Source organism: Onychostoma macrolepis, chromosome 08 (assembly GCF_012432095.1).
Source record: "Onychostoma macrolepis isolate SWU-2019 chromosome 08, ASM1243209v1, whole genome shotgun sequence".
NCBI lineage: Eukaryota > Metazoa > Chordata > Actinopteri > Cypriniformes > Cyprinidae > Onychostoma > Onychostoma macrolepis.
In genome coordinates, this window is record NC_081162.1 from 4,499,046 (window position 1) to 4,760,902 (window position 261,857).

A 261,857-nucleotide genomic window follows, 5' to 3' on the forward strand; every position below is an offset into this window, starting at 1 on the left:
GAGAATCCCTGTATGTTTGTGCATGACCAATAAGTTCCTTTAAAGAGGTCTATGTGCAGAATTTTGTGCAAAGATGCACAAGTAGTAACAGGTTAAATCTTCATTATTAAATGGTAATTTCTAATGGACAGTGGAGATGTTTGCAGATGCCAGTCACAGATGGTGTGTTGTTTCAGTAGTTTTCTCCAGCTGTGCTTATCACCTACTTTTCTGTCTGTTCTGCAGGTTCATGACACGGTGTTCACTATGAGAGTCATTGTGAGTTTGCTCAAGGGCAGTTTGTTTTTAATGATCTGTGAACAGAGCACAATATTCTAACCAATTTCTACCTAATAACTAATTTCATGGCATTTTTAATAGACTCATATTGTTATTTTTACATACATATGTCAAATTATTCGACTGGATACCCACATATATGTGCTTGCTTAAGCAATATGTGGCTAAGTTTGACAGGCATGGAAACTGATGAGGGTTGCTTGTCTTAAATGTTTTGTCTCCATCTAGTGTTTCAGGCATTAAACTACATCATGGAATAGTATGTTTTTACATTATCTTGCGTCTGCATAAAGAGCCCACTGGTGTGGTTCTGTGAACATTGCGAAGATGATGGCTGTTGCAACAGAGATGAACTTAAAAAAATCTTTCTGAGCAGCTGCACATGATGTTTCTGTGATGTAATTATCTTGGAATCCTTGTTTTGAGGCAAAAACATTAATGCAAAGATAATAATACCAAAAACAAGAGTGAAGAATAATATCCCAGATCTTATTATGTTCTAAACACCATTATGACTGCAGAATATTCCAGATGGTCCTCCATGGTTGTGTGCTTGTCGCATGATCCAAACCCGTTGCTCTCCAAATCACTGAAGCGGTTTTAGACAGATAGTGTTGGAGACTCAACAGCTCATGCTGGTCTGATGAATTTGGTTGGGGACGTCTGCGGAAAAACATGTTGTGGTAAAAGGACACATATATGTAAAAATAAAAGGCATTTTTTAGCAAATGACATGAGCGATATATTAAACAAACCATTGTCTAACATAAAGAATAAAAAGCATTTTAAATGCATAATTTGTGCCACAATTTGACAACTTTTTACATATCATGTAAATAAATAAATGCATTTTTATTCTAAATAAATTTAAAGTAAACATTTTGCAAGCTCAAACATTCACCCTTATACCCAGATACTGTTTTAAAAAATATCAAACAAATATTTTTCTTTATTTTTTGTTATCTTTAGTTTAACAACTGCAAACCAATACGTGGTCCCAAACTACACTGGTCCCTTACTGACAGTAACTGATTACATGTAATCTGGATTATGCAATCAGATTCCAAAAATCATGTATTCGTAATTAGAGTATATTACATTTTCTAATGCTCATAATCAGATTACAGTTACTTTTTACTGATTACATGATTACATATTCACACAATGGCAGTAAATCATAATTTATTGCATCTCCCTGATTCTTCTTTTAAATTATCCTTTCTAAAAATCCCACCGTGTGTGTCATACCATTTAACTTTGACTATATTCACAATATACAATGTATGTAAACGCATCTGAATTTGGGTGAGAAAAGCACCTCTCAAGCAATTAGACCAATTATGAAACAAATAAATATGCAAGTTACTAAACACTGGTGATGTAGCTACATCTATGTCTTCATCATATCCAGTGACCTTCAAAAATGTAGTTCTTACATTAAGACCAGTTTACGAAACCCTGATCTAATGTAACGTTTAATGCATTTTAGGATGTTGTTATCAACATCAAAAAATGTAATACATTTTCTTTTTGATTTTTATCTATATAAGATATCAATATGGTAAGTTTAAAACAAGTTAGATAAAAAAAGTAATCTAAAAAGTAGTCAGAATGCATTACCTAAAATGAGTAATTTAGATTACATCACTGACTACAGTTTTCAATATAGCCTAGACTTCTCTGTAATCAGTAATGGACTACAATTTGTAACCTAAACCACACATATACCGAGTGAGGCTAAATATGCACTATGTTGCCCATTTTGCCATATTTTTTCATTATAACATTGAAACTAAACATATAATGTTTGCTTACTGCCAGAAAAAAAATGACATCCGTTTGTAAACTGTACTGAAAGATGTCGAAAATATTGGAAAAGTTGTTGCACCTGTGGCAAACTTCATAAAATGAATGTGAAATAAAACTACTTCGTTTTACTAATACTTTGTTCAAAAAGGGGGTGAAAAAAATCGTATTTCTCTACTACCAGTTTCGTGGAAAGTGTCGAAATGAGGCAGGTATAGGCCTGCTGTAACATTGCGTTGTGGATTATATCGGGCCAACAATTAAATGAATGCTAAACGTGTGATTTCTTGCACTGTAAACACTGTATTATATAGCCTATTCTGAGGTATTTCTGAAGCATTTTGTAAACACCTCGTGACGCTCCACTGCAAACTAAACGTCTCAAACAGTTGAAACAACTTGTTTACTTTGCGCAGTTTGTGTAAGGGGCGTTTATTTCACTAACTGAACTCTTAGAGCCAGTGAGTGCACAAGCATGATACCACAAGGTCAGTCGCTCTCTGAATGTTTGCTAGGTAATAAGTCTGTGGAGCAGTCATGGGTTCAGAGGCGCAGAAGGACAGGCTCCGCGAGCTCTTCCACGCCTGTGATGTGGATCACTCCGGACGCATCGAGAGATGGGAGTTCGTCAGAATATGCTCCGAGCTGCGCGTGCGATCCGCAGAGATAGACGCGCTCTTCGCCAGACTTGACACCGACAGAGACGGCACGATCAATCTGGAGGAGTTCATGGACGGCTTTCAGGAGTCGCACTTGTTGAAGGATGAGGAGGAGATGAGAAGCGAACACGCCGGGGAAAGTTTCTCTGCCGCCTGGGAGGATTTTAAGTCCCGCCTGGGAGATCAGCTCAAATTCATCCCCAGGTAAAACACCTGGCTGTCGGTGCTGTAGCTCTCAACCTAAAGCCCGAAGGAACTCGTGAAGAAATGTGTACAGTGTTCCCATTAAAAAATCATTTAAATGTATCTTTAACGTTCCTAATGGGAATTTTTAATAGGATTCCAACACAAAACACAAAACTAGTTTGTTTTTGTTTTTAACAGGTTATTGCAGGCTATGACTTTTCATAATATTCCTGACAATTACCCCATTAGGACATTTTTAGGACATTTTCTAAGTTTTTAACCTCTTAACTGTCACTGTCCACCCTGTGGGACGCTTACGTTTACTTCACTATTTTACAATTAAATCCTAATCTAATCATGACAAACTATATATTGTTGGAAAGGTCTAAGACTCCTAAATAGGTATTTTACCACTTTTTTTGTAAAAAAATTATGTAGGAAAAGTAATAGATTAATTTATGACAAGAGTGCACCTGAAAAATCTACATCATAACAGGAGTTCTGACCTTTGTCACAGAAAGTCTTCTTATTTGCCTTTTTCTCTATCACGCTTTAGAAATCATAAGAAATTATATATCAGTTGAAAACTTAAAATCTCAAAATTCATCCTTTGAAACCCATTTTAAAATCAGACATTGCATTACCATGGAAATGGTACATCAAAATCACGTTGGAAAATGTTTTCATTCATGAATTATAAAAAAATAAGTTTGGATAGTGCACTATCATGTCTGTGTTCAAAACCGTGAGTGACAGTTAAGGGGTTAAAGAATCATTAATTCTTAGTAATGACGGAATTTCTATTGTAATTTGGAAACAATCTTAAAATGTTGAGATGGAAAATTTCTTAAAGAAAGTTCTTAATTTTTTATAGGAAATTTTCTTCTAACATGACACAAACACACACACACACACAATTGTAATACATATAATCGTTAGTAATACAATTATATATATATATATAAATATGTTCCTAATGGGAATTCTTTAATAGGATTCCAATATAAGTTTTTTTTTTTTGTTTTGTTTTTTACGATTACATATTACATGATTTTTTATGATTACATATGTTTATAATATTCCTGCCTATTATCCCATTAGGACATTTAAGTTTAAAGTATATTTTTAGGATTTAAAAACTCCCCCGTTGCCTTGGGCTGTTATTATGAAAGCAGTCATTTTTACTAATGATGTTTATGATCTAACAAAAGGAATTAATAAGATTTTTTTTAATTTATTTTTGTGGGATTCCCTTTGGAATTTCTATTGTAATTTGGAATCGATATTAAAATATAATAATGGAAAATTTCTTAAAGAAAGTTCTTATGTGTTTAAAGCAATTTTTCGTATAACATGAAACAAACAAACACACACACACACAAATATTTTAACACACAAAGTCCTAATTATTATACTAGGAGTATTCATAGAATTCCAGTTGACTATGATTTTGAGTTTTACAAAATCTCTTTATCTCAGCTTGATTGTGTTGAAAAATATCATTCATTAGTAATAAAATTACACACACACACGCACGTACATGTAGTAAAATACTGTTTTTATCCAATTATAATATATATAAACAATTATTTACTTATCTTTGTTTTTAAATATTATTAATATATTTTATTAGTATTAGTATTATTAAGAACAATTTCCATTACAAAGAACCTTCTGTGTAATAATTTTTCATTTATTATTTTTTTTTTTTATGGTTTATTTTAAAAGTGTATAATCAGGGAAGAATCTGTTCTGTGTTTGACAAATATTATTTGGGTAGACTGAACTAAATGTATTGAACTATCTTCATATTGTAGGTTGAAAGGTCAGTATAACTGAAAAGTCAAAATAAAAGAGTTTCACATTTCAAAACGAAAGATTGCTGGATACAGTTACAGTATACCATATTGCAATAACTAAATATATCTGACCTAGTTTTGTTTATCAGCCTGTGCAAATATCCGATCAGGTACACCACCACCCATTTACCGTAATCTACAGGTATCCAGAAACACAAAGTTTCAGAGATACGTTAAATTGTTTCCCTGCTAATAAATTGTTGAAAGAATCTTTGTTTTATCCTAATTTTCTTTTTTGAGAAGTTTTATTTGTTTCATATAAATGATGAGTGTTGATCTTCTTGATGATCATGTAATCATGAAATCTTCCAAAGGGTTTTAATTGACCAGCTTTTAATAGTTCAGGTCATGAGATGTTTAGCTTTTGTTTGGTTGATAACAGTCCTAATTCAGATGAAGTTTGATGTATCTCATGACGGATCGGTGGCGTTGATTCTAGCTAGAGGCTTGACATGAGACACATCACCGTTCGGCCACGCTAAAGTCGACAGAACATTGATTAGTCGTGGGCTATCAATACCTCTTTATTTCACTCATCTGCCGTAGCTTTTGATGACACAAGCGCTACTTCATAAAAGAGAACAGCAAAGTCATGAGGCTCAAACACATGCAGTTATTCACAACCTGGCACCATCTTTTTCAGGTCATGTTAATGATGCAATAAACCCCATTGGATTGAATGTCTGAAAAACATGATTGTCCTTAAGCTGAACCCTGTTTTATTTAACTGTGTTTCTGTTCTAATCAGCATGATGTGTTTCAGTGGCTCAGTGGTGTTTTTATGTGTGTAGGATTGACCAGATATCAACTGTGTACCAGAACATAAGTTTGACGGAGCCTAGAATCGTCCCTCAGTATGAAAGAGTTCTTCTTAGTTTCATCAAAGAGATCCGAATACTGAACACTGAAATGGAACATCTGGCACTTGCTGTAAAGAGGTACACAAACTCATGTATATACATTCATACATACTCATGTGGCCACCACGTTTTCTTCACCGTACTTTCCATTCAGGAGTTTAGAAGTTCAAATCTTCAGAGTTTCTTTTGTATCAATAACCGTTTTTTGGTTCTTGAGTTGCTATATGGTAGGAACTGATTACATATAATCTGGATTATGTGGTCAGATTCCAAAAATTAAATATTTGAAATTACATTACATTACTACATTACATTCAAATACTCATAATCAGACTACAGTTACTTTCTTAATGCTGTTAAACAATTAATCGCGATTAATCGCATCCAAAATCAAAGTTTTTGTTTATATAATACAGTATATGTGTGTGTATTGTGTATATTTATTATGTATATATAAATACACACACATGCATGTGTATATTTAAGAAAAATAAGTTATGTTTATATTTGAAATATATTTCTATATAATATAAATTATATGAATACAAATATATATATATGCAAATACATGTAAATATTTTCCAAATATATACTGTATGTGTGTGTATTTATATATACATAATAAATATACACAGTACACTCAGATATATTATGTAAACAAAAACTTTGATTTTGGATGCGATTAATCACGATTAATTGTTTGACAGCACTACTTTTTTATTGATTACTTGATTACAAAATATTCAAATAATTGAAGCAAATTATTCATAATTTATTAATTCTTCCTAATTCTTATTTTATCTTATTCTTTTCTAAAAAAAAATTCTTTGTTTTAGTTTTGTGGAATTGCACAGACAGACTGGCCACTAGTCAGATGGCTATAATTAAGCTATTATTAAGCAGCATTAACAAATGAAATATTTTATATTTTTAGTGCTTTATTTTGATTGGTTTTATTTTAAATGTATTTTTTTATTTATTTCATTAATTAGCTTTTCATCTAGTTTGAGAAACCCTGATGAATTCTCTATAAATTCTCTTTTTCTTCATATTTTATATGATGCAAGATTGTTCAATTCAAATCAATGTGATAATAGTTCAAAATTAATATAAAGTAATCAAAAACTGATTATATTACCCAAAATTAGTGTAATGTAATAGATTATGTTTCTAACTACATCTTTCATTATTTAGTAATGGACTACAATTTGCAAGTAATCTCTGTATATGGTTGTGTGAAGATCAAATGCGATGCTAAATTTTATAGTTTCTTCAGTTTGGGGTGTTAATTTCTGGGTCTTTAACGAACAGTGCGTACATTGTTACCTATATATCATTCTTTGGCCTTCAACACACACACACACACACGCTGACGAGTTTTGGGAGTGACTATCATGTATAAATGCAGGAGGGGCATTTAGGATATCATCTTAATTATTTTTTTTATTTTTTTTTGAGAATTTAAAAGTTTAAAAGCCTAAGTTAAACATATAGTTCTACCAGAAATTGAATTCTGTCATTTTGTAAATTTTGACATTGAAATTCTGTCATATTATCATATTGTAATACAAACCTGTATGACTTTCTTTCTTCCGTGGAACATTTATGTTTTTATCCATACAATGGAAGCCAGTAGTAACTTAAACTGTTTGATTCTTCAAAAAAAAAATCTTCCGTTCTTGTTCAACGGAAGAAAGAATGTTTGGTTGGACTCGTTCATTAAGAGAATTGTGTATTGCTGCATATGTGACGGCCAGTGTGTGTTCTGCTGGTGTTTGTTCAGAGCTCAGGATCAGACGGCTATACAGCTGAGTGAGATGGAGGAAGAGATGGATCACCGCATCCACACCGCAGAGAGAAACACACGCCTACAGGTCACGAGAAAACAGAAGATTTGTCTAAAATTTTTTTAAATTATTATTGATTTTTAAGCATTATTTATTTAATTAATTTATTTGCAAATTAGCCAATGAGCTAAAGAAAAAAAAAAAGCCTAATTCAAGATATATACATATATCTATATGCATACATATATATATATTTGAAAACATGACTATTTCTATGTCGCAGTATCTCCGCCCACAGTGAAATCTTATTTCAGTTTCAGTTAAGGCAGAAAATTATGAAAAACTATTTGCACTGTAAATACTTTACCTTATAAACGTCTGTAACACCGCTTGATATTCTGTCATGTACTGAGCACCTGGAGCTTATAAAATACATATAAGTGCAATATGCAAAATGTTTATCTTATAGAACAGGTGCAGAAAAGATCATTGAGCTCTGTTTGTGATCAAACACACAGCAAGACATTTATAACAAAATGACTTAATATTATTCTGACAGTTAATTGAGTAATCCAGTTAGAAGCGGTATGATTAATCTTTATTAATCTTGCAATAAAATAAATCTTCTTAAAAGATAAATGACACCTTTCTAAGTATGATTTGTATTGCTTGTTTATCTAATAAGGGATTGTGCTGAAATGAAATATCAAACAATTTAATGTTTTTTTCACAGGCATCCCTCAGTTCATATATATATATATATATATCTATATATATATACAGTATATATATATAGATATATATATATATATGTATATACATACTGTTTTCTTTTTCATTGTCACAATAATCAAGGATGAAAATTTAAATAGATTGTATATTACTTCAGTGCTGGTATTTACATTGTTTCTATGGATACAGCGCTCTGTTTATTGTGAGTTAGGAGTTGATATAGGCAGCTCTAAATGAATTAGCACAGGTGTTTTGCTGTGATCTGGGATCATGTGAGTGTCTTGGAACACATTCAAGGCTTAATTTACCCATGACATCACATTTTAGCGCAGACTGTCTTCGGCAGTCCTGCATTTGTTCTTGTTCCTTATCTGAGACCTGTGTTCCACGACGTATCACGTTATGTAATGTGAAATGAACTGACTGTTTGTTTAACAGCACCTGTTCAAGTTCCTGTGAAAAGTAAAAAGCATTTGTATCCATTAGTGCACTGACATTCCTGTACCCTTTGTCGCCTTAATTGTCTTGATCTAATATTTTAGAAAGTATCTCTGTTTTAAAACTTCAGTATTTTAGGTGTATTATTGTAATATTTTATATATTTTTTAAAAAGCTACATTATTTTGACTACTTATGCAGTCATCATTCCAGCTTATCACAACACATTTGGAATTTTTACATTAGTATCATTTTTTTCTCTCCAGTTTTTCATGATGTTACAATTTTAGTCCTTTTTTAATTTTTATAAAATGCAAAGATTTATCATTTTTAACTCCAGCGTATGGATTCTATTCTTTTATAGGAGTCTAAAAAAGCCGAGGTGACTCTGAGCAGCATGAAACACCAGTACGAGTCTCAGATATGTGAACTACAACAGAAGATACAGACTCTGCAGATGGTGACTGACTCCTACTGATTCATAATAACAATGGGCTTATATAGATTTATTCAGTATTATTCAGCAGCTTTTTCGCGTGCTCAGGAGCAAATTAACTCCTTTCGCCACAGTCAGGACTTGGCTTTCTGATATTCCTCGTTGAATCAGACTCTGTTTATCTTGAATAATGTTGTTACACTTAAATATCATTAAGTACATTAATGAAATCTGCTTTGTTCTGTTCTGTTTACCCTATAGGGGGGTTATTATGGCTGCTCTCCCTGCTCATTCATGACAGGCTGCATGGATGGGCAGCGAGTTTTGCACAGATCAGAAACATACCGCCAAACCAATCTGTATGCAAAGTGTCAATCATTTTGACTGTAGTGATCCTTCTTGACAGAAGTGGTTTAAATAGATGGACCATTAATATTTTTAATAATTTGACTGCACTCACAGTTGTATGAGAACAAATCTTGAACTGACTGGAGCTGAATAACAACACTATTGTCTGCTGTAGAGCTGCATTCAAAACAATCATTCACACAGTTACTGAACTGAATTCAATCAACACTGAACTAAATTGAGCTGAATAATGACACTATTGTTGACTATAGTGCTCATTTCTAGTTGAATTGAGTTTGTTTTTTAATTGATGAGCTCTGCAACACCGACACTGTTATTGAACTTAATTGAATCAACGCTGAGCTGACTTAAGCTAAATAATAATGTTATTGTCTACTGCAGAGCTGCATTCAAATCTGTTTCATAACTGATGAACTTTGCATCATTGACACAGTTACTGAACTGAATTCGATCAACACTGAGCTAAATCAAGCTGAATAATGATACTATTGTCATCTGGAGAGCTGCTTAAAAACTGAATTGAATTAGTTTCAAAATTGATGAGCTCTGCAACATCGACACTGTTATTGAACTTTAAACTGACTTGTGCTAAATAACAATGCTAGTGTCTTCTATAGAGCTGCTTATTGCTGAACTGAACATTGACACTGAATGACCTATTATTGAATTAATATTGAACTGACTTGAACTGAATAAATACACTATTGTCTTCTTTGGAGCTGCTTTATAGTTGAATTTATTCATTTCATAATTGATGAACTTGCAACATTGACTTTTATTGAACTGAATTGAACACTGAACTAAATTAAGGCTAAATAATGACTAAATAACGAATAATAACTTTCTGTAAAGCTTCTTTACAGCTAAAATCAAATTTGTTTCATAATTAATGAATTATTTTCATGCTTTGAAACAATTTGGTTTTTATGAAGCGTCATCTTTTATAAGAATATTTTGGCTTTTTTTTTTTTTCTTTACTTTTTTTTTTTTTCTTAGATCGAAAACCAAAACAGGAGTATCAGCCTCAAAGAGGAAACCTCAACACTAAAACGGCAGAACAACGAGCTATTACTGGTATGGCTTCTATATGAATTCATGAATCTGAATAGATCATTAAAAATCGTGTATGATGTTATATAATGTGTTTTTGTCTTACATTCTTCTTTCAGCAAAACCAGAAGTTGAAACAGGAGCTTTTGGAGTCCCAAACTAATATTGCATTCCTGCAGAGTGAGCTGGACTCTCTCAAGAGTGATCTCACAGACCAAAGCATCAACTTTGAACGGTACGTGTGTGTGTGTGTGTGTATCACAGTTGACTTAGTCATTGATGAATATGTGATAAACCCTTTGGATTCAGATCTTCAGACCAGGAACTTTTAAGAAGCCCATCAAATATGTACTCTGAAGTAATTCCGACTGTCTCCTCTGACTCAGTCTGACACTCCCAGCTGTATGTGTAATGTCAATACCGTGTCAATAATGAAAGAACGCAGACTCTCGTTCCCATGCGTGATGGCTCTGAGCAGCTGTAAACTGGTTTTGTGAGTGTTTGCAGTGCTGACGTCATCAGAGCAGGATATCCTGGTGTCACACGTCACACTGCACAGGAATGTCTGGACCTTGTCACCTAGTAACTACAAAACAGAGCGCAGTTTACTTGTAGTCTAATGAGTGTAAAAACATTGTCAGGAAACCCAAATATTTAATGACTGACTACATTAGGTGAAACCAACAAAAGCTATGTTTAACAGACAGACTTGAACAGTATAAACCTGCTTAAGAAATCAACTGAAATTGGTAACGCTTTAGTTTAAGGACAAAATCCTGACTGTTGCTTATTAGCATCCATATTACTAGCATATTGGCTGTTTATTAGCACATATTAATGCCTTATTCTGCATGATCATATTTTAGATTCCTTAATCCTATATGTTCAGGTTAATCCTAAATGTGGTGATCTGTGTGTTTGTACAGAGATGAGGCACTCATGAAGTGTTTCTCTGAGGAGAGAGGTAACCTGGAGAGACAGATCGAGGTGCTTCAGTGAGTTGAACACACACACCTCATGAAACTACTGCTACATTAGGAACTCTTCTTGCTAACACCAGATATGCCTTCAAAAATATTTTTATTTAATGCAGTTTCTAAGCCATTTTGAGATAGATTCACTTGCAGGTTCTTTGAGAAATCAGAAAAATACTAATCAAAACACACATTCAAACTGGAGATGGAGTCTAGCAACCGGATGCACTTCCATTACAAGGAACTTTGAGACTTATTGAAGTTAACAATGGAAAATTAATTCAGTATTTACACGTCTTACAATTTTGATGCCAAGCATCTTTAAATGCAATCAGTTCCAAATAAATTTATTTTGTTTTGTTTTTTTGTATCTCCATTCATATTTATGGTAACACTTTATTTGAAGGTGTCCTTGTTACACATTACGTGTACTTACTATTATAATAACAATAAATTATGCATAATTACATGCAAGTAACCCTAAACCAAACCCTCATTCTAACCATAACCATATAGTAAGTACAAGTAGTTCATTAATATTATCCAGTACTTAAATGCATAATTACACTGTAACAAGGACACCTTAAAATAAAGTGTAAGCAAATGTATTTACACATTCATGACTTAAAAGGATAGTTCATCCAAAAATGAAAATTTACTCACCCTCAAGCCATCTGAGGTGTATATGACTTTCTTCTTTCATGAATACAATCAGTTATACTAAAAAAATGTACAAGCTTTATAATGGCAGTGAATGGGTGTTGAGATTTTGAAGCCCAAAAAAGTGCATCCATCCATCATAAAAAGTGCTCCACATGGCTCTGAGGGGTTAATAAAGGACTTCTGAAGCGAAGCGATGCATTTGTGTTAAGAAAAATATCCATATTTAAAACTTTATAATAACCATAATCTCTAGCTTGATGGATAGATGCACTTTTTTGGGCTTCATAATCTGCCAGGACATTTTTTAGTATAACTCCGATTGTATTTGTCCCAAAAAAGAAAGTCATATATACACCTAGGATGGCTTGAGGGTGAGTAAATCATGGGATAATTTAAATTTTGGGGTGAACTATCGCTTTAAATGAACTTTCACACTTGTTAACCCATCATCTTGTTCCATTTTCACACTGTACACACTTTACCCTGTGCTAATAAGAATCATGTTCATGGGTAGTGATGGTTCAAGATTTCACAATGTAAATCTGTTATTGAAACGGCTGTTTGAATAACATATGCATGCCACATACATTCACTCTCATTGTCTTGCATCTTTGTGAAGCATACTAAAAATCAAAAAAGACAAATCAGAAAACAGTATTTGATTATGTTAGTGTTTTGCTCTTCTACAACTTCTCTTCTTGTTCAAACGCTCAGGGCTGTGTTTCCCAAGACCTTAAGTAGACTGTATAAACTTTTGACACCAGTGCTCTCTACAATATAATCTCAGTTAATTTACTCCTAAAGCCCAGTTTTTGTCTGATCTTAGTAATCTCCACTAATTAAATGAATGAAGCTCCCGGTTGGGTTTGACTGAGACAATGAAACATTTTCAGAACATATTTTTTAGAACTGTTACAAGAAAAGAAATCCAAGGCACTTCTTCTGGTCCAAAAAAGTTAAAAAGCCTTTATTCACATTATGGCCATCTCAACAGAAACATTAAAAATGAATAAAACTCTGATGAATAAAACACACTGATGCATTTCGGCCTTCAGCCTTCATCAGAGTGTGTCGGGTATAAAATTAATGACAGGTGTAGGTATAATTAATATCTGACATTGGGAGAAACAAAAAAAAGCCATTACAGGGGAACATATAGAATTGTTAGCCATTATGAAGTATAAAGGAGAGAAAGAGAGAGACAGAGAAAATAATAGTAATAAATGAATAAAATAATAATAATAAAAGAAAAAAAAGAAAATATATTTTTTTAAATTATTAAATACATTGATTATTTGATCATTAATGTTTCTTCATCAACATTAACATTATCATCATCATTTTTGAAAGTTTGTTTAATGTATTTTTAAATACATGTAGCTATGTAGCCTATATATACTGTATGCTGAACACCATTAACCTACTCATGAAACTAGTCATTTCAAAGAGTGATAATGGTATAAAATTGTGCGGTTTTCCAGAGAGTAACACAAAGTTAACAGATGCCTTGTGCTCCTCTCTGCTAAGTGTTAATATACTGTTCTTGCACAGATGCTTATTACCTAGCAGACTAATGACAGTTTCATTCCTGCTTTCAAATAGTAATATAAAAGAACTTTCAAATAGTAATATGTAGCCAAAGCCAATGCAGCAATTAATCACAGCTTCATATAAGTGTGAAAAACCTTGCTAACGCTGTCCATTTTAAGAGACACACATAGTATCCATCCATCCATCTGTCCAGTTTGTAGGAGTCTTGACTTTTGCTGACTGTACCAGAGTAAAATGAATTCTTTGCCAGCATGTTTAATTTTTAATTTTATTTATTTTAATTTTTTATTTTTTGCTTTATAGTTGTCAGATTTTGTTGCAGAATTATATTTCTGCTGTTCCTCTTGTCCAGGGCAGCAAACAGAAAGCTCCATGACAGTAATGACAGTCTGCGTGCAGCGCTGGAGAGCAGTCAGAGCAAGAGTAAGACTCAGGTAAGAGCCCCTTGTGTCCAGAGGCTTTACTTCTTTACTGTAGATGTTGTTGTAAAATGGATTAAGCTGTTTGAGAGCAATGTTTGCTGATCAGGCTTATACTTTGATGTCTGTGTGCTTTTTAAGAGGTGTGGATTAGGTTTCTAGTTTACTGTATTTACATTTCTGTGTATCCATTAGGACAGACGTGATCTTTTTGTCTTACAGCGTGTTAGTGGGATCTCACCTGGAGTTTACATGAGCACCAGGAAGAATGTCTGTTCCTCTTATTTTGATCGGTGAGATATAGAGTTGAGCTCTAAATGTACTGATATTGATCACACTTTCTAAACTCTTAACAGTAGTAATTAAACCGCTGCATTAATTCAGCTCAAATATGTAGACTCAAATATGTTGATTTTTTATTTTTATTTTTTAATTGATACACCAATATCTACATTTTGGCTAATAAAACAAGCTAAAAAGAGTTTTCATGTTATGTCTGATAACTGATAAATGGCAAATATTAAAATTCTATACTATTTTGTCAAAAAGAAAAGTTAAAATAAAATGAATATTCATTCTGAGACATATAGTACATATAGAAGTATTTTTTATATAGTTTTTGCTAATATTTTTAATTGGTTTTATTTGTTATCAGTTCATTTTAGTCATTTTGTTGTGTGTTTGTGTCATTACTATTTTATTTAATATGCTTATAGTGTTTTTTAATTTCAGTTATTTTAGTACTAAACATAGTGGAACAACTAAACGAAAATGGGAAATCAGGGTTAACACTGACTGATGCAATAAATAAAAAATAAATCTCACACATCGTGTGATAACCAATATATTGTGTTTAATGCAGAAGTTTGAAATGTAGAAAATTAATTGATAGAATGCCATTCTAAATTGACAGAAATGAGGTCATTGTAACATCTGCATACTGAATTATGATTGGTTTCTTCTTTCTTACATCTAAGTAACCATATAACATCCTTAACATGGCAAAGAGAGTGTAACATTGATTCTGACTCTGATGCAGCCTTTCAATTACATAGAACTAAATTCTAAAATTAATGCACAACTATTTCCTTCAGGAAATGCAAATCTAGTTTCTAGTAACTATGATGTTGACACACTGAATACTTCCGCAGGTGCTGTAACACATGTGTGGATGAGGACTTTGATCAGTTTGGGCTGATGGAGAGTCTGCGCAGACCGAGCTGTGATTCTCTGGCTCTGGCCCTGTGCGACCCCATGCGCAGACGCAGCTGTGAGGAAGACAGTCTCCCCGACAGCTGCGTGGACAGCGGCATGTCTACCCTGCGCTCAAATAACGGCTACGATTACGAGCATGAGAGAACGTCCTGTCCGAGTCCTGTGCAAGCAGAGGACAGCAACACCACTGTGTCTGGAGACACTTCGGATACAGAGGTATGATATCAGTAAATCAGACCGATCAAACACTACAGACAACCTCACTTTTCTTCAGAATGGTTTTCATTTCATTTATAACATTGCACACCCTTTTTGCAAAGATGTACATTTTAGTATACTTTAAAAAAACTTATCATTAAAATAATGCACTTTAAAAGAATATACTTCAATATGAATGAAATGCAATGTTTTCAGACACTTAATTGCAATAATAATTGCAAATAAATGAAAATATATTATAGCTTTAAATTTAGATTAAATGCAATTAACTGAACTTTGCTTTTTTTCTTAAGTACATCTTTATATGTGATCTATTAATTCTATTGTCTGTTGAAATATGGTTAAAGTGTACTGCTGAATGTACTGACAAGCATACTAAAATATAATTAATGTCATTTCTATTGAAACTTGTATGTCTTTACATAGTATTATATACTTTTATTTACACATTTGTAATTACAGATTTGTAATGAATGATGAAGATGCAATTTAGTACATTTAAAATATATTAAAAAAGGAAATATCAAATACTACAGTTAAAATGATAATCAAGTACTTTAAATGTGCTTAAGTATGTTAGTCAACATATCAAAATAAAGTAAAATAAGAGTGCTTCTTTTAAGCACAACAAAATATTATTAAAAAATTTTTTTTTTTTTTTTTTGAAGTTAAAGCTGCAGTCCGTAACTTTTTTGGGTTAAAAATGGTCCGAAATCAATATTTGAGCAAGTACATAACCAGCCAGTGTTCAAAACTATCGCCTTACTTTAGCCCGATTCACAGCAGTTAGCTTATAATAATGTTTTCTAATTTGAGTGGTATGGGAAATTTGAGCATGGCACTGCGTCTTCAAAGGCATCTCTCTGTATGCTTAACTTTCTGTCATTTCAGTATCAGTGAGAATGGCTCAGACTCCTGGTTTAAAATAAGCTGTGTGTGCTCACAGGTTCTGGAAATGCGAGAAGAGGCTGTGATTGGGTCAGACAGTGAATCCGTTCTGAGCTGGACTCCATCACAGCCTGCTCAGAAAAGCGATGTTACTGCATCAGGAAAGAAATGCCTCTCTGCCATCTTCACAGAGGTACTGGATTCACCTGCCAGAAGTATCATAAAAGCTTAAATTTGACCCACGGCATTCCAAATCCTGAACTCAAACAAATCTCAGTTCTAAAGCCCAAATGTGTGTGTATGTGTGCAGAGAGAGGAGGATGTGTTGGCAGTGACTCAGCCTCCATCGGAGAAAGCTTACAGGATTGTGCTGGCGGGAGACGCTGCAGTGGGAAAGTCTAGCTTCCTCCTTCGCCTCTGTAAGAACGAGTTCAAAGGCAACACTAGCGCCACACTGGGTAAGACTTTTCTAACTCTTTACCACACTTGAATATAATCTCTAACTCTCACAACATCTGTGAAATCGTTTGTGTCTGTTTCCTTGCAGGGGTTGATTTCCAGATGAAAACCTTGGTGGTGGACGGTGTTCCAACAGTGCTGCAGTTATGGGACACAGCTGGACAGGAGAGGTAAGATCCCAGCAGCCAAATTCAAGATGAAACACACAACCAAAACATATTTATACTCCATGGTATGAACTCTAAAAGCCGTGACACACCAAACAGACATCAAAGAACAAGCATCAATGAAACTGACCGTGTTGTTGCCTTGCGTTGACCGTGTCTGGGCCAAAACGTTGTGCTTGAACACAGCAAAAATTACAGCAAACGGCCAACTAGCACCTACATTCTGTGCCTGCATGAAAGGAAAAAAACTCTCCAGCCCAACAGGCGGCAGAAGTCTGTATTCATTGTTCGAAAAGGGAAACCGAAACTAATTTTCTCTTTCTTGGACCATCCTCTGTAAACCCTAAAGATGGTGGTGTGTGAAAATCTCAGTAGATCAGCAGTTTCTGAAATACTCAAACCAGCCTGTCTGGTACCAACAATAATTCCACGTTCAAAGTCACTTAAAGAGCACTTTTTTACAAGGTGAAATATAAGTCTCAGGTGTCCCAATCATGTGTCTGTGAAGCTTCAGCTCAAAATACCCAACAGATAATTTATTTTGAGTGGAAGCAGAAACACGCTGTTTTTGTGCATGTCTTTTTAAATGCAAATGAGCTGCTGCTCCTTTTCCATAATAGGGCTGTGCCTTTACAGCTTGTACCTCAGATACTCTGCTAAAAAAAACATCTGTTTGGTTTTGATTATCATGTCTGTTATGCGTTTTAAAGCCATATCAGTCAAAGACTATAGAAATACCCAAGATGTCTCACTCATATAGTTTTGAATGGGGAAAAATGCAACACTCCATATGGCTGCTCTTTCGAACGAAGCCCCGCCTTCTGAGCAAAAGAGCTAAACGCTAATCAGTAAAGTCAGCTCGTCACTGCAGCTGCCGTTAGAAGCGTCCCGATTGCTATAGAAACAGTTAGCGTTCTGAGACATGCGCCTAGGACTGTGCGTGTGCACTGGCTGGTCTAGCCTGAGAAATAAGCTTTTTTTAATGCTATTTGAGCAAAATAAACAACATTTATGATACAGTTGTCAGATTTCACTGGTGGTTTCAAATATGAAATTTAATCGTAAGCTTGGTGACCAGTTTTGGATAATTTCATGTTTCCCCATTCAAAGAGATAGGAGCTGCACTTACATGCCCAAGAGGCGTTTCAAAGATGGCCGCTGAGTGACATGACTTGTCTTAAAGGGACTATGTATCAGTTTAAACTTCTGATATAGGGTTTTCTGATCACACATCCACACAGAAGAAGTGTGAGTATTAAACTAAGCTCTCTTTCATGTCTTATTGCACTTGAACTGTCAAATACTGTGTATTTATAAGAATACACAAGAATATATAAATAGTGTGTATTATATAAGAATATATAAGAAAGGAACGGGTGGATTGTTATTATTAGGGTGGTTGTGTACACACACTTCCAACACACATTTATGTTCAAACAACATGTAAAAGTGAATTTTGCATAATAGGTGCCCTTTAAATCTTCTTTTTTCCCCAGTCTGATGCTCTATTTGACCGATTGTCTTGAACCATGGCTACATGCCTAAATCCATTGGGTTTCTGCTATGATTAGCTGATTAGATAGTTGCCTTTACAAGCAGTTGTACAGGTGTATCTAATAAAGTGGTTGATGAGTGTTTGTAATGATCACAAACCCCCTGAAGTTCCATAATGAACCTCTAGGCGTACAGTTGTACAGTTGACAAAACAGTGGCAAAATGTCTTTGTGCTTTTAAACAGTGTCTTAAAATAATGTTCTGAACCAGTACTGCCACCTTGTGACGTGCAAAATAAACCTCAAGGTGCATGTGCAAGCTGAGCGTATGAATTAATGAATTCACATCACATGTACTTTATGAATACCCTAGTGTGTGCTTAAAAAAAAAGTGTACTTTGGTCTAAAGGCTGATTACTCAGGAAGTTGGTTGATCCTCTGTCATTCTCTGCTGCACTTAGTGATTCCCCCCTTTCTGATTGCTATAGTCTTTCCAGTGCTGAAGACATTCTTAATCTCTATGATGAAAGTATTTCTACTATTTTGAATAATTTTGCACCCTTAAAATTTAGACAGGTCCCTTCCTCGTGTTGCTCCCCTTGGTTCAATACTGAGCTTAGGGCAATAAAAACCAAAGGCCGCCGGCTAGAAAGGCTTTATAAGAAAACTGGCCTTGTTGTTCACTCCTTGGTTTATACCGAACACATTAAGCAGTACAGGAATGCTCTTAATGCAGCCCGTTCATCTTATTTAAGTCCAAAAACAGGCCTAGAACATTATTTACTTCAATTAAAAAGTTAATTCAGCCTTCTTCACGGTCTCTAGAGAGCTCTGATCAAATGTGTGACGCTTTCCTGAACTTTTTTCAGAGTAAAACATCTTATACCTGTCTACACCCTACCTCTGCTCCTACTACTGAACTTCTCTCTTCAAGCCACGCTCATAGTCTCCCTAGTTTTGACTCTATCGCCCCCACAGTGGTTGATGAGATGATCAGGCTGTCTAACTCCTCTACTAGTCTTCTTGATCCTGCACCTACCCTCTTACTGAAGAATTGCTTGCCTGCCCTGTCAATACCCATCACTCATTTCATTAATACGTCAATGTCATCCGGAACTGTACCTTCCAAGCTTAAGATTGCTTCTGTCACTCCAGTTCTTAAAAAGCATGGTCTCCAACCATCTTCCCTAAGTAGCTATAGGCCTATTTCTAACTTATCCTTTCTCTCTAAGATATTAGAAAAAGTTGTTGCCTCCCAGTTACAGACCTTCTAAACTGAACACAACCTCTATGAGCCCTTCAAGTCTGGTTTTCGCCCATTACACATTACGGAAACAGCCCTGGTTAAGGTTATCAATGATCTTCTTTTAGCTTCTGATTCTGGTGCTCTTAGCACTCTCCTTCTATTAGACCTCAGCTCAGCTTTTGACACTGTTTGTCATGAGATACTCCTTTCACGACTTTCAGCAATTGGAATTACTGGCACAGCCCTTGATTGGTTTTCCTCCTATTTGACTGGGAGGCAACAATTTGTTATATACCAGAATCACAGATCATCTACCAAATTCATCAGCTCTGGTGTACCTCAGGGTTCTGTTTTGGGCCCTCTCCTCTTCACCATTTATATGCTACCAATTGGACAAATAATTAAGCACTATGGGTTTAACTTCCACTGTTACGCAGATGACATTCAGATTTATTTTAGCACACCTTCCACTGCAGTGTTTCCTCTGCCTTCATTAACAAATTGCATCAAGGAACTCAAGCTTTGGCTAGAGGCAAATTACCTTAGATTTAACTCTGATAAAACTGAGGTAATTCTGATTGGCTCTAAAGCTGTTGTATCTAAGCATTCTAGTCAACTGCTGGATCTGGATGGTGATCTGATTATGCCCTCCACTAAAGTTTGCAGTCTTGGTGTTCTCATTGATTCTACTCTTTCATTCAATGATCATATTGGTAAAGTGGTTAAGACAGCTTTTTTCCATCTACGTAATATCTCGCATATTCGATCCTCTCTCAGTCAGCAGGATGTTGAAACTGTTATACATACATTTGTTACATCCCAGTTAGATTATTGTAATTCACTTCTTTGTGGCATCTGAGCTAATAATATCAAACGACTACAATATGTTCAAAACTCTGCTGCTCGCTTGATTACTCACACAAGAAAGAACGATCACATTACCCCTATCCTTTATCATCTTCATTGGCTCCCGGTTTCCTTGCGTATTAACTTCAAGATACTAATTCTCACTTATACAGCCCACCATAACATTGCTCATTCTTATTTATCTGATTTACTTCTGCCATATGTACCTGCCCGTTCATTAAGATCTTCTAGTGAGGGATTGTTAGTCACCCCTAAGTTTCGTCTGGTGACAATGGGAGCTAGGGCCTTCAGTGTTGTTGCTCCCAGATTGTGGAATGCTCTTCCCCAAACCATCCGTCAGGCATCCTCCCTTCTCTCCTTTAAAAACCTCTTAAAAACCCTTTTTTTCTGACCATTACTCTTCAAGTCATTGACTGTACCCTGTTATGGATGTTTATCTTCATTCTTTCTGTATGTAATCTAATCTTGTAAGTGGTTTCTGTATATTACTCTTAGCTTTTTATTTATTTTTTTGGTATTAAGCCTGATTTGTAAAGTGACCTTGAGTGCTAGAAAGGCGCTATATAAATAAAAAATATTATTATTATTATTATTATTATTACTCGGGTGTCTCTTTTATAGGTTTCGGAGCATTGCTAAGTCTTACTTCAGGAGGGCCGATGCAGTTCTCCTACTCTATGACGTCACGTGTGAGAAGAGCTTTCTGAATGTGCGCGAATGGGTCGATATCATTGAGGTATTTCCTACACAAAAACAGACATAATTCAGTTATGTAGACTTGACCATTATCTAATCTCTCTAGAAATTAAATGGGCCACTCGTACCTGGTGCTACTATACCATTAAAACTGTCGCTCAGATGGACAGGCCTAGTTGCTGAACAGTCTTAAGATAATGTGTTCAAGTGATTTCTGATTTAAGTGTTTTTTTAGCTTTGTTTCCATAAATGATCTAGGTGAAGTGGAGAGGAATCTTGTAAACATGTCTACATAGATTTATTTTGATGTCCCACACTGCGTTTTCGTCTGAATACTGATTTGTTAACATTTGTGCAGCTGCACAAACCTATGGCAGTTGAGCCTGTCAAATGGGCAGAGCCAACTGCCTGTAAAAGTCGAAGCTGAATACCATTTCATCAGAACTCCTTCAGCAAGAAAATCCTCTCCTCACTAGACCCTGAAGAAGAAAATAAGCCTCCCTGATCGCCGCAGAAGAGCCCTAATAGAGAAATGGTGTGACCCCGGCTGCATAGTGAGCCAGCTGATGCCAGACCTGGTCTGAACACCAAGCTCATACACCAAGCTGTATGTGTCCTCACCAATGACGATGAGGACCTCGGCGTGAAGTGGTCAGCTCCGGATGAGCCCGCCCATTGCCGACTTGATGAACAGTTTCTTTAGCCAGGGAGCCACCAGCTAGCCCCGGTCAGAGACCTGCCCTATTCTTTCCTGGAAGTTCACAATGAACTTTCTTTTCCATCTCCGCTTCCCTCTCTTTCGTGATGGCTCTGAACAGAAGGGGTATGAGATGCTTCTCCCCTCAAAGAGGCATCTTTGCATTCCACAGCCACAGCCAGGATGGATGGGTAAGCCATCCTCGACTCACCAGTATTCCTCACAGGTCGCAAGCCATGCACCACTTCCTGTCATACCGGTCTAGCTTGGCTGCTGCTTCAAATAGCCAGAGGGCCTCATTAACTCAGCAGCCTGCCAAGCCAACATCAGTGACTGCTCAGGTTTGACCTAAAGCGGAGCCTGAGTTCAGACAGTGCTTCTGTAGCATCAAGCGTTTCCACTTTCCATGAGCACCAGGGTCCCCGTCTGAAGACTGTTTCACACTGAGCACGATGAAAAAGCAAAAAAGCGAACGATGCTTTCACAATGAGCGCGAACCGATTGATCACCTTCTGCTAACGCCTGCACGCTAGGTGGCACCAACCAACAATGCATTTTTTCTCAGATATGTATCTCATATATGGATTTAACATCGTCCACTGCTCAATATACAGCATTAAATTAATATAGCTAAATAAAGTTAGGTTCTCTGCCAGAAACACAAACAATCTATAATGCTTACAAGAAAACATCTTAAAGGGATAGTTCACCCAAAAATGAGCTGACAGACTGCAATGGTTTGAGCTAATTTACTATGCCCGGTGCACGCCCTCAGGACTTAATGTGGAGTGCTTTAGCCAATTGTGGCAGTCAGAGCAGAGCAATGTGTGCTTCGGAGACCGCTCTAAAGGGATGCTAGTTACGAAGCAGAGATTATGCCGCTGGATAGTTGATGTGATAGCCCTGGTTTACGCATCAATGGGATCTGAGTGCCCTATTGGTGTGAAAGCCCACTCCACTAGGGGGATGGCCTCCTTCTGGGCTTGGTCCAGCAGAGTTTCCATTTCCATTTCCTGCACTTCCATTTTGTAGTCATGGAAGCAAGCAAATGAGCTGGATCAGGGATTGCTGATTCTACCTGACCTAAATGCCTTGGCATCCATCTAAAAAAAAAAAACGTTATGACCTGAGGCATATTAAAACGCAGATAAATCAACTCACCAACTTACAGTGTAATTCAATGGTCTCAAACTCAATTCCTGGAGGGCCACAGCTCTGCACAGTTTAGCTCCAACCCTAATCAAACACACCTGATCCAGCTAATCAAGGTCTTCAGGATTACTAGAAACTTCCAAGCAGGTGTGATTTGGAGCTGGTTGGAGCTAAACTCTGCAGAGCTGTGGCCCTCCAGGAATTGAGACCACTAGTGTAATTGTTAATCATGCTTGATCCTGTTGATTGTCCTCAATCTGGCAACCTGCGTGAGAGGGGAGGGGAAACAACGCTCTCCAATATTTTGAATTTGGGACTGCAATACTGATTTCAACAAATAGCTCTCAATATTACATGCTGCATATTTATAGAAACACTACAATGGGAAAAGATGCTGATTTGTAGGATGTTGCTGGTTCAGTTTGAATTAGATACTGATTGAGATTCTTTTCTGGTGCAGGATGTGTCCCAGGATGACATTCCCATCATGCTTGTGGGGAACAAGACAGATCTGAGGAAGGAAGCTCTTCTGGATGGAGTCACCTGTATTCCAACCAGCTACGGAGAAAAACTGGCCATGGTTAGTGCCTAGGCTTTATTTACTGTTATTTATTGTTGCTTTCTGTTTGTTTGTTTAGTTTTTTTGGTGGGATTATTTACCCAGAAATGAAAATGGTCATAATTCACTCACCTTCATGCAAACGGCAGTTTACCATAAACGAAGACTGAAGTATTCAAGCTTCAAAAAGGCCCTAGAACACCATGAACGCACCATAACAAATAGTCTGTACAACTAATGCTCTATATTCCAAGTTATTCCAAGTTGTCACACAAAACAGTCATAGGCTTGGGAAGACTGGGCTTTCGGGATATTTCTCAAATAGTGGACTGGATTCAAAATTTCTTCTGCTTGTATTCCATGAAACAAACACGTGGGTGATTAAATGATGACAACATTTATGTATTTTTTTTAGGTGAACTGTTCCTTTTCTGTGCTTTAATTTTTGCCTGTAGTTGTTGATTTGAATTGATCCTTCAGTTATCCAAAACACTGCCACCTGCACATGAAAGAACATGACCTCATACAGTCTCGGATAGTTAGAGAGTGAGTTTTTTTGTTAGTATAAGGGCTAAACTGTGGCTGCTGTCTGTTTTCAGACATACAGTGCCTTATTCTGTGAGACGAGTGCAAAGGATGGATCCAACATCATTGAGGCTGTTCTTCATTTAGCCCGGTAAGCTCTGCTCCCGATTCAAAAAGAAAACACATTCTGTTTTAAATCTGGTCTACATGTTAGTCAACATCTGATTTGCAAAACTAATACCCAAATTTTACAAAAATTTCACAATGTGATCAAAACTCCAAGTATAAAATAATGAATGAATGAATGTGACCCTTTCTGTGAAATCCAGGCTAAAGTCTCAAAATCTAGCCATGAGATAACAATAATCAAAGTTTGATTTCAACCATTAATTTCACTATAATTTTAATCTTTGACATGGCCTTACTCAGTCAATATTAAAGATATAAAGGTTATATTTTCACAGAATGTTCTTTACCTTATGAAGGATGATTTTATGTAGAAAACAGCAACTCACAAAAAAAAAATAACTAGCTGGGTTTTCACAGAGTGTCACAAATAAATATTTTCCCAAAAAACATTTTAAATTAAATTTTATTTTAAACTATGATTTTTTGTTTGTTTTTATTTTCATGACAGTAATTTAATTTTACTGAATTAAAAAAAAAATGTGTAAAGCAGTGATGCAATTCATATAATAAAATACAAGCAAAATATCAAAATATTACTTATACACATATTCACATATTCATATTCAGCAGGTTTTGTGAGATTCACCGATAAAGAGCTTTCAGATGAGCTGACTGCATACAGTATTGTTTGTAATATTAATATCAAGCACAAGAGGGCAGCAGTTTTATTGAGTTTCATAATGCCTTGATGCCTTGTGAAGTGAATAAAAACATATTCCTCTGACTGTCAAGCCTTATTATGGTATTTTATGCAGGAAGTTTCAGTCTTCAGTTCACATGAGAAAACTTGGCATTTACCTCAGGCTGTTCAGTTAAAATAATGATTATTTCACACAGTTACTCACAGACTTTGGAAACATCATGCATTTATTGAAAGGTTTTAATACAAACTTTTAAATGTAAACTTCAAATATGACCTAAATATATTAAACTTTAAACATTTTTTTATAGCATTTAGGCAGAGGGGAAAGGATTTATTACTCAAGACAAAACAACAACATTGTTGTGAACCTGATAATATTATTTCCTTTTCATAATCTTTGGAAGCTAAAATTGGAATTGAAAATAAAATTTGATTAATTGCCCAGCCCTAATGTTACCAAATTACCAGCATTATATATTAGCCTAATATTATATTTGAAACTCAACACTTTGTGAATACTGGTGAAGGTGTCACATGTTGAATGCTTTGTCTGTCCTGCACTTCAGAGAGGTGACGAAGAATGCTGATGAGTTCAAGGAACCCGTATCAGTGGCTAAACTGTCTGGAAATCACAGCAAAAAGATGTCCGACCCTAACTGCTGCATGGGCTGATGCGTGTTGACGTCTCATGACAGCGCAAGGCCAATCAGATATATAACCATTCATCTATTTAGATGGGAAATACCATTTAGCGATTGTCTGAGTTGTTCATTTGACTGTGCTAAGTATTGTCCTCAGGACTGTCTCTGATTTAGTTTTTTTAAATGCCAAGTCACTTGTTGAAGCAGATCACTGTGTGTCATGTGTTGCCTTTAACAGCCCTCAGTTTCACAGCTTCTGTATTACAGCCGATTATTAGTAGCATATGGAGCGAACAGGCACTCGGGCTAACAGAGTTCTGTATGCTGCATTTTGCCTTTATTTATTACATGAAATCTTCCTTTAGCTTAGTGAAAAGGAATAATAGTTCTGTAATGTGTTACAGGATCATTGAAAAGTGCGTGTGTGTGTGTGTGTGTGTGTGTGATATGAGAAAGTTGATTGAAATAATGTGAAAAGTTTGTCAAGTAGAATGAAATGCTCTAAGAAGTGGAACTTTATGAAACTTTGGAAGAAACAAATGACGGAATTTGTTAAATGAGAACTGGAAGCTTTTAGCTTGTAGCTTTAAATTATATATATATATATATTTTTTTTTTTTTTTTTGCTCAGTGCTGAAAATGTCACCTCTGATTTTAAAACAGATTGACAAGCTTATGTGGATATTATAATTGCTTTATGCATTTCACAGAACCGTTGGATTTTAATGCTCGCTACATATGTAATGTTATATTCTGTAATAAACAGTGCACACTTTTTACAATAAAAATATATTCTTGCAGGAAAACATTTGTTAAATCACAATTATATGAATGACATGTCAGTAGCATTTGAATCCTAATGTCTTGTTTGTATTTCTTTTGTCATGTTTTCATTTCAAGCTCATTTCACTGTTATCTATCAGAAATGTGTTTCATTTAAGAATGTTGGTTTAAATTTCAAATCTTAAGCAAAAATAAAGATTGCAATGTTTTCACTCCAGTTTTATTGTGGCAGTACTAACATATAAAACAATTCTTTTTTTAACATATAAACAATCAAAAATCACTTTACAAATTTAATAAGGCGATTCCCAGTGAATCTGGGAACTTATTTTTTTTTATACTCCCAGAGTTGTATTTTGAAATTAAATGACAGACTGTTTTAAACTGAAACATTTATAATGCTGCTAAACATGCAAACAAAACACAATTCACATACGCAGTGAAATCACCAAATACTCAAAAAAATCTCAAACCTCTAAAGAAAAACAAAACAAAACATGTACAAGCATTTTCCAGATGTTCAGTTAATTTGCATATTTTCTTTTTTTATTATATAATTATCAGTTTTTAAAGGGAAATGGGTGGTTTTCATGTTTAACCATATTATTTAAGAAACATCTGGGGATTTTTGGACACAAGAGGCTAATTAAGAGAAGTAAATGACAAGAATTTTTATTTTTTATTTTTTCTTCCCTCAATAGACAATTGGTTTTAATCACAGCATCTACAATTGGGTCAACTCTAAACTGTTATGCTTTTCCAGGTCATATTTCACCCTGAAAACACATTTAAAAAAAATAATAAAAAAAAATACAATATATTTGACATTATTTATAAGCCCATGAAGATTTTTTATATATATATATATATTTTTTTTTTATTTGCATTGTGACATTATTGTCATGATAATTCCTAAATCCTTTTTTTCTTTTCATAATGTTAAATTAGCCTCATTTTCGTAATACTAATAATGTATATTAATATTTAGCAAAATATTTTTTTGATTTGGGGTAAATTATAACCCTGATATGGCGTCCTTTAAAGGCTTTGTAAGAATTCACCAGAAACGTTAATTACTAATGAACATTTGAAAACATGATAATTGTGTTGTTCATTTCTATTCCCATTTCCATTTCTATCAGTGTTCAGTTTTGTATGTTTGTAGGCAAATAAAATCACAGTTCTACCAAACATATAACAAAGGAATCGGTTAAATTAGTCTTGGTGTCCCATCATGCAACAGAATAGCAAGGCTACAAAAACAATAAACACAAATTCCAGTGCATGACATTTCTGAATGCTATATGAAATACTGTATGTTAACCCTCTGGCCAATTAAAATGAGTTTGGAAAGCTATATTTTGCCACACTACGATATATGATGATAAGAGATGTTCAGGTTAATGGGCAAATTCAATCAACCCGAAGCTCAGGCTTCCTCTAGCAGATCGATTGAATGTGGCCACTGCTTCTCTGCTTTCATTGGTCATGATAGCACACATTGAAGCACAAAGCATGACTATCTATTATTTACATATTCCACATATGTGATGATTTTATTATAATGAGAACCACGACATTGACAGCAGCAATAGAACAAAGCATCAATGTTGTATTTCTATTATTGGCTGCTTCATGAATCTATCAATAAATATGACTCAACCCTGAGCTGAAAGTCCAGAGAAACCTGAACGCAACACAATAGAATAAAGCCTTGATGTCCTTTTCATAGTCCTATGATCATATACAAATAAGACTTCCACGAGGTCAGACACATGAGAGATGAAAATGACGTTTTCTTTTCACAGTATTTACAGATGTTATACATGCAGAAGCGAGGAACTCAAAGAGAACTAGTCTGTGTTTTAATGTACACATCTACTTTGAGTTTATGTGGATGTTTTCGCTACCGGAGAAAAGTTTGGACAAACTTTTCATGTTAATCATAATTAATTAGTCATTAAAACTATGAAAGAACGCAAATGGAAGTGTAGGAATTACGTAGTGACCAAATAACATGGCATCGAATTTAAATTTTCTGTTACTATTGGCTCCGACTTAAAATTTTACAGAGCATTTATCCATAAGGCATTAGACCAAAATTAAATTGTTTAAAATTAATAAAATATTACATCCCACTTTAAGTTTCTAACTACTACATAGTTCAAATAAGTAATAAATTAATTAATGAATTACAAATGTACTTGCGTTCATGTTGTTTAGCAAAAAACATAATTATAGATATAATTACAGAAAATAATTATATTACAGGTATTTTTTAATACAAGTGCAATGTAAAAACATTTATGTATAAAATAAGTGCATTTTATTACATGCCTAAATAAATGTTTAGTACATAGTAGTTAAAGAAACTTAATATAAACCAATAAGTAATTAATTAAGTTAATTGTTTGAAGGGGGAGTTAATTACATTTACATACCAATTAAAATTAACAATTTATGACAAATAATGATGTAAATTCAGTTAACTGTGTCCAAGTTTTTGACTGGTAGTGTATACAGTATAATCTTTAAAAAAAAAAAAAAATTTATTCATGATATATCAGAAAAAGATCTGTTAATTTACATTGATGAAAACTGATTGAATCACAAGTGTATGCAGTATGATTCTGATTTGATGATGCACACGTTGTAATGGTGAATAAATATGAGTCGGTATGAATATCAACCACACGAGCCACAAATAACATACAATAGCAATCAAATATTTAATTTGTGGTAACATATCTATATAAATGCCTGTATGCTAATATGCATATTTGTTTTGTTTTATTTTTTTATCAGAAAATAAAGATCCTTCAGTATTTGACATTCGTTCCTGAGAGCGCCACCTGCTGTTTGAGAGTTAATGTCAGTGATCTGGGTTTATGTTGAACTGGATTCAAACTACAACTCCGCTGAGCGTGATGCATTGACAGACATGTGTCATTAGCCCTTTTGCTATCACCTCAGCAACAGATGTGACTTCACATCAGATTTGCATCACAAGTAGCCGTGTTAATTTGATTAGTTAATGTGCTGCACTGTGAGCCGGCCAGTCCAGAAGACATCAGTCTCATCCTGGACCTCTGAAGGAAACGCAAATGTAATCAGGACATGTACTGGCTTTGATTTAATTAAATACAAAAAAAGAGTAAATGGAGCAAGTCTTCACAGGTTCTTCAGGTTTGGCATTATGCAAAACGCCAGTGTTGCAAATGCAGTATGGTAGTGCAAGGCCTTGCATGGGCATATAACTAAAAAATAAAAAACATGATATCCAAAGAGAACCACATTTCATGATTCAATCAGTTCAATCAAAAAATCAAACTGTGTTCTGCATGAATGACTGAAACCCTTCACTGATTATTAAATCAAAACTATGGAAGCTTTTTTTTTTCTTCCACAGAATTAAAATAATAAATAAATAAAGGTATTTATAACTTGTAATTCAGTTGTTGTTTTTTTTCTCAGAATCTTTAATTTACATTTTCTAATTTTATTGTATTTTTTTCCACCAACAAAAAAAAAGAAAAAGAAAAAGGCAATTCTGACTTCTCACAATGCAAACTCTTTTCCTCAAAATTTGTGAGTTTATATCTCACAATTCAGACTCTTTCCTCAAATTTGTCAGTTTATATTTCACAATTTAGCCTCTTTTCCTCAAATTTGTGTTTATATCTCACCATTCAGCCTCTTTTCCTCAAATTTGTCAGTTTATATCTCACCATTAGGACTCTTTTCCTCACATTTGCGAGTTTATATCTCACAATTTAGCCTCTTTTCCTCAAATTTGTGTTTATATCTCACAATTCAGACTCTTTCCTCAAATTTGTGTTTATATCTCACAATTCAGACTCTTTTCCTCAAATTTGTAAGTTTATATCTCACCATTAGGACTCTTTTCCTCACATTTGCGAGTTTATATCTCACAATTTAGCCTCTTTTCCTCAAATTTGTGTTTATATCTCACCATTTAGACTCTTTTCCTCAAATTTGTCAGTTTACATCTCACAATTTAGCCTCTTTTCCTCAAATTTGTGATTTATATCTCACCATTCAGACTCTTTTCCTCAAATTTGTGATTTATATCTCACCATTCAGACTCTTTTCCTCAAATTTGCGAGTTTATATTTCACAATTTAGATACTTTTCCTTAAATTGGCGAGTATGTATCTTGTAATTAAGAAATTTTTTCTAAAATTTGTGAGTTTATATCTCACAATTCTGAACTCAGAATTCTGAGGAAAAAAAAGTCAGAAAAGGTAAAAAGTTGCAATTACCCTTTTATTTATTTTATCCTGTGGCGGAAACAAGCTTCCATACAAAACAGCCTGCATTACCAATAAATAATAATAATAAAATAAAATAAAACAAATGTATAAAGAAAAGCCAGTTGTGCAAATGAAATGTAGTTTTCCTTTGACAACTTTTTTGGGCTAAATGGACATAGTTTGTAAACTAAATTTTATTAGCTGCACTTTCATTGTTTGAATACGTTCAATCATTTGACTTCCACAAAATGCTATTGACACAACACTTGTTTTTTTTTAAATGTGTAAATATTTGGATTTGTAGCGGTTTCATGCATCTTTTTTATGTATTTTGTGTTTATGTATGTTGTGTGATTGCAGTGATCAGTTAAGAGCCTCTCAAATGTACTAACAACCTGCTATTACATCTGCTCATGACATCTGAAAATCTGAAAAAAAAAAAAAAATTTATACTTTGTGCTATTCTATATAAAAACACAGCACAGCATTTTAAGATAAATTGTTGGTGATAATAAAAATATTTCACTTCTATACCACCTACTTTTAGTGTAAATCAGTCTAAATAACATAACTTAATTTTTTTTTGCTGAAAAATATAAGTAACTGTAAGCGTCACATAAAAATGTATAAAATTTTAAAAACAGATATTAAGTTTTAGCATGTATAGCTTGCCCTCTCTCTTACAGCTATGTGTGTTGCTCTGCGAGAGGCAGAGATTTACGCCAATACAGTGTTATGAGGTCAGAATTTGCTCGTCTTAATAGCTGTGATTTGATTTTTAAGAAAATAAGTCTTGATTTAGGGAAGCGGGTCTGAGCTCATTACCTGTCTGTGCCTCTTCTACATTTGACGTGCATTATTTGAGTTGTTATGGAGGTTGACTGAGTCAAAGACATCAAATCATTTGAAATGAACTCTTCATATGTGTTTATACAGGATTTCACACTCAAACCGGCATCAGGGTCCACAATTAACTTTGGCAAGCATCAAATGTGAATGAAAATTGTTTTACAGGCCAGTTAACCTAACTCTTTTAAACAGTGACCCTCGCTGATTATAAGTGAATCAAATCAAAGAGATACTGTTCAAATAGTCTACAAAAGAAAAAAATGAGCACTTAGAGAAAGGGGGCTTAGTCATAGGAACACCAAAACAAAGAAAAACCTGTAAAATACATTCAAATAAAATCACTCACCATTGAAATGTAGGACAAAAAGTTAATTTTGGACCCTGACTGACACTCTTTTTTAAGTTTATGACAACAGGCAGATGAAATGAATGAAGATATTGAAAAAGCATACATATCCATCATCATTGTTGAAATGTATGATGTTCCAATGCATTTCTACCAAAGCTGTGCATGTCATACGGCTTTAATGAACCATTTAAAGGCCCATGCTGCTGTCCGCTGTCTAACGCTATGGCTAAAACACTAGACAACTACAGCGCAAGTGCTAGAAAAACTGCCTCCATTACTGCTACGAGAACGTATCGGCGTGATCCGCAAAAGATGTGAATGAATAAACCATGTGATGTAGGAGAGCAAACCTGTCCGGTCCTGTCCATTATATTCCCGCCCCCCGTTCCCTGTATTTCCCGCCGAGCCTCAGTCGCCCCAGAGCTGCTCCGTCATGAGTTCCAGTTTGCAGAGGAACCAGCGGCGCAGGGGACAGTAGTACTCGTAGTGGAACTGCTCAAACTCGGGCGTCTGTCGGATGTCATGCAAGAACGAAATGTCCAAGTCCGACTCCAGCAGCACGAGCAGCAGGGGCAGCAGAATCACGAGGAGACCCGTGGCCATCACCACCAGACGGGCGGCACTGCGCAGACACGCCTGCATCTGCTGCCGTCCACTCGATGGGCTGCACAGCGACTGACCAAACACCTCTCTGGCCACTTCCCTCTCCCTCTCAGCCTGGAGCTCCAGCTGCATGTCTGGGTCGGCGTGCAGCTCCTTCAGCAGGCGCGCGGGGCTCTGGAACAGCAGGTCTAGGCCGCCCTGGCTCTCCTCCACCGGCGTGGGCACCATGCTGGCACACGGGCTGTACGCTGTGTCAGATATGGTGAGAGCCGAACACGCTTCATCTTCATGGTCTACAAGTATCTGTCTCCTTTCCTCATCCACTCTCATCCTGTTGGCTGCCTCGTCTTCGCGTCTGTCCTGAACGTGGTTTTCCCTCTCCTCCATCTCCGCCTCCTCAGGAGTGAACGATGGTTTCAGTGGGGACAGATGAACCGAGTCTTTCAAAGCCGAGAGTCCTGCGGAGTGAACAACTGGTTGTGTTAATCACTGAAAGGTCACCCTTAAAGGGACAGTTCACCCAAAAATGAAAATTCTGTCATTATTTTCTTCATATTTTGAAGAATGTGGGTGACCAAACAGTTGCTGGTCCACACTGACTTCCACAGAATGGAAACAAATACTATGGAAGTCAATGGGGACCATCAAGTGTTTGGTCACCCTAATACTTCAAAATACCTTCTGAGTAAATGATGACAGAATTTTCATTTTTTGGGGAGAACTGTCCCTTTAAGATTCATTTTTCATGGATATTTCAACATTTCCTGAAGAACATATGGGTCATTATCATGAAACACTGTTGACTTGAATGTAGACATAGTATTTGACAGATTTGTAATTCTTGAAGCAAGAGCTTTTAAAAAAAAAATTAATTTTCCTTTTTTTTCAAATCTATATTTGATTTTTAAAACGTGTACTTACATTTTGTTTTTGCTGTTCCTTTTTCTAATAAATACCCAGCGCTTGGTAGATTACAAGCAAATTGTACTCTGTTACTGATTCCAAATTACATGACAAAAATTGTTGTCAGTAACATAATTTTAGGAAATATAATCAGACTACTTTTAGATTACTTTTGACTTTACACATTTATATCACATTGATTTAAACAGGATGATCTTGTATCATATTGCTATAAAAATACAAATATATTCCATTTGTTATTATTAACAACATGAAATGCATGAAACATTACAAAACTGGAGTTTGCGAAGGAACTGCAGGGGGTTTGTGAGTTTAATGAAAAAAAGAAGAATTAGGTAGAATCATTCAATTATGAATAATTTATTGTTATTTTATGAATATGTAACCATATAATCAATAAAAAAGTAACTGTAGTCTGATTACAAGTATTTTAAAATTCAATATAATCTAATTACAAGTGCTGAATTTTTCAAAAATCTGATTACGTAATCCAGATTAATTGTAATCAGTTACTATCCAGCATTGTAAACCACTCAAACCAGTACACACACACACACACACACACACACGCAATGCTATAATAATACTAATACAAATAATTCCAATTATTAGCAATACTTATTCTAAGAAGACTAATAATTGGTAATACTAAGAATACTACTGATTAGTAATACTAATACTAAGAAGGATATTAATACTAATACCAAGAATACTAATGCTTAGTAATATTAATACTAAGAATAATAATGTTAGAGTAATACTAATACTAAGAATACTAACACTACTAATAATAATGATTCAGTAAAACTGACACTAAGAATACTAATGATTAGTAAGAATAATCGTAATAATATTAATAAGGACATGTTTTGCATTAAAAACCAGTAAAATGAAATCCCAAAACATTTTGAATATAACGGGTTTGGCACAAAACATTTTAGTAGTTTGTATTACTATTTTGAATTCGTTTTCACTCTTTATGTTTTTTTAGGTTTTCATTTTAATTTGTGTCATTTAATTGTGTGCTTTTGTCATTTGTATTAATTTTTGTTTATTAAAAATATATCTATATAGTTTTGTTTCAGTTCATTTTTATTTATGTTAGTAATGCAACTAGCTAAAATAAATCATTAATTTCCAGTTCATATTAGTTAACTTTTATTTCAAGTTATGAAATGTTTAGAGAGAGAAAGAGAGAATTCAATAAAATACTTTAAAGAAATGATCTAAAGATTTTACGGTAACACTTTACAATAAGGTTCATTAGTTAAACATTAGTTAATGTATTAACTAACATGAACTAACCATGAACAATAAATTTGTTACTGTATTTACTAATCTTCGCTAACGTTAGTTAATGAAAATACAGATGTTCATTGTTAGTTCATGTTAGTTCACAGTGCATTAACTAATGTTAACAAGATTTTAATAATGTATTAGTAAATGTTGAAATTAACATTAACAAAGATTAATAAACGCTGTATAAGTGCAGTTCATTATTAGTTCATGTTAACTAATGTAGTTAACTAATGAACCTTATTGTAAAGTGTTACCGATTTTACATCTATTGCTCTTCTCGTGTATGTGTGTTTATCCAGCAGTTGAGAGGCACGGCTGTAGCCTGTTCTTTGGACAAGTCCGGTCTAAATATAGACCCAGCTGCCTGACTAGTGTGGATTAAGACGAGTCTCCCGGCTAAGTTGTCAGTGACGTTGATGCTTCTCCATGCAACTATTCTCAAACACACACAGAGCTCTGCAATGTCCTCTGACCTAACCATCCTCTCATTTCACTATGACATTTAACATACTGTCGAAAAATAATTCACATCGCTTCAGATAAAAACTGGATTGTTTTAAAGCATTAATTAATTGATCCCTCATTGACAGGATGTACCAGATTTCAAGGCATCAGCACTGACAGCCGCTTAACAGTTCCTGAAATGTAATATTGGTCAAACTAATTGGATAATCATAAGTCAGTAGATGCAGGCATATGGGCAAAGAGAAGATGTCACCATAGCGACACATAAAGAGCCATTTAACCCAGGAGGAGGAAACAGTCGTCACTAGCAACAGACCATCATGGCTACCATGGCAACAGTTAGATGCAACAATAACTAAATCTGAGGGAGATTCTCTAAAGAATGTGAAAGACAAAAGAAAAAGAAAAGAGAAAAACGTCATTTGACACAAAAGTTGACATGCCCTCCCCTCCTATTATGTGTCATCAAAGCAAAGTATAAAGAACTAGTTTTTTAATTTTCTGAATAAAACTTCATTGTCTGTGCAACAATCAAAACAAATTAAATAAACGTTAATGCCTCTTAATTCTTTTATTTGAAACTACAACTATGTTAATTAATTTGCCACTGTTTGGTAAAGAGTTACCACAAAGTTACCATTTCATTTGATCACCAAATCACTCATATTTACAACTCCATTTAAAATAAATACATAAATAATAATAATAATTGTAGACATAGTTTGTCTTTTGATTAAAAAATAAATATGAAAATAAATAAATAAATTTAGTCATTATTTCATGTGACATTCACTCAATTTTACTCACTTTACAAATTTTAGTTGCTGAAAACAGCATTTTAGTTGATAAGAACGTGCAAAAAGAAACCAAATATTAAGATATAAATTAATATGTATCATCATTTAACAAAAATGTAAATTTGTCCTTGTTGTGAAAACCTGAGCTCCTGAAATAATAATATAATGACTACACTATTTTACTACAATGTTGTGGTTTAGTAATTAATTGTGTTTCTGTGTTATGGAAAGAACATACTGTAAATGGCTACCGTCAACTGTTACATTCTTCAATATCTTCTTTGTTGCTCAACAGAAGAGAGAAATACATATGGGTTTGGAACGACATGAGGGTGAGTAAATGATGACAGAATTATCATTTTTGAAAATGAATTCTCTTAAGATGTTTATGTAGGGTTTAATTTTGTCAGTTATTTCATTGTTAAGCAACACCCAGTGGAGTCAAGTGCTGCTGCCTTATAAGAATAGTTCAAGCAAAAATCAATCATTTCCTCAACTCATCCTTATTTCTGCAGCACATAAAACAAGATATGTTGAAGAATGTTGGTACAAAAATATTACATTTACACATAAGACCTTTTTCAAAACATCAATTTTTTCCCAACTTTGGAACGATACGAGGCAAGTAAAGGATGACAAAATTTTCATTTTGCATGAGTTTTCAGATTGACGTAAAATTGCTATTCAATAAAGAAATGAAGTTGAAATGATCCCGCATCTAGGCCATCACCGTTACAATCACCGTTATCAGATGCTAGCACTGGTAAATCATGATTTCAGCAGGATTTGGGAAGCTTCCGTACCGGTTCCTGAGATGCGGTCTCCGTGGCCGAGCAGCCGCACGTAGACGTCTCGCGCCGTGTAGTTGGCCATGCGGAGCTGCAGGTTGTGACGTGTGGTGATCTTCACCTGACAGCGCATGGCGTCTCCTCGCTCCTCCAAACATTCATCCAGAACCTCATCTACATCCTCCTCCTGTAGACCTTCCTCAGCAACCTTTTCACAACCCACCACACGCTCCCCCTGCTCTCCGAGAACCTCCATATCAACACCTCCCTCTCAATCCACCTCAAACTCACGGCTCCTGCTGGCTTTAATGATGTCAAACACTGTCCCTGACTCTTCTGGATGGGTTAAGGCTCACAGGATGGGGTCCTGCCGGCCCCTTTACTTCACCGGATAGCGGACATGTGAACAAAGTCGGGGCATTAGGGGCCGGATCAGCCCAAATGCAGGATGAGCTATTTATACAGCCTCAGTCATAGCACAAGGCTTTGCTAATCACAGCGGCTGATTATGGTGAAAAGATCCAGTCCGGAGTACAGTACAGCCAGCAGACTTCACACGTATCTGGAACAACCTCTGACTCCTTTTATTATTTTAATAATACTTCATGACCAGATATTAAAGGGATAACAGAGCAGAATAATGTTCCCCTCCACTGGAGCTCACAAATCTCATTTTGTGTTCAGTTAAAGGAATACTCTGGGTTTAGTACAAGTTAAGCTCAGTTGATAGTATTTTAAGCATAATGTGGATTACCGCAGACATTTTCAACTTGTCCCTTCTTTTCTTTAAAAAACAAAGGCAAAACTGAGTTTACAATGAGGCACTTCCATGTGAAAACGAAGTGCAGTTTAGTACTTGTTACAGAAATAATGTACTTTAAAATAATTAAAACACACAAAAACACCAAAAATTATACCAAAACAATGAAATGGAAAAAGAAATCAAATTTACATGATGAGTAGGTAAACAGATTTATAGTGCATTCTATCGAGTTTTAGCAAGTTTAAAATTAGTAAAATAAACTAGTTGATCAACGATCAATAGTGCACAGTAAAAATTATCATAATTTTAATGGTAAAAGACTAAAAATGTAAAAATGCTACTGTAAAAATGGTAACACTTTGTTTTAAGGACCAATTCTCACTATTAACTAGTTGCATATTAGCATGCATATTAATAGCATATATTAACTGTACTTATAAAGCACATAGTAATACCTTATTCTGCATGACCATATTTTAGATTACTTAATCTCTACCTCATACCCAAACTTAACAACCACCTTACTTAATATTAATAAGCAGCAAAAAAAAAAAAAAAAAAAAAAGTAATTAATCGAATGAGACATTTAATGTTTAAAATTTTAAGGCAACCAGCTTCAGCAGATTTTTGAGTTTGCTCAACTTATTTTTGTGGGAGATTCTCAAATTTTTGTTGTATAAACTTAAAACGACAAGTTGAGAAAACTCAAAATTATGCTGAAGCTGGTTGCCTTAAAATTTTAAGTTGGCTCAACTTTTAAAAACATTTTTTTACAGTGTAGTATTGCGGAAAAGCTTGTGATAAACTTTTATTCATCATGTGAGTTTGTCTTTACCAACTGTTTTTAAGGTGGTTGTCAGTAAAAAGTTAAAAACTGATTGTAGTACTTCAGTCGGCTGGTAGATTACTATTAGATCAGTTAATCAAATATGCATTTTTACAGTAAATATAGCCTAAATCCAGTCTGCCAAACTTAAAATGTTGCTAGCTTATCTTTATGGTAAATTTCTAGCTTCCACAGCTGCCGGGTTTTAACAGTAAATTTCACAACTTTTATAGTGTAGTAGCGATGTCTGTTTTAGCAAGCACATTGTTTTCAAACAGGATGAACAGGGAACGTCTGAGAAGGGCCAGTGTGACATTCAGTCCTAAAAAGCTTGTCCTGTCCTCTGGTAACTGGATCTGTGAAGGGCTTAGCATTGATGAACCAGCCTCAGATCTCCTCACACGGACACCACGGCTTCATCACATGACTAGACCCCTTCATGAAACGCTCTAGTTCACTCCGCCTGAATTATTCCGGTATAAACAGCTAATTGATTCAGTTTACAGACTTCATTAAACCAGCATCTTCAATCTTCATAATCACGCGTATTGTGTGCACATTGCTTTAACACACACCTCTGACAGCTGAAGTCCAGGCAGGCCTCGTATTAATCACTGCTAACATGCCATCTGCAGGGAGATTCACAAGTATTTTTAAAGCTCTGATTGGAGTCTCCACAGATACCAGCATCTCGTCGGCTTAATTCTAACAGATCCCAAGAGAACTGAGGGTGTTATACCTGGAGATACTGTCTGTTTTAAAGGTGCGCTAGGTCATTTTTTTCATGCAAAATATACAAGTGATACAAAGGCAATACTCACATTAGAGCGAATGTATTTAGTTTCTGATGCCGTTTATTCTGTGACTAAAAGTATCTTATAATAGAGGACTTATTTATTTTAAAAGTGAGGGAAAGAAAGATCATCAGATCATCCTGACCATGTCTACATGTCTAAATGCTTTGAGTTGCTGCTGTGATTGGCTGATTACACATTTGCCTTAACGAGCAGTTGAACAGGTGTACCTAATAAAGTGGCCAGGGAGTGCGTATGACAAAAAACTAAATTTATCCGGTGAAAATGTTGGTCATGATGAGGCATTTCACCTTCTTGTAGAATATAAAGTTTGCTAGAATAATATGACTAGAGTCTCATGTGAATGGATCATATTCATATTTACTTTTCATTTGTTTAGTGGTTAAAGATCTTCACAGTGGAGAAAGGTGCACTGTTAAGGTGTGTATGTATGCAAGCGTGTTACCGTTGTCTGCGGAGGAGTCTCTGTTTTCCCTGCTGGAGCTCAGTGCTGGTAGAAGAGGCTCCATGTTCATTATCAGCTGTTTATGACTGAGCGAAGTAAAGCTTCTGCTTTGACCAAACTGAGACCTGAAACAGCCATAGAAACAGACAAAAATGTTAAAACATGAACTTCTGAAGTGAAAGTCAAATAATAAAACAAAAAAAAGAGTAGTTTTTAAAAAAAAGAATTTGACTGATGTAGATTTTTAATGTAGACATAATATCATGTTCACAATATAAGACTTTAAGGTCCAATTCTCACTATTAACTATGACTTTTGCCTCAATAAACTCGTAATTTGCTGCTTATTAATAGCAACTAAGGTAGTTGTTAAGTTTTGGTATGTGGTCAGATTAAGGGATCTAAAATATAGTCATGCAGAATTAGGCATTAATATTTGCTTTACAAGTAAGCTACTAATAAACAGCCAATATGCTAGTAATACGCATAGTGACAATTGGTCCTTAAAACAAAGTGTTACCGCAACTTTTTATTGTTTTTTGTTTATATTTAAACAAGTTTCTTTTACTTGCAATCCTGATGAAGGTCTGTGTGCTGAAATACGATGGCAAAATAAAAAGTATTATTACGCTTGTCAGTTCCACTTTCTGATTATTTTGACTGCTCCATTGCATAAGTGTTGCTGGTATCACTTTAAAATACCTTTATTGTTTACCTTTTTCATTGCATACATACATAAGCATCAAAAACAGTTAGTTTAATTGCAAGGGTGGGAAAAAGTCACAAAAAAACAACATTTTTTTCCAAGAAACTTTAACTAAGATAATAGGTGTACAAAAAAATGCTAAATGTATATTGTGGCCGTTTTAAACCATATGAACAGCCTGATTCCCACGACCTGACGCGAGTGAAGTGTGGACTAGACACAGTAGGATATACGTATTTAAATGGAGGCTGACCTGTATACAACAGGAGGTTCTCTCTGAATCTTTGAACTGGCTTCAATCACTTCTTTAGCCACCCGACCACTGAAATCAAACCAGAAGCAATAATATTAAATATCAGCATGTCTGACTTACGGTTTACTTTCACAAGATCACTGCACAATCTCACCTGTAGCGAAATCTGCTTCCCTTGAAAAATATACTGCTGCTGGACACTGTCTTAATCTGACTGGATTTTGCACACCTAAATCAGAAAAAAAAAGCAGTTAACCAAACAGTAATCAACAGTTTGCATCAAACTTGTTGCAATTGCAATTCTGCAGTCGAAAAAAAATTGCAATGTTCTCATTTCTGTTGAATCTTTTTTACTATATTTAAATCAATTCTGCAGCTTTTCTCCTACAGTGTGGCCAGAGCAATAAAAGCAGCTTGTGATTGACTGATTGATGTGCGTGTGTTAATATGAAGAGAGTGTTGTTGTTTGACAGAGGCAGGCCTGCTGTCTGGCTGGCATTTAGGCTCTTAATTAAAGGGCTTTCAACAGTAACGTGACACCACTCACACAGAGTAACTAGAGACAGAGAAAGACATTGAGGCACTTATATCAGGATTATTCTCAGCAAACCGTGCCATCTGTGCTGCGTTTGTCCCCATGACCTCATACTGATATAATTACCAGGATCCACAACTTAGTCACATTATTAGAAAGATGTAAAGATGTAACTGTTAGTGTTGAATGCAAAATCTATTTTAAAAATATATGTTTAAAGCATCCATTGATATAATATATATCAATAATATAATCAGAAATTTAACTGAAATTTTACTTTAACAATACTATATATAAGAATACTCAGTAACACTTTACAATAAGGTGTAATTTGTTAACATTAGTTAATGTATTAACAAACAATTAACAATGCATTTATTACACTATTTATTAATCTTTGTTAATGTTAGTTAATGAAAATACAGTTGTTCATTGTTTATTCATGTTAGTTCACAGTGCATTAACTAATGTTAACAAACACAACTTGAGATTTTAATAATGCATTAGTAAATGCTGAAATTAACATTAACTAAGATTAATAAATGCTGTGGAAGTATTGTTCATTCTTAGTTCATGTTTACTAATGTTGTTAACTAATGTTAACTAATGAACCTTATTGTAAACTGTTACCGAATACTCTGTTCAACTGTGTTATGTTGATATTGTCCAGTTTTTTTTGTTTGTTTTTTGTTTTTTTGATGAGTGACATCATAAAACATTCAAACAAAGATACGTTTGAATTGCATTCTATATTTTATTGTTTTAGAACTTATATTGGCCTCATTGCTGCAGCAGTCCATCAAATTACAGTTTAAATGGAAAATATGACTGTAAAAATACTGCCTGTAAATAATGTGGTGTGGTGTACTATATTTGCTGTTATTAGACATTTTTGCACTGATCTTAAACTCCAAAAACTTTTGTATATAACAAGGATTCAACTTTTTTTTTTTTTTTGAGGCACAGAAAAATAAATTGATATAATCAAAAATTCCACACATTTAAACAGATATATTTGAAAATAATAAATAAATAAATAAATAAATAAGCAAACAAATATAGTATTAGTACCATTTTCTGATAATGACCCATATACACTACCGTTCAAAAGTTTGGGGATGGAAATATTTTTTTAGTGTTATTATTAATGTTTAATGTTTTTTAAAGTCTCTTCTGCTCACCAAGGATGCATTTATTTGACTATAAAATCTGTAATATTTTGATATATTACAACCCGAATTCCGGAAATGTTGGAACGTTTTTAAATTTGAATAAAATGAAAACTAAAAGTATTTCAAATCACATGAGCCAATATTTTATTCACAATAGAACATAGATAACATAACAAATGTTTAAACTGAGAAGTTTTTAAATTTTATGCACAAAATGAGCTCATTTCAAATTTGATGCCTGTTACAGGTCTCAAAATAGTTGGGACAGAGGCATGTTCACCATGATGTAGCATCTCTTCTTCTTTTCAAAACAGTTTGAAGATGTCTGGGCATCGAGGTTATGTGTTTCTGGAGTTTTGGTGTTGGAATTTGGTCCCATTCTTGCCTGATATATGTTTCCAGCTGCTGAAGAGTTCGTGGTAGTCATTGACGTATTTTTTCTTTTAATAATGCGCCAAATGTTCTCTATAGGTGAAAGACCTGGAATGCTGGCAAGCCAATTCAGCACCTGGACTCTTTTACCACGAAGCCATGCTGTTGTAATAGCTGCAGTATGTGGTTTTGCATTGTCCTGCTGAAATACACAAGGCCTTCCCTGAAATAGACGTCGTCTGGAGGGGAGCATATGTTGCTCTAAAACCTTTATATACCTTTCAGCATTCATAGTGCTTTCCAAAACATGCAAGCTGCCCATACCGTATGCACTTATGCACCCCCATACCATCAGAGACGCTGGCTTTTGAATTGAAAGCTGATAACATGCTGGAAGCTCTCCCTCCTCTTTAGCCCGGAGGACACACGTCCGTGATTTCCAACAAGAAAGTAAAATTTGGACTCATCTGACTATAGAACACTTTTCCACTTTGAAACAGTCCATTTTAAATGAGCCTTGGCCCACAGGACACGACCGCGCTTCTGGAACACGTTCACATATGGCTTCCTTTTTGCATGATAGAGCTTTAGTTGGCATCTGCAGATGGCACAGATGGATTGTGTTTATTGACAGTGGTTTCTGGAAGTATTCCTGGGTCCATTTAGTAATGTTAATGACAGAATCATGCCGATGAGTGATGCAGTGTCGTCTGAGGGCCCGAAGACCACGGGCATCCAACAAAGGTCTTCAGCCTTGTCCCTTACGCACAGAGATTTCTCCAGTTTCTCTGAGTCTTTTGATGATGTTATGCACTGTAAATTATGAGATTTGCAAAGCCCATGCAATTTGACGTCGAGGAATGTTGTTTTTAAAGTATTCCACAATCTTTTTACGCACTCTTTCACAGATTGGAGAGCCTCTGCCCATCTTTACTTCTGAGAGACTCTGGCTCTCTAAGACATCCCTTTTATAGCTAATCATGTTACAGACTTGATGTCAAATTAACTTAATTAGTTGCTAGATGTTCTCCCAGCTGAATCTTTTTAAAATTGCTTGCTTTTTCAGCCCTTTGTTGCCCCAGTGGCAACTTTTTTGAGACCTGTAGCAGGCATCAAATTTGAAATGAGCTCATTTAGTGGATAAAAGTGTAACCACATTGACTCTCACAGCACACATCACACTGGACTCAATTTCCCATCATCCATCGCACTGATTGCACACACAGCTGATTGCACTGATTACACACCACACTTAAGCCATGGACTTTCTCTCCCTCACTGCCGCAATGCTTATGTATGTATGCAATGAAAAAGGTAATGTTGATAATGCACTTATCGCTCCCCTAACCTTAGCTACTCTACAGAGCCCTTGATAGTTTTCCTAGTTTTGCCTTGCCTGTTTTGGATTGTGTTTTCCCCTGCCTGGACTTTTGCTTTCATTTTCAGATCTCCTCTCTTGTCAAGCCCCTTTGGATACTGTTCGCTGTCGACCGACCCAGGCCCGTTTTGGATTACTCTCTGCCTTGCCTATGATAGAACTGTTTGCCACTGTTCGACCCTGCCTGTTATGACCACGTCTCTGCTCAATAAAAGCTTGCAAATGGATCCGCACGATTCTCGTCTCGTTGGTCTCGTTACAGAATACTCGGCCACACGAGGATCCAGCGGCTTTTCTGAGGAACCCTGGCCAGGTATGGATCCATTCAACCAGCTGCTCGACCTGAGACAAGGGAGTTCATCTATTGAGGAGTATGTCACTCAATTCTGTGAGATATCTTACAGGGTAACCTTTGAGGTCGTATTAAAAGACATTTTTCGTTTTGGATTAACTGAGCCCATTAAGTCATGTTTACCCGAAGGGAAGTTCAATTGTAGTTTAAAGGACTTTATAGACTATGCTTTGCTGTGTGCAGACTCTTTGTTTACTGTGGGTGTCGCGGAAGAGGAGCGTGACACCGCGTCTGTGACTAAAATGGCAGCGACACCGGAACCCGTTCACAAAATGGCGGCCACAACAACACCCCGTCATGTCATTGCTGCCAGTAAAGAGCTAAGTCAAGTCACCGTTGATCTTCATGAATCATGGCAAGTTACAGTTGATCGTCATGAGTCCAGCCAAGTCACAGTTGATGTCAAAAAGTCAAGTCAAGGGGGATCACGTGACCCTTCGACGGCGATGCAAGCTTAGTCTTTCGCTCTGCTCACTTTGCCACATATTATATGATCCTGTCAGTAAAATTTGAACCACACTGCATTGGACCCATCATGAGTGCTAAGGCAGACAAAGGGGATCGGAAAAGAGAGATTGAGCAATCGCCAATGAAGAAAAAATTCAGAGATTCCGCCATCTCCAGAGAAGACCTCGACGATGCTATCGCTAGCCGTATTGAACTAGCATTTAAAGAGCAGCAAAGCACTTTGAATTCGGTTGTGAATTCGGCAGTAAGAGATGCGATGGACTCTGTACTGATTCCAGCATTGCACGAACTGCGTGAGGACATACAAGCGACCAACAAGTCTGTTAAAGAGCTAAGAGAGGAGTTTGAGGCCATAACTACCGCGGCGAAGCGAACACGTGACAGCGTTGATTCTGTGCAAGCAGATGCACGTGAGGATAGGAGGGCAGTCACGGACGTGAAATCAGCTGGAGCGACTCACCGAGAAGATGACGGATATGGAGGACAGGTGCAGGAGCAACAACGTGCGACTGGTGGGGCTGCCAGAGGGGGCTGAGGGATCCGACGCGGCTGGTTTCCTCAGAGTTCATCTTCCCAAGTGGATTCCTTCCTTGAGGGGCCGTGACATTGAGATTGACCGGGCGCACCGCGTGTATGACGGAGGGACAGGCTCCGATCGGCCGCGCACTCTTATCTTCCGTGTACTGAGATGGCATGACAGATCTGATATCCTGAAGGGTGCTCGGCAGGCCTATCCGGTGAAATGCGCACAGAACAATGTCACACTACTATTTTTTCCCGACTTTAGTCCAGCTACAGCGATCAGGAGAAAGGCATTTGGTCCGGTTTTGAAGAAGATGACAGCGCTTGGCCTCCAGCCCTTCCTCATCTATCCGGCGGTGGTTAAACTACGGCACAAAGGGGAACAGAAAAGCTTCGATTCCCCTCAGAAAGCGGAGGATTTTATCAGCTCCCTGTCTCAGCAGAAGACATATGGCACGGCTCTGCGGGGCGGCGACGGGGGAACGGCGGCCGCTGTCTCTCCGGTCCAACGGAAGGAACTTGATGGCCGGGATGGACATGGTCCTAGCTGCCCAGTAGGGGATGGTGGTAGGATGGACATGGACGCTTGCTAACTCTATTTTTTGCTTTTTCTTCTCTCCTCTCTACTACCGAGATATTGTCCCTATATATCCGGTACAACGATCTCGTTGCTGGTAAGACTGACACTCCTTTTTTCTCTCTCTCTCTTTTTGGAGGACTAATTGAGAGTAGGTTTAATTAAAAATATTTTTGGCTGTGTGGGCCTTTCGGGAGACATGTCTTGCGTTGGAGTGGATCGGTCACGAACCATCACTATTTTGTTGCTCAGTCAGACCTATGTTCTCGGTAATGTGCGGTCTGAGTTGTTCCTTGTTTATGGTTGTTGGTTGTTCAGGTTTTTATGTTGTTTTACTTTTTACAAAAGACATTTATACTGTTATTTATTTTATCTTATTTCTAAAGGGATTTTTCATCTAGGAGGTTTGGTATCTAAAATGCACATCAGCGTTTACATGCTACTTACAGAATGGAAGTGCTTCTGTTTTTTTTCATTTATTGATTACAATTTTGGGATTATGAATATTCAATGCATACTCTAAATATTTTATCACTGAATGTGAATGGTTTAAATTCTGCTGTTAAACGAACCGTGTGTTAGAATATTTACACCGTAAGTCTATTTCCTGTGCCCTAATTCAAGAGACGCATTTAAAACAATCTGACGTGGCACGTTTTCAGAATAAATATTATAAATTAGCGGCTTTTTCCTGCACTCAAAATAAAACTAAGGGGGTGCTTATCCTTGTTAATCAAAAGTTAAATTTAACAATTGAACACCTTGGTAGTGATGAGAAGGGTAGATTTGTTTTTATCCGATGCAAAATATATAATAATAGGTTAGCATTGGTCTCTATTTACGGTCCGAATGAGACAGACAGTGCGTTCCTTACACAGATTTCCAAAACATTACTTGAGCAGACTGACTGCCCATTAGTTGTGGGTGGTGATTTTAATGCTGTCATAAATCCTGCTTTAGATAAATCTCAATCTGATACAACAGCCAATCCATCTTCTAAATCCATCTCTAGCTCAACTTAATCGATCTTTGGAGAATTCAGAATACTAAAGCTAAGGACTTCACTTTTTTTTCTAATAGACATAAGACTTTCTCTAGGATAGACTACATATTTCTCAGCCCATCTTTAATTTCGAATTCCTCCATTTCTATATTACCAATTTTATTATCTGATCATTCTGCTGTGTTGTGCAGTGTTCCTCTCTCCGATGTTAAAGCCAAGTCCCCTAGATGGCGCTTTAACATATCATTATTAAGTAATCAGACTTTCATTACTTCACTAAAAGAATATATTAAGGAATTTCTTGAAATCAATATGCCCTCTGATGTGGATCCTCAAATAATGTGGGAATCGACTAAGTGTGCCATACGAGGGTTCTGTATATCTTTCTCTTCTACTCTTGCCAAAGCGAAAACTCACCAGTTTACACAATTAGAAAATAAAATCCAATCATTGCAAAACCTACAAAAACAACATTTTACTGATCAACAGGCTACACGGTTGTCCTCTTTAAAAGAAGAATATGATTTACTTTCACACTCAAAGGCGGAATTTATTTTATATAGGACTAGGCAAAAATATTATTTTGAATCAGAGAGACCTAGTCATTTATTGGCCCTTAGGTTGAAAGAATGCGAGTCTAAGGCATATATTAGCGCAATAAAATCATCGGATGATCAGGTCACCACGAACCCTCGTCAATTAATGACATATTTAAAGGTTTTACATGAATCTGTATAAAGCGAAACAGATTTTGATGAACCAATTTGTAAGCAGTATTTAGATAAATTGGAACTGCCTCGAATCTCACAGATGGATAAAGAATCTTTGGAGGCCCCATTAAGTTTGGAGGAGCTGCACGCCTCTAAAAGCCTTCAAAAGGGCAAATCGCCAGGTCTAGATGGTCTCCCCTGAATTATATTTAGAAATTTGGGATTTGGTAGGGACACTTATGCTTAATTCATTTAATTTTGCAATTGAACATGGGGTATTTCATAGAGATCAAAAACATCACTGATTTCATTACTTCTTAAAAAGGAAAGACCCATTAGATTGTTCCAGCTACAGAGCGATTTCGCTTATCCCATGTGAACTTAAAATCTATGCTAAAGTTTTTGCTTTTCGTATGGAGAAGGTAATTCATAGTTTGATCAAGGAGGACCAAACTGGTTTCATCAAGGCGCAATGCATCTGACAATATCGTCGACTCCTTCATATTCTTGACTTTGCAGATTCCCACCCGACCCTTGTGCGGTCTTTTCACTTGATGCAGAAAAAGCCTTTGACAAGCTAGAGTGGAATTATATGTGGGCAGTTCTGCAATGTTTCGCTTCGTGAACACTTCATTTCTATGATTAAGACATTATACCACTCACCTGCAGCATCAGTCATAACTGGTAATATTATTTCCCCCCCATTCCCTTTGCAGCGAGGAACGAGGCAGGGATGTCCGCTTTCCCCCTTATTGTTTTGTCTATCTCTTGAACCCTTAGCACAAGCCATCAGGAAATCTGAAGTATCGATTAAGATTCATGATCATAATCATAGTATTTCATTATACGCTGATGATATTATTCTATATTTAGACCACTTTGATGTTTCAGTCTCTAGTATAATTAAGGAATTTGATAATTTTAGTAGCTTATCAGGATATAAAATAAATTGGAGCAAATCTGCTTTAATGCCAATTAACAATGTTAAAGTTAATTCTTCTATTCCCTCATTTATCCCTATTAAGGAATCTTTCATCTATTTGGGCATTACCATACATAAAAACATTCATAAGATTGCCAGAGACAATTTTAATAATATTTTAGTTAAGGTCAAAATGACATTCAAAGATGGAAGAATCTTAAAGTATCTCTTCAAGGAAGAATCTCCACTGTTAAGATGAATTTGTTACCTCGATTTAATTTTTTTCTCTATGCTACCACTTTCTCCCCCTCCAGGTTACTTTAAGGAGATCAACTCCATAATTTCTAAATTTATCTGGAATGATAAATGCCCCAGAATTAAGCTTACCACATTACAACATCCTAATAGCGCAGGAGGACTGGCTGTACCAAATTTTGAACTGTATTATTGGTCGCTCCAGCTTAAGGCTCTTCATAATTGGGTTGATCCTCAATCTACAGTTTCTTGGAGAGTGATTGAAGCTGACAAGGTTAAACCAAATAGACTCCAAGATATGTTATTTACTGGCACAGGAAAAAAGGGATAATTATAAATTTGGTCCGGTTGTGGCCAACTCTATTAAAATCTGGAAAACGGTGGAACGTTGGATAGGAGGAACCTTCAAATTTTGTAACAGTACACCTTTATGGCACAATTTTAATTTTGTATGGAAATCGTCCATTTGTCCAACCCTCTTGGTCCTCTTTGGGTGTAAACACATGCGGTGATATATATGATAACCAGGGCTTATGTTCATTTCAGACATTAAGAACCAAATTTTGTCTACCAGCATCCGCATATTTTGTCTTTCTTCAATTACGTTCTGCTCTCAAAGCGTATGGAGTTCCTTGGGCATCTCCCATCTCCTCTCATCCTATGCAAGATTGGATTGCACCATCTGTTGGTCGGCCGTCTGTTTCTTTAATATATAATAAGATTATTGATTGCATTACAAAACCTCTTTCTATTAAAACTATTTGGAATGGGGAATTATCTGACCTTAATTTGTCTGTCGACTGGGAGAGAGTGTGGTCTAATCTCAGTTTAACATCTAAAAATCTGGCTCATCGTCTTATTCACTTCAAAGTCATTCATAGAGCATACATAACTCCTTACAAAAGATTTAAAATGAAACTACAACCGAATCTCAACTGCCATATATGTAATACTACATCGTCAGGTACTTCTCTGCATATGTTTTGGGAATGTCCTGTCGTCATCAGTCTATGGACACATGTAAACCTGGTTCTATCATCCTTACTGCATATTGATTGGTCTGTTAATCCAAGTTTGTGTCTTCTTAATGATGATTCTGGCCTCTGTATAACTTCAATGCAAAAGAGAATGTTGTTTGCTGGTTTTACAGCTGCAAAGAAGACAATAATACAAAACTGGTTTACACCGCACATGTGTGGAAAAACATATTGGATCCGTAGTCTCCTGCAAATAGTGACTTGTGAATGTACAACAGCACGAATCAATGGGGCCAAGCCTTCTACCATTGATGCTTGGCAGTGCTTTCTCTTTGATATACGTGACTGTATAAAAGAGTGACTTTTATGTTTTTCTTGTCCTTCCCTCTCTCCCTCCCTTTGACTGGACTTTGAGATATTGAGTATGTGTCTGTTGTTGTTGTTTTTATTATTATTTTGTATTTTTTATTTATTTTTTATTTTTTTGGATGTTATGTATGAAAAATAAAAAATGTTGATAACAAAAAGTCAAGTCAAGTCACAGCTGATGTTAAAGAGCCCAGTCAATTCACAGTTGATGTTAAAGAGCCCAGTCAATTCACAGTTGATGTTAAAGAGCCCAGTCAAGTCACAGTTGATCTTAAAGAGCTAAGTCCAGTTATAGTTGATCTTCGTGAATCCAGTCAAGCTACCGTTGATCTTCACGAGTCAAGCCAAGTCACAGCTGATCTTCACATCGCAGCTGATCTTCACGAGTCAAGCCAAGTCACAGCTGATCTTCACGAGTCAAGCCAAGTCACAGCTGATCTTCTCGAGTCAAGCCAAGTCGCAGTTGGTCGTCATGAATCGAGTCACGTCTCAGCTGATCATCCAGAGTCACTTCATGTCTCAGCTGATCATCCAGAGTCACTTCACGTCTACGCTGATCTCCCAGAGTCACAGCCCGTCACGGCTGTTCGTCCAGAATCACAGCCCATCACGGCTGTTTGTCCAGAGTCACAGCCCATCACGGCTGACCTTCCAGAGTCGGGTCACGTCTCCGCTGACCTTCCAGAGTCGGTTCACGTCTCTGCTGACGCACCCAGCTCATCAAGATCAGTCTTCCTTTATCCCAGTTTGAGGTCTAGTTTGAGGGATGTACCGCTGGTGTCTGCACGCACGGCTGGTATCCCCAAACCAACTCACTGTAACCCTCCTGTTCTTGCGCATATTCCCCTGTCCGAAGTGCTTCCCAAGATGGGAATCGCTTTATGTTGCGTTTGGACTGCATACACCACCGCAGAACTGCCCGAGGTGACTGCACCCGCTGCAGCTTCTCCAGAGGTAGCGGCACATGCTGCAGAACCTTTAGAAGCAATGGGGCTCGCCTCAGTCCCTTGTATGGTGGTAGCGCCCAGCAATGTACTCTCAGCCTGTTGTGTTGCGGTCGAAGAGACCATTATTGAACTCTCCTTGTGTCCTGAGTTTACCACTGTAGAACCTCCAGAGGTGGCGGCAACCGCTGCAGAACCTCCAGAGGTGTCACAAATCCGGTCTATCCGCTCACCACATTGACTCTCACAGCACACATCACACTGGACTCAATTTCCCATCATCCATTGCACTGATTGCACACACAGCTGATTGCACTGATCACACTGCTGATTGCACTGATCACACACCCTACTTAAGCCATGGACTTTCTCTCCCTCACTGCCGAGTATTGTATGCGCTTATCGCTCCCCTAGCCTTAGCTACTCTACAGAGCCCTTGATAGTTTTCCTAGTTTTGCCTTGCCTGTTTTGGATTGTGTTTTCCCCTGACTGGACTTTTGCTTTCGTTTTCAGATCTCCTCTCTCGTCAAGCCCCTTTGGATACTGTTCGCTGTCGACCGACCCAGGCCCGTTTTGGATTACTCTCTGCCTTGCCTATGATAGACCTGTTTGCCACTGTTCGACCCTGCCTGTTATGACCACGTCTCTGCTCAATAAAAGCTTGCAAATGGATCCGCACGTTTCTCATCTCGTTGGTCTCGTTACAGTTATGTTCTCTATGTTCTATTGTGAATAAAATATTGCCTCATGTGATTTGAAAGTCTTTTAGTTTTTATTTTATTCAAATTGTTTTTTTAAAACGTCCCAACATTTCCGGAATTCAGGTTGTATTACATTTTAAAATGATTTTAGATGTTTTACATTTGAATATATATTTTAAATGTAATTTATTCCTGTGATGTAAACCATGATTTTTCGGGATTCTTTATTGAATAGAAAGTTCAAAAGCACAGCATTTAATTTCTAAAAAATCATACTGACCCCAAACCTTTGAATGGTACAGCATAAAAAGACCAAAAAATGCTACTTGCATAGAAACATATTTACATTATGAAGAAGAGAGAGAGAGAGAGAGAGAGGGATGAAAGGACGACTCTCACTTGTAAAAAGCCTGGTTTTCCACGGCACATTTCCACAGGTGCTTGCAGGCTGCTGGTGTGGAGGTGTGGAACGTCAGAACCAGTTTCTTCTGCAGAGAGATGAAAAGAAAGAATGAATAATTGAAGTGTGGAACAGCAAAGGTAGATACAATCAACTTAAGTGAACGGGGAGGTCAAAGAGAGTAAGGACATAAAAAATCTATAAATTACACGGAGATGGAATCTGAGCACAATGTCATAAATAATGAGAGCTGAACAAAATGCTGACCCAAATCTGTGTGCATGTTAGTGAGAGTGATGTGTGTGCGGGCAGCAGGGCGGCTTTACCGGGAACAGAGCAGGGAATATGAGAGTACGGATCAATACAACATCATAACGGCACAGTCAGTCAACCGGTTAGAGACGCTTTGACTGGAACGAACACTATGTACACCACACTTATTAACCTTCATTTACACCATACTGTAGATAGTACAGTGGGTTTTACAAGGACACACATTAGTGTAATAAATTAGTTAACCATGAGAAGCTGCGCATCACTGTGATTTGACAAAAATTGTGGAGCGTTGTTAGTCACTCACAACAACCTATGATGAAAATCTCAAAAGGCCAATACAAATTTAATTTATTATGATTAACATTCACAATAAACAATTCTCCTGAGTAATATAGCTCATTAGACAGTTAACTTAATGTTTACATTAGTTTAAAGGTTTGTAAAAACTCCAGTGTACGTGTTTATATATTGAATTTCAAAAAGGTGGTTCATCCAAATCTGCTATCAGTTTTATATTTTAGCACTAAGATAACAGATGGTGTTATACTGGGAATACAACTAGAGGACCTTTGGATGTGACTATATTCACACACTCCAAAAAAAAAGAAAAAAAGGTACAAAATCTGTCAGTGTGGCAGTACATTTTCAAAATGGTAATATCTACCATTTAGGTACTAATATGCACATTTAAATTGGTACTATGAAACTTTAAGGTAATAATAAGCATCCTTTAGGGGTAAATAAGGTACAGAAGTGCACCTTCTGAAAAGTCACAGCTTTTTTCTGAGAGTGATATAGCACAGTTTTGTAAAACAGTTACTAAATAATATCAAGGATACCATTTTTTTCAAATGGGTTTCTTCATTTTCAGGAAATTTTATGTTCCAGGGCTGATTTTTATTTAAGAAATACATTTCAGAATTTTTAATTGGAACCTCAATTTTAAAATCCATCACAAATGAATTATTATATGTTTACATTTTCCATAATCTAAACGAGTGAAATAACTGATTTAAGGGATTTTACCTCCTAAATATGCTGTTATTGATAAAATGCATAAAATTATTTTTATTTCTTTAACCAGGATATAGTCCTGAGCTTTGCTGACATAATATAAACTAAGGTGCAGTATACATATACAGTAATGTTTGGGTTGCAAAGATATTTTATATTTATATTTTAATATTGTGAAATATTATTACATTATTACATTTTACCATTTTCTATTGCCTTATATTGTAAAATGTAATATAATGTGATGCAAAGCTGAATAACTCCAACATTACTCCAGTATTCAGTGTCACATGATCCTTCAGATATCATAATAATATGCTGATTTGCTGCTCAAGAAACATTTATTATTATTGCTTAATGTTTTATTTTCAGGAATCTTTGATGATCAGAAAAAAAAATAAATAAATAAAGATCTTTACTGTCACTCTTGATTAATTTAATGCAAACTTGCTGTATGAATTTCTTTCTAACAATAAGTGCACGCAGAATCAAATGAAGAAGTGTTTCCACATTATAAATGTTTGTATATCACGTATTTTATCACCACTCAGGAGGACATGAACTGGTTTATAATGAGTCACATGTTAGATTAATAACCATGCATGAGAGGACGAAAGCTACGTCAGCGCTGTAATGAAAATGTATAGTGGGTATTAGTTTTCTGCTGGGTCGATATGTGTCGGATTCCCGTTGACGCGTCTGAGATTACAGTGGGGTGAATGTGCTAAACTGCCAACCGAACTATGTGACAGCCTGAGCCCAGCAAATGTACATGTTGGATCAAACGTCCTGGGCCGAAGCGGAGGTGAATATGTACGTGTTAGGCCGATGTGACAGAGATATATATGAGGCCTGATAAAGTACTGTGAAAAACAGAAGTGTCAGGAGAATAAGTTCCATTAACCCCACGCATCGTGTAATCTGAGACCAGGATCGATAGATGGAGTACTAAACAGAACAGTGAATCCAGAAAGAAATCAATACAAACCACTTCCAGGCCGTTTAGCATCAAACTGCTGCCCCTGCAATATACTGCTGAACGCTCACACTGAGATTACCGTCACATCATTAAAACAACGCTAAATGTCAGAGCGCTCACCCAACCGGTCCACTAATCATCTAGGTTTAGGACGGGCATCCCGCACTAAACTAACTGGGATTACGAACTGTGGTACACAGAGTGACGTCAGGTAGTCTGTACACTATAAAAAATGCTGGGTTCAGCCTGTTGGGTCATTTTATTGGGTTGTTTTTAATATTTTTACCCAGGTGCTGGGTAGTTTTTCTATACCTAAGCAGCTGGGTCATTTTTAATGCTGGGGTTGAGCTTGTCTCCGACGAATAACTCAGCTGCTGAGTTCCAGTTAAACGCGGGCTTTTTGAGTCCTCTACAGCTACGAGTGAAACGCGAACAGCAGCCCATCACCGGCTCAGATTTCAGCGACACACCGGCACGCCTATCAGCACTATTTCGGTAAAAAGTGATTACAGAGAACGGTTGAATACACTTAAATTAAAATGCTACTTTTAAATGTTGCAGTTTTTTATTTCTAAAATGCTTGTTAAACGAGTTTAAATGTAAGTAATATTGTAAACTATGCTGTATTTACCCAAATAAATTCAATTTGTCTTGTATTTTGTCCATGGGTGTTCTTGCTTAATAATAAATGTTCCATCTTTTGATTATTGCTGTTGCCTCAAGTATTGTGTGTGTGAATTCTAAATTCCAGCCCATTTTAAACCAGCAATATAATAATTTTTAAACAATAGTTGATTTAAATAAAACAACCCAGCATGGTGGGTAAAAACATTTAACAAAACCAGCTGGGTCAAAATAACCCAGCATGTGTTCTGTCCAATATTTACCCAGCGCTGGGTTGCCGAATAACCCAAGTTGGGTTGTTTTTAACCCAGCATATTTTAGAGTGTATAACACAACCCTAAAAACCATAACCCTGTTAACCAGTGCTGGGTAGTAACTGATTACATGTAATCTGGATTACGTAATCTCGGATTCCAAAAATTGAGTACACGTAATTGGATTAAATTACATTTTAAAATGCTCACATTCAGATTACGGTTACTTTTTCTGGACTACATGATTACATATTATTCACACAATGCCTCTAAATTATTCATAATTACAGTTTTTTTCAAAATGCTTACAGTTTATGAAACTATGGCTCCATTTCTCAAAACTCTACACACAAAACACACACACAACATACAAAACGTCACACACATCTTGCAAAATCAAACACTTCTTTGAAAACGGTTTTAACTCTTCTAAAAATGGTATTTCTGCATAGTAACTCTACACACAAACATAAAATAATTAGCCACATACACGCCAAGCTACACACAGACGTGAAAGATGTAAAACACTACTCTCCTAGTCTTTTGCTTGTTCAGAGTGCAGTGGAGCACAGGAGTTTGTCATAGCACTCGCACATAATGTACATGCATATGCACATATACACTGTATACAGTATGTACAACTGATGAATTCTACACAGTTATGCAACTGAACTGAATCAATACTGAACTGACTTGAGCTGTAGAATGACACTATTGAATTGTTAGAGCTGTTTTACAGTAGAATGTGAATTTGATGCTACTATGAAGCTGCTGTGAAACAATCTATGTTGTATGAAGCACTTTAAAAAAATAAAGTTGACTTTCTGACTTGGCTTGTATGCATGTTCAGGACAGACAGACAGACAGATTTCTTTCTCTTTGCTTTTTTATATCAACATGGTACACATTTAATGGTATGTTTAAAACAAGTTAGGTAAAAAGTAATCTAAAAAGTAGTCAGAATACATTACCTTAATTGAGTAACTTAGATTTCATTACTAACTACAATTTTTATCACGTAATCTATAATCAGTAAGGAGTAAAATTTGTAAGTAATCTACCCAGCACTGCTGTTAACTGGTTAAATTCCAAGTTCAGTCATGAAACTCTAGATGGCACAGGCTGATGGGTCGTTAACGCAAATTGATGATATTCACAGTGTTAAACTACTTGGAACAAGCTGATTGGTTAATGTTGCTCATGCAGCCAATGAGCTTACTACTTTACATTTAAATGGCTGGTTAGTATATTCACTGACCATTTTGCAGCGCGCTTTAAACCCTCCGCCCTCCCCAGCTCCACCGTTATAGATCTGCTACGGGTTATTTTATATGCTATTTGTGTGGCAGCAGTATTTCTTAAATACTCACAGTACCGTATCGGCATATGTATTGGCAGCAGCAAGTTCCTGTACTTGCTTTAAAGCAGCACAATAATCTACAACTACAGCAGCAGCAATTCAGCAGCAGCAGCGTAGCAGTTCTATTCTGCCAAGATTAAATGCATAAACACTGTCACATCCATTCCATGCTAAAATCTTCCAAGAGTTGTCATGATAGAATTCTCAGTTACTTCACCACAGTGAAAAACTCTAATAGAGATTTAAATTAGTGTGAGAGTGCAAGTTCTGCTGTTGATCTACTGACAATGTGCAAATTAAAGAACACAGACACAGCTGGATCATTTCCATAGTGACCAACACAATCTACCGAGAGCAGTGCAAATTAGCGCAGAGACAATGATAATCATGTGTGTGTAATCTACTAACACAGCGCAAAATGTGTTAAGACATGCTTTTTGGGGGTGTTAAATAAAGTCACTTAATTGACTACTGCAAACCTTAGTAAATCACATTGCATGATTCATTTAAATACTCTCCTCCCAGAAATTTTGTGTGAAACTCCTACAAATGCATATGCAAGAAGTTCAGCTGCAAAAATGACTGTGTCTGCGCCTTTTAATTGCTAATGTTTGACTGTATGTCTTTAGTAACTCCTGACAGTAGTTTGTTCACAGTAAAAGAGGGTTTGTGTTGGCACAAGCTGTTATTAAATCAGGCCCTTTATATTTTAACATCACATTATATGCAATTTTACTGTATAATACTGTCAAATTTGTTTTACTGTATAATACTGTCAAATACTGTCAATTTTCATGTAAAATTGATCAATTTCCCTGTTGGTTCCCAATGGTGTTCCATGTTCCAAGTTGGTGATACATCATATACGATAATATTTTAAATAAATTAGAATGTCGTGAAAAAGTTCATTTATTTCAGTAATTCAACTCAAATTGTGAAACTCGTGTATTAAATAAATTCAATGCACACAGACTGAAGTAGTTTAAGTCTTTGGTTCCTTTATTTGTGATGATTTTGGCTCACATTTAACAAAAACCCACCAATTCACTCAACAAATCTCAACAAATTAGAATACTTCATAAGACCAATAAAAAAAAAAAAAACGTTTTTAGTGAATTGTTGGCCTTCTGGAAAGTATGTTCATTTACTGTATATGTACTCAATACTTGGTAGGAGCTCCTTTTGCTTTAATTACTGCCTCAATTCGGCGTGGCATGGAGGTGATCAGTTAGTGGCACTGCTGAGGTGGTATGGAAGCCCAGGTTTCTTTGACAGTAGCCTTCAGCTCATCTGCATTGTTGGGTCTGGTGTCTCTCATCTTCCTCTTGACAATACCCCATAGATTCTCTATGGGGTTCAGGTCAGGCGAGTTTGCTGGCCAATCAAACACAGTAACACCATGGTCATTGAACCAGCTTTTGCTACCTTTGGCAGTGTGGTCAGGTGCCAAGTCCTGCTGGAAAATGAAATCAGGATCTCCATCAAGCTTGTCAGCAGAAGGAAGCATGAAGTGCTCTAAAATCTCCTGGTAGATGGCTGCGTTGACTGTGGACATCGGAAAACACAGTGGACCAACACCAGCAGATGACATGGCAGCCCAAATCATCACTGACTGTGGAAACTTCACACTGGACTTCAAGCAACATGGATTCTGTGCCTCTCCACACTTCCTCCAGACTCTGGGACCTTGATTTCCAAATGAAATGCAAAATTTACTTTCATCTGAAAAGAGGACTTTGGACCACTGAGCAACAGTCAGTTCTTTTTCTCCACAGCCCAGGTAGGACGCTTCTGACGTTGTTTATGGTTCAGAAGTGGCTTGGTAGCCCTTTTCCTGAAGACATCTGAGCGTGGTGACTCCTGATGCACTGACTCCAGCTTCAGTCCACTCCTTGTGAAGCTCTCACAAGTGTTTGAATCAGCTTTGCTTGACAGTATTCTCAAGCTTGCGGTCATCCCTGTTACTTGTGCACCTTTTCCTGTTACTTGTGCACCTTTTCCTACCCAAATTCTTCCTTCCAGTCAACTTTGAATTTAATATGCTTTGATACAGCACTCTGTAAACAGCCACACCTTTCAGTAATGACCTTCTGTGACTTACCCTCTTTGTGGAGGGCGTCAATGTTCGTCTTCTAGATCATTGCCAAGTCAGCAGTCTTCTCCATTATTGTGGTATCAAAGAACAAGAGATACCCAGAATTTATACTGTAGGGATGGTCATTAATTGAAACTCAAATGTAAATATTCTAATATTTTGAGATACTGATTTTTGACTTTCATGAGCTGAAAGCTCTAATAATCAAAATTAAAACAAAAAAACTTTTGAAATATTTTACTTTACATGCAATGAATCTAAAATATATGAAAGTTTCACTTTTTGAAACAACTTACAAGAAAAAATTTACTTTTTTCACGACATTCTAATTTATTGAGATGCACCTGTAGATGTTGACATTTTTGTTGATAAATGAGGTGGGAAGAATTCTTTATAAAAATTAACAATAATGACTTAACTATGAAAATATTTTGTAATTATTAAATAAAATACATTTAAAAAAATAAAAGCAATGCCTCATTATTGACACAATGGCATTTTTATTTGTATTTTTTTTTTTCTTAAATATATGAACAGGGAGAATTATTTACAGGGAGAAACAAAGAATAATTATAAATGGTAAAACACAATGTACGTCCATGTTTTTTTGTTTGATTTTAGTTTTTTGTCCAGAAAATTCCTTAATAAGCCACACAATTTGAGGTATAATTCATGTCAGGAGCGCAAATAGTGCTGGATGAGTTATGTAAGAAGTCTCTATGGTCCATTCAAATGCCTGACTCTAAGTATATGAACAATAATTCAGAAATCATTCTGTGAGATTTGAGTAGGAGAACAGGTCAGCCGTTGCTCAACCTCCGGGGATAGTGAACAGTCTGCACTCCAACACTTCTGGGCAGAATAGTGTTTATCACAGACAGACGTGTGCACGTGTGTGTGAAACACAGTCACATGTCCGGTATAAGTAAACGCACACACATCCTTTACAAGTGTGTGTGTGTGTGTGTGAACATGCAGAGAAAGACAGACTTCAGTGAGAACACCACACAATGATTCTCCCTGTTCACACATACAGTATCAACCCAGAGACTCTCAGGCTTGCATGGGTGGCGACCCAGACAGGCGATGATATAGTGTACAGAAATAACCAATCACACACACACACACACACACACACACACACACATCTAGACATCCAACAACACTTTAGTTTCATACCCATCATATAATATGCATAACTTCACAAGCAACCTAAGAAATATTTCATAGCTTTAAACCAGTGGATCTCAAGCTTTTTGACTCCAGGTCATTTGTGATTTACTGGATACATTTTATTTTAATGCTTGTTTTGTCTTATTTGAAATCATTTAAGTCATGCTAAGGCCCCCTGGTTGAGAACCACTGTTTTAAATTATTTCAATAATTTCATCAGTTTATTATATCTACGTATATAAAGTTTGGCTGCACAATTTACAGTTGTATATAAATTGAGTTTTCTATTATAACAATGTCATAACAGCAGTGCATTTAGATTTGTTCCCAAAAAGAAGGTTTTAGAATTTATTTTATTTAGGATTTATTTCAATAATGTATTTTAAAAAATGTATTCCATATTTTTCAACAATATTTATTAAAGGTATTTATAAAATATTTACTAAAACACTCAAGAGCAGAATAATAAAAAGAGAAGGTAATTAATTTAGGAAAATTACCTTCTATTCTTTAAGTGTATACAGGATAATATGGCAAAAAAAAAGTTATTCCAATCTAAATCAAAAGGAATCATTTTTAATTAGAATATCCAATAAAATACTGGATGTTTTTCATAATTGTGCAGTCCTAACAGACAGTGTTGCTCATGAAATTCTCATGAATACTCTATGTTGGGCACTACAACTAAAGACTGATTAAAATCAGGACAGATATGTGGGTGAGGAAGTGTACTAAGGCTATATAGTCATAATTCATGAGTTCATCAATGGCCATGATGTATATGTTTACTCACCAGCAATGGAAAAGTGCACACAGAGAAAAGAAGACAGAAGCACATGTAAAACTAGATTTAAAGCGTGACACACAAACAGAATGACAGGCAGAGGACGCTGAATTCACTCCAAGAACCATAACTATAGCAATAACTATATTAGTGCCCACAGCAATGGACTTTCTATGCAGCCTTAAATGCTTGAGCTTTTCAAAGTCAGGTGGATTCTCACTGTCAGTAATTGTATCATTCAACAGCTGGGGGGGGGGGAATCATTCTGACAGTGATTCCAACGATATCGTTCCTTGTTATCATTATAGTTGTCGTGTAGATGTCTCTATTCTCATACAATTAGAACAATTATTAAAACTTTGTACTTGTAGTTATCATTACAATTATTGTCCTTAGTGTGAACAGGACTTAAATCTGTACTGGCAAAACAAAGCCACTTTGATATCTGCATTAAAACGGTGAGGTTTAAGAGGCAGCTGATGTAGGGTGACCACATGTGGCTTTCTAAATGAGCCTAAAATGTCCAGGTTTTGGCTTTGTATATCTGTTGTTTTCATACTTACTGAGGATAATGACTGAAAAGTAGTTTGACCAATAGTGTGCAGTAGGGCTATCCCGATTCCTCGATTCAATTCGAGTGCTCGATTTAAAAAATATCCTCGATTGCATTTTGCCCGTGTTGAGTAACCGGCAAAATACCGGAAGTGGTGCATTCCATGGACGAGAATCCATTAAACACATTATTAGACCGTTCTCCTGTAGAACACATACTGAACATGCTGAACGATACATTGAGGTCTTACACTGCAAACAAATGGCTTATCTTACTTAGTATTTTTCTCTTGTTTCTAGTCAAAATATCTAAAAATCTTAAATCAAGATACTTTTACTAGATAAGCAAAATGACATAAGATATTTAGTCTTAATATTAAGATTAAAAGACTAAATTAAGTGCGTTTTGCTTAAAACAAGTAAAATCATCTGCCAGTGGGGTAAGTAAAATATTCTTAAAACAAGAGCATTTTACTTACCCCACTGGCAGATAATTTTACCTGTTTTAAGCAAAATGCGCTTAATTTATTTTTTATTTTTTTCCCCCTGGAAACAAGACTAAATATCTTAAATTAAGATATTTTTACTAGTCAAGCAAAATTACTTAAGATTTTTAGATATTTTGACTAGAAACAAGAGAAAAATACTAAGTAAGATAAGCCATTTTTTGCAGTGTAAGACACGAAACAGTATTTATATAATTTTTTACCTCTTATCCGTTCACAACATCCGGCATGTGACTCGTCAACATGCTCTGGCATAGTAGACGCATGAACAGAAGCGATCTAAACAATGAGTGATGAATAGACGCGACAGATACTATGCCAGAGCACATTGACGCGTCACGCGCTGGATGTTGTGAACGGATGTTGTGAACAGACCGATCGTTTTGTGTTTTAAGACCTCAATGTATCGTCACGAGCATCAGGGTTTAATTTGGTTTTGTCTGTGTATGTTTTTTCGTCTCTCAAAGCCGTGGGTCCCATTGACTGCCATTATTTGACTGACAGACTGCAACGGTTTGAGTTAAAAATCTTCGTTTGTGTTCTACTGAAGAAACAAAGTCAGCTACATCTTGGATGCCCTGGGGGTAAGCAGATAAACATCAAATTTTCATTTTTGGGTGAACTATCCCTTTAAACCCATTTAAAAATCATAATAAAGCATAATGTTATTGCAAACGCTATGATTCAATTAAATAAATATATGTGATGCAGGTTTAATATATGTGCTTTAATTATTTACACACGTGTTGGTTACGTAACGTTACATCTGTGTCAGTGAATGCTGCTCCACATGAACTGTTATCGTTTATATGAGTGGAGCATCTCAAACTCCATCTCTGCATATTGTTGTGTGTTTGGGTTTATTTATAACATTCATCTGGGAACACAACGTGTGCCATTTCATCAGATTTGTAAGGTAAATCATTTATTAACCTACGCAAACACAGGAGAATACATCAATATCTTTCCCATTATGCAAACTGTTCATCGCGACTTCAAAATAAAAGCTCAAACCCTCACTCTGAGTTTACATGTTTTGATATCCACATATTCAAGAAATTACAGTATCTGTAGCATTTCTGACGTAAAGAACTGACCAAATATTAAAGATAAAGCGGACATCTGAATGAAATGTTGTTGAGTCAATATTAAACAAAGATTAGATCGCGCTGTAAAGTGTAAAAGCAACAGTTTTGTTCAATAAAACCATGATTACTTGCTTTGGATACTTTGTTTGAACTAATTATTGTGTCATTGCTATTATATATGTATTTTAAGTCATTTTAAAGGCTACTGTTTGCTTAGGTCTATTTTTATTACTATAAAAAAATGTATTATAATAATGTGATTACTCAATTAATCGTCAGAATAATCGACAGATTACTCGATTACCAAAAAAAATTGTTAGTGACAGCCCTAGTGTGCAGGCATTATACATAATCGAACAATCACAGCGCACGATAAGGCAGGATCTACAGAGAACTGTGCAATGTATGTACACGTACATATAATGTATGAAGACTGTAAAGAAAACGTCAGTAAGAAAACAAAGCCAAACTCAGGACATTTAATTTTTAGAAATCCCCGCTAGGACACGTGGGGGGAAAAGAGGATGGATGGTCACCCTGTTTAATAGGCTTTATTCTTTATAAATCATTTAAATTAATTTCCAGCTATTTATTATAGTAGAATGAAGAATAGGGGCATGGCAATGTTAATAAATATATAGGACAACGCCAGTGAGTTTACCAAAGCTCTCAAATGAATGTAAGATAACATAAAATTGAGTCCTCATGATGTAATGTACAGCATAATGATAATCTGAATGGGTCAGGTTTCATTGGTATTACATGGTGGGTAAATGCATTATGAACCACATGACTAAAATGAATGAGAGTTTTAAAAAGATAATGTATCTTACCTCTCTTTGCACTCCAATCACATAAAATGTTTTCCCTTCAAACTTAAATTTGCTGACATCTGCCCTGCAAGAGTGAGGGATACAAATGAAACGTTACAAGTGAGGCGTTCAATGTAAAAGGTTCATGTCAACAGACACTCTAACGCTATGAAAGGGAAACTCTTCAAAAGCATTCATCTGCTTGTTGACTGTGAGCTGGTGTTAACAGCTGTACAAAACCTCATATGTTATAGATCAGGAGCACCCACAGACCGCTCACCCTTCCGCTGATCGACTGGCCTTACATAATGTCTGTGAGTCACGGCGTATAGGCTTTCAACTGTCTGTTCAACTGGGTTTTATTTACAAGCTCTCAAGCTGATTTTGAGGAAGAACAGATCCTAGATGCAACTCAATTTGCAAGGTTATTGCATCAGATCTTTAAAAGATATTCAAGAATTTTACTGGAAATACTTAATGGCAAGACATCCTTGAGAAATATACGTATATATATATATTTTTTTGCTTTGTTCTCAGAGTCTGATTGCAAGTTTACACCAAGGATGATAACTATAATGATAAAGATAAACTATAACATTTTCATTCCACAAGAATAGGAAATTCACACCACAGGTAACAGTAACAACACCGAGGAACAATATTGTTGGAATCACTATGAAAACGATTTTTTTCAAGCCGATGAACAATTAAAAACACCGGCAGCCAATCAGAATCAACCTGACTTTAAAAGAGCTCTAGCATTTAAAACAGCAGATGACAAAACTGCACAATGCACTTATTACAAATAGAACATTATCATCCATTGGTGTGGACACTAATATGGCTATAGTTATTTTTATAGTTCTTGGTGTGAACGGGCCTTTACTCACTCCTACACCAAAAATGGCAACTATCAGAATAACTATACACCAATGGAGAGATAACTTCTGTTTATTATTATTGTCGCTTATAATGCTCAAGCTCATTTAAAGTTGTTTGGATTCTGATTGGCTGTCGATGTTTTTATCATTCATCAGCTGGAAATAATAATTCTGAAAGTGTTGTTTTCTGTGTTGTTATTGTTATTATTACTCACAAAATTAGAACAATTATTATAACTTTACAGTTATAGTTATCATTATAGTTATCATCCATGGTGACTATAAGGATTTAAAGGGATAGTTCACCAAAAAGGTAAAATTCTGTCATTAATTACTCACCCTCATGTCGTTCCAAACCTGTAAGACAGGGGTCACCAGACTCGGTCCTGCAGAGTTTAGCTCCAACCCTAATTAAACACACCTAAAGCAGCTAATCAAGGTCTTGCTAGGTATACTTGAAACTTCCAGGCAGGTGTGTTGAGGCAAGTTGGAGCTAAACTCTGCAAGACCCCAGCCCTCCAGGATGAAGTTTGGTGACACCTGACGTAAGACCTTCGTTCATGTTCAGAAAACAAATGAAGATATTTTTGATGAAATCCGAGAGCTTTCTGACCCTTCATAGACAGCTGCGCAACTGACAATGTTCAAGACCCAGAAAGGTAGTAAGGACATCATTAAAATAGTCCATGTGACCATATCAACCGTGATATTATGAAGTGACAAGAATACTTTTGTGCTCAAAGAAAACAAAAATAATGTCTTTATTCAACAATTTGTCCTCTTCCACATCAGTCTTTGACGCACATTTTTATTTTTTTTTGTTTTCTTTGCCCAAACGTATTCTAGTAGCCTCATAAAATTACGGTTGAGCCACTGATGTTACATGGACTGTTTTACCGATGTCCTTACTACGTTTCTGGGTCTGGGAACATTTCAGTCGCGTTGCTGTCGATGCGGGATCTCAGATTTCATCAAAATTATCTTAATTTGTGTTCTGAAGATGAACGAAGGTCTTACATGTTTGGAACGACACATTTTTGGGTGAACTAACACTTTAAGTGGATTTTTTTCTTCAAAATAAGCTACAAAGTGGACACTAGACTTATGGAGAGGTCATTTTTACTGTTGTTCACCAAACTGTTGCGTACAAAATCCAGTTATTTCAATAGGAATCCACAAAACCAACAAAATTTTGTGCCAGGTGAAAATATTTCCCTATGGTGATTTCACAGCATGTTCAAAGATTTTACTGATTCGTTGCATTGACCAACATAAAGCTGATTGGTTTAAAAGTGACTTTTGTTTGAGCTGTGCTTGCTACACTATTGACGACAGACAATCAGCTTTCTTTGTCTGTGAAAACTAAACTGAGTAAGGTAAGGTAGTGGTGGCAAGTGAATCTGAGAAAAGTGAAAATATTTTAAGATGGTTACCATTTTAAAAGGTGGATCCGCTTATTTCCCTGGAAAACCACAAACCCTCTTGCAGTGAATCCCAGGAAGGCTGTGGATCCTGTGAAATCCTAAAATGAATTAGATTAAGCTTCAGATTCATGATGTTTCAGCTACAACCAAAAGTAGTTTTTGCGTTCCATTGCACTGCTTTTTATTTTTTCATGTAAATTTGCAAGATGGACGTCTTTGATCATTGCGTAGCTTCTTACCTTTTTTTCAGCAAATGAAGTTCAACTACTTTGACAGATATTTTTTGGTCGAGTCAGTACCTTGCAGGGATGTGGGTCGACTCCATATGTGTCCAGTGTGTAAGCCCTCTGAAGAAGATTTAACTCGGCGAGGGCAGGACACTGTCCCCTACAGAAACAAACAACACAATCTTACAATAAGATCTACAACTACGCCACACCAAATCTTTAATACTATATACTCTAAATTATTAAGGTTACACATACAATACTGTTATAAATAATAAAAACAATAGTAATATTCAGCAAAGATGTGTTAAACTGATCAAAAGTGACAGTTAAGACTTAAATTGTTAGAACAAAATATTAAGCATAACTGTTTTCAACATTGATTATAATAAGAAATGTTTCTTGAGCAGCAAATCAGCATATTAGAATGATTTCTGAGGGATCATGTGACACTGAAGCCTAGTGTAATGATGCTGAAAATTCAGCTTTGACATTTTTACTGTATTTTTGATCAAATAAATGCAGCCTTGGTGAGCATAAGAGAACTCTTTCAAAAACATTTAAAAACCTTACCAATCCCAAACTTTTGAATGGTGGTGTACGATTAATTGTAGTTCTCCAGTGGGCATGTGGCTTACATTTGGTGTGTTTTCTCTCACCTCAGCTCATTCTGGTGGATCTCCATGATCTTGCGCTCTAGTTTGAGGGACTGTTTGGGGAAGAGCTTGAAGTCACTGATGTAGTCTGCAGGATGTTCCTCAGGATCGTAGTCCCCAAGCTCAGCTATAACAAGATAAACAAAAACTCATCAATGATCAGATGAAAAGCTGAAGAGCCCATGTATCTTCAACAAGAGACTTTCATCTGTTCCTGATCTAAATAAGGTCCATATCCATCAGAAACTCTCTTTGCTGGTCGCTTTATGGGCAGGGAAACGTGTAAAGAGGATTGAAATATGACTGCTCATTAGTTAAAAAGCTTCCAGAAGAAAATGTCTCAGGAACACGTGTTACTGCCGCTGACAGAGTCTGATGTCAAATAGTACTCAAGCTTTGGTTACATCAGAAAATGTAATGAAAAGTGTGATTGGTTGTAAAAGTCGTCTGAACATGAGATTGTATTCTCACCCTGTACTATACAGGCTCCAAGATACGCAGCATCAGCGAAGGGACACAACAGCCTACCGTGGTACACGTCTCTCTTCAGCTGCAGGTACAGAAGATACCTGACAATAGAAACAACAGTAGAAGAGACATTTCCAAAGAGTGTTAGTGTTATTTTGACATGAAACATTCACTATGGATTCTCTTTCTCTGGCTACAAGACAAAGTGTCAAATTTACATTTTTTAAATTTTTTTTAATTTTGTTTGTGAAATCCAACCTCAGATTTTGGGTTCAGGCTGTTCATATGACCCTTTAAATATGGCCCACATCAGAGACTCTGAATAAGCTCTGAATAAGCTAAATATGCATGACACTCTATCCCAACGTGTTTATAATAATATCATTTTATCTTCAACAAATCTCATAATACATTTTAAAATAATATCACATTTTGATTATTCCTAATTTAAAAGTAAGCATTATTATTTTAACTTTTCACACACACACACACACAAATACAGTAGGCTATATATAGGTTTAGAGAGAGTGCAATTCAAAATTTATTTTATTATTACAAAATTATTTTAAAAAAAATTATGATTATCACACTGAAAAAAAACTGGTAAACTGCAATATTTCTATATTTCTAAATGAAATTAAAAAAAAATGTATATGCTTTATGATATAAAATAGGCTTGGTTGTATAAATTGATGTACCGTGGAATCAAGTTAATTTAGATGCTACCATTTTTAGTTTAACTTTTTTCAATTACCCTTAATCATGCACAATTATGATAAATGATGACTTAAATTCGCTTGAATTCCAATCCACCTCTTCAACATTGACGTTACAATGTGAAATAGATTTGTACCTTATTTATAATTGAACAGAACTGAAAATGTTCAATTTTGCTGTTCACACTTTGAAACAAAACAAAACAAAAGTCAATGTCACATTTGAAGCACAACTGTAAACATGTGAAATCTGTCCAATACAAGTAAGCACAAACATATCAGCAACAATATATTAACTTTAAATGTCAAACTGAATATCACACAACAGTTAGAATTATAACTGTTTATAGTTATTTATATTTCTTACAAAAGATTATTAAAACACAATTTAAAATGTACTTTAAATTAAAACTTTTAATTTGACAAAAGCTTTACAAAGTGCACTTTTTATAAGTGTACTTAAATGTGTTAAGAAATATGAAAGTGTCTCTATTTAAGTACAGCTACAGTAAGTGGAATTAAATTAAATTTATATTATCTAAAAGTACAGTTAAAACATGTTTAGTACATTTGAGGTACTCTACTAGTGCACATTCAATACTCCCACTGAAATATGAGGAACATTCAAAACAACAGTTTACTGAACAGGATGCTTTGTCTCAAAATTTGAGAGCTTTAATGAGTTTATAGTATCACAATTGGCCAGTTAAAAAAGTAGATACCCTTCTGTTCTGGCAGGATCTCAGAGCAGAAATGTCTAGATGATCTGCATGTGCCCACTGGCAAACCAGTCCCTGCTTCAGTACACTAACATTACTAGGACCTGAGCACTCAGCACTACTGTTGCCTTAAAGAAATCTTACTTTTGCATGGCCTAAAATAAATGTAGGCACAACATAATACACCTAAGTCTGTACTTAGTCTGTAAGTCTGAACTGACAATGACATTTCAGACAGAATACACACGTGCACTTCAAAAAATAACATAATCCCTATGAGAATCTTTATTAATTTTTACAAAGTACAGAAAAAGTGCATTCGGTTGTGTTCTAGGTATGGAGGAGCTCAATATTATTTTTTTTAAATGATGGCCATGCTAGAAATTGCACAATGACCCTACATTATTAATAATTTTCATCCAAGCTCATGCATAATTACATGACTAGTGGGAATTCACAACCGATTTCACTTCCATTGCCTCATGAAACAGAAGTATACTTTTAAAAAGAGTAAAAGAGAACTGTTTTCAGACACTTAATTATATGTAACTGCAATTAAATTAAAATGTATTATATTTTACATTTTATTAAGTACATTTAGATGAACTTTAGAGTGTTTTTGTTGTTGTTGTTGTTTTTTTGACTCATTTAAGTAGGACTAAAAATACATCTTTATATGTTATTTTATAATTGAAATATAATTCAAGTGCACTTACCAAACATAAGCATTCATGACATACTAAATCATTTATATATAATTACAAATATATATATATATATTCTTAAATACACATTTGTTATGATGAGGTTGCAGTTTAATACATTTAAAATATATTAACTCTAGATGTCATATCGAATACCACACAACAGTTAGAATTACAACTGTTTATAGTTCTCACAAAAGATTATTAAAACATAATTTAAAATGTTCTTTAAAGGAAAACATTTAATATGGCATTACAAAGTGCATTTTTTCAAATTGTACTTAAATGTGTTAAGAAACAGTCATGAAAGTGTCTCTCTTTAAGTACATTGTAAGTAAGTGGCATTTAATTTAATTTATTTTGTTATTATCTAAAAGCACAGTTAAAAATGTTACAAAGTACATCTGAAGTACATTAGTGCACATTTAATACTATTAAGTACACTTCTTTTCATAAGAGTAATGTGACATACTTCAAAGTGAAACAGGATATTCAAGGAAAAATATATTTTAAGCCATTTCAGAGGTGAAGCAAGTTATCACATTTGATAAAAAATCATAAAAACTATTAGAATAACGTGCACTCACAAATCGTTCACAATAAGATTAACTGAATTATTTGATTTCATGTTGACTTATGGGGTTTGCACAACAGGATTGCAATTCATTGGCCAAACACTTTTTGTGCACTTTCGCATTTCTGTTTTCTCCATTCTCGCTCTTTCTAACCCACTACACTCAAATATTCTTTATATTAAATATTAAACAGAGAAAGAGCAGAAGGAAAGAACTATAGTTGTTTTCTATGTCAAACTGAGCTTTAACAGAAAAAAACTCTGGGGCGGAGTAGAAAATAGCTTGAACGTTCACATTAATGCATCCCTTGTCCATCTCAATCCCTTCCTTCTTGTTTCACATGATGTTCCCATTTAACTCAAATAACCTGGGCTCCCTGATACACTCTCACACACATACGCCTTTGCACTCTTTCAAGCTTCTGTCTGGCCACAGGAACATCCTGGTCTTCCAGCGCGCAGAGAAAGCGTGGAAGATCCAGAAAGACAAATACATTTATCTTCACAGTTCAGATGGTGCACATGCACTGAGCATCATGTTGTGAGAGCAGCACTAATGAGTTAGTCACACTAACAATCTGTGAGTGTGTGTTTGTGTATCTATGCAGATGTCTGTGCTTGTATGTGTGTGTTTGAGATGGAATCAAAGCTCGTTTTTGGACCGTTGCTCTCTGATAATGTTAGAGGAATATGTGACACACACTGACACTGACAGTCTATTCAGAATATGTGTGCTTCCTTTTGAGAAAAAAAAAAATCCTATTTACATAAAACTGAGGAGTAAACATGTTTCATATTCATTTTTGGAAAAATAAGGATGTCCAAAATGATGAAAAGAAAAATATTTAAAAATCTAATTAAAAACAGAAAAGTCCATGACTAATTAAAAAGTTCTTGAAATTTTTGCAATCATGTTGGAATGATAGTATTTTTAAGTATTATCAAACAATATTATGAATTCAAACTAACCTTGTCATTGTCAAATTAATTGATATTTTTGTGTGGTTTACAGTTTGGCCTCTATGTAATATATTTATAGTTTAATGATTTTAAAACTTAAACCATATATTAAAACATAATTAAAATAAGGTTTATTTTTTTGCCATTTTTGCTTTTATTAAAGAAAGTGAGGAGGAGAAGATCAAGAAGGACCACAAGGCTATTAATATAATATTTTTTAAAGAATTCAAAATAATGATGCCAAATATGTGAAACCTCATTATGTTTTTTTTTTGTTTGTTTGTTTGTTTGTTTGTTTTTTTCATGGTTATCTTCATTACAAAATGGTCATCTAGACATTTTCCCCACAAAATGTTAAATAGATATCTCCCATATGTTGCACTGGAAATTTCGATTCATTCTAATGAATCGTTTTGTCCCAAATGCCGCTCTTTCTGTCTCTCGTGTAGAACTGGAAAGTTGGATTCATTCTAAAAATCGTTTCATCCTAAAACGCAGCGTTCTCTCTCATATGGAAAGATTGATTCATTGTAATTAATCATCTGATTCATTCTAATAAATAGTTTCATCCTAAATGCTGCTGTTTCTCATATGCCATTTTGAAAAGTTTGATTCATTGTAATAAATCAATTCATCCTAAACAGACCTTCTTATATGAAGCTTTGCAAAGCCTGATTTATTTTGGCGAATTGATTTGTTCTGACAGTTCATTGTAAATAAACCAGTTACAAAAAGATTCAGCAGTTCGAGTAGTTCAGCAGTTCATCTTCAACTCAGTTACAAAAATTAGGGAGTGTTTTTTTAAATATAAATGTATCCTCTCAAATTGAATGTTATATCCCTAATAGAGCCCTGCACGGGCCTCAAATTTAGGCCCTAGCCTGGCCCTGGCCCGAGACGCTCAGGCCCTAGCTCGGCCCGTGTACGGCAGCTTATCAGAATTACCGGCCCGAGCCCAACCATAGCCTGTCTTTTTTTCCCCCTTCTCCCAAAACAGCTTATACTACTGTTTAAGCCATTAAAATAGTAAATAAAAAAGTTTGGAGCCAGCGCGTTCACTTGCATTTTTTTCAGTGGAAACAACTTAAAATACGCCGTCATTTTTGCTCATAAAGGTAAGAGTAATACATCATTCGGAACTGTAAAGGGTCTACTTTTATTTGTGTGCACTCACAATATCAACAAAACATTGTGCTTTTATAAAATACAGAAAACAAACAGGATGTGCTTTCTGCCATCTCGGTCTTGAACAGGAGCGCTTCACAAAAATGAACCGAAACTCAACGAATACTTGCCTCACACACATGACAAATATATCTATAGAAAGCTTTAAATTACTACTTAACGAAATACAACAAATCGAAAATAAAAACTCTTTCATTATAATCATAATCTGTAAAGATGCACTTCTCTCTAAGGCGCGTTTAATGAGATGGCGAGTCAGGATCGTGAACTTCATCCTTGCGACACGGACTCAGAAAACACTAGTTTATTAATAAATAATTCAAATATCTCCTTACTATTTCCCTCCGACACATTCATGGTAATTACTTTTGCTGGGGCTTTGCGGCAAGCTATAGTCTGCTCGCTTGTACGCAGCACTCTTTAAAAAAAAAAAAGCTAAAAAAAGTCGGGGCCCATCAGGCCCAGGCTGAAATTCAGGGCTCTAATCCCTAACTGGGATTGTTCATTCAGAAACCCACATTGGTGTATATACAGAATAATGATCCACCTATTTCACAAAGAACCACCCACCTAGAGATTTCAGGCCTCGTCACTGAATAGAGTGAGATACAATGAGATTTTGGAAAATGTGCTTAACTATTCTGAAAATAATGGCATAATGTAAAAAAGGTACAAAAATAATTTTCTCTTTTATTTTGCAAAATTTTTTTTTTTTTTTCATTTCTTTCTTCTGGTTTTTGGAGTGAAGTATGACCCGGCCATGTTCTTGACAGGTTTCATGAGATTCACTATAATGAGATCACACTGCTTACTTTGACATGAAAGCAGCCGCAGATCAGCCATTCTGGCTTCAGCTGCAAAGTAAACATGCTCTTTCCAAATGAAACTGGAACAATCTGCCCAGGAGGCATTTTTAAAATGCAAATCTCTTTCAGAGGATCCTTCATCTCGTATACTTGACTTGAGAGATTCAGAGATGTTTATGCTGTGACTGGCCCGGGTTGTTTTAATGTTATTCTAATGCCATTTGAACATTAGATCACAGTCCTGTTACCTTGTCAGCTCTTCCTTGATCTTGATTGGCTCCTGAGGGTAGAACTTCACCCTGAAGCACATAGTGTACGGCTGCTGACCTGAAAACAATCAGACGAGGGCAGAGAGAGACTCACTTGAGGGTAAGCCAGTAAATGTGAGAGAGATTATGCAGAGAACTGTAACTGAGGGCATGAGGGGAGCTAAAATGATTATATTAATCCATGAGATGAGGGAAACCCCTCTGGTGAAGAATGAAATGAAGTCTTCAAAGATAAACGTAATGAGTCTGAGAAATTTAGAGCTCTGAGGGAAAGATTGATTTCATTGACGTCACCACGTCACTGCGGAGAATGTCTGCTTAGAAGAGTCATTTCACACTTTGTCTGTGATCTTTCTCTGTCACTTTTCTGATTGTGAGTGACGTTTAACCTGTGTAAGGTTGGTGATGTTAGCAATATTTTTGTGACATTTCATAGGCAATACATACATTGACTATTGCAAATAGCATTGAATGAAGCACAACTCACACATAAGTCACTTATAAACCAAACAGCTCTATGTTGCTCAAACAGGGCTGTACAAATACAATAATGTCACACAAATACTCATAACACCCTATTTTGGATAAAAATAGGAATGATAATACTTCTATCTAAAGTAATTTGAAGCAAACATATGGGAATCCAAAAGTTTTTCTCCAGTACAGAGAAGTGTACAGGAGTTTATTGTTCTCCCAGTGGATGCATAAGATTTCCTGACAAAAATTAAGAAAATACTGTCACAGATTTTTAATCATAATAATTTTCTGTAAAATAGTAGTAATAATAATAATAACAAATTATTATTATTATTATTATATACTATGTTTTGCATATTCTAGAAATATAGTGTTATTACAATAATAATAATTCTTATTTTGTTTAACTTTTTTTTTTCTTAGAATAACTATAGTCTTTACTTACTTATTTTATACTTAATTTAAATCTATACTTAATTTTTAGTTATATTGATTTATAAAACAATTTTTTTGGACAAATTTTGCAGCCATACAAACAAGCGCAACAAACTTGCTCTTCTTTATCATTTTTGACCATTTTGCCAAAAACATTTCTTGTTAAGAGTTGGATTTTGTGTGCCCTGTAGAATATGAATGTCCTTTGTCAGTCACATGGCCAAGTGATGAACTGCACTACTTGTGGTTGTTTTCAGAGATGGTAACATATGTTTTATTCTTGTGTTACAATTTTGTAGAATGTTCTACAAAACTTTCAACCTCTGTAGCACCAGTGCTATGTCCAAAAAGAGCTAACATACAGTCCTGTTAGGGCTACTAAAGTGATTCAGTCAAAAGCAGTGATTGTTTTCTATTTTTTTGCTGTTGTTTGATTAACATTAAGGACATTTGCAGTAGCAGATATATTAGGCTGCTATCACTTTAAGATCTAATGCATGGATCCAATATACTGATACACATCTGAAATTCTTCCTGCTTTTAGTGTTTAAGTGAATACTCAACAAAACAGATTAAAACTGAATTTGACTTAATTTTGTGTGTATTTGTCCATTCAAGTGCAATAAGAAGTGAAAGAGAAATCCATTCAGTACGTGCACACTGTCTGAGAGGTGGCTTTCTGTGTGTGTGCTTCTTCATCATGCTTCTTTATCATGCTTTTTCAAATTTGTCTTCTCCTGACATTTTTGAACATTTTTTGAGACATGCAGTAAGCGCATGCTAACGCCAGGTACATCAGTATGTTACAATTCAAATGTGCACATTAACCTTCCTACCCCACACAATTTTATTTTTGATTTGATCTCTTCACATATCGTCCCTCCCATTTTTATCTTGTTTTTATTTGTTGGCAAAAATGTCAATATTGTCATGATAATTTTGTTTTTATATTTTTTATAAATATTGTTTTATATAGTTATCGTTATTCATCACCAAAATTAACATTGTTGAAATGACAGAATTTTGCCTGGGAAAATTTGCTCAAACAACCCCATATCAGATCTACAGGTGGAGCTGGGGAAGGTGAAGGGTTTCTGATTGCCATGTAGAGTTTCATGAAAGAACTTTGTATTTTTGTTTCTAGATGTGACTCTCTCCTTTATCATGAGATTGTGTGTAGTGGTTAGATCATGATCTCCTGAAATTTTGAGCTGTGGTGCTACATTTCCAGTTCTCATTGCATATTCTCTACCATATCTGTGAGCTTCATGGAGGAAAATCCAAAAACTTAAAGTACGAAATGTCTGAATTTGTGCTACAGTGCAAATGAAAAGAGTGACACTATGTTCACAACGTCTACTGATACAGTTGAATCTGCCACACTGAGGGCATAAATCAAATAAATAACTTACATTTCATCTGTTTCACTACTGGTTTGCTCGGATCCAACCAATGCTGTAAAACAACAACGAGAGACAGAAATTATTGACTGCTGTGCACTGACATCTAAAGATGGTGACAAATCAACATTTTTATGGTAAGCACTTTGGACAATCATCCTGCTCAGGAAATGATCGTAAACAACATTCCCACTCACTTTTTTCTATAACGGACATTAATATTACAACATAAATTACTGTAAATAATTCACTGCAGTGCTGCTGGGAGGTTTTCTGCTCGACTGAAGAAACATTGTCATACATACAGTAGGGTAAAACCCCTTGGTCGGTTGTCATGGTAACGTTGTTCTGAATTTAAAGCCAGTATGATACTTAAGGATGAAATATCTACCCTAAAAAACTTATTTTCAGATGCCGATGCGATATTGTCTTACCTAATGCAATGATATTCATTTTAAGTAAGGTTTAAATGCTAAAACAGTGTATCTGTTGAAGTTACCTAAACTTATAGGTCAGTATTTGCTTAATGAATATTGAAGCCAAAGAGTTGTGAATGTGTAGTTACCCTTTGTTTCTCTGGGTCCACATATCTGATGCCAAAGTAATCCTTCTCCAACAGGCTGTAGTGATTACACACATGATCCAAGAGAAACTGTCCTTTAGTGTCTCTCTGGAGAGGAAAGAAAAATCAGATGAATACAAATCAAAGCCATAATCAAATTTGAATCAATTTCAGACAGGTCATTACATCAGAGATGTGGGATAAAATTAAATAGTGAGCCAGTTCTTATGAACATATCATCATATTCACTGTTGTCTGTATAATTTCATCAATTTACAACAATGACAGTTTATTGCCACTATTGTAGGGTGTTGTTTGTGGTTTCTAGAGTGTTGCTATATGATTGCTAAGGTATTCCGAGCTGTTACTTTGTTGCCACTATTTTATGGCGTTGTTTATAGTTGCTAGGGTGTTCCTATGCAATTGCTAAGATGTACTGAGTGATTATTGGTTCGTTGCCACTATTATAGGGTGTTGTTAGAGGTTTCTGGGGTGTTGATATGTGGTTGCTAAGGTGTTCTGAGTGATTGTTGGTGTGTTGCCACTATTGTAGGGTGTTGTTTGTGGTTTCTATGGTGTTGCTATGTGGGTGCTAAGGTGTCCTGAGTGACTATTGGTGTGTTGCCACTATTGTAGGGAATTATTTGTGGTTTCTAGGGTGTTGCTATGTGGTTACTAAGGTGCTCTGAGTGATTGTTGGTGTGTTGCCACTATTGTAGGGTATTATTTGTGGTTTCTAGCATGTTGCTACATGATTGTTATAGTGTTTAGATTGATTGTTGGTGTGTTGCTAAAATACTAAGGTATTCTGAGCTGTTGCTTTTGTCTGTATAATTTCATCAATTTACAACAATGACAAAATACAATAACATAAGGGACAATATATGACAAAAATCTATATCTTTTTAATATTGGATCATTTATTTACTTTTTATTGTGCTGTATTCACTCACGACACTCAAAACAACCATAAAGTGTAACCAGTATAATCTGATCGATGAAGAAATGTCTTATGAATAGGTTATTTTTTTGAACAGCACAAAAAGGCTTACAGACTCATAAGTTATCAATTTGAATCAGTCTGACAAATCATTCACTGAATGAATTCAATAAATCCATCTGAGCTGTTACCAAATCAACATCTGACTCTCTCTCTGAACCACAAGTCTTCATTTTGAGCCATTTCTGACTGACTCAAAATGATGTAAGAATGTTTTGTGTTCTTATTGTTTGCAAAACTTAATTCAATATCATTACAGACTGGTTTTTCATAGCTTAATATGTCAAATAAAATACATGTACTGTTCTTTAATAAATAGTCATTGAATTTTAATTTAAAAACTCAAACATTAAATTGAATTAAATCTTTAAAACGTTAAAAAATACAGAAAATTACATTAGTTTTAATGAATGTTAAGGTCATGCAGGGGTGGACAGCCATGATGCTGCACACTGGCATTCAGTGAGTGATGATGGCCTTCTGGTCTGAAACAGGACAGTGTCTCTGCTCCACTGAGCAGCTCTGATGACCATCAGCGTTTTGACCTTGCTGTTATTACATGTGACGCAGGGTGCTATAGCACACTCCTGATGTGTGAAACACATCTCACTGAGAGCGAGGTCTCAATACCACAACAGAGAGGCTGGGCTGGATGTCCTGCTCTTACAGTATATGAAGAAAAATATCAACATCATCGTTCTTAAAGCTGTAGTTAATGAAAACAGAACACGATTGTATTTTCTTTCTATCTGCACATCTGGAATGTAGATCAAGCTCTACAGTGGACATAATTAAGAAGAGATTTCTCATCTCATTGCTTGTCTCTTCTCTTACAATGATAGAAAAAAAACTTGATTTTTGAATAGAAAGAACTACATTATACAACTGCATTACTTATTAGTTTGTTGCCACAATTCTAGGGTGTTATATCTAACAATCTAAACACCTTAGCAATCACATAGCACCGCTCAGAACACCTTAGTGTAATAAGCACTTTAGCAACCAATTACAACACCCTAGAAACCACAAATAACTGATTGTTGGTGTGTTGCTATATGATTGTTGCGGTGTGATAGTTTGTTGCCACTATTGAAGGGTGTTGTTTGTGGTTTCTATGGTGTTGCTATATGATTGCTAAGGTATTCCGAGCTGTTACTTTGTTGCCACTATTTTATGGTATTGTTTATAATTGCTAGGGTGTTCCTATGCAATTGCTAAGATGTACTGAGTGATTATTGGTTCGTTGCCACTATTATAGGGTGTTGTTAGAGGTTTCTAGGGTGTTGATATGTGGTTGCTAAGGTGTTCTGAGTGATTGTTGGTGTGTTGCCACTATTGTAGGGTGTTGTTTGTGGTTTCTATGGTGTTGCTATGTGGGTGCTAAGGTGTCCTGAGTGACTATTGGTGTGTTGCCACTATTGTAGGGAATTATTTGTGGTTTCTAGGGTGTTGCTATGTGGTTACTAAGGTGCTCTGAGTGATTGTTGGTGTGTTGCCACTATTGTAGGGTATTATTTGTGGTTTCTAGCGTGTTGCTACATGATTGTTATAGTGTTTAGATTGATTGTTGGTGTGTTGCTAAAATACTAAGGTATTCTGAGCTGTTGCTTTGTTGCCACAATTTTACAGTGTTGTTTACAGTTTCTAGGGTGTTGCTATGCGTTTGTTAAGGTATTCTGGTGATTGTTGGTGTGTTGCCACTATTTTACCGTGCTGTTTATAGTTTCTAGGGTGTTCCTATGAGATTGCGAAGGTGTACTGAGTGATTATTGGTTCGTTGCCACTATTATAGGGTGTTGTTAGAGGTTTCTAGGGTGTTGATATGTGGTTGCTAAGGTGTTCTGAGTGATTGTTGGTGTGTTGCCACTATTTTACCGTGTTGTTTATAGTTTCTAGGGTGTTGCTATGTGGGTGCTAAGGTGTCCTGAGTGACTATTGGTGTGTTGCCACTATTGTAGGGAATTATTTGTGGTTTCTAGGGTGTTGCTATGTGGTTACTAAGGTGCTCTGAGTGATTGTTGGTGTGTTGCCACTATTGTAGGGTATTATTTGTGGTTTCTAGCGTGTTGCTACATGATTGTTATAGTGTTTAGATTGATTGTTGGTGTTGCTAAAATACTAAGGTATTCTGAGCTGTTGCTTTGTTGCCACAATTTTACAGTGTTGTTTACAGTTTCTAGGGTGTTCCTATATGATTGCTAAGGTTAACTGGGTGATTGTTGGTTTGTTGCCACTATTTTACCGTGTTGTTTATAGTTTCTAGGGTGTTCCTATGAGATTGCGAAGGTGTACTGAGTGATTATTGGTTTGTTGCCACTATTGTAGTGAGTTATTTGTGGTTTCTAGGGTGTTGATATGTGGTTGCTAAGGTGCTCTGAGTGATTGTTGGTGTGTTGCCACTATTGTAGGGTATAATTTATGGTTTCTAGCGTGTTGCTACATGATTGTTATAGTGTTTAGATTGATTGTTGGTGTTGCTAAAATACTAAGGTATTCTGAGCTGTTGCTTTGTTGCCACAATTTTACAGTGTTGTTTACAGTTTCTAGGGTGTTCCTATATGATTGCTAAGGTTAACTGGGTGATTGTTGGTTTGTTGCCACTATTTTACCGTGTTGTTTATAGTTTCTAGGGTGTTCCTATGAGATTGCGAAGGTGTACTGAGTGATTATTGGTTTGTTGCCACTATTGTAGTGAGTTATTTGTGGTTTCTAGGGTGTTGATATGTGGTTGCTAAGGTGCTCTGAGTGATTGTTGGTGTGTTGCCACTATTGTAGGGTGTTGTTTGTGGTTTCTATGGTGTTGCTATGTGGTTACTAAGGTGCTCTGAGTGATTGTTGGTGTTGCTAAAATACTAAGGTATTCTGAGCTGTTACTTTGTTGCCACAATTTTACAGTGTTGTTTACAGTTTCTAGGGTGTTCCTATATGATTGCTAAGGTATTCCAAGCTGTTACTTTGTTGCCACTATTTTATGGTGTTGTTTATAATTGCTAGGGTGTTCCTATGCAATTGCTAAGATGTACTGAGTGATTATTGGTTCGTTGCCACTATTATAGGGTGTTGTTAGAGGTTTCTAGGGTGTTGATATGTGGTTGCTAAGGTGTTCTGGGTGATTGTTGGTGTGTTGCCACTATTTTACCGTGTTGTTTATAGTTTCTAGGGTGTTGCTATGTGGGTGCTAAGGTGTCCTGAGTGACTATTGGTGTGTTGCCACTATTGTAGGAATTATTTGTGGTTTCTAGGGTGTTGCTATGTGGTTACTAAGGTGCTCTGAGTGATTGTTGGTGTGTTGCCACTATTGTAGGGTATTATTTGTGGTTTCTAGCGTGTTGCTACATGATTGTTATAGTGTTTAGATTGATTGTTGGTGTGTTGCTAAAATACTAAGGTATTCTGAGCTGTTGCTTTGTTGCCACAATTTTACAGTGTTGTTTACAGTTTCTAGGGTGTTCCTATATGATTGCTAAGGTTTACTGGGTGATTGTTGGTTTGTTGCCACTATTTTACCGTGCTGTTTATAGTTTCTAGGGTGTTCCTATGCAATTGCTAAGATGTACTGAGTGATTATTGGTTCGTTGCCACTATTAAAGGGTGTTGTTAGAGGTTTCTAGGGTGTTGATATGTGGTTGCTAAGGTGTTCTGAGTGATTGTTGGTGTGTTGCCACTATTGTAGGGTGTTGTTTGTGGTTTCTAGGGTGTTGCTATGATTGTTATAGTGTTTAGATTGATTGTTGGTGTTGCTAAAATACTAAGGTATTCTGAGCTGTTGCTTTGTTGCCACAATTTTACAGTGTTGTTTACAGTTTCTAGGGTGTTCCTATATGATTGCTAAGGTTAACTGGGTGATTGTTGGTTTGTTGCCACTATTTTACCGTGTTGTTTATAGTTTCTAGGGTGTTCCTATGAGATTGCGAAGGTGTACTGAGTGATTATTGGTTTGTTGCCACTATTGTAGTGAGTTATTTGTGGTTTCTAGGGTGTTGATATGTGGTTGCTAAGGTGCTCTGAGTGATTGTTGGTGTGTTGCCACTATTGTAGGGTATAATTTATGGTTTCTAGCGTGTTGCTACATGATTGTTATGGTGTTTAGATTGATTGTTGGGGTGTTGCTAAAATACTAAGGTATTCTGAGCTGTTGCTTTGTTGCCACAATTTTACAGTGTTGTTTACAGTTTCTAGGGTGTTCCTATGCTATTGCTAAGGCGTATTGGTTGGTTGTTGGTTTGTTGCCACTATTGTAGTGTGTTATTTGTGGTTTCTAGGGTGTTGCTATGCGTTTGTTAAGGTATTCTGGTGATTGTTGGTGTGTTGCCACTATTGCAGGGTGTTGTTTGTCGTTTCTAGGGTGTTGCTAAGGTGTTCTGAGTGATTGTTGATGTGTTGCCATTAATGTAGAGTGTTGTTTGAGGTATCGAGGGTGTTGCTATGCCATTGCTAAGGTGTTCTGTGTCATTGTTGGTGTGTTGCCACTATTGAGGGTGTTGTTTGTAGTTTCTAGGGTGTTGCTATAAGGTTGCTAAGGTGTTCTGATTGATTGCTGGTGTGTTGCCAGTTGCCACTATTGAGGGTGTTATTTGTAGTTTCTAGGGTGTTGCTATGAGGTTGCTCTAAGTGGTTGTTAATTTGTTATCACTCATTTAGGATGTTGTTTGTGGTTTCTAGGGTGTTACTTACTAGTCAAGACTTTCGCAAAACTTTAGTAACTCTGTCGCACATCTGTCCAAACCATGTTGGTTCAACAATACAGAGCTCTTGTTAATAGTGTCACGCAGTTGGTGGAGTAATAACTTCTGCTTATAAATCCATTTAGAGATTTTTTGTCAGGTTTTAGTGTAATTAGTGTCAATAATGAACATTTAATGAACATTCAATATTGAACAGCTGTAAATAATGAAAATTTTTAGGGAAGACTATGTCACAGTATGTGTTCTCCACATGTCAAACTATTAAAAAACTATGCTTCTTACCACAGGTTGACTCATTTTTTATTTGAACTATGCTTTTGGGAAACACTGAATTGTTAAACTATGTTTAAAAATGTTAAATGTTATGGTTTGCTTAAATGCTAATCCTATATACCATATGAGCACTAGTAATAGTGATGCTTGCTTTAACAAACACCTCTAATGAATGAGCATGCATGCATGATAGGGAGAAAGGCAGGATGCGGAGAGATGATTAATTATTAAGGAGTCTAACAAGATGGCGTGGAAGACAAGTTGAAACACAAAGCAACCACGCTGCATTGCTGCTCTTTCTTTAACTCTCCACCTTCCAAAATCCCTCCAAGATTCACTTAGTGTTAGCAATGCCTCTGTCAGCAGCTGAACAGTCTGAACAAACAGAGTTTAGGACCGTGAAAGCTTTGCCCTAGATAAAATGTTCAGTAATTAATACCCATGCCATATCAATTATGAGTGTGTCTCCCTTAGAACTAAACGTCTAATGTTTGCTAATCCAGAGGTCGCAAGGATCTGCTCATATCATTAAGCAGAGGACATGGAACATGGTAAAACAGAGAATAGTGTAAATTAATAAATCAAAGTAACCAAAAAAGAAAAAAGAAAATAGAAGATAATGGAAAAGGCAGATGTTAGCATTTTGCAGCATGCATACTTGTCTTATTTGAGCACCTGACAGTGTGTGAAAGACAAACCCTTTGTCGATTGCCATTAACCCCTCATTTTCTCAGAATGGTTTAGTCTGTCCTTGGCCCAAATACATAGGAAGGATTGGTCAATGTTAAAGGCTTGGGGTTATGGTGACGCATATACATATATATATAAGCAATCTTACAGGACCTGCCTAATTCAGGATTCACTAAATTTCTGCATTGCAACAAGAATCTCTACAGATTTTAAATAAACCTAATAAGTAAGGATACTGTTCAAAAGTCCACACATGGAATAAAATCTCATACTGTCACATTTTTTCAATTAAAATGATGTCTGTCTGCCAACTTATCTATTAAATTAGTGTGATTAACTTGAAAGAAGAAGGGAAAAAACAATGAAAAGTAATGCAATTAAATGGATAGCTCATCCAAAAATGAAAATTATGTATTCACTTACTTTTATACTCTTATGAGTATGATCACAAAAGAACACGGAAGATGTTTTGAAGAATGTCCCTGCTATTTTTATCAATTCAGTGAGAGTCAATGGGGTCAATATCAATAATAATTTTATTCCGGTCCTCACAGACAGCTTTTCACAAAGTAAATAAATATACATAGTTACCGAAAAAGGTGTAGGCAGAAGCCTTGCTTATTATGCCTACCCTTTATACATAGTTAACTGAATGGCGACACTTTTCACTAAGTTAAATAATACAAAATAAACAATATTACAAAAACATTTCCCAAAATGTACAACCATAATTCAAAACAAACATAACAAAAATACACACTCCAGCTATTACTTCAATTCTTTAACAATACAACCACAATTTGTTAATAATTATTGCATATAATTATTTATCACCTTATTTTTATACATTTTCTTAAACTGGCAAAGTGAATTACATACTTTTAGTTTCTTATCATATTTATTCCATAGATTTACCCCTATAACAGATAAGCACCTACTTTTTGCATTAGTTCTTGCCCTTACTTTTTTAAACATATACAATTCTCTTAAAATATACTGACTTTCTCTTATTTTGAACAACCTCTAAACACAAGTTGGAAGTAAATTATTATAAACTTTGTACATTAACTGTAAAGTATATAATTCAACTAAATCTACAAATTTTAATGCATGTAAATTAATAAACAATTTATTTGTTGGTTCGTAATAATCAACCCTTTTAACAATCCTAACAGCTTTCTTTTGTAAAATATATTGAATTTAAACTGGATTTATATGTGTGACCCCACAACTCCACACAATAAGTAATGTATGGAACTATGAGCACACAATACAATATATATATATATATAAAGTTTTTTCATTCAAAATATGTTTTATTCTATTTAATATTGCAATGGATTTGGACATCTTTGTTTTTACATGATTAATGTGTGATTTCCAACATAATTTATGATCAGTTATAACACCCAAAAATTTATTTTCATACACTCTTTTCTATTTCCTCGTTATTAATCATTAGTTTCACTTTATTGTTACTTTGTCGATTACTGAATATTATAAACTTTGTTTTACTTAAATTCAGTGAGAGTCTGTTATCATCAAACCATTTTTTGAAAACCCTCAGTTTGATTTCCACTGTATTCAGAAGCTGTTCCAAACTTTTCCCAGAACAATATAAATTAGTATCATCAGCAAACAAGACCATTTTTAATACTTACGACACTTTACAAATATCATTTATGTACAGTATAAACAACTTAGGGCCTAGCACCGAACCTTGCGGAACACCACAAGTAACTTTCATTAAATCTGATTTGACATTATTAATTTGTACAAATTGATATCTGTCATCGAGGTAACTTTTTATCCAAGCAAAAGCTTTTCCTCTTATACCATATCTCTCCAGTTGCATCATTAATAATCCATAATCAATAGTGTCAAAAGTTTTTTTTAAATCTATTATAGATATTCATTATTATCCATTGAAGAAGAAATCTCTTCTACCAGTTCCATCACAGCCAAAAGATTCTAGCTCCAAAAATAAAAAGGACATAAAATAGGCATAAAATTAATCCATGTGGTTTAATCCAAGTCTTGGGTAGCATTGGCGAATCACATAGTGAATTTTTTTAAGGTCCATTGTCTATTGTCCATAGTGAAGTATGAAGTACAGCTCACATAGCAGTCACTTTCAAAGCAAGCAGCTTTCTGTTGGTCAATAAAGTGAATTTCGCTAGACCAGGGGTCTCCAACCCTGATCCTGGAGAGCTACCGTCCTACAGATTTCAGTTCCAACCCCAATCAAACACACCTGAACCAGCTAATCAAGGTCTTCAAGGCTACTTGCTAATTTCAGACAGGTGTGTTGGAGCAGGGTTGGAACTGAAATCCGCAGGATGGTAGCTCTCCAGGAACAGGGTTGGAGATCCCTGCACTAGACCAACGCATAGTAAGATGTGCTCAGGAAATCGTTCACACTCACGCAAAATTCCTGATCACATTCCTATTGAAATGACTGGATTTCATCCAGATTTATCGTAGAAAATTTTAATTTCTAAAGCAATTTTTATAGGATACATTGTAAACAGTTTTGGCTTGTTGTCCGCTATAGAGGGGCTCAGAAAGGATATTTTATTTGAGCTCCAATTTACCCACTAGTCTACTACAGGTAATATACAAGGAGGAGAAGGGAAGGAGGAGAAATGCCAAAAGAACTGACAATGGGAAAAGGTAGGAGGCTGCTTTTATATCCTGGTATTAATTAGAAGATTAGATGGACGTACTCCTCCCAAAATTTTACTTTAATTACCAAAATTTGAGTTTAATTACATCACTAAATCAAATCAAATCAATCACCAAATATGCATACAGAGGACAAACATCAAACCTCATTGGTTTTTGCATGTCACATGACTTAACGTCATGATGTCATGGCACAAGCACCAAGTAATGCTACCATCTTGTCTTTTTTAGAGCTTGAAACTTTTGGACCCCGTTGACTTTTATGGCATGGACAGAAGCGGTTGAAAAGTTTGTTAAATATCTTTTTCGGATGAACTATTAATTTAATCATGCCCACTAACCTGTAAATTCTTTAATAAGGAATTTTCCTACCATCTGAGATATTCAAGCTTGAACTACCACCATGAACTACTTCTTAATAGACTTATTGTCTTTTTTTTATTTAATTTTTTTTATATATTAGGTGCTCATTGCGTGAGATGCTGAAAAACATTATTTTTGTACTTTTGCGATGCCAATGTCACAGATATTTCACACTGCAGATTCTGAATCCATTTAATAGTCCTCCTGTATTGTTGTGGATCTGACCCTGATGACCTGTGCAACATTTATGGCTATAATGGGAGCAATCTTGAAACCATAGAAGCATTTCTCTGTTCGCCCTCTAATCCCTGAACACATGAAAATGGATTATGCTGACAACAGGTCTGAAGTGAAACTGACCTGGTGTGGTAAGATGATGTCTTTGTCCAAGTCTTTCTTGTGTTACTGTCTATATCTCATGCTCAGTTCACAATTAAAAATCTAAAAATATTCTAAATATCACATCTTCATTTCATCATCAGCTGCTACACCTGTCTTGTGTTTTGAAGGGCAAAGTGGACTAATGTATTTGATTTTTTTTTCTTCTTTTCATGATTTATAACTTGATGCACTGTGAAACATAACACTCCATGTGCACTGATTTACATTACATTCAATTGCCATTTTTGATTATGCATGTAGACCCGCAGTCTGAATATGTCATTGGCTGTATGAATAATTTGTGAGGTGACATTTGCCCCATTTTGCTTGCAATGCATAAAGCAATTCCTGCATCAAAAAAGAGCACAATTATTTGTGCATGCAAATAAGGACAGCATGTGACTGTTTCAAAGATGTTATGATATCACAACTTCACTAAAAACAGTGTCATTAATGATGATAAAAGTGCAGATGCCAACGTGAGTGACTCACTATTTCTAACTGATCCGCTGAGATGATGGGATCACTCAAGACAATTAAAGTCACGTCATGCTAGAAAAATAGCCAAAGGATGTTCTATTTTAACTAACTTCAATGATTAAACTCAGAAATTTAATTGATTATTGATTAAACCTTGCATTTAAGAGTGAATGATTATTAATACTGCTTGTGAAGACAACAGGATGCTGAAAATGGCAAATGTGGTACTTTTGTTCTCAAAATGAATGAATCTGTAACAATCACAATGGTTAGTGGCTGCATCATAAAACATTTAATCATTTTACACTGACAGCTTGAGTGAATTTTCATGTTGTTTTCTGGGTTCCCTCGTGAAAAAGAAGTACACTTTAGCATACTTTTAAAAAGAGGACTCATTATGGAAATAATATACTTTAAAAAAAATATAAGGTAACACTTTATTTCGATAGTCCACTTTAGACATTCTGCTAACAGTAAGTAACTTTGCAACTACATGTCAACTAGCAGTCATTAGAGTATTAGTAGACTGTCTGCTTAATATCTTCTAACACTTTATTTTGATGGGTCCACAACATACAACTGACTATTAGAAACTTTGTAAGTATATGTCAACTTATTCTACTAACCCTAAACCTGCCCTACTGAGAGTTAGTAAGACATGTAGTTGCAAATTAATGAGAATCAGTAGTAGCACACTCTCCTCCTCTATGTGCACTAGTCACTTTTCACACACACTGCTGTGTGTATACAAATCCCACAAAAAGACTCAGTAATATACGTATGTTTACATGCTCATGCACTACAAATCATCCTGCACTGTTCCCCAGCCAGCTGCTGACTCACAATGTTTCTCTTCGCACATGTACAGTATTTATCTGAAGCACTCGTATAGTTTGTATAGTTTGTATAGTTTGTATTTTTTAGTTTATGTATAGGTAAAACATTTTTTAATATATAGTATATTTATAGTCAAAATCTATCAGTAGGATAGGTGTGTATAGGTTTATATTGTTTTACTTCATTGCTGTATGCCTGTATTTATGTAGCACCGTGGTCCTGTGAGGCACGACATTTCGTTCCACTGTATGCCCCGCATGTAGCGGAATGACAATAAAGCTCAACTTGAACTTTAACTTGAGAATTAGTTGGCATGTAGTTACAAAGTTTCTTATAGTTAGTAGAACGTCTAAAGTGGACTATCAAAATAAAGTGTAACCAAATATATACTTTATACTTTTACGACACATAATTGAATGTTAATGTAAGGTTTAAATTTATATTAAATGCAATTAGTTAAACTTTTTGACCCACATCTTTATATTTAATTTCAAAAATACTTCTATTGTCAATGAAATATGGTTAAAGTACTGATCTGCAGCGGAACAATCAAACAACCTTTAAAGTACTGATTTGACAATCATTTAAGGTGAACTAATATGCATTCATTTAAATCTACATATAGGCTATAAATTTAAATATATTTATATTATATATTAAATTGTACAAGAACTTTGTGTGCTTTAGTATGTTATTTAACAAACTAAAACATTTAATTTAACATTTTTACAAAGTGCACCACCACTTATTGTTTGACCTTTAATTTTTATGTGAAGTTAAAAAAAATACAATGTTAAGTTTCAACCAAAGCTGAAGTTAAGAAGGTAAGTTAAATATTTTATTGTCCAATATTTCTCCCATATTAAATGTTTTAAGTTGAACTGCAAATGTACAAGCTCATGGCTCAATAATTTACATTTACATTTATTCATTTAGCAGATGCTTTTATCCAAAGTGACTTACAATTGAGGAAATAATGAATAATATGCAGTAATGAGTGCATATTATTTCAATGGCTTTACAATGTAAGAATCAAAGTATGTGATACAACAATATAATACTATACACATTAAGGATACGAGTGCAAGAGTGCAAGTATGGAAGAGTGTTCTGTTTGAACAGAAAAAGAAATATTTGATATTATGTGTTTATATGTATATCTGTCTCTGTGTGTGTGTGTGTATTTAACAGCAAAAAATATTTGATATTATGTGTTTATATGTATGTATCTGTCATGGCCAAAAATATCGGCACCCTTGGTAAATATGATCAAAGAAGGCTGTGAAAATTAATCTGCATTGTTAATCCTTTTGATCTTTTATTAAAAAAAATTCACAAAAATCTAACCTTTCATTGGATAATAAGAATTTAAAATGAGGGGAAATATCATTATGAAATAAATGGTTTTTTTTTCTCTAATACACATTGGCCACAATTAACGGCACCCTTTTATTCAATACTTTTTGAAACCTCCATTTGCCAGTTTAACAGCTCTAAATGTTCTCCTACAATGCCTGATGAGGTTAGAGAGAGAAGCCAGTCCCATTTGAAGTTCCAGTCGTGTCTGATAACTGAATATGCTGGAGTTTGTTTTTGGATGAGCGAGGAGAATTTTTCTTGAAACCCTCCCAAACAACATGTGGTGATGTAGGTGCTGTTTGACAATTTTTTAAGGTTTTCTGACCCTGAGACTCAACTATTTTCTGCAATTCTCCAGCTGTGGTCCTTGGAGAGTCTTTAGCCACTCAAACTCTCCTCCTCACCGTGCATTAGGACGATATAGACACACGTCCTCTTCCAGGAAGATTCCTAACATTTTATGTTGATTGGAAATTCTTAATTATTGCTCTGATGGTGGAAATGGGAATTTTCACTGCTCTCGCTCTTTTCTTAAAGCCACTTCACTAATTTGTGAAGCTCAATTATCTTTTGCTGCACATCAGAAATATATTCTTTGGTTTTTCTCATTGTGATGGATGATTAATGGAATTTGGGCTTTGTTTTCTATTTATATTTCTGTGAAACAGGAAGCCATGTCTGGATAATTTCATGTTCATAATCACCCTGGAGTGCTCAAAATTGTGAATATGAATGGGAATATACTTCAGAGATATTTTACTCATAAGAATTTCCAGGGGTGCCAATAATTGTGTCCAACGTGTTTATGAGAAAAACATTTATTTTATAATGATATTTCCCCATTTTAAATTCTTGTTATCCAATGAAAGGTTAGATTTTTGTGAATTATTTTAAATAAAAGATCAAAAAGATTAACAATGCAGATTAATTTTCACAGCCTATATATATATATATATATATATATATATATATACACCAAACCACTTGTGAAATAAACAATATAAAAGCTTGAAATTCAGAACATCAGTTGAATGGGTGAGTGTAATATGCTTTCATTCCAGCAGAAGTGCTGTGAGTGACAGATACGAGTGTGTATCAGTGTGTGTTTGTGTGTTTAACGGGTCATATATCCCCAATGGCCAAACATGCTGTTGTCTCTTAAAATATCTATCATCACACACCACACACTGTCACGGCACTGCCTCAGGCTACTGATGTACAAACAGAGCAGGAGGACACTTCAACACACACACACACACACACACACACACACACACGCTTACTATCTAAATGAGGACATATCATAGACATTATTAAAAAAATAAAATAAAATACAATTTTATTATAAATAAATAAATACAATTACTATAGATTAAACCTACCCCTGTCTACCCCTAAAAAAACAACTTTTATCAATTTTTAGAATTAAAAATATATATATTTTATGTATGAATCACTTTTTTAATATCCACAAAATTACATATTTCCAAAAAGAAATGTGTTTGAGCAAAAGAACAAGAACAGCTTTACGGAGCACTTAAAAAAAAAAAATAAGACATTGTTGCGCTCTAGACACAGACGTATACACTGTCTCTGAAGCACAGAGCTTAGTACATATTCACTGCACATCACTGACACAACATTCACCACCAGACCAATGACGTCATTCATTTACACCCCTCCTCTCTCTCTCTCTCTCTCCTCCTGCCTTATGATCCCTCTTTTCTTTCTTCAGTCATTCTTGCAAAAAAATCTCATCAAAAGACATGGAGGAGGAGGATAAGAATAGCATGAGCACTATTTATAGTCTCCACCACAACACCACCTTCTCTCCGTCTTGCTCTCCGGACATTTATTGATGAAAAGAGGGAATGAGAGAGGATGAGAGATACATTTCTGCAGATGGGGCGATTTGCATTTGGTCTAATACAAAAATAGCCATGTTTAATCAATGATGACACCGCTGCATTTTTAAGAATAGCAAGAACAGAATTGTCAGTGTCTAAAGCTACAACACGCATCTTAATAACCCTTAGAAAAAAATGCTGCGGTAGTACCATGGTACAGGGATGGTATCAGATGGTAAAGCCATGGTACTTTGATATATATAATGAATAGCTACTGAATGATTACTATTTTCATACTCCAAAAATCATTCAAAGGGCACCATGATATTTACATAAGACATGGTAACACCATGGTACTTTCTTCTCATAGTGAATATATTTGGTCTCCTTTTCTTTTACAGTTTTAATTTAATTAATTAAATATGTACATTTTTAATTTGATTCATATTTCAAGAAATCCTTTCTTTAAACTTTTCTAATGAAATACCCCAAATATGCCAATTGAAGTAAAGTTCAAGTTCTCTAATCAACAAGTGTTTCTGGTTTATACATATATAGGCCTACATGTATTATCAAGAAATGAAAAATAGCTGATAGCTGATTTTTATAGTACCATATACCACATTACCAAAGGATTACCATGGCATTTGCATAGTATATAGTAATTTAAAGAACTGGCTATCAAATTCTGAAGTTCCAGACATTCTGTGTTATAAAAAAAAAATGTTGATTTCATATTTGATGTCCCTAAAGGCACTGGAAATGTTCTGCGTGGCTTGATTTTGTCAGGTTTTGTCCGCGTGAGGATTGTAAAGGCAGAAGCAGAGCGCAGCATCAGTAGCATATGAGTGATGCAGCAGCTACACTGAAGAGCATGATCTGCCTTAATAATGCATCAGCGATCTGTCCTTCAGACACTGAGAAGACACTCACTGAGTGCTGACCCACACAAAACACACACACACACACACACACATCTCATTTACTACTTAGACACTGAAATATGCTGATTTTGTTATCACTGACCCGGCATAGACACTGGCTAGAACTTGACATGGTTTCATTCTGTCCAAAACAGACAAACAGAAGGGACTATTTTTGATTAAACCGTTTTCGACTTTAGATTAGACTGTTTTTGATTTTACCAGTGCATTTCTCATGACTGATAACTAAAACACAAGGCCCCAAAAACTCTACAGTCTAAATCTTTAAAAGGATTTCATGGATGTTTCAATTGCAGACATATAGATTTATTAAAAACAATCTTGTGAAAATCTGTGCTGTTTTCCTTTGCAAAACTCATTGTGGTTCTAGGGGGTTGTGAGTGGTTGCTAGGGTTTTCCGTGTGGTTGTTAAGGTGTACTTTAACATGTTTTACTAGGTGTTTGAGTTCTGTAGTGATTTCTATATCACTATAGAAATACTGATTCTTGGCCTAGCAAACACAAAAAAAGACATATTGTAAGGGTTGCTATAATATAAGCACTTTTAATCATCAAAAATGCCTAATTTTTCAACACACCTATGTTTTTGTGCAGTTCTGAATGCACTGATCGTGCCAAAGGCTACATGCAAAAGTTCTTTATGTAATCATTTTTAATTATGTTCTTGTCATGCTCATTTTCAGGTTATATCATTTTTGGCTCCAAAATAATATTTAGGATTAACATGACAGTCACACAATGCTGCTAAATTGTATTTTTTCTGTTCTCTAAGGGAGATTATTAAAGAGATTATAAAAAGACATGGTAGTGGTAGGAAAATGAGATGAAGGGGAAAATTATATATTTAAAATTTTGCTTTTGCATTCACTCACAAAAATTGTGCTCCCCCCCGGAGAAACTTTTAAAAAAAATTTTTTTATCATTATATCCCTTTAGATTAGGGCTCCCTAGATTGTATTTCATTCTAATACACACAATTTTGCAATTTTGGTTACGTTTAAAGTCAAGCCAAGTTATTAAAGTCATGGTATGTGTCTTATGACTCATTAAAGAGTTCTGTTGTTCGCCACATGATCACAGCCCTGCTAATATTCAGACCAGCGGCATGGTTACGAGTATGACATTGCTTTTTATACAAATGTTTAATAAATAAGAAGTTAATACTGAGATACTTTCATTTTACTTCATCTGTTCTTGCCAACAAAAATAGTTCCAAACAAAGACAAAACAAAACTGATGGTCACACATCTCAGAACAACACAGCGGCGTTTCCTTCCAAAGTGAATCAGCATTATTAAAGTTATGTGAATAATTCAATGACTCATTCATAATGAGAGTGTGATGATGTTGTGTAACAAGCAGTGCTGGGTAGTAACTGATTACATGTAATCTGGATTACGGAATCAGATACTTGTAATTAGACTACAGGTAATTTTTTATTGATTACATGATTTCATATTATTCACACAATAGCATTAAATTATTCATAATTTACTGATTCTCCCTAATTCTTCTTTTTCATTAAACTCACAAACCCCCTGCAGTTCCTTCACAAACCTTGACTTAATGTAATGTTTTGTGCACTTCATGTTGTTAATAATAATAAATGGAATATATTTTCTTTCTCTCTTTTTTTTTTTCAATATGGAACAAGATTATCCTGTTTAAATCAATGTGATGAACGTGTAAAGTCAAAAGTAATCTAAAAGTAATCTGATTATATTACCTAAAATGTGTAATGTCATGGATTACATTATTGACTACAATTTTTGTCATGTAATTTGGAATCAGCAACGGACTGCAATTTGCGAGTAATCTAATGCACAGACACACTTTCATTGCAATTAGCAACTACTTTATGTTCTGGTGAATTGATGCCTAATTTGTATGAATTTGTGCACTATTATTTTCATACATTTTCATACAATCTGCCCAAGTGAGAAAAAAAGTGCACTTCCATAATGTACTTAAAGTGCTCTATTTACATGCACTAATTTTGTACTTGATATACTAAAAATATATTTTTAAGAACTTCAAAAAAAAAAAATTTATATATATATATATATATATATATATATATATATATATATATATATATATATATATATATTAGTGTATGAAAGATGGGTTCAAGTGTAACTAAATAAATTTTTAATACAGAGACAGTATGTTAAAACACATTTTAGTTCATATTTATGGTGTCTCAAAATAGCACAGTTGATTATACTTAGATATTCTTAAGATTATCTTAAGAAGTACTAAAGAATTAATATTTTGGTGCAAAATTAGTGCGTGAAAATAGAGCACTTTAATTAAGCTATGGAAGTGCAATATTTTTTCATGCTTTTTTTTTTTATGCTTACTTTTTTCTAAAAAAAAAAAAAAAAAAACATTTTTTTACAATTTCCATACAAATCACATTGCATGAATTCATACAAAATGCCACATTGTAAAAGAATTACGGTTTGAGATTGGGTTGGACTGACAGTCTATCCGGAACGAGCAAACACAGTGAAAAGTCAAAGGTCTGTATATCAGCACTCTTTAGGCCAATCAAATTCAAGGACCAGAACTAACTGCTGACCTACACCATACACGACACAGCAAACATAAACTCAGCATTTAACTCCTCATGTAGCTGATGAAAAAGTAAGAAGTGAGTGCTTATAACATGTAAAAGTGCACCAACGGAGGTGCAGCCTCTGTCAATGGGGATGGTCATGAAATATGCAGGAGAAAGCCATCACAGAACAAGAAGCCATTAGAGCCTCGTGGCTTTCTGAAATATTCATAAGACCAAACAGAACGCTCCTTCTTTTAGCTCAAAAGTTTATAAACACCACTCCGGAGGAAGAGACACAATGTATAAAAAAAGACCGGGATGCACATCAATCTTCCCGTCATTGCTTCACCTCTTTCACTTTGTTCCCTAAGAAAAGATACTTCAGAAAAGTACTCAAGAGATATTTTAAAAGTTAGTAGAAAGTATTTTAGCTGCTTTTACTGATCCAAGAGTAGCTTGAACCCAAGGTAGAACCATAATAAGAGGACAATTTCCTGACTTCACCATCATAGTGTAGTTTTCTGAAAATGAAAGGCAGGAAATGGATGTTGCTTCCATTAGACAGTATGTACATTAGTGCCAGCTAGACTACACATCCACATCATCATCCGTTATCATCAGTTATCATCAAACACTTAAGCCTGCATCAGAGCTGAATGACAGTAACTATATTACGGCTGCCTCCTGGCCTTTATAGATTCAATTATATTTTTATTAGCAAAACTACATGCAGATTTGCAGTGGATTGGATGTTTCCATTGTTTCCAAGAATGTTCTGAAAGGAAATGCATCGTCAAGAGTCTTTCCCAGAAACGAGTTCGCTCATTTATCTCGACTGGAACATAGAGAGCATGATGGGAAGGAGTTCACTGGCTGCGTCTCAAAAACTAGTGAGCCGCCTACTCAGACAGGATTTTTGGGGACCATCGGTACATTGAGACGTTATGCATTGGTTTACCAAAGGCAGTGCCAAAAGCTTGGTGACTAAATGAGTTTGTCATTATAACTGCATTATATTCAAGTCTCAAGTGCTAACTAACACCGTGGCTCGTTTTTTTTCCATGCCATAGTTGCCTTTGGTTTGCTCATCTGAGATTTGTAAGGTACTCCCTTGTGAAAAATAAGTGTGCTTGTTTTCAAAGTGCACTTGTAGTGTACTTCAAAATCCAAAAGTAGGCTATATTAAAAAAAAGAAAGAAAAGAAAGCTACTTGCAGATAATATTAATGAAACAAAAGACCACTTAAAGCGTACTTAAAGAGTGTACACTTTCATAACTGTTTCTTAACTGTGCAACACGCAATAATGTCAAATTAAGATTGTTGCACTTTACAGAAGTACACTTATTTTGATATTGACTAACATACTAAATCACATGTAAAGTACTTGATCATAATTTTAACTGTAGTGTTGATATTTTTAGTTCATATATTTGAAATGTACTATACTGCAACTTCATCATTACAAATATATTTAAATACAAGTTTCAACAAAAACAACATTAAAGAATATTTTAGTTTATAAATGCAGCAGCACACTTTAACCATATTTCAAAGACAATAGAACTAATTAGTAAATTACAAAAAAGATGTGCTGAAGTTTAAGTGAGTAAAAAAACTTTAAGTTCAACTAATTGTATTCAACATTACAGTTTTTCATTAAAAATTCATATAATTTTAAATGACATGCAATTAACTGTCAAAAATATCACAAGTATATTCCTTTAAATCGTAGGCTACCTATTATTCCCATAATTAGTATTAAAATTATGCTAAAGTGTAGCTACTTCTTTTTCACAAGGTTTAAAACTGCTTTGAAATACTGTTGCTTGATATAAACAAAAGTGACTTGACTTTACAAATGAAAGGACAGCAAACTGTTATCCATCACTGACTTTCTCTGCAAGGTTTCATCACTTGGAAAAGAAAGAAAACAAATCAGCACATGAGACACATGGAGGCTTTGCACTCTTAAAATAAAGGTGCTTACAAGGTTCTCCGAGGCCACAGAAGAACCATTCAGAACCATCTCTTCCTTACCTTTTTCTAATCTGAAGAACCTTTTGTGAAGCAGAAAGGTTCTTCAGATGTTAAAGGTTAATTTAGACAAAAAGGTTCTTCCGTGGCATCGTGAAGAACCTTTATTTTTGAAGAGTGTACGTCTGCCTTGCATCATGCTCTCCGCTCCCAAAACCTCCACAAAACAGCGCAAATTAAATTACACAGCGTTAAAACAGCCAAGAGGCTTTCACCAGTTCCATTTTGCGCAGTTCTGTTATTTATAAACCAAACGCATTTTGTGTATGAATCTTTCTTGTGTACAAAGAAAGTCAAGGGCGTAACTGTTTAAACAGGCAATCCAGTGATCCAGGCAATAATGACACGCGCAAACCCTGACGAAAGCGTCACCATCCCTCCCTAGACGTCTTCCACCTAAACAAGCCTCAAAGAGGCCAGTCTGCCCGTTTAACACGATGCATTAATAATAAGCGTTATGTCAATGAATCGCAATACAGAAGCGCGTAGCATCACTGAGCGCGCGCTTACCTGGATGCTGCACGCGATCTCGGAGTCGTCGAGCAGGCGAACCGTGCACCGGACCTCCTGCGCGAGGGAGGAGATGCTCGGACTCCGGAACCGAAGCATTTTCATGGCTCTGGGTTCCGCATCGCAAAGCAACAAAGCGCCTTTGGTTTGGGAGAGGAGCACGGGGTGTCGGTTGCGCGTCGCGTATGTTGCCAGCGGAGAGGAGGAAAGAGAGATGTCGCGTTATATGACCGGGAGAACGATCCCCCTTTTCGCTTCTCTCCCCTCCCTCCCTCCTGAGCTCCCTCCCTCCCTCCATCCCTCCATCAGTTCAATCCCATCAGAGATATATCAGCAGCTTCACCTGGAACGAGCGTCTACACAACGCGAGTTGCCTTATGGTTTCCGACTAAAGTCAATAGTTACTACTACCATTTGTGCTACAGCAAAACCATAATAAATTAAAATGGGATCGAGCTTTTAAAGTATTGATTTGTTTGATGTTTTTCACTGTGGTTAATACTATAATGTGACTGGTAATAAAATGTAAAGCAGTAGTAGTATTAAATAGGCCTAACTAATAAAAACTACGAATAAACAACGATCAGAAAACCTGAAATTTTAAGCGTGATTTTTAGACCTAAAATAACAAGTACCAAAATAAATAGATCTGAAAATGTCATGGAAATTTCTATAATAAATATGATTTTTCTTTAAAAAAATTAAAATTTGAAAGGTTTTTCAAAAAGGTTTTTTTTTTTTTAAATCCTTATCAATTAATCCTGAACTTTTCCGATTATTAGACAATGCCAGCGTCTGAATTTGTAGGCAAAATGGGAAGAATGTGTTAAATGAATAATTCAATGAATCATTCATAAAGACTAATTCAGACGTGTCGCCACCTACTGGTGCAGCGATGTAAACTGCAGACAAATTTCCAACACTGATGCAGATTAAAGGACCAAAATTGTATTTTAATCCCTAGACCGCATATGAGACATAAAGTGTAAAATGTAATTAGATCAGATGTAAAGTGACAAAAACAGGTCAGCTTCAAGCATAACCTCTAAATTTAATCAGTGCTTTTGTCCTCAAGTACATCCTTCTCTAAGTATTATGGATTTATTGAGTGAAGTAAATGGACTGAACACTGTCAATACATTCATTACCTAAAAACATAATATTTGGCAAGAATGAAATAACAGTTAGTTTCAAGCATAAACAATCAACACACTTTGAAAAAGTAGATTAGCATCTTTATTGAAAAGAACTTAGGATTGTATGCCTTTGATTCATAGTGCAGAGAACAGAAGTGGATTTATTCTACAGAGTAAAGCAGAACTTCTGTTCACTGTGATCAGGCAAACAGTACTATGCAGTAATAAGCAGGAGTGTGTGTGTGACGGTGGTAGTTTGGTTAAGAGAGTGTGTGGTGTTTCGAACAGATATTAAAGACATTAGCAGCTTGACAAAGGAACTGAAACATTCAAGCTGTATGTCCTCTAACATGCATCTTCATACGTCCCCGTCTGATGCTTTTTTACCCTTCCGGTTCCCCTGAAAAAAAAAAAAAGGAGATACAAAACAATGAATTAAATTGGTCCAATGTTATGCTCTTTAAAAAAAAAATCTTTATCTCAGGCTAGAGACAAAAAAGAAGGAAAATCTGACTGCACCCCAAGTCATGCCCCAACACTTATTATTAAAAATATACATTTTAGCACAAATATATTGATAAATCTTATATTGTAATAATACATACTGCTGTTCTGTAAAAATAATCATAACAATATAATATATTATAATAAAGTACTATAATATATTATAGTAAAGTATTTAGAATTGTTATTATTATTAAAGTACCTGCCAAAAGTTTGGAAACATTACAATTATTAATGATTTTGAAATAAATATCTTCTGGTCATCAAGGCTGAATTTATTTGATCAAAAATAAAGTACAAAAAAAAAAAAAAAGCAATATTGTAAAATATTATTAGAATTTTAATATATTATAAAATGTAATGTTATTCCTGTGATGCAAAGCAGAATTTTCTTCATCATTACTCCAGTTTTCAGTGTCACATGTCACTTTGTGACACCGTCACTTTTAGAAATCATTACAATTTATTTGACTCAAGAAACATTTCTGATTATCATCAATGCTGAAAACAATTTTGCTGCTTCATATTTTGTGTGGAAATGGTGAAACTTTATTTTTCAGGATTTTTTGATAAATATAAAGTTTAATGAACAGCATTTATTTGCATTTATTAAATATATTAATTAAATTAGTTAATGCATTTATTAAATATAAATCATTGTCTTCTCACTTTTTATCACTTTTATGCATGATGAATACAATTATTAATTTCTCTCTCTTTTTTAAATCTTATACAAATGTTTGAGTGGTATCATTGTTTACACAAAAATATTAAGCAGCAAAACTTTTTTTAACATTGATAATAATGAGAAATGTTTCTTGAGCAGTAAATCAGCATATTAGAATGATTTCTGAAGGATTATGAGACACTGAAACTAAACGTTTCTAATGACGAATGTTGTATTCCCAAATGCAAATTAAAGGGGCTCAAATCAAGTGCAGTTTGTTAAAGAAAACGTCTATTTGAAAATTTGCTTCGACGTTTTTGAAGACATGAGCTCCAGGGCGTCAGCGGATGTTCTATTATTTGTTCCAGAGCAAATAGTTTTGGCTGAGGGCAAAATCTCATCACGTTATATTTTATGTAACTTCAATGCTGTATATCAGAGCGCTGTCTTTGTACTTTTGACTGAACTGCCTAGTAATTTTTATGATGGCTGTTGTTGTTTATTAAATATGATTATTCAATAAATATTATTTTACATAAATAATAGTAGTATTTAGTAGGGGTGTGCAGCGAAGCCAGTATTTGTATCTGTAACGATCACAAAATTATTCGTATCTGTATTCGGATAAAACGAATTCGGAAGTAGGTGGAGCTTGAACCAGAACTTCGTACAGATAAACTTGATAAGATCGTTATTATGTTCATGGTATTACAGCCTATCTTTTTTCGTAGTTATCACTAAACAAATATGCTGTCTTTAACTAATATAATTATTTTTATGATTATAACAATTATTTAAATATCTTTAAAAACAGTCGGAGCCGGTACCCTTGTATTGTATAGGCAGTGCTTCGAGATGCAGTGCGGTTGTGCTTCGGGCAACGTGTGTTCGAGTCCCAGCTTGGGGACCTTTCATGATCCGATAAATAAATATTTAAATATCTTCTAATTAAAACAGTAAGGCTTCCTACACCGTTTAGAAATAAGGAAATTTATTTAAGTAATTTCCAGGAAATGCATGGAAGGCAACTGCAACACTGCAATTTTATTTGCGCTTATTTCATTCATAGTATTTTAAATTCATTTCACACACTTCTTACTGTGTTTTAGAGGTTTATGTAAAACAACATGATTTCCTTTGGCTCACTGGTTCCTGCGCAGTTTAAAAAGTATTTTACTTAAGTAATTTGCAGGTTTGGAAAAATAGGCTATGGAAAAATATTTGTTTCTATTATTCAGTGTTCTAAAATCTAAAATTAAAAATATATATATTTTTTTTTTTTCTAAAAATAAATTTATCATACAAGTAGAGATATTTCAGGACAAACATTTAGTGATCATTTGAACACGACTGAATTAATTCAAGGCGCACATTTTCATTATACGCAGGACTATTTAAACAAGTCTTTTTTTTTTTTTTTTTGAACTTCACTAAACAAATGTGCGTGTGCCACGCAAACCAGCAAAAGATAAAGAAGCAAACATGTAGGCCTAGTAGAAAATGTATCTGTAAGTTCATTAGCCTACTCTTGACAGAGAGCTGCTTTGGTTTTTGAGAGACATGCAACGCGGATGTTTGATTGGTGATCGCACTGTGCTTATTCCATTCATTCGTGTAGCCTATCATATTGTAGCCTATAAGGTTTAAATCATTGCCTTTTAAATATACACAAATACTAGAACGTGTATGATGTATTATTTTAGGTAATATTACTCTTGCCAAGCTCTGATTTATGAGAGATGCACGGAGAGGCAACAGCAAGCTGTGTTTGATTTGTGCTCTTTTCTTCCATAAAGTTTACATTCATTCACTTCACACACTTATTCCGTGAATTTAGAGGTTTTTGTAAATTATCGCGCTGATCCCCTGGCTCACCTGTGAATCTAGCAAACACGTGCTGCAGCTTCAGCCGAATATTCGGGCAGAATTATTCGTTATTCGTTTTAAAAGCCATTATCCATGCCTTTCCCAATAAGTTATTCAGCTTCGGGCACACCCCTAGTATTTAGTATTGGGAAATTATGTGTGTGTTCGTGATGGTGATTTTAGTTACATTGTTCCGTTACATTAGTGTGTTCTGCACAAAAGGGATTTTAAAGACACTCCGTTGTTGCTCCTAATATATTTATACACTCGTGCAATCAAACTGTTGTATAAATGCAATATAACACTCGCAGATGTGAGAGATATGGCTGTATATCGGCACCCTGTGATTATTTCTCACATCTACGAGTGTGATATTGCTCATAAATAAATAAATAAATTATATATATATATATATATATATATATATATATATATATGTGCTGTCAAAATTAGCATGTTTCTGTTTCTGTCACTTTTCTCTGGACAAGAAATGTATTTATTCAGTCTTTATGACCACATCAAACAGGAGACATTTCAGACGCGCACTCCAACTTCACTTCAGCGCCAGGCATGAGTCAAACAAGTGTGGAAACGGTACTGTGCTCGGAGCGTGCGCTGTACCCTTTATCTTTTCATAACAAATCGCGAAATAACCATTGCGAAATAAACTATGTGCATGCAATATCAGTTAAGTCATGAAGTTACCAAAAAGGTGATTAAAGCTGCCTTAAAACTGTGCATGCATGTAATATATTTTATGAGTCACATTTAAAGAACATGTCTCTGAAATGGTTTTCAAAACTGTCCTGGAGCAGCCCAGCACTGTCTCCCTCATCTAACACACCCGATTCAACTCATCAGTTCATTAGTAGAGACTAAAGGCCACGTACACACTGCAAATTTCAGGAGGAACAACTGCATTTAAATGCGGAAGTGAGTCCTGTAAATTATTGTTACATTAGACCTGCATGTGTGTATGGAACAGCAGTCACTCCCGCATTTGTAACCATAGCAACATTTTGGAGTCTGATGGTAGTGAAGAAGAATTTAGCCATTTGGTAGCTGCCATTTTTTGGCCAAAGACTCTTTGTCCGTCGATTTTAACTAAACTACTACTGATAGACGTGCCGTGTTTTGATTATGCTCGGGAGGCTGCTTTAGAGAGCGCTGTCTTGCAATGTTGCCATGTCCTCATATTTACAAGCACTTTTAGGCATGTTGTTTGGTCTTAGCTCATAAAACTAGGCACTTTATGGAGTTGGTCTGTTCCTGATATGAGATGTATGATTTTTTTGGTGTTATAAAACTAAGCATTTGGGTGTTTTAATGACGTTCAAATACATCATTAACAACTAGTTGTTCAGTTCATTTCCGTACACACTGCACAGAATTCCTGTAAATGCGGTTTTCATTACCTGTATTTTTCGGGAGTTAATGCGGTTGTCACTCCCGTATTTTAGTGAATTATGTGTGTACAGAACGCCATTAAGGAGTAAAAGGTGAACTGAAATTCAAATTTTGCTGCAGTGTGTGCGTGGCCTTTAAGACCTGTGGGTCAGAAAAGGTAAAGAGATTTGAGAGAAAATTAGCAGCAGCGGCAACTCTTAAAGAAACTGAAGCTGCTGTGATATCTGTTAATCTAAGAAAAAAGAGGAAATCAATAACTTTCATGGCTTTAAGGATTCATCTATATTTAATTTTAGAATTTAGTGTTTGATAACTTCAATTTTAATTTCTGTATATTTCTGCTGAAGGGCACAGGTAAATATGACATTTATTATAATGGGTTTATGTGAAGATTGTTTTAAATTCACTTAGATTAGAAGTTCTTTTTTTTAAAGTCTAATAAACTTATAATGTTGATTGGCTATAGTCTATAGTTAAATATTGGGAGGGGGGCAATTTTATAGAGACGTCAGTCACGGGACATTATTTTTCCCGTATTATTTCTGAACATATAATATGTATAAGACAAGTCTGTACATGATATAGTTGTAGTTCATGCATCTTTTCTGCAAAGATATTTAACAAGTAATTTGTTTAACATTTACATCATGTTAACAACTTCATTTGTGGTGCACTTGGAATATAATTTTCTGCAGCTAGAGGGTTAATAAAGGACAAGTTACTTGAATCATGTTGTAGTTACATTTTTAAGTTGATTAATTAAAAATCATAAAAAAATAGAGAATCGGTCAAACGTTCTGAAAAAAAAAAAAATCAAGATTTTAATTTTTTGACATATCGCCCAGCCCTAACTTATGCTGATTTGAATATAAATTCTATGTCACTGTAATAGTCTTAGCAGGTTTGGGTGTATCATACCTGATGTTTCGGTTGCTCTGACTGTAAGCCCTTCACTTTTGACCTCTCTTGCTCCAGAGCTGTGTGTAATTGTGTCACCTGGAACGGGGAAATATCACAGCAACACAACCCTATGATTAAGGCCAAAGCTACTGTATTGAGTGAATGAGTGGCTATGCAGACACACACCTGTGAGGACAGCTCTTCTTTAATGTTCTGGAGCTCCTCCACCTGCAGCAGAATTTCAGCTTTGTCCTTCACTGAATATGAATAAAGTTGAATAAATTACAAGAATGCATACTAGACTGCAGTATGTCAGGCTTGTATGATATTCTCTGCACTCACTCTCTCCCTGTTGAAGCATTTTAAGCAGCTGAGAGTTTCTGGCCTTCACTTCCTTATATCTTTGCTGAAAAAAAGACAACAATAATTAGTAAAAGCAAATATGCTCTTAAATCACACCAAAGTCTGAACTCTTAATCACAGCGAGTTGTTAATTTAGTCAAAAACACATTCCAGCAGAACAGCAAAACCATCACAAGTTATCACCTTAATACTCCAAAGTTAGTCAAAATGTATTTCCTTACGACAAACATTCTGACAAAATCAAAATACAATTATTGACACCTAATGGACACTTTTCATGAATAGTTCATCACTGCAGTCGTAAATGTAAACAGTTGTTTTTCAGTTAATTGTGCAGCCCTGTGACAGTTAAAGGAAAAATATGCATTCATAAAAAAATAAATATTTAAAGAAATCTGATTGCATTGCATAATCTATTGCATATGCAAATGTTCTTTAGAACTCTCATAAGAATCGATCTTTCCTCATCACATCATCTTACCTCCCATTGTGAAATTGTCTTTTTCAACTTCATCATTTCCTGGTCTTTCTTTTCCAGTTCATATTTTAACTGCTCAGTTCTCACATCCTGGGAGTTTTAAGAAAGAAAACAAGATCAACAGTGTGGTGTTACACTGAGCTGCATTCTACATTGCGGTACAACAGACTTGTACAAACTCTGAACCTTTTTTAGTGTATTTTTTCTTGTATCTGGCTCAAGAAGAGTAAATGAGTGAGTTTTCTGACCTGCTCCTGCTCTGAAGAGGTGTTGACCTCGTGGCCGGCGCTGTTGCTGTACTGCTCTCTGCGTTTGTCACGCTGGACGATCCGGCTCACATCGTCCTCTAGCTGGTTGAAAAACTTGTCGTCACGCAACTCTGGATTCACAGGCTTTGAAAGAAAAAAAACAGGAAGATGAAACTGCAAATCGAACTTTTCACTGCACGCTTTATAATTACAGTAAAAGCACAAAGTGGTGTTTTTTTTTTTAATGAAGTCTGCAGGATTCTGCTAAGTGCTCATGGAAGATTAAAAATCTAGTTGTAATCAAAAATGTTTTAACCAAAAGTTGAAATAAAATAAAATATTACATGAAAAACTTGATTAGTACAATAGTAACAGTAAGAATAATTAGAAATGTTGCCTGGGCAAGTAAGAGAAAAAGTAGCTTAAGCTAAAGTACTACTGCTAAATTGCTAAACCTAAAACTTAAGCATTAATTTAGGCTAAATGAAAAAATAAATTATAATAAAATAAAATCATGAATAAAAAAACATGAAAAAAATAAATTAAAATTAAATTAAAATATGCAAATAAAACCTAATTCAAAATGTTAATAAACATTAAAATAGCCTATAAAGAATACTAAAATAACACTTATTTATACTACGTAAGAAATACATTTGATTTCACAAGAGACACATTTCCATTTAAGATATATAAATGAAGATATATAAATCACAAATAAATTACTATAAATCGTTATATAATGTATTATATTATAAATACTTTATATAATGATCATAAATCATTTATAACATCACTGTGGCAAAGACAAAGAAAGTTAATTAATTAAAATATTATCAGGAGAACATTTATTTTGTATTATATTGGCAGTGTCTTTTATAACATTTTATAACATATTATATATATATATATTAGAATAATATAAGATGTATAAACTTTTAAATGTGTATTTTGTTTTAATAAAGAGTTAAATAAGAGTTTAAAAAAAAAGTTCACATGTAAGACTAGTTTTTAGAATATGGGACCTTCACATTTGTTCATTCTGTTAAAGCACTAAACATATTATCTTAAGCTAACACATTGACAGCCCTAAAAATACATGTTGTAAAACTTTCTTGTTTTTTTTCTGAGGTATGCCCTTGTGGCCCTCTGGGTGTTTCAAATCCTCAATAGTAGCCTGCGCTTGTATGTTCATATTAATCCCTCACCTCTTTGTCAGGCTTCTTGTTCAGCTGATCTGTAATAGAGTCAGTCAGTTAGAAGGGCAGCATAGTAACAGTGATTTGTCTCTCATGATAAGAAAGCAGCGTTCTCACCCACGCCACCCTCCTGCTGGAAGTCTTTAAGAGACACCGTCACTCGTTTGTCCTTCCCCTGCTGATTCTTCTTCCTGTCCTTCTTTCCTCCTGCTTTTGCTTTTGGTGATGCCGTCTCTGTTCTTTCAGCATCCTTGAGAAATTATAACATTACACATTAAAGAGCATGTACTGCCTAGTTGAAAAAGATAGGGGGGGAAATGAAAATGCAAAGCAAGCACTGAAATAGTTGATATAGTAGTTACACAATCAAGTGCAATCATTATATTACATAATACAGTATATATTACACACAGACCTCTTGACTTCTAACATCTCACTGTAACCACAAGAGGGAGTAGTTACATTTGTCACAACATTTTAAAGACCTAGAAATGAACATGAAGCACAAATATGAACAAAAGGCAGAAGCTAACTTAAAGCAAATAAACACCTATAATTTAAATTTCATTCTGTTCCTCAAACTACTGTATGGCCTTAAGAAGAATTTTATAGTAATACAGTAATTTATAGTAATTTATGTAATGTGTAATGTTTTATAACGAATTTACGTAATTTTAGCATGTCCACCCCCACTCACTTTCATTGTATGCAGTTGCATTTCTGCGTTACTATTATCCAGTTCACTTAAACTATGCTATGTACACTACCATTCAAAAGTTTGAGGTCAGTGAGATTTATATTTTAAAAGATGTCTTTTACGCTACTCAAGGTTGCACTGATAAATACAAACACACAGTAAAACATAAATATTGTGAAATATAACAATTTAAAATACATATATTTTTATTTTTAATATATTTTAAAATGCATTTTATTCCTGTGATGCAAACCTTAATTTTCTTTGTCCTCAGTGTCACATGATCCTTCAGAAATCATTCTAATATGCTGATTTACTGCTCAAGTAACATTTTCTTCCTATCATCACAGTTGTTCTGCTTAATATTTTTGTGGAAACCCTGATACTTTTTTCTTCAGGATTCTTAGATGAATAGAAAAAAAAAAACTTCCTTTAAAATTATAAAGACATTCATAATGTTACAAAAAATTTCACTTTTGTTAAATGTCATGTGTCCTGTGGAATAGAAGTAGTAGTCGACCGACATATCGCCAAAGCTGATATATCGGCTGATATTTGCCATTTTTCAAATATCGGCATCGGCCGATAAGTTTTTCCTGTTTGGCCGATGCGTTCCAGGCCTTTTATTTTGACGGCACTGAGAACGGCAGGAACATTCTCCCTCTAGTTCTGTCTAATACGGAGAGAAGTCTGTCTAATAATCAGATAGAACGGTTAAACAAAGAAATTAAAATGTATACAAAAAAGTATTATAACGATTGCTTTTATATTGTTAATAATAGAAAGGCAAACATTATAATACTTTCTCGTTTGCAGTCAGCATTCAGCAAATACGCATTTATATAATTTAAACAAATCTTTGAATGTCTAATGAACATTTAATTTCACAAACCTTGCAAACTTAGTCGAATCCAGCTGTGAGATCTTATAAAGTGTGCGTTTGTATCCTGCATGATCGTGTGAGCTCTGAGTGACGGTCAGTCCGTGTGAATTGAATGCGGACAGGACGAGAGTTCAGCTTCACTGGAGATGCGTGATCGACAAACTTTAAACTCGTGATTTCAAATTATGCTGCGCTTTATGCGTTTGCCCACTGTCATATTCATGTCATTTTCTCTGTGTTATCTTGGCTTTATTTGAACAATATGATTCCCAACTTCCCAGAATACTGAGTGCCCTGTTGGTTACAGTGTTTACTTCCTTTTTAATTATATTTTTATTAAATATTTATTTATTTATTTGTGAAAAATGCATTGTCATCTAAAGTATAAGTATGTTTATTTTACACATTTTTTAATCCATTTTCAAATGATTTCAAATTTCTTAAATATTAATTAAAATAAATAAAATTATATCAGCTTTATATCAAAACAAAAAAATAAATAAAAAACAACTTTTATAGGTAGTTTTCCATACTACATGTATAGTTTCTACCATTTTTAACTTCAAATAGCCATTTAAGTCATTTTTCAAAGTTTATTTAAACAATAAACCTTTCATCAACAAGTTTATATATACACACTCCACTAACATGCTTAATTTTAGGAAGACCTGCACAGCCCCATGTATAATCATGTGGTAGATGGTAAATAAATCATTATATCAGGAAAATTAGGATATCATTTCAGAATGAGGTAACTAGAACCTAAACGAAGCTCTTATAATAGCAACCTTGTGTGTGCAGCACAAAGAAAGCAAATATACTAGACATTTGTGATGCACTTCATGTTATTTCTATATCTCTTCAACTAGTTTCACATTAGTGTTTTCATTCGATCTATATTACATATTCATTTATATGTATTACTTTATTTTAAATAGTTTTCTGTTGAAGTTTAATCTATACTGTGTTCTGTATCTTTATCACAGTTTAGAGAGAAGGAGTTGGTCTCCACTTCAGTTTTCCAGTTATAATAACAATTGGTGAATTAAAATGATATTCATTACTTTGTTTCTTGCTCTTCCCCTGCCTGCCTCTTCATCAGAGTTACATGACTCTGTGGTATTGACTGCTTTGAATATCAAAGTAATTTTTGTCATTTTATCTATTAATGTGTTAAAAAAAAATACATGAATGGAATTCATACATAATTGAATACACCTCTTCCATGCAGTTTTTAAATTATGTTTTCATTTATTAAGGGAAAAAAGCGGTCCAAACAGCCCTACGTGAAAAATTAATTGCCCCCTCCTGTTAAATCATGAAAGAACTGTGATTAACCACATTTTGCCGGCCAGGCAGGTTTGGACAGCTTTTTTCCCTTAATAAATGAAATCATTATTTCAAAACTGCATTTTGTATTTACTCAGGCTATCTTTGTGTAATATTAAAATGTGTTTGATGATCTGAATATATATATATATATATATATATATATATATAGGCTCCTGGACTGGAGATTGGGTGCAAAGTATGTTAAAATATTAGAAAATTTGACCTTTTTATGAGAAGATAAGCATAGTTCAGAAAAAATGACAAACCTGAACGGTATGAATTAATAAATAATTAGGGTTTTTTCATTTATTTTTAGTAAATGAAAACCTTCTACTTGAAAATGTGATTAAGATGTGTTATTACTTCTAACTTGATGGTTAAATTTAATCTTCTCTTAGTATGGTACCTTTTTATGTTCCTCAAATTCCAGTTTACTGAGTATCAAGGCCTTCTCCAGATCCGCCTCATACAAGTCACTGGTCAGCTGGGACAAACACAAGCATGAAGATGTTTGCATAAAGCCGGAGAGAAATGGGCCATGTGAAATTCTGAGGTTTAGTGAGAAGGTTTACCTGTTCATCTCTCTGTTTCCACTCCTGCCAGTTCTCCTGGGGTTTGGAGCCGTGCTGGACCGCTGCCGGGTTAATCAGATCATTGGCTAAATCCTGCAGTGTGAGTGAGGAGGGAGGTGCTGTTGACTTCTGAGGAATCTTCTTAAAAGCAAGACTTCTGAGCTGCAGTGTGTAACGACAAACACTCTTTGTTAGTCATTTAGCTGATGCTTTACCCAAAACAGAACTACTACAACACACCACCCTCTGGGCCTGTAAGGATGTTATAAACATCAACTCTGATTCATCACCATTGCTAGTCCCAGAAACAAACATGGGGCCCAACTGCTTAGAAAGACAGGTAGGTACACAGAGCTCTAGACAGCCAGAGTGAACAACAGACAGATCAATACACAGAAAGACAAATAGATAGATGACGGAATGAACAACAGAACAAATGATATACAGAACTAACAACTGATAAGAAAACAATAGACAGAATAATACAAAATTGACAGAACAAAAAGGCAGAAGGACATACAGGAACAACAGATACAACGAAAGACAAATCAACAGAAAAAGATCTATACAGGAAATTAGACAGATAGACAGAATGAGAGACACAGGTCCACAAATAAACAGACAGAGAAAGACATACAGAACAGATAGATGACAGACAGACAGACAGACAGACAGATAGACAGATAGATAGATATAGACAGGGTGTGAATCACACAGTGACCTTCGGGGGAGAGGGGTAATTGTGTTTTATTATGTTTTAAATAGGGCTATCAAGAGATTACTTTTTAAATCTAATTAAAGAGATTTTTAATTTTAATTTTAAATTTGATTTTAAATCAAATAAAATAACCTCAAATTAATGACATTAATTAATTAACTTTATCTTTAATTAATCGGCACATGATGTGTTAAAGGTCATTTAAAGTTATCATTGAGTTAAATTAGAAAATCACTGAATAGACATTACAAAAAAGCAGTTTTAGAAAGAAATTTTAATTCAACATACAACAATACAAGTAAATACTGATAGTAGGGGTGTGCAATATTGAAAAAAAATTATATCTTGATTTTTTGGAGATTTTTTCGATAACGATAATTAGACGATATTTTGCTGAGTGTTATTGTGCTGATATCTGACTACCATGAAACACTGCAGTTTTTGATATTCTTCATATTCTGTGTGGTCAGTTCACATCAGTGATAGAAATTAATCTTTTCATATAAGTTTAAATTCATTTGTACCTTTTATGGGCAATTTTACCTTTAATAAAGCCATTTTTTTCTAAAAGTGTGCATCTTTTGAATCAAATTGTTACATTTAATCAGTCAATTAGAATAATAAGACATTTAGGCTGTTACCAAACAAATGAAACCAGTATCATCAAAACTAATCTTTGCAGAAGTTGCATGTGAAGTGGCATTTAGATGTATTTACACACTGTTTAATGCAGCACAGAGGGACATGGAGTGCTTTAACCTGCAGTTACAAATGCATAATGTTTTGATATTTTAAACATAAAACATTGAATACTGATATTTGAGATTATTTTAAAATAAACAGATACTTTGAATATAAAATTAAAACCGCCAGCAGGTGGCAGCAAGTCACTGTTAACAAGTGAGTCATTGCGACTGAACCGAATCATTTAAACGGTTGATTCATTCAGGAACGAAACAACATCGTCATGTTGCTCAGAGACGCAAAACAGTGCTGTAGCTGTTTGGAATTATGTTTTGTTGGCGAAATGGAGCAAAAACAGGCAATATGGTGTCTAAAACGTAAGTCTCTTAATATTAACTTATTGTTAATGAACTGTTGTATAAAATCAATATCACATTTGTAATCATGCTTATTTTTGAAGAAAAAAACGGCACTCTTCGTGTGATTTTAACCACATGAAATATACAGTATATATATACACATTTTCTGCCCCCATATCTTGAATTTTGTGATCATTCTTAATGCATTTTATTAGACTGAATCGTGCAGTGAAAGAACACACTAAATGCGCACGCGCCTTAGTCTAGACTTCATCACATAATGAATAATAAGCATGCACTCCGTAGGTGTTCTATTTGGCTCTTGCAAAATACTCGATAATGTCAAATTGCACTTCGTCAAAACAACAATTACGATATTATCGCAGACGACATATCGCACAACCAAAACTGATAGATGAAATGATTTAAAAAAAGAAACGATGCACTGAATATAAAACTAAAAGTGCCACTAGGTGGTGGCAAATCACTGTCTTAAGTAAGTCATTCAGTCTTTCATTCAATCGATTCGTTCAAACAAAGTGTGCCACACAAGTCTTGAAAAGCCAGAACGTTTTGATCTCCCCCAGGTGACTGGTTGCAGTATAGGTCATAAACTCCGCCCTCTCCATGTAATCTAATGGGACGCGAGACAAAAAAAACTAAATCAAATTACACTTCAAATAAATTTTTTTCTAAAGATGTTTTCTGTCATTTTCTTAGCATGCTGATGTATGTTCAAGTGTTCATTTTCTAATAAGTTTGCTTTTAATTAGTTATTTGATGCAATAAAAATGGGGTGTGGTGTCATGATTGTGAGGTTGCGATTGGGTCTGCCGGAGTTTGATAAAGCGGCTCCACCTCACAACCACTACTGCGCAGACTCGGGCTCCAAATGAACCACTACTGCGCAGACTCCGGCTCCAAACGAATCTCAACTGCGCAGACTCCGGCTCCAAATGAATCACTACTGCGCAGACTCGGGCTCCAAACGAATCTCAACTGCGCAGACTCGGGCTCCAAACCAATCACTACTGCACGCAGACTCGGGCTCCAAACGAAATAACGGCATTTTCGCAAGATGACAGCAGCCATACTGAGAATGTTTTGGCTTCACTTTTCTATAGTGGAAGGAAGTTGAGACGCGTCGTCCATCTTTTTTTACAGTCTATGGTTCAAACGGCTGATTCATTCAGAAACTAAGCAAGTGACTACCTTTATAAATGGCTCACTGAATCATTGACTCGCTCGATTCATTTAAAAACGTGGATTCATTCAGTAAAGAAACACCGCTGTGTGTTGATCACAACAGTTCTCCTAGGGCAGTGGTTCTCAACCTTTTTTGGGCCAGCGCCCCCGTACCCATTATCCAGGTCAACGCCCCCCATCAAATAAAACAGTCTGATTATTATTTTGTTTTTATAATGAGGACTGTTATTTTTACAGTACAATTCAAATGGGTCATTATGATTTTTAAGAAATTAAGTTAATTTAAGGATCCACTGAGTTGATCAAATAAGACAGTGAAGTACTTTTTTACAGTGATATTTGAAAATAAGTATAATAAGATTAATTTAAGCTTAGTTTTTAAGCATATTGGTGATTTTCATTACTACAGCCAAAGTCTCTTTAAGACAAGTCATGTCACTCAGCGGCCATCTTTGAAACGCCTCTCGGGCATGCAAGTGCAGATCCTATCTCTCTGAATGGGGAAACATCAAATTCTCCAAAACTGTTCACTAAGTTTACAATTAAATTTCATATTTGAAAATCACCAAAGAAATCAGCCAACAACTGTATCATAAATGTTGTTTCTTTTGCTCAAATAGCCCACCCTTTTTTTTTTTTCTTTTTTTTTTAGAATATATTGAATTTCCTTTTTTTTCTGAGATAGTAGACATGGTAATTTTGGTGGGTAAACCACATTTACACTTGCAAATGGAAGAAATATTAACCCTCTTTTACTATATTTCATAAATTCTGTGACAATATTTCAAAGTTTGGTATAAAAGAATTATCTCAGTCATGGCTCATCACTTTGTGCCAAACAAATCAAAAATCACATTTCTCAATGCAAAATCACAAAGAATTTATATATTTCACCAACTACCATACTGTGAAAAGATTCAGGGAATCCAGAGAAATCTCAGTCTGTGCAGGGCAAAGCAGGAAACCTCAGGTGAATTTGCATGACCTTTGAGCCCTCAGATGACATTGCATGAGAAATCATCATGCTGTGGTGTTAAATTGCCACATGGGCTCAGGAGTACTTCAGAAAACCACTCTCACTTAACACAGTCTACTGCTGCATCAATAAATGCAACTTGAATCTCTGTTACTCAAGGAGAAAGCTATCAATTTTATGCAGTGATAACACCAGATTCTCAGGTCCAGAGCCCATCTCAGATAGTCAAAAAGACAGTGGAAATGTGTGCTGTGCTCAAATTAGTCCACATTTCAACTTGTTTCTTGGGAAAAATGGATGTCGAGTTTTCAGTCCCAAAGACCAAAGGGACCATCCAGATTTTCAGTGACACATGCAAAAGCACACGTCTGTCATGGTATGGGGGTGCAGCAGAGCAAACAGCATGGGTGACTGGCTTATGTGTTAAGGTGCCATTGACATGGAGGCATATATTGGTATTGTACAGAGACATATAGTGCCCTCAAGATGATGTATTTCATGGGAAGTCCACGGTTATTAGATCAAGACAATGCCAGCTCTCATTCTGCATGTGCTACAACAACATGGTTTCATAGACACATGTGCATTTGACTGATTGGCCAGTAGATCTGTCTCCTATTGAACATGTATGGCCCATCATGAAAAGAAGAATCAGACAATGATGACCACAGACTGATGGGCATCTGAAGTCTTGTATCTAGTGAGATTGGGCAAAATGTTGCTCACAAAACTTTTAAGAATTAGTATCCTCAATTCCCAAACAATTAAACATTGTAATTAAAGGGAAAGTTGATGTGACACAGTGTTAAACATGCCTCTGTCCCATCTCTTTTGGAGTGTGTTGCAGCATCAAAATCAAAATTAGTTTATATTTACAAAATAAAATTTGGCCAGTAAAAACAGTGGATATTTTTCTTTGCACTTCAGTAAATTAAATATAGTTTAAAGAGAATGTACACATAACATTTTCTTGATTGTATGGCATTTCACAAAACGTCCACGCTTTTCTGGAATTGGGGTTGCAAAAAGATGGGAAACATATGCTTCTCATTTTCAAAATAGTTATTATTTTAGTGCAGTCCTGATTTATATCTTTCTTATATCAATTAAATAATTAAAATTCTATTTTTGTTTATTATCAGTTAAATTTCAAATAGAGCTTTAGCATGAGAGGAAAACACATTTTAAAATATATTCAAATAGAAAGCAGTTCTTTCAAATTGTAGATTCACTGTTTTTACTGTATGTTCTATAAAATAAATGCAAACTTACTGCAGAAAGGATTTGTTTCAAAACCATTAAATCATCCTTTTTTTGAATGGTGGTATAGGTTATATTTTATCTATAATATATATCTTAAAAGCATGTATTTTAACCCATATAACACTGAATGGCAAATGACATTCATGAAACATTTGATTTGACTGGACTTGAAATATTATCATAAGTTTCCCAAGGAGAAAAAAAGGCTCGAGAATATAAATTAGGCTATATTTATGTGCGTTGAATAAACTCTAAACTAGAGAAAAAATTTGAAATTTGTCAATCAGCAAGCAAAAAGCATTTATATTATTTTTTCTAAACAAGAAAAAGCATCTCATGCTTTGTGTCTAAATGCGTGTTGGTTTCACAGGAAGTTCATCAGCTGAGCTACAGAATGCCGAGCGAACACTAAAGTAAGCGGTAGTATTAACACTACTACACGTTGCATCAAAGCACATGGATCCCATTATAATCAGTCGTTCAGTAACTGAGTGCAAAAGCTACAGTAAACGGATGCCTATTTTATGATGCACTAAACGCGCTTGTTGCGCTACAGACAAGTTGACAAATAGATACAGAAAGTGCGCTTTGATGCATCCAGTGTAGAGACGGCGTTAGGATGTGGCAGACCATCTTCTTTTGCAAGTTTCAGCTCATACATCTTTGGTGTAAACTCACCGTAACCAAAGGCCCCCCCCCAAGAACAGCTCAGCGCCCCCCGATGCTCTCCGAACCGGTACAGCCCCCGTTGAGAAACACTATCCTAGGGCTTTATTTTCACTGGCGTAATTATTGACAATGTGTCTAAAATGCAAATATCTGCACCTTTACCTTATCTTCATTTTTAAGTAAAAACTTTTATGTAACCTTTTTTTTTTATTACTTCCACCAGCCAATGATGATTCTGAAAGAAAACATGCTGTGTTTGTTATAGTAACACGTATGCAAATTTCACATGCATCTGACTGACAGAACCGCATGCTTGTATTTCAGCCAGCGGTGCTGTTAATGTTATGGTTATTTTAGCAAATAGTTCTTCATAAATTCAGTTCAATAGAAGAGGGTAAACTTTATCACTCGACTGAATCTGCACATGCATTTTAGAAAGTGTTCTTGCTCCATCCAAGCAGTAAATGCAAATGTCTCTCAAAGAGCGCTGTATACGTTAGCGTAACTTCAACCGCTCAGGTAATGTCAATATGACCCATTTCAGGGGCTGACAAAATTACATTTTAAAATCAGTCAGAGCTATAGAAATGCATCTTAACATTTACAAGTAAATCTGCATGTTATATGTAGGCTACTTTCTATCCAAAATGCAAAAGTATAAAGAATAATGTGCTGCTTTGCTTATATTTATTGTGTTTAAACACATCTATGAAAGACTGTATTACTGTACTGTGTAAAAAATAATAATCACAATGCTGAAAAAGCATTTTCAGTGACAATGTTTGGATTTGAAATCAAAATAATGGATAAATGTTTGTGGTAAATTGCCACAGATCAGTTGCAGACTCCTGTGTGAAAGCACAGTCAGTGCTGCTTCTGCACAGCTTAAACAGAGTAGGCCTGTGTGTGAACCTGGCATAAAAGGCCACCTCATATACAGCTCACAAAATCAGGCTTGTGCTGTGTGTAAGCTATTGCACGATTGTAAAAACAAAAATGCACTGCATGATCAAACATTTAGGTGAGATAAATATATATTTTTGAAAAATGTCTAAAAAAAGTCCCCTCCACCCCTCAAATTAAAAAAAAATCCCCTCTCACAAGAGTCACCTAAGCGGGGAATTCATTCTCAAAAATGAAATTCAGGCCCTGAATAAATGTCTAAAAATCCTGATTGGAGTATCACTATAAATAATTCTACATAATAAAAAGAAGACCAATCGGTATCGGTCATCGGATCGGCAGATACTGCTTTCTGTGATCGGCAATCGGCCTCAAAAATCCTGATCGGAGCACCCCTAATAGATAGATAGATAGACAGATAGATAGATAGATAGATAGAAAAAGAGAGAGATTTTCACCTCATTGGCTTCACTTTGCTGCTGTTCCTTCTTTCGTCTTCTCTTCTCTTTCTTTTTGTCATTATTTTGGTTGGTCTTCCCACTGGGAGATTTCCCCGAGCGAGGCTTCCCTGCTCCGCGACCCGCCTTCGGTTTCCCCGCATCCGAATCGGACTCCGAATCTGAGTCGACCTGCAGCAGAGCGAAGCGGGACGCCGTGGTGGGTACTGAGATCACTGCTGATGCCATCCTGAACCTGCCAAACACATGATCAACAAACACATCCCACATGCAATCACTGTATCAGTCATCTCCAGATAGTACAGGTACGTCTGCTAGACGTCTGCTAAAGATCGCTTAATCTGGAAAGCATCTGCTGTCTGTAAGACATCTAATAAACGTCTATTTGACATCTGATAGGAAACGTGCTTTAGACATATTACAGATGAACAAACACTAAAAAAATACGTCTTGCAGATGTAAATGCAGATGTCAAATAGACGTCTCTGTGATGTTCGTGTCCTATCAGGGTTAGTGCTGGTGTAAACACTGATTTACGGATTCATAGCATTCAAAAATAAGTGCTAGCAAAACATAACAGACATATTTGGTCGATCTGACAGAGACAAATAAAACCAGCTTTAATTTGCATTGAAAAATCACAAATCTGTTTGCTGTAGAGTTATAAGTACTTCACAAAATAAAAAGGTGTAACGTTAGTAAATAACCGATTGTTGCTGTATTGGTGGACGTATCGCTAGCTGAAGAACAGCTCCGATATATTTGTTGTTATATATTTTAGGTTTTTAAAAACACAAACTGCCTAGACATACCGCAGTTTTAAATTATCGCATCATTTGATACCCAAAATGTCGCTAGCTTAGACTTTTTTTAGCTCGCCAGTGCTGAACACAAGTAACAAACGCGTGCTATCACTGTCATTTTTCCCGAACATGTTTTATGCTAGTCAGCACGTCTCATGTAAAATTTGAGCCCAGGCGAATTAAACAAACTTTCACCTGTTTATGACAGTCGGTTTCCTCGGCTTCGTGTAAGTATAAACTGGAAACACAGGCGAGAGTATGGCGGCCTGAACGGACACAAAAGCTTCGCTGGTGTCATTGGGTGGAAAATGTTGTCAGATAATAACCGTCATGTAGTCTCACTCACTCCAGGTGGCGCTCTGAGGCTCAGAAAACTCAATCTCAGTTCAACCGGTTCAACCAAAGAGTATAGAACTATAAGAACTTAAGACGTTTGTATCGTAAAACGTATAATTATTTAATTCTATAAATGTATATACTTGACATACATTTGCAGTACCTGGCGCAGAAATCTATATAGACCTATTAAATAAATGGTTTATCCAGTAATCACAAATGACTGTGATTAGTCTATCCTAATCAACGATGAGAAAAGCAATTGATACCACGTGACAACATCAACTTATAATTCAGCAGCGGTCTGGAAAAAAAATCACTCCTGAATAATTGTAATTAGAAACATTATTATGCATCCAAATTAAATGTAAAAAATAAATAAATAAATAATGCAAACAGCCGAAGACAAATTCAACTAACCAATTAGAAACGCCGTTTAAGACCAAGCCCCGCCCACTTAGGTGAACTTCCATGCCTTGCGTCATTCTATTATAGGCCTGTCTGTAAATGGTCAAAAGCGTTTTAAAAAGATGTACGAGTACGAGCTCTATTGTCTCATGAGTACTCATAGTTCTTGCTTTTCACAATTTTCAATCACCCTAGTTTTAAAAAATATTTTTAAAACCGAGCCCACTACAGTTTATACCATCAAACCTTAAATGCTGCCTTACCTCCCTCATGTATGTTTCAGTCTTTCTGTGTCGTTCTAGAGTTTTGCACCATATGTTTCCTCCATCCTCCCAGAGAAAGACACTCCCTCGTTATAATTAAATTATATATAGATAAGTTGGAATTAAGATGGCTCTTAAAATATCTGTATTATCTACTATTTTCTGTTCTATACGAGTTAGTCTTCTCTTTCTGTATTTCTCAAGGTTCCTTGCAGGTTCCCATCAGGTCAGGCTGTACAACAACATAACCTTGAACAAAGAAGATGAAAACTCTTTGCTCTAATCATCCTTTCTCTCCAGAGATAGTTTATGGGCATATAACTATGTTAGAGAGGGGGCCTCAGTCAATCCACATAAAAGGTAGACCTACTTTGCCACCAGGAGAAACACATCTTTGTTAGCCTAGCTTTTGTATAATAGACATGGTGCACAACTTTCACAATAAAAGCATGTCTGGAACAGATGGATGATCACTGAACATACTGAGGATCTCTTCCTCCGTATCCTCTCGCCAAAGAGCCCTAATAGACAAAGACTATGGATCTGGGTGTAAATTTGTAAGGTAGACCTTTCATTGTGTAAACCAGAGTGAAAATTAGGGAAAGTAGGGGAAATCTGGAAATGCAGCCCGAACAATATCTGTAAATACCTGAAAAATGCTGCATTGGCAGAGAAAATTTCCTCCGCAAGTTGTTTTTTAATTAAAAAAATAACAATTAAAAATATATAGGCCTATATATATATAGATTTATATATATATATATATATATATATTTTTTTTTTTTTTTTTTCCCATACTGTGGAAGTCCATGGCTTGTGTTCAACAGAAGAAAGAAACTCATACAAGTTTGGAACGACATGCGGGTGAGTAAGTGATGGCAAGATTGTATTTTTTTGGGTGAACTATCTCCTTAAGAGAGGTTTCAACAGTCTAGAGAAAGGTGAGGTAGTAGAAGACAGAAACAGAATGGGAGAGTGTAGTAAAGACATTCACTGAAGTGGAAACATAGCACAATAATTTTCGTGATGCAAGCGTGTCTGCCACCCTCATGTGTTTGTGAGAGGAAACACAACCACTCGCCAGCCCCAGGTCAATGAAGCATTATGAAATAAATATTTTCTCTAATACACATTGGCCACAATTAATCACACCCTTTATTCAATACTTTTTGCAACCTCCTTTTGCCAAGATAACAGCTCTGAATCTTCATCTATAATGCCTGATAAGTTTGGAGAACACCTGACAAGAGATCAGAGACCATTCCTTCATCCAGAATCACTCCAGACCCTTTAGATTCCCAGCTCCATGTTGCTGCTTCTTCTCTTCAGTTCACTCCTTTTCTACAGGGTTCAGGTCAGAGGACTGGAATGGCCAGCAGAAGCTTGGTTTTGTGCTCAGTGACCCATTTTTGTGTTGTTTTTGAGGTTTGTGTTTGGATTATTGTACGGTTGGAAGATCCAAACATGGCCAAACAATAAGATTTCTAACAGAGTCAGTCACTTATTGATTTTTTATCTGTTGGTATTTAATTGAATCCATGATGCCATGTGTCTAAACAAGATGTCCAGGACCTCCAGCAGAAATATAGGCCCACAACATCAAAAATACAGCAGTATATTTCATTGTACACATGGGGTACTTTTTATCCCTGTGTTCACCAAACCCATCTTGAGTGTTTGCTGCTAAAAAGCTCATTTTTAAGTTTCATCTGACCGTAGATGCCAGTGCTATTTGAAGTTCCAGTCGTGTCTGATAACTGAATATGCTGGAGTTTGTTTTTGGATGAGCGAGGAGAATCTTTCTTGTTTTAGGTTTGTAAGTTGGTATCAACCATCAAAACTGTGTTAAATTATGGGGCCAGTTGTTCAAAAAGTTTAATCTGGATCAGATTTGGAAATCCCATGTTTTGCTATCCAGGATCAGGTAACCCATCCTCCTTTTGTGCCAGTTTGTCAAAGCAAAATTGGATTGGATCACCCTGATCCAGATACACACTTTTTTGCAGATTTCCAGATCTGGATTACTCTACGGAGCCCCTAAAGGGACATGGTGATGAAAAAAAAAATTGCTTTTCATTCTAGTTTTGCATTGCATTTACACAAATAACTTAAAATGTATGTCATTGCACATTATCAAACCAAGTGGCATATGCAAACAAATGAACAGACTCCACTTTTCTGAGCCATTCTTGCAATTACTTTAAACCAACTAGTTAATGTATAAAGTTCTAGACATCACAATCAAATGTGGTTAAGCATTGGGCCCACTGTGTGCATGAAAATGAATATGTCTTTATGATTTCTTACTGGAAAGAAAGATATAATTTGTAATACTCATCTTGTCTGTGTTTGATACAATCGATTCTTTCGAACCACAGATTCATTCAAGGAGGCGGCATCATGACTGTGTGCTCAGAGATTCGGGAATATTTTCTTTGGCACAGAAAAAAATAGGGAAAGTAACTAACAAAGTTGTATTTAAAATGTATGTTACTCAATACTAACTTCCTGTTTATGAAACTTTTGTAGTGGCTGTTTCACCTCTATTTTCTCATGTTAAAAGAATAATTTATATGTACATCACCTCATTTTCATAACTTTATTTAAAGGTATAAACAGCAAGATACAAAAAAGAACAAGGAAAGCTGATGCTGTCAATAGTAGATGCAGCGTGTGTGATGTATTGGAATATGTGCCATTTCTTTATGATGTTTTTTAGCATATGGCCACAGGTAAAAGTCAATTAGAGCAGAGTTGATGTGGCAGGTCTTCCTGTCTCTCTCTTCCACGAGCTTCCACAGATGCTGCCGGATTCTCTCCACACACCAGATGGAGCAACCCCTGATCTCCACCTCTCTCCTCTCACCTGAGCTCAACAGTTCACCTGGCAAACAACTAACAATCACTACAACAATACTGATGAGATTACCTGTCTATTACTTAAGGATTAATATAGCAAAACCTGTCAAGAAATGTCCATATTCCACCCAACAATCGAAAGAAAATATCAAAATATTATTAGATAAGAATATTAAAGTATGTTTTGTTTAAAGAACATGAAACCTATTTTAATGGTAGTATTTTTATGAGTATTAAGTACATTTTCCAAATTTTCATTACTATAATGCGATATATATATAGAGTTCAGATGCAAAAGCCTCCAAGTGCCGTTTGAAACTTTCTTCTAAAATGAGCAGTTTTATCAGGCACCTATGTGTAGGTTCAGTAATTTCACTTTAATGGCAATAAATAGGTAATTTTCACTGCTGTTAAAGTGAAATAACTGAACATAAACTTAGGAGCTTGAGAAAAATGCTAATTTTAGAAGAAAATTTCAAACGGCACTTAGATGCTTTATTAATGCTTCTTTTTTTTTTCACATCAATTTTATCAAGAAGGCGCAACAAACCGTTTTTCAATGTCTCCACAAGGGCATCAGAGTAGCGTAAAGCTCCAAGGTACACGAGGCCTTGTGGCACCCTGTAGTCAGCGAACATGGTCAGGTAGTCCAGGTTAGGGATGTTGCCCTCCCCTCGTGCCTCCATGATGCCCCAGAAGTCTGCCACAAGGATCTGAGCTCTCTTATAAAATGAGATCCTCTTACCCTACAATATTAACAAAATGTGAGGTTATCATGAGGTGATATCATTTTTGAAAAAGAAGTATGGTTTAGCATATGTTTGAAAAGGTGATTTGTTACATAAAGAATAAATCGCACTTGAATGAAGGAGCTAAATGAAAGTTTTTATGGTTTCTCATTGTGAAGACCAGTTCATTCACATTATATGCTTTAGACATGTAAAACATCCACGTCAATTCACGAACTAGTGAACTGAACCAGTTCATTGACACAAAGTGTCTGAAAGAACCAGTTCATGGAAAAGAATCAGATTTACCTGTTTGCCCGAGGCTGTGGATTGCAGGTAATAATGTTGTAAATAATATTCAGTTTGTTGCACAGACTGATCGTTTCGCTTCATAAGACCTCATTATATCACCAGGAGCCATGGGTATTAATTTTGTGTTCCTTGATATGCTTTTTTTTATTCTCAAAGACTTGCATTTTATGAACCAACAAAAACCACGATTTCAGCTAAAAATCTTCTTTACTGTTCTACTGAAGAAAAGAAAGAAAAAAAAAAAATCACCTGCATCTTGGATGGCCTGAGAGTGAGTAAATTAATATACTCATAAATTATTTTAATTTTTGGGTGAACTATCCCTTTAAGTAAGACTTAAGCATGTAAATTGCTTACTAAAAATGCTGAAAAGTGCTTTTTTGACTGACTTATGTACTATATTTTTATATGTAATTTCATAATTAATTCTATTGTCTTTGAAATATAGTTAAAGTATACTGTTGAATGTACTGATAAGCATTTATAATAAACTAAAATTAAATGTAATTTCTATTGAAATGTGTGTCATGTATTTAAATATATTTGTAATTACACATCAGTAATGATGTTGCAATTTAGTACATTTAAATTCTAAGTACTCTGTATATTCGAATAACACACTAAATTTAAGTACTTTAAGTACCTTACATGTGCTTTAGTATGTTAGTCAGCACATCAATGTAAGTGTTCTTCTGTAAAGTATTAAGGAAAAAATATATTTTAAAGTAAACTTTTAATTTGACATTATTAAGTGCCAGGGGCGCCTTAAGGAGTGTGTGGGGGGGGGGGGGGGGACTGGGCCTGTTTTAGGCTTCTCCTTATTTTTATATTTTAGACATCCATCAATTAGTGATGAAAAAAATTGTCGCGCTGGTGGAAACAACACGAGACCGTGCTTCGACTGTGAAGAGCAGCTCGACGGTGTTTAGAGTCCCGCAGCAGCAGCGCGCGCGCTGTCAGCGCAGCTGAAGAGTTCTGCGTTCAAATACATGCAATACGCTGAAGCTTGCTGCAAAGCCCCAGCAAAAGTAATTACCATGAATGTGTCAGGGGGAAATAGTAAGGAGATATTTGAATTATTTACAAATAAACTAGTGTTTTCTGTGTCAGTGTCGCAAAGATGAAGATGATGATCCTGACTCGACATCTCCTCATTAGACGTGCCTTTAGAGAGAAGTGCATCTTCACGGATTATAATGAAAGAGTTTTTGTTTTCGATTTGATTTATTTCGTTAAGTAGTAATTTAAAGCTTTCTATAGATATATTTATCATGTCTGTGAGGCATGTATTGACTTTCGGTTCATTTTTGTGAAGCGCTCCTGTTCAAGACGAGACGGCAGAAAGCGCATCATTGTTTTCTTTATTTTATCAAATTATTTTATAAAAAGTTTTTTTTAATATTGTGAGTGCACACAAATAAAAGTAGACCCTTTACAATTCCGAATGATGTATTACTCTTACCTTTATGAGCAAAAATTATGGCGTAAGTTGTTTCCGCTGAAAACAATGCAATTGATTGCGCTGGTGCCTCCATGTCCTGCGCTATAGCTTCGACTCTCCGCACAAACTACTGGATACAGCGCACATTTATCTAGGTTTAATGTTTAAACATTGTTATATCCTTTAACTGTTTTAGTATATCTATAGATTGTATTTTAGGCAAGTCGTGATGATTTGAGAAGGCTAAATTCATCAAACATAAGCTATGATCAGCCTGCCGGTCTGCCTCTGCTGCTTGGTCGTTACTTTAAGAAAAAATAAACTTATTTAACGAACAAAAAAATGCTCCAAACATTTTTCTAAATGAACTTAATAAAAAAAACTAAACAAAATTTCGAAAATTTGCCATTACATACAAAACTGAACTATTTTAATAACTGAAACAGTATAACGCAATCGCGATTTCGACCGAGGGGGATTCTACCAGAACGTGATCTGCACAACAACCAACCAACCCTCCCCCCCTCGAAACACATGAACGCACACAGGCAGAGAGACTACGCAGCTACAAGATGAGAGACGTATGAATGCAACGCTGTCAGATTACCTCACATCTCATTCACAAAGCGCATAATATTACAATAATAACGCGGCCTTCCATTCTCGCTCCTTCTGCAATAGCGTAATGAACGTTCTGATGTCGTATCATCAGAGGTGGGTAGAGTACCCGAAAACTGTACTCAAGTAAAAGTAAAAGTACTTGAAGAAATATTTACTCAAGTAAAAGTAATAGTCTGAATAGTTACTTGAGTAAGAGTAAAAAAGTATCGGATAAAAAAACTACTCAAGTAGTTAGTTACTAGTTACTTTGGATATACTGAATATAGTCTATTTTTATTTAGATATATAGATATTTAGATACATTTTTTATATACACACACACACACTGCCGTTCAAAATACTTTTAATGTTTGTTTTTCTTTAATGTAATTTATTTCAGTGATGCAAATCAGAATTTTTATCAGCCTGATTTATTATCAATGCTGTTCTTTTTAGCTTTCTATTCATAAAAGAATCCTGAACAAAATGTCACAGGTTCCAAAAATATTAAGCAGCAAAACTGTTCCCTGTTGAAAAAAACAGTATATGCTGGTATGGTATGTTTTGAAGCATGGGATGCTGGTTTGAGCACCAGCTCAAGACCAGCACATGACAGCACAAACCAACATCCCAGCTTCAAAACATACCATATCAGCATATGCTGTTTTTTTTTTTTTTCAACAACACTGGTTATAAATCAATATATTTGAATGATTTCTGAAGGATCATATGACTCTGAAAACTGGAGTAACAGCTGATACAAATTCTGATTTGCATCACTGAGTTAAATTAAATTATATTTTAAAGTTTAATTATGTATTATAAATGTATATAACCTCTGACACGGAGAAGAGTAAAAAGTCCTCACATGACCGCTACAGAACATCTGAACATAACGAAACAAATGCACTTCTTCCGTCTGTTCTGCAAAATGTAAACAAATGTAGCCTTTATTTCTGCAAGCGTAAATATTGTGAAAATATCAATATTAATTGTGTCTTGGCAAGGCATTCCTCCTGGAACTAACGCGGGTTTGGCGGCTGTTTATTTCATACTCTGTGACAATGAATAAATTATACATTGTATAGAAGGTACATGTACAACAAATTGGTAATGTCATGGTATCGTGTACTGTAATAGAATCTATACCTGTGGAACCGACAGCACACGCGGTGTTCATCTAATAAAGATCTTCATAGCTAGCAATAGCCTTTCCACGTCTTCAACGCTCTTGATGTTACAACTCTGAGTGAGAGCCGCTTCAGACTCAGCGGCGTGCGGGTGCGGCAGGGAACTGAACGAATCATTCAAACTGATTCGCGAACCGATTCACTGGTCTGCCAACTGGTTTGATCAAGCCTTGAACAGAATTGACTCAAAAGAATGAATCATTCGCGAACGGGCATCGCTCATTGCCCAGAAAAAAAAAAAAAAGTAGGCGCGCTTGGAATAAATTGAAGGATTTTAATGCATTAAGATAAAGTAACGAGAGGGCGTCGCCCACAGTAACGAAGTAAAAGTACCGTTTTCACTAAAATGTACTTGAGTAAGAGTAAAAGTACCCATTTTAAATATACTCTAAAAGTATTAGTTACCCAAAAATTTACTCAAGTAAATGTAAGTAAATGTAACTCGTTACTACCCACCTCTGCGTATCATGTCTGGACAGCCTATCGTAGCCCTCTGACAGAGAAATATGATTTGACGAAGATTTTATGGTCCTGTGCCTTCCACAGACGATATAAATACATTTAGACCACCTAACTTATTGATTGCTATCGAGATGTGTAGAGACTTTCAACCCGCATAACAAAAAGTGTCTATATCAACTGCCCTGCCTTTAAAAGGCTAAACTGAAATCCTATGTGAATATTTTTACCTCGTACATGGCTTCGTCTCTGTATGATGGTATGTTCTCCACAATGTACTTCACCATCTTCTCTGCATCATTCTCACAGCGACTCATGAACATCCGGAAGGATCCGCCATGCTCCATGAGCACTCGGCCAGCCTCTGTCAGGGTCTGGTGACGCTCTCTCAGCATTGGCATGGGAGTATCGCTGTCTGAGCGCAGGACTTTCACCAGCTCGGCCTCACTGATCTGAGAGAAGTAAGTGGGGTTGGTAATGGGCACTCCTAAATAAAGACATCACACACATATCATAACGTTAAACATATACAAAGTTCTGGAAAGAAACTCTAGATGGCGCAGTCCGATAGGTTCTAACTTCAATATGTTCAATATGACAAAGACATCATTATCACAAGTCACAGCTGACTGGTTCTCTTCTGTATCAGTAGCCAATGAGCTCGCTGCTCAACATTCAAATATTTGACTAATGCTTGCTGTAGTAGATGCAGCGCACTTCAGAAACCCTCCACCTTCCCCAGCTCCACCTGTATAGATCTGCTACGAGGTGATCATGTAAGCTAAGGGGGTTATTCATTAGGCTTGCCACGATAGACGGTGTTGGCGGTGATACCGGTGTTAAGCCGCAACTTACAAATGAGGACAATAGAAGCAATCAAAACCAACAAAAGAGCAACAACATGGAAGTGCTATGGTTAAGTCTGAGTGTCAGCAGCATAGCAACTTGCCCACTGCGGCACCGTCCCCCACTGTCGTTTTTATTTTTAATAAAAATAATTTAGTTCAGTTAGAGAACAGACACTACAATTAAAAACTGAACGTGGCTGCTCAATACAGCGTGCTGAACGACAGTCGCATCATACAGTGTAAAGACAAAATTGCTCTGTTGGCTGTGGAGTCAAGACATTTACAAATATGATTAAAAGATGAATATATGAGACAAAACTACAGAATGTCACATTTTATTATTAGACGTTTCAACACATATGTTTTACCAGCTAAGAAGTTCAGCACTTTTAGAGTTTCATCCCTCTATCTGATGGGAGCATAAGTATTGGAACAGTTGCCTCACAGGTCTTTCTAAGTGATCAGCTGTGTCCTGTTGCTTTAATTCTTCAGATATTAAAAGCAGGGAATGCGTTGTATCAGTTATATCCATTACTTCTGCTTTCTGAATCTTGCATTCGATGATGACACACAAACCAGGATGAAGACGAGGGAGCTGACTTTGAGAGAAAAGAAAGCAATTTGGATGCTAAAAGGGAAGAGGAAGTCAGTTAGAGCTCTAGCAAAAACAAAGGGCATGGAGAAATCAAGAGTTTGGAAACCACCAGCGACACCAGCAACCAACAATGACCTGATCAGCTGAGAAAACAACAGTAGTTGATGACAGACAAATCATAAAAGCTGTGAAAATGAACCCTAAAAGATGTGTCTGTAAAATAGCCAACAACTTCCAGAAAGCTGGGGTGATGCTCTGACAATCTACTGTCCTCAGGAGACGTTGACACAGAATTACAGATGCTACACAGCAAGATACAAACCTCTGACCAGCTCCAAAAATAGAAAGGCAAGATTAGAGTTTGCAAAAAAGCACAAAGGTGAGCCAGAAGAGTTTTGGAACTGTGTTTATGGACCGATGAGACAAAGATGAACCTTCATCTAAGTGATGGGAAAGCAAAAATGTGGAGAAAAAAAGGGAACTGCAATGATCCCAAGCACACAGCCTCATCTGTAAAGCATGGTGGAGGTGGTGTCATGGCATGGGCATGCATGGCTGTCTCTGGAACAGACCCTCTCAACTTTACTGATGACAATGTATGATGACAGTAGCAGAATGAATTTGGACGGGAACAAAACCATCTTGCCTACCAATATTCAAGAAAATGCCACCAGATTCATTGGGAAGTGCTTCATATTGCATCAGGACAATGACCCAAAACACCTGCCAGTTCAGTCAAGGAGTTTATAAGGGCAAAGAAATGGAAAGTCTTAGATTGCCCGAGTCAATCTCCAGATTTAAATCCGATTGAACATGAATTTCACCATCTGAAGAGGAGAGTAAAGGCAGAAACTCCCCAAAACAAGCAACAATTGGAATTGTCTGCATTAAAGGCTGGGAAAAGCATTTCAAAGGATGAGACCAAGAGTCTGGTGATGTCTATGGGTCACAGACTCACTGCTGTGATTGTGCGCAAGGGATCTGCAACTAAATAATAGCTTTTAATCTTTTATATCTGCCTTATGTTCAACTGTCCCAATACTTATGCTCACATCAATGAGTGGGATGAACTCTAAAAGTGCTGTTCTTTTTATTTGGTAAAACATATATGTATTGAAACGGCTAATAATAAAATGTGACATTCTGTAGTTTTGTCTCATATTCATCTTTTAATCATATTTGCAAATGTCTTGACTCCACAGCCAACAGAGCAATTTTGTCTTCACTGTTCCAATACTTTTGGAGGGCACTGTATATTAGATTTCATTCACGCGGAGAATGAGTCGAGCTGACTGACAAGAAGAGTGAGGTGAGACAGACGAGACAATAGTGGAAGATTTCATTTTGAAACGAAATGCAAAAGCACATGTTTGGCAATATTTTGAAAAGCATGTTGACATTTGCCGTTTATCTAAGATGATTATACGTTTCTTATTTAATTGGTTCCACAGTGTTTGCTGATTTTCAGTTAGTTATTTGTAATTTTATACTAGGCATAGCCTATAGAATGGTGTATTTTGATTAGTTTTGTTAATAAAAGTTCTATGATTTATATATAGGCTAAGTTGAGTTTGAAGTTGTATTTTTTTGATGCTTGAATTGACACTAGTTCGAAAAGGAAAGTAAAAAGCGCACAGCACTTTTAAGCTATTTAGAAGCGAAGGAAGGGAAAACTCAAACAAACTAACAATGAACAGGTAGTGATGTTACAACACGGAGATGTTGAAACCAGCGGCTGCAATGGAACATAACACTTTGGAAGTTGTTAGTCATTTTGATGGCCACAGCATAAACTGTTTTGAGAAGCTTCAAGTAATGAACCTTTTTCCGATACAGTTGTGTTGACAGCTTCGCGGGTTCAGAACGCTTCATTTCGCAATCACTATGAACAAGTGCTTTACACCAAATTGCCGCTAATTTGAAAGTGAAAATTAAATGCGTACTGCACTTTTATAAGCTATTTAAAAGCGAAGGAAAGCGAGAAAAAGAGGGGAACCCCATCCCCCCACCCCACGGTGATACCGGTACTACTGGTGTTGTTACAAGCCGATTAACCGGTGGGGAAATTCTCTCACCGTCACAACCCTATTATTCATATATGATATATGTGCAGCAGCAGTATTTCTTACATGCTCACAGCAGCATGTTGTGGATGTATTGGCAGTAGCAAGTCTCGGTACTTGCTCTGCCGCAGCAGCAGCGTAGCAGATCTATTCCGCCAAGACCAAACACTAACGTTGTCATGTCCATTACCATGCCAATCCCTCTGAGAGTTGTCATGATGGAAATAATGTTCTGACCAAATGAAAAGGAGAGCGATGCAAGTCAGAGAGACAGAAATCCAATCACCTTCATCCATAGCTCTGGTCACAGCGGCACACAGCGACATGTACCCTCGATAGGTGCTTCCTCTGCACACGACCTCACACTGCTCTTCCTCCCTCTCAGGCCAGAAGGAGAAGTTCATGGTGTCAGTCACAAACACCCAGTTGATAGCTTCGTCCGAGTCTGGCGGAGGGGCCAGAGGATTCATCTTCTTCCAGCCACTGGCTGTGAACTCCTCGCTCTCACGGAGATCATAGATCATCTGAGCCACACGTTTGACTCCATCTTCTTCCACGAACACATCTCGACTGCGCTCGGCCACGAACTGACCGGACTCTCGAGGGGACAGTGGCTTCTCCATCGGTTTCTGTTGAGAAGAAATAATGTTGAGAACTGAACACTATACATACTGCACAGTAATGCATACTATTAAAACAAATGCAATGCCCTCCACTAATATTGGCACCCTTGGTAAATATGAGCAAAGGCAGCTGTGAAAATAAATCTGCATTGTTTAACCTTTTGATCCTTTGTTCAAAAAAAAAAAAATTATAATAATAATAATAATAATAAAAATAAAAAAAAATAAAAAAATCACAAAATTCTAACCCATCAGTGAAGTAAAACAATTGAAAGTGGGGAGAAAATCTCATGATGAAATAAATGTTTTTCTCCAATGCATGTTGGCCACAATTATTGGCACCCCTACAAATTTGTGAGTAAAATATCTCTGAAGTATTTTCCCATTTATATTTACATTTTTTACCTCACTATGGTGATTAAGAGCATTAAATTGTCCAGCCATGACTTCCTGTTCCACAGGATTATAAATATGAGGAACACAAAGGCCAAATTCCCTTAATCATCCATCACAAGGAGTAAAACCAAAGAATATATTTCTGATGTGCAGAACAACAGTGTTGAGCTTCACAAAATAGAAAGTGGCTGTAAGAAAGGAGCTAGAGCATTGAAAATCCCCATTTCCACCATCAGGGCAATAATTAAGTCAATCAACTAAAGATGTTAAAAATCTTCCTGGAAGAGGAAGTGTGTCTATATCGTTCTAATGCACAGTGAGGAGGAGAGTTTGAGTGGCTAAAGACTCTCCAAGAACCACAGCTGGAGAATTGTAGAGATTAGTTGAGTCTCGGGGTCAGAAACCTAAAAAAAAAAAAATATATATATATATATATATATATCAAACATCCCCTACATCACCACATGTTGTACAGGAGGGTTGCTGAGGAGAAAGATTCTCCTCGCTCATCCAAAAACAAACTCCAGCATATTCAGTTATCAGACACGACTGGAACTTCAAATAGCATTGGCTTCTATGGTCAGATGAAACTAAAAAAAAAAAAAAACAGCTTTTTGGCAGCAAACCCACCAGATGTGTTTAGTACAAACAGGGATAAAAAGTACCCCATGCCCACGGTTAAATATACTGCTGGATCTTTAATGTTGTGGGCCTGTTTTGCTGCTGGAGGTCCTGAACATCTTGTTCAGATGCATGGCATCATGAACTATCAAATATCAACAGATAAAAAAATCTAAACCCGACTGCCTCTGTTAGAAATCTTATAATGGGCCGTGGTTGGATCTTCCATCAGGACAATGATCCAAAACAAACATCAAAATAAACACAAAAATGGGTCACTGAGCACAAAATGCCATGACCGTCCCAGTCCTCTGACCTGAACCCCTTTAGAAGATGAGTGGAGTGAACTGAAGAGAAGAAGCTGTGAATTTGAAGGATCTGGAGTGATTCTGGATGAAGGAATGGTCTCTGATCTCTTATCAGGTGTTCTCCAAACTCTTCAGGCATTACAGGAGAAATTGGCACCCACTTATCTTGGGAAAAGTACATTGCAATAAGTGGGTGCCAATAATTGTGGCCAACATGAGCTAGAGAAAGCATTTATTTCACAATGAGGTCCCCCCCACCACACCACCACTTTCAATTGTTTTACTTCAACGATAGGTTCGAATTTTGTGAATTTTTTGAACGAAGGATCAAAAGGATAAACAATGCAGATTTATTTTCACAGCCACCTTTGCTCATATTTACCAAGAGTGTCAATATTAATGGAGGGCATTGTAGAATGCAATGACAGTCGAAGTGTTGCATTACTGGTTCATTGGTCACAGTGGAAAAAGGTAAAGTTGAGCTTATTACATTGTGGGTTACAGTATTCCATGCATGCTGCATCTGAATATGCATACATCCCTACTATTTAGTAGGCAAAAACACTGGGCATACTATACTAAGCATGTGAAAAGACTAGCATGTCCAAATTCAGTATCCATTAAAATTATCAAAATAATCTAATACTTCAGCCGAGATTCAGAAGTGTGCATTTATTGCACACTTTACTATCCCATGAGGCCATGGGAGAGCATTTGTAAATGTCAGTGAAGTGACAACTGGTAGGTCACGTGACAATGACAACTATTTTTTTTTTTTACAGTCAAAAAGTAAGTACTTATTCAAAAAAGTACCTGCTCAGTATGTTTTTGGAACACACCCATGCTGTATGTGATACAGCCATCTGATTAGTTCATTTCTGATTATTCAGAAAAGTTGCATACTGTGCACAGTATACTACAAAAATTAACTAACAGTATACTATTTCACTTAGGTGTTTTTTTTATTATTATTTAAATAAATCATAATCGATTAAATGATTCATTAAAAATGTTAGATTAGATATTTCATTTAAAATGTTATGTAGATATTTTATTCCTCATTTTATGACAATTTTCCAACAATTGTAATATTGTCTCCAACATATTTTCTCGAAACTTGCATTTTGTCATGTGACTCGTTAAAACAATACTTACTTAAAAGTCTGTGTCCAAAAATCTCCACTCAGTGGAAGGTCCTTGTGAATGTAATCAAACAGTCTTGCTTTAATGTTGCAATCTGCAGAAGTGAGGAGAGTGCAGGAGGTCTGTGTGTGCGCGGATTTCTCTCTGTACAAAGTACATTAGGTTGTATATCAACTAATAACAAGTTGTACTTGAAAACACACACACACACGCGCGCTTTAGCTTTTGATTTCCGTGTTGGTCAAGCTATTTTCTCCCGCTTGTTTTGTTGCTATTTGCTAAAACTCCTCTCTAGTAGCGGATTGTGTCTGGCGGCCGTTCTGGCTTCAAGCTGACTACAGATGCGCATAAAATGCGCAAGTATTCGGTAAAAATAGAAAAGTTGCGAAACTTTAAAGCGAATCAAATTTAAATATCATTAAAACTAAAATGAATGAACGAATGAATTCCATTTCCATGCATTTCGTGAAGTTTTATTTTTTTAAGATTATATTTTGTACAAGATTAGCATGTGGACCATACTCCACAGACCTTATTGATTTGGACATTTAATGTCTAATGCAAATATATTGTAAATGTGTAACAAAATAACACAACAAGCATATTATAACACCACATAGACGTGTAAAAATTAACGTTAAAAAAGTAACACTTTACAATAAGGTGCTATTTGTTAGCAGTAGTAAATGCATTAGCTAACAATGAACAAGTTTTTCAGCATTTATTAATTGTTGTTAATTTTAGTTCATGTCAATACAGTTATTCATGTTAGTTCATGGTGTATTAGTAAATGCTAAATTAACATGAACAAACATTAATAAATGCTGTATTGTTCATTGTTAGTTCATTTTAGCTAATGCATTAACTAATTGTTAACAAATAGCAACTTATTGTAAAGTGTTACCATTAAAAACGTGATTTTCACCACAGGGGGTCTTAACTACTAAATTAATGTTTATGCATGCTATAATTAAAACTGTCAGACAATATCTGAACTTTTCTTTATCATAAACAAGGTGTGAAGCCATAAAGATTACTGTCGGCCAAAGTGCAAAAATGTCTGAGGCAACAGTTGAACTTTTCACATTTTCCACTGCATAACAGAGGAGCACAGGACTAAATTTACTGCAATAGGTCCAAGTGTTCAATTTTTTTTTTTTTTTACATGCCTGCAATCTTCAACATCCTTTCTAATTATTTAGATTGTATGGTGTATTAATAATACACCATACAATGACATTTTATAGAATGAGAATTAATCAATCTCACACAAAAATGAAACAGATCTGGACAGTATGTCATCCTATAATCAAAATCTGAAAATTCTATTTTGCATATAGAAAATTAAGCCTGTTTTAGTGCCTACATTATTTTCACAATAAATAAGCACATCCCACCACAGCCAGTAGTTTAGTATAATGCAAAGTCTCATTCGGACAAGTGCACAAAAACATCATATTTAAATACATTTGTGAAGTAGGCCTATACTGTTGGTATAGGTTTTTGATTAATTAATTAATTTGTCCAGACATCATGATTTTCATTATACAATACTGACACTATTTAAAAATCATACCACGCTGGAAAAAATGGCAATTCCTTTATTATTTCAGACAAATGACAAACTCTACAAATGTGCCTGGTTGGAGAACTTTAGAGACAATTTGAGTAAAAAAATAAAGATAAGAAAAATAAAACAAAGAATAGGAGCGTGAGAATTATCATCCTGCTCTGACACAAATATAGTCTAAAACTTCAAATCCACTTTTTTTCTTCTCTTCTTAAAAAAAAAACAAAACAAAAAAAATGATTGTGGGCCTTCTTTTAGGATGGCAGACCTACAAAAAATTCCAGAGGTAGAGCAAAGTTTTTGAACACTAGATTCTAAAAACCCAGCAACAGACAGGAGAAAAGACGTACAAAAAAAGTACTGCAAGCCTTCAGTACCTGGTGAAAATATTATCTGCATTTCTGAGGATAAAACATTACACGCATGGAACAGAGAAAGTAAAGGATATATTCATATGTCCATAGTAATCATTTTCCATAGTATCATTGGATATTTACATTTCATTCTCTATCTAATGCCATTTTAGAACGCTCAGAAAAACAAGGTGTAAAAAAAAAAAAAAATTAAACAAAAACTGTGTACATTCTGGATCAAGAGTTTGGAATAGTGGAAAAATGTCAGAACTCACAAAATATTCACTCCAAAAGGGAAAACAACAACAATGTCCTGTTGAACAGCAGTTATCTGCTAATCCAAGATTTCTGTGAAGTGAGAGTTGGCCCATATAAAATTAAGATTTATAAAAACAAAGCAAAAAAATAAAAATAAAAAATAAAAACAATCCCACAAAATCCACAATCAAGGACAACCAAAGGGCTCGGGCTCATACGATTCTATGATTCGTTCCTATGAAGGTGACAGACAGGGACACGTCGTGTGTCAGGCCATCACGTGGTGACCGGACTTGAGCTGCAGCTGGATGGAGATCCTGAGAAAGGTGGGCTGGTTAGTTCTGGCGTCCCAAGAGGTGCAGAGCACTGGAGAACAAAACATGTGAGAGAAACAATCAGTCAGCAACAATACTGTAGCTCACAGTGATTAGAGTACCATTTCAGTAGTCTCTACCAATACCAGTAAACATCTATGACTCTCAGTACCAATTTCACTACCACAGCAAAAACTATTGTAATTATTTATTTGTTTTTTTATTACTAGTTGCTTATTAACATGCATATTGGCTGTTTATTAGTACTTATAAAGCACATACTAATGCCTTATTCTGCATGACCTTTTTTAAGGTACTTTAATCTGCCCAATACCTAAACTTAACAACTACCTTACTAACTATTAATAAGCAGCAAAGTAGGAGTTAACTCTTAATAGTTAAGTGAATGTGTGTTCCCTATTCTAAAGTGTTACCATTTTTTTTCCTTCATAGATATGAATTTAAGGGTTTCTGCTCTGATTTAAGACCTTTTTAAGGGTGAATTAAGACTTAAGACCCCACAGGAACCCTGTTTATAATCGATGAAGCCGATTTCCATTGGCCATTGTGTTCATGTGCTCAACAAACATGTCTGTGATTGGCGACAAAGCTCAACACTGCAAAACACATTAGCTGCGTCACCACAGTGCGTCAAGGGCTGTCCCAATTCGAAGGCTCCTTCAAACGCGGCCTCAAAAAATGCCTCCTTCGTTTCTCAGGGTATAAAGGATACAACTGATGGATCCTTCAATGCCCAGGCTACCGAGATTCATTGTGTGCCGATGACAACAGGATTTTTTGAGAGAAAATGCTGGATTACACTTTTAAATGTAAGTGTTGTGTTTTAGCTTGCTCTGCGGAAAGGCTGGCATTGTTATGTCTTTGAAATTGTAGGCTTCGTACTGAAGTCCCAGTACGTTTGACAACACTAACTGCTGAAGTCGTTGAAGGTGTCACACACCTGTTCTGTAACAGGTACTGAGCGTTCTGGATCTGGTCTTGGGTTCCGGTGATGGTGATGATACGGTCCTCAGAACCCTGCAGGGGCTCGTCGATTTTGATTGATGCTCCGGACTCATGACGAATCTGCTTGATCCTCTGACCGCCTTTACCAATGATGGATCCCGCCAGCTGAGAATCACAGCAGAGGGAGGTAAACACGTGTTTCATGTGTAAAGCGCATCGCATTACGAGTGATTTACTCACATCTTTAGGAATCGTCACTTGTGTGGTGATCACAGGACCTTCACTGTAACTGCTCCTTCCACCTGAACATAAAGAGAGGGAAATCATCATAATGGGAGATTTACAAGTTACAGTAATTTACAATTACTGGAGAATTAAAAAAAATTAAAAATTTTTAAAAAGTCAGCTGGCCTTCTTTATAATAGGATGGAATACTTACCAGACTGATAAGAGGAATCCCAAGATGAATTGCTGTCTGATTTGAGAAAAACAAAAAGAAACTGTAAATACCCTTTGGTAAAGATGAAGACGACTTGTGTAAACTGGGCCACTCTTTTGATAGTCTTTTCAATGTCAGAGTCTCAATTTAGTTGAATTCACTCAGTAAATATTTAAATCAGAAACATCTGTAAAAAAAAAAAACTTTCTTTTTCATTATTTAATCATCCTTAAACAGCATGTAAAGAAAATAAATTGGTTGCTTCACATGTTGTTCTAATGATCTTTCTGTCTAGTGCTCAGCCCGAGCAAGTGCGTCAGTAGCTGATAAAAGGTTTTCAAAGGCCTTGATGAGGCTAAACATGACTTAAAAGGTGAAATTTTTTTTTTTTTAATTAAAAAAAAAAAAAGCCTGAGCCAGATAGCATTTATTCATTTAGCATGTATTTAAAGACAAACTTACCGTATCCATCATTCTGCAAAATAAGAGAGAAGAGAAGAGATGTGAGAATCAAAAACCTCAAACACAAATGTTTACACTAAGAAGAAAAAAAAAAAAAGTCAGTTTTGAGATAAAAAAAAAAAAAAAAAAGCAATTACTTTTTTTTATTTTTTTATTCTGTGGTAATAATGGACTTCTGTATAAAATGGCTTCTCATAATAATAAAAAAAAATTAGGGCAATACTTAATTTTGGCCATCGAGAATTGATTAGATCGTTGTGGTTTACTAACTGTTGTGATCGTTTCATGTGACTGCTGGTTGCTGGAGCATTGAAACTCATCTATCTATTGGACAGTCTTATTGCCCAGGTACACACGTCATCAAAGAGATGTAGTAGCAAAATTTGGACATGTTAATGCTTTGAAATAAATATTAAAAGCTTTGTTTTTTTTTTTTAAATGTACACATAAATCATTCATAATTAGGGTTGTAACGATATACCGGTATGACGGCCTATCGCGGTTTGAACATGCACGGTTATCATACCGTAAACAATTACATATCTACGGTTAAAAAAAAAAAAGATTCATGAAAAAAAAAAAATCTCTAACCCGCGCATATGCAATTTATTTCGGCTGCTTCACTCTGCATTCACGTGGCTGCTTACAAGCACTTGCAGCGGAGGAAATGGCAGAGACAGAGATTATATCTAATCTCCATCCCCCACCGAAAAAAAGTTAAAATCTGCAGTATGGGAATACTTCGGATATAAAAGAAAAAAAACAAACGCGGGGCTGTCCTTGAGGACGGATCCAAAAAGCAAAAAATGTGGACGCAAAGTGGCTGCAAAAGCAGGCAATACATCCAACATGTTCGCTCATATTCGCGGACACCATCCCTCCGTGCAAATAAAGGTATGTCGCATTTATAACAAGTTAAAAGGCCGTGTAATTTCCATGATGCAGAGGGAAACCCGGTGTAGTTGTGAACATTAATGAGGTTGACACGTAAAACGCGCAATCTGATGGATGGATAAATCAAAAGATATGAGCTTTCCTGTAGCTCAAATAGTAGAGCATGGCGCTAGCAACGCCAAGATCATGGGTTTGAGTCCCAGAGAAAGCAAGAGCTGATAGAAATGTATAAACTGTAACTTGAATGCAATGTAAGTCGCTTTGGATAAAAGCGTCTGCTAAATGCATAAATGTAAAATATGAGTGGCGCCGTTTTATCTACTACATACTCAAGTATGCATACATGACACTAATGGTGTTTTCAGCGTCTACATAAACATGAATATCAGCAGAGCTGCTCTGAGAGAAAACCTAAATAAGCATTTCCCAGTTTTATTTGAGACAAACCATTGTCAAATACACTCTGAAACTCAAAGGTCCGCTACAACCCGTCAAAATAAAAGTTCAATTTAACTTGAAGTCATGGCAGAAATATATTAGCATTGTACAATGTACTTAAAATTTATAACAACAACAACAATAATAATAATAATAATCTTTATAATAATTAATTTATTTAAACATTATTTAAGGAATATCACATTTGTCAATGTTTTAACTTAGTATACCGCTGTTGTGCAGCACTTTGCCAAAAATAAGTTGTTAAATTTTAATTTGATAATATTTGAAAACATTAATTAAAATGTTAAAGTGTGATTATAAATATACATAAACGGAGCAATTCCAAGAGGCTTATAGCTTTATTTTTAAAATAAAAAAAATAAAAAAACAAGGGAGACTTTCATTAAAATGGTTTCAAGTTTGTTGCAATAAAGGATTTGTTCACTCAAATAACTTCTTATTCTTTTAAGAGTCATTGTTACTGATAAGAATTATTGTGTAATATATACCGTGATACCATGATATTTTCTGAGACGATTATCATACCGTGAAAATCTCATACCGTTACAACCCTATTCATAATGAACATTGCAAAAAATAAGAATTGTCCATTTTGATTTCATGGTGACTTGAAGTAACATGACCTGTGATTTTTAACAGATCTAGTTTTGTGAGCCATGTCTTGAAACTGAACTAAACATAATAAAATTACAAAAAGACTGAATACTGACCATGCTGCCTCCATAACGATCATTGCGTCCTCGTCTTTCCCCACTGGAGAGAAAAAAAGCAAAGCGACAATAAGCTAATCTCTCATCCTATTATCACAAATACTGTTCCACAACACAAAGCCAACATGACTAATAACAAGGGAAAATTTAAACAATGCAGATCCAGATAAAGAACTTACTGCCGCCGTTCATCCATGTGGCCACGCTGGGAGCTGTAGGAGTACTGATCATCACTGTCACAATAAAGAGACATACAGCATCCATAAACTGTCAGTCAACACATATCAATACTTAATGATAAACCAAAATTAAAATTCTCGGTTTAAACCAAAAATAGATGACATAAGTATATTCTCACCCTCTCCTGTGGTGTGGGGGTCCCATGGGCATGTTTCGTGGAGGACGACTCCCTCCTCTTCCCCCTCTCTGGGAAGGAGGGGGGCCCCTGCGTGGGCTCATGTCATCATAGTCTCTCCTGTTTTGCATGTGGTGGCCACCACGGCCTCCGCTGGGGGGCATCCGATCAAAGCCGCCGCCGCCGCCACCGCCGCCACCGCCGCCTCCACCTCCGCTGCTGCCGCCACTGCTACCACGCCCCCTCGAGGAGAAGCCGCCCATAGGCCGACGGCCCCGATCTTCATGCATCATACTGAAGCCGCCGTAGTCATACGTCTCATCGTAAAAGTTAGGGTCGTACTGCTGAGCTCGACCTTTAATGGGAGCCTGGAGAGACAGGGAGAGTTCATGAGAAACATGTCTAATGACACCTGGACAAACAGTAGGGCTGGGTATCGATTCAGCTGTCCCGATTCTATTCTTGATTTTTTTGGTTACATTCAGTGAATATAGTTTTAATACAAATGTTATTGATATTTCTAAAAAATGAACAGTAAACATCAGTTTACAAATGGTGAATTAATAAAAAGAAATTAAGAGCCACAGGCCTGCATTTTAAAACTATTCTTTTTATAGAGTCCTTTTTTAAACAATAATAAGGCCCAATAAAATGATCTTCTTAATTTTTCTGGTAATCAGATGAAGGCATAACACATCAATTTAATTTATCCTCATCAAATGAAAATTAAACCCTTTTATTGTTTTGGCAAACAAAGTGCTGCACAACATAGGTTTACTATTAAAATTGTAAATGTGATTATTCCTTTAAAAATAAAGACTTATTAATATTTATTAGTAGTAGTAGCACACGTTACATTGAGTCTTAAGACTGCTAAATAGTGATATATTTCTGACACAGTTTCTGCACGTTAAACTAAACTTTTATTTTGACGGGTTGCCCTTGCAACTTGCAGCTGCTGTGTATGTGATATGACAGTAATTTTCTCAAATTAAATGGTAAAGTGTTAATGAAATGACTCTCAGAGCAGTTGGAGATGATATTCGTATGTTCATATCATCATATAGAGAGTTGGCAGAAGCTGAAAACACCGCAAGCGTCACCCACGCTTTAGTATGTGTGTAGAAAAGGTTGCGTTAGACTTTAATATTATGCGCCATTTACGGACAGGGTCGTAAAAATTCTGTCATAATCTATTATTACCAGTCATTTTAATTTTCGTATTTTAATTATAATAACCCATTTAATTGCTTTTATTTTTGTTCACGTTTTCATTTTTAATAATGAACCTAAAGAACGAGCATATTGCCTTATGCATTTATTTATTTAAGAAGAGAACAGATGAACAGAGACCGCGTCAGTGACAGTGGAGGACACTTAAAACAACAAAATATGCTAGTGCTGGATAAAAAAAATAAAATAAAACCGATTTCTCTGTTTTAATAGATCTTTATTTTTATGAACCAATATCGTTTCTTAACTCCCAATCGATGCCGTTTTCATTTGATGAATGCACAGTAACGTTAGGCAATCGGCTAAGCTTTGTGCATTGTTACTTTTGATATGAAATGCAGTCTCAGGTTTCAAATTCTGTCCATTTTATTAGGAAATTCAAGCAATAAATACCGTGGCGTGATAGATCGCTGTAGACACCTCAGATCAAGCGATTCGCTTTACTATACTTGCCTGTGCGGAATCAAAGACATTTGACAAAGCAAAAGAGAAAAGACCTTTATTTTTGTTCTGGAGACGATCGCGCGCTCTGCTGCCTCACTTGGAGCGCACTCGCCACCAACTGGACAGGGGTGGGAATTATAGTTATAAATTACAATAGATCACACTCAGTGTGTGTAATCTGCCAAAGTGACGGACGGCCTTCAGATTTTTCTGTCACTGCTAAAAAAAATTCCATCAATGACGGAGAATTTTCAGTTAACGCGACCTCTGGTGTGTAGTAAACAAAACTACACAAAAAAAAGTGCGTTGCGCCATCCGCCATTAATTCATTCATTGCAGAAATCATGGCGCCTTACGCATGATGTCAAAAGCTTCCACAGATTTGTAGTATTACTATAGAATTTCACCTGAGCATTGCAAATCAGGCATATTGCTTTGTTCTTGTCAACACTATCTCCACCATGATAAGCACTGAATGAATGACAGGCTTTCTGTTATAACATCGCGCAACGTAAATAAAGGCCCCGATATACTTCAAACGAAGTCGAAGAACGAACTTATATGGCGTCATTTCGAACAAAATCAGGCCGAAAAAAAGTTTGTTTTGGCATTTCGAAACAGCTCACCAAAGTGAACTTTCTGGGGGAATTCGTTTTGGCTCCTAAACACCTTAGAGCTACCATTGGTCCGTGGTGATTACGCAAATTGGTGGGTGTGTTCTAGAACTGCACCTTCTTTGACGCGCAAATTTTTCCCCCAGTTCGTTCCTCATTCAAGGTCAGGCAGGAGAACAATATCTCCAAGTCACTAACATAAATACACTGCGTCGAATAGCTGAGCTGCCACAGATATATCTGCACCTGTACGATCGCTCGCAGAGAGACTTTAAAGATTCAGAGAAAACATTTCATTCCTAGAAAGAAATTGCAACGAAGTTTGGTGCCGATGACCCGGAGTTATGCAAAAAGCGACGTAGACAAGCATCAGATGCAAGTTTTCCGAAGCCATGAAAAGAATGAAATGTAAGAGTAAAGATATAAGGTAGCAGGTACCAAATACATGCGTTTCAAATAAATGTTACACCATACTGCTGCTGTTGTTCTTTCAATAAGCAAATTTAAAAGGTATACAATAAATGAAATGCCAAAAGAACATACAATAATAAACCTTTGTTTTGATCAAATTATGACAACACGTAAAATATAAAAACATGTAATAATTTATCCAGTTTAATAAAAGACCTAGATACACCTTCATTGCATCGTTGTTGTGTTTAGGGCAGACGCGCGAGCATCGCGATACGTTTACATTAATCTACACCCCGCCTCCAGAAGCGCGGGGGTGTTGGAATATTCGAAAACAGTATACCGTCGCTCAGCCTTATCGAACTTCTTTTTGCCCCCAAACAAAAACGAACTTCATTTGCAGTATATCGGGGCCTTAAGAGGGTGACATCTAGTGGAGAAGACTAAAGATAAGATTCACATTCATCCGATCTCGTTTTAAATGTTTGCTGAAATAAATATCGGGAAAAAAATCGATTTGTGGCTTTTGAGAATCGATATGGAAATCGACGTCATTTAAAAAAATGATTAATCGAAAAATCGATTTTCTTTTTTTGGCCAGCCCTAACAAACTGTCTGAATCTGACCTCCACAATGAGCTCCAGCATGGTCTTAATGCACTCCACCACCCGCTCCGCTTTGCCCCCCACGAGCACCACGCGGTCAGTGGACTGAGGACAGCACTCCTGAAAGAGCTTGATGGTGGTCTGGGTGCTCTGGAAGAGAGAAAAAGTTTTGATCAGCACAGGAAATTCATAATTTGTAGTTCAAAATTCTCTTCTCAATGTCTTACTTCACGAAGTTCCTTGATCTTGGCGCCCTTCACTCCAATGATGCTCCCAGCTAGACTCTGATGGATGAGCAGCCTCAGTTCACAGTCAAAGTCGACACCATTATGATGTTGATACTGTCCAATAAAATCAGAGAGGAAAATTAAATGTCATTCAAATATAATGTAACATACCATTTATTCATTCTGAAAATTTTCGGTAGGGGTTTTTTCAATAACTTCTCGGTTTTTTGGTTCGACACACGTATACCGACCAAATAAAGCATTGTTTTAACCACAGCGCATGCAGAACTTCTCTGTTAGGAATATATTTTGAAACTAAGAGCCTGCACTTAGAATAAACAGACAGTATCGTTCACTGGTGTGGACGCTAATATCGTTATCTTTATAGTTACCAATCTTGGTGTGAATGGAGCTTAAGAGTTTCACCCCCTAGATGAGAAAGTACTGTTTATATTAGCATACTTTGATTTTGGAACAGCATCTAAAAATAATGGAACAAAGTAAGCTGCAGAAAAAAAAAATAATCAAAGTTTTCCTAAACATTTTTAAATATGACCAAGACCAATGTATATATTTTAAAAATATACATTATACTTTTAAAAATTATATTAAAATTAATTTTAAAATTAAGGAATATATTTAAGGATTTTTTGTATGTTTTAGAAATACTTCAGTCATACATTTTTTTTAAATATATATAAATGTATATAGACATGTAAAAGTATATTCTATTGTATATTATAGGTGTATATATATATATATATATATATATATGAAGGTTTTCGGACACTTTATTTTAAGGTCCAATTCTTGCCATTAACAAACCACTAACTACAACTTTTGCCTCAATAAACTCCTAATTTGTTGCTTATTATAGTTCGTAAGGTAGTTGTTAAAGTGATAGTCCACCCAAAAATGAAAATTAGCCAAAGATTTACTGACATTCCTCTTTCAGATGAACACATTCGGAGTTATATTCAACATTGTCCTGTCTGTTCCAGTCTGTATAATTGCAGTGAATGGTGCCCCTGTTTCTGAATCAGAAAAAAAAAAAAAAAGTACCCATCCATTGCAAAACTACTCCACGGCTCCGGGGTGTTAATGAAGGACTTCTGAAGCGAAACGACGCATTAAGTTTAAGAAAATGTCGATTCTTAAAATTTTATAAACCGTTTAGTCCATCTGAAAGAGGAATGTCAGACACGCCTACGATGACCTGAGGGTGAGTAAATGAATGAATGGTGCATATATATATATATATATATATATATATGCTTAATTTTCATTTTTGGGTGAACTATCCCTTTAAGTTTAGGTATTGGGTAGGGTTTAGTGATGTAGAATATGTGCTTTACAAGCACTAATAAACAGTCAATATGTTAATAATAGGCATGCTCATAAGCAACTAGTTAGCAGTTAGTTAGTGTTACCAGGTTTTTTTCATATCAATTCATGTTTAATAAATATAATTAATAAATTAATCATTTTTATAAAGTTAAACTTCAATGCTGAACAAACTGAAAAAAAAAAATAATTTGTTGACTCATTTGAATTGTGTGAAAAAATAAAACAAAAGACAAACTCACCTCTTCCAGAGTAGGTATGACCTTCAGCAATATCTCAGCTACTGTGGCAATATCGGCACTGATGCTTAGGATTCTGTCAAAGTAATGAATTGCATTCCACGAGAAGAGAGAAGAGAACCGATATTAGCAATACATACAGCCCAAAGAGTACCATCAGTGCTTTTGTTAGTGCATTTAACAGTGAAGAGAGGACACAGACCCCAAAGAGTCACGGGGTCATGCCCTCCTTTGTCAAAGGGGAGTAGAGAACACAGGAAAACAAAGAAAAACAAACTGAAGCTCCTTCCCGTTGCTGAAATGTCAAGATACAGGGAAGGTCAGATATGCAGTGTGACAGAAAGGAGATTAAATCTGATAGAGGGGTGACCAAGCACAGAGAGACAGATACAATGGCAGAGATGAACATGAATGAAGCAGGAGCTCCAGGAGATCCAGCAGAGAAGAGGCAGAAAGAGCAGAGACAGATGAACAGACCGGGAGTGGAGTAAAGTTCAAAAGTCAAACACAACAATGAAATACAACGGACAAAAGGGAGAAATGTAATTTACACTGCCCCTTCACCCTCAATAAATTCAGCTTTGTATTAGCAAGAAACTTTTCAAATGAGAACTGTGGAGAAAGTACATTTCCCAAAGGTACAAAAAAAGCTACTTCAGAGAAGTTTCTGTTGTTGGAGAGGGAAACAGGGTGGGAAAGGGTTTCCTTACAATGACAGAAAAGGCATTTGAACATAGCAAAACAGTTAATATAGATAGTCATGGCAGCATCATACTCATGTTTCATGGCAGTTAGGGAGTACTTTGTACATTAAGGATGTTAAAACAGTTCTGATATTGGCAATAACAGAGCTGATATGACTTGGAGGTTGGAGTATCTGAGTGGCACGTACCGCTCGGGCCCACTGCTGTCTGGGACTGACACAGTGGCATTGTACTGCAGGGGGCGGGGCCAAGCACCCAGAGCAATCAAGCACACGGATGTCAATCAAGTAAGCCGCCCAATAGGAAGGGCGCGATTATGGGTGTGGCCAACCAGGGAGTCAGGAGGTCAGGCGGCAACGCAGGTGGGCGGTACGAGTCGATCCGGAATATGGGAATTGGCCAAAAATGAACAGAAAAATAAAAACAAAAAAAACAAGGAAAAGGGGAGAGGGAGTGGAAAAGGAATACATTTTTTAATTGGAAACACTTTCAGTGTGACTTTCAATTCTCATAATGTTGGAGGAGAATGGAGAACAGGAGAGGAACAGAGATTATGAGAATATGTACTAGGCCAGTATCAAAGATTCATATACTCTTCACTTAACTAAAGAGTACAGTAGAATGTGGGGTATTTATGATACAAAGCACTGCTTTTGTAACACAAACTGCCTTGGTTCCACAAAATCTATTTTTTGTCCTTGGACTGAGATGATTTTAAAGTGGCTTTAATACATATTCTAAAATATAACCCAGTTCTACAGACATGTGAGCTCCACCTACCATAGTTTATGTGCATGGAAAGAGTGAGAATGTGCAAACTAAACGGAAGAGTACTCACATCTGTGCGCAGAGCTTTAATATTCTTCCCACCCTTTCCAATCACCGCTCCAGCATTCTGGAGAAAAAAGTCGATCAGCACTGCGGTACAGCAAGAGAAACTAATTGGGAAAATCAGCGACTTACTTTGCTCTGTAGCAGAATTCGAAGCTCCACCATGTCGTCAGAATTTCGGGATCGCTTATGAGGCTTGTCCTCATCCATATCCTCAGCGGAACGCTTACCTGAAATCCATTTGTTGCAATGAAACAGAAGTAGCGACAGATCTTTCTTTTGTAGTGCGTTATGACATTTTGATAATTTTTTTTTTTTTTTAATGAAACGATCTATAATAGGTTCTTTCATGAAATTTTTCATTTCATGGCAGCTTCAACCCTATAAAGCCTGCTGTATCATATTTGACATGCACATTTCTAAGGCCTCTAAATTATCAACAAGATCAGAACTTTGCTGAAAAACCTGTTGCTCACAATCTACTACACAACTTCTGTCGTCTGATTGATAGTTAACACCTTTTAGGAAGTAAAAGGTCTTTTAGTATAATTGTAAAAATTCCAGGTGTGTTTTTTTTGCTGTGAAATATTTAATGATGTTTTTATAATAGTAAAAAATAACTTTTTTTTACTGTTTCACAATGAACATTTACTGGTCTGAAGCAGCTTAGGTTTACTTGATTTCCCATACATAATAAACAAAAAAAATCATGTTACAATGCGAGTATCAAAAATAACCCATCAGGCTTTTCTAGAACATTTATTTGTTCATCTCTCGATCATAGTCATTGTATTATTGCATTATGGTGCTTTTTGTCCTCCTTGAGACTGATGCTGCACGAGAAAAGTAGGATGAAATTTTATCCAGTGGGAAGATATGGATGATTAAAAAGATTTTTTTTTAAACTATGCACAATAACATTCATTAATTTGGTTCCATTTTGATTTTATTTTGCCTTTAAAATTAAAATAAATAAAATAAATAATAATAAATCATTGAATCTTACCATTACTCTCTTTGTTGCTGAAAGTTTCCTCTTCCTGTGGGTCATTTTCTGGATCCATTATCTATCTACAAGTTGAGATGAACAGCCCTCTCTGTCCAAACGTATGCCTAAGGGAAAATCCACAGTGCATGAATGAAAATATTATATGACCTGATAGGATGCTAGTCCCAAGCTTGTGTGTATAAACATTTTAATGATCTTATCAGAATGAACAGTGCTCTTTGTCTGCTGAGCATGATTGGGGCAAAACACATGAGGAGGAAGAATTAAAAACAACTATATGAGTTAACGTTATGCAAAAGCAGAACTAAAACTAAATGTTCTGGTAGCTGTTCTCCAACAATGTATTGCAATGCAACTACGATCACTATTCAACTATTTACTGCCTGGTAAAGTGTTTGAAAACAAACCTACACTTGGGTTGTGTATCAAACCCTATTAGGCTGCCTACCTAGACAGCACTGTGTACACCACAAGGGCATATGAACGTTCAAACTCGCCTGTGATGCACAAACTATTCGCCAAATGATTTCCAACGATGATGCTGTCTAGATAAGAAGCTCGCTGTGTTTGATTACTGTAAAATGAATTTGTTAGTCGCCATCTTCCTGTACTGGATCAGCTGCCTGACTGGCTAATTAACAATAGAGTTTCAGGAAGCTAACGAGCTAACTAACTACCAAAAAAGTGTCTTCTATCATCAAGAATACTCGTATTTATTACGCCTCGTGGTAAAAAGAAATATAGTAAAATAAGTAGAAAAGACGTACACACTTCTTATAGCAGCTGTGGAAATTACGCTAACGTTAGATGATTATGGTTGCTAGTTTCCTTTAGCTAACAGAGATGAAGCTAGCTATCGCAAGAAAACATAACACAAATTGCGGCCGCGTGCACGAAAAAGTACCTCAATAATTTAGGATTGTGAAACTGTTTGACACAAGAACGTACTGGTTACTTGCGTAAAACCAACGATAAAGTGATTTTTGTATCAGGAAATGTATCTACCGACCTGTTCCTGTCGTACTCCCCCTTCGCAACAACAATGACGCACTAAATCTTTCTAGCGCCGCTGTAGCGCGGACCAATGAAAGCGCCTCCCTCCACAAAAGAAACGCGCTCTGATTGGTCCAAACTGCAGCCCAACCGAAACTCCAGAAGTGTCACGGATAATCATTGGTCAAAAGAAACGTCAATCTTTTAAGAACGCTTTTTATGATTGGCTAGCACGACTGCTTGGTATATTTTCGCAAAGCGCAGTCTCTTTTTGACTTGAGGTAAATGTGATGTGTATTTTTATTTTTATTTTTTTTGCAAGTTACTCAATGAAGTATTAAAAAAAGTAAATTAGTCGCTGTTAAGGAGTCACAAGAAAACCTGTAGTGTAGGTTATGGCACCAATACACTCAGTAGCCCCTCACTAGAACGAAGTGGCGTTCTCAAATTAGACACCATGCGGCCTGCTTGTGTGATTGTCTGGTAAGGTGTCTGCTTTATCTATTCATAAAAAAAGATTGTAAATTGCAGTGTTGGATTTAATGCATTACTAAGTAATTAATTGACTGACGTGTGTGTGTGTGTGTGTGTGTGTGTGTGTGTAATTTAAAAGGCATAGTTACAAACGACAAACTTAATAATTTGATAGCCTTAGATTTAAAATGTTTTAAAAATTGCATTAGTTTAAAAAGTCTTTACTAAATTCTTAAATCATTAATACACATTTGCCTCTTTCTGTGTTTAACAGTTGATGCTGTAATGCTCGGGACAGTGAGAAGATGTCAGTGGGTGAAGTCCAGGTTACCCAGGCATGGCTGCGTTCTCAATGGCACATCCAGGTCCCTCATGCCTGGCTGGACGCTTGCGTGAACTGGATAAAGGAGGACGCGGAAAGCATACCCATGCCTCAGTCGCTGCTGAATCAGCGCGTCCTGGAGCAATGGCTGCTGACTGACCTGCGAGATCTGTCCCACTCGGTGCTCCCCGAAAGACTATCCGAGGCACAGAAAACAGAACTAAACAGCTGTTACTGTCTTCAGATGGACTCCCTACTAGACGTCAGCCAGCCTGCCTACACTCAACTGCAGCGTATTCGGGGCACCGACTGCTCCAATGATCAAGTCTCGGCGGTTACGCCGGAAACACAGCGGCCGTGGGAGGCCAAGCCCACGCGTATGTTGATGTTGCAGCTCACGGATGGAGTGCAGAGTCTGGAGGGCATGGAATACCGGCCCATCCCGGCCTTAAGCACCAACCTGCCACCCGGGACAAAGCTACAGCTGGTCGGTCCTATCGTTGTCCGTCTCGGGGTGTTGCTCTTGAAAGCAGAGAACGTGAAGGTCTTGGGTGGGGAGGTGGAACAGCTTTTGGAGATTTACTCTCATCGCAGAGTGCTTTGCGGGACACTCGGTTTGCCTGAGGAGAACAATCCACAAGGTGAGGAACCGGATGACCAGGAGCTCCTGGCCAGCGTAGAGGCTCCAGTAGATCATCACATAGCTGACAGCGGCTACAACAGCATGGCTTTAGAAGCTTCCTTCAGACCACCTCAGTCGCAACCCCGTCCTCAAGCGGCACCCATTTCCAGAGAAGACGACTGGGATATGGATGAAATTCCAGATGATGACTTCAGAAGTATTCCAGACAATTTTGACGATGTTCCACAAAATGTGGTGAACGATGTTCCTGAGGACTTCGATGACATCCCGTTAGAAGAGCTGGACAGTGTGATGTGCCCAATAGATTTAGAATGCAAACCTGAAGCAGTCCAGCCTAAAATTGGAGAACCAAGCCTTTTAAGTTTTCACTCCAGAACTACTCTTAACAGCAGAAACTTAAATGAAGTTCCTGTCTGTCCATCTGTTGCCAGTTCCTCTACAAACGCAGTTGAGGAACCTGAAGCAAACTTACCCAACCAACCCAAAACTGAAGAACCAAGCCAGCCTTTTCACTCCAAATCTCTGCTTGGCACCACCATCCAAAGCAGAATCTTCAAAGAAGTTCCTCATACATCTATTACAAGTTCCTCTACAAACACAGCTGGATCTTCTGGTTGTGAACGAGAGACACCTACTCCACCGTACCTCTGCATGCTACAGGCTGGCCACTGGCCGCCCGCCAAAGTTCAGATTTTACGACTACAAGCTTTCATTGTTACACTCAAAGGAAATCTGCGCAGTAGTAGTGGCGTGTGGGAACTCGGGGCCACCATATCAGACGGAACCGGGTACTTGGATGTGGATCTGTCCAACGCCATGCTCGCCAAACTCATCGGCTACACGGCACCAGAGGCTCGAGTGCTGCGGAAAGACCTGGCAAGACGCGGTGAGGTGGCCAGCGGGATTCTGCATTGTCAAAGAGAGCTGGTGGATATGTGCTGTATGATGAGCGTGCAGGTGGATCAGACGGGCAGAGGAGTTGTGTTGTGTGTCAGTCCGCTCACCGACAAGGAATGCTCCGAGATACAGAAAAGAGTGAAAGAGAGAAGGAACTAAGCCGTATTTATTCTCTGGGCTCTCTTTTAACCTAATCTGACAGTGTTTGTGTTGATATTTTAGTAGAGTAACTCGTTTTGGTTCTCTCAGACTGAAGAAAACGGCTTATAATGCACTTCACTCATATCCGTTATATTTCAGAATCCACTGTTATATTTTGTAAATAGTTTTTTGTTTGATTTTTGTTGTTTTTATATTTGAATGTCTTTGAATGTGATTTAATAAATTTAGAAAGATCATTTAAACATCATTTGATTTTTGTCTTAGAACAATTTTAATTTTTACAGTTATTGAAGAAAATGTGGGTGACTGCTATGTGCTTTCTATGGAAGCCTTTTTTTTTGTTGGTGAAAATACTAGTGGTCTAAGACTTTTGCACAGTACTGTATATATGTGTGTGTGTGTGTGTGTGTGTGTGTGTGTGTCTGTCTGTCTATCTATCCATCTATCTCTGTGTGTGTGCCTGTTTTTCTATTCAGGTAGGGACTTTAACCTGAATACACACAGACTCATGGGGACTCGTGTCACGGTGGGGACCTAAATTGAGGTCCCCACGGGTAAACAAGCTAATAAATCACACAGAATGAAGTTTTTTGAAAATCTAAAAATGCATAAAGTTTCCTGTAAGGGGTAGGTTTAGGTGTAGGGTTGGTGTAGGGCAATATAATATACGGTCTGTACAGTAGAAAAACCATTGGAGAGTCCTCACAAGGATAGCAAACCAGACGTGTGTGTGTGTATTATACAATTCCTGTAACTGGTAGAGAAGTACAATACATCTTTTGTAATAAAAGTAGCCTCATTTGCTGACATGACATTGAAATTTCTACAACCTACATAGAAATTTTTTCCTTCTCATACAAGTTATAATTGTCATCATCTGTGTGCACATTCACATTAGCATTTTCTCTTTGCGTGGAAAATTTGACACACGTGGTCCACATTTCTTCAAAGATATTCAACAAAGATTTTTGTTGGGTAAGCGTTGCATTTTCTCACTCCTTTTGTTGAACAGATCATTATCTCTGTCTGCCCTGCTAAAAAAACATAAAAAAACAAAAAAAAAGAATGAATGTGAAAACTGTTGACTGGTCTTAGCTGGTCTTCCATCAGCAGGATTAAGGGGGTCTCTCCTCAACCACCACCAGTGTGCAGCGTGCACCTGGACGATGTGACGGCAGCCACAGCACAACGCCGCCAGTGCGCTCACCACACATCAGCTACAGGTGGAGAGGAGAGAGAAATAGAGCCAATCAAGTGGATGGGGATTATTAGGAGGCCATGATTGGCAAGGGCCAGTGGAGGGAATTTGTCCAGTTTCTAATTGTGTAAAAGAGGACTTGTATATGTAGGTTGATGACTTTTTTTTTTTTTTTTTTTTAGTAGGTAAAAGCATTTAATGAGAAAATATTCTGGTCAGGCTTTGTGCAGTATGTTACTGTTCTTTACACTGTCATTCATGTCTATGGCACAGCTGTCTTAAAACAAATACCAACGGGCACCAATAGATGGCAGCAGTGGAATGAAATTGCTATGCAAGAACATACCAAACAGACCCTTTAAGTAACTAGCTAATTCCTATATAGGCTATTCTTCCTGCTGTTTACAAAAAGGTAGGAAAAAATGCACAGAAAAAGAGTCTGAACACTTTAAGACCAGAATACAAAATGTTGAATAGGCAGGGCTTTCATTATGAAGTCTTGTCTTTTGTAATCTCATACTCCAGCAGTTAAATTCAAGCATATAGTAGACTTGGCCTTAATCATATAGATTCTACAGCTTTATCTTTATGGTTTATGGTCTTGGTCTAAAGATACATGAGTGTCATCAACTGTGTGCGCAGTAAATTGCCCCTTCACGAGACTCCCACTGCGCGCGCACGCTCATCTAATTCACCGCTGATTTATATTCCCGCGCCGTGCGTCAGTCCTGAAGTCCTCAGAACGATTCGTGACCCCGGTAACGGGTTGCGAGAGCTGCTGTGTAGTGACTCCTTTTATTGGCTCGAATTGGTTCAATAAAAGGAGTCGCTCACTCACTCTAGGTGGCGACAGGCCTTTTGTGTTAGGAGTGAGACTGATAGACAAGGCAACTTTGGGAAATGTTGCCGTCAGCGGGCAACCAGGTGAGACACAGGCCCACGTCCGAAATAAGTATGCAGATAGAAATGTGTTACCTATTCTCAATGGGAAAGTGCAAGCAACTCAAAAAATTTGCCCGGCAAAATTGCTCAAAAGGTTGCTTGTGTGTCATCATGCTGCCCCGTTTCCATGGTAACTCCCTCCACTCCAGTTTAAATGTGCCTCAGATGTTCAACGCGCGCGCCCATCAAACACGTGAAAGTTAAGTAGCATTTGCATAAATAGTACATAATTAGAAACTTGTCCTGAAACTTTATAACATATTGTTTATAAGTGGATAGTAGGCCTAAATTGAATGAGAATGTAGGACATCTATTCTATAATATAATATAATATAATATAATATAAAGTTTCAAAAATGGTAAACGTAGTGTAGAAACAAAATGCATTGCAAAAACACATTGATTAAAAATACATCATATGAGGCATGAATATAATTTCACAAATAGCCTGTAAGCACACACACACACACACACACACACACACACACATGTTCGTTTTTGTGAAAAGTGGAGACATCCAATAGGCGTAATGGTTTTTATACTGTACTTACTGTATGTGCTATTGCCCTACACCAATCCTACACCTAAACCTACCCCTTACAGGAGACTGTGTATTTCAACTTTCCCCCAAAAAACCTCATTCTTTATGATATATAAGAGTTTTGAAAAGTGGGGACATGGGTCAATGTCCTGAAAAGTCACTTTCACCTTGTAATACCTGTCATACCTTTGTCATTATACAAATCTATGTCCTGACTTTTCATAAAAACGCGCACACACGCGCGCAACATGAGCATTATGTTCTATCCATTTTTAAAATATGTTTTCAAAATATATTTCAATATATTTAAAAGTGCTTCACATATTACCTTTATGTATGGGCGCAGCCTAAAAGTCGTCATTCGACTTATTAGAAATGACTGACCATGTGACCAAAACAAATCGTAAGATCCTTTATTAAAATTTGCTGGTCTACAAATCAACTAGCCCTGATTTTCCGCTCACTGACAGTTAAAGTGATAGTTCACCCAAAAATGAAAAATCTCATCACTTACTCGCCTTCTTGTTGTTCCAAAACCAAATGATTTTCTTCTGTTGAACACAAATATATTATGGAAGTCATTATTGTCTACCAGCAACTATTTGGGACAACATGAGGATGAGTAATTGATGACAACATTTTCATTTTTTGGGCGAACTTTAACTATCCCCTTTAAAATAAATAAATAAATAGCTACCCTTTTTTCAATAAGAATCAATCCTGCTTTAAAGAGCTCGATCATTTAAAATGACAGACAACAGATCAGCAGCTCGCTCTTATAGGCCTAATAAACACAATTTTATCGTGCATTGGTGTTGGACGAGTTATCCTTTTAGTTATCTTATATTGTTCTTTTTGTGAAGAGGCCTTTAATGGCTGACAAAGCCCAGAATTGTAGGCAATTCATGAAATGTTCATGTGACTGAAGATCACTATGTTTTTATAAAAAAAAAAAAAACGTGAAGCCCAATGCGTCCGCTGATGCCCGATATCTCGCGACGCGATCTCACGGCAATTCAGACATATTTTACTAGGTGCCTAATTCGTCACTTGACCTCACTCGTACAAATTTTGCTCAGTTGTATGTAGCCTATTTTACGAGTTCCCCAATTGGTATAAATGACCTACTCCTAACCAGTGTTGGGGGTAACGCATTAAAAGTAACGCGAGGTACGTAATCAGATTACTTTTTTCAAGGAAGTAGTAAAGTAACGCATTACTTTTTTAATTTACAAGAAAATATCTGAGTTACTTTTTCAAAAAGGTAACGCCAGTTACTTTGTTTTCCCATTTATTCACTGAGAAGCCTCCTATTCCCATGTTGAGAGAAATTGGAAGTACAGAGGCGTTAACATGATGTTACTGTAGTTCTAGACGAAATGTGAACGTGCATTAATTCATCTGACTGGCAAAAAAACAGATTCAGTATTCATCAAAATGAATGAAAACATTGAAATGCAAACTCAGAATATGACGCAAATCTGCAATAATTAAATGTTAAATAACACAAATGTATCTAATCCCATCTTTGCTGCTGACCTTTGATGATTCAGTTCAACCATACTAATAAGCAAAAATGACTTTAGATAAACTAACAATTGTGCTTCATTGTTTTTTAGTGTTGAAGAGTGTTGAACCTTCTTCTCTTGCGTTCTACTTAATTTACTTTTCCTTCAGCCTGAGGTTTATTCATTACACCTTTTGGTGTGAAAGGGCTTTTACATTTGCTATAAATAGAACTTTTTATATTAAAAACAAACAATCAAGCCCTGCTCATATTTAAATAGTAATGCGAAAGTAACGCAAAAGTAACATAACATTCCTTTCCATAAAAAGTAACTAAGTAAAGCAATTAGTTACTTTTTAGGGAGTAACGCAATATTGTAATGCATTACTTTTAAAAGTAACTTTCCACAACACTGCTCCTAACCCCGCCCCTAAACCTACCTGTTTACAAATCTTGCAATATCGAATGACTGAGGTCGTAAAAATTCGTACGAATTAGCCACCTTGTAAAATACGTACGAATTGGTCGTGAGATAGCATTGGATATCTAGACCTGCTGTCTTATCAGTTTTGTACGTGACTTTTATCAAGCTATATATAAAATAATAAAAAAAAAGCTATAAAAAAACAACACGTAAAATAACAGAAAAAGTATTGGCAGCTCATTACACACGACATTATCCATTAATTTTACGGACATTTCTGTTAACTCTAAAACAATGCAATGACGTGTAAAATTCAAAATACTGGTAAAACACCTGTAAAAAATAAATTCGTAAAAAATCATTCAAATTATACAGTTTTGTGCAGATTTTTTTTCAGAATGTATATAACATAATGTTATTAATAATAATAATAATAATATAAAACTGTTAGTAGCCTAACTAAAATCCATTTTGAATTCCATTAACGCTCTTGCGCCATTTTAATTGTTTATAGTCGTTTTTTGCACATAATTCTTCCACCCCTTTCTATTTTTTCCCTTGTTGTGAATCATAGACTCGCGCTCGAATTCGCTCGTGCTTCAGAAGACGCGCTGCAAAGAGAGAGAGAACTATGAGTCAGTGCACAGAAGACACGAGAACAATTCGTTAATTTAAAGAGTCATTAAAAAACGATTCCTCCACGAACGAAACACAACTAGTGCTGTGAGTAAACTTCATCCGTCTAGCGCTTCGCTGATTAGTGACTGGCATTACCTTAATCTAAGAAACACGCCCGTAAGAAGATCAGACGACAACCCTGATAACGAAACCACAACATGCGAATTATCCACTATTATAGGCTACGCCTTAAAGTCCTAAGTCTTGATGGGTGTAAGGATGCTGCTACACGTTGTCAATAATCAATGAAGCGTTTGAATGATCTCCTGTCCTCGTCTCCTCCCCTCAGACGCGCTGCGCATCATCCAGCGCTCGCGCTCCCTCACTCCAGCACTCGCGCTTCCCAAGAGCGCGTCTTATCTGAGCTCAGCGGACGCGTCATTTAACGCCAACATCTCGGTCATTCATCTTTGGCAGAGCGAGACAAACGCAGGCGAGAGGAGGAGAGGAATACGCACACTTCACGTAGACAGAAACGCGAGACAAGGTCGACGCGGGCGCGTGTGTTTTGCGCTCTCTCCGCGCGTTGGATTGTAAGGGTCTTAAATCTGGAGGCGAGGACCCAGGGATGAGCCTGCTGTCGGGGGGCTTCGGCATGGCGGGCTGGGGCTTCGGTTGGGCTCTGCTGCTGCTGCTCGCGCTCTGGAGGCCCGGTGCCGCTTGTCCGGAGCTCTGCACGTGCACCGGCGCGCGGATCTCGTGCGTGGATGCGGAGCGCAGCATTATGGCTTTTCCCATGCTACAGTCCGAGGCAGAGATGGAGAACATCACAGACATGTAAGTTATGAAGAAGAGGTCACAGAAGATGATGCATGTTGTGTCATTCAATTAACTGCTGTGTGCGCAATTGCTTAATTTCTATGATGCATCCGGTTATTGTAGGCTACTCGAATTAGGATATTGTGCCAAAGTCATATGTGACCCTGGACCACAAAACCAGTCATAGCACGGGTATATTTGTAGCACTGGCCAACAATACATTGTAGAGGTAAAATTTATCGATTTTTCTTTTATGCCAAAAATTATTAGGATATTAAGTAAAGATCATAAAGAAGTACACAATTGTAAAGTAATATGCATTGCTGAGAACTTCATTTGGACAACTTTAAAGGCGATTTTCTCAATATTTTGATTTGTTGCACCCTCGGATTCCAGATTTTCAAATAGTTGTATCTTGGCCAAACATTGTTCTTGATCTTAACAAATCATTCGTCAATGGAAAGCTTATTTATTCAGGTTTATGACTATATATTATGACTAGTTTTGTGGTCCAGAGTCACATTTATAAGTACACTTGCTTATTGCTCAATTATAACTGCTGCAGTGCTGCTTCTCTTATGTTGACTGTTTTACACAAAAGCTATAAATCAGTCTGTCATTTTGATTGACTTTAATTAGGTATTTTGAAATTAGTTGCGGTTTAAATTACACTAGAGCTTAAGTGCATTTGTTTAAATTTAGACCAGCAGAACAGGAATACTGTTTTACTTCTATCTTTAAAAAATGACTTAATGTATTATGCATAAGGTTCAACATTAGTTAACTGCTTATAGTTAACATGAAGTAAGAACGAACAATACTTACTACACCATTTATTAATCTTAGTTAATGTTAGTTTCAGCATTTACTAATGCATTGCTGACATTAGTTAATGCACTGTGAATTAGCATGAACTAACGATGAACGACTGTATTTTCATTAACTAACATTAACAAAGATGAATAAATACTGTAATAAATGTACTGGTCATTGTTCATTCATGTTAATACATTATTAACTTGTGGAACCTTATTGTAAAGTGTTACCAAAGTGATTTAGATTGTTATGGATCAATTAATGAATTAATTCAATTAAAAGATGAAGTATTTTTGTGTTGGAATTTACCCTTGACCACTCTTTTAGCGAGATTGTTCTTGTTGCTCTTTACAGATACATTGCAAATCAAAGCAGCTTCAAATCCATTAATGAAAAAGATCTCGACTCGTATCACAACCTCAGAAATTTGTGAGTATAAAATGTGGGACAGCTTTTATGTTCTTTATGTTGTGAGATGGAAATTTCTGACATCCGTGTTTGCGTTGTCCTGCAGAACTGTAACAAACACGAGGCTGGCGTATATTTCAAGGCAGGCCTTTCAGAGCAACCCGAAACTACAATATCTGTGAGTGCTTTGGTTTTGGAGTATGTTTTATTACATGCTTTTGTCAGCGCTGATCGTTGTGTTCTTTTACAGGAATCTCAAAGAGAATAATTTGTCCAATCTATCCTGGAGGACGTTTCGTCATTTAAACATTTCATACCTGTGAGTCTCTTTTATTGAAGATATATTACAGAATGTGGTTAGTTTTGGTTTGCTTTGTTTTTGCTAATATAAAAACAATGAATGCAGCAAATGATGTGTTCGCACAATATACTATTAAACATTTATTTGACATAAAAGCTATTCAAAAGTAGCATTTATTAAAAAAATATTTGATTGAATTTGCAAGGTTGTTGGTAAATTTGGGAATTTTTGCAGTCAATAGTACTGGTTGCCAATCATTGTCGATGTTCTCAAAAATATCGTCCGATAATCCGGAATATATTCATGTACACTGTAATGATATATACTGATGATAATGTAGTCCTATCAGATTACATGTAGTTATTTGTGTTCTGGTGAGTGTTTTTTGTACTGCATGTTTCACTGTCTTTGTGTGTTGCAGGTTGCTGGCTGGCAATCCTTTGCAGTGCATATGTGAAAACGTGTGGCTGAAGCAGTGGAGAGGAGAGGAGGCCGAGGACCTGCTGTGTGTGGAGGAGGGAGGAATGAGGATAGCGCTGTCTACGCTCACACTGCCTAACTGTGGTAAGAATTAGATGATAAAAAAAAAAAAGATGAGGATAGAGGCCCATTAACTAATGATGAATGAGTAATATGAGCAAATATTGTGTCAAGCCTTGCACTCTCTGGTGCTGCTGAAGTTTAGTTTTAACAAAACCCCTGATCATTTCAGATAATTTAACCGTGTTTACAGCAAATTGCACCACAGATTGTTTTGTTGATCTGTTAAAAAGTAAAGGCATTCACCCATAGCTTGTAAACAAGTGCAGCACAGTGTTGTATCCTATGTAAGTGCGTTTAATTCGAAAAGGTGGGAAAGGGTCAAAAATAGTCAGGGAAAATCAGATTGTGTCTGTTTTGGTGGAAAACAAACAAACAATCACACTTGAAATAGACATGAGGGAAAGAGTTAAATAATAATAATAATAATAATAAACACATTTATGCATCTTTTACATATATATATATATATATATATATATATATGTAAAAGATGCATAAATGTGTTTATAAAATAAATATTAAAATAACACTGATAAACATATGAGGGTTTCATGTGTGTTTATATATATATTAGGGTGTCATGTGTGTTTATCAGTGTTATTTTAATATTTATTTTATTGGTCACACTTTATTTTTAAGGGCCAATTCTCGCTATTAACAAAAACCGATAACTACAACCTTTGTCTTAATAAACTCCTAATTTTCTGCTTATTAATAGTTAGTAAGGTAGTTGTTAAGTTTAGGTATTGGGTACGGTTAAGGATGTAGAATATGGTCATGCAGAATATGTGCTTTACAATTACTAATAAACAGCCAATATGTTAATAATAGGCATGCTAATAAGCAACTAGTTAATAGTGAGTATTGGTCCCTATAAGTGTTACCATTTTATTTATATAATATTATATTATTTATTGGTAGTTATTTAGTTTATATTTAGTTTTGTATATGCTTTGTCATTTGTGTTATTTAAAAATATTTATTTATTTATTTAATTAATTTTATATTTTATTTAATTTGATACATTTTAAGTTTTTTATTTAAACTTGTTTTATTTCAGTTAGATGCCAAGGCAGCATTTCTAATTCTATTTTATTTTATTTTTTTACGTTTTTCATTTAATATTTAAATATTTTTTCAGCTTTATTTCAGTTAATGAAAACATATTTAATATTAGTTTCAGTTAATAAGTTTTAATTTAGTTAATAATACCAAAACTGTTCTTCATTACAAGATATACCATGAATTTAATCTGTCAAAACTAGTTGTCAACTAGATGCATTTCAGTGATGAAACAACTGACTAGAAAGACTTTACTAGAACAATGTGCTATGGCCTGGATAACTAAGAATCATATCTTAAAAGGAAGCTTGTTATGATTTTACTCAGAGCAGTGGTCATCTAATATTTAAGACTGAAGTTTAGGTTTGTTTGTTTGGTAAGATGTGATTTGTCCAGGCTGTAGTTTTATGACTGCGGCTTGAGACGCAGATAATTATTGATCCAAAGATCAGCCTCCAGCCAGGCCTATTTTAAGCAATACCACAGCAGAAGGCCCTCGAGGGAGGAAGAGAGGACAAGAGAGCGAGGGAGGAAAAGGGAAAAATAGAGACAGACGGGGGGGGGGATCCCCAGAATGCAAAAACACTGAGACATTTAGCACTGAGTGTCTGCTGGCCTGTGGCCAAACACTGTCTTTCTTTTGCATTTTTTTTTTTCAGTGCCATGAAAGAAAATGAGCTGCTCCAGTGAATCGTTTCAATTGACCATTTTTGGAACATCTAGAGGGACTAGATGAGAGATTTTTTGCCAATGTAGTTTAAACTAGAGAAAAAGATGACAGAACTTTAGTTTTTTTTGGTGAACTATCCCTTTAAAGGAGTAGTTCACCCAACAATGAAAATGTGTTTAAAATTTAGTCACCCTAAGGCCTGCCAATATGTACATGAATTTGTTTCCTTATTGGAACAGATTTGGAGAAATGTAGCATCACATCACCTGCTCACCAATGGATCCTCTGCAGTGAATGGGTGCCGTCAGAATGAGAGTCCAAACAGCTGATAAAAACATCACAATAAACCACAAGTAATCCACACCACCCCAGTCCATAACTTAACATCTTGAGAAGATAAAAGCTGTGTGTTTGTAGGAAATAATCCATCATTATGGGGTTTTTAACTTAAAACTGTTGCCTACAGCTAATTTACAAGTCCTTAATCCATAATACTCCAGTCTCCAGTTAAAAAGTCGTCTTGTCTGGGGCCAGTTGCATAAACTTAGCCTCTATGTTAAGACTGTGTCTTAAGAACAAGTTTGACAAACTAGCAATTAGCAAAGGGGTAATTGGTCTTATTTTTGCATTTAACTTAGACTAATCTACAATTTAATGTAACTCAATTTAAAATATTATGGCCATAAAAAAAAATGAGATGACTAACTTTTAAGACTAGTCTTAACCTTTTATGCAACCGGCCCCTGAATCTAGAGAGAAAAACAGCTTAAGCTCTGTTTTCAAGCAAAAACAATCCAAAACATTTTTAAACAAATATGTGGGTGGATTTTGATGTGAGAGGACAACAGGAGATGGACCTTTTGACTGGAGGGAGCATTATTATGGATTATGGATTTTGGCCAGAAGCAAACGTTAAAACATCTTAATAATGGATTGGTTTCTTTCAAACAAGCAGTTTTTCACTTCACAATGTTAACTGATGGACTTGACTCGTGTTAATTACTTGTGGTTTATTGTGATGTTTTTATCAGCTGTTTGGACTCTCATTCTGACGGCACCCATTCACTGCAGAGGATCCATTGGTGAGCAAGTGATGGAATGCTACATTTCTCCAAATCTGTTCCAATAAAGAAACAAACTCATCTACATATTGGATGGCCTGGAAGTAAACGTTCGAAGTTGTAAATAAAACAAGGATTATTGGAATATATTTTACAAAAAAATATTTCAGTCTTTATACTTTAGAATTTCGCATTTAATTCAGTTACTTCCTTTGTGAAATTTACTAGCAAAAACATTTTCTTATTTCTGAGTGAAAATTGTTTGACAAATAGTACTTTTTTAGGGTATATTTTCAGCAGATTTTCGCTTTTGGGTGAACTATTCATAGGATAAAGAGTTGCTGAGTGAAAACGGTTTTGTCTGGTCTGAACAGGCTGAAGGTCTGTGCTGTGTGTGGTGGATGCTAAAAAAATCACTCCAGGATTAAGAGCATAAGAAACCATACATGATTCTTATGAAATGATCAAAGTTGCGTGAGCAAGCGATGCCATGGGACACGGTGATAAGGATGTCAATTGCTGCAGCCTGAGAGCAGCTAGAGATAGAGATCTGATTTGGCTGTCTGTTCATGACAGAGCCGGTCAGAGCTGTCTGCACTCTTTGGCCTTGAATTTAGCGGGAGCGCCCGCGGGCGAGAACGGCATTCCTGTGATGCAGATGGAAAAGCACAAGTGATCTGACTTCTGAGCTAAAATATGAGACATGTTGTACACTTCAGTGTCACTCTAAATAAGAAATCAAATTAGAACACAATTTAAAATCGTTTACTTCAGTAATATAATATAAAATAATATAATACAGCTTGATTCTGAATATAAATCACAAAAAGTATTTTTTAACAGTCTGTAAAATGATTTGCAAAAAATTTTAAAATGCATTTATGTTGAAATTTACTTTCATTAGATTTCTTTAAAAGTGATTACATTTCTTGAACTAAAAGATCAAATGTCAGTGTCACTTTAAATATAACCTGAAAATAAAAATAGATTTCTGTCATTTCAAAACAATATAATATAATGAAATATAATACAGATGTATATAGATCACAAAAATGTGTAAAATGTGTAAAAAAAATGTCAAATGTATTCATGTTAAAAAAATTGATTTACTTTTTTTTTACATTTATTTAAAGCGATTCAGTTTCTGAGCTAAAATATCAAATACGTATCTCAGTGTCACTTTAAATATACTTTGAAAATGGCTGATAATAAGAATAATTGTCTTAAGTCATTCAAAACAATATAATTTACTGTAATGTAATACAGATAGATCAGATCTGTTTGTTCAGGCAATATCTGGTGTATGTATATTTATGGTGTATATTTGTATGTTTGCTGTTGTAATGATGTAACAGCGTGAGGCCAAGAAATACAACAACCCATGAGACAAAGATGCAGATATGCATAATAATGTGCCATTTATGTCATTCCATGCACATTATGTCCTGAATGGTAAACAGACTACTTCTGAAAAATTCTGGTTTTAATTTATTTCAAACCACATATGTATTGAGGACCTTTACATATATATTTAAAATAAAACCAATGGTACTGATTAAGAATGAGAGTTTTTTTCAACAGTAATTCTTGATTGTTAATTAGTGTATGAACTGGTTTGTGGTGGTTTTTTTCTAGTTCTCCCCACTGTGACTCTGAAACCCACTAAAGTGACCATGCAGAAAGGGTTAAATGTGACGCTGATGTGCAACACCTCAGGAACGCCCACACCTACTCTGAACTGGACCACCTGCAAATTAAATTCAACGTACGAGGTAACTCTAACCCTCATCTCAAATTGACGAAGTTTCAAATTTACAATCAAGTTGTAATTTTAAGTGGCTCTTGCAGTTTCTTTTCATCCTGATTCTCCTTTTTTCAATTCTGAGAAAAAAAAAAATCTGAATTGGGAGATATAAACTCAGAATTGCAAGACATAAACGCAGGGTTGCGAGGTATGAACTGGCAATTCTAAGAAGAAAAATCAAAATTGTGATTTGAAACTTGCAATTGCTAGGGGGAAAAAGTCTTAATGGTGAGAGAAAAAGTTGCATTTACTTAAAAAATATAAATAAATAAATAATAATAATAATAATTGCGAGATGTCAATTCAGAATTCAGAGAAAAAAAGTCAGAATTGCGGGGAAAAAAAGAAGTTCTGAGTTTAAATCTATCAGTTCTGCCTTTTTTTTAATCCAAATTGGGAGTTTATATTGCACAATTCAGAATTTTTTCTTGTGATTCTGAATTTATATCTCAAAATTCTGACTTATTTTCTCGCAATTCCAACTTTTTTTTTTTTTTTAATTTCTCACAGTTCTGAGGAATAAAGGCAGAATTGTGAGCTATAAATGCAAATGTTGCATCTATCTTTTTTCATGTTTTTATTTCATGGCAGAAGCAAAAAAAAAAAGAAAAAACGTATAAACTTGAGAAAAAAAAGTCTGATTTGCGAGATTTAGATTTAAATTGCCAGAAATTTCAAAATTTCAGGAAAAAGTCTGAATTGTGAGATAAAATGTCAGAAACAAGCTTCCATACAGACCGTGGGTAGCCACACAATTTATTTTCACTACAACAAATGAATATAGTAGAAATATGTTTGTGATGTCTTGCCAGATTTTAGAAGATTTGTTTTGCGAGGTATTTTCAGAGGTTTCTGAGTGTATTATTCTGGAACTAGAATTTTTCAGCCCTTAGACATTTTGATGATTCATTATGAAAGTTATGCATTTTTAACGCCTTTCTTATTATGTGACATTAGCTTTAGAGTTTACTGAGAAGATTGCTTGTAATTATTTATCGCGTTTATAATATGTAAAATATGGAATTTTTGTTGATTTTAACAGATTTTAAGGCTTTGATTTATGGAACAGGGCACAAAAACCTTAAAGTTAATATAAACAATCATTTGCAAACCATTTTCTTAATGTGGCGTAACAGGATATTCACAAAAACAACAATGCACGAATAGCTGTTGGTTAACATTATCGTCCGCCTAAGTGACGCCAACGGAAAAAGAAAGTCATTTCAGAGGAGTAGCAAGTGATTGCATTTTGATTAAAGACAAGTTTTTTCTTTGGAATAACATGCAACAATGAATTGTGCACAATAAGGCTATAAGAATTCTGTAAATAGGGAGGAGTTGAATTGCATGAAGGCTTTAAATAGAAATGATATTGACATTGCTGCAACTCACACCTGCAGCACGAGCGCTCAGGTCAGATGTCAGAGCTCAGACTCGTGAATGTCTCTTCCCTGGACAACGGATGCAAAATCACCTGCAGGTCTGAGAACATGGTGGGAGAGGCTGAGGCCTCTGTGGATCTGGACATACTGTGTAAGTTACCAAGAGAATTATTGCATAAGACTGGCATAACTACTCATTTATACTGGAAATCACATTTATACTTAAAAAAAATAATAATAATAATAATTTATACACACTACCTAAGTTTGAATGTTTTTGAAAGAAGTCTCTTATGTTCACCAAGGCTGCATTTATTTGATTAAAAAAACAGTAATATCATGAAATATTATTGCAATTTAAAATCTTTTTTGGGCATTTTTGCAGCTTATTTTTCAGTAAATGTTCTGAGCGGACTGTATTTTTATTTTATTTATTATTTTTATTTATTGATTTTACTTTAAAAGAGACAAAAATCCTGTTTTCTGTGATATTAATTTTACTCAATTCATTAGCAACCAGAAGTTCCTCAATTTGATTCTTTAATCAGCTAATAATGCATTTCAAGTAGCTGAATACCTCTTATTGAAATGCATTAATGTTTTATTATTATTAATGCTTGTATGTCATTTCTGCTGTGTGTTTATCTGTGCCATTTATTTGGGATGCCAGTTCAACCTGCAATCAGCAAGCTGATGGATGCAGTCTCAGACCACCACTGGTGCATTCCCTTCAGCGTGTCAGGCAACCCAGAGCCTAAACTGAGCTGGTTATTAAACGGCAAACCCGTGGAGGAGGGCCCCTTTATCCGCACCATGATCCACGATTACTCAGAGGGCGAGTACCACGGGTGCTTACACCTGGATAGTCCCACACACATCAACAATGGAAAATACACACTGCTGGCCAGTAATAGATATGGAGAGGACCGCAAGGCAGTATTTGCGCATTTCATGCACGAGCCTTGGAATGGTAAGCTGAAATTTGCATGCAAGCAAATCAAAACAATTACAGTAAATGCGAGTGTAACAGTGTCTGAAAAGTTGCCTTGTTTGCTTTCTTTTCCATGTTTATCCATCAGAATCAGTTACTGATCCGCTGTATTATGGTGAGTCTCTTTTAAGACTTCATAATCAAATGATAGAATAATGTCAATAATTATCATAGTTCGCCAAAAATGTAGATTTTGACATCATTTATTTGTCATTTTAAACACATAAGACTTATTACTTGTGTTCCACACAAAAAAAGTTGTATGGGTTTTGATCAGGTTACACAGGTATTGTTGACAAAATGTTCAACTTTCCATGGTTAGTCATTTATTAAGTAATACATGTCTTATTATAATGTTATTAAGTCTTTATTACAAGTCATTAAAAAGTTTATTCTTCTTCTGTTTGTCTTTTTGTGTGTGAGATCCCACTACAGGTATGAACGAAACACACATGAACATGCACATTATAGATCTGTAGTCTGAAAGCACATGTATCTTAGTGTTTCCTCTCTTTCTAACAGATGACACTCCTCTTGGACAGCCAGAGGACAAAGTCGCTGTGAGTAAAATTCAGTTATTTGTGTAGTTTCTGTTGAGTTTTTCCTGCGTCATGATCAAGAAACATGCCTGTTACGGTTGTAGTATGATTTTACTCACAATGCAAAGTGGAGTGCCTAAAAGCCATAAACTGGCATAAAGTCATTATTACACACACCCTAAAGTAGCTCATTCCTCTTATAAAATGACAGCAATATGATAAATGACACTGATGTTTTTAAATAGTTGCTTTTATTAATATTATTAATTGGATTAAAGTCCATTAGGCTGTTTGTGTTTAACAAACAATGGAGCGTCTAGCCACATTGATATAAAATGTGTGTACAATAGTGTATGTTTATCATCATTTTTCAGCAGCTTCAAATGTATTTCATCAAATTTCACAATCTAAGCTTTTAATAAATTTCATTACGTCACACTTATAAAAATGGATCATAAAATTAAAAAGCAAGGCAACATGATGCATTTAGATTTTAAGTCTTCTCAATACAACACAACAAATAACAATAATTACAAAACAAGATGTTTAAATAAAGTCAGCCAACAGCATTTATTCTTATTATTTTACTCATGCTGCAGTGCATTCTGGGAACTCACAAACCCTTAACATTTCAGCAGTATGAAATTCTTTATTCAGAAACTGTGTTTGACTATTTTGGGCAATTTGGGGGAATTCTGTTGTTCTGACATGGGTTTTTATGTGGAAAATTAAGTTACTTATAGTATTTGAGATAAAACATTTGGTAAACTGAAAAATAAGTTGTTTTTTTTCAGCGTAGAAAGAGATTCATGTCATGACTACTCTCTGTGAGTTTAGCATGGTAATATACATGGCAATTTTATTGTGTTTGGTCTTGGCGGAATAGATCTGATTCGAGACTTGCTACTGCCAATACATCCGCAGACATTTCATGCTGCACATGAAATAACTCCCATATATAACATACATGAAATCACCCCATAGCAGATCTATACAGGTGGAGCTGGGGAGGCGGAGGGTCCTGAAGCGCACTGCAACTGCTCCAGCAAGCATTAGTCGAGTATTTGAATGCTGAGCAGCTCATTGGCTGCTAAAGAGAAAGAAACCAATCAGCTGCTCCATGTGAATAGTCATGTGATCATATCAGATTGAGTTATAATAACCTATCGGCCTGCACCATCTAGACTTTCATGACAAAACTTTGTATTTATTAAGCCATATATTTGTGACCTCTAGAAGCCCAATCAGTTTTTAGCACAGTAAACTCTCAAAACCTATAAACTAAATGACTTGCGTAAGAGACAATTGTCACAAAATCCTTAAGGAAAAGGTCTTTTACTTTCAGAGTGCATGTTTTTCACCCAACTGTGCTTGAAGCTTTGAATGCTGGTTGAAGACTCTTCATTCTGCTCCTAGGTGTACGTGGTCGTGGGAATTGCGGCGGTCACATTCACAGGCTTCATCTTGATGCTCGTCATTCTGAAATTTGGACGCAACTCAAAGTTTGGAATCAAAGGTAAGCACCTCTCAGCTCTGCGCGGCTCTGCCAAAGCTTCATTACGGACTGTAGCTCTGGAAAGACGCATTGTTCTGGGCGAATAAGTGGGTTTTCTTTTGTGATAAAGAGGAATGCTAAAGGAAGGCTGTGCTTTGACTCTAATGAGCTCTACTAATTACTAATGCACACCTAATCTACTATAACATGTGTTTCTAATATAGAGAATATTGAAGTGCACACTAATTTTGAATCATCTTTATTGACTATAGATGACTACTAAAGTGTTTTCTTTCATTCTCATTTGTCTCTGCCAATGGTTTGTGCCATGCTTCTTGACTAAATTACTTCTCATAGGGAATAAACATGTGAATTGTGTTATGGAGGGATGACTTTGTTTCACTTGTTTAGAAGCTATATACATTTTCTTGAGAAAATTATGAAAGTGAATTATGAAAGTGCAGTTGTTGCTGTTGCAATGCTAGTTGCCAAACCATTGCTGTACAGTGTTTAAGGTGCTCTGAGAAGTTTCTGTTCTATCTCTATGTGGTTGCTAGGGTGTTTTGAATGGCTGCTAGGTGGTTACTTACTAGCCTGAGTCAAAACAACTCAATCATGAGTCTCTGTGATATTCTGGTCACTAGATATTGCTTGGGTCGCTCTTTTAATAGAAACCTAAGAATTGTTTTTGCCCATTTCATTGTCCAGCAGGCAGAAATTGTAAATTTAATCGCTAAAAGTAATTGCACAGTAATTGCACTTGAAAAGAAATTGCACTTTGTCTTCAACAAATTCCACAATTATTTGTATCTGTGATGCATGAAGATTTACACACCAAAGTTTAATACTGTTAAGTGCAGTCACATGAAATTTCATTGCCTGTGGTCAATAGTGTAGCAATGTATAAAGCACAGCTCACACAAATTTCACTTTCTGTTTGGTTAACACAGCGAATCCACACAAAATTCCCAGATTGTATGGATTCCTAATGAAATGACTGGATTTCGTCCTCCAACGACTGTGTAGGTCATTTATCATTTCCCTGAAATACAACCCATTGGAGCGTTTACTAAATTAGCACCCCTACCGACAGCAAGACATGCCACAGAAACGTTCATATTAATGCACAGTGCTCTTTATCTGTGTTAGGATTTAGGATTTATGTAGCTTGATTGGTAGAGCATTGTGTTGCAGCAGCGCAACCGTCATGGGTTCGATCTCCGGAAACACACGTGCTGATAATATGTATATAAATGTATATCTGTAAATCGCTTTCCAAAACATCTGCCAAATGCATGTACATGTAAATTTTGTGAATTGGAAATAGGAATAATTGTGGGTAAGGGACGGTGTAAAAAGTCCACACATCGCGTTTAAATGAATCCACATTTTGATGACAGCAGTGACAGTCACACGTCATTTCGTGACGACGCAATACGACACTGCCGTTATTTTTACAACAGTGTAAGTATAGGTTATAATAAGCTGTCTGCACATACGAGTTATTTTTTGGAGGAGGGCAGTCTGGGATTTCGCCGAACATCATTAAATGTGACCACATCTTTAGAGATTTGTTCAAATCTCTAACCCTGAGCAGTAGTAATAGTGCCGCTTGCTTTAGCAAATAATCTCCGCACATTCTCTGTAATTTACTAATTAACCTCTGCAGCAGATTTTCAGTTTGATGCTTGAACGTTAAGCCGGCTGGTCTTTTTCACTTGAACGAGTGTTTGCGTTTGTCTTGGCTCCTGACAGCTTGATAGTCATTTGGTCAGAATGAGAGCGTGTGATTGTTTTTGTGGTTTCTCTGAGAGGAAGTGTTGAGTTAGACGTCCTGAGGGGCTTATTTTCGCACAGTGGTCTTGAGTGTGTGTGTAAGTGCCTCCTTGGTTGTCTACAAGGACAAAATATATGATTACTTACCTATATGAAGGTTTCATGCTAAATTTCTATATTGTTTTGGTTCTAATTGTGCTTTCAGTGCTCATATTTAGCATTTTTCTACATTAAAATTATATCATAAGAATCACAATTTGAGTGAAAACGTTCTAGATTTTTGATACCAGATTTCCAGTGTGTTTCCACTGTAGATGCACACACAAATGCAGCGTCTCACAGTAGTCTATAGAAAAGCCAGCCGTGCACCACTGAGAGAGGAGAGGAAGTGGAGTGGGAATGGAAGGAGGTGAAATTGTAGCCCTCAGGTTCAGGAAGTGAGGCTGTCTGCAGAGATGCAGCGCTCCATCTGCCTGACACAGAGAGAGAGAGAGAGAGAGAGAGAGAGTCAGCAACCTTCTGCTTATCAATGATTCAGAGGGCAGGTATCAGTTTTCTCTGGTTTGGACGAATCAAAAAAATCAATAAAGCTTGTCAAGGTCAGAAGTATCATCAGTCCTGGACTCGTGGTCTTTGGTTAACAAACTAAAGGTGCACCTCAACCACTATCCCACAATTCTCCTCTCTCCACCATCAGACGAGAAGCTTTTTATAGGAATGTTCCTTGCGCTTCCTTCAAAGCTTAAACTGACCAAGAACATGTTATAATATATAATGGTATAATAATGTTATAATAGAAGTCCTTAGGGCAAGGCTTTGCATTGGAAATAAAGTTTAAAACACACTGTTTTTCACATATAGCCAGCTACATGTGAAGGATGAATAATTGAAATATTTCTTCTTTCAATTTGAATCTTCTGGCATGACTTTGTAAATCTGGTAAACCTGTAACTTTCAAATGGATGTTAGATAAAGTCTGTTTACATATAGAAAAACTGGTAAAAACTTTATAATAGTTTTCCATTTGTTAACATTGGTTAGTAAAATACTAGTCACTTTATTTCATAGTCCAGTTCTGACTATTAACTACAATTTTTGCCTCAATAAACTCATTTGCTGCTTATTAATAGTTAGTAAGGTAATTGTTAAGTTTGGGGTAAGATTTAGGGATCTAAAATATGGTCATGCAGAATAATGCATTAATATGTGCTTTATAAGTACTAATAAACAACCAATATGTTAGTAATATGCATGATAATAAGCAGTTAATTAATAGTGAGAATTGTTCCTTGAATTAAAATAAATAAATAAAAATACAGCTGTTTATTGTTAGTTCATCAACTTTTTAACAAAAGTTAACAAAGATTAAGAAACACTGTAATAAATGTATTGCTCCTTGTTAGTTACCCCGTTACTGGGGTGTGAGTAGATTAAATAAAAACATAAAAATGAGATGCTAATTGCTGAAATGTAAAATAGTAATTGCCATGAGGTTGTGTTGGCATGTACACCACTACAATATGAATTTACAGCTAAACTAACACATTTGTATACAGAAGACAAGCTGCATAAAAACAAGCTGCATAATTCTGCGTTTAAAGCATCTGATACACTTGCCTTATAGACTTCCATTGTTAGAGCATTACTGTAAAAGCAGTTTTTTCTTACTTTTACAAACCGAAGCATGAGTCAAAACGAGTTTCTATGATAGTTACTATAGATAGAGCTTTCCTTCTTTTGAGTGCAGAGTATTGCTTTAAGAAACACAACATACTAGATCACTAATCTTGTATCTGTAAAACAAATATAATATTTAGGTTCTAAATAAATAAGCTCACATTATCTTAAACTACCATGACTCAGTGTCCCTGATCTATATGAGGCAGTGGATGTTGGATTTATTGAGCGCAGTAGCACAGTAAAAATCCAGCCGGCAGGTCAAGGTCACTTACAGTGTTTCTGAGCGCACTGATGCTTCATTATTGTGAAGAGAGCATTCAATATTCAAGTGCATTCAAGCATTCAAGCGCATGACCGTTATGGGATGTCTAGAGAGCAAGGTGGCAATGGCCTTTATAATGTCAATATACATTCAATAACACAATTTAACGATGATAAATGAGATGCACACTATTGTTAAATAAAATAAAAGGTCATATTGAGACATTTACAATGAAAGCGATTTCTGCCAATTCATACATGTTAAGGTTTTAGCAGTACCTTCACAACATGTAAACATTATGGACGTTAACACAATTTTAGTGTTAAAAATGCATGTACATGCATTATTTTATTTCTTTGTAAAGTTATATCCAATTTTACAAAATGACCATAAATATTAAAAGCAGTTTTATTTTAGTATTATAATGTTATATTATTTAATATTTAATATTGTATTTAATATATAATTATTTCCTTTTGTGTTAATATTTTTAGTTTTCATTATAATTTTAGCTTAAATCATTTTTGTGTGCTTTTGTCATTTTCATTAGTTTGTTTTAATATTTCTGTTTAGCTTTAATTTTCATTTCAGTTGTAGTTTTAGTACTTTTAATTCTTCAGCTTATTTCTGTTAATTTCCATTGTGCAAGTTTTATTAGATTTAAGTTTTTCATCTCATATTTATATTTAGTTTTTATTTTAGATTTGTTTCAGTTACATAAATAAATAAATTTTGTTAACAACAACAACAACACTGAAGTGAAAGTGCCTGACCATAACTTAAACATTTATTTTTTTAAGAAAACAAGCAGTGAGTCATAATTATTTTTGAGTAATCAACATTACACAAATGCTGTCGACTGATTGTAACTTATATTTAGTTTGCCTGTAATTATTCTTCTACATGTTACATGATCAAAACATTCCACTAGCATTCATATTACTATGTGATTACATGGTAATTACTAAGTAATTACAACATATAACTAAAGTTACATTTGTGGATCTGCTTGTAATTATAAATTTTGATAATTACTATATTAATAACATGTATTATGTGTTATGGCCAATGTAATATAAAGATATGCCTTTTTTCATTATTTTTCATACATTTAATTTAAAATCAGTTTGAATGTCATTATATTGCTAGTGGTATGTTGGTCATTTTGTTGAACTCTTTAAGACGAACAGAATAAGCCCTGATTGAGCGCTAGAAAAACTGTCATTACTGAATTGCAACTTCCGTCTGTCATTCAGAGTGTATCGGCACGAGTGTGTGTGTGTGTGTGTGTGAAGAGCTTGGGGGTGGACTTGCCTTCCCACCACATGCACTGTTGCCATAGTTACAAGCGTCATAGTTACTCTGTTCCAACGATGAATCATTCTCACAGAGCATGAATCACCATTAGCTGAGATCACACACACACACACACACACACACACACACACACACACACACACACACACGCACATACACACGCACACACATTCTCTTGCGTAACATGCCCATCACGCATAAATGTACGTGTTACAGTTATATATTTGTATCAGTAAATGCAGGTACATAAGAAGGGTTGTTTGGTGAAAACACAACACTATGAATATGAATATGCCAGTTTCACACAGGCAAGTTTATTCTGTAAACCCTCGTCTGCTTCAGGATGTCTTTATTACTGTGAGATCTTGTGCTGTCTTCTCTCTGGTTAGAGATCATTGGGGTAGTACAACCAAAATACATCAATAAAGCATAAAACAGTTTTTTATGAAGTTGATACATAAGGTAAAATCTGAAAACTGGGAAAAAGATGTACCTTTCAGTACAGATCAGTTTGTTCCGTTTTGTTTTGTTTTTTCCCCTGATTTTAACTGGCTCATTTTGTTATTAATGTTGAGTGTTTGCTCCATAAAATTTTAACCATTAACTCCCTCCAGGGACAATTATGCCTGTTTCAACATGGTAAGCGTATCTAGCTAGTGGCCACTTAAATGTCATAAATGTTATGTGACGTAATTAATATTTATGTGCTCTTCCCCAACACACAGTTTTAAGATTTAAATTTGTCAACCACGAGCAACTATATTTTCAAGTTTTGTTCACTAAAACAGTAACACTTTACAATAAGTTTCCAGTTGTTAACATCAGTTAACTACAGTTAACATGAACTAACAATGAAAAATACTAGCAATGAAAAAAAATTATTAAAATCAAAAGTTTATCTAGTAATGTTATTTAATGGTCCAATGAACTGTTAATGAGTAGTACTTTTATTAATTAACATTAATGTTGTAACAAATGCATTTCTCATTGTTAATATTAGTTAATGCATTAATTAACGTTAACTAATGAACCTTATTGTAAAGTGTTACCACTAAAACTAAAATTACAACTGTTAAATAATTGTTGTTGCTGACTGAAATAAAATAATAAAAAATATTAAATAAATTAAAGCTGCAGTCCGCAACCTTTTTGTGTTCAAAATTTACAAAATGTATGTAATAAGCGAGAAACACCATGAATCCATTTTCCAAACCGTGTTTTTGGCTTGTCCTGAATCACTACGGTACACCTATAATAAGTGTTTATATTCGGACTATTTAGACTGGTTCGGGTAGGTACAGCTGCGGAGTAGCCTGGTACTCGTGTGATTCGTCATAGACATAAACAGAGAGAAGTAGCTCCGGCTACAATGTTCTTCCCCAACACGCACGCAGTTCTGTTTATTAACCGCTAGAGCGCCAAAAGTTACGGACTGCAGCTTTAAATAAACTTTTAAAAACTTTTCAACATTTAAACATTAGAAATGTTGAATTGGCAAGTAACTGAAATAAAAGTTGAAGTTGAAGTACTAAAAAGACTAAAATTAAAACGGAAATAAAATAAATGAAAGCTAAATAGAAATACAAAAACAACAAAAAGATGTTAAAATAATAAAAACAGACACACTTTATTTTAAGGGCCAATTCTCGCTATTACCAAACCATAACTGTGATTTTGCTTCAATAAACTCCTAATTTTCTGCTTATTAATAGTTAGTAAGATAGCTGTTAAGTTTAGGTGTTGGGTAGGATATATGGTCATGCAGAATATGTGCTACATAAATACTAAAGCGTTACCATAAAAACTAATAAAAATTACAACATCCAAAATGACTAAAATGTAAACAAAATAAATAAATAAAAGCTACTTCAACATAATAAACACTATAATAATAATAATAATTCTAAATTATCAATGCCTGTTGCATTATAGCTCTTGTTAAGGTTGGTTGCAGTTTTGTGCTGTGTTGAGAAATGTAGGCTGGAAGTGTTGTTGGTACTTGACTAAGTTTAATGGCCTCTGATTTTGGCTCATGACTTCATTGTTTCATACTAAAGCAGTAAGACTAACTATATCCCTCATCCGTATGTCTCTCACACTGCCTCTGCCTTTAACCTCTGGATACTAATAACACTCTAGCAGTCTGATTATTATAATGACGCGTTCCAAAAAGTCTGGAACAGTTTGAAATCATTTTTAAAAATGTTTTCCTTTTTCTTTTTATTAATTAATTTATTATTATACATTTCAGTTGTGAATGTTTTATATATTTGCTTGATTCTTTTCATATGTTTTATTGTGTTGTTCTGTCTTATTTGTTGGTTTCATTACGTTAATGTTGTGTTGTGTTTTTTATGTTCTGTTGTGTTTTGGCTTCTTTTTAGGTTTTGTTTTATTTCACAATGTTCCCGTCGAGGTTGTGGCGAGATAAGAATGACTCTGGTCACACTAGACTGAACTGGACCAAGAATTTGAGGCCGACCCCACCTGCAGCTGCCAAGCCATCTAGCCAATCGTACGATAGCTCGTTTTAGACAGGCCGGATTCTTATTGGTTGCTGTAGAAGAATGGTTCTCTATCTAACCCGGTCTACAGTGGGGAACGGTGTGACCTGGTCTCTTGCTTTTGCTGAGTGGAATAAGTGAGTGAATCCATCAGTGGGTTTGTAAGCTGCTAGAATCTGTGTCAGTGGGCAAATGAACCCACGTTGCTTTAAGACAGAAGCACAGATCGCACCCAAATGGAGTCGCTCATAAATGAATCATGCCAGATGGGCCTTTTTTCACCCTGTTCACACATTTAATGACCAGATAGCAAAATGACAGCTGAACCATAAAGATTCGCACGCACTGAAAACACACGCATATGTGCGAAACGAGACAGTGTGCTCATTTTAACAAAACACTGATATGTACGGGACACAGCGTCTTCTTCTACCTTTCATATCTGTGTATGGTAAAAATGCAGATAAAACACTTTTAATATATTTTTTGATTGTGCATAGTTGTTGGCCTGTTAGTATACACACTATTACTAAAATAATATCAGATGACACTCAGGTTGTTCATTTCATTTGAGGCAGGAAATCGGAACTACCAATTAAATAGAGGATATTCTTAAAGGATAGTTCACCCAAAAATGAAATTTGTTCAAAATTTACTCACCCTGAGGGCATTCAAGAAGTAGATGAGTTTGTTTCTTCATCGGATTTGAAGAAATTTAGCATTACATCACATGCTCACCAATGGGTCCTCTGCAGTGAATGGGTGCCATCAGAATGAGAGTCCAAACAGCTGATAAAAACGTCACAATAATCCACTAGTAATCCACACCACTCCAGTCCATCAGTTAACATCTTAAGCAAAAAGCTGCATGTTTGTAAGAAACAAATCCATCATTAAGACATTTTGAACTTCAAATCAGTCATCTATGTATAATATTGCTTTCTTCGGTGAAGAAGTTGTTGGAGAGAAATCTGCACAGATCAAGCACAGTTATAAGTGAAAACAGTTCAAAATGCTCTAAACAAATATGTTGATGGATTTTGATGTAAGAGGAAAACAGAGGACGGACTTTTTCACTGGAGGAAGCGTTATTATGGTTTATCAATTCATATTTTGGCCAGAAGCAGGGGTGTGAAGTAACGAATTACAAATACTCACGTTACAGTAATTAAGTAGTTTTTGTCAGTAATTGTACTTTTTCGAAGGTAGTTTAAAAATGGTGTACTTTTACTTTTACTTGAGTACATTTTAAGTGATGTATCGGTACTATTTTCCTCCGTTTGTGGTCTTTACATGCTTATTTGAATTTTATTTTTATCCATCAACGTGATTAGATAGTAATCGGTCTCGTGACTTTCATCAAATCAAATTGTGGATAGAAAAGTGCCTCGTCTCTCTCTCGCGTGCGTTCTGCAGCAGTCACTTGGATAAGTCGTTGTTGCTTGTTGAACTTGTTGGCTTTTGATGAGTTTGAGCGCATGATGCACACTGTTTAAAAAGTGTGTTGGAAACACTGTAAAACGATTTGAAATAACGTACTCAAATTGAGGACCAATCTGCACCTTATTGATGACCCGTGGTGTTAATATACTGCATCTGTGTCAACGCGTGATGTAATAAAACTGCAGCTAGTTAATAAACTTTTTTTAAAATTCATTTTATACAATCTGCCTTCATTTAGCAAGTGCACTCGCGCATGAACAATTTTCAAGTTCAACACTTTTTATTCCATTCAGTTGTGGATGCTGCTGATTCCGCCGCGGCTCAGCAGTTTCCCCAGAAATACTTCGCTATTTAATGAATTTTTCCTTACTAATTGTATTATCAGCATAACAATTCGAGTAAATGTGTAAAAGGTATGGCATGATGCCATCCTTCTAGAACAAAATGTGCATTTATGTTAAAATTGTAACATAAATTATCAATTTTAGTTATTCTTATTTCTTTATTGCAAAACACTAAAACTGGCACCGTTTTGGAGAGAAATGGGCTCTCATTTTAACCCATATCATGGTGTATGATGCTGAACTATGAGTTTCTAATGTTTGTATACACTGTTCTAAACATTAATATTTTATGTGCAACAACAACAGCATGCTGTCTCAGTGGCCTTGCACATGATTTTAAATCTATTTTTCAAACTTTATGATTTAAATGGGGATGATTGTACTGAGAATAACTTTCATCTTTTCTTCAACTGAATACTGTTTCCGTGCTGTTTTGATGTATTTTAAAGAGTTGGCAGTCAAAATTAAAACTGCTGGATGATAGATATTCTTCATTCTTTATGACAAACAAGATAATGTGAATTACAGAATGTACAACATTTTTTAAATGCATAAATTGCAGTGTACAGCGTTTATTATGAGGGGGAAGAATCCACAACTCAGTACTCACAACTCAATACTCATGAGTACTTTTAAACAGTCTACTCTTTTACTCTTACTCAAGTAGTTTTTTGGAAGGTAATGGTACTTTTACTTGAGTATATTTTTTCAGTACTCTTTCCACCACTGGCCAGAAGTGACAGTTTAAAGTTAAAATGCATTAATGATGGATTTGTTTCTTACAAACACGCAGATTTTCGCTTCAATAGACGTTAATTGATAGACTAGAGTGGAGTGTAGTGGATTTCTTGTGAATTATTGTGATGTTTTTATCAGCTGTTTGGACTCTCATTCTGACGGCACCCATTCACTGCAGAGCATCCACTGGTGAACGAGTGATGTAATGCTACATTTCTCTTAATCTGTTCTGATGAAGAAACAAACTCATCTACATCTTAGACGGCCTTAGGGTGACTACATTTTCTGCATTTTTTGGGGCGGGGGGGTCAACTATTCTTTTAATGTCAGCATGAAATCACTGTTGCTTTGATTTACTTTAACAATACATTTTCGGCATAAACGATTAATAGGTCAAGAAAAAAATGTCCATCACCAAATCCTTTTATTTTATATGGGAACTTTTTCACAGTCAAATCTCATTTAATTCAGAAATGCATCACATTATGGAAGTAAAATGGGGACAAATAATGTTTCATGTTGATTTTAACTGAAAAGAACTGTATTTGCATTTTGCATAATTGTTTCATCATTGGGTTTTATGAAAATTGTACATATTGTTTATCAGTACAAACAAAAGTTTAGACTCACTAACTTAAGTGTAAACTGTAGTTCATTTTAACTGGACATGCAAAGCTGCTTTGATGTAGTCATACTTTTTTTTCTTAAAATGATTTTCTGTTTGTCTTTGTTTGATTTACTGTGTTTTGTACATTGACTTGTTAGATTATAGATTATAGATATAACAACTCCAAATTCATAAGGAATGTAAATTATGGTATATTGTTATCTCTTCAAAAAGAGATTGCAAATCAAATTTAAAGTGTCTGATTTATCAAGATCTCATGAAAATGAACAAGAGATGGTGCTGCATTTAATAAAATGCGTTACTTCACATAACACACTGCTGCTGCACTTATAATGGCTTTAGTCGGCCAGACAGAAACGCTGTTCGACACGCATAAAAACAACCCGTCTCATGTCCCAAAGTGAGGTGGAAGAATTTCCTCTTTTGCCCCCTCTCCTCCTCTCTGTCTCTCTCCGTGTGTGTCTCTCACACAAACACAGATGTGAAGAATGGGAGGAGTAATGCAGCATGATATCTCAGACATCTGAGCACAGAAGCAGTGATTTGCTTAAACGCAGAAACTGGAAGGTAAATTTGGCAGCGTTTCTGCAAAGACCATTAGACATCTTGGAATGTTCAAGTTCCCTCGGAAAAGCGAAAAGCTCTTTTGAAATGAGGTTTTTGTCCTATTCAGTTCATTGTGAGCGGTAATTTGTACAAGGCTTGACAATAACACAACCAGCCTCACCACAGTAGGCCAGTTAGTTGGTGGCTTAGAGCCGTATTTATTGGTTTGTCAGGAAAAGAGATCAGTGTTATAGATCTGGGAAGTTCATCTGTGTATGTTGTAAGTGGTAAGGCAGAAAATCACTGTTGCTCATGTTTAGGCTAAATGTATTAAACTGTAAGTCCTGTGCTGTTGGCTCTACAGACGATCATACCTCTTATGACTTGTGGAGGAAAGGTATGTTATTGATTTTTGATGGACTCTTTTGACTGGATACTAAGCAGTATTGGGAAAACTACTTTAAAAATGTATTCTTTAGGGGGGGAAAAAAGTACTTACAAAATGTGTACACTACACTGACATGACCTAAAGGGCAATATCTTTTCAAATGCATAACAAGCCTTGATATAGGTTATAATATATTCTGACCCTTTTTTGCTTGGATTTCGTACAAAAACAAATGAACAATCAAACTTAAGGTGATATGTTTCGACATAATAAAACATAGTAATGAGCAGTCAAATGACCAATTAAACAAATGCTACACCACTAATTAGGGCTGCAAGATTTGGGGGAAAAAATCTAAATGCAATTTTTCGGATTAAAAATTATGATGCCTATTTAAAATGCAGTGTTTGTTTGTTGAGTTTCAGGTTTCTTTGCTTGTTTGTACACTGCAAAAGAAATTTCGTAAAATTTACGTTAAAAAAAACGGCAGCTGTGGTTGCCAGAATTTTACCATAAAAAATACGGTAGCAACATTTTAGGTTTTACAGATTTAAGTTCATTTACATTTAAATCCCATAATTTCATTAACTGATATAATGTTAATATACCAACCTATTGAGGGACTGAAATCTGTTTTGTACCTTTGTAATACACTGATAACCACCAAAAGCAGGTGGTGATGAGAAACTCACGTGATGAACCAAAGCCTATCACAAGCAGATTTAAATATTAACATATATAGAAGGTGCACAGTGTCATTCACACAAACACTAAACACCATCATGGTACACGCATGAAACTGAAATAATGCAATAAGCATTAATTTAACAATATTAGATGTACCATACAACCCTAATGTACACAACTGATAAGAAAAACCTTTTATTTTGGCGGAAAGCTGTAGAGAATCCTTATAGCTTCTTCTTTAATTTTTAACTACAGGTTTATAAGCACTTCTCATTACAAGTTTGAGAAGGTGGTTTGTGCACGTTGCAGTCCTAAATGCACATTATAAGCGACCCAAACTCAGATCAGACGGAGTTACTGAAAACAATGGATCATGAGCTGCTCATGTGTAAAAGAACACAATGCCACGCTGTGCTCTGAAACAGTATGTTTATTTGAAGCCTGATCTCATGACGAAAACGTACCTATAAGCTATAAGTCTAATGCTCCGTGATGTTTTAAAATAACGTACCATCTCCATGTTTGTACCTAAAGGGTCCATTTTGGTACCTTAAAGGTACATATTTGAACCTAACAGGTACAAAAGTGTACCTTTTGAAAAGGTACTGCCCCAGTGACAGCTTTTGTACCTTTATTTCTGAGAGTGAAGGATTCCACTGAAACTGCTGCGATATGTACTTATTAGTACATATTTCGTGTCTTGCAAAAAGGTTCCCACAGGTATGTTTTTGTCATGAGATCAGGTTGTTTATTTGATAACCACGATTTTGGTTTTATTTCAAGCAATTGTTAAGCCTTACTGCTAATCATTGGAAAATAGCTAGTTACTGCAATGTTTCCTTAGCAACTAACTGAAATAAAAATTTTATTTATTTTATTCAAGTTTTTTTTAGATATTTTATTTCAGTTAATATTTATTGTATTTCAAGTAACCAAATGTTTGTTAACTGTTATAACTGCTTTAGACCTGCAGCTTCACACCGAAGAGCCAGAAAAATATGAATGTTGAAATGAGTGAGAATTGTGACAGCAGATTTTTGAAGTGTGTTTATGGGACATTTATCTTTGAATCCAATCTCCTGTATTTTGATTTCAGTCATATAATGTGTTGTATTATGTATAAACCTGTTAGGCAGCCCATTAGCCAATCCCTGATGTCTTGCATGGCAGTTTTATTTAGGTGGTTGCCGTCCTCCCTTCTGTTCACAACATCTGTTCTCTCAATATGATTTCTCCCTCCATTCCTGAGAGCCACAGTCCCTCCACTGACCCTGTGAAAACGCCCGTTTTATGACAAATGTTTTCTTTTCTTTACCCTGAAAATATCCAAGGGGTTTCGTGTTGATTTAGAAGTTGAGACAAATCTCTCAACAACTCCGAAAAAGAGGAGACGTGAAAGAGTCTCCGAAAAATTCTCTAATCTAACTTTTCACCTTTGGACTATGCGGTTACCTTCGAAGCGGTGAAGACGCTGAGTGATGCGCTCCAGTTTAAACAACACTCAAGGTGACGACACATGCTTAGAAAAGAAAATCATTAGGACTGTCACTTTAACAAGCTTGGCGTAGGGATTCTGCTGTAACATTCCTCTTATTTTCTGTTTGGACGGAAGGATTGTTGATGATTTTAGCAAAGTTTGCTTTCAGATTACCCTGTTGAATTTCTGACCATCTGTGTTTTCATTGGACGTGTTCGTTCAAAGCGAAATGCTCATGAGGGAATGCTGGGCTATGTTTGGAAAAGCATACTACCATACGCCGCTTGCTATTAACTCTCTACTATGTAGACTGCTTATAGTTTTATGGATGAGTTTGGGGTTAGTAAGATTTTATTTTTATTTTAAATAAATAAATTAATTTATCTATTTACTTTTATTTTTATTTTAATACTTTTTAAGCTTTACAGTCATCAAAGAATCCTGAAAGAAATTTATCACGGTTTCCACAAAAATTAAGCAGCACAACTGTTTTCAACTTTGATAATAATCAGAAATGTTTCTTGAGCAGCAAGTCAGCATATTAGAATGATTTCTGAAGGATCATATGACACTGAAGAAGTAATGATGCTGAACATTCAGTTTTACATCACAGCAATAAATTACATTTTAAAATGTATTGCAATGGAAAACAGCTATTTTAGATTGTAATAATATTTCACAGTATAACAGATTTTACTGGATTTTTCACAGCCTTGGTGAGCATAAGAGACAAAAACTTTTAAAAATCATACCGATCCCAAATATTTGAATGGTAGTGTACATTTGCCAACATGTGCGTCCCACAATGAAATGCATCTGACTTTAACAAATTAAACCAGTGTCACAAATTAACCAGACGTAATATCAGCAACATATCAGTATCACTTGCTGTATTAAACATGCAGTGTGAAAAGGTCCTGTGACAGCACATATACTTCATAGTGTTTCTCTTATTGTTTTTTTTAGAACAAATGAGGTATATACTATGCAGTATGTAGTCTGCTAGTATTTCATTCTAAACACAGTCCAGGTGTTAAATATGAGTAAAATCTAATAGCAAATATATTTTTAGCTTTCTTAATTCAGTTGAATGGGGTTTAGGATAGATTTTCACCTCAGACCAGTGAAAAATGTGAATGCAGCACATGAGAAAGAAAGAGAGAGAGTTTTCCATTGTCACTTGAACTTCCTGTGACCTTGGGGTCTTCAGAAGGAAAAGGGGCTGGAGTTTTACTGTCACACGAGAGGGTGAGAGCGTTTTCAGTCTTTAAAAATAGCATCAGGCATTAAAAGCGAGAAAAACAATCAATCTCTGTTATTTTTGGGAATATGATATTTTCCTCTATGTTCTGGCCTGAATGTGTCTCTGAGAGCGTTCGGTGCTGGGGTCCCATTCAGGACTGCTGTGTAACCGAAATCCAATCCTGAAAACAATCCATCCGCTGCTGTCCTCTCTCAGCGCTCTTTCCTTCCCCCCTCATCCATCATTCCATCTATCCATCCATCCGTCTATCTATCTCTTCTCATTAACTCCTCTGATCGATAGATCACTTCCTCTCTGCTAGCAAGAAGAAAATAAGAGTTTAAGAGTGTGCAGTGGCCGGGTTTCCTTACCGGATACACACACACACACAGAGCTCTCGATTCAGTCTGAGGATCTGTGTGTATTTTGGTCGATCCAACGAATGTGTATCCTTATTCAAAACTGTGGCATTTTATGTACTATATATTTTTAAATGTATAATGTAAATATTTAATAGTTAACATTAATGTAAATAAAGGCCTTTCTGAAGTAAATCAATTTGTTTGTGTAAAAATATCCATATTAAAAACTTTATAAACGATAAGCTTCCGATAACTGTTGTATGCGCGTTCACTAAAGAGTAGCGTAAGCTCCGGTGAGAAGTGAAGAGTGCGGAAGTGCAGAGGAGAGAGCAAAACAAAACTCAGATCATGAATTAGAAGTGCAAATCTGCAAAACGAGGATTTTTAAAGAAAAATGTTAGAGGATTTAGAAATATGCCAACAGGAGACTGGTTAAGTGTAAACAAGTTTTGTAAACAAAAGTTGTTTCTTGCGAGACTAGCATATTCTCACCGGATCTTACACTACATCTACATCCTTCGTCATCTGCTGGAGCACCACTCTCTCGAGAACATGCGTATGACAGTGCAAGCAAGAGATTACGGTTTATAAAGTTTTAAATATGGATATTTTTCTCACAAAAATGCATCGCTTTGCTTCAGAAGGCCTTTATTAACCCCCCCAGAGCCATGTGGAGCACTTTTTATGAAGGATGGATGCACTTTATTGGACTTCAAAATCTTACACCCCATTCACCGCCATTATAAGGCTTGGAAGAGCCAGGACATTTTGTAATATAACTCTGATTATATTCATCTGAAAGAAGAAATTCATATACCTAGGATGGCTTGAGGGTGAGTAAATTTCATTTTTGGGTAAACTATCACTTTAAGGAGCTAAGAGAAGAGCAATATTTTTTTATGAAATTATCAAACCAAGCAGCACTCTGTCGGTCAACGCAGCACATTCGCATAAAAAGTCAATGCAAATTTTTTCTTCAGTGCAGATTTCTATTGAAATGAGAGTTTGTCTCAAAAATTCATAGAGCGACGGTAAACGTGAGCGCACCTTTAAGCAAACAATACATCTCGTTTATGACTGAATCAGTCAGTGTGGACAGATTTAGCACTTCCTTCACAAAAAATGAATCCCCAGTCACTTAAAGAAAGTAGGTGGCTTTACTGGACCACAGCCTGTCTTTTTAACAACATAAAGGCTTTGTATCCCAAATACTTTCCTTTCGCCTATTCCACAGTGACTGACAATCTGGAGGTTTAGTCACAGTGAACAAAAGTGAAAAAAGATGTTTTGATGCCTCATGTTTTGGGAGAAAACAAAATGTAAAGGCCTTGTACCACAGGCTCGTCGGCCTCATTATATCCTACTGAAAAGAATGCCATCAACATTTCGTGTGTGTTTATTAGTTTTGAGGTAATGTCTTTTATATTCCCAGCATGAATGTGTCTTCATGACTTTTGTCCACAATAGAGCGCTGCAGGGAAAAAACCCGAAAGACTAATTCTCCATGGGTTCATAATGAAATATATTGTTTCTCTATATACAATTAACAACTATAATTTGTAAGTTTTTTATTTCCCCATTATTTTTAATTTGATTCATTTGCAATGCTTTATGCTTTATTGTAGTTCTTTCCCTCACTAAAGCCATTAATTACACAGTCTTGTACCTTTGTCTTTTTGTTTGATTTTCAGATATTTTTTTGCTTCAAATAAAAGTTTGTAGTGTTGTGATTCACCATATTTGGCTGGTTTGGTTTATGGCTTATAATGCTTTAACAAAGACTTTTTTAAAATCCCTATGGGAAAAATGAATGGGAAAAATAATTTAGCGCCACTGAAAAAGTGGGTGGGCACTTATGCATACAAACTAAAGTATACTTTGGGCTAAAGGCTGTTTTATTTAAAAAAAAAAAAAAATGCAATAAGACTTGTCCCAAGGTTTCAATGAATCAGCTCAGTAAAGAAAACTGTTTGTCAAGCCATTTAATGGGGCATTTAATAACATAAGTGCATATTTCTTATAAGAACTGAAGCAGTGTTACAAAGTTGATCGCTTTAACCCAGTGTAATTGTATTAGATGTATTATCATGTTTGACTAGGACAATTGTGAGTTTAGATTCAAAGACAGCATCATGTAAATGACTGAGTGTCATGTATCTCAAGAGACCTTCAACATTCAATTAGCCCTTGAGCTGCAGAGAGGATCAATAGCTCGGCCTGAGAGTCGTCCGGCCTCGGGCTCATGCGCTGTAATGTCAGGACCCCGGTCACTTGGTCACTCCTGATTGTCTCGTCTTTCGTCTGCTGCCTCTCTCTCATTATTTTGCCCTCTTCACCCTCACCAGACTGACCCCTGTCGCTTAACTCCATTTGCAATGATTTTTGCAATGAAACAAGTACTTAAACCAAAGGTCAATCAATCAAACGCATGTAATGCCTCTGTGTGTCGATAAAAATATTTAAATATAGACATTAAAATTATTTCAATTATATAAATGTGTGTATATATATATATATATATATATATACATGTGTAAACCTTCAGTAACTGTTGATTCTGGAAATCTGGACAAAAATATTTCAAACCTGAAAGACTTTGGGTGCGTAATGCAGGGCTTCCAAAACGCAACCAAACACATTTGATTATGTGTTATAATATTAATATTTACTTCAAATATCTCTAAGAAAGTATATATTTTAATAATTTAACACATTCGCATGTTTACAGTTCTCTGTTGTCAGTTTATGGTCACATTGTAATGCAAGTAATTATGCAGGTAAACAAATTAAAAAACACAAAACAAAACAAAACAAAATCATTGAAATGTTCTATTGCCATTGGTCTGTATAAGCCCTGTTGAAACACTGCTCAGCCAATCAAATTGAAGAACCAGAACTGTCTTGTTGGCAATGGGTGCATCATTTGCTCCATTACTGCAGCGATCAGTATCTTCTCCAGCTCAGATGATGTCATAATGGCTGTAAAAACGGTGTTGACGTCCTCTAAAAATTGGTCATTATTTTCACAGACACTTTTGCCAGTAACAAGACGCTTGGGTTTTCTAGTAAATGCTTTAAGCTGTCGCGTGCCATCAGAGGGGTCATCGCAATATGGCCGATCTCCAATTTCCTGTTTTATTCTCTCAGATATCACTGAGGCTAACGTACCTACAGCTGCTATATCATTCAACAAGCCACTGTCTGTTTCAACCAAACGTTCTTTTACTTGCTGATGAATAACGCAGTTGAAGAAGTGCAGCTGGCAATCTAAGAGGGAAGAATGAAGGAGATTTCAAGGTTCATGTGATTTACTCAAGTAAGACTTGATCACTTGGTCTCAGAAGAACAATCAGATTTTAGGTCTTGGGCTGGAATTAGGGGCTTCAACAATATTTTTATCAACCAGTCAGTATTTTCACTGATTTAAGGGCTTGATTATAATTAGGATTAATGATGGATATACTCGGTCATGTGTTTTTGCTTCATGCAAAGAACAAGTGTAAATGGCAACCAAGATGCATTCGACGTGAGTAGCTTTCGAACTCAGGAGGTGATCTGAGATGCAAACAAAACGTTACTCAATCTATCCAATAATTCAAGCTATTTCTTCTGCAGAATACAAAAGAAGATATTTTGAAGAATTAGTTTTGCCCATGCAATGAGAGTCCATGCACGAGGCTTGAAACAACATTGACTTACATTGTATGTACACAAAACACCAGAGACATCTTCTTTTGTGTTTTACAGAAGAACTAAAGTCAACTAGGATCATCATGAGGGTGAATAAAAGATGAAAGAATTGAATTTTTTGATGAACTATCCTTTTAGGACAGTATAACGCTTCTGTATGTCTGTTCCTCAGCCTCGTTTTCATTTGCTTCAGATTAAATGTGGCATCTGACAGCTGAGGTACACGGGGTTACAATATTATAGCTTGATCAGATTTTGTTGCAGCATGATCTCCTTCTTCTGCTCGTTTAACTCGGGTTACTGTTGTGCAACTTAACATGTACAAGTAGATGTTCCAAAATCAACATCCTGTGTTGTTCCTGGAATAGCATTCCTATAAACCAATCATGTGCACTGATTTTATGGATGGAGTTATGATTGGTAGATGTCCTGTTTGTGTACAAAGACGGCCAAACCACTGAACCTAAGGCAAGCCACTACAGACAAAACCATTGTTTTTTCAGGCACTGGTCAGTTTTGACATTTTCAGCTTTGCTTCCATTACTTTTCTTCTTTTCTTTTAGACTAGTGGAAAGAAAACATCCAAAATACACATTTAAGTGTTTATTTTATTACACTTTGTCTATTTGCATTTGTAGATTTCAATTATAATATATATATTTATCAGAAAAGTGCTTTGTTAATATATCATTTTCTTGATTTATATAACATTTAAATTGAAACTGTATATATATGTTTGGAAGAAAATGAAGTACAGTCTCAATAAAAATAATTTTTAAAAATGCCTTTTTTCCCCTCAAGTATATTTTCCTGGGAATAATTCATGATAGATGTGTTGTTAAACATTCCGTACTTCATGTAGGATGGAATAACTACACCCTTGATGGCAATACTTTTGAACATTTTTGATGTTTCTTTGGCACTTTCAAGAAGTTTATATGTGCACTGCGTGTTTCTTTTAGTTGGTTCCCTGTGTTTTATTCCAATTACAACAGAAAACAGATTTAAAACTTTGATTGATTCTGGCTGGCTGAACACTTTCTGTCATTTTGAAGCTCTTGTCTGTAGTATTTATTAGGTTATGTTCCCTTATGCTTTAATGACAGCACCATTTGAGCTCCACGGACTTTGTGTTAATCCTGATGATCGTGTTCTCTAGCATGATTTGAGAATGAGCCAAAGAGCATCTTGTGCTTTAAAGGAATCAAGAACATCTGTACAAAAGACTTCATATTTCTTCAATGTCTCACATTTACTTATTTGATTAGTGACCAGGAAATAGCACAGAATGGCATATTCTTTTTATGTCATGAAGTTTACTTGTTTTAAATTAGCATTCAGAATCCTAAACCTTTCTATTTATGTCCAGTCCCACATTTTCAGTGTGTTCTCAGACTTTTGGACTCCACTGTACAAATATCCTGTCAGACAGGAAGCCCCCCACTGTTTCCCTTTATGTATGAACATTTTTCCTTTCTGATTCTGCCAAATCATTTGACTTTAAACTGGAACTGTGTCAGTCTTTTCAAATCGGCATGCTGTTCCTAAGAGACCTTGCTTTGATGTTTTTAATTAAATTTGTTAATGGTTTTTATCGATATTTTTGTTGTTTAATTTTTAATAAAAATGTGGCCAAGGGATTGTTTTTTGTGGCACTGAATATTACATTTTCCTTGCAAAACATGGGGACAGGATGGGGCAAAAATGCTGATACGGATACAAATTGCATTTTAATAGCAGTATACTCTTGCCAGGGAAGAAATGTTTTATAAACAGCCTTTAAATACAATGGTTCTGAGTGCAAGTCTTTGTCTTTGACACAGGTCCTTCCTCAGTCATCAGTAATGACGATGACTCTGCCAGTCCTCTTCATCATGTGTCCAACGGCTCTAATACACCCTCGTCCTCTGACATGAACGCGGACGCCGTCATCATTGGCATGACCAAGATTCCCGTCATAGAGAACCCGCAGTACTTCCGCAGCACCAACAGTCTGCTCAAATCTGATACATGTGAGTCTGTCTCTCTCTGTTTCTACATTTGTGTCTTATGAAACGATGTTATCTTAGTGACTACAAAAAGATGAAGAAATAGCTGTCTAAAATATGTTCCAGTAATAATAAATTATATACAGTATATTATACATATATACTATGGTCAAATCTTTGGAATAAGTAGATTTTTTTAATTAGGCAAAATACAGTAAAAAAACAGTAATATTGTGAAATATTACTACAATTTAAAAGAACTGTTTTCTATGTGAATATATTTTAAAATGTAATTTATTCCTGTGATGTAAAGCTGAATTTTCAGCAGCATTACTCCAGTTTTCAGACATCATAATAATATGCTGATTTGCTGCTCAAGAAACATTTCTGATAATTATGAATGTTAAAAACAGTTGTTCTGCTTAATACTAATATTTTCATTGCAAAAGTTGAATGATTTCTAAATCAGCATATTAGAAAGATCACATGACACTGAAGTAATGATGGTGAAAATTCAGCTTTAACATCACAGGAATAAATTACATTTATAATAGAAAACAGTTGTAATAATATTTCACAGTATTGTAGTTTTAACTGTATATTTAATCAAATAAATGCTGCTTTGACACACACACACACACACACACACACACACACACACACACACACATAAATGAAGCCTGTGTTTGGAACCATTTTTAAGAACTTTTTCTTTGTTTTTATGTCCCTCTATGTATGTAAACATAATGTAGCAGGCAATAAATAATTTACAATTTAAATAATATACATACATTATAGTAATAAGCATGACTTTTTTCACATTCTGGTAATGGGAAGTTGGGTAGAAAGTGTGCTAGGCATCATTTTCTTCCAGCAAAATATAATTTCTAATTTATTTATTTATTTTAAAACTGGGAGTGATATATTCAGACATTTATTGGACAGGTTTATTCATTTGTGAACGCATCTGCATACACAAACACACAGCATATTAAATATTTATTTTATATCCCTCTTCACTTGCCTCTCATTTTTCTGTTCACTGTGTGCTTTCCTCCTCACTCTGGTTACTTTTAATATAGGGTTATGGTGTACAGTGAGTTACTGTAGATCGATGCAGCCTCATCATCTAGCTCTTGCTAATGTAATCAGCTGACTGGCTAGTTTTTCTTCAAAAGCATTTCTTAATCACATTAAGGATAAATCTCTAAGAGCGCAGTGTCTGTTCAAAATCTTCTCTCTCACTCTCTCTCTTTATCTCTCTCTCTCCTCCAGCACACTAAGCGCCTGATTAATCTCGTCTTATCTCTGTACTGTCCTCACTCTCTTAAGGGACGCCTGGGATGAGAAACATCTCTTTTCCACCATATCTGAAATAATCTCTTGTACACCTTTTATTAAATTATGTCCAGTGTCCGGAATTACACGTGTCTCGTGTATCTCATAAATGAAGCTCTCAGACACCCATTGTGAAGTAAAAACATTAGGGTGTCTATAGAACACAAAACAAGATATTTAGAAGAATGTTTCAGCTGTCCAAACAATGCAAGTCAATGGGGGCCAAAAGTTTCAAGCACAAAAAAAAGATCCTAAAAGTAGTGTAAAAGTAACAATATCCAGCAGTTTAATCCAAGAGTTTGGAAGTGTTACGATCACTTTGTATCACCTTTGAATCAAATATGGTGACATGTCAATAATGTCAATGTTTGATGTCATTGAAGTGTCGCCATATTTGATTTGAGCTATGAAGTGATTGATTTGATTTGATTTGATTTGAGTTAAATTTCTTAAATTTTAAGTGAAATATGAGTCTCTACTTAACCAGCTGATGAGTTAAATCAGGTGTGTTTGATTAGGTAAACCAGTGGTTCCCAATCCTGGTCCTTGAGAACCTCCAGCACTGCACATTTTAGATTTCTCCTTAAACAAACACACCTTATTCAACTCATCAGCTCATTAGTAAAGACTCACCCAAGACCTCCTCATATGTGTCAAATAAGAGAGACATAAAAAATGTGTGATGTTGGGGGTTCTCCAGAACCAGGATTGGGATCCACCGAGGTAGACAACTCAGTTATAACTCCCATGCTTTGAAAGAGAAACCTCAAACTAGGATCTCCAACCCTGCTCCTGAAGAGCTACAGTCCTGCAGACTTCAGCTCCAACCCTGCTTCAACACACCAGCCTGTAATTATCAAGCAACCCTGAACACCTTGATTAGCTGCTTCTGGTGTGCTTGATTGGAGCTGAAATCTGTAGAATGGTAGCTCTTGGGAGCAAGGTTGGAGACTCATGCTCTAAACCAGGGGTCACCAAACTTATTCCTGGAGGGCCGGTGTCCTGCAGAGCTTAGCTCCAACCCTAATCAAACACACCTAAACCAGCTAATCAAGGTCTTGCTTGGTATACTTGACATATCCATGCAGGTGTGTTGAGGCAAGTTGGAGCTAAACTCTGCAGGACACCAGCCCTCCAGGACCAGGTGTTTGTTAATGCCGTTTCGACAGAAATACACCAGAGCAGTCCAGCACTTGAGGCTGGTCATATCCCTGAGTTTGCTTTGCTGAGTCATATCATTGAGGCTGCTCTACTCTGTGAGATTCCTGCATTAGCCATTGCAGAATTACCTGTACCTGAGGACCTTGTTCAAGTTTCCTGTTTGAAAAAATGTTCCTGATTCTCCTGTTACTGAGACCATTACTGAGTTTCATATATTTTCAGGCATCTTAAGTTGACTTCCTTATGTTTCCTCACTTCAACACCCCACTGAGTCTCCAGCTTTCAAAGTCTTCAAGTCTTGGGTCTCCAGCCTGTGACACACAATTTCAAGCTCCACAGTCACGACCTAGATCAACCATGTTTAGCTTCAATCCCATTATACTATTTTGGGATTGAAGGTTACAGAGTTGAAGGGCAGTGCAAAATGACCTTAAATGGATAGTTCATTCCACATTTTTCTCATTATTTACCCACTCTCATGTTGTTCCAGATGTGTATGCTCTTATTTTAACTGTGTAACATGAAAGTAGATATTAGAACCAAGTGCTCTCCAAAAAATGCCGGGTTAAAAACAGTCCAATTTGGGTAATCTTGCCAACCCAACGATGAGTCAAAAAAGGGACGAACTCAGCACTGGGTTGTGCTGACCCAGCTGCATTGCGTTGAATGTTTGACCCTGCACACTAGTTGTTGTTTTTTTTAATCAGTTTTTGTTTAGAATATATTATACTACTGGGTTCAGATGAACCCAAAAAGGTTGGAAATTAACACACTCTACAGTAACAGCAAAGGAATTAAAATGTATTGATAAGCAAGAGCACCCAGAAATGAGCAGAAATATATACATAAGTAAAAACAATGTGTACAAAAGTGCAGAGATGAATGGCAAATCAACAGTTACACAGCTCATACAGTTAAATGAAATTGTCTTTTAAACATTACACTGAACATTTTTGAAGAAAAATGTATGTTTAAGACAAAATTTGACCAGTAATTTATTTTTATTTTTCTTACGTCAATGGTAAAACTATAAAAATCCTTTTTTACCCTCTCCTTTTAAAGCATTTTTAGTCACTTTTCTCAAGTGCCATTACGTGCCATTATGAATTCAAGTGATTCAGGTTTGAGAGAAAACACTTAAAAAAAACATGCTTCTCGCTGCAGGCATTTTAAAAGTTCTCTCTCCACTCTGCCTCTATTACTTTTCTTATTTTCCACACATATTCCTGTCATGAGCACCACGAACATGAATAGGCAAAGCAGTATCAGCACACTCGCAACACACCGCTATTGGGTTGGTGATTATGAATGATAATCAACCCAAATTGAATCAAGTCAACAGCTTCTTACCCAAAAGTCTCAACTCTTGCTTGGTTTGTTTTTTAGAGTGTAGTCGATTTTGTTGTTTGACAACTGGTCCTATTGCACTACTCTGAGCAAACCAGCATGGGAGGCCTCTTCTGGACAGAGGTCTGAGGTTTACCTGTACAACTCTTAGCAGCTGGCCTCAATAACTCTCACTCCCACCAGGGTCATGGCACCAATACAGGTCACTGCACCAATGTAACTGGTCCTACACACACTACTCTGAGCAGGATCAAAACCAATGTCAACCGGCATTGGAGGCAGGTTTGCTAACAAGTACTTTAAAGACCATAGCGTCTAGTGTCAGTTCCTAGTGTGCCTCTTGAGGACAGGGGAGTGAGGTTTACCTGTGCAGCTCTTACTAACTCACTCTCTCCCACCTGGGTCATGGCACCAATGCGGGTCACGGCACCAGTCCAGGTCACGGCACCAATGTCTAACAAATGACTAAGAGTATCCTATTCAATATATAGCTCCAGAGAATGACCAATATATGACAAAATATGTTCTTTCTTGTGAATTATTTTCATAAGAATAACAGAAATGTGTAATTTTATTGCATTCTTTCAACAGTTGTTCAGCACATTAAGAGGCATAACATTGTACTGAAAAGGGAACTTGGAGAAGGAGCGTTTGGGAAAGTGTTTCTGGCCGAATGCTACAACCTGTCCACAGACCAGGAGAAGATCTTAGTGGCTGTTAAGGTTGGCTGTTAAATTTAGTGTTAATGTTGGCATACTTAACTTAAGGTTGTCAGTATACTCAGTGTACTTGTACACATTTTGTGTTTATAGACTTTGAAAGAGGCCAGTGAGAATGCCAGGAAGGACTTCCATCGTGAGGCAGAGTTGTTGACCAATCTGCAGCATGAACACATCGTCACATTCTACGGCGTGTGTGTGGAGAGCGATCCCCTTATTATGGTGTTTGAGTACATGAAACACGGTGACCTCAACAAGTTCCTTAGGTACAGTTGCCTGAACTTGTCTGTGTGTATGTTTGTATTGGAATCTAATAGTGCTTAGTCACATCTTTTCTATAATTGCTTTGTCCTTGTAAGTCAATAATTACACATAATTTTTCATGTATAAAAATCTAATGCAAAGGAAATCAGCCAGTCAAAGCATAGGAATTTCATTCCTGCTAGTTAAGCAAGTTTGAACTTGTAATTGGTAAACACATTCTCTTTGAAACCCAAATGATCTACCAGGGTGCTTGTGGCCAGTCTCTGACTCTAAGATGAATGTTTGTGAATTGTGGTCTGGTTGAGTTCATTACTTTTTGCCTGTCCACCCGTAGGGCTCATGGTCCTGATGCAGTCCTGATGGCTGATGGACAGGTGCAGCAGCAGGCAGAGCTCACTCAGTCTCAGATGCTGCATATTGCGCAACAGATCGCCGCAGGCATGGTGTATCTGGCTTCCCAGCACTTTGTTCACAGAGACCTGGCCACACGAAACTGCCTAGTCGGGGAGAATCTCCTTGTGAAGATCGGAGACTTTGGGATGTCCCGAGACGTCTACAGTACGGATTACTATAGGGTAAGTTTTGCTTTCTAGTTTAACTGTGTTTTTGACCCAAAAATGTTTTTGGATTCTTAAGTTACACATGATAAATAATATATATATATATGCAAGATTATATCAGTATTGGGAAGCCTTTTGCTGCCCGCAGACTCAGATTTATTAATCCATTCTGTTACAGTTTCATTAGTCGGAAATTAATGCTGACTTCACAAGGACACTTAAAGGCGGTATTCAAGTCCTTTTCCCAGTATATGTATAAATCAATATGCTTCTCATGTTCTTTCCTATACACTGTCTACTGATCACTAAATACCAGCTATTCGAACACGTTGACCCTACCGGCTCTCTTCCTGTATGATGTCAGCAGAATTTCTGTGTGTGTGTGTGTGTGTGTGTCCTGATTCACTACCGTCAGTTAGTCTCTCCCAGATTAGGAGTCAGGGAGGAAAGTGGCGTGGGAACAGGAAAGAGGGGTTACTATGGCAACAGCAAAGAAAAAGAATAGAGCGCTTGCGCTGTCAGACAAAAACTGAAAAAGTCATTAAAGATCTCTCATTAGCATTCACCTCCATATTCAGCATGAGGGCCTACTGAGAAGGAGAGGGGCCTAAGTTAGGGATACCAGTAAAAACAAACCGAAAGATACAGAAATATAATGGCTAGAGAGAATAAAATCAAGAAACCAAACCACACACTTTGGAATATATAGCGTTTGAAGATACACTGACAACTTAATTTATTCTTTGATAGCATGATGTTCTTTTATTGTGTTCCATTCATGCATTCAGTGTGAATCATCTATCCAGTGACTGAATATGTGTTGAATGATATTTATAAATGCAGAGATGTGCGATTAGATAACTCTCTTCACCGAAGTTCATTTGAGTTCATTTATCTCTGAATACTGATGAATATCATGACACATCTCCATTATATGAGCCTCCATTCAGATTCAAATGCAGATTAGTGGATTTGTGTGTGTGTGTGTGTACACGTTTTTGTGACATATGAGGACACAAATTTGTCTAATGATATGGGTATGACATAGGTATTACAAGGAGAAGGTGACTTATGAGGACATTACCCCATGTCCCCATATTTCAAAAGGCTTATAAATCATACAGGAAGAGTTTTTTTTTGAGAAAGTAAAAATGCACAAAGTTTTCTGTAAGGGGTAGGTTTAGGTGTAGGGTTGGTGTAGGGCGATAGAAAATACGGTTTGTACAGGATAAAAACCATTACGCCTATGGAATGTCCCCACAATTCACAAAAACAAATGTGTCTGTGTGTGCATGTGCACTATGTGTACACCATTGATTAGGCCTATAGAACATCAGTTTCCATAGAAACAGCTGGTCAGGCAAAGGCTGATGGGTGGAGTTCTGTTGTGAAAGCATGTTGTATAACCACAGAACTTCTTATGAAGCCACATTAATGCATTATAACCCATATTCAGAAGCTTTGTAAACATAGTTGATGATCCTCATAAAGTTTTTTCCACCTATATCGTCCTTCTTTGTCTGCATATACACTGCATATATGGTCACACTTTAGTTTAGGGACCGATTCTCACTATTAAAGGGGTCATATGATGCTATTTTAAAGATCATTATTTGGTGTATTTGGTGTAACAGAATATGTTGACATGCTTTAATGTTCAAAAAACACATTATTTTTCAAATACTGTACATTATTGTAGTTCCTCTATGCCCCACCTCTCTCAAACGCGTCATTTCCTACAAAGCCCCTCCTTCCAACAAGCACAATCTGCTCTGATTGGCCAGCTGAAACAGTGCATTGTGATTGGCCGAACACCACAAGCACGAGTTGGAAATGTAAAGCCCCTTACCATAATCGCGAGCTTTAGCTTTCAAAGTAAATATAAAGTTAATAATGTCCTTAGTTTTACCATCAGTTCAAGCCCAAAAGGGGAACAGAGTCACGTGACAGACACAGTGATGATGCTCGTATGTATTTGCTGTACACAAGCTGCAGTTAAGACAGCTGACTCCACTGTGATGTGACCCTGTCTCTCTCTCTCTCTCACACACACTCACACGACGCGTTACTCTACACTGCGAAAAACTCCGCATTTGAACAGTCAATAGCAAATACTTAAACTAATAACAAAACATACTTACAGTCGCTGATTCAGAAGCGCCAGATTGTCATAGCAAGGTCGGGAATTTACCCATTTTTGTTTTTAGAAATAGCCTTTGTGCACAGCCAGCCTTGTACCCTCCTAGGTTCACAAAACTGGCGTCCATAAAATGCGTTGCACAAATTCGAACATTTGGGTTGTGCTGTTCTGTTGTAAACAAATCTTAACAATGATTCCTAATTGCATCTACTTTTGGAAGGCCAAATAAAGTGCTTTTGCTTTTGCATAGAAACACACAACGTCTCCCTGACATGGCTGCATCAACTCTACTGCGGTTACTGAAACCACGCGTTCTTTCTTTGCATGAATATTTGGGTGGTATTACGCAAATATTTCCACATCGTGACGTAGACATGTGGGGGCATGTTTTAATGATGTGTTTTAGCCCGGTCTGGATCAACCTTCTCTTTTAGATAGAATAAATCCTTTTGTGGGAGACTTTGAGCTTTGTAGCTCTGCAGATCTTATACGTGCACAAACAGCTACACTAAAGAAAAGGAAAAAAAGAAATTGCATCATATGACCCCTTTAACTATCTATTAACTATGACTTTTACTTCAACAAAGTCCAATTTTGCTGCTTATTATAATAGTTAGTAAGGTAGTTGTTAAGTTTAGAAATGGGGTAGGATTCAGGGATCTAAAATATGGTCATGCAGAATAAGGCATTAATATGCAGAGCTGGGTAGATTACTTACAAATACTGATTCCAAATTACATGACAGAATTTGTAGTTAATAACGTAATCCATTACATTACACATATTACCTAAAGGTAATATAATCATGCTACTTTTTGATTAGTTTTAGATTACTTTTAAAAGATGGAAAAAGAGGAATTGGGGAGAATCAAAAAATTATAAATATTGTGTGAATAATATAATATAATTGTGAAATCAATAAAAATGTAACTGTAGTCTGAATACGAGTATTTTAAAATGTAATTTTATCTAATTTCAAATACTTAATTTTTGGAATCTCATTATGTAATCCAGATTGCATGTAATCAGTTACTACCCAGCTCTGTTAATATGTGATTTATAAGTACTAATAAACATCCAATATGCTAGTAATATGTATGCTAACAAGCAACTGGTTAATAGTGAGAATTGGTCCTAAAGTGTTACCAATTATTTAATAGAGAGTCGATATTTTGATCTTTTAATTTTAGCATGAAATCAGAATTAACCTTGTTTACTTTCTTAATACACGTTCTTGGTCATATTGTGCAGCATTTATCATTACACATTATTCCATTATTTTCCAAGGAAAAACATGTCTTTCTAATCTTTCATCCAAATGTTAACTTGCTCCAATCTTCTTATGAACCAATCAGTTCAGCTTTTCATGTTGACTTTAGCAAAGTGTTATATCCAGTGCTGGGTAAAGTTACTTTTAAAAGTAATGCATTACAATATTGCGTTACTCCCTAAAAAAGTAACTAATTACCTTTTATGGAAAGTAATGCGTTATGTTACATTTGCGTTACTTTCACGTTACTTTTTAAATATGAGCAGGGCTTGATTGTTTGTTTTTAATATAAAAAGTTCTATTTATAGCAAATGTAAAAGCCCTTTCACACCAAAAAGTGTAATGAATAAACCTCAGGCTGAAGGAAAAGTAAATTAACGTCTGTACAGTAGAATGCAGGAGAAGAAGGTTCAACACTCTTCAACACTAAAAAACAATGAAGCACAATTGTTAGTTTATCTAAAGTAATTTTTGCTGATTAGTGTGGTTGAACTGGATCATCAAAGGTCAGCAGCAAAGACATTGGTTAATAAAATGGGATTATATACATTTGTGTTATTTAACATATTTAATTATTGCAGATTTGCGTCATATTCTGAGTTTGCATTTCACTGTTTTAATTCATTTTGATGAATACTGAATCTGTTTTTTTGCCAGTGAGATGAATTAATGCACGTTCACATTTAGTCTACAACTACATGTTCACTCCTCTGTAACATCATGTTCACGCCTCTGTACTTCCAATTTCTCTCAACATGGGGACAGGAGACTTGTCAGTCAATAAATGGGAAAACAAAATATCTGGCGTTACTTTTTTGAAAAAGTAACTCAGATATTTTCTTGTAAATTAAAAAAGTAATGTGTTACTGTACTAGTTACTTGAAAAAAAGTAATCTGATTACATAACTCGCGTTACTTTAATGTGTTACCCCCAACAATGGTTATATCATGATAATCATTCAGCTCTATTCTCCTGTACATAATAATGCACATACATACATACTCTTTATAAGGCTGTTAAAACCAAACCTACAGCCTTGAACTGGCCTGCAACAATATCCAGCTTTGCCAGTAATTGTCTACCTAAAACCAGTTAAGAGAAATTTAAACTGGTGCAAACTGGTCTGAGCTTTTTAGCTGGACGTTTTTGTGTGGATGAGCATGTGTGTGTGTGTGTGTGTGTGTGTGTGTGTGTGTGTGTGTTTGATTGCAGGGGGAAAAGGTTTCTAATAGCGCTTGTGTGATAGACCATTTTTTAAGTGACCCTTCCAGTCTGTAGCTCCACTATGGGACCAGTGAAAAGCCTAAAAGCTTTTGACCTTAATATTTGATGAGTCCAGTATGTTAAACCAATTAATCTGAGACTAATCCACATACTGGACCACAATCTCATAATTAATATTTCAGAGGCAGCGCATTATGGAGAAAGCTAATAAATGAAATGATTGGTTTTGGGGTTGAGCTCCAGGCCAGACCAACTCCCCAAGCTTACAGCATCCAAATCCTGAGAGGCGCAACTTACGGCACCATCTGAGGTCCCGAACTGGAAATACTGTCAGCATTTGCCTGAGAGCTTTTTGGACTGAACAATGCTCCAATTGCAACAAATTGTTGACTGTCTACTCTTGTTCTAAAAGTCTGTATGGATCTTATCCATTAGCACCTGTCAGATGCAGGGAGTTTTGTTAGAGTAGCTTGGTTTTATGTATCTTCTGTTTCGTCAATTTGAGCACACTTGGACATCTTAATGTCAAACCACAGTTTAACATATACAACATTCAGTGCCATTTGATTTTAATTACATTGTTTGGCCATTTATTGATTTGATAGATTCAAACTCACGTCACCTACATCAGCATCATAATTTGATATGTTGGATGACTCAATGTGCACTTACTGTTATACATGTATAGGTTGGAGGTCATACCATGCTGCCAATCCGTTGGATGCCACCAGAAAGTATCATGTATAGAAAGTTCACCACGGAGAGTGATGTCTGGAGTTTGGGAGTGGTGCTGTGGGAGATCTTTACCTACGGGAAACAGCCCTGGTATCAGCTGTCAAATAATGAGGTACTGACACATAATAACATCTTCACACCAACATCATCTCCACAAAATGCCTTTTTTGGGAGGAAGCCCCCTCTGCAACACATTTAAAATTTCTTTTTTAATTCATGAGCCAACGAGTTTGATCCAACTATCAAATTTGATTCATCCTGCAGAGTTCAGCTCCAACACTAATCAAACTGGGGCCAGTTTCATAAACACAGCCACTATGGTAATACTGTGTTTAAGAAGTCATTCGACCAGCTAGCAATTAGCCAAGGGGTAATCAGTCTTACTTCTCAGATTCAAATTAGACCAATATACCTTTTTGTAACTGAAATTAAAATTATGACCAGTCTTGAAGAAAACAAAAATACTTTCTTTTTAAGACTAGTCTAAGCAGTTTATGCAACTGGCCCCTGAACCAGCTAATCAATGTCTCCAGGATTACTTGAAAATCACAGGCAGGTCTGTTGGAGCAGGTTTGAACTGAAGTCTGCAGAAAAGTAGACTTCCGGGAAAAAGGTTGTCTACCCCTGCCCTAGAGACCACCCAGAACACCCAAACAAACAACTTGAACACATTAGCAACCATACAGAACACCAGAGCAACCACACAGAATACATTAACAACTAACTAGGACACACCTGTACAAAGTTTCCCAACCCTGTTCCTAAAGTACAACAGTACACCATTTTGAACACTTCTTAATGGCTGGTGTCCACAGAATAGCATAGGATTCATAGATAATTGGCCAAGTTCTTGGGATAGACCTGACCTGCTAAAGAGAGACATCCATCCCTCCAGGAACTTGTCTTTCTAGAAATATGGCGTATTATCTTCGTAGAGTTAGTGTTTGACTAACTGGGGCCCACATCAGGAAGCAGACAGACTGCCTTGAGTTGTCACATAATGATAATATTATCCTATAAACCTTGGAACAGGGTTAGGAAGCCGTGCCCTCTAGAGTCTAGACCATCCTAGAACACCATACACTCTCAGAAATATAGGTACCAAAACTGTCACTGTGTGGTATCTTATCAAAAGGTACATATTTTTGTACCTAAAGGGTCCATATTGGTACTTTAAATGCACATATTGCACATCTAAAGTGCACATATTAGTACCTAAAGCGTACAAAACTGTACCTTTTGAAAAGATACTCCCCCAGTGACAGCTTTTGTACCTTTTTTCTGAGAAAGTACTGTAGCAACCACATAGAACACATTAGCAACCAACTAGAAGATGCCAGAAACCACCCAGAACACCTTATGACAGGGGTGACCAGACATACTCCTGGAGGACCACCATCCTGGTGTTTAGCTCCAACTCCATTTAAACACACCTGAACCAGCTATTGGAGGTCCACAGAATTACTAGACACTTCCAGGCAGATGTATTGGAGCAAGTTGGAGATAAACGCTATAGGACTCTACACCTCTGCCCCGGGAGCACAACGCAATAACCAACCAGAATAACCTTAGAAACCACTTAGAACACCTAAGCAACCACTTAACAAGTCCTACGTCCATTCAAATCTCAGATTTCTCATCAAATAGTCCATGTATTCAGTAACATAATGCAGGGGTGTCCAATCCTGATCCTGGAGGACCGACGTCTTGCAGATTTCGGTTCCACTTTGTACTTTGTCACACTTTGCCTGTTAGTTTATTTTTATAAACAATCCTTTTCTACTTTTACAGCAGTTTGCCTCACACATTTCTGGACATTTATTTTGTTTGACTTTTCACTTCTTACTCTTTTGTAGGTGATTGAGTGTATCACCCAAGGTCGTGTACTGCAGCGACCCCGGACCTGTCCAAAGGAGGTGTATGACTTGATGCTGGGATGCTGGCAGAGAGAACCACACGCCCGACTCAACATTAAAGAGATTCATAACCTACTCCTCAACCTGGCCAAGGCATCACCAGTGTATCTGGACATCCTGGGATAAGAGAGCTCGTGCCGCGTGTGGGACTGCGAGTGGATTCCTGAAACTGCCCCCTCCTCTATCCCACCCAAAATCGCTTTCTTCTACAGCTTTAACATCTCCTTCCTTGTCCACCTCCTCGTCAACTGCACCTCTTCTCAATATAAAATGGAAATGGGATCTTGTCCATGTACAATGACTACGAATGATGTATTTCTGAATAAAAATGGATTGAGTGGAAAGAGCCACATTGAAGTGACTATAGTTTAGTTACCAAGAACCAAATTTCCAACCATCCTCAACATCTGGAGCAAGTTCACACCTGTAAATTCCAATTTGGGAAAAATGTATTCGGGACTTGAGGAAGGGTGTCCCTCTTAACAACAAAGTGGAAACAGCAGCTCCACAAACAATGACCAAACACAAATAAACAGCTTTTCTCCCCATCAGATGGATTTGGTCCTGTCGGCTCCCACCTGTTTAATTCTAAATCCGATACAAAGCACAGAACCTGAAATTAGCATGTTGATCAACAGTGAGAAACTGCGACTATATCTATACGTATTCATGTGTGTTTATAGAACTGGACGTTACCAACGTAGTTTCATGGTTGAGCGACTCTAATTAAAAGCTTCTGGATGCTGACAGGATGTTGTTGCTGCCGAACTCATCTGAAATGGAGAAGTAACTCACTAAAATGTGTCTGGATCATAGGCGTTATTTAAAGTGGGACCCGTCCCCACCACTTTCGCCATGGCCAATTTTGTCCCTCCATTTCCACCAATTTTGTCCTACCACTTTATGAAATGGCTTGCAGCAGGGTCATGACAAGTTCAGTGGACGCATCTCCAATTGTCAAGCAAGGGTTTTCATTTTGCTAGTATGAGTAGAGATCTGGTGATTGAATTATTTATGATGTATGATTTTTGGACATTTCTACACATAATGTCACATTTGACTTTTGACTTGAGCAGATACTCTACTACTGACCCGATTTCCATATCAATGCTTCATATTTATAAGATCAAGTTCAATTATTTGTGCATAACCTTATTAATATTCATAAGCTAAGCCTTCACCCTTTTGTGACGTCACAACCAGCGTGTCTGTTTTCTGCACCTGTGTCCACCACAAAATCAACACCCATTGCCTCCAGGTTGTAGACGCTGTTCGCTATTGAGGGCTAGATGGAATCATTTGAGACGATGCCGTGCCTCAGTACCGTCAGCTTGCTTTTCTTACAGGAGCTTAATTATGCAGAGTGCCCGATTATGATGGTGCGGGCTAAATTACGACCTTTCTTTCTCTCTTTCTCGTTCGCCATGTTTTACTACTGAGTGGACGCACTAATGTAGTACTCAAGCTTCGGGTTGTACAACTGCTATAGTGTAATATATATTTCATTACAAGACAAATGTCTCCTATTAGCAGCAACTCCCTCTAGACTCATATGCGCTATCAGTGGGGAAAAGAGGAGAGACGGGAGGGGACAGGATGGAGAGAATGAGACGAGGGGAGGAAAATAATGTTAAACAGAGATAAACATGAGTCACCTCACTTTAAAACCCACATTTCTTCTTCCTTTTATCGTACATAAATGATTATATCTATTTATCACTATAGAGATCCTATCCCAGCATCCTTTTTGTTTGTGTTCATTATTGCACCGTCAGTCCCTTCTCCCATGGGAGACTTTGCACACTAGACTCAATGCCGTGAATTTGTCAGCAAAAATCTTCCAATCAATTCAGTTTTTGAGCAGAAAATCCCAAAAATCGTTTAAGTTTGGAGTTAATTAATTAATTAATTTATTTATTTTTTGGAATAAGAATTGTAATCTTTAAGATATGTAACTTATGACTTAATATTTTATTTATTTTGTACTTAATGTGAAGCATTTTTGTTTTTGACTTTTGCCTGTAAATGATTTTATGTAAAAATAATTATTCTTATATTTTTTTCATATTGCTTGGGAGTGAATATAGAGGTGGTTTCTGGGTTGATGGAATGGGATGTATTAATGGGAGAAAAAAAAGACAGAAAGATTACATATTTTGGATGAACAATGAGAAAACTCCAGGTTAGATGTTCAGGTTACATTCACAATAAAGAAGCCTAATTCCGAATTGCGGCCATTTTTTCATGATCATTAAGAACATTTTCTCCACAAATTCTCTTTGACAATGTATTTTCCTTTTTTTGTGAAATTTCCATTATTCTCAATGGTAATTCTCATTACTGTAATAGTCATTTTTACTGTAGAACAATGTCTTTATTTAAATTTGCATCATTTAATTTGCACAATATTTTACCATTTGAATGTCATTACTTTTTTCTCATTACAGTGATAGCTAGGATTTTTTTATGTTATATGGCAATGGGGTAAAATGTGCTTAATTGTCATGAAAATAATGCAAAAATGCAATTCCTTTGTTTTTCAATGTTTTCATCGTGAAACAGATGGAAAATATTGTTTGAGATACAAATATGAGTTTCCGTGTTTCAGATTAGTCTTGCCTTACACAAAAATCTCCGATTGTCCTGCGACAGAACAATAAACTGTGACTGCATATCAAACACCTTCCTCTACATGTACAGAACTTCTTCTGATGTTTCAGAATGTCTATAAGCTAAACTACCTTAAACATTATTACACACATACAGTATATCATTGTGTGACACTGAAACAACTTGCCTTTTCTGTTGACACCACCAGTCACCAATTTATATTAGTAAAATGGCTTTCAAAGGCTGTTTCATGTTGACTTCAAGTCCAAAACTGGGATACTTCCTCCCTTTTCTTAATACTTTTTAACATAAGCCTATTGACACCTGGAAAGAAGATTTCTGCAGAGTATCAAGTAGTGTGATAATTTCATTTATGGAATTATGTTATACGTTCAGTTACAAAAGTACAATCAGATGTCCTCGTCTGTATGAAATATATGGACCAGTCAAGTTGTCCGCCATTGTATTTAATAAAAGTGTAATGTCTTACCTCATAATGAGTGTGTGTGTGGAGTGTGTTATTGTGACAGTGAGTTATGCGTATAGATTAATGTTTATAGGTTGGTCAATAAAGGTTCATACAGAGTGCTTTGAGAACATGGGCCGAACGTATTGACCTACAGGCACTAAAATGCTTTATTGACAGCCATGTTTTTTTATGTCTTATTGGCTGCCAGCCTTAAAATTTACTTCATACAGTAACGTGATGGAGACCAGAGCAAGTTAAAAACAATTTATGATGAAATGGCACAATCTATAAAGTTTATGTAGCATTAGTGTTGCTGTAGTAGATCTGAAGCTTCAAGAGAATAAAACAAGAACTTGTTCCAATTCCTGTTTCACTGACGTAGGCAGAGGGGGAAAGAAAGGGAGGACTGATCAATCAGCGGATCGATGGCTTGTTTTGACATTGTACATTAAGACCTAACTAATTGCCAGAGGGCTAAATGCTTTTAAAAACACATCCATGGCGCTCAGTGCAATCACTTGGATTTTTCAAAGTGTAGCAGAATTCTCAAAGGACCGAGTGTGTATGAGAGTGCAAACAACCGCAGCTCTAAACAAACAAAGATCCTCTAATCTCATCATTTCAAACCAGTTGCAGTTTTATATACATAATGTTTGAAGACTTATAACTCTTATAGTATTGAACTGCAGCATGTCAATTGTATTACAAACAGGAATGAGACCTCAAATAGTGTGGGAGAGGAGAGGTGTTACAAAATATTAGGTGATCAGTCTAATATTTTGGCCTATAATATATTTACATACAATAATATATTTTTTTTTTTTTTAAATAATATATGTACTATAATGGAGGGATCCGAGCCATATCTAGAGACCACAGTTGTGAGTAAACCATTTAAATGATTTACTTTCCTCATGTTGTTCCAAACCTGTATGATTTTGCTTTTTGATGTTTTTTTTTTCTTCTTCTCCATACAATGAAAGTCAGTGGGATGCAATATTGTATATTTCATATATAACACTGAACAGTGCCCAGAACTTTTAACAAAGGATGACACCCAAGTTTTGTAAGGCTGAGAAAAAAAAAAAAAAAAGGTTTCATCAAAATTTAAAGAGAGGGCCACCTCTTTATGACAGGACCCTCCTCTTCATTCTAAATGGATAGTTTCCACCTTGCATCCTCAGAGATATTCACTTTTAAATGCCATTCCAATACATTATGTGGACAACTGTGAGGTTTCGTGGTCTGTTTAAATAGTAAACACAGATCCATCCAGATGTCAGGGCTTTTCTTCTGGGAAAGTATGGAAGATCATTCGGGATATTAGCATGTGAGGTCTATTCATCAGATTGACCACATTAGCGGCTGCTTAGTGTCAACGTGTAGAGAGAAAACAGTTGCTGACAGCAGGCTTTGGGTACTCTGGGTCAATGTGTTTTACCACAGTAGTAAACTGTGCTGTGGTACTGTACCATTCTGTCTTTAACTACCAAAGCCAACAGAGCATGGGCTTGATTTAAGTTTGATCTTATATACTAGGTTTAATTTGGTTTTCAAAATAGATCCATATAGGGGTACCAAAGAATACCATAAACCATGTCCAAAAACCACCAAGATAGCAACATAGTTTTGGCCCAGATCCAGCCCACATCTGGCCCGTGTGAAATCCATGCGGGCCAGATATGGGCCGACACTGCTTGCTGTCTGGGCATGGTAGTATCATGGTACTTCTTATTAGAGCAGGCTCCAGAGTTAATGGACATGAACTGCTCAGATGAACAGAAAAATTAGGACAAAGTGCTAATGCTGATGAATGTTGTGCTAGTAAAGTCAGACATCGACATCGACATCATCCAAAACAAAACTGACAGTATGAAGTACATATTGAAAACATGTTGTGCTAAATACCAGAGGAACTGCCACTGCGGTGAATTGGGATGCTAATGGTGAAACACTTTAACGGTATTAGACCACATTGAGTACAATGATCAGCCAGTCAGGGGCAAATATTGATTTAACAATGTAAGATAACCATTAGATGTAGCCTACATGAGTTTAAATTGAGATAGGTTTTATATGGAATATTATTTATGTTGTCTTATATGTGTGTTTGAATACTGCAGAATATGCAGTGGGTACCATAGGTAATTGGTTTTCCATAAGAGGCCCAAATTTTAACCCCTAATTAAGCTAAAGAACTACATTGCACATTATGATACCATGTCAGAAGTTATTGGTTATCTGACAGTCCATTTGCCCTGCTAACAAAATGTACAGAGTGGTTAAAAGACCCATTTTTGGGGCCCCAAGCCTTGTAATCTGGGGAAAAGCGAAGAAGGTGAATACAGTATATGCCGCATCAGTATGTTATGGTTTTGTGTTTTCTTTAAAGGTGCCATAGAATGGAAAACTGTATTTACCTTGGCATAGTTGAATAATAGCAGTTTTGTACAAGGAAATGACATACCGTGAGCCTCAAACACCATTGTTTCCTCCTTCTTATGTAAATCTCGTGAATGCAAAAGACCACTGAAAAATAGGCGAATCAGAACATAACACCAACTGTGACATTACAGTCGGGATCACTAATGTGTACACCTCCAACATTTGCATATACATTGCCATGTTCTAGGCCAGCCGCCAGCCGAACCTGCACAGCAGAATCCTCAGAAGTTCTGCAGGCTGTGCAGGGGATGTGAAGTGCAGGGATGGGTTGGTGTCTGTATTCAGAAAGGCACGGAAAGCAAATAATGCGAGCCTCTAAAGGGACATGGTTAGCTCCTCGCTAGTGGTAACCTGTTACATTACAGTACATAAGATTTCACTTACCATATATACAGAGTAAGGAGAGATGACTGAGGATGATGGCGAATTATTTACAGATCCTGAGCACCACTGACAAGCATCTGATCTTGTAAAATGTGTGGCAAGTACTGCTGAGCCGTAGTATAAACAGTACGTGCGATCGCAAATCTCGAAAGTGAAAGTGAAACTAAAAAGCTATTGTGCATTCGAAAGCAGTTTCAATGCCTTATTAATACATATTAATAATATTAATACAGTATAATTACCCAACGATATAACTGCGTGAGAAAGTATTGAAATATATATTTTCCCTGTGTTTCCTTCCTGCTGTGTGAGCTACTGAAATGAGCCGTACTGTGAAACAGCCAATCAGAGCAGAGCTCAACATTATTATTCATGACCCTTCCAAATGAGGTAATAACAGACCATTTCATTCTAGGGAGAAATCCTAGGGTTTTAAATGGACATGTAAGCCCGTTTCTGGAGATTTTTTTTGCCCTTGCCTAAGCCACATACCTTCTATGTAGATATCAGAGAACAAATAAAATTTTGTATCAATGAGACACACGGCACGATTTTAGCAATCCTATAAGATCATTGCATATCACACTGTGCGACATGGATCTAATAAACCTGGCTACGACATCTGTGTAGACTGTACATTGATGACACTTATTGACTCGTACACCACGACGCACGTTACTACAGAAGAATAAAATGTCATCAGCATACGCTAGTGATAAACAAAAAGAGCATGATAAAGCACACTTTAGCAGTTGTAGTTTTTATGTGTGCTGAAAAAAAGTGGAAGCAGTGAAAGAGGAAGGGGTAAGAGCTTGAGGTAAGCAGTTATATGTTTTAGCGCTATGTCGCGTTGATTTCATGATTATGCTGTATCGTAGGCTATCTTTGGACGCAAGACCATGACAACGGCCGTCTTTGAACATCTCTGACTGTATGACATAGGACCTCCGATTAGGAGCCACGATCACAGAAATCGCCACGATTGTTTCACAATGCCAATCTTTCATCTGAGACAGCTGGAAATCGTGCAGTGTGTTTCATTTCATTTCACTTTATTTATATAGCACTTTACAACTGCACCTGCAGACCAAAGTGCTGAACAATCAAGAAACAGTCATTAAAACACAGAACAGAAGACAACACACATTCAACTAACAGCAAAGACTAACAGTTTCAGGCTTAAAACAAAGTACAATCGTTAACCACAGGGTTGTCCAAACCTGTTACTGGAGAACCACTGTCCTGCAGTTTAGCTCCAATCCTAATTAAACACACCTGAAACAGTGAATCAAGGCCTTCAGACTCACTAGAATCTTCCAGGCAAGTGTGTTGGAGCTGGTTGGAACTAAAATCTGCAGGACTTTGGCCCTCCAGGAGCAGGATTGGACACCCCTGGTAAACTGTGACCTGTGTGATAATACAATGTGAATAATTTTACAACGCACTATAGGTTACAACAGCAGATACACTGGGGACACATGTGAATACCAGGTGGAAGCAGCAATGCATCCTGGTGGACAGCTTGTGATCAATCACCGATCTTAATACTGGTTGGAAAGTAGACTAGGGGTTTCCAATCTTGCTCTTGGAGGGCCACCTTCCAACAGAGTTTAGCTCCAACACACCTGCCTGAAAGTTTCCAGTGATCCTGAAGACCTTCATTAGTTGGTTCAGTGTTTAATTGGGGAAGTTGTGGCCTAATGGTAAGAGAGTTGGTACAGCGCTCTCTCTCCACCTCGATATCACGACTGAGATGCCCTTGAGCAAGGCACACGTCACTTTAATTAGGGCAAGAGCTAAAAAGTGGCCCTCCTCCAGGAACATAAATGGACACCCCTGAAGAAGGGAGAAGCCGGGAGAGGAACAGAGATGCTTAATTTGTCCTGACACTAACCAGTGCCAGTGGTCAATGAAGAGCAGGGATGTCCAATCCAGCTCCTGGAGGACCAACATCCTGAATTAGTTGGTTCAGGTCTATTTAATTAGGCCTAGAGCTTATAGGTGCGTTCACGCCATATTGAAATTACTGTAATTTCGAGGTTTCAACATGTAAAAAGCATTCATGTCCTCATAGAAAGAGAGAGCTCCAACTTATGACAGCTGTACCACCTGGCCACTACACATTAATTTAGGCATTGATAGTGGTGCTATAGACCAATTCGGTGTTTGCAAACAGTGATGACATTTTTTGTGGGTGGAGCCTATCTGGTGGCAGAAAATTACCATTTTCAAGTAGCAGTTTATGGAAGCCATGGAATAAAAAAAGGCAAATTTGAGTTTATATTTCAAAATTCTGACTTTATTCTCGCAATTCCGAGATTATATCTCTTAATTCAGATAAGGAAAATCAACTTGTCATTCTCTCTTTTCCCCTCGACTCAGAGTCATGAGTTTATGTCCCTGACTTCGGACTTTGTTTTGTTCAGAATTGACAAACTCGCTATTGTTGAGTTAAACCGACTTATAAAGTCCGAACTAGGACAAATAAACTTGCATTTGCATGAAAAAAAAAGTCAGAATTGTGAGATAAAATACATAAATGTTATGTAAAATGTTAATAGTAATAGGTTTAAAAATTATTTCATGCTGTAACTGTAGGGCTAATACGTTCGTATTGTTTAAATCAAATTTAAACAATTTAAACAATTGACGACAATATCCTATAAATATTATTTGCAATCTGACATCCAAAGGCACAAAATATATATTTTTACTTATTCTATGGATTTTACCAGTGTTACCAGTGTTTTTCTGCCACCACTATGCGTGCGCAGCTGCAAGTGACGTAACTGTGACGTCTACTCCAAATTGATCTATAGAAGCGCATAATTCTCAGTCTGAGGACGCGAACAACTCCAAATAGAAAGTCATGTGTTGTCATCTTGAGTCTTTGGTAATAACAGCGTGAACGCATGCAGCATCACTTTGAAGTATTAGTGGGAATCCAGAAGGAGGATTGACTGATATAGAGTCATTTGGTAATTCCTGTTGACTTGCTGATTCAAACTAAGGAGTTCTCCATGAGTTCAAGATCAAGATTTTAATGTCTCACAATCAAAGATCAAGATGTTATCGTGGCATGGCTTCATGTGTACCACTGTTGTTCAGTTTCATCACTAGCATTCCTTGAACTCCAAGAATTAGCTGTCCATCACTAATTAATTAGTGATTAGTGTTTGCCAAGACTATGGCTCAAATTAACTTCGAATGATATCTCAAATCCTGAAGAAGCTGCTTAGAAACATCCAAACCACGCAGAATATCCCCACTCCCAAAATTTTAAAATCTACTTCAATAATGTTACTGTGCTTTTTCTGTATTTTATTTTGACTTTTTATTGTTTGCTTATCTAATATTAAAATTAAAATGAGCCTATTTCTATTTTACATCCAATTAACAAAGAGCCTGCCTGTCTACATGGTATTTTTTTTCTGATGTAAACGAACAGCACATATTGGGATCTTATAGCTTGAGATCGGCCTGCACATCCCCTCGTGTATCCAATGTCCATGTTCAATATTGGTCTAAATGTAAAGGATGCAATGTCACCGTTTTTCTTGTTTGGGTACCATGTTTCACTTCCTGTGCTTGACCTCTACCATCTTCTCGTCTTTACCTCCATATATTTCTCACCGCATTCCTCATTTTTACAAGATACTCTCTCTCTCTCTCTCTTTCTCTCTCACACAAACACCCCCACACCAACCCACCCCCGACCAGCATCTTCACAAATTAATAATTTAGAATAATCAGTCAATAACGTTCTTTCATATACAACTAAATAATTCACTCATCCATAGAGGACCTCTGCATTTATGTGTGTATATGTGTGTGTGTGTGTGCATTGTGGGTGAGGTAGGTTTCGTTTGCTAGGGCAGCTCTGTCTGTGTATGTCTTTATGAAGCTGTGAATACAATATATCCTATTGTAAACATCCGCAGTGGCTCAGAATAGTTTGCTCTGAGAAATGGTTTAAAATAATTTGCATATGCCATTTAGTTTTACATTTTTTAATTCAATGAGATGTGCATTGTCAAATTACTTTATGTGACCACTGTATAGAAAAGTCATCTACCGCTAACAGTAAATGAGGGGCTCATCTGGGATTTGAATCCTACTGACTTGCCTCCTAAACCAACAAGAGAGTGCAATGACCAAATGCAGTTACCAAATCAAGCATGGCATTAAATTGTTTATTCCAGGGGTGTCCAATCCTGCAGTTTAGCTCCAACACACCTGCCTTAAAATTTCTAGTAATCCCCAAGACCTTGAATATTGATGGTTCATGTGTGTTTAATTAGCATCATGGTTTTATTTCAAACAATTCATATTATACATGGAGTCCAGACGAAACCACCCAAGCACTTTTATGAGGCAGTTCACAGAAAAGAAAGCATTTTTGCATTAAAATTCTTTAGATGCAAGGCAGTGAATTGGACAAAACTTAAGGTCTTGACACATATTCTTTTAAAAGCTTAACTTCTTTTACCTTGTTCTAATATACAGCACTTGTGCAAGATGTAAGTGTAATGGTCAAAGACATCCGTCGAGTGGTTATTCCTTTATCTAGAATGCTACCTTCTGCAAAGTTCACATATTAACCCTGATCCAACACACCTGTCTGTAAAGGCATAAGGTTTGATAAGGGTTGGAGATTAACTTTGCAGGAACGTAGAGATCCAGGAATAGGATTATTGTGTGTCTCCTTTGTCACATTTTTGTGTCTCCCTCATAGGCCACACCCAGATCAAATTTTGCAGACTCTGCTAATGAGCTGATGAACTGAATCAGGCATGTTAAATAAGTAAGACATACAAAATATGCAGTGGATGGGGGTCCCCAGGACAGGTTTGAGAAGCACTGGTCTAGGACAAAGGTTTTCAAACCTGTCCTGGAGGCCCCTCAGCACTGCGCATTTTCTTTGTCTTCCTTATCTGATACTCCTAATTGAGGTCTTGCAGTCTCTACTAATGAGCTGATGAGTTAAATAAGGAGTGTTAAGACAGGGAGAAAAAAGCTGAGCAGTGCTGGGCGGCTTTTAGGACAGGTTAGAAAACCCCTGGTCTAGAGCATATTTACACAGAGAAACAATGGAAAAGCAGTGTAGTGGAATGCCAAACCACATTCTGTGCAAACAGCCCCTAGATGTTTTGATGTAACCAAGATCTGTTTGCATTGTTCTTCTCTATTTCTGCCAGCAACAAATTTGCAGTGCTGCATCTAGTGGGTTTAACGGGATAGGTCAGGGTTGGGCAACTTTAGTCCTTGAGACCCACTCTCCTGCAGAGTTTAGCTCCAACCCTAATCAAAAGCACCTGAACAAGCTTGTCCAGGTGTGTTTGACTAGGGAATTTTGTTTTTCAGGACAGTGGACTTCCAGGACTTGTGGTGAATCACCCTACCATAGCATATTCAGAGAAATAATTTCAGTCAAACAGCGCAAATTCCAAACAATGGTTTATGCCATGGGTCTCTAAACTCGGTCCTGGAGGGCCAGTGTCAGAATTTAGCTCCAACCCTAATTAAACACACCTGAACCAGCTAATCCAGGGCTTAGGCATGCAAGAAACAAACATGCAGGTGTGTTATGGCAAGTTGGAGCTAAACGCTGCAGGATACCGGCCCTCCAGGACAGAGTTTGTGGACCCCTTGAAGGTCACTGTAGGATGACAAAGACTTTCATTGCTTTTACCAAGTGTGTATCAAATCGCCACATTATATCACACAATTGCCCTGTGCTTTCCAAACTTCCCTCCATGGGGATTGTCACTTCAAATTTGAATGCAACCATAAATTGGGGGCTCGTCCGGGATATGAACCCACTACCTCTCACACATAAAGTGTGAACCGTCTCCCAGTGTTTCCAATGCTGGATTAACATCATCAGTATGCACACAGTGGCTATATGTAATTGACCGCAGTGAAAATCTTTGCAGGATTCCCTTTTTAAGCACTAGTTAACAAGAAAAATAGTTGACTATTGTTGAAAAATATAGTGTTGTTGCCTTAATGCTGTATTAATTTGTCCTTAGGTTTCATTTGTCCTCTGGTTTGGCAAATTCTATTTTGCAAATAGCAACAGATAGGCTAAAATGTAACAGATAGGCACAGATGGCTAAGCTTTAACTCCGTTTAAACTGTTTATGGCTTTGGACAATGTAATCAGCAGGTCATATATATCTATACAAACTATATGCAAACAATGGAGAGTGAGAAAGAAAGAGGGGAAAAAAGATTTTACAACCTCAGACTCATGAAAAACACTGATAAAGATCTGCACAATGAATGGATTTTAAATTAATAGTCAGGGGAGCATCAGATTGTGTTGACATATGCATGTCAAATGTATTGGTGTGGTTAATTAGGGGTCTGATGTGAATGCAGCTGTCTCTGAGGGCCAGCTGGGATTGAGTCTTTTGTTTCTGCGCTGTGGAAAATGAAGGGATGCTGAAAAGAAAGAGGAAGTGATAGAGTTGAAAAGACGGGAGCTTTCTTTTGGCATGCCGACTGTGGATTAGCATTCTTCCGCTGCTTAAGCCACATCTCTCCCGCTCCCACTTATTCATTCTCTCATTTTACTCTTTCCTGTCTGACCGGCCACTTGTCCACAGTGATCCGGATTCATGGACGGCATGTTGTAGTGCCACAGTTTGCAAAAACAAGCAAAAATAGCATTTGCACTAATGCATGAACAAAATAAGCCTATGGGCAAGGCATTTAGAAGCCTAAATGTGAAGCTTCTAATTTTGTTAAAGTGCTTACATTAATTCTTACATACAAAACTGTGTTATTTGAGCTGTAAAGTTGTCTCAGTTATCCTTTTAACAGCAATACTCTTCTGGGCAGATGAGCGTCTGTTGTGTGTTATAAACGTCATGGCTGTGGTTTTTCACTTTGTAAAGTCTGGTTAGTTAAGGTACGAGAGGCGTTTTATTTAATCAATTTTATTACAGTTGGCGCAATTCCATTTTAGAATGTACTGTATAATGTTGACAATTTGTGGTAATATTTGGAAAGTGTGTATTTTAATTATCTGGTCAGCCAACATGGGTGGCTGATATGATACAATTTAATGATAGCTAAAGTTTAGTTTTTACTTAAAATTAGTGCTGTCAAACGATTAATCGCATCCAAAATAAAAGTTTTTGTTTACATAATATGTGTGTACTGTGTATATTTATTATGTATATATAAATACACACACAGTTTATATTTTGAAAATATGTACATGTATTTACTTTTATGTTATATATAATATATTATATCATATTGACATATATATAACATTTTTCTGAAATGTATACATGCATGTGTGTGTATTTATATATACATAATAAATATACACAGTACACATACATATATTATGTAAACAAAAACGTTTATTTTGGATGTGATTAATCGCGATTAATCTTTCACCACTTCTTAAAATTCATGAAAATATCTGAAAACATAAAATGTGCAGTATCAATCTATCATAGTCTATCACAGATTTTAATGTTTAAGTGTTAAAATGTAATTTATTGCTGTGATCAAAGCTGAATTTTCAGTCTTCAGTGTCACATGATCCTTCAGAAGTCATTCTAATATACTGATGTGTTGCTTAAGTAAAATTTTCTATTATCAATGTTGAAAACAGTTGTGCTGCTTCATATTTTTGTGGAAACTGACATTTTTTTCCAGGAATTTTTTGATGAACAAAAAGTTCAAGAATAGCATTTATTTGAAATAAATATCAGCAAGTACATTAATTTGTCCTCACTGAATCGGAGTCTTAATTTCAAAAAAGTAATTAGAATCCAAAATAAGTACAAATGCGACAAACGAATCAGTTTAACTTAGTTGTTTATTACCCATACTTTCAATCAAAGATTGACAATCATTCAAACACAACCAAACTTATACATTTCTTCTCTACCCCATACACACATTTAGTACTTTGGCCAACTGCTGACAACAAACAAACACGACAACAAACAAGCACACTCACACACGCTGCACTGCCAGCATCAAAATCAAGTTTTACATTTCTTTTCTCCCAATAAACAAATAAAACTAAGAAAATAAATTAAAAAGGCAACTTCCAAAAACCATGCACTAATTATACAAATGCAACAAATAAATATTAACATCTAAATTAAAATACAGAAGCTCTCCCAATTAAAAAGCAAGTACAGCCACAAAATGTGCCGTGAACACGCACTCACACAAACAATACTGATCTAGCACTGCGACCTCATGGTAATCCTATCAGGCCACAGAAAGCACGCAGGTGAGCGTTTCTCGTGAGAATAAGTATGACGTTACATTCATTAGACTGCATTGTTGTACTGTAAGGTGTTGTTATGAGCATGCAGCTTTGATTCTATCCACACGGTGAAGTTACGTGACACTGTGGTTTGTAAGATGACCATATGTCAGGTTGCATCAGGATTACAGCCATACCAGCTGTTCTTAATGAAATGTGAGTCAAGGAAACACCAATATTTATGAAATGGCCATGGCGTTTTATAATATAGCACCATCATTTTTTAATTAGTGACCGTTTAGCACATAACATTTAATTTTTGTTAATAACTATAATTAATAATTTGACCCAATTTCTTATTATAGGGACTGTTACATTTTCACTTTTCAGAGTTTTAAAGGTTCTGTCATTTACTCATCCTCACGTCCTTCCAAATCTGTTTGACTTCCTCTCCTGTGGAACATATCACGCATAAAGCGATAGTTCGCTCAAAAATGAACGTTTGCTGTTAATTTACTCACCTTCAGGCCATCCAAGATGTAGGTGACTCTTTTCTTCAATAGAACATTAAAGATGTTTAGCTGAAACCGTGGTCCTTGGTGATTCATAAAATGCAAGACAGTGGCTGCCATCATTTTGAGAGTCAAAAAAGCATATACAGATAACACAAAATTAATACTCATGGCTCCTGATGATATATTGAAGTCTCATGAAGCGAAACGATTGGTCTATGCAAGAAACTGAACATTTGAACTCTTGAGAACATACTCCCCTGTTTGCCTGAAGCTTACAGATAATGTTGTAAATAATGTTCAGTTTCTTGCACAGACCAATCGTTTTGCTTCACAAGACCTCAATATATAGTCAGGAGCCATGAGTATTAATTTTGTGTTTCCTGTATATGCTTTTTGACTCCTAAAGTGACAGTAGCTATTGACTTGCATCTTATGAATCAACAAGGACCACGGTTTCAGCTAAAACTCTTCTTTGCTGTTCTACTCGAGAAAAAAAGTCACCTACTTCTTGAATGACCTTGGGCTGAGAAAAAAACAGCAAACTTTCACTTTTGGGTGAACTATCCCTTTAAAACTAAATTTTCATTGTACGGAACAGAAAGGTGTGAACATTCTTCATAACATCTACTTTTGTGTTCCACAGAATTTTGAAAGTTAAACAGGTTTGGAACATGAGGATGAGTAAATAACGACCAAACTTTTCCTCCATTTTAATAACGACGTATTCTAGATTGTTTTCTAACATTACTAATAATGCTGTCACTTGTTAAGCATCTATAAGCACTATGGTCTCAAAAGGATCTTCTGCATTATTATGTTATGTTTGTTGTTAGAAAGCCGATTTTAAAGTTAGGTTATTCTAATTTAGGTCAACTTTGTGAACAAAGGAGTTTCTATAAAGTAGGCAATTAGGCAAACACAGGTGATGCAGTACACAGGCAAACGACCGGTGAGATCAGCTAAAGCCTTACACTAAAGTGATTCTGGTTTAATTTCAGTTAAGTGAGTCTTGGCGACTGAACTCTGAGTCAGAACTGGGGTCCGGGAGGGCGTGGTTATCCTGGAGTTCGGGTTCGAGATCGGGATCATTCTCGTCATTGCTTTCTGCACTGTAGTCGACTTCCTCCAGGAACGCTGGCTCATCCTCTTCCAACACGTATGTGGTGGGACTGCAGGAAACACACACACACACGGCTGACAGTTAATATATGTCAGCTAAGTATATGAGAAGTGAGATCATGTCTTCAGACAGAAACAAATAGAACAATTTTTTCCCATAAATCACAATCAGTCTAACTCATTTCTATTTAACACTACTTTAATACCGTGTGAGATTTTTATCTCTTCTGCAAGTGATGTTTGGAAGGCAAAACTCAATGCCTTAATGTTAGGGTGTTACTGTTAATAAGGCGTTCTGGGTAATTGCTAGGTGTTTTTGTTTCAGTCGCAGTGTTCTCACACCTTTTGACTAATGAACTTCCATCTGCACTAACAGAGAAATCACACCAGCATTAGTTTTAAATGAACCAAACCTGCCAAGTGTAAACATGCTCTAAGCTTAAAAGTGAAATTGGCAGTGCATATTCGCATAGGGTCTAAGCATCAGCATTAGCATAGCATTTTAAACTTTTTTTGGCTTTATTTTTATAGGACATATTGCAATATAGACAGACAGGAAGCGAAATGGTGGAGAGAGGAAGATGGAATTGGGAAGGGTCCTCGAGTCGGGACTCGAACTCGGGTCGTCTGAAGTGCAACCGCTTTACATGTCGGAGGGCTCTCCATAAGTATATCGGCTCTGACAAACATTAAGGTATTTATAGAAGTCAATGAGCTCAATCATGCATGAGAAACAATATATGAATGTACTTATGGATCATACAGTATTAAGCAATGCTAAGCATAAGAAAATGCAATTTATGTTTAAGCTAGCTTCCCAAGGATGCTAATGGAATTATAATGTTTGCATGCGAGACTGAGTAACTAAACAATGCTATGAGTGAGAGTTCATGTTTAGGGACATCTTAAGAGAGAAAATGAATTTATTCATGCAATTAGAATCATTATGTATTTACATTTAATTAGGATAAGCAATTCTAAGCATGATGTGTAGTTTTCATGAAGACTGGCTCGACCAACATCAATAGCTCCTGTGCGGGGCAGCAGTTATACAGTAGCTACTGCACCATCGGGTTAATCCAGCAGTTGTATGTCGATAAGCATCTTCTGAGTTAAGTGTGCATTGATGATCATTACATTCAAGTGAATTACTTCTTTGCAATCAGAATAGATTCTACAATTAGAACACAATCAGCAGCTTCATAACAACCAGGAAATCCTTGCTGTCTTGAAGCTTTGAAACATACAGTAGGATTTCATTTGGAAGTGCTACTTCTATTTTACCTAAAATTCCTATACTTTTTTAACTTCTGGATATATAATTCATGAAAGTCTCTTTTAAGGTAAGTCAGTTCACTCGATGGCCTTATTCATAAGGCCACTCCTTTCTATTTAAGCCAACAGGAGACTGGTTTTCCTTTGCTGTAAACAAAACTTGGTTCTCGTGAGACTAGCATATTCTCACCGGAGCTGTTTTAAATTTGGATATTTTTCTTACACAAATGCATGAATTTACTACAGAAGGCCTTTATTAACCCGCCGGAGCTGTGTGGAGCACTTTTTATGATGGATGGATGGACTTTTTTGGGCTTCAAAATCTCGACCCCCATTCACTGCCATTATACAGCTTGGAAAAGCCAGGACATTTTTTTATAATTCCGATTGTATTTGTCTGAAGGAACAAAGTCATATACACCTACAATTCCTTGAGGGTGAGTAAATCATGGGGTCAATTGAATTTTTTGGGTGAACTATCCCTTTAATGTGTTTATGGCATGTTGCATGTTCGGCAAAAAATTTTTAACCCTAACTGATGCAGTGTGAAGCTTTTTATTTCTTAAACAACCATGTCAGAAGACGTACCCATGTACATATTCCAGGATGTCAATGTAAAGATTCATTGCGCCCAAATTTTGAAAGACTGGCCACCACAGAGTCCCGACCTTAACCCCATTGAAAGTCTTTGTGAAGTGCTGGAGTTGACGTTATACTGCCTGCCCAAAAAAGTTGCAGACTCTAATATTTCGTTGGACTGTCTTTAGCTTTAATAATGTTATGCTTTCATTGTGGCGTTGTTTCGACAACGTTATACAACGTCACAACATTTATTTCCATTAAGAGTTGCATTAATTTTTGGCTGATATCTTGTATTGACAAAGGGAGAGTTAAACCACTCTGTGGTCGACTCCAGACTTTCAGTAGGGTTAAGCTCAGGACTCTGTGGTGGCTAATTCATGTGAGAAAATGATTCCTCACACTCACAGTTTGGGTCCAATGAATCCTGACATTGCCATCCTGAAATATGGACATGAGCACGTCTTCCAACCTAGGGCCAGATTAACTAAACGCTGCAAATTAGCTTTAGAGCGCAATTCCATAAAAGCGCTGATGGGAAGGGAAAATTCTGCTAGCGTTTTACTGACAATGCGTGCATTGAAGAACACAGACGCAGCCAGATCATTTCCATAATGACCAGCGCAGTCTACCAAGAGCAGCGCAAATTGCCACTTGCTTTAAGACATGCTTTTTTGGGTTTTAAATCATGGCGCAAAACGTTAGTACATCGCATTGCATGATTCACTTAAATACTCTCCTCCCATAAATTTTGCGTCTGAAAGAGAAACATACAAGAGCATACAAGCTGTACTATATAAAACTGCAAATTTACCACATATTCCCATGATTGTCTGGTATATGGCGGACCAAGTAAACAGAGCCCACCCCAATTTCTCTATAATATTCTTCCCTTTAGAAATAACTCCCATTCAAAGTCTATGGGATTTCCCCATCTCTCTTCAACAAGCTGCACAATTTGAGCCATCATTCATGCCCGTAGCACAAACGCTGTGGGACGAGTTACGAGCCACAGTTTAATATTTTAGGTTAAAGGGTTGTTCAAATCTCTAACCCTAATTTTGAGCTATAATAAATGACCGGTCAATACAACAAAACCAACAAACGACTCCTGCAGGTTAGCGGTCGAAAACCTCATGTGGCGGCAGAGGAGGCATTTCTTTGCATGCCTCTCTCTCTCCTAACGCAATAACCTTACTAAGAGTGATGATGGTTTTATGGCTCTCTTGTTAAGCAGTTAAATGGTTTAATGTGTGGTCTGGTGGTTTGGCTGGTTTTAGTGGGTTTTTAATGGTTTTAATGGTGTGATGGGGAAGAAACTGGATCCGAGCGAGACGGGCAGAGGAGAGGGGGGGGCAGACTCAAAGTGGATTAGCGGGCGTTTTGATCAGGTGATTAGATGACTATAATGAGCAGAGTGCTTCTCTCTTCACTCAAGTGCGCTGAGCCCCATGTGACTGACATCTCCTCAAGTGGTGCCGGCCATTAGAAGAGGCCTGCAAGATCATGTGTGTGTGTGTGTGTGTGTATGTTGTTATCCATTACAGAAATACACAAGCCGGGATGGGCCGAAGTACATTCTCCCAAGAAGCTTCTAGACTCTAGAAGCTTCTGACATCATGGACATCATGGCTATTATTGTTCTGAACATTGCGGGCTCCGAGCTGCTTAATGTTGTATTGAAATTCGATATGGCAGCTGTTGTGCCGGTTTATGCGGCAGCAGAATAACAGGACGTCCTGAGCCAGATACGGTCACTGTACTGGTGCGTGAGCGTTTACCTGGTGATGTTGGGGATGCTGCGGGTGTCTATCAGGTCATTCTCCATGTCCAGCAGATGGGAGTTGTGGTTATGGAGCTCTAAGGGGGACGTGAAGCGTCTTAGCCTGAGCAGAGCCAAACAAAACTGAGCACCCATTTCTTCCAGTTCACTTGTACCGATCTGGAGCCCCTGCAAACACACACACATACAGATCACCTGCTACATGGACTATTTGTGAAGGATTGGTTTGCAAAATGACATTTATTAACAGAGGACGTGTGATGTCCTAATTCACACAGCATTGGGGTCTCTGAGTGTATATTGTCTGGATGTGGGACATGATGAATTAAAATAGTTAATTAAAAGATATTAAATAATATCATTAGAGGAATTAATTCAATGTATATTCCAGGTACACTATAAAATGCAGTATAATATATACAATTTATAACTTTTTAACATTTTATTTTTTTTAAGCATTTATTTAAAATAAAAAGACAAATATGGTAACACTTTATTTTAAGGACCAATTCTCACTATTAACTAGTTGCTTATTAGCATGCATATTACTAGCATATTATTTATTTATTTATTTGTGCCATTTGTTTGCTGATTTCCTCCAAAATAATTTCAACTCGCCAAAACGTTTATTTAATAAAAAGAAAAAAGCTATCAAGATTACGGTGAGGCACTTAGAATGAGGGGGGGTCCAATTTCTGGAGGGCTTAAATGCAGAAATGTGGAGCTTATGACATTATAAAAATCACTTTTTTAAATTGAATTCTTAATTAATTTTAAAAGATTAATTCTTCTGTTAAACCTTGTGATTATTTAAGATGTAAAGTAGCTTTTGTCAATTTTATTCGTCGTTTGGGTAACAATCTGTAATCCATAATGAAAGACAGCACAACAAGAAACAGACAGCTGTTCATTGAATAATAAAATAATATATATATATATATATATTTTTAGTCATTGGGGATATCATACACAAAACTAAAACTTACATTAATACTGTTAATTTAATAAACAGTTCATAAAAAAATTCAAACAACCAAAACTAATCTTTTCTGCAGTCAAGAAGCTATCTTCACATATTGAACCAATCAGATCTGTCTGTGAAACTAACTAAAACAGTCTGTGCACGAATCAGCTGATCTCTGATGCATATTGCACACTAAACTGGAAAATACTTTCTCAATCTGCACTGGGTTGATTCACTAAAAGCACTAATCACTGGATTTGCCAAAGTTTGTTATTAATCAAATTCAATCTTTGAAAGGGTTTAGTTTGAGGTACTTAGCAGCAAGTAAACTAGCCACCCACAAGCTGCTTTGTTTTTGTGTCTGTGAAGTAAACAGCACTTACTGTATTGCTTTTGGATTCTGGTCACAACAGTTAACAGTTTCCAAAATGTTCTGGTGTTTTCTGTTAAAGCTGTTTACAGAGAATGCTGAGCTGGTATTTAATTGTTTTTTAAATGTTTTCCCCCATGCCCATGTTTATTATTATTTATTAACTATTATTTTAAACTGCTGCTAAATGACATGTAAAAACAAATGACCTGTGACAGGCAGATGGTCATGTCAGTCTGGTGGTCTCTTCCAGTGTAAAGTGGGCAATTTTTTGGATCAGACTTTGTCGTTTAATTTTCGTCAAAAATTAAACTCAAATTGAAATTAATTAATATGTTTAAAAGGACAATAAAGTAAAACGAACATGACTTTCTTTTTTTTTTTTAACACCAACTTATACAGAAAATGAGAATACAGAAAAGGTTACATGCTGTTTCAGATTCAAACATGTAGTGGCCACATGAGCCAATATTTGATGGCTCCAACACAGGTCTGAACACATTAAGTTTGTCACGGTTATATTCACATACTGGGCAGAAAAAAGCTTCAGCCATGTTCCTTGAACTCACAGAGACGCCATTATGTGTCCTGCAGACAGGAGACTGAGTCACACATCTTTCACACAGGGCCTATAGCACCATCTACTGTTCTCATTCAATATGAAAATCTGTCATTTTATATTCATCAATATTTAAACATCATTTAATTAGAGAAACAAGCAGTGGTTATATCACTTTTGATAATATTAATGAGTCAGTGAACTGGAAAACATCTGTTCAGCTCTTGTGTGCCAGTGGATTCTGTTGGTATCCATTATTTTGTTACAGATGTGTGTCAGTGGAAATATCAAATATGCAGCTATACTGAATGACACTGTCATTAGAATGTAACATTACAAAATGCTTCCTATAAAAATATTTAAAAAGCGTAAATTAGCAGGCTATGCCAGCATTAATATGGGTCCATGCACTTTTGCATCTATTCATTTTTCCCTTTTTAACCATGAAAATATATATTTTTTAAACCTTATGTTGAATTCCAAAATAAAAATTAGAACTGTGCATACAAAATGATGCACATAATAATAATAATAATAAAGGATTTTATTAGTTTTATTCAGCCAAATAAGAAAAAATATTTATCATGCACTTTCAAATCAGAGTCATAACTTTAAAAAGTCGACCGGTTTTCACTCCCAAGGCGTCCGATACTGCTGCATGTCTGTATGGAAATGCTTCTGGTTTAGGGTAAAAATATTTAAATATATATATAATTTGCCTACTTTTCAAGCTACAGGAATAGCTGATTAAATGCAAAGTAATTTATATTTTATCAATACACCATACATCTTTTTTAGACGTGCAAAATCATCAAGATATTTTGAAAAACTACCTTTATGATCACAAAATGACATCTATGCATTTTGAGACAGCATAGAGAATCCTGAAAGCAATGGTTTACCGGCTACATCGGTAAACAAACTCTAGAGGGCGTGGATGATCTGGATGATCTACGACTGTTTTTTGTTTTTGTTTTGTGCTGGTTGTTCATGAGTCCCTTGTTTGTTCTGAACAGTTAAACTGAGCTCTGTTCTTCAGAAAAAATCCTCCATGTCCTGCAGATACTTCAGTTTTCCTGCATCTTTCGCATATTTGAACCTTTTCCAGCAGTGACTGTATGATTTTGAGATCCATCTTTTCACACTGAGGACAATTGAGGGACTCAAACACAACTATTAAAAAATGTTCAAACGTTCACTGATGCTCCAGAAGGAAACACGATTTCACGATGAATTTGAAGATCAAGGTATATTGTACTTAATTTGTCTTCCGGGAAACATGCAAGTATCTTCTGTTGCTTCCGAAGGGCAGTACTAAATGGAAAAAAAAACATTATATTTCAACAAAATAAGAAAAATGTGTCTTTTCTTCAAAAATCTTCATACTGTTCAAAAGTTTTCACCCCCCAGCTCTTAATGCATTGTGTTTCCTTCTGGAGCATCAGTGAATGATTGAACCTTTCTTAATAGTTGTGTTTGAGTCCCTCAATTGTCCTCAGTGTGAAAAGATGGATCTCAAAATCATACAGTCACTGCTGGAAAGGGTTCAAATATGCAAAAGATGCAGGAAAACCGAAGAATCTGCAGGACATGGAGGATTTTTCTGAAGAACAGAGCTCAGTTTAACTGTTCAGAACAAACAAGGGGCTCATGAACAACCATCACAAAACAAAAAACAGTCGTGCATCATCCAGGTAACCACACACAGTATTAAGAACCAAGGGTTCACAAACTTTTTAAGGGGTTATTTTAATAATTTCAGCTATTTTTTGTTATGTGGACTATTTGTAAACATTTTATGTAAAATATCTCACTCAGGACAGTACTAAATAAAAAATAACATGCATTTTGTATGATAACTCTTATTTTGTTAAAATTATTCACATTTTCTGCAAGGGGTTCACAAAATTTCCCATGCCACTGTATACTTATAATATATATATGAATAATAAAAAAGGTGTATCTAATTTCTTGACTTTCAAATGAAATACAAATATTGTATTAAGTAAATGAGATTGTATCTGCTTATTTCTTAATCAGTGTTTGAACTATTAAAGAAGAGCCACATCTGTATATTTCTGGTTTAAAAAAAGTTTAAACAAATGTTTAAATAAATGGATGAAAAATGACACCGTCCTTTCAAAACTGATTAAAATGCTCATGATTGAGAGTCCAGAGTGAGCAGAGCTCAAAATTACAAATCTTTTGGTCACTGCATAATTCCTTTTATGTTATTTCACAATTTCGACAACTTTACTGTGATTCTAAAATGCAGAAAAGAGTCATAAAAATAATAAGTAGGTGTGGTCAAACTTTTTCATCATTTCTCTGATATTAGGCACACTAAGCTGATTTTGAACAGGCAGTGTGTGGAATTATTTCCACTTTATGAAGCCCAGTGATGAAGATGAAGCTGTTTTTACTTGGAGGATTGCAGCATTGTTCCAGAACAAAACAACTGGAGCAAAGTTCTCATATCATTCTTACTCTCCACCTTTTGAAAGGCAGAGTAAACCCACAGCTATACACACTTGTACAGGCTTTTCACATTACGCACAACCCTGGGTTAAAAAGATGTTAACTCAGGCTTAACGGCACTTTTACAACTGGGTTAAACAATGTGAAAAGGGCTTAGCACTGTTTTGAACTGTGGGTTATGAGGGCCAGCAACTCTAAATTCCAGTGCCAAATGAATACGGCGTGAATTGCTATCTCTGTCTGGCTGAACACTCATCTCAGATGGCTGGATTATCACAAACCAAGCTGTTGTTCATTCCAGCCAAGAAACACCCTGCCAAGACCTTGTCGTATCATTAGATAGCTTAACTATCTCACCCTCACAGAGAGCCAAGAACCCTGATGTCACACTGGACAACTTTTATTTGCACCCTGCATATGGTTAAAACTCATCCTGTGTTAACAATTTTCAAGCTGAAGTGTTTTTTCTTTGCCTGTTTCCTCAGCATTTGCATGGGGTTACAATGAGTTCTATTTTGAAAGTTCCTTGTCTCTTTGCTAAGTCTTCCCACACCCTGTGAGAAATGAATTTCAATGACACTTACTAGATATCAGCAAGAACAATAATAGCAAGGCAATAAACTTACTTCACACAAGTACGCAAATCGAATTTGGTTATTAATGGCGATCTCATTAGAAGGTAATAATTGAACATAAGTACTGGCCAAGTTGTCTTAGCTGATTTCTGGCCTACGAATAACCATTTTTTTCTGCCCAGGTTACTTGCCCTGCCTATATTTTCATGGCACATTTTAAAAAATATAATATAATATAACAGTAAAAGATTTTTATGTACTTGCTCAAAAACAAAATTTTGGTAATTTTTAATAATTATTATTATTATTTTATATAAAATATTTAATAGTGCATTTTTTTTTTTTACTATTAGATTTTCTTTTTTCATGAAACAAATTTTGGATAAGAAAAAAACAAATTCTGTGGTTTGTTTATTAGTTTTCCAACTCATTGTAACTGATGCCTCCAAACCTGCTCCCAAAATTCATTCTCAAAATTAAAATTTTCTATGTTGGCCAACTAGATAATAACATTAACAGTTACATATTTAAATCAAATGAATTCACAACAATGTCTAATTAATCATTTTTTAAGTTCACAAGGCATCAAGATACATGTATATCATCACTAAGGCCCCGTTTACACTAGTGCGTTTTCGTTTTAAAACGATCCCCGTTTACACTACACAACCGAAAACGCATGTCACGTGACCATTCATGCAGGTACAACCATAGATATGTATAGGTAGATCCCTGTTATTTAGATGGTGGACGTGTCTACGTGCTTGGAGAGGTCGAATGGGGGAATCTGCACGTACGTATCTATGGGTACAACAATGAGCATGATGTTATTGTTTACATGGTCATCAAGGATACATAGAGCGAATGTGGGCAGCCACGCAATTGTTTTCAAAAGTCTCCGTTTTGGTCCGTTTACACTGAAACGTAACCCCAAAGTTTTCAAACTAAAACGGGGTCTGCAGCGTTTTCAAAAGTCTCCGTTTTCGACCTCGACAGTGTAAACGACAGGTGTAACCGTAGCAAAAGTTATGCGTTTTAAAACGAAAACGCACTAGTGTAAACGGGGCCTAAGTCAATTAATTTAAAATGTAAGTCATATAAAAGACTTGCACTGCCCTGATTGGGAAAGTGATATTCAATAAACCAACCTGAAACTCACTGACACTGACCCTGGGCCATCGTTGAACCCTAGACTGTACTCATTAAAACACTTTCTCATGGCACGCATGACGTCAGATCCCTGATTGTTAACCTCGACTGTTTCAATCCCCTGCTCTGAACATCAAATAATTGGATAACAAGAAGCAAATGGTGATTTATATGTTGTGTGTGCTTTTGTTCTTTATCTGCAGATGTCTTGGTAACCCGATATTCTTGGTCATTTTCAGCAGAACTATGATTTTTAAAAACTTGTGTATATTCTAAATATTACTGAGAAAAAGAAGGCTTAAAGTTAATTACAAAAAAAATAAATGTTACAGTCTCTCTTTTTCTGAATAAAATTGACCACCCTCACCTTGTATTTGCCCTGGTCGCAGCCGCACAGCGTGCTCTCCATGGTGTAACTGCGCTGCACTCCGATCTCTCTCCACACCACCACACGCGCCGTGGCCTCTTTAGAGCGTTCAACTACAAAACTGCAGCTGGACAGGCTGAACGCTGGAGCCATCTGAGACAGCAGCTTCGGCAGAGTCTAAAAAAAACATGACGCACAATGAGCATCTTCAACTTCAAGTGTATTTTAGAGCATTTCTTTTTTTGCATGATTATTCTCTATCTCTTGGACCCTTAAAATTAAACAAACTGTTTATGCTGATGTACTTCTAAAAGAATAATTCACCAAAAACCAAAAACTCTGTTATTTACTCATCCTCATGTCGTTCCAAAATCTTATGACTGACTTTAGACTGTGAAAATATATGCAATATTTGAATAATGCTTAAGTTGTCTTTGTTTATATAATGCAACCCAAATATTTTAAGCTCCAAAGTTGGCAAGCTACCTTTATTTCTATAACGCTTTATACAATACAGATTGTGTCAAAGCAGCTTCACAGTAATAAACAGGAAAATAGCAGAATCAATTATGGAAACTCAAATATGGAGACAGTTCAGATTCTGCTGTAAAGCAGTTCTAAAAGATGATAGAGTCAGTTAGTGTTGATTCAATCCAGATGATTTCTGCTTCTATCGATTTATTAAACATAATCGTCTGTGATATTTGGTTATTTATTCTGAAAATGTTTCATTTTAATTTGGTGTTATCCTGCATTGATAACAAGCTTTCAGGTTGCGATTGCCAGATGTCAAGAATTTAAATCCCCCAATCAGAGCTCTTCTCTTAAATTGATACATTTTCCGCCCAGTGGTTTGCATAATATTCCCAACCTGGCTTTCTCTAGATTACAGAAAAAGCACCAAGGAGCTGAAAACACCGGCAAACATTAAAGTTGGAGTTTAGTCATCACTATTGAGATATTCTGCTCAAATAAAAGAAAAATACAGCCAGTCAGTTTTCTTTTACATGGTCATTTATACTGTTTGCTGCGCTAAATCTGCGAGCAGGTATAAAGGTAGCATGAATTTATACCAAACTAAAACAACAGAAACATTGATCAGATATTTTCTTGTGTGTTAAACACAAGCATTTCAATTCAGAAATTTCTATGTTTTGGTAACCAGTTCCTTTAATATGTAAACTTGGGCAGTCATATGTGCATGATGTGTAGACGAGTTAGTTATCATAATTGATCTGGATGGACTGAAAAGGATCTTTGTATATTGTAAATGTAAGATGATGTCTACACAATACATCAAACATGCCAAAAAATGTCAATAAAAGCTTTAGAATGGCAGCATATGAAAGTGTGCAGATGTGTTACCCTGTATCCAAGGTCCTCGTGTAGCTCACAGGTGCTGGTGCTGGTGTTGACATTGGTCTGCCACACCGTCTCCTTAATACTACAGCCGTACATGAAAACATTCTTCTTTCGTGAATGGCCGTGATAGTCGCAGAACACCTAAACACACACATTTTAAGAGACAAACACTGCTTGTGTCATTACCTCCGTTTAAACGGAGTTCTGTCACATACAGCGTGATGCTCTCTCACCAGTGGAGTTCTTCCTGTAGCTCTGAGGTACTGCAGGAGACTCTTGGCGTGGTAGATGGTGGGGTGCAGCTCGGCATTAGGGTTCTGCCACTGTCTGTTCAGATCCTCCCCACTCAGAGAACAACGATGACTGCAGAGTGTTATCACAGATAAAGTGTGTGAAGAATAATTGCCCTTTCCATTATCAGGTCACGCCGTGTGATGACTTTCATTTACACTATTAACAAACAATACTACATTATCAAAAAATTTTATTACGCAAAACCTGATCACTGCATGATATGCCAACTAATAAAATTAATTGCACATCAATTTGGGCTGAGAAATTACAAAAAAGTAGCTTTAAAAAGAAATATTTTGATTCAACATAAAATTTAAGCAACTGCATTCAATGTGACCTGACGCACAGGTCTGGGCCAGGGTGGAGTGCATTAAATGCCTTAATAATTTTGACACTATTTTTTCCATAATTAACTGCATCACATTAACATGTTAAATTGACACCCCTAGAAATTATATAGATATAAAATATTAAACATGTTAAAAACTGAAAACTTTGGATGGTGCTGCATTCTAGTGAGGAATGAATGGGTTAAATACTTTAAGACTGTATTGTCAACAGAATCTCTATCAGTATCTCTATAGAATCTAGTGTTCTATGTTGACATACTTTCCATTAATGACGCCATCAGGGTTGAGCATGGGGATGATTTTGAAGACGTAGCTCTCTCGTAGACTTTGGGCTTGAGGACTGCAGCTCATGAGATACTCTAGAGTGCCTTTCATCACCCAGCTAGAGTTAGTCTCTCCAGGATGTACCCGCGAAGACAGAAACACCACCGGACGGCTTCCTACAAACACACATTACAGCATAGCTGAGTGTGCCACACCCATTCACAGAGGTTGAAATGAAAATCACACTCAGTGCCTGAGTGAGATGCATGGAAGAGTGCTTGAATGAGCGTATGCGCAGGTGCATTCAAGAATGCATGGGAGAGTGCTTGAATGAGCGTATGCGCAGCTGCATTCAAGAATGCATGGGAGAGTGCTTGAATGAGCGTATGCAGGTGCATTCAAGAATGCATGGGAGAGTGCTTGAATGAGCGTATGCGCAGCTGCATTCAAGAATGCATGGGAGAGTGCTTGAATGAACGTATGCGCAGGTGCACTCAAGAAAGCATAGGACAGTGTGCTTGAATGAGCTTATGCGCAGGTGCATTCAAGAATGCATGGAAGAGTGCTTGAATAAGCATATGCACAGGTGCATGCAAGAATGCATGGGAGAGTGCATGAGAGGTTGAAATGACAATAGCACTGAACCCTGTGGATGAAAGAATGTGAAAGAACATGCAAAAATTCACAAGAACGGGCATGCAAGAGTGCATAAGAAAATGCATGTGTGTGTTTATGATAAAGTGCATTTCAGAGTGCTTGAGAACATGCATGTGACAGTGCATGCAAAAGGGCACGATAGTGTTCATGAGAAAGTGTGTGCTTAGGAGCACGCGTGCAAGAGTGGATGTGAGAGTGTACTTTAGAAAATGCATTCGAGCATGTCTGAGAAAAGGCATGAGAACATATGTAAGTGTTCATTAGAGAGTGCATAGGAGCGTGAATGCAAATGTGTTCGGAAAAGAGAGTGATTTAAGTGTGCATGTGAAAGTGTATCAGAACGTATGGAAGTGATCATCAGTGAGGGCATGTGAGAGTGCATGAAAGAATGCAACAATTTGTTAATTAGAAAGAATGCACTGGAGCATGCATGTGAAAGTGCATGTGGGAGCCGTTATGACTGGCTCATCAGAAAGAGTGCATGAGAGCATGTGACAGTGTCAATTAGAGACTGCATATATGTGTGAATATAAAGTACATGTACTGTAGGAGGTGTCATGAGTGTGAGTACATGCAAAAGCATTCATTAGAGAGAGCCCATGGTGTGAGGCATTTGAGAATGTGAGAGTTTTCATAAGAGTACATGTGTGTATGCATGGAGATGAATGTGAGAGTGTTCATAACAGTGGATGCATGCGAGCATGCATGAGGATGCATGTAAGTGTTCATTGGGAGTGGGTGCATGAGAGCATGCATGAAGATGTATGCGAGTTTGCATGAGGACGCAAGTGAGGGTTTATGAGAGTGAATGCATGTGAACATGCATGAAAGAGTGTTCATGAGAGTGATTGAATGTGAGTGATCGTTAGAGAGTGCATATTAGCACGCGCAGAGATGAGATGTGACAGGTTCATGAGACAGCGCATGTGAGCATGCATGGAGATGCATGTGAGGGTGTTCATGCGAGTAAGTGCATGTGAGTGTGCATAAGGACACATTAAAGAATGTTTGTGAGAGTGAGTGCATGTGAGTGTTTATGAAAGTGGATGCATGCAAGAGTGTTCATGGGAGTGAGTGTACACAAGTACGCATGTGGACGCATGAAAAATTGTTAATGAGAGTGAGCATATGAAGATGCATGTACTGTAAGAGTGTTAATGAGAGTGGGTGCATGCGAGTCTGCATGAGGACGCGTGTGAGAGTGTTTATAAGGTGCGTGAGTGTTCATGAAAGCGAATGTAAGCAGGAGTGCAAGAGAATGCATGTGTTCATGACAGTGAGTGCATTTAAGAGTGCGTGCTGAGGGAATCTACTAAACTGATAAACTATACTGCTATGGCTCCATGCTTATCAGTGATATTCTTGTGTGCATGTTACATACTGAACTGGCTGATGTGATCATTGCTAGATGATCCTGGCATGGCTGTGATGGTGAGCAGGGGACAGCTATTTCCTCCCAGAGTTTCACATAGATCATCCTGTCTGTAGTAGATCTGAGCTGTGCGCAAAGCACTCAACTTCTCCAGATGCATCTAAACAAAGGCAGAACATAATCAAAATGCAGTATGAAACATAATATATTAACCCATTTAATTCCACCGGTCACGATAGTGACCGTAAAAAAGTTTTTCATTTATAAAGCTCTAAAAACCGTACCGACTGATGTTTTAGTGCACTTCCTGCAAATATGGAAAAAATAAAGGGTCTCAATTAAATATGTGCAGTTTCACATGATTAGTGCAAATTGTCACATGACCAGAGCAGTTTATTTCCTGTTTGCACCTTGAGATGATGATGGATGCATCAAAGCTCCAAACCGAAAGGCTAGTAAAGTATATTAACATAAAGATATGACAAAGATTTTTGGTACACATTATCTTCACATTATATATGCAATCGCATATATTCGTTTTTTTTGAGTGTGGTCATAGAGTGAGTAAACATGTTGATGGTCACAATAGTGGGATAACGGTGAACTTTATTTTACAATAAAATCCAATGGCAGTTGCTAGTGAAAATGACAATAAAATGTTGCAATGACAAAATATTGCACTAAACTAAGAATTCAAATGTTAGAAAAAAATTACAATAAAATGGATACCATCATCGGACATATGGCATGATCATGCCATATGTCCGATGATGGTATCCATTTTCTGCTGGATTTCTGAGGTACGCATAAATGCATGCTTACTGGGCTAATATTGCCTTGCCATATTGCCATACAGTTGTGCACAAAACCACTAGTCTTCAGCTCTAACAGTATTGCTGAATATTAAGGTAAAAATGGCTACAAAAAGCATTAGGATTTATAATTCGCATTCTTTATGAACCTAAACTGGTATACTAATGGGCTTCTAAGTATTAATGTCCATCAGATGCATCAATTTAGGGAGGGTACATTTGTATAGTACCTTCAGCATTGAGTAGGTGTATGGGTAATGGTAGGCAAAGTAGCAAACATCATCTTTATGCTGAAAGGTCACAGTGAAGGTCAAGGTGAAGTACGATTTGCCCTTTTGACCGCCAGCTGCAATGGAGCTTCGTGAGAAATTATTTCTGTGGTAGATAGGAATAGAGGTCAACTTGAATTCTTTTAAATCATAACTGTATTTCGAATGCATTATAACCATTAATGATAACGTGTAATCCTAAAAATGGAGAGGACGGTCTTTACTTGTAGTAGCAGATGTCTGATCCTGTTCTAACCCAATGGGGGCTGCCGTTGATGGCGTCCTGTACCGAGTACATGAGCACTTGCATGCCTGTCACACCATATATAGAAATCAGAAATCTGACAAACACACTCTGATTCTGAAGCTGGTTATAGATGGGTTGGTGGGACGCAAATAGCTTCAACCCCAAAATATTCTTCAACCCCTATACATGCTCTACATTAATACGAGAACAAATTGGTTTCCAGCTCTAGCACTATTCATAATAGTGCTAATACTTAATAATCCAGGTTAATGGCACAGACATTTGAAAGTAACTATGTGTGTTTGTGTACTTCAGTAGAGTATATTTCTGAACTAATGCTTGAAATGACCCACCATAATTGAATTGGCTGTTGGACTTCTCACAGTTGATTATGTTGAATCGATAACGAACTCCAGGACGCATATTGCCCACCTCGAAATAGAACCACTGGTGGTAGTGATTACTATTGATATCGGAGTTCAAGATCAAGTCATACTCAAACCTGCCGATAGAAACAAGCAATACACAGAAATGAGAAAAATTAGAAACGGCTTCTTTATTTTATGAAAAGCACATTTATGAAAGAAAAAGGGCATATTTAATTTTGCACATACTTTCTGACTTGTATTGCTTTCCGTAGGTTTCCAGACTCAAACTTAGAGTTGAACTTCAGAGACTCGCCGTTGTCAATCACTGGACAACTGAAAGAACATTTTTACATTGAAAATTCAAGCATTTTGAATAACTCAAAGAGCCAAGACAAGAGCCTGGGTATGTCTGAAACAATAAATATATAAAAATTAAATATTTTATATTTTAAAATAAAAAATAATAAAAACTACAACAACGATTATTATTATAATTTTGTTTCACATGACTATAAAAATCTAAAAATGAGCTTACCTATATTTTACTTTTATTTGATTATCTGATTTTTTAATCAGTTTTCCATAACAAAAAAAATGTGTAATGTACATTGTTACAAAATTGTATATTTACAGCTGCAAAACTGCAATAAAAACAGCAAAAAAAGGTCTTGCCTACCCCTAATGATAGTTTTTTAATTAAATATTTGCTTGATTATGTACAGTATAAGCTCACTTGAATTTGCTTCGCTCATCATAGCAAGACTGTTTATTTTTGTTTCATACTCCTATTGTGCACACTGACCTCTGATTGTCCAAGTCATATACGACTTTATCGAGGATGTCACTGGGGTGAATGAGCCTCTCAATATCCTGGAAAATCTTCGTTCTGTTGGAAAAAATGTCTTAAGTGAATAGTTCATTAAAAAAGAAATTCTGTCATTTTGTCAACTTTCTTTCTACCATGGAGCACAAAATGAGATATTCTGATAAACCTTCTATTCTTTAGACGCATAGAGTGACCAGGAGCTGTCTATAACACTTATTCTGGCCTGATCATCACATAAAATTCTTCAGAAGATTTGGAATATAGTCACATGGACGACTTTGATGCTTTTATGGTGTTTATTGAAGCTGGACAACCCCTGGCTTTTGTTGTATGGAAAAGAGAAGTGTGAACATTTTCCTGAACATCTCATTTTGTTTTCCATGGGGAAAAAAAGAAGATACAGGTTTGAAAAAATGGCATAGAACTGCTTTAAATAAGATTCTGACGGCACCCATTCACTTCATTCATTGGTGAGTGATGGAATGCTACATTTCTCCAAATCTGTTCCGATGAAGAAACAAATTCATCTACTTGGATGGTCTGAGGGTGAGTGAATTTTCAGCAAATTTTCATTTTGGGGTGAACTATTCCGTTAACATTTCCAAAAGGTAGTAAAACATATGTGTAGTACCTCTGCACACCATAAACCCTCTCTAGAATGGGCTCACGGAGGTGGAGTGCCACATGCCCAAAGTAATCTGGGTAAGCCACCTCTGTGTAGGCGGGCACTGAGCAGGTGCTCTTCACAATCTCCAAGTAAAGGTCAGGGTCGTGCAGCGGCAGCAGTGCTGCGGTGTCTGGCACTTCCAGCACCGATTGTTCCCCGCCCTCGTCCTGAGACCCATCCGCAGAGCCTCCATTCACGCCAGCATCTAGAGCCAGACGGCCCAAACTAGAGACCAGATCGGGGTCCGATGTGCCCTCTGGCCTTTTTGATATAGAAATGCTGTCCAGCTCCAGAGGTGATTCATTTGACTTTGGCGTCAGAAGGTCCTCTCGCAGTGGACGTCTGTTCTGAGGGCCCAAGGGGCTCGGTGTGGTGGGAATGATGATAGGACGATGACGCTCTGAGTTAACGCTTGATGGAGGGATGACAGATCTGGGGCTTTCAAAGTCATCATCCTGAGAACAAAACAGAAAGTGATCACACCTGATGACTAAGTGAATGAGTTTCCATATATGAGGGGTAAAAGTAAGAAAGAAAATGGTTGCAATACAAAAAAAGAGAAAGAAAATGGTTGCAATACAAAAGTTAAGCTATTAAAGACACATTTTTGCGTCTGCAATTTTTGTAATCAGTGCATTTTTAAATTACATGCATTTTTTTGCCTTTTCGCTATTTAATCAGAAGTGTCCTCACCTCAAAATTCTCGCTGAATTCCCGACAGAAATACTCGTAGGCTCTGAGCTCATCGAACGGACGCGTACCCATCTGTATGGGCCGCAGTTTGTTGATATCTGTCTCTATGTCATCATTCTGCAGTGCATAACAAACATGAATTATAAAATCAGTTTCTTGATTGCTCTTTTACAAATAATCGGAAACACATGTAGACCTATGAGTAGAAACAGCAGATCATTGTATAGGATTGTGTAACATGTCTATTTATTACCTTCCCATCAAATCTGGGTTAAAGAACTAATTTGCAACAGACGACATATCTTCCAAAAAATCAGCGGGCTGGTATTTGGTCATTTTAAAATGACTGGTATCGTCTGAAAAACATTTCCTGCTTGGAAGTACTAAAATGACTAAAACTAAAAACTAAAACACTAGATAAAAACAAATGTAAAGATTATATATACACACACACACACACACACACACACATATATACACATACATATATATATATCCCTCTAATAAAATTGACAAATGCACATCATAATATCTCAAATTTAAATGACATTTTTAAATTAATTACTCAAATTAAACTACAATTGACATGAAAACTGAAAAAAGCTAATTAAAAATATTACAACAGTATATAAATAATACTAAAATAACACTAATTGTATCTAATTTAATATTGTTCCACAGTATTCGTACCTCAGAAAAAAACTACCTGCGTCATTATTCACCTCAAAATCAGAAAATGCAATACTAAAAATAAAATTAATAAAGTTGGTTAAAGAAAACTATACAATTAAATTATATTCTTAATTTATTAAAGGGGTGGGTGATGCGATTTCACTTTTTTAACGTTAGTTAGTGTGTAATGTTGCTGTTTGAGCATAAACAATATCTGCAAAGTTACGACGCTGAAAGTTCAATGCAAACAGAGATATCGTCTTTTAAAATGATGGCAGTTTAATGCCTACAAAAACGGCTCGTAGGAACTACAACGAGTTACTTCCCGGGTTGGTGACATCACAAACCCAGAAATTTACATAAACCCCGCCCCCGGGAACATGCAGTAAAGGGGGCAAGGCCATGTTGTGCTGCTTTAGAGAAGAGGAAGAGTTGTTGCCATGCCATCAAAACTAGGGTTGCACAAAAAAATCTATTCATATATGAATCGCGATTCTGTTTTCTAACTATTCTAATGGATTCACAAGTTTCAAAATCAAGGTTCTAAAGCAGTGGTTCTCAATACTGGTCCTCGCATCCCCTGCTCTGCATCTCTCTCTCTCTCTCACCTGTTTCATAAAACAAGTTTACCAAACAAGGAGGCTTATTTCAGTTAGTCTGGCTTATTTTGAACCAAATCAACTGACAATAAGTCAGACTAACTGAAATAAACCTGGCTTATTTGGTCAACTTGTTTTATGAAACAGGCCCCTGATCATCAGCTCCAATAAACTGTGTTCCAATTATACACTTTATGTGAATAGACAGAAAGATATTTTTCACATAGCTATGAGAAGCGTGCTATGGTTCCCGTGCTGTATTAAAAGCTTTAATCAGGATAAAACCGTATATTAAAAGCTAACATAAGCAGAAGCATTTACAAATAACAACAGCGTATCTAAACGTATGACACAACAACAATCAAAAAACATACCATTAAGAGCCGTGTGCTTGCACAGGTTCTGCGCAATTCGGGCTCAAATTGATAAGCAATATTGACGACTCCATTGTTTACAATACAACCGGAGCACATGCCGCTGAGCTGAGGGACGGGACGTTTAGACGCGATCTGGCAGTTCAGCGAATCACAACACACTGGGCCAGCTAACCAATATGAGCCCATTGTGTATTTCTGAGAGAAGGGCTTCATAAAACCAGGAAATCATCAGAGCATTTATCAGAGAAGGGATGTAGAATAAAGGCAAATTATGTAAAAAATCATTTTTTTTTTTTTTTAAACGAAGCATTAACACATGTTAGACTGCACCCCATAAACACAATCAAGCCTAGAAATAAAAAACTGTCAACCACCCCTTTAAACTGTTTTATTACATTAATCTGAATTTGGGTGAAAAAGGTTGATTTATATATTTTTTTTTATATTATTTTATTTTATTTATTTATTTATGATTGATATCGGCTGAGCACTAGAATTTTACTGAACTTTAATGAGATCATTGTACCTGTGATTTGTGACCAGTTTCATCCTCGTCATATTCGGTGTCATTTTCTGTGTCGACCTCTGTGGCTTCATTCTCATCGCTCTCATCAACTACATCATCCACTAACACAGAAGACACAACCAACATTTAATACCAGTTTATAACACTGCGTACAAAGAAGTATGAAACAGCATTTGCTACCAATTTGACTTCTGTAAGGAGACATATTTTTGAAAAGAATAGAATGCATTGCATTTATCTTTTGGCAATTGATTGATAAATCACATACAATAATACCAGGAACAATATAAAGACAGTAAATATGGTGCATTTTGATTTCATTTTGACTTTAAGGCGAGACTGAGATTTATCATGCACCAACACCAATAGCAATGACACCCTGTGAGTGCAGCTGTGAGTGTGTTTTACCTCCAGGCGGCTGGTTGTACAGCTGCGCCACCGGTCCACCGGCTGGTATGTGTTGTAGTGGGTGGTGAAAGACACTTTTAATAGTAGGCAGTGGTAGGCGGTTCTTTGGAAAGCACTTCCTCATAATTAGGCTGGAGGTATTGACCAGTGGATCCAGTGTCCGGACAGGCAGGCACTCCTGAAACACATCACAGTTATATATCTTCATGCTGTAGTGAAGCTGTATGGCATGTTCCAATGGTACAAATAAAATGAAACTTTTTCCAACACTTTCATACAGTGGATGTGTTATAAAGGATCCTCATCCCATTGGCGTCTATGAAGGCCTTCCTGCCAAGCTTAATGTTAGTGAGGTTTTTGATGCATCCCAGAATGCTTTTGCGGATGACCACATGGCGGTGACGTGTGTCATTGCGGTGCCAATCATGGTAGATTGCGAGTAGCGTGGGAAGATATCCTCTGTCCACTGCCCGACGGGCATTCATTCCTGAAGATTGAGACACATACACATAAGAGACCTGTACATCATTACCAGCACTGCAATAATGTTTTGTACTGGATGTACAGTACATACATATATATACATATACATACACACACACACACACACACACAGTACCGTTTAAAAATGTTGGGGGTCGGTAAGGTTTTTTCATGTTTATGTTCTATATTTCAATATATTTTAAAATGTAATTTATTGCTGTGATGCGCAGCTGAATTTTCAGCATCATTACTCCAGTCTTCAGTGTCACATGATCCTTCAGAAATCATTCTAATGTGCTGATTTACTGCTCAAGTAACAATTCTGATTATTATCAGTGTTAAAACAGTTGTGCTGCTTCCTATTTTTATGGAAACCATGATTTATGTGGGACTGTGGAAACCATTTTATTTCAGGATTTTTTTTGATAATTAGAACATTTAAAAGAACAGAATTAATTTGAAATAGAAATTTTCTTTAACAATGTGAAAGTAGTTACTGTTATTTTTGACCAATTTAATGTATTCTTGCTGAATAAATGTGTTAAATACTGACCCCAAACTTATATAGAATATATAACAGTAATATAACAGTATAATAAAATAAAATGCATAAATATAGTACTAAAAGGTTCTTAATTCTTGACAAATAAATAAAGATAAAGGGGTAAAAACATGCTCACTAGATATTGATCAAAAATCAATAACAAACCAATGTTACATTGTATTTGTATGGACATTAAGACAGCGTTTCCGTTCTAATTAAGCGCAATTGCTATGAATATTTTCATTAACAAAGCATCTGTATGATTTTGTGTGTGTGTGTTATTCCCATAATTTGTATTAGTGTAATAAGAACAAAAGGATTAAATATAGTAGTACATCTGTCTGTCTGTCATATTAACATGTTCTTGACAGATTGTGTGAGAATCATCCAAGCATGCATCTTACCAGACTTCAGTAACGACGCCAGTGTGTCCAAGGCCACTCTATAAATTAGACCAAATAAATTAGTCAAACAAATCAAATAAATAAAGACAAAAACACAGTAGTAATCAGAAAAACACAAACGTAATCACATTTTATGTTGTCACCCCATATTTGGTGAACAGTGTCATTCTTGTAACAGTTATTGCATTATAAGTGCATTATATGATTCTCAGATCTGGTAAACATGAACACACACACACACACACACACACACGACATACTTCGGCAGAGTGGTGCTCTTTTTGCTGAAGGGTCCGATGATTTCGAACATGATCTCCAAAGCGCCACTCTTTCCCAGCGACACTGCATTTACCACTAAAAGAAAAGACAAGTTCAATAATGCTTCACTGTAGCGATGTATCTGTGAGCATTTCATCTCTTTTCATATCAGCATATTGCAAACGTATTCCACATCATAAAACACATAAAACGAGTGAACGTACAGTTGCTTGAGTAGACCCGAAGCACTTGAAGGCACGGCAGCAACAGCTTGTAGTTCTGCAGATTATGCTTCACTAGATTCAGAGTCACATTCAGAGCCCCGTTCAGACGCGCTTTTACACCAAACTTCCTGTCTGAAGAGGAAGTGATGTCACTGGAAATTGTTGATTTGTCCACTGCAATCTTAATCAAACTTAATCAAACAGATAAATCTACAAAATACAAGATTCCAAAAAAAAAAAAAAGATTTTAGTTCATATGTTTGGCAAAGCTAAAACGAGTAGTTCTGGTGTCGTCTGTACCTTTGGGGCCGACTTTGACCAGTAGAGAGTGAATGTGAAGCATTAGCTCCTCATTGGCCGGAGGGTCTTTGCTGGAGCTCACCAGCAGCTGCAGCAGAATGGCTGTTCCTCCCTTAGACACAAACACCCCGGTCCTGCGGCCTCCACCTACCACAACAAACACAGCTAGATCACGCCATGCTGTCCTTCACAAACACACTGTTTTGACTGAGGTGTCCTGATTAGAGGATCTTTGAGCTGATTCTAGTGTTGAGAACAGAAGGACTTTTTATGGAAGTCTAGGAGTGCTACTTAAAAAAAAAAAAAAAAAAATCAATTACCAATCTATTAAAGAAATAAAAAGGTAAACAATCAGACAAACATTATAGAAGTTCATGTAGAAATGCAAGCTCACCAGTTTAGTTCTTATTTTAGAATAATATTAAATACTATTTTGAAATAGCTTTTATTTATATATTTTGTTTTATATTTCTATTTAGCGTTAATTTATTTTTATATTACAGCTTTAGTCATTTTTAATTTTAAGTTTAGCTTTAGTTTTTTATGTTTAACCCTGTAAAGCCTGACATATGAAATAATCTAATAAAAATCACATTTTTTCAAACGGAAAAGTGTTTTGAACCTTTAGAGAAAATGCAAACAAACAAATACATAATAAATAAATACATAAATTTAAAGCTCAGACTTCTTAAAAAAAAAAAAAAAAAAAAATTTATTCAGAGGACCAAACTGAGCAAAATATACAATTCAGTGTAGGAAAATGACATTTTCAAGATCAATGAAAATGACATGAGTTTTATGATCACAGCTCTGTAGTTTTTTATTGTGGGGGCAAAACATATAATGCAATTAAATGATGACTGAGAAATAAAACAAATAAACAACCCTCAAAAGCCTGATAATCATATATTTTTTTTAAAAATTCAAAAACCAAAACAAAATTGATAAAATGTATAATAAAGCAAATCTAAGCTGCTTCAGTAAATCTTTATTTTGAAATATACAAACAATATAAAAGTTAATGGTGTAAATTGTGTAAAATTGGGGACACTTAATTTCTAGCGATTATCGCCGATTTGATTGCACAGATAATATTTAAACTAAACTGAGCTAGACAATGACATCTCTGAATTCAATAATGAAATGCCTTTAACTGAAAATTGAGTGTTTAATCTTATCATTATACATTACTGACACTCTATCCTCCAATTTGATACTGTTAAGTGCTTTGACACAATCTGTATTGTTAAAAGCGCTATATAAATAAAGGTGACTTGACTAAAACAGGCAAAATGATCATGACAGTAAGAGGTCTTAGAAATGTGGGAATCGAATTATACAGTATGCTTAATGGGGTTAAGTTTGGCATCTAATATTAATATCTGATTTTAATCTATTTTATTTGAGCTTTATATCAAGTAACAAAACAAATGATAGTTTTAGGGTTTAGTTTTAGTAACAATAACAACACTGAAACTCACCCACAGTCAACAGTTCATTCAAGATAGCGAGGATGTTGAGAGTGGTCTGCAAATCCTGTGTATTCTGGACCAAATCAAGTGGATTAGCAGCTGAAAAACACTTCAACTTGAGCTGAGATAAACAGATGTGATTAAAATCATCAGTTCTGCGTGATGGTACTATACCTCCAGAGACGACAGAATGATCTCCATCCCGCCAGAGCTTTTAGACCCCACCTCCTTACGGGTCTTCTCTAAAACATGACCAGACACACCGTTAACACACAGCCCATGATTCAACTGTTGCATTTAAATTAAACTGAATTAAATACAGCATATATAGGATCATTTATGTTATGAACAAGTCCCCTGCTCAAGCACAGGCTAGTTGACTTTCAGATGACTAGCATTATATGTTTTATATTTCCTGATATTTTATCTTTCCTTTTGTCTTTTTCTGAAACATGTTTAGGTGGTCACATTCATCTCATTTTACACCTTTAAAATCCAATAGCCTTGTAGCACTCAAAAATGTATCCTTGGCAGAGACCTGGGAACACAAGCAGTAAAGAGTCTTTTATGACACAGGCCTTGAATGACTGAGATGTTTTAGTATGGCATTTGACCAACTGAGAGTGTGTGTGAGAGAGAGAGAGAAATCTGCCTCAGTAACAATCTGAATAATAATTTTGCATTATCTGTAGCCTAATACAGACCATGCTGAGTTTGGCCCAACTAAAATAGACAAATAAATAAATACATAAATTTAAAGCTCAGACTTCTTAAAAAAAAAAAAATTTATTCAGAGGACCAAACTGAGCAAAATATACAATTCAGTGTAGGAAAATGACATTTTCAAGATCAATGAAAATGACATGAGTTTTATGATCACAGCTCTGTAGTTTTTTATTGTGGGGCAAAACATATAATGCAATTAAATGATGACTGAGAAATAAAACAAATAAACAACCCTCAAAAGCCTGATAATCATATATTTTTTAAAAATTCAAAAACCAAAACAAAATTGATAAAATGTATAATAAAGCAAATCTAAGCTGCTTCAGTAAATCTTTATTTTGAAATATACAAACAATACAAAAGTTAATGGTGTAAATTGTGTAAAATTGGGGACACTTAATTTCTAGCGATTATCGCCGATTTGATTGCACAGATAATATTTAAACTAAACTGAGCTAGACAATGACATCTCTGAATTCAATAATGAAATGCCTTTAACTGAAAATTGAAAATTGAGTGTTTAATCTTATCATTATACATTACTGACACTCTATCCTCCAATTTGATACTGTTAAGTGCTTTGACACAATCTGTATTGTTAAAAGCGCTATATAAATAAAGGTGACTTGACTAAAACAGGCAAAATGATCATGACAGTAAGAGGTCTTAGAAATGTGGGAATCGAATTATACAGTATGCTTTATGGGGTTAAGTTTGGCATCTAATATTAATATCTGATTTGAATCTATTTTATTTGAGCTTTATTTCAAGTAACAAAACAAATGATAGTTTTAGGGTTTAGTTTTAGTAACAATAACAACACTGAAACTCACCCACAGTCAACAGTTCATTCAAGATAGCGAGGATGTTGAGAGTGGTCTGCAAATCCTGTGTATTCTGGACCAAATCAAGTGGATTAGCAGCTGAAAAACACTTCAACTTGAGCTGAGATAAACAGATGTGATTAAAATCATCAGTTCTGCGTGATGGTACTATACCTCCAGAGACGACAGAATGATCTCCATCCCGCCAGAGCTTTTAGACCCCACCTCCTTACGGGTCTTCTCTAAAACATGACCAGACACACCGTTAACACACAGCCCATGATTCAACTGTTGCATTTAAATTAAACTGAATTAAATACAGCATATATAGGATCATTTATGTTATGAACAAGTCCCCTGCTCAAGCACAGGCTAGTTGACTTTCAGATGACTAGCATTATATGTTTTTATATTTCCTGATATTTTATCTTTCCCTTTTGTCTTTTTCTGAAACATGTTTAGGTGGTCACATTCATCTCATTTTACACCTTTAAAATCCAATAGCCTTGTAGCACTCAAAAAATGTATCCTTGGCAGAGACCTGGGAACACAAGCAGTAAAGAGTCTTTTATGACACAGGCCTTGAATGACTGAGATGTTTTAGTATGGCATTTGACCAACTGAGAGTGTGTGTGTGAGAGAGAGAGAGAGAGAGAGAGAGAGAGAAATCTGCCTCAGTAACAATCTGAATAATAATTTTGCATTATCTGTAGCCTAATACAGACCATGCTGAGTTTGGCCCAACTAAAATAGACAAATAAATAAATAAATACTTAGATCTCATGAACAAAATTAATATTTTAACTATAGCGGTTTCATTAAATTGATTAAAGTGACAGTAAAGACACTTATCTTTTTTTAAAGCAGTTTCCACATAAATATGAAGCAGAACAACTGTTTTCAACATTAATAATAATAATAATAATAATAATAATAATAATAACAAAAAATATTAATAATAATAATAATAAATGTTTCTTGAGCAGAATATCGGCATATTAGAATGATTTCTGAAGGATCAGAAATAAATTCAAAATGGAAAACATTACAAAATTTTTCACAACATTACTTTTTTGCATCCAATTTAATTTACATAAGTAATTTTATATACATATAAAACATTAAATGCAACTAAAGTGTCTATTTTAATATTTTAAATAACTTTTGTGAAAATAAAATGTCAAAATATGGGTTAAATAATGTTCCATAGTCATTCAGTGTAACAGATATATTTATGTAAACATACTTATTTTGACCTGTACTTATTAAAACAGATAAAAGTGCTACTCACACAAAATTGTATGATTTTTTAAATGGGTAAAACCTAGTGGTTTGAAGGAAACTTCCAAAGACTGGCAAAGATTTTAAATGACAATGAATTAGTTTTTTGGGGCCTTAAATAGAGTCTTTTAATGTAATATAATGATTTGTGTTCTAAATATGCCTGAAATGATTTTTGGTATATAAACTATTTTTACACAAAATGACATTGTTTTCTGTAAATCATGGTAAAAATGTATAATAGCCATTGTTTTTTGCTCAGAAAAAAACAAAACAATCAAATTAAAAATGACACAGTCTAATGCCCGAAAGAAAATATAAAGCTGTATTAAACTTTTATTGTTTTGATGCATGAAAACCACATGAAATTCCCTTTTCGAGAGAGACAGAGAGAGACTTATCACACAACATTTGACGCTAAACCTTTGGCAAAAATATTGACATGTCCTAATAATAGTGCACAAAGTACAACAGAAGCATCTGTCAACTCAACACGTCTTTAGTGAACTTGAGAAACATCACAAAAAATAGAGCGGTCAAGAACATTATAATCCTGCAGTGGAACTTCTAAAATCAACACCTCGTGAGGAATAAGAAGTTTGGCTGGTGTTAAAATATCGAGCCATACATGCCAAGACTCATCTTAAGTAACACCCGCACGAGAGACGCAGGCGCTCCATCTACCATTAACGGCATATGAACTTGTTACATATCCCAGCATGGATGTACACACACATAAATAAAAAGTGCTGTGCAAATCAGAAACCGGTGACACGGCAGAAGGCTGGAGAGTACACATGTCAGGCTGAGACGGCACATGCTTTCAATCACTCTCAACTCTCCAATGGACACGGAGTAACCGCAGGGATCAGAAAAAACCTGAACGCATTTCAAAACGGAGCCAAGTATAGACTAACAAGAACAGCCTGAACCAAATGGTAAGAACATGCTAAGAAATTTCAAACTAAAATGAGCCGAATTCATTTAATTGCTTGAGTTCATAAATTAATTCCATTTAAACATTTATGCAACCTGAAGTACTGTTTTGCTTTAGAAATATACTGAAAAATAATTTTATTAATAAATAACAATTCACTATTAAATAGATGAAAGAACAATGCATTAAATAATTAGACTTTTGTTTAATAGAATGCAAGTTTGGAAATTTATCATTAAAATGAGTTAAAATGAAACTTATAATTATTACTATTACGCTGAAATCCTATATATTTATTAATTGAAATTATGTATCAAATGATAAAGTTTAAAAAAGAGATACAGATTTGTTTAGTTGAGTGTGAAAGATTTGTTGCAATTAACTTTATTGATAAAATGGCAAATAAAGCTGAAATTCAAATTAATATGACTATTACTATAACATTCATTATAAATCGATTTTATTTGTATACAAATACATTTTCACAATACACATTACAGCTTTACAGACAATCATGGTGTTAATGTTAAATACTATAATGTCTAATTTTAAGAGTAGTTTATGATGATGATATAAACAATCTAGCAGTTGAGATTTGCTGTACAGTATATAATAAAATTAACATTTTAAAATTTAAAAAGAGATGAAATTTGATTTATCGTAGAGGCTGCTACACTTAGTTAAGTGTGAAGCTTTTTTGAATAACTAATCATCATGTATCATAAGCATTGTTTGGAAACATTTCACATGAGTAGCAGCTGGAAGAAGCAGCTAAACATAATGAATGATGCATTTCGCCGAATCTAAATGCGGAGTTGTGTGAGAACATATCCCGCTCTGATCTTACCGGGGCTGCACGGGGGCCGACACAAACCGCCTGTCTTCCTTCTGGCATGGCTTCTATAGTCCATCTTTATTCTCAACCCACTCTTATGCCTCTTCTCATAACTTCAACGCACTCCAGCGCTTCATCCATAACACTGATACTAGGGAAATTCTACACCGGTGTAATCATATTTCACATTGAAGCAGAGCCCTCCCTCTGCCCAGGTGCTGTCAGTCAAAACACACACGCCTTCAAAGCCCAACAGATCAATGACAGTCACCAGCGGCAGTGGATATGACTGAGAATGAGAAGGGGAACTGAAAGGTTAAAGAGAGAGAGAGAGAACGACAGAGTGACCATTGGGAGACGTGGGAACACTTGCTGACGGTATCGTGTGGGGGTCACAGTGCAGACATTAGAGATATTACATATATGCGGTGTATGGTTATGGGCAGCGGGGGTCAGGGGGAAGAACAAACCAATACTGGATGTCCCAGAGCAGTCACATTTCACAGCTGATCACCTCAGCATCTCAGGGCCTATTTCAACCCGCATTTAAGATGCGTTTTTGATGATCCGATCGAGACATTTTAATCAATTAAATTTTAATTTAATTATTTACATGATGCACTGTGATTAATCAAATTAATTAGATTAATACTGGCTGAGAAAAGCATGCAAATAAAATAATAGTAAAAGTTTAAAAATGTCTATGTAAGGGGTCTGATACTGATCAAAACGTGATCAGTGATAATTTGGTGCTTCACTACGGTTGGTTTAGACTTGTCTGAAACCGCCAGTAGGTGGCAGCCCAATCCTGTCTTTATCCAAATGATTCATTCAGAACCGGTTGATTCATTTAGAAACAAAGCAAATGACTGTGGCTGCGTCTGAAATCACATACTCCCTTGAGTAAGTACTTTTTAAAATAAGTAGTTACTCTGTGACCGCAAAAGTATGAATGCAATCTGGACTTACTACATTCGCTGAGACACGTCACAGCCATTCATAAATCTTATCCCTTGGCCTCATGGGAGTGTAAAAAGTCCATTTTATGCACACTCCAAAATCACGCATTTAACATTTGCCTATTCTTTTAGGAGTACTGTGAATTCGGACATACTTCTTTTGTCACATACTGTTTTTCGTGTACTACAGAATAGGGAAGTACGCGATTTTGGATGCAGCCTGTAGTTATTAAAGGGTTAGTTCACCCAAAAAATTCTGTCATTAATTACTGTATTACGACCCTCATGTCGTTCCACACCCGTAAGACCTCCGTTCATTTTCGGAACACAAATTAAGATATTTTTGATGCGGATACGTTGTCTATGTTGTTTGCACTTTGATCTGAACATAAACAACGTATCCGTGTGACGCAGCTGACACAGAATAGCATACGCTGTTTGCGTTCAGTGGATACTCTCCAAAATGGTGCCAGGGATGGAGACGAACTATTAGACGAAGACGTTATTTTTGTTTTCTTTTGCGCACAAAAAGTAATCTCGTACCTTCGTAAAATTACGGTTGAACCCCTGATTATTTTATCTATGCACAGATGGCACAGACTCATAGGTCCTTCACATGCATTCTGCTAGCAATCACTTATTTTACTACATGGTATAAACTGGATGGCCTGAGATTGCTTGCTCAACATTTAATAGTCAGATTCAATGTTTGCTGTAAACTGGTCTTGCAGGGCACTCTCAGAAACCCTCCACCTCCCCCAGCACCACTTGTCTAGATCAGCTGCGAGATTTATGTACGCATATTCATGCAGCAGTGGCATATCTGACATGCTCACAGCAGCGTGTCTCTGTATATTGGCACTAGCAAGTATATACTTGCTCTGCAGCAGCATGCACTGCAGATCTAGTCTGCCAAAACCAAATATAGTAACATTGTCATATCCATTAACATGCTAAAGCTATTCTGAGAGTTGTCATGATTGAAATATTATATTAATTGCTTTAATGGAAACATCTGAATCATATTCCAGCACAGAGGGGCCATTCTCACTGCATCGTGTACTGGAGGAAAGCTGATCATTTCTAATGTGATAACCTGCACAATTCAAGACTGCACATATTACAATATATCCTATATAAACATGAAATGCCATTCACACCCCCATTTTACCACTGAAAAATTAATTATCTTAATTATGAACACACTAGTTTGTAGCGCTAACAGTTTTACCGTTCACTGCACTTTGTTCTTCTTCGTTATTTCCCCACAGCGGCTAATGAACCAGAAGTCTCACACACTCACAGAAAATTATTTACTTAAAACTAAGGTGGGTAATTGCCATATGCCATAACCTTTAGAACCTTAATGTTAACCAGTAGTAGATTACTATATTGCCGTGAAAAGGTTTTTGCCCCCTTCCTGTTTTTTTTTTTTAAAAAGCTGTCCAATCCTACCTGGCCCTACATGAAAAATTAATTGCCCCCTCCTGTTAAATCATGAAAGAACTGTGATTAACCACATTATTTTAGAAAGCTGAGTTAAATTTCACTAGACACACCCAGGTCTGATTACTGCCAGAACTGTTGAATCAAGAAATCGCTTAAATAGAACCTGTCTGACAAAGTAAAGCATGATTAAAGAAAGTTTCAGTTCCAACAATAAGTCCTTTTCGCCATGGATGCTAATGCTGAAAGTCAAGTTTTAATTGGCTTTAGGGCTGAGAATGTCCGTTCGACAGAAGCAGTGGACACAGGGATAGTCTTCGCCAAACATGTCAATGCGTACAGCTGCCTCATGCTCTCACACAGATTTTTCTGCTGAAGGAAATTAAGGATTTCATCTGGAATTTTGCCTTCAAAATCAGTCATCGCATACATTACAGTCAGTTCTGTTTTTAGCCAGGACAGATCAAATAGTGTTCCGTTAAGCTGGAGAACGCTGTATGCGGGATTTTTTTCTGGTATTTTTGAAACTGCTGGGGGTCGAGGAGGGAGAGAAACATTAATTTTTCATGGTCTTGAAATCCGTTCCATATCTGGCAGAGAATGTTGTCCAGAACATTTCTGTAGAGTTGGTGGTAGTATCCACGAAGGTCGCCTTGTGCTGGGCCTCTCTGTGCCCTCAGATGCACGCAGTGGTTTTGTAGGTCTCATCAAATCGGCCCCTCTCTCGCTCAATGATGTCACAAAACTCCTTCACCCTTGCCATACAGAATTGTATATCCAATGTTTTGTTTTGTAGTACTGCAAAAAGCACATCTGAATGCTCAAAAATCCCATTAAATGTGTGAAGCAAAAAACAAAACTCAAAATCATCCAGACGTGCATTAAATCCATCAGCACAACGCACAGCGTTCTCGTCATACTCATCATGATGTTCCAGGATGTGGTGAAACAGCTCCTTTAGGGCAACTCTGTTCTCAAAGACTGTACTGACCAATCTCAATGTGTATTGCCACCACATTGGTGCCACACGAGGAAGACGCCGCTGGCAAATATTGTCCAGTAGTTGCATGCGCCTAGGGAATCTGGAGAAAAATGCAGCTAGGCCATTTAAGTGAGCAAAAAAGATCTTGCATTCTTTGAGCTTTGATGCCCCTTGAGTCAGTACTAAATTCAGCCGATGTGCTTAGCAGTGTATGAATAAGGCCATAGGTGCCCTCTCCTTAACTTTAGCCTACACCCCATTTAGTCCAGATGACATGACGGCTGCCAGGCTGCGCCATCAAAACACTGTGCCATAACTTTATATATACATTCATATTCCTCCAAGAAATGGACAATAAGAGCAGCAATGTCATCGGCTCGCTTGCCACTAGTAACATCTTCAAATCTGACAAACCGCTCCTTGACACCTGTGTCCATCACATAACGCAGGACCAGTGCGAGCTGCGCTGCATTACTCTCGTCTGTGGTCTCGTCTACCATGACAGCGACAAAAGGTCCTTTGTTGATCTCCCCTTTTATCTCTTCTCCTATCACTTCAGCAATAGCATTAATCAGGTCGTTTTGTATTTTGCCTGACGTCCCACAAAACACTTTGTTAGTGGACAGGTGGTAATGTAAGACTGTGTTGTTTTCAGCAATAAAAGAAAGAAGCTCCAAATAATTGCCTCTATTTGTGGATCCAGCGCTTTCATCGTGCCCTCTAAATGAAAGTTCCTGTTTACCCAAAAATATAACACGGTCTATTAGTCTTTTCATTTTTCTTCACCTTTTCGTTGTGTAGCTCCGTTTCCCTGCGCACTTGTTCATTGAGCTGTAGATCCACCCGGGTTTCCCCAAAAGTTTTCAAATGCACGGTAGCTTGTAAGTGTCCGGCCGTGCTTGAAAATGGTTTTGAAAGGATGTCTGCGACCACATCAACTTCTTCTCTTCTTGCAGCCATTATGAGTTTATATAGATATATATATATATATATTAGCGGTGTCAACGCTAATGCATTAACGAATGCGATTAATCTAAAAATTTGAATGCGTTAATATTTTTTTAACGCAAATTAATCGTTTGATAAGGTTTGACCCCAAATTCTTCCCGTCATCACAGCGCAGAAGGTTATCTATCATTGTGTGATGAGGGTACAGCAAGCCAGTGTTACCAGGGCAGCAGCACTAGTGGGCTATTTTGAAAATACAGTCGCGGGAAAAATTACAGAGCCATGGGTTGCGGTTTTTTGGGCTACTTTTATAATGTACCGCGGCCGCCCAAGGTGTATATAGACAAATAAAAATTAAAATAGATCCTTTTACTAATGTGTCTTATACTTGAAATGTATCCCTGGCAACTTAAGAACGGAGAGGCGGTTAACATCACAAACAATGCGAGTTTCAGCAGAGCATACATGTTAAGGCTTTTACACAGCAGAAATAAACATGACAACAGCCACTATATACGATAGGATATTTGTATGAGATTTTCTTGAGTGGAATGTGTACATCTGAAATGCTAATTTGTGCAGCGATATAAAAGGCTATAAATAGCATATTTTAACAACAGTAAATGAGCAAATTCCACATGTGATCGCAAAAGGAAGTTATTACAAACACTCGATGGTGGTTTGAAGTGAGTTCTGAGTAAAAGTGTACTATTAATCTCATAAATTGTCTTATGAAGCATGATGCTAATGTTAGCTTTAATGGACCTGCAGAACAGGTCCAACTCTTCTTCGTAATGCATTTTGTCATAATACTTCACGTCAGGTCGCAAGAAAATGTTTTGTTGTATTTATTTAGAAATACTTTTGATAATAGTTCAGTAAATGTATACTGGGATTGAAGCGATGTGGCTTGGTAAACGTTTTATTGCCAGTATAAAGGCTGATAATGGCTGAATAAAAACAAAAGAATAATGATAAAAGAATAATAAGGATTATGTCTCATACCTGCGGAAGTGTGAAAGGTTCTGTTTCCTTAAACTAGTTTGTCATGCATTTCTTCATTTCAACACATTTACAGGTAAATCCTAGTATTTAAAATTTGTGATTAATCATGATTAATCACAGTCCATGACTGTGATTAACGCGATAAAAAATTTTAATCGATTGACAGCACTAATATATATATAATTTTTTTATTATTATTATTTAGTTTGCGCAGTCCGATAGCTCTGACTAGTTCAATTATCCAATCAAAGGACGCGAAAATACTGATGTTATCGCATGCCTGCCAGATGGCCCTTGTGACGCCAACTCGAAATCTGATTGGTTAATGCAACAATTTCACTGCCATTTATTTTAAGCAGCAGGCGCCTGCGCTGTTCGTTCTGAAGGCCTTAAGGCAGATTTCTTTGACCCTGGCAACACATGATGTAATGAAATATGAAATATGATTGGATAAATGCTCTATCATAAATATACACTACTGGAAGCAGTGCAACCAATAGACTATTGGGATTAATTCAACACACATTCATGGAAAAATACATTAAAATGTAAGTCTGTGATTCAGATAGTGTTTAGGCCAGCAGAAAAGGCTTTGCTGGCCCTGACGGCCCACCACTGATATATATATTACTGGCAAAAGTCCATATGAATTCCATACAACAGTAGCCTAAAACAATGTCTATTTGGCTATTGTTGTTAGCATTAGTTAACCAATTGGTAATTCTGATGATAAATCATCAAATCAAATATTTTTATTTTCTGATTTTGCACAAAAAGATCAGACACTTGTAATTAGACAGTAAAGTTCAATTTGATTTCGACTAAATATTGGTGTCATTGTGCATGTGTGAAGGTGATGATCCCTCTCACTGTATGAATGCATCTTTTTGGTGTATGTGTGTGTGTGTGTCAAGTCACCTTGAGTCTGGATGAGGTGAAGGATTTTGCCTGTGATCTGCCGAATGGCATCATTATCAGAGACTTTTGGCTCCTCATTCAGTCTTTCCAGCTGACTCAGCAACATCAGCACCCGGGAAGCACTAGGAATACAAGAAACCATCACAACAGGCAAAGTACACCATCATCAAAGCTCACCTATTTAGGTAACATCAGACATTCAGCAATCTTTGTACACTGCATACCATCATCACAGAGCTGCTAATGAATGTGTGTGTGTGAATGTAATGTTGGGAACCAATTTATACACAATTTATATATTAACTGTATATAAAACATATATAAACAATAGATGTGTGTGTGTATGTGTGTGTGTGTCTATAAGAGGGGGAAAAAAACTAACCTTTTTTCTGCAGCCATTTTGGGTTTATTCATGTCTTGCCACATTCAATAAGTCGTCAAACTGACTGCTGAGGGGAAGAAAAATGTAGAAATGCGTTTATGTAGAAAATCTAATTTAATTTATAAAGAGTATCAAGTCACACTAATGCATTAAAATCATGCCGAGCTTATACAGCAACACTATGGAAGGCTACTTCACACAATCATGAACCATAAGTACCCTACCAATTCAAGGATAGAAAACAGCAGCAAGAATCTTAATCAATATCAACGGCTGTGTCTCAAAACCTAGTGAGCAACCTACCTATACAGCTACCTACCTATCAGAGCCTACTGAGCTGCCAAACTAGACAACATTGTTAGGCATCATTATCTATCAGTCTACATAAACAGTATTTTTGGTCATCAAAACCTATTGAGCCTTCTACCTACACAGCATTACTGGCCATTATAGCTATATAGACTGCATTTTTGGGCATCAAACCCTAGAAAGCTTACAATATATACAACATTTAGGGTATCATAGTATATTGGACACCATTTCTGGGCCTCAAAATCTACTGAGCTTTCTATTTAGATCATATTTTTGGGCACCATGGTCATTCTGTCTATATATTTTGGACATTTTTAGGGCATCAAACCATAGAGAGCTTTCAATATATACAGCATTTAGCCAATTTGACATCAGGTTTGGGAATCAAAATCTACTGAAATTTCTACCTAGACAGCATTACTTGCCATTATGGCCTTTCTGTCTATATAGACTGCATTTTAGGCATCAAACCCTAGAGAGTTTCCAGTACTTGGCTACAACATTTAGGTTATTAAAGCCTTTTTTTTTTTTTTTTTTTTTGGACAACAAAATCTACTGACTGCTTTGCATAAATCCAATTTTTGGGCGTCATAGCCTTTCGGCCTACATAGACTGCAGTTTTGGGCATCAAACCCAAGAGAACTTCTAATATATATACATTGCTATATATATATATATATATATATATATATATATATATATATATATATATATATATATATATATATATATATATATATATAGCAATTCGACTATCAAAGCCTATTTGACGGCATTTTTAAATCAATAAAACCTACTAAGCTTCCTACATATACAACATTACTGGGTATTATAGCATTTTAGCCTATATAGACTGCAATTTTGGGCATCAAACCATTGAAGACTATTAATATATACAGTATTAAGGGTATCAAAGCTCATCATACAGCATGTTTGGGCATCAAAAATCTACTGAGCTTCCTACAGAGATCATATTTTTTGGCATCATATTCTTTCCGTTCACATAGACTGCACTTTTAAGCATCAACCCCTAGAGAGTTACCAAATTTATTTTTTTTTTTTTTTTTTTCACGTATTATAGCCAACCTGCCTACACTGACAGCATTTTTGGACAAGGAAACCTACAGAACTGTCTACAAAGACAGCCATTTTAGGGCATTATAGGCTCCCAAACAAGCTGTCTATGTAGGGAGTGTATTTGGTTTTGAGCCACGGCCAGTGTGCAAGTAACGCTGCACATCAAAAATACTGTTTTTATATTAGGTTGTCAAAAGACGTTGATTACAGTAAGATGCAGTTCATTTAATGAATAATTAATTTCAATGTCCTTATCAATTATTAAGTTGCTAAAACCCCTCCTGCATGAAGTCAACTCATGACCATGTCAGATCCACCTGTCCTCCAGAGAAAGCTCTGCTGTTAGCACAGATCCGCTAACGGGACAGCTGATCTCTGTCATTGGCAGAGCAAGAGCAAAACATCGGAGCAGAAATAAAAATACACGCGTTTACCAACCTTTAAAGCACGCGAGACCTGCGCCATCTGAACTCCTCACACCGCGTTCTCTTGGCAACACAGACACAAGCCCCCTGACGGTGTTATTATTTACTCTCTATCCCCGAACACACACGGAAGTGAGGGCGCGTCCAGCAACAGAGCTGACGCAGAATCCATGATCTGTACGCCATATACCACGCCAGACTGACGCACAGATGATTTACAGATCAGCGTCCACGCGCAGCCGACGTAACGTAACGTCGACAGACGTGAAAAAAAAAAAAAGCTAGACTGAAACCATTAGTCAGTTATTTTGGATGTGAAAGGAAAAGCTGGAGTTTTTCAGTGGATGGTGATAAAAAATCTAGTATTTATTTATTTATTTATTACCTTTGAATAAACGACTTAAAGCATTAAAATGTATTTGGAAACAATATCTCTAAAAGTAAAAACTTTGAAAAATGAAAAATGAAATTTGTATTTTTTTTCTTTCTGTATACCCTTGACATGTTTGGTTATATGTACTTTTGTTTGTCTAAATAAATAAATACTACTACTACTACCACTAATAATAATAATAATTATATACTTTTTATTAATTATTTTTCACAAATTATTTTAGGCCTATTGAAAAGCTCCTAAACATAGGTACACTTTACTTTGTTTGTATGTGTGTGTGTGTGTGTGTGTGTGTGTGTGAGAGAGAGAGAGAGAGAGAGAGAGTTGAAACAAGAAAGGCCTTTTATGCCATCAAAAAATCTTTCCAAATTGAAATACTAATTAGAATCTGGCTCAAAATGTTCCAATCAGTCATAGAAACTATAGCATTATATGGCAGTGAAGTGTGGGGTCCTCTCCTAAAATGGGACAAAAATCCGATCGAAGAATTATTGGCTAATACCCTTAACTAATGTGCATTGAGAAACGAGCCATAAAAGTTTGGAAACACCTAAAAATGAGCGACCCCAACTCTTACCATTTTAAAGCCCTTAAAAACCATGAAGTGAACCTTGAAAAAAGTCCCCTGATTCAGATGGTCCTGAAGCTGCAAAAACAAACCAACTAACAACATCCAGCATCAGGACACTGAAACATCCATCCACAAAATTCGGCCCAACCAAATTATAAAAGCACAAAAAGAAAACTATCTAACCTATTGGACTGAAACAACAGAAAAACAAAGTAAACTTGAATGTTATTTGGCCCTAAATAGAGATTACACAACTGCAGAATATCTGAGTTCTGTAAGACTGTAAATTAAGAAGACAAATGACGAGGTACAGACTGAGCGACCATACTCTGACTACACACGTGGTCAAAATTGTTGGTATCTATAGTAAATATGACAAAAAAAAAAAAAAAGGCTGTGAAAATTAATCTGCATTGTTAATCCTTTGGATCTTTTATTTTTTTTTAAATCTAAAAAATCTAACCTTTCATTGGAGAATAAGAATTTAAAATGGAGGGAAATATCATTATGAAATAAGTGTTTTTCTCTAATACACATTGGACACAATTATCGCTTTTATTCAATACTTTTGAAACCTCCATTTGCCAAAATAGTATGGAGTTTTCTCCTATAATGCCTGATGAGGTTAGAGAACACCTGACAAGAGATCAGAGACCATTCCTTCATCCAGAATCACTCCAGACCTTTTAGATTCACAGCTCCATGTCGCTGCTTCTTCTCTTCAGTTCACTCCTTTTCTACAGGGTTCAGGTCAGAGGACTGGAATGGCCAGCAGAAGCTTGGTTTTGTGCTCAGTGACTTATTTTTGTGGTTTGTGTTTGGATTATTGTACGGTTGGAAGATCCAAACATGGTCCATTATAAGATTTCTAACAGAGTCAGTCACTTATTGATTTTTTATCTGTTGGTATTTGATAGAATCAGTGATGCCGTGTGTCTAAACAAGATGTCCAGGACCTCCAGCAGAAATATAGGCCCACAACATCAAAAATACAGCAGTATATTTCATTGTACACATGGTTTCATCTGACCATAGAAGCCAGTCCCATTTGAAGTTCCAGTTGTGTCTGATAACTGAATATGCTGGAGTTTGTTTTTGGATGAGAGCATTTTCTTTTCTTGATTTTTTTCTTTTCTTGAAATCCTCCCGAACAACATGTGGTGATGTAGGTGCTGTTTGATATATATTTTTTAAGGTTTTCTGACCCCGAGACTCCAGCTGTGGTTCTTGGAGAGTCTTTAGCCGCTCAAACTCTCCTCCTCACCGTGCATTAGGACGATATAGACACACTTCCTCTTCCAGGCACTTTCGTAACATTTTATGTTGATTGGAAATTCTTAATTATTGCTCTGATGGTGGAAATGGGAATTTTCACTGCTCTAGCTCTTTTCTTAAAGCCACTTCACTAATTTGTGAAGCTCAATTTTCTTTTGCTGCACATCAGAAATATATTCTTTGGTTTTTCTCATTGTGATGGATGATTAAGGGAATTTGGGCTTTGTTTTCTATTTATATTTCTGTGAAACAGGAAGCCATGGCTGGATAATTTCATGTTCATAATCACCCTGGGGTGCTCAAAATTGTAAATATGAATGGGAATATACTTCAGAGATATTTTACTCATAAGAATTTCTAGGGGTGCCAATAATTGTGTCCAACGTGTATTTGAGAAAAAACATTTATTTCATCATGATATTTCCCTCATTTTCAATTGTTTTAGTTAAATTAAAGGTTAGATTTTTGTGATTTGTTTTAAATAAAAGATCAAAAGGATTAATAATGCAGATTTATTTTCACAGCCTTCTTTGATCATATTTACCACCAACAATTCTGACCACGTGTGTACATGCATGTTTTTGTTGCATATATATCTGTTCTAGATTCAATGTAAACAATATGCTTTGGCAATACATTGTAACAACTGTCATGCCAATAAAGCACATATTGAATTGAATTGAATTGAGAGAGAGAGACTTTTGACTTTTAAAACTTCTTTAATTTACACCATTTCTCAACACATTACAGAGCTAATACACAAAAAAAACCCAACAAAACATAAACAACAATTTTACCAATTAAAAACCATGTTTCCAATCTCACTCAATGTCACTAAAGCATCTCTCACACCCCACCTCATTTTGAAAAAAAGGTACATTATCAGTTTGTTTATAATATGCAAATTCAACAGAAACCCTAAATTCTACCAATGATTTAAAAGAGACAAGTCAACATCTTGACCAGAGAGAGAGAGAGAGAGAGAGAGATTTGATTGTCATATATTGTTGTTTTTGTCTAATTCAGTTATTTCAGTTTTTATTCAAATAACCAATTTTATTTATTTTACTTTATATATGTAATCTAATATAAATGTGAAATATTTTATAAAAAAATATTGTATGAATTTTACACAGCTCTGTCTAAAGTATGATAAAGAAGTGCAAGAAAATGATGGTCCTCACTGCAGAACACAAGATCCAGGGGTGTGGTTGGATCTAGATCCAACTCCTCCCACCTTACATTTACCTAAACCTACCTGTCTCCACCCCTGATCCCTAAACCCACCCATCCCCACCCCTAAACCTACCAATCTCCACTCCTGGATGTGGATCCAACCCCGCCCCTGGATCTTTTGTTCTGCAGTGAGGGGCTACTTAGAAAATGGGACATTTCCCATACTTCTATACCAAATTATATTTTTATGAACAAAACAAACAACTTCAGTGCATTTTTAATTTATCATTCTGACCAGGGTAAGGGACTTTAACTGACCAGAAGTCATTAAACATTATAACTATACGGTGCTTGACGATTTAAAAACCTTAGAGCAAACATTTTATCAATGCAATTGTAATTTGTTAATGTTTAACCAGAAACAGGTAAATAATAAATATTATTAAAATAATAATAATAATAATAATAATAACAACACACATTCTCTCTTTTTTAGCGTCAAAACTACATGTCCCAGAATGCAAACCACAGTGTGATGTCATTCACTGGCGTCCGCTGCGAGTGCGACAGCGCTGCATATTTGCAACAGCACAGACTGCCAATCAAAAGGTATTGTATGTTTTATCAGTTTAAGGTCTTTTGTTGTTATTTTAAAATGTATTTAAAATATTTTAAACCGGAATTAAGTATATATTTAGTAGTATTGATATATTTTAGGGGTTAGACAGCTTAGCAAATATCCCTTCAGCTAATGTCATCTGGCTTTTTGTTCATGTAACGTAACGTTACAGTTTGACACATCGTTGATGGTTCTGCATTTAAATCATTTGACCAAATCAAAAATATTTTAAAGGTCTTGTCATTATCGTAATCACTTGGTGCCACCCTATTGGCTGGTGCCCCAGGGCACTCGCCCAATCCCGTCTATGGATAATCCGGCCCTGATCACTGAGTTAAATTTAATTATATTTTAAATTTTAATTATGTATTATAAATGTATATAACCTCTGACACGGAGAAGAGTAAAATCTCCTCACATGACCGCTACAGAACATCTGAACATAACGAAACAAATGCACATTGACGGATCTTCTTCCGTCTGTTCTGCAAAATGTAAACAAATGTAGCCTTTATTTCTGCAAGCGTAAAGATTGTGAAAATTTCCATATTAATTGTGTCTAGGCAAGGCATTCCTCCTGGAACTAACGTGGGTTTGGCGGGTGTTTATTTCATACTCTGTCACAGCTTATTTAATGAATCAAATATACATTGTATTTAATGTGTAAGGTACATGTACAACAAACTGGTAATGTCATAGTGGTATCGTGTACTGTAAACGAATCTATACCTGTGGAACCGTCAGCACACGCGGTGTTCGTCTAATAAAGATCTTCATAGCTAGCAAACCATAACCTTTGCAGATGTTTTCAACTGACTGTTGATCCAGAGCCACGTCTTCAGCGCTCTTGATGTTACAACTCTGAGTGAGAACCGCTTCAGACGACTCAGCGCGTGCGGCAGGGAACTGAACGAATCATTCAAACTGATTCGCGAACCGATTCATTGGTCTGCCAACTGGTTTGATCAAGCCTTCGAATAGAATTGACTCAAAAGAATGAATCATTCGCGAACGGGCATCGCTCATTGCCCAGAAAAAAAAGTAAATGGCGCGCTTGGAATAAATTGAAGGATTTTTAACTTGTATGCATTAAGATAAAGTAACGAGAGGAGCGTCGCCCACAGTAACGAAGTAAAAGTACCGTTTTTTCACTAAAAATGTACTCGAGTAAGAGTAAAAGTACCCATTTTTAAATATACTCTAAAAGTATTAGTTACCCAAAAAATTTACTCAAGTAAATGTAACGAAGTAAATGTAACTCGTTACTACCCACCTCTGGGTTTGTGTTTGGATTATTGTACGGTTGGAAGATCCAAACATGGTCCATTATAAGATTTCTAACAGAGTCAGTCACTTATTGATTTTTTATCTGTTGGTATTTGATAGAATCAGTGATGCCGTGTGTCTAAACAAGATGTCCAGGACCTCCAGCAGAAATATAGGCCCACAACATCAAAAATACAGCAGTATATTTCATTGTACACATGGTTTCATCTGACCATAGAAGCCAGTCCCATTTGAAGTTCCAGTTGTGTCTGATAACTGAATATGCTGGAGTTTGTTTTTGGATGAGAGCATTTTCTTTTCTTGATTTTTTTTTTCTTTTCTTGAAATCCTCCCGAACAACATGTGGTGATGTAGGTGCTGTTTGATATATATTTTTTAAGGTTTTCTGACCCCGAGACTCCAGCTGTGGTTCTTGGAGAGTCTTTAGCCACTCAAACATTCCTTCTCACCGTGCATTAGGACGATATAGACACACTTCCTCTTCCAGGCACTTTCGTAACATTTTATGTTGATTGGAAATTCTTAATTATTGCTCTGATGGTGGAAATGGGAATTTTCACTGCTCTAGCTCTTTTCTTAAAGCCACTTCACTAATTTGTGAAGCTCAATTATCTTTTGCTGCACATCAGAAATATATTCTTTGGTTTTTCTCATTGTGATGGATGATTAAGGAATTTGGGCTTTGTTTTCTATTTATATTTCTGTGAAACAGGAAGCCATGGCTGGATAATTTCATGTTCATAATCACCCTGGGGTGCTCAAAATTGTAAATATGAATGGGAATATACTTCAGAGATATTTTACTCATAAGAATTTCTAGGGGTGCCAATAATTGTGTCCAACGTGTATTTGAGAAAAAACATTTATTTCATCATGATATTTCCCTCATTTTCAATTGTTTTAGTTAAATTAAAGGTTAGATTTTTGTGATTTGTTTTAAATAAAAGATCAAAAGGATTAATAATGCAGATTTATTTTCACAGCCTTCTTTGATCATATTTACCACCAACAATTCTGACCACGTGTGTACATGCATGTTTTTGTTGCATATATATCTGTTCTAGATTCAATGTAAACAATATGCTTTGGCAATACATTGTAACAACTGTCATGCCAATAAAGCACATATTGAATTGAATTGAATTGAGAGAGAGAGACTTTTTGACTTTTAAAACTTCTTTAATTTACACCATTTCTCAACACATTACAGAGCTAATACACAAAAAAAACCCAACAAAACATAAACAACAATTTTACCAATTAAAAACCATGTTTCCAATCTCACTCAATGTCACTAAAGCATCTCTCACACCCCACCTCATTTTGAAAAAAAGGTACATTATCAGTTTGTTTATAATATGCAAATTCAACAGAAACCCTAAATTCTACCAATGATTTAAAAAGAGACAAGTCAACATCTTGACCAGAGAGAGAGAGAGAGAGAGAGAGAGATTTGATTGTCATATATTGTTGTTTTTGTCTAATTCAGTTATTTCAGTTTTTATTCAAATAACCAATTTTATTTATTTTACTTTATATATGTAATCTAATATAAATGTGAAATATTTTATAAAAAATTATTGTATGAATTTTACACAGCTCTGTCTAAAGTATGATAAAGAAGTGCAAGAAAATGATGGTCCTCACTGCAGAACACAAGATCCAGGGGGTGTGGTTGGATCTAGATCCAACTCCTCCCACCTTACATTTACCTAAACCTACCTGTCTCCACCCCCTGATCCCTAAACCCACCCATCCCCACCCCTAAACCTACCAATCTCCACCCCTGGATGTGGATCCAACCCCGCCCCCTGGATCTTTTGTTCTGCAGTGAGGGGCTACTTAGAAAATGGGACATTTCCCATACTTCTATACCAAATTATATTTTTATGAACAAAACAAACA

General features: G+C 36.1%; 9 protein-coding genes across 18 annotated transcripts; 3 read left to right on the plus strand and 6 right to left on the minus strand.

Annotated features, from left to right (window-relative positions):
* Window positions 1-2,579: 2,579 nt before the first annotated feature.
* rasef (RAS and EF-hand domain containing) lies at window positions 2,580-26,578 on the plus strand. The gene is made up of 17 exons (XM_058785061.1): window positions 2,580-2,948; window positions 5,581-5,727; window positions 7,433-7,523; window positions 8,971-9,066; window positions 10,408-10,485; window positions 10,581-10,696; window positions 11,388-11,456; window positions 14,002-14,083; window positions 14,291-14,361; window positions 15,220-15,499; window positions 16,449-16,583; window positions 16,701-16,848; window positions 16,938-17,019; window positions 21,244-21,358; window positions 23,628-23,747; window positions 24,326-24,402; window positions 25,650-26,578. The coding sequence occupies exons 1-17, from the start codon at window positions 2,623-2,625 to the stop codon at window positions 25,753-25,755; spliced, it is 2,139 nt and encodes a 712-aa protein (XP_058641044.1). The 5' UTR covers window positions 2,580-2,622; the 3' UTR covers window positions 25,756-26,578.
* A 147-nt stretch (window positions 26,579-26,725) lies between these two features.
* On the minus strand, window positions 26,726-97,254 carry frmd3 (FERM domain containing 3). 2 transcript variants are annotated; one of them, XM_058783701.1, is made up of 15 exons: window positions 96,952-97,254; window positions 76,303-76,407; window positions 75,750-75,792; window positions 73,405-73,483; window positions 67,496-67,593; window positions 67,028-67,151; window positions 66,441-66,528; window positions 66,151-66,239; window positions 63,858-63,921; window positions 52,319-52,407; window positions 40,817-40,891; window positions 40,663-40,731; window positions 39,705-39,829; window positions 39,020-39,073; window positions 26,726-33,040 (listed from the first exon to the last, which is right to left on the minus strand). In XM_058783701.1, exons 1-15 carry the CDS (start codon window positions 97,054-97,056, stop codon window positions 32,388-32,390), a joined length of 1,860 nt encoding a protein of 619 aa, XP_058639684.1. In that variant the 5' UTR covers window positions 97,057-97,254; the 3' UTR covers window positions 26,726-32,387. The 2 variants fall into 2 exon arrangements, with proteins under 2 accessions (XP_058639684.1, XP_058639685.1); XM_058783702.1 differs by lacking the exon at window positions 39,020-39,073.
* A 910-nt stretch (window positions 97,255-98,164) lies between these two features.
* Window positions 98,165-117,594, minus strand: gkap1 (G kinase anchoring protein 1). Of its 2 annotated transcripts, XM_058785503.1 has the most exons (12): window positions 117,438-117,594; window positions 116,440-116,674; window positions 109,204-109,365; window positions 109,038-109,115; window positions 105,837-105,969; window positions 105,729-105,757; window positions 104,521-104,664; window positions 104,276-104,362; window positions 103,774-103,837; window positions 103,618-103,688; window positions 103,450-103,527; window positions 98,165-98,487 (listed from the first exon to the last, which is right to left on the minus strand). In XM_058785503.1, the coding sequence occupies exons 2-12, from the start codon at window positions 116,665-116,667 to the stop codon at window positions 98,446-98,448; spliced, it is 1,116 nt and encodes a 371-aa protein (XP_058641486.1). In that variant the 5' UTR covers window positions 116,668-116,674; window positions 117,438-117,594; the 3' UTR covers window positions 98,165-98,445. The 2 variants fall into 2 exon arrangements, with proteins under 2 accessions (XP_058641486.1, XP_058641487.1); XM_058785504.1 differs by lacking the exon at window positions 109,038-109,115.
* A 3,240-nt stretch (window positions 117,595-120,834) lies between these two features.
* Window positions 120,835-132,761, minus strand: qng1 (Q-nucleotide N-glycosylase 1). 3 transcript variants are annotated; one of them, XM_058783797.1, is made up of 5 exons: window positions 132,448-132,761; window positions 129,631-129,973; window positions 126,069-126,325; window positions 121,659-121,854; window positions 120,835-121,133 (listed from the first exon to the last, which is right to left on the minus strand). In XM_058783797.1, exons 2-5 carry the CDS (start codon window positions 129,965-129,967, stop codon window positions 120,904-120,906), a joined length of 1,020 nt encoding a protein of 339 aa, XP_058639780.1. In that variant the 5' UTR covers window positions 129,968-129,973; window positions 132,448-132,761; the 3' UTR covers window positions 120,835-120,903. The 3 variants fall into 3 exon arrangements, with proteins under 3 accessions (XP_058639780.1, XP_058639781.1, XP_058639782.1); XM_058783798.1 differs by lacking the exon at window positions 132,448-132,761 and having other exon boundaries at window positions 126,069-126,290; window positions 129,631-129,770; XM_058783799.1 differs by lacking the exons at window positions 129,631-129,973; window positions 132,448-132,761 and adding an exon at window positions 129,411-129,555 and having other exon boundaries at window positions 126,069-126,290.
* A 1,259-nt stretch (window positions 132,762-134,020) lies between these two features.
* On the minus strand, window positions 134,021-148,004 carry hnrnpk (heterogeneous nuclear ribonucleoprotein K). 2 transcript variants are annotated; one of them, XM_058785144.1, is made up of 16 exons: window positions 147,889-147,995; window positions 146,877-146,983; window positions 146,003-146,100; window positions 145,878-145,934; window positions 145,228-145,271; window positions 144,339-144,411; window positions 142,753-142,866; window positions 142,547-142,675; window positions 139,222-139,586; window positions 139,043-139,096; window positions 138,864-138,906; window positions 136,798-136,810; window positions 136,336-136,371; window positions 136,137-136,198; window positions 135,892-136,061; window positions 134,021-134,982 (listed from the first exon to the last, which is right to left on the minus strand). In XM_058785144.1, exons 2-16 carry the CDS (start codon window positions 146,932-146,934, stop codon window positions 134,952-134,954), a joined length of 1,347 nt encoding a protein of 448 aa, XP_058641127.1. In that variant the 5' UTR covers window positions 146,935-146,983; window positions 147,889-147,995; the 3' UTR covers window positions 134,021-134,951. The 2 variants fall into 2 exon arrangements, with proteins under 2 accessions (XP_058641127.1, XP_058641128.1); XM_058785145.1 differs by lacking the exons at window positions 134,021-134,982; window positions 136,798-136,810 and having other exon boundaries at window positions 135,955-136,061; window positions 147,889-148,004.
* A 79-nt stretch (window positions 148,005-148,083) lies between these two features.
* rmi1 (RMI1, RecQ mediated genome instability 1, homolog (S. cerevisiae)) lies at window positions 148,084-150,732 on the plus strand. Of its 2 annotated transcripts, none has more exons than XM_058783714.1 (2): window positions 148,084-148,153; window positions 148,621-150,732. In XM_058783714.1, the coding sequence occupies exon 2, from the start codon at window positions 148,652-148,654 to the stop codon at window positions 150,365-150,367; it is 1,716 nt and encodes a 571-aa protein (XP_058639697.1). In that variant the 5' UTR covers window positions 148,084-148,153; window positions 148,621-148,651; the 3' UTR covers window positions 150,368-150,732. The 2 variants fall into 2 exon arrangements, with proteins under 2 accessions (XP_058639697.1, XP_058639696.1); XM_058783713.1 differs by having other exon boundaries at window positions 148,105-148,355; window positions 148,621-150,724.
* Window positions 150,733-151,914: 1,182 nt separating this feature from the next.
* Window positions 151,915-204,349, plus strand: ntrk2a (neurotrophic tyrosine kinase, receptor, type 2a). Of its 4 annotated transcripts, none has more exons than XM_058785495.1 (19): window positions 151,915-151,980; window positions 156,078-156,437; window positions 157,590-157,664; window positions 157,750-157,821; window positions 157,894-157,962; window positions 158,366-158,508; window positions 162,916-163,052; window positions 164,485-164,617; window positions 165,137-165,436; window positions 165,546-165,572; window positions 165,881-165,892; window positions 165,980-166,017; window positions 167,413-167,512; window positions 188,400-188,588; window positions 193,002-193,132; window positions 193,223-193,395; window positions 193,728-193,968; window positions 199,277-199,435; window positions 201,180-204,349. In XM_058785495.1, exons 2-19 carry the CDS (start codon window positions 156,229-156,231, stop codon window positions 201,363-201,365), a joined length of 2,394 nt encoding a protein of 797 aa, XP_058641478.1. In that variant the 5' UTR covers window positions 151,915-151,980; window positions 156,078-156,228; the 3' UTR covers window positions 201,366-204,349. The 4 variants fall into 4 exon arrangements, with proteins under 4 accessions (XP_058641478.1, XP_058641477.1, XP_058641476.1 ...); XM_058785494.1 differs by lacking the exon at window positions 151,915-151,980 and adding an exon at window positions 152,435-152,492 and having other exon boundaries at window positions 155,950-156,437; XM_058785493.1 differs by lacking the exon at window positions 151,915-151,980 and having other exon boundaries at window positions 155,614-156,437.
* A 12,000-nt stretch (window positions 204,350-216,349) lies between these two features.
* Window positions 216,350-241,811, minus strand: agtpbp1 (ATP/GTP binding carboxypeptidase 1). Its single transcript, XM_058784506.1, has 23 exons — window positions 241,748-241,811; window positions 241,583-241,646; window positions 240,102-240,248; window positions 239,802-239,933; window positions 239,580-239,673; window positions 239,320-239,357; window positions 238,167-238,375; window positions 237,889-238,066; window positions 237,481-237,581; window positions 235,307-235,423; window positions 234,578-235,068; window positions 233,923-234,006; window positions 233,367-233,453; window positions 233,106-233,254; window positions 232,730-232,817; window positions 232,467-232,611; window positions 231,434-231,584; window positions 229,391-229,571; window positions 228,721-228,850; window positions 228,491-228,628; window positions 227,126-227,302; window positions 220,662-220,831; window positions 216,350-217,076 (listed from the first exon to the last, which is right to left on the minus strand). The coding sequence occupies exons 1-23, from the start codon at window positions 241,772-241,774 to the stop codon at window positions 216,902-216,904; spliced, it is 3,273 nt and encodes a 1,090-aa protein (XP_058640489.1). The 5' UTR covers window positions 241,775-241,811; the 3' UTR covers window positions 216,350-216,901.
* A 250-nt stretch (window positions 241,812-242,061) lies between these two features.
* On the minus strand, window positions 242,062-254,808 carry LOC131546055 (cytosolic carboxypeptidase 1-like). Its single transcript, XM_058785365.1, has 6 exons — window positions 254,644-254,808; window positions 252,817-252,883; window positions 252,435-252,556; window positions 243,298-243,365; window positions 243,133-243,196; window positions 242,062-242,111 (listed from the first exon to the last, which is right to left on the minus strand). Exons 2-6 carry the CDS (start codon window positions 252,858-252,860, stop codon window positions 242,062-242,064), a joined length of 348 nt encoding a protein of 115 aa, XP_058641348.1. The 5' UTR covers window positions 252,861-252,883; window positions 254,644-254,808.
* Between the last annotated feature and the right edge of the window lie 7,049 nt (window positions 254,809-261,857).

Coding starts and splice junctions, on each gene's coding strand:
- rasef (XM_058785061.1), top strand. CDS start 2,623: ATGGGTTCAGAGGCGCAGAAGGACAGGCTCCGCGAGCTCTTCCACGCC. Junction 10,486..10,580: donor AGAACAACGAGCTATTACTG/GTATGGCTTCTA, acceptor TTCTTCTTTCAG/CAAAACCAGAAGTTGAAACA. Junction 16,584..16,700: donor TCTCTGCCATCTTCACAGAG/GTACTGGATTCA, acceptor GTATGTGTGCAG/AGAGAGGAGGATGTGTTGGC.
- frmd3 (XM_058783701.1), bottom strand. CDS start 97,056: ATGAAAATGCTTCGGTTCCGGAGTCCGAGCATCTCCTCCCTCGCGCAG. Junction 75,793..76,302: donor TGGACCCAGAGAAACAAAGG/GTAACTACACAT, acceptor GTTGTTTTACAG/CATTGGTTGGATCCGAGCAA. Junction 39,074..39,704: donor AGACTCCTCCGCAGACAACG/GTAACACGCTTG, acceptor ATCTCCCTGCAG/ATGGCATGTTAGCAGTGATT.
- gkap1 (XM_058785503.1), bottom strand. CDS start 116,667: ATGGCATCAGCAGTGATCTCAGTACCCACCACGGCGTCCCGCTTCGCT. Junction 103,689..103,773: donor AATGCTTCAACAGGGAGAGA/GTGAGTGCAGAG, acceptor ATTCATATTCAG/TGAAGGACAAAGCTGAAATT. Junction 103,528..103,617: donor AAGAAGAGCTGTCCTCACAG/GTGTGTGTCTGC, acceptor TCCCCGTTCCAG/GTGACACAATTACACACAGC.
- qng1 (XM_058783797.1), bottom strand. CDS start 129,967: ATGGAGAAGCCACTGTCCCCTCGAGAGTCCGGTCAGTTCGTGGCCGAG. Junction 121,855..126,068: donor GAGACGAAGCCATGTACGAG/GTAAAAATATTC, acceptor TTAATATTGTAG/GGTAAGAGGATCTCATTTTA. Junction 121,134..121,658: donor TGTGGAGACATTGAAAAACG/GTTTGTTGCGCC, acceptor GTTGTTTGCCAG/GTGAACTGTTGAGCTCAGGT.
- hnrnpk (XM_058785144.1), bottom strand. CDS start 146,934: ATGGATCCAGAAAATGACCCACAGGAAGAGGAAACTTTCAGCAACAAA. Junction 145,935..146,002: donor GAATTCTGCTACAGAGCAAA/GTAAGTCGCTGA, acceptor TTTTTTCTCCAG/AATGCTGGAGCGGTGATTGG. Junction 136,199..136,335: donor GGATTCCTCTTATCAGTCTG/GTAAGTATTCCA, acceptor CTTTATGTTCAG/GTGGAAGGAGCAGTTACAGT.
- rmi1 (XM_058783714.1), top strand. CDS start 148,652: ATGTCAGTGGGTGAAGTCCAGGTTACCCAGGCATGGCTGCGTTCTCAA.
- ntrk2a (XM_058785495.1), top strand. CDS start 156,229: ATGAGCCTGCTGTCGGGGGGCTTCGGCATGGCGGGCTGGGGCTTCGGT. Junction 158,509..162,915: donor GCTCACACTGCCTAACTGTG/GTAAGAATTAGA, acceptor GTTTTTTTCTAG/TTCTCCCCACTGTGACTCTG. Junction 193,969..199,276: donor ACAGTACGGATTACTATAGG/GTAAGTTTTGCT, acceptor ATACATGTATAG/GTTGGAGGTCATACCATGCT.
- agtpbp1 (XM_058784506.1), bottom strand. CDS start 241,774: ATGGAGATCATTCTGTCGTCTCTGGAG. Junction 238,067..238,166: donor TCCTTTATAACACATCCACT/GTATGAAAGTGT, acceptor GATGTGTTTCAG/GAGTGCCTGCCTGTCCGGAC. Junction 235,424..237,480: donor AAACTGGTCACAAATCACAG/GTACAATGATCT, acceptor TATGCACTGCAG/AATGATGACATAGAGACAGA.
- LOC131546055 (XM_058785365.1), bottom strand. CDS start 252,860: ATGTGGCAAGACATGAATAAACCCAAAATGGCTGCAGAAAAAAG. Junction 252,557..252,816: donor AAAATGGCTGCAGAAAAAAG/GTTAGTTTTTTT, acceptor TTGTATTCCTAG/TGCTTCCCGGGTGCTGATGT. Junction 243,366..252,434: donor TCACCTCATCCAGACTCAAG/GTGACTTGACAC, acceptor GTCATGTTTTAG/AGAAGACCCGTAAGGAGGTG.